The sequence below is a fragment of the Equus asinus genome, chromosome 9, assembly GCF_041296235.1.
Source record: "Equus asinus isolate D_3611 breed Donkey chromosome 9, EquAss-T2T_v2, whole genome shotgun sequence".
Taxonomy (NCBI): Eukaryota; Metazoa; Chordata; class Mammalia; order Perissodactyla; family Equidae; genus Equus; species Equus asinus.
In genome coordinates this window covers 28946601-29214536 of record NC_091798.1, presented here as the reverse complement: position 1 = coordinate 29214536, position 267936 = coordinate 28946601, and the positions used below count along the sequence as shown (strand labels likewise).

Here is a 267936-nt window from a genome sequence, read left to right as displayed (position 1 = left end):
CAGCCTGGTAAATACTGATGTCTTCATTTTATTAGGTATGGTTTTCAGAATAGCTACTGTGGAGGAAATGATCTCCTACTCAGATAAATATTGGAGATCACAGAATCCAACCTTCTCATTAGTTTGTTTTTGTTTTTGAGGAAGATTAGCCCTGAGCTAACTACTGCCAGTCTTCCTCTTTTTGCTGAGGAAGCCTGGCCCTGAGCTAACATCCGTGCCCATCTTCCTCTACTTTATATGTGGGACACCTGCCACAGCATGGTGTGCCAAGCAGTGCCATGTCCGCACCCGGGATCCGAACTGGTGAACCTTGGGCTGCCGAGAAGTGAAACATGCACACTTAACCGCTGCGCCACCGGGCCTGCCCCTCATTTTTTTGTGTGTGAGTAAGATTGGCCCTGAGCTAACAACTTTTGCCGATCTTCCTTTTTTTTGCTTGAGGAAGATTATCCCTGAGCTAACATCTGTGCCAATCCCCCTCTATTTTGTATGTGGGATGCTGCCACAGCATGGCTTGATAAGCAGTGTGTAGGTCCGCACCCAGGATCCGAACCTGGGAATCCTGGGCCACTGAAGTGGAGCACACAAACTTAACCACTATGCCACTGGGTTAGCCCCCAACCTCCTCATTTTATAGATGGAGAAACAGGCCCAGGGAAGTTGACCTTGCTCTATGCCTGGGGCCCCATCCATCAGCTGTGGTCATTGGATTGGACTCTACGTTGGTAGGAGGACAGGAAGGAGAGATGGTTCCAGGGCTACTTTCCCTCTTTCTCAGGAGCTCCAGAAACAATCCTGGCACTAACTGCCATTGCTAGATTGGGACACACGTGCGTGCCTGAACCAGTGATAGCAACTCCGATGGTCCAGGATTAGGTTATCTGTTGAATCCTGGAGCCAGGGACAGAGTCAGCCTCACCAGAATCATGTACATGGTGGGTGGCAGAAGTGGCTTTCCAAAGGAAAATTAGGGAACAATTACCAGAAGAAGGGTCTTGGATGCTGGGCAGCAGAAACAGATGTTCATCACATAGGAGAAATAAAACTTGAACATTAGGAGCTGTAATGCAAGGGACGGTGTGGTAAGACCTCTCCACTGACCAGAGCCAAGCACACTAAAATAACAGGGATGCAGCACTGGAAGTTAATTTGGTGACAGTCATCAGAATTTTAAAAAAGCACAGCCCCTTTCACTCAGCAATTCCATTTCTAGGAATCCATCCTATAGAGACATTTGCCCTGCAGTACATGAGGGTGTTTACTGCAGTGTTATCCACACCAGCAAAAGCTTGGAGACAACCTGCATGTACATGGAGGGGATAATGACTAAATAAATTACTGTAAGTCCACTGAGTTACTGCAGCTGTTAAAGAGACTCAAATACATCGGGGTATACTGATGTGGAGGTGTGTTCAGTATATTTTATTGTGAATTATGAAATTCTCAACACACTAAGCATAATATCTCATTTTTCTAAAAATAAGAAAGAAACCACACAGAGATACAACCGCCAACAAATACCCACACATAGAAAGCACGCACACATACATACATGCTGCTATGATCTGAATGTTTGTCCCCCCAGATTCATATGTTGAAATCCTAATGCCTAAAGTGACGGTATTAGGAGGCGGGGCCTTTGGGAGGTGATGAGGTCATGAGGGTGGAGCCTCGTGAATGGGATTGGCGCCCTTATAAAAGATGCTCGAGAGCTCCCTCGCCCCTTCCACCACGTGATGACACAATGAGAAGTCTGCGACCTGGAAGAGGACCCTCACCCAACCATGCTGCTACCCTGATCTTGGACTTCCAGCCTCCCAGAACTGTGAGACATAAATTTCTGTTGTTTTTAAGCTGCCCAGTCAATCTGTGGTATTTTGTTATAGCAGCGTGAATGGACTAAGACACACACATATTATATCCATGTTTGTATATGTTTGAAAAAGTTCTGAAAGAATTTGCAATATTTCCTCTTACCTTGTAGGAGTCTAAGTGGAGACCTATGAGTGGAAGCAGGGGGGGAATTTCATGTTTTAATTTCAATGCTTTGATTTTTAAAGACACATACACTATTTTTGCAACAAAAGTCAAAATTTTAAAAAGAGTATGTGAAGAATACAGGGGGATCTGATAAAGTGCCAGAAGAAAAAGAGAAAGGTAAGAAGTATGTCTGTGGCTCATGACCCCTCCCAGGAGGAGACAGCACTCTCTGGGAGGAGAGGGGCTGCGTGTTGATCATCTTTGCATTCCTCTTCATTCTTAGCACCGTGTCAGGCATGCAGTAGGTGCCTCTGCTGCACTCAGTCCCCTCCCTGATATTACTGTCAGGAACTGGCTCTCTCCCGACTTCTGGAAGGAGAAATTCAAGCATTGAAGTCTGGTTGCAAGTGCCACCCTCCCATCCACTCACACAGACACATGGAAGGAAGCAGTTCCAAAAAATCCTCCCACATCAGGGTCAACTGCCGGGATTTAGGTTGTGGTCAACCTGTTTGGTTGGCTATAGTTCTCTGCTATAAATTCAGGAAAGAACATGCTACAGAACTGGGGACAATTTTCTTCCTCAAATTTAACTTCTTTTCCCCTCTACCTGCTCATGAGTCCCTGTTCAAAGGGAGGATTATTAAGGCAGAAAAAAAGAGGGAGCCAACTGGGGCCAAAGAAAGAGATCTAGTAGCTAACAGAGTATTTACCCAGACAGGGTGCTCCCGTGGGTACAGGACTCTGCAGTTCCCCAGGACTTAACCCACCCAGAAGCCCACTGATATTAACAACAAACCTGGGAGGAAGAAGGGAAGGGATTATAGTCCCCTGTTACAGATGAGGAACTTGAGGCCAGAGAGGTTTAATAACATGACCATGTGTGGTGGTGGACAACTAGAAAATCCTCATTCCCAAGATTTCAGTGTCCCATTCACAAAAGTCTGATTCTAGATCAGCCCTGCCCTCCCTCTTGGCTTTAGCCACAGGTCCACATAGCTAAGGAGTTGAGCACTGTGTGATAACAGGCAGTAGGCATCAGGAGAAAGGTGGTTGGTTGCCATTATCAGCATGACAAAACCTACCACTCTCCTTTGTAGTAAAAGGAGCCATTCTGGCACCAGCCAGGTAGGGTTGATATTCTGCCTAGGGAGAGATGGAGCTTCCATTGCTGTTTTTGGAGAGTAAGAGACTTTGTTGACTTCTACTTCCTTACAAGATGAGTGGGATGCCGTCTTGGCCAAGTAGTGCTACTGATCTTATTATTTGCTTTCTCTCTCCTTTTGTGACAATCTACAGCAGGAGTTGGCAAACGATGACCTTTTGGCCAAATCTATCCTGATGCCTGTCTTTGTAAATGAAGTTGTATTGGAACACAGCCATGCGCATTCATTTATGGACAACCAGAAAATTCTCATTCCCAAGATTTCTGTCTCTTTCTATGGCTGCTTTCACGCTCCAACGGCAGAGTTGCTTTGTGGCCACAGGTTGTATGGCCCACAAAAGTTAAAATATTTACTACCTGGCCCTTCATAGAAAATGTTTGCTAACCTCTGAGCTAAGTCAATACACCTTTTTTGAATGTGAACCCTGTGTCTTCTCACTCTTTCACTTTCAGAAATCCACTGGTATTGTAAAGGATTAGTACCTGAATCTTGTGACTTGTTTTACATGTTCCCTGAGGAATTCCTCCACCCGCACCCCATCAGTCATCACTACTTGGCTGGAACAAGGGTCCTCAAGCTCCAATGGGCAGGACAACCACCCGGGCAGCTTGTTAAAGTACTGAGTCCTGGGCCCCACCCTAGAGGGCTGATTTAGGAATTGACTTTTTTCTTACAAATTCCTCACTGATTCGAATGCAGTCATATCAGAGAGTGGGTCGGGCAAATTACTGAGTCCTAGAGCCATAAAACACTTGTCAGACAGATGCTTTTCTTTCTCCAGATCAATGATAACTGTTTAAACCACCATTTCTTCAGCTTCTAACATTTCCACACCATCCTGAGTCACCTAACTTTTGCACAACATCCATGAATGTTTTGGAACTCTCCTGGCTACCCTACCCAATCCATACCCCTAATGAATCTCTCCTGATACAAACAGAGGTGTGAGGAAAACATAAACTTATACTGAAAAGGAGATTTTTAAGAGGCAATTTCTGAAGGAGGCATCTTTTTCTTCTTCTAATGTTCCTGAACGACTCTCAGCTAGCAAATGAGAGGCTAAGAGAAGAGATTCCATTTTTTAAATAGCTTTATTGTTATAATTTACATACCATACAATTCACCGATTGCAAGCGTACAATTAAATGATTTTAGTAAATTTATGGATAAATGGATTCACACAATACGTGGTCTTTGCATTTGGCTTCTTTCACTCGGCATAATGTTTTTGAGGTTTTTCCATGCTATAGGAGGCATGGATAGTTTGTTCCTTTCGATGCTGGATGATGTTCCATTGTATGGATATGCCACATTTACTTTCTCCATTTACCAGTGGATGGACATTTGGACTATTTCTAGTTTGGGTCTATCATGATTAATGCTGCTATGAACATTTGCACGCACATCTTTGTGTGGACATATGCGGGGTTTTTTTTGAGGAAGATTAGCCTTGAGCTAACATCAGCTACCAATCCTCCTCTTTTTGCTGTGGAAGACCGGGCCTGAGCTAACATCCATGCCCATCTTCTTATACTTTATATGTGGGATGCCTACCACAGCATAGCTTGCCAAGTGGTGCCATGTCTGCACCCGGGATCCGAACCAGTGACCCCTGGGCTGCTGAAGCAGAACGTGTGCACTTAACCGCTGCTCCACTGGGCTGGCCCTGGACATGTGTTTTGTTTTAATTTTTCTTGGGTAAATTATCTACAAGTAGAATTTCTGGGTTGTATGGTAAGTACATGTTTCACTTTTTGAAAGCTACCGAACTGTTTTTTCAAAGGGATCACACCATTTTACTTTCCCATCAGCGATGTATGAGGGTTCCAGTTTCTATACATCCTTGTCAATATTTGGTATTGTCCATCTCTTTGATTATGGTCATTCTGATGGATGTGTAGTGAAATACCATTTTAAATATAATACAGAATTATAGAATGCTGATACTATTAAGGATCTAAGAGTTTCAACTCTCTTATTTCTGATGAAGCAATGAACTCTAAATGAAGTGAAAGAAATTGCTCGAGGTCACTGAGAAATTTAGTCGGGGTTCTTTCAGTTACTAATGTGAGAAACCCAGCCTAATGTGGCTTGAGCAAAAAGAAAATTGGTCTGGGTAACTGGAAAGTACAAGATGGAACCTGTACCAGACACCAGTGGAAGAAGGAGCTCCAATGATGTCAACAGGCCTTTCCTCCATCTCTTGGTTCCATTTCCTTCTGTTTGAGATGTGCTTCTGCTGTGCAGTCTGAGAATCTGTTTACTACAATACCAGGTGAGTTCATCTGGGTTTAGCAACCCCAGCAGAAAGATTACCCCCATCCTGATATCACTGATCAAAGCCCTTAGATCACATGCCCATCCCAGAATAAAATACTGTGGGTGAGGGATTGAATGCACTGATTTGCCAAACCTGGCTCATGTGCCTGCTCCCGGAGTCAGGGTGGAATCTGCTCCTGATATCAGTTCCCCTACATTAAACCCAGCATCTATGGGGTTAAAACCAAAGCACTCATCCCCTTTCCCTGCTTACTCCTTGGCTTCCTGGCACCAGAACCCACTATCTACTATGGAGGGAAATAACCAAGAACATCCACCTGTGGATCCCCTTATCTCGCCATCCCCTTCCTGCAAACAGCCTCTCAAGGCCAAACACAGGCTGGAAGGAAAGCGCCAACCAGCAAGGCCAGAGGCACCCCCCCCCCATGAGCAGCCACATTCTTCGTAACCCTTAAAAACCCCTTGCCTCCCATCTTTTGGGGAGATGAGACAAATCTGAGGGCTTACTCTCATCTCCTGGCTGATGTCATCCGAAATAAAAACACTTTCCTTGCCATAAGCCTGGTGTTCTGGTTTTATTTGGCCCTTCTTGTGTGGCAGGTGAAGAACCTATGTTTGTATCTGGTAACACTCCCCTGAAATCACACAGACTGGTGATACCAGCTCAACACAAGGTTGACGTGAAGAAAGCCATATGGTAGAAAAGAAACCATCTGGTAACTTTGAATGACTGCTGATGAACTAATCCTGACTCATCAGCCCCTTTGAATCTTTGCTTTAGTTGGCCTAGATAAATAAGGGTTTGTCTCTGGGGGATTTGCAGGCTTTGTAGATTTTACGGCCCCTCCCAGCTGCTATAAGTTGACAGCTTTGTTCTTCTGAGTTCCTTAGGAATGTGAGTCTACGCTGATAGCCATCATCAATGACAACTGAAAGATCAGGGTATAGGGTGTTGCTCCAGTCTCTGATGCATATCTAGTAAAAAAAAGGACTATCAGGAACTCGGACTAGATGTCTGTCCCCACCTGGAGACAAATACCCTATATAACCGGCCTGTAGTCTTTGCTCTGTAAGATAGTTTTTTCGGACGTTAGTCGGTCATCTTCCCTCTTGCTAGAAAGCTGTAATAAAGAAACCCTTTCTCTCTTACCATCTTTCCTCCTGACTATTGGCATGTCTTGTGGTGAGCAGATTACCTCCCTTGGCTGGTAAACTGGGAGGGGAGAAAGGGTGGTTCTTTAAGGCAAAATCAAGGCATTGTTTCCAGAAGGAGAGGAAGGATGCTGGAAAGGTGAATCCTCCCAGATGTTCACTCTCCCCAGCTAGCTAGAGGTAGTCCTGGAGCTAAAATCCAGTTCTATAGGAACCCCCGCTCAGTGCTGTTCCGCCTGAATCAAGATGCTGCCCATGTCATATAGATGATACATTAGAGCTCAACAGCACCTTCCTCTGGTTAAGGTGCCCAATAATTGCAGACACACCAACATTCCTGTCCCTACTTGCAAGCAGCTCAGGGGGGTACAGGAGGTAGGAAGCAAAGCCATAGTTCGCCCCATCAACAAGAACGGAGGCCAGCCTGGGGAAACTGTGTCCCAGAGAGAAGTCACTTAAGTCAGGTAGCTGAGGTAATGACAGTGTTTAGGGTTAGGAACCATCAAATGTTTAAATTCTGGCTCTGCCATTTACTAACTGCTTGACTTAGACTGTTACCTAACCTCTCAGAGCCCAAGTATCCTCTCTTGTAAAATGGAGGGAATACTATTTACTGTCCAGGGTTCTGAGGACGACAGTGACATGATGTATGGGATGCACTTTGTACATTGCCTGGCCCGCAGCTAGCCTCGATCAGTGCCACCTGTACCTAAGGTTGCCATAACCAAGTCTCCTGGATCACAGATCAGTGTTTGCTCAGCTTCCAAGCTGTCAAGACAAGAGATAGTTTAGCCTGGCTTGGAGAAAGAAGGGTTCCTTTCATGCCTCTTCTGGCCCTCACAGGAGAAAATAGTGAAATAAGAATCACTGACATTTGTAAAGCACTTGATCTTTTTAAAGTGTGTTTGTCCACATATCCTCACTTTTTCCCACAACATTCTGCGGTGGGTGAGGCTGGACTCTTCAACCGCATGTGAAACGAAGGCTCCCAAGGAGACACAGCCCAGCCCAGATCAGGTGCGAGTAAGTCATGGAACTTGGGAATAGAATTCAGATCTTCTGACTCCATTTCTGTCCTCTCTGTGCAACACCATGGTGGCCTCATAAAAATATAGAGATTAGCAATGAAAGAGACAAGAATGTCAGTTTAGGGAGTGGAGGGAGAAGTGTCAAGTTGAAAACTGGTCACACTGTTCCAAGGTGCCAGTGGAACTGGGAAAGGTGAGAGAGTCTTGAGGCTGGAACAGATTGTGTAGGGCCTGGTAGGTCCTCACCACAAAGCCCACGAAGCCCAGGATGCTGATCAGGGCGTCCTTGGCAATGGTGAGGGGGCTCATGCCCTCCGAGTAGTAGGTGGTGATCTCCAGGAAGGACAAGATGATGAGGGCCAGCGTGTTGCTGCTCACAGAGCCCACCAGAGAGAGGACCAGGCAGGGGATGAGGATGGCCATGAAACCTGCAGCTGAAGAAGACACCTGGTTTCCCATGGCCCTGGAGGCAAGACATCTACAGTTACAGAGTCCTAGCATGGCGGAGTGTTGGAAAACATTTCACAGGACAACATAGAGAGTCTCCTTGTTTTGCTGATAACGCTCTACGGAGCAGGATATTTTGGCAGGGTAACTTCAATGTGACTATGTTGAGGCCGGGGTTTGATAAAGCTTGAAATCATTAAACTTTTGGTCTTTTATAAAATTATCAAGCAATGTGAGAAAATATTCCTCACCCTGTTCTTGAGCTTTATCTCCCTTTAACCTTGGAGTGTACTTAGGAGTGAGGCACACTCAGGAACAAGGAAAGGAACAAGTCCCTTTAACCATCACATGGAAGGAAAAGCTGGAGTTTATGGATTTTCATGTATCAACAACAAAATGTCCTCTGAGTCAAAATGACTGCAGACTATTTGGCATTTTCTTTACCACTATTGGACAAATCACTTTCCATCTCTGAGCTTCCATTTGCTTGTCCATAAACTGGCAGAATGGGGAGGATGATGATTCAGGGGAAGTTTCGGCTAAATTATTAGCAAATTCTCCCTGTTCTGATATTCAGTGATCTAATGCAACATTCATGATACTTTGCATTTGTTTATTGCTTTGCTGTCAACAAAGCATATCTTTTTTCATATTAATTAGCTTCTATGATCTCTATAAATCCTATGAGGTAGGCTAGGCAGGAAAGAAACTGAGGCTCAGAGACAAAGTAATTTTCTTAAGTCTTCAGGAACAAAATTTTTTCCAAACCTAGAGATTGGAGACTGGCTTTTAGTAATATGGTCTCCCCGTTGTTTTTGTGAACTTGAACAATCCTTTCTTCGGGTCTTTACCTACTGCATGGCTATAACTTCTCCCTCTGAAGAGAGAGGAGAATAATTAATGTCCTTAAAATGCTGTTAGGTGCCCAGGAGAAAGCTTGATAAATGACAGGAAACAGTTTTGTTGGTAGAGAATATCTTTAAGCCTAAAGACTGAACAGTTGACTTTTGCCTTCTGCTGTTTCTAAGAGAAGAGAACAATCCTTGTCAGGAGCTGATCAGGATCTGGAACAGGGTCTGACACTCAGTAAGTAGGTGTTGAATGAATGAGTCTGCAGGACTCCAGCTACAGGAACTCAGAGCTTTGAGAAGCCTCTACTCAGCTGGTCTTTGACACAAAGACTCGGGTTCCCCCCCACTCCACGCAACCTTCTCTCCTCTCATGTCAATGCATCGTCTTCTAGAATTGTAATACTAGAAAGGACCTGAGCCCTATGCCTTCCACATTGCTTAAGCAGAAAACATGTAGCACAGCCCAGTGCTTAGCCGTTAGCAAAGTCTGCCGTAGAAATGAAGGAAGCAATGGAAGTTTTCTACGTTTATGAAGAAAACTTCTCCCAGAAGGCTTTGCCTCCTCCCCTTGGACGTCAAGCACTCACACACTGACATAGGTAAGTACCAATCAGGTATGGAAGAAGGAATCCAAATACCAATAAGCATGAAGAGATGCTCAATGTGACGGAAGCAAGGAAATGAGTTTTTGTTTTTTACCAATCACATTGGTAAAATAAAAAGTTAAAACATAAAAGATGCTTAATAATAGCAGGTTTTGGTGAAAATGTAGAGAAAGAAGTCCTTTCGTACCCTGTTCCTAACAGTAAACTCAGGTATCCTCCCTCTTTATTTACACCAGTGGTCTCAGCTGGGGGCAATTTTGCTCCCCCTGCCCCCCCACCCCACGATGGAACAATTGGTAATGTCTGGAGACATTTTGCTTGTCATACTGCTATCAACATCTAGTGGGCAGAGGCCAAGGATGCTGCTAAACATCCTACAATGCACATGTAGGACAGTCCCCACAACAAAGAATTATGCCTCCCAAAATGTCAGTAGTGCTGAGGTAGAGAAACGCTGATTCATACCATTCCTTTTCCCACCATGGGCGACAGTGATGATGTGTTTAGCATACACTGTTGTATATTTACTTTTCTAAGGTGTGTGTTGTTGCTTTGTTGCTGTGTTTGCTTAATGTAAATGGTATCATGTTAAAATCTCATGCTGTTTCTCGTTTTTTTTTTAGTCTCTGTTTTTAGACACTATCCATCTTCCTAGGTTTACAGCTACTGTTAAAACCAAGAACGGATGGGCCCATTGGCGCAGCTACACTACTCCTTGGTATCCATCTTGAAGAAACCTTCTCTTATTTCCTAAGAATGCGTGTATAATAATATTCTTTGTAGCATCATTTATAACATCAGAATATTGGAAACAAATTAAATGTTTTATAATACAAGATGGGTTAAATAGATTATAATATAAAATCTGTACTTTCTCATTCAATGCCAACTTTCTTGGGGCCAGTATCTGATTCGAATAGCTTCTAAGTGGGGGGCTGTCCTGTGCATTGTAGGATGTTTAGCAGCATCCCTGGCCTCTACCCACCAGATGCCAATAACACCACTCCTCTATTTGTGATGACCAAAAAGTATCTCCAGACATTGCCAAATGTCCCCCTGGGGAGGGGGAGAGAATTGCCTGTAGTTGAGAACCACTGGTGTAAATAAAGGGGAAAGATAAATAAATAAATTGAGGTAGGGAATTTGCATGGACCAATGACAATCATTCCTTATATTTGTATCAAACTTTGGAGTTTTTAATATAATCTGGCTTTCTAAAAACTACATTCAGTGTAGAAAAATGGGAATATATACATAAGCAAATAGAAAACAAACATATACACAATTCCACTACCTAGATCAACTATGATCTCCCCCTCTGGACACACATAGACACAGACACACACACCCCCATCCGCACACACATCCACATTCATTTTTCTTACAAATGATGCTGCTTGATACATATTGTCCTACTATCTGCCTTTCTCACTTAACAGTATATCATTAGTATTTTGTGATGTTATATTACAGCATTTTAAAGCCTAATAGAAAAGCAGAACAGAAATTGATCCCACATTAGAAATGAGGTCATTGAGGCTTAGTGAGGTTAAAATAATCTACAGTTAGTAACAATCTGTTTTGTTCTCAGCTCCAACTATCAACAAAGATCTGGAAAAGGAAACCTAAGGAAAAAGATGTTCGAGAAGGTTAGGACATAGTCTTGTTTTTTTTATCTCTTTTATGAGAAGGAATGAAGACTCCTGGCCCCATAGCATTACACGACACTTCAGAGAAGACGAAGGTGTACTGTTCTCCCTGTGTTTTTCTTCTTCCGATCGGTGGCTCTGTCATTCCTGGGGCACGTGGGGGGGGAGAGGGAAGGTCCTGCTTCTGTTGTGACCGTGACACTCTGAACAGGCACTGGCCTCCCTCTAGTGGTGCATTAACATCATCACCCTACTTGAAGGAAGGCAGCTGCTTCTCTTTGGCCTGATCTCCCTTGTAAGTTGGTGAACTCCCATCTCTAGCGGTATTCAAGCTCTAAAACTCAACTCTAAAATCTTAGGAACCTTTTCTGAACCCTAGCTTCCCAGACTCCAAAATGAGAAACTTCTAGAATTCTGAGATTCCGTGACCCTGTTGGAGAATCTCTAGGTTGTTATCCTGGCTGTCCTCTACAAAAGGTTTTTCTCACAGACAAAGTCAGCCCCAAGCCTGCTCCCCACCATCCCAGAAGGCAGAGAGAACTGAGGACATGACTATTTCTGAGTACTTCATGACTTTTCTGCAGTTGATTTGGACAACATGTGTGAACAAATGGAGAACTCAGTGGAGAGATGAAAACTATAAAAAGTAGTCATAATGGAAATGCTGGTAATAAAAAAATTACTATGAAGAATTTTTGATAGGAGGTGAAGAATTCTTTTGATAGGATTATCAGTAGACTCAATAAACCAAGGAAAGAATCTGTGAACTTGAAGATAGCTCAGTAAAAATTACTCAAATTGAAATACAAGGAGAAAAAAGAGTGAAAAAACTGGAACATCCGAGAGCTATAAGACAATATAAAACAGTCTAACATACGAATATATTGTAAATCCCAGAGGGACAAGAAAGAATGTGGCAAAAGAAATATTTGAAAAAATAATGGCCAAGAATTTTCAGAAAATAACGAAAGACATAAAACTACAGATCAAAAGTTCAGAGAAAAACACCAAACCAGAATACGATAAACACTAAAACACACACACACACACTCACCTAGACACATCATATTCAAACTTTGTTGTTGTTAGTGCCATTGAGTTGATTCTGACTCCTAGTGACCTGACCTGTGTACCACAGAGTGGAACGCTACCTGGTCTTTTTGTGCCATCCTCTCACCTTCTGGTGCTGTACCAGACAATGCTCTATTGCCATTCACAGGGTTTTGATGGCCAATTTTTTTGAAAGTGGGTAGCCAGGCCCTTCTTCTTCATCTGTCTTGGTCTGGAAGCTCCGCTGAAACCTGTCCACTGTGGGTAACATGCTGGTATTTGAAATACTGGTGGCATAACTTTCAGCATCACAGCAACATACAGCCACCACAGCATGACAATTGACAGATGGGTGGGGTGGTTCCCTGACTGGGAAATGGACCCAGGCTGAGGCGGTGAGAGAGCCAAATCTTAACTACTAGACCAACACCTATTCAAACTACTGACAACCAAAAGTAAAGAGAAAAACCTGAAGCCATCCAGGGAAAAAAGACCTTTGCATATAGAAGAACAAACCTAAGAAGTGCAGCATCCTCGTTAGAAATCATGCAAACTAGCAGACGATGAAGTGATATCTTGAAAATGCTGACACAAAAACACCGTCAACTCAGAATTCTACATCCAGAGAAAACATTTTCCAAAAATGAAGGAGAAATAAAGACTTTTTTGAGACAGGCAAAAACTGAGATAATTGATTACCAGCAGATCTGTGCTGCAAGAAGTGTTAGAAGTTCTTCAGGGAAAAAGAATATGACATCAGACAGTTAGAGATCTACAAAAAGGAATGAATATCTTTGGAAATGGTTAAAGGAAAGGTAAATATAAAAGATATTTTTTTTCCTTATTTTTAATTACTCAAAGAGATTTGTTATCTAAAGCAAAGGCTATCTAAAGCAATAGCCTGTGGGCTGGCTGCCTACTTCTGCAAGTAAAGTTTTATTGGTACACAGCCATGCGCACTAGTTTATATATTGTCTATGGCTACTTTTGAGCAAGAACGGTAGAGTTAATTAGTTGTGATAAAGCCTGTATGGACAGAAAGCCTAAAATATTTAGTATCTGGCCCTTTAAGAAAAGGTTAGACAACCCCTGGTTTAAAGCAAAAAATTAGCAATGTATTATGGGTTTATAGCATATATAACAATAAATATATGACAAAAATAGGACAAATAGGGAAGGAGGACTCGGTAGTATACTACTGTAAGGTTCTTATACTACACATGAAATGATATAATATTATTTTCAAGTAATCTGTGATTAGTTAAAGATATATATTAAAAATCCTAGGGTAACTACTAAAACAGTTAAAAGAGGTATACATAATAAGATGGAATCTTAAAAAATAATCAATTCATCCAAAAGCAAGAAGAAAGAAGGAAAAGCAAAGAGAAGATGGAACAAATAGAAAACAATTAGCAAGATGGTAGATTTTAATCCAACCACGTCAATAATTACATTAAACATAAATGGTCTAAACACAATAATTAAAAGACAGAGTCAAATTGGATATAAAAGCAAGATCCAACTAAATGCAGTCTACAGGAAACCCACTTAAACTATAAAAACATAAACTTGTTAAACTTAAGGGGAAAAATGTATTACATGCAAAAACTAATTTAAAGAAACCTAGAGTGGCTGTGTTAATATTAGGCAAAGTAGACTCTGGGAAAAGGAATATTGTCAGAGATAAAGAGAGACATTATGTCATGATAAAGGGGTCAATTTATCAAAACAAATCTAAATGATGTAAATGTGTATGCATCTAACAACAAACCTTCAAAATGTATGAAGCAAAAATTGATAGATTTGAAAGAAGAAATAAACAAGTTCATAAATATATTTGGAGACTTCAATACTCTTCTCCTGATAATCAGTAGAACAAGTAGATGGAAAATCAACAAGTCTCTGTAAGATAAATCAACTTGACCTACTTAACATTTATAGAATGTTCCATCTAACACCAGCAGAATACACATTGTTTTCAAGTGCACATGGAGCATACACCAAGATAAACTATATTCTGGGCCATAAAACAAAGCTACAAACTTACAAGAAATGAAATCATGAAAAAAGAATGTTCTCTGACGAAAGTGGAACTAAACTAGAAATCAATAACAAAAAGGTATCTGGAAAACCACCAGATACCTGGAAATTAAATAAAACCCTTCTAAATGCATCAAAGAGAAAGTTGTATGGATAATTTGAAAATATTTTGAATTGAACAAAAAGAAACACAATGTATTGAAATGTGTGGGATGCAGCTAATGCAAGATTTGGAGCAGCATTGTCCAATAGGAATACAATTTGAGCCACAAATGCAAGTCATATATGTATTTTTAATTTGTCTACTATCCACATTGAAGGAAGCAAAAAGAAAACAGGTGGAGTCAATTTTATTATTATATTTTATTGGACACAATAAAAATTACTATTTCAACGTTTAATAATATAAAAATTATTAATGGTGTATTTTACACTTTTTATACTAGATTCTCAAGATCTGGTGTTTATTTTACACTATGGCACATCTCAATTCAGACTAGTCACATTTCAAGTGACTTAATAACTACATGTGGTTAGTGAATACTGTATTAATGCAGGCTTAAAGGAAATTTTATAGCATTAAATGCTTATGCTAATCAATGATCTAAGCTCCCATGTCAAGAAACTAGAAATAAAAATTTAACCCAAAGCAAGCGGAAGTGAAGAAATAACACACATAACAGGAGAAACCCAGGAAATTGAACACAGAAAAACGATCAATAAAACCAAAAGCTCTTTGCTTGGAAAGATCAATAAAATAGATAAAGCTCTTCCTAGACTGATCAAGAAAAAAAGGAAGAAGACATAGATCACCAATAACAGAAATGAAAGATGGGACATCGCTACAGATCCTACTGACATTAAAAGGGTAATAAGGGAATGTTAAGAACAACCTTACCCCAGTCATGGTAAATGTCTTAATTTCTGAAGTTCTACATAAATTTGTGAAATGTTTTTATACTACAGAAACCCTCCTAGTGTAACCTGCATGACATGATAGCCCCTAGCTCAGAGATCAGGAGACCTATGTTCTAGTCCTGGCTCTGAAACTCAATCTCTGGGTAACCCAACATGCAGCCTCTGGTCTCTGGCCCTCAGCTCCCTTATCTGATGCTCCATGAATTACTGGTTACTTGTTGGAGAGGTTTGACTCAGTGTACCTCCAACTGAGTTCATAAATTTTAGAGATGAGTCAGTAAGAAACAATGGAGGAAGAGAAATCTGCAGGTTATGTATTTCAGTCAGACAAGGTGTAGAAAACAGTCTATGCATCCAGAGTAAACGTATTCAGGCCACACAGATATGTTTCATGACATCCACAATCTACTATTTACAATGCCTCAGACAATGGCTACAAAAACATCATCCTTTAGATTCAGTAATTTAATCACCAAATTTTTTTTTTTTTTTTTACTGATTTATTAGGTAAATAAAGGGACTCTCAGACTTGGAAGGAACTTCTCATAAGCCATATAGCAGAACTACTCCTCCCTTGATGAGTGGTTGACCTACCTCTGCTTAAATACTTTCAGAGATGGGGCATTCACTATTCCCTTCTCATCCAGCAGAAGGCAGTTCTCTGTTCTACTGAGCTTAAAATATGTCCCCCTCAACATCTCATTCATTAATGCTTATTCCAACCTCACAATATAAGCAGTTCCACTCTTGCCATTTATAGACTTAAAACCACCTTACTGAATAGCCACTGGGGAAACTGAAGATCTTCCAACAAAGAATACAAAGCCAGAAGAAACAGAAGGAAACCTCTTTTATCAAGCAATCTCATTTTCTTTAAATAAGAGTGAGGAAGTGTGCATTTGGGTATATGAGAGAGGAGAGAGAGAGAGGCTCAGAAGCCCTCATAAATACCTTGGGAATGAAATCTAGATCCTAGTTGCAAATTGGCCACCTGAGGGCCACATCTTTAAAAAAAAACTATTTGAATTAGCTGAAACTATTTAAAAATTGGAAAAGTTACATACATATACGTAAAATCAAGTTTTCTGGCTTCTTGTAAATTTGGAAATGTGCCTACCCTGGGCCCTCGCTCCCTGGAGATGGGGAACTTTAGACTGAACTGTGCACCCTTTTGTGGCCATGGCCCCTGCTCAAATCACTCATGGTAGGCTGTGAGAGAAAACCACATTTTTTACCTAGTTCTGAGCAGATTGTGGAGATCCTGGGAATTTCCAAGGAGAAAGAATCCATAATCACCATCTAAACTGAAAATGCCTGAGACGGTTTCCTCTGGACTCTCATTTTTCAAATTGAGAAAGTGGGGCTATTTCCATCTTCATCCATGTGCCTGGTAGAAATAGCGACCAAGATGGCGCCCCACAGCTCCAATGAGGGAGATTCTGACTGGGACCTGTCTGAGAGAGGGCAGCCTCCTTGTTAACAGATTCATAATGTTTTACAGACCACTTTCACAAGTCGGTGGGAACTAGGGATTCTCCTTGCAAAAAAACACCCCAAAACAATGGCAACAACAACAAACCAACAATAACACATGCCTTTGCATACCGTGTTTGCACACAATTCCAGGAAGCTCAGGGATCATTGTTCAGGTTCTCAGATTAAGCCTTTTAAAAATAGAGAGCTGGGTGTTGAACTTAGTTTCCTCCTGATCTACAACTTTCGCTGTTTTTAGTACTTCAAGATGCTGTGACCATTTCTCTAAGTTGGCTAATGTCATATCTGACTCTTCCCTGTTTCTCACAGTTACCCTTACCTGGTGACATCTGTCATCTGGATGGTGATGTCCACACAAATTAGACTGCTGCTATTAACATCCCCACCATTGATTCCCCCTTCTTTTGGTGCAGAACCCCATGTTTGACTTGAGGTATCATCCCTCTCTCACTGCATGGCGTTCTTGGTGGCATTGTCAATCAGAATTCCCCACCATTCCTTGCCCACTGGATGGGCATGTGTGATTGGACTCTCTCTCCATAGAATTTGCATCTTGAGCAGAGAGCCCAAGGATGGAAAACAGCTGGAAGAAATTTATCTCAGAGGCAGAGTCTCTTAATTCCTCTGACTCCAATCTCAGGCTTTGCCTGGTTTTGGTCTTTTTCGACATCTGCTTCTTTAGCTCTTCCTTCGACTCTGTTAGGAACCCCCAATTCCCTTTGTTTTAGCTTCTTGGCCAGAGTTGTATTCTCTTGCTTGCCACCAAAGAACCTAACGGATGAGTCCCACTTAGGTTCACCTTAATTCCACAAACATCTACTGTGCCTGGAACTTTGCATTGCGCTGGGGAGGTCCTGGCGGCCTGACTCCTGGAAACTTCTGGGGTTTGGTGGACGGACAGGAGAGAAGCAAGGCTGCTTGCCTTTTACTCATGGTCAGACAGACCATGGCAGGGTGGACGTCCAGGTTTACCACGAAGGCCGGCGCTTCAGCACCCAGGAAATGGTGAATGGTGTGATGATCTCCAAGGGGACGTGGAATTGCAGGGGTAGGTGAGGCAGATACGGTCCAAGGAGAGGAGCTTGACAGACTGGTTCAAACTGCGGACGGCCAAGGGAATCAGAAAGATCCATCTGCAGATACCAGTAGCCTCTGGAAGACCTGTGGAGGGACAGCAGGGAGACCAGTCATACCAGAGCATGAGGCAGAAATTGGGAATTGTTGAAACTACCTTGAATAATCCCTTAAACATCCTACAATACAGCACTGTGTTTCGAGGCCATATAGTAGAAAATATTATACACATAGCTCTAAGCATGAAAGTCTCACTCTATGAAGAGCATGAAGGGACTAAGACCTACAGAGAAGATGGTAGAGTCACACTTCCCATCTCAATCCTTCAGGGACATCTATTCAATGAGGGCAGTGATGGGTGAAACTGTCTGCACTTTAGAAATAGCTCTCCCGCTCTTTCATAATTGAGTTTGCACGCAGTCAGAGAGTGTATGATGTGTATGTTGGAAAAACTGTGTTGGGTTGCAGGAGACCTGAATGCTAATTTGGCCTCTACACTATCTAGGTCTTTACACCCCTGAACTTCATTTGCCTCATCCGTGAAATGGGGACATATACTCTGTACCTGCTAAAAGGCAGGGGCTGGATCTGATGGTCTCTGAAATTCTATGATCATGAAAAGATAACCACATGGGACTCATTTTTATCAAGAATAGAAAAAAGACACTGCTTTTTAGTGGACATAAGACTGAGAAAAGCTTAGAGACTGTGTTACTGTAATGCTCGAAAAGCCTTTAATGGTATCTCACAACCTACAAGAAAGAGTTCTAAGCTTGAGCAGGGGATTCAAAGCCCATCGTATGGCAAGTCCAATCTCCAGCCATCTCATTTCACAACAGCCGCTCCCTCTGTGTCCACCTCATGTGCTCGACTCTGCAATCATAACAGACAATTAGAGCCATTCCCCGAGCACACAATATGCCTTCACGATGGGGGCCTTTGCACGTACTCTTCCCTCTGCCAAGAGCGCCCTTTCCCTCTATTTGTAATCTGCCACGTTCCTGCTCCTTGTTCAAATCTCAGAGGTTTCTGTGACGCCTCTCTGTTCCCTGGTCAGGATTAATTCTCCTCCCTTTGAGGCCCTGTAATACTTAGCCCTCACCCAGGTGACAGAGCCTCTCACAGGGAACATGACTTGGTTGTGTGTGTCTCTGCCTTTCTATGACGCTAGAAATGTGGCCAAATCATGTCCGCTTCCTTGAGTTGGTACTGTGTCTTCCAGGGGGTACATGGGGCTGTGATCACGACAAACGCGCTCATGCCTGCAAACCACTTAGTACATGGGAAACAATCAATACTCGCTATTCTTTCTTCTTCTTCTTAACGATGTGTGTGAATTACTCAGAAAACTAAATCTAAGTTATCACAGTGTATTTTTCTAAATATTATTTATACATTAGACTAAAAATGTGAATTTCTGTTCTTTAGGGCTAAACTTATATTAGTCAAAAATCAATTAGGGGTCACACACAAAGGAAAAAAATGTATCTTGGTTTAGTTTTTTTTTTTTTAAGAAAGAGGAATGACATGTATGGGATTGCATTTTTGGGAGAAGATAATATTAATAACCAAAATTTATGGAGTCATTTCTGCGTGACAGGCACTGTGCTAAGCTCTTTACTTGGACTTACACAGATTATTTCTGACTACAACCCTATGAAGTGGGTACTATTATCATCCCATTTACAGGTGAGGAAGCAGAGCCGTTGAGAGGGGAAGAGATATTCCCAATGTCATGCAGCTAGCAAGCAGGGAGCGTGGACTTAGACCCAGGTCTGACTCACTTCACAAACCACATTCTTAAGCATTTCATTAGGACTCAGCTAGATGGCTTCTCCATGTAAGTGAGTTCTGTGACCCACATTGTCATCAACAGTGATATGAAAGATGTGAGAGAAGCAGGAGTATTTCCTGGACCATAAGCATTTTGGCCAGAGCAGTATGGGTCCACACAGACTTCCTGGTGGGCCTGGTAAATTAATAGCAATTAGCACCCAATCACAGTTTTAGAGTTTATAAAGCACCTCCATAACCTCACCTCACGGGATCCTTGCACCAATCCTGGCCCCCAGGTAGACAGCGCTCAGCTGTAGCTCATCACTTGACGCTTCCTGTATCTGCCTGTAAGGACCCAACACATTCGTATTCACCCTGAGCACAGACACAGCACATTCCCAGTGAGGATGTTAATGTGAGGGCTCAGAGCAGGGAACAGAATACGAGAAAAGGTCCATGTGCCTGAGAACTTGAGCGCTTGTAGAAAGTCAAGATGGTGAGCAAAAGGAGAAGAGGCTGCTGGCCACCCTCTAGTGACATCCCCCTTACTGCCCTTTGCAATGATCCCCACAGCTTGCCTGGCTTCCTGAGAAGTTGTAAGAGTGTCTATGAGATGATCTGTGGTCCCCAGATTTGACTGTAATTATGATATGTTCTAAGGGACCTTGGTTGGATTAATTGACCCAGCAACCATTACCTCTTCAGTTAACCTGAAGTCACCCTGTCCTCACTCTCAGCTCGCTAGGTTCAGGGAACTCCTGACCCCATCCCACTAAGGCATGTGATTTAGGCCCAGCCAATCAGCATACTTCATCTACTGGCCATAGGACTGGTTCAGAATGGACATGTGACCCAAGCTGTGGGGATTAGAATTAATCCCAAGGCTTTCAATGGGCCTTTTGGAAAAGAGAAACTCTCTTTATGTCGAGGTTGATGAGAGAAAGGCCGATAACTGAGAGGCTGCCAGCAGTTATCTGCCACTGTGTGCGTGCGAAGTCTACTTGAATAAAGTCCACCCAGAGAAAAACAAACCTAGGAGATAGAGACAGACTGAGTCCTGATGATACCATTTAAGTAGCTGGATCCAGCCATGCCTGAAGTTAGATATGTGCAAGGACTTCTGTCTGCTTTTTGTTAAAACTTGGGCCAGTTTGGATTGGTTTTCAGTCATTTGCAAATGAGAGAACTGACTAACACATCAGTCAAAGTTGGGAGGGCACTCAGAAACCATTTGGTCTAATCCCTTTCTTTGGGAAACTGAAGTATAGAGAGGAGAAATATCTTGCCCAGAACACAGGAGAACTAATTGGCCATGTTGGACAAGAATCCGGGTCTCCTGATTTATCCGGTCTACCTCTTTCCACAGTTCAGTTTCCTGGCATCTCTTCTCCATGCTGGAGACGATCCTCATTCATACCTTGCTACTCTCCTCTGATAAGGGGAAGCCAAGCCAGCCCCACCTGCATGGCATCCTTCTGACTTGAGGCCTGATCTCACTCACCAACAGTTGGGGAGGTTGAGGGTGATGCTTGCCTGGGTGGTGACCCCAAACTTGAGGTAGCCAAGGCCTGAGGCTTATGCATAGGGTGGTGATCACGAACATCCTCCTATAAAGGATGAGTGGAAACTGGGCAGGGTCCTGCATCTTATTTTCCAGAAGCAAAACCTGCAAATGGAAGGACCATAATTACACAGTGATTCCTTATTTACATAGAGACCTCATTTACCTGCTGTTTATTATTCTAAATTCATTCATCTCAGCTATCAAAACGCTCAACAGAGAAAAAACAAACTCCAAGACAAGGCACCTCTAGGCACAAGAAACCAATGAATTATAACAAAGTCAGTGACTGAAAAGACCTTAAAAGTCACCTAGACCAGCCATCTGCACTTGAGCATCCTCACACTCAGGAAGGGCTCTGCCTCTGAGCAGTTTTGTGGTCCAGGATGATGATGATGATGATGATGATGATGACGACAACAACGAGGATGATGATGATGATTGCTGCTACAGTATTAATAGTTAAATAAATAATAGAATCACAGTTGAAATGTACAAGCTGTTGTCTTTGCAGGAGTTGTTCTTCTGTGCTCAGCTCACCAGGGGAAGCACCATCCCTAATTTCAGGTCTGGAAGGTGACTGACTTTCCAGCAGTAAATGCAGGTGTGCGGTCTGCAGTATCATTTTGGATTCCTTTTGCTTGGCGGGGAGAGGGGAGAGTATGTTACACACCAGAATATGCAACAGCTTCTGCCCAAAGGATGGAAAAGCGATGTAGATCATACTGGCACCAGGACTGAAGAAACCTCAGTTTCCTTATTTGTGGTATGAGTTGGTTGTCTACAAAAATCTCATATCCAGTGTCCTTTCTCTGCTTTTTGGTTGTAGAAAAAAAAAACAGTGGCAGCTGTTTTAGCTCAACTCTTTGGCATTCAACAGGCTTTGGGGTCCACTGGCATCTTTGAGGGCTTGGGAACCATAACAGGCATATATGAAGTGCTTTGGAGTTTCGTGACTCAAAGGGTGGTCAGAGGACCAGCACATCGGCCTCACTTGGTAGCTTGTTAGAAACGCAGACTCTCAGACCTCGCCTGACCTCCTGAATCAGACCCTGCAGCGTAACAAGGCCCCCAGGCGCTTTGCGTGCACGTCGGTGTTTGGGTGGCACCCCTCTGAGGCGCTCCTGATGCTGCTGGTCTGAAGACTACACTCTGCATAGCCGGGCTTCAGAGCAGTCACCCCTCACCTGGCTGATCATCAAGAGCAGCTGGGGGACTCAAAAAACCCCATAGATTCCTGGATCCCAAATCCTAAAGATTCAGATCCAGTACACCTAACGCAGAGCCTGGGAATCTGTTACTCAACAAGGTCTCAGGGTGATTCTGATGCTTGGCCGGGTTTGGGGGAGATAGCAGCTTACATTTTGTGAATACTTACTATGCATCAGGCAGGGCCTAAGCTCTTTTCATGTATTAATTGGCTTGATCCTCACGATAGCCTTAAGAGATAGGTACCAGTACTAGTCCCATTTTGAGGTGGGAAAACTGAGGCACAAAAAGTGAGGTAATTTCCCAGATTTTGAAATGGCGGAGCTATAACTAGAATTGAGGTAATGTGGCTCTGGAGCAGGGTAGCTCGGCTTCCGCTTTACTGATATCGGGGGCTGTCCTGGGCATTGCAGGATATTTAACAGCATCCCTGGCTTCTATCCACCCATTGCCAGGAGCCTACTCCTCCTACTGTGACAACCAAAAATGTCTCCAGACATTTCCAAATGTCCTCCAAGAGACAAAATCACCCCAGTTGAGAACCACTGCTCTAGAGTCTATGTTTGTACCCAGTAAACTGGCTCTGCTGTCTCTCTAAGAACCACCCAGTTCTCAGCAGTGGTTCTTCACCACAGCAGCGAACAAGGGAGGACTTATTAGCCCCATTCTAAAAGGATGACTTATGCAGGGTCACATGGCTTGTGAGTTGCAAAACTAGGTCTCATATCCACATTTCAAGCCTTTCCTTTGTTGATCCCACACGTGGTGCTTGTCTGGGGGAAGTTCTTGTGCCTCGTGAAAGAGCAAAGCTGAAGGCTAGAGACGGACTCTGCCCAATGGTTATTCCTCATTTCGTTTTTCTTTCTTCAAGTCTTGTCATGGATGTCTATGAGATGATTTGCTCAGCAACCCTCCCCCCACATTCTGAAGGGAACTTATCCCTCCATATCAGTTACAGTTTCTACCCGCGCTTCCCTAACAACAGTTGATGGGTTCCGGGGTGCCACCTGACCCAAGCTGAAACAATGAATTCCTTTCTTGGATTTCCTGGGACCAGAAAGAACATCAGATTAGTCTCCTTCTGCTGTCTAAAATGGTCAAATGTAAAACTCAAGAGCTGTGGACAGAGCTGGTGCGCATCGAGAGAGGAATGAAGTCAACACAGAGAGCCGACCTGAGAAGAGGCAGTGGAAGCCAGGATGCAGCCTGACTCCTGGGTTTGCGCTGCCCCCAAGGCCTGACTGCCTCACGCTCCTTCCTGGGAGTGGCTGTTCCCTGGAAGTTCCCAGGATCCTTCTCACACAGTCTCCTTTTGTTCTCCAGTTACTTTAAGTTGAATAAGAGTCCTTATTACAGCTCTTTCTCAATAACAAAATATTTACTTGTTGAGGGGAAAAAAAAACACCCTTCTTCGTACCAGCATCTGCTTCTAAAAATCTCATGATTTGCGCAAACACGCTAACTGATAATCGACTTCCTATTATTTTGAATGGGATAAATTATGTCACATGACACATCAGCCCCAAACACTCAACGAATTTTTGAGATGTAACTAAAACTCAGTAAAATATCTATATGTAAATAATGAACTGTGACATTAGGTTATAAATGCTTACACTGTGATACTGAACGCGAATTAATCTGGTGGTTACAAAAAGTTGCTCTATCTACAGTAACATCTTCCACATCCTCTTTGTGGGTCTTCTTCATGGTTTTCAGCCCATCACGGCTCACTGTGCAGCTTTAGGTAAGTTGCTCCCTGTCTTGAAGGCTCGGTTTCCCCATCTGCACTTTAGGGGACTAGACTCTAGAAGCACCTGGCTCTACAATGGTCCATCTGGACCTGTGTGCGGGCCTTGAGTCCTGGTTATTGTTTCATTGCTGTCTTCCTTTTAGGATTAAAGAAAATTCTCTAGTTAAGCACAGGAAATGTCAATTTCTTATTCATTTGTTTATTTTTATTATTATTTTTTAAAGTTTTTTTTATTGAGGTAACACTGGTTTATAACATTATATAAATTTCAGGTGTGCATCATTCTATTTCCATTTCTGTGTAGACTACTGATGTTCTCCACTCAAAGACTACTACCACCCATCACTGTATATGTGTGCCCTATCTCCCCTTTCACCCTCCTCCCTCCCCACTGCCCCTCTGGTCGCCACCAATCTAATCTGTATGTCTATGTGTTTATTTGTTGTTGTTGTTTTTGTCTTCCACTTATGAGTGAAATCATATAGTATTTGGCTTTTTCCATCTGACATTTCACTTAGCATAATATCCTCAAGGTCCATCCATGTTGTTGCAAATGACAAGATTTCATCTTTTTTATGGCTGAGTAGTATTCTGTTGTACACATATATACCACATCTTCTTTATCCATTCATCCATTGATGGACACTTAGCTTGTTTCCAAGTCTTGGCTATTGTGAATAATGCTGCAATGAAAATAGGGGTGCAAATATCTTTTTGCATTCATGTTTTCATGTTCTTTGGATAAATACCCAGAAGCAGAATAGCTGGATCATATGGTAATTCTACTCTTAATTTTTTGAGGAATCTCCATACTGTTTTCCATAGTGTCTGCACCAGTTGACATTCCCACCAGCAGTGCTCAGGTTCCCTTTTCTCCACATCCTCTTCAACACTTGGTGTTCCTTATCGTTTTAATTATAGCCATCCTGACAGGCATTAGGTAATATCTCATTGTAGTTTCGATATGCATTTCCCTAATAATTAGTGACATTGAACATCTTTTCATGTGCCTATGGCCATTTGTATATCTTCTTTAAGAAAATGTTCAGACATTTTGCCCATTTTTTAATTAGGTTGTTTGTTTTTTGTTGTTGAGGTGTATGAGTTCTTTATATATTTTGGATATTAACCCCTGATTAGATATATGATTTGCAAATATCTTCTCCCAGTTGTTAGGTTCCCTTTTCGTTTTGTTGATGGTTTCCTTTGCTGTGCAGAAGTTTAGTTAGGTGTAGTCCTGTTTGTTTATTTTTCTTTTTGTTTCCCTTGCCTGGGGAGACATGGTATTCAAAAAGATATACCTAAGACTGATGTCAAAGAGTGTACTGCCTATGTTTTCTTCTAGGAGTTTTACAGTTTCAGGACTTAGATTCAAGTCTTTAATTCATTTTGAGTTAATTTTTGTGTATGGTATAAGATAATGGTCTATTTTCATCCTTTTGCACGTAGCTGTCCAGTTTTCCCAACAGCATTTATTGAAGAGACTTTCCTTTCTCCATTTTATGCTCTTGGCTCTTTTGTCGAAAGTTAGCTGTCCATAAATGTGTGGGTTTATTTCTGGGCTCTAAGTTTTGTTGCATTGATCTTTGTGTCTGTTTTTGTGCCAGTACCATGCTGTTTTGATTACTATAGCTTTGTAATATATTTTGAAATCAGGGAGAATGATACCTCCAACTTTGTTCTTTTTTCTCAGGATTGCTTTGGCTATTTGGGGTCTTTTGTTGTTTCATATATATTTTAACATTCTTTGTTTCATTTCCATGAAAAATGTTATTGGAACTTTGTTTGGGATTGCAATGAATCTGCAGATTGCTTTAGGAAGCATGGACATTTTAACCATGTTAATTCTTCCAATCCAAGAGCACGGAATATCTTTCCATTTCTTTGTGTCCTCTTTGATTTCTTTCAACAATGTTTTATAGTTTTCAGTGTAGAAGTCTTTCACCTCTTTGGTTAAATTTATTTTTAGATATTTTGTTATTTTTGTTTCAATTGTAAATTGGATTGTATTCTTAATTTCTCTTTCTGCTACATTGTTGTTAGTGTATGGAAATGCAACTGATTTTTCTAAGTTAATTTTGTACCCTGCAACTTTACTGTATTCATTTATTATTTCTAATAGTTTTTTTTTGATGGATTCTTTAGAGTTTTCTCTATATAAAATCATGTCATCTGAAAATAGTGACAATTTTACTTCTTCCTTTCTAATTTGGATCCCTTTTATTTTTTTTTCTTGCCTCATTGCTCTGGCTAGGACTTCCAATGCTACATTAAATAAGCATGGTGAAAGTGGGCATCTTTGTCTCGTTAATGTTCTAAGATGGATAGTTTTCAGTTTTTCACCATTGGGTTTGATGTTAGCTTTGGGGTTTCATATATGACCTTTATTATGTTGAGGTACTTTCCCTCTATACCCATTTTAATCAGAGTTATTATCATACATTGTTGCTGTCTCTTGTCTAATGCTTTCTTTGCATCTATTAGATGATTATGTGATTTTTATTCTTCATTTTGTTAATGGGGCATATCATGTTGGTTGATTTATGGATGTGGAACCATCTTTGCATCCCTGGAATAAATCCCACTTGATCATGGTGTATGATCCTTTTAATGTATTGTTGCAGTCAATTTGCTAGTATTTTGTTGAGGATTTTACCATCTATGTTCATCAGTGATATTGGCCTATAATTTTCTTTTTTGTGTTGTCCTTGTCTGGTTTTGGTATCAGGGTAATGTTGGCCTTGGAAAAAGAGTGAGGAAGTGTCCCCTCCTGTTCAATTTTTTGGAAGAGTTTGAGAAGGATAGATATTAAATCTTCTTTGAATGTTTGGTAGAATTCACCAGGGAAGCTGTCTGTTCCTGGACTTTTGTTTTTTGGGATGTTTTTGACTACTGTTCTGATTTCCTTACTAGTGATCAGTATATTCAGATTCAGATATATTCAGAAAAAATAGAGATTTCTTCTTGATTCAGTTTTGGAAGATTGGATGATTCTAAGAATTTATCCATTTCTTCTAGATTATCCAATTTGTTGGTGTATAGCTTTTCTTAGTATTCTCATATAATCCTTTGTATTTCTGTGGTGTCTGTTATAATTTCTCCTCTTCCATTTCTGATTTTATTTATTTAAGCCTTTTCTCTGTTTTTCCTGGTGAGTCTAGTTAAAGGTTTGTCACCTTTGTTTGTCCTTTCAAAGAACCAGCTCTTAGTTTCATTGATTTTTTTCCTATTGCTTTTTAAGTCTCTATTTCATTTATTTATACTCTGATTTTTATTGCTTCTTTCCTTCTTCTGATTTTTGGCTTCATTTCTTCTTTATTTTTCTAGTTCCTTTTGGTGTATTGTTAGACAGTTTATTTGAGATTTTTATTCTTTCTTAAAGTAGGCCTATATTGCTACAAATTCCTCTCTTAGTGCCACTTTTGCTGTAGCCCACAAATTTTGGTATACTGTATTCTAATTTGTCTCCAGGTATTTTCTTATTTCTCCTTTCATTTCTTTGTTGACTCAATAGTTGTTCAGTAGCATTTTGTTTATTCTCCACATATCTGTGGCTTTTCCATTTTTCTTCTTGTTGATTTCTAGTTTCATGCCATTGTGGTCAGAAAAGACGCTTGGTGTTATTTCAATCTTCTCAAATTTATTGAGACTTGTTTTGTGGGCTAATATGTGATAGATCCTGGAGAATGTTCCATATACATTTGAAAAGAGTGTGTATTCTGCAGTTTTTGGATAGAATGTTCTGTATATATCTACTAAGTCTAGCTGGTCTACTGTGTCACTTAAGGCCAATATTTCCTTATTGGTCTTCTGTTTGGATGACCTATCCATTGATGTAAGGGGAGTGTTAAAGTCCCCTACTATTATTGTGTTACTGTCAATTTCTCCTTTCATGTCTGTTAATAATTACTTTATGTATTTAGGTGCTCCTAAGTTAGGTGCATAGATATTTACAAGTGTTATGTCCTCTTGTCAGATTGTTCCCTTTATCATTACATAATGCCTTTCTTTGTCTTTTGTTACAGTTTTTATTTTAAAGTCTATTTTGTCTGATGTAAGCATTGCTACTCCAGCTTTCTTTTCATTTCCATTTGCAAGAAGTATCTTTTTCCATCCCATCATTTTCTGTTTGTGAGTGTCTTTAGGTCTGAACTGTGTCTCTTGTACGCAGCATATTAGGGGGTCTTGTTTTTTTATCCATTCAGTGAACACTATGTATTTTGATTAAAGCATTTAGTCCATTGACATTTGAAGTAGCTATTGATAAGTATGTACTTACGTGCTTATACATTTTGTTACTTTTTTCTGGATGTTTTTGTAGTTCTTTGTTCCTTTCTTCACTTGCTTTGTTCCCTTGGGACTTGATGGCTTTCTTTAGTGTTACATTTGGGTTTCTTTCTCTTTATTTTTTGTGTATTTATTACATGCTCTCAGTTTGTGATGACCTTGAGGTTCATCTATAATAGCCTACATAAATAGCAATCTAATTAAGTTGATTATCTCTTTAAGTCTGACCTCTTACCAAAAGCCCTACACATTTACTACCCCATCCCCACGTTTTGTTTTTGATATCATATTTTATCTTTTTTATTTTTGTGTATCTTTTAACCTCTCATGACGGAAATAGATAATTTCAGCACTTTTGTCTTTTGACCTTCATATTTGATAGGTGGTTGATCTACTACTTTTATATTTGTCTTTATCAGTGATTTTTTTTCTTTGATAATTTTCTTATTCCTATGGGTGTCCTTTTCTTTTCCACTTAAATAAGTCCCTTTAACAATTCTTATAAGGCCGGCTTAGTGGTGATGAACTCCTTTAGTTTTTGCTTATCTGAAAAACTCTTTATCTCTCCTTCCATTCTGAATGATAACCTTGTCAGGTACAGTATTCTTGGCTGTAGGTTTTTTTCTTTTCAGCACTTTAAATATATCATGCCACTCCCTTCTAGCCTGTAAGGTTTCTGCTGAGAAGTCAGCTAATAGCCTTATGGGGTTTCCTTTGTATGTAATTTATTGCTTTTCTCCTGCAGCTTTTAGGATTCTCTCTTTATCGTTAATTCTTGACATTTTAATTATAACAAGTCTTGGTGTTGATCTCTTTGGGTTCATCTTGTTTGGTGCTCTCTGTGCTTCCTGTACTTGGATGTCTGTTTTCTTCCCCAGGTTAGGGAAGTTTTCAGCTATTATTTCTTCAAATAGATTCTCTGTCCCTTTGTCTCCCTCTTCTCCTTCTGGGACATCTATAATATGGATATTAGTACACTTGATGTTGTCCCAGAGGTCTCTTAGATTGTGTTAAATCTTTTTAATTCTTTTTTCTGTTCAGCTTGGGTGATTTTCTATAACCTTTCATCCTCCTTGCTGATCTGTTCTTTTGTATTATCTACTCCATTGTTGATTCCTTCTAGTGAATTTTTCATTTCCATTATTGTATTCTTCTGTTCTGTCTGGTTCTTTTTATATTTTCCAATTCTTTGTTGAAGTTCTCACTTTGTTCATCTATTCTCCTCCCAAGGTCAGTGAGCATCCTTATGAGTATTAGTTTATATTCTTTATCAAGTAGATTGTTTATCTCTGTTTTGTTTAGTTCTTTTTCTGAGGATTGGTCCTGTTCCCTTATTAGGAACATATTGCTTTGTCTCTTCATCTTGCCTACTTCTCTGTGCTAATATCTATGTATTAGGCAGATCAGCTATGTCTCCCAATCTTAGAAATGTAGCCTCATGTAAGAGATGTCTTACGGGGCCCAGCAATGTGTTCCCCTCTTGTCATTCCTGCCAAATGCTCCAGGAGTGAGCTCTGTGTGAGCTGAGTGTGCTTTTCTGTTTAGCGGGGTTGCCATTGCTGTGAGCACATGGTAGGCTAGGTTGGGCCCCAGGCTGGTTGGTTGTAAGGCTCAGCTGATTGCAGCTGCTATGGTTAATTTATTGGGTGGGGCAAGCCCTGGCATGGCTGGCTGCAAGGTATAATCGCACATAACTACTGCTGTTATTCTGTTAAGCGAATCAGGCTCCCAATGTGACTGTTTGCTAGGTTCAGGGGCTCACAATTGCTGCAGGCCCCCAGTGTGGCTTCCTGTGGTGTGTGGCTATTATCGGCTCTCTTTCAGGCAGGGCAGGCCTCTGGTCAGATCTGGCTATGCTGCCTTGTGGTACACAGCTGCTTCAGGAGTGCAGATGGGTGGAGCTGACCCCAGGCACAGCAGCGTACAATTGTTTCAGGCATTGGAAGATGGAGCAGATCCCCTGTGTGGCTGTTTGCAATGGTCAGTGGCACAAGTCTCCTGTGGACCCACATGGCCCGCTGCCCACAGGCCCACATGTCCCGCCACTGTGGACCCACAAGCATGCCCCAACTTGGATCCTCCTGCCCTACCACCAAGGTCCCACACACCCCACCTACACAGCCCCACAAGTTTGCTGCGGGCCTCCCGGTTGGTGAGGCCAGTCCCTGGGGCAGGTTGCTTGACCTGGCTGCACTCAATTGCCTTAGGTGCTCTACTAGGAGGGGCAAACCCATGCACTAACAGGCTATAAGAAGGAATCCAATGGTGGCTGCCAGCATCTGTGTCAGCATCTGTGTACTAGGTCACAATAATGGCTGCCCCAATTTCTCAGTCCCTGCCTGCTGCCTCTCTGAGATCTGCTCCACACTTGGTAAGCGAGTCTCTTTTACCAATGGACTATGCACTTTTCTATCCAGGGTTTTTATGTTGGTTTTTGGATCGGGTGAATCTGCGTGGGGGCCATTTAAGAGATTTTCCTTTCTCTGAAGTTCTATAGTTTTTCTGGGCATATTCCATGTTGGTTTTTAAAGCCAGCAAAGCCAGGTATCATGGGATCTTGGCTGTGCTGCATCTAAGAGCTCAGATGCCTACTATGGCATAGCTCCCCTGCTCATATCCCATGCTCCCCTGGGAAAAGCTCCCTACCTTTGAGATGGCTCGCTGCCGGTGAAGCATTGCACCTTGGGTGTGGTTTTTTTCCCTCAGCAGGGCTGTATTTCTGCCTCTTCCCCCCCATCGGTGTTGTCCCTTGCTCTGGGGGTGCTTTTTATCCAATTTCCAGATCTTTTTCAGAGGAAATTGTTCTGCAGGTAGTTACAGATTGTTGTGTCCGTGGGAGGAGGTGAGTTCAGCTCTTCCTACTCTGCCATCTTCCAAACTTCCTGAAAATGTCAATTTCTTGTACAGGTTTCCGACCGCCGGCTATCTGAAAGTAGAGTGTTCCTATGAAACCTTTTGTAAACTGAAATGGTGTAAAATGAAAAAACAGTTACCTTAGGACACATCTTGCTCATGGATGCACAAAATAAATCGAGATGAAAAGCACAGATGCTCGCAGACACCGTTCAGAGCTCTGGCGGCTTAATGCTGAGATGCTGAGTGTAGTTCCGGGGGGAACCCCTTGGTGGCGCCCCTCCTGCTGCGCGGGTGCGCTGCCTCCATAATGAACAGCTGGCTGCAAAGCAAACGCTGAATGCTGTTTTCACGTTTTGCCTTTTTTCATAAAACCAAAAATTCTCTTTGGATTTCTTTTGGGTATTGAAGACAGGTACAAAGGCAGGTCTTTTGTAAAAGCAAAGTGGCATAGAGCAAACTTTTGAAAATACTGTACATTAATTTGCTTCAAGAAGCTGCCTCTCTAGTTGACCATGCAGTCGTTTCTTTAGGACTGTGGTTCTCAAACTTTCATATACAACGGAATCATCTGGATGTCTTGTTAAAACAGACTCCCTCCCTAGAGTTTCGGATTCAGTAGGTGGGGGTGGGGCTGAAGAATCTGAATTTCTAACAAGTTCCCAGGTGACGCTGATGCACATGGACTGGGGAACAACTTAAAGAACAAGAGTTTTAGCACATACGAAAGTGGTGATATTAATTAGGGTTGTATTTCCCGGGACCTCACTGGGACCCACCTTCCCACCCCATTCCAGGCAAGGAGAGGACAGGGTACCTCCTCCAGTGGGTGTGGTCCCAGAGCCAAGTGCAGGTGCTGGCCTCCGGTGCTGCATCGCTGCATCCCCATGGCCCAGAAAGGGCTTGTTGACCCTGTGGAGAGAGCACGGGAAACAGGGCCTTGTAGAGTTCAGAGTATATTCTGGGGAGAGAGCAAGACAGGCACAAGGCTGAATGGAAAGATGTACGGTAGGGGCCCTGGCAGAAATGGTAAGGGCCAAGGCCCAACGATGCCCGCTGTGCCACTCGTTTCTCTGGAGAGACCTGAAAACCATTCACTAATTCATTTTAGATATTTAGTGAGTGGCTACTGAGCATCCGGAGCTGTGCAAGCCACCAGGATACATATCAGTGAATAAGACAGGCAGGGCCCCATCCTTCTGGAGCTATCAGTCAAGTGAATTGATGAGTCCCATGTATTCACTGAATGCAAGGAGACGCTCAGGCCCAGAGGGGGCACGGTACTTGTCCAAAGTCACACAGTGAGCTGGGGCAGAGTCAAGACCTGACCTCAGGTCTCCTGGCTCCCACAGTAACGATTTTCCTATTACACCTGCTGCTTCCCTGGACCACACAAATTGCTGTTTTTTGTGCCAGTAATGAAGATTATCATGTACACTCCCCCTTGGACAACGGTTTTTACCAGGAGTGCCAGGGTTCATACTCTAACGAGCACATCAGAATTTCAGGGGAATGAGGAGGACTGTGATTTCTTTCCATTTAATTAAAAAAATAGCAATGATGAATGCCTATTATAAAAAAGTCAAATGGTACAGAAGTACCTAAGTAAAAAAGGAACATCTCTATTCATACCCTCCCCCTGCCTCATCCCAATCTAAGTCTTCTCCCCACTTCTTTCCTCAAAAGTAACTACTTTTAACAGGGTGGTGTGGTTAAGCTCAGACCTTTTCTATATGTTTATAAATGTTACATATAATAATTTATAAACATATATATAAACAGGTTATTTTTAAAACCTTGAAGAGTTTTAAAAAACACATTCAATATTATTTTAAAAATTGTGTGTGGAAAGTGAAAAAAGGACACTCCTTTTGTGATGGAAACTGCAGAGAGAAGCACTGAACAAACTCCTGACCGATGGCGCATGATGCAGAGGCCTTGTTCTGGTACGCATATAAAGACAGGTAGCGGGAGGCGGGGCAAAGATGGCGGTAGAGCTAAAGCAAAAGAAGTCTTGTTTGCCACATGGCTGGCGGGCTCTCACCCATGGTGGAAACGGTGGGCACAGTTTGCTAGGTCACCCATGCAGTGCACGGCCGTGAAGCCTGTCACCAACAGGCTGAGGGGACCCAGCTGGAGATGGGAATGTGGGCGGAAGAGAGAAAGGTGTGTAGGTATGTCAGAATGAAAAACACAGGACAAAAATGGATTTTTCAAGGGAATGAGAAGACAAGCCATAAACTGGGAGAAGATATTTGCCAAAGACATATCTGAAAAAGGACTGTTATTTTTCTTAAAACCCAACAATAAGAAAATGAACAATGCAACAAAAAACGGGCAAAAGACCTGAATAGACGCCTCTTCAAAGAAGGCAGATAAGCATATGAAAAGATGCTTCACACCATATGTTATCAGAGAAATGCAAGTTAAAATAACATGGAGATATCACTATACACTTATTAGAATGGTGAAAATCCAAAATACTGACAACGTCAAATGCTGACGTGGATGTGGAGCAAGAGGAATGCTCGTACGCTGCTGGTGAGAATGCACAGGGGTACAGCCAATTTGGAAGACAGTTTGGTGGTTTCTTACAAAACCAAACATACTCTTACCATATGATTCAGCAATGGCATTCCTTGGTATTTACTCAAAGGAGTTCAAAACTTATGTCAACACAGAGACCTGTGCATGAATGTTTATAGCAGCTTTATTTATAATTGCCAAAACTTGGAAGCAGACAATTTATCCTTCCGTAAGTGAGTAGACAAACTCTGGTACGTCCAGACAATGGAATACTATTCAGTGCTAAAAAGAAATGAGCTATCAAGCCATAAAAAGACATGAGGGAACCTTAAATGCATATTACTAAGTGAGAGAAGCCAATCTGAAAAGGCTACATGCTGTATGATTCCAACTAGATGACATCGTGGAAAAGGCAAAACTACAGAGATAGTAAAAAGATCAGTGGTTGCCAGGGGTGCAGGGTTGGGTGAAGCACAGAGGATTTCTAAGGCAGCGAAATTATCTTGTATGTTACGATAATGGTGGATACGTTCACACATTTGTTCAAACCCATAGAAGGTACAACACCAAGAGTGAATCTTAATGTAAACTATAGACTTTGAGTGATAATGATGTATTAACGTAGATTCATCGATTGTAACAAATGTGCCACTTGGGCATGAGATGCTGGTAGTGGGGCAGGCTGTGAGTGAGTGGGGGCAGAAGTATATGGGAAATCTGTACTTTCTGCTCGATACTGCTGTGAACCTAAAACTGCTCTAAAAAATCGAAGTCTATCAAAACAAAACAAAGCACCTGAATATTTAAGAAATGTAGACCGGGGCTCTAAGAACTCTGCAGTTTGTATTATTATTGATGCAAGTATATAACTAATCTCACGTGGGCAGACAATAAGACACCATAGGGAGTAGACCAAGGCTGGAGCAGTAGGTGGCCACCAGCAAAAGAGAAATAGGATAAAGAAGGGCTCTAAGCCCTCCATTCATGGGCTCCATCGGCATACTAGAGACTAGTACACCAGATGGCTGTATATATTTGTGCTCATGATAACTGCAAACAAAATGATGGTAACTGTTGTAAAATAAACAAATGAATAAAGAGAATTTGTAAGTGTCCCCCCAACCCCTTACTCCACCATGCGGCTTGTGAGGCAATGGAAGGAGCCCTGTGCTGGGAGCCCAGTGCCTGGTTCCCATTCTGGCATTGCCTCTGGTTTGCTGTCCCACCTGGAATAAGTCCCCTCCCCTCTCTAGGCCCATTTTCTATTTGTGTAAAGTGGGCTTGCAAGCCTCAAGGCTCTCTTTTACTTCTTAAGGTTCTAAGCGTTAGTTCCTGGGAGCAAAACTTCCTGCACATTTCCGAAGATAAGAGTAATTAATTAGAGGGACCATGGAGGATGTTGCCTGAGTGCTATCATCTCATTTAATCTACAGAACAACTCTGTTCGCAGCCCCATTTTACAGATGGGGTGACTGAGGCTCAGGGATCTGGGCCAGTGGTGGCATCAGGATTCAAAGGCAGACTCCTCTGCCCTCCCTCGCAGCCACTCTGCAGGGAGAGCCTCAAGCCTCTGTTGCCTGGGAGAGGAGAACAGAGAAGATAAAATAAAAGTCCTTTGTGCTAGACAGGAAATGGGTCTGAGCATGGAGATCTCCCAGTCACCGCTGACGTCACAGAGAGTGATGACAGAGCTCAGAGGTGCAGCAACCTTCAGAGAATGGGTGGGGTGGAGGTTTCAGCAACCTGGAGGAAGAAAGGCGGAGGCGGGACTGTAGGAGCAAAACTGACCTCCTGAGATAAGAAGGCATTTAAGGGAAGACAATACCGACTTCCAAGTCAAAGGAGAAGTTCAAGGGTTATCGCTCCACAAGACTGTCCAGAGAATTCATAACCTTTTCTTCTTGTTCTGAATCTCAGATTCCTTTCTCATGAAATAAACTGATCCTTTCAGAAAAAGAGCAGATATTCATCATTAGCCTTGGCCTACGATTTCATGAGGTTTCTGGAATTCCTAAGGGCCTGTGGAGACTAACGAGAGGAGAGTAATCACTAACCAATAATTATGGTAATAATAATAGCGGAAACCATTTAATTGTCAAGTACGCTAACGTTTATGAAACAACTTTACAGACGTTACTTAATCTTGCCAATAAATAGGCTACCAGTTCCCATTTTTACAGGTGAGAAATCTGAGACTCAACCGAGCCAGGGGAGGGAGTGGCTGCACTTGGGCAGATTTCTTTTTAGGACAGTGCAATTTGTTCTAAAATTAGATTGCGGTGATGGTTGCACAACTTTGTAAATTTATTAAAATTCATTGACTTGTACACTTGAAATGAGTACATCTCATGGAATGTAAGTTATACCTCAATAAAGCTGTTAAAAAAGCTGCCAGCCATGGAAAATGGCCAAAGGGCTTGCTCAAGCTGGCATGGCTCACAGGTGGCAGAGCTGGGTGAACGCAGAATTTCCAGCTCCCAGGAGTGCAGGGGACTCCTGAGGGACAAATGGTCACAAGGACACGACGTCAAACTGTGTCTGGTGTCACCTGAGTGAGGCTTGCTTTCAGGCTAGTGTCAGAACACCAAAGGCATCACCACCCACTTTCCCCCAGCAATCAGGACCACTGGCCCACTCTCTTTCAAGACGCCTGTGTTCTTCGTGGTGGGGGGTGCCCAAGACCCCGGGCCAGTGTTGCCTTTCCCTATGTGGATCAGGGTTTGCAGCAGCCTGAGGAGGGAAAAGAAGGGAGACATGAAAGAAGCCGGTCACTGCTGACCTTGGCCCAGAACCAACTGCTTGGGGCAGAGCTGGTAGACAGGCTCAGGGTGTGGGTGGATCTCTCAACGCCGTAGGAGTCATAGTGGGAAGCAGCTGGGATACCAGAGTGCCTGGTATAGAGAGGAACTGTGCGAATGTGGGAGCTGGTGGATGGATGAAGCGTGTGACCAAAACCAAACCAAACCAAACCAAACCCCAATGTGCCATGAGTCTGTATTTACAAAAAATATATCTAGAAATAGGGAGTCGATAGCCTTACTTGGTTCTGCAGAACTCAGGCCAGACCTGGACTATAGACTTAGTTATCTTTTAAAAAATACAGTTTATCAAAATAAGTATTATATGTACATGGCAAAAACACAAATACTACAAAACTTTATAGAGTAAAAAATAAACCTTCCCACCCATGATCCCTGGAATCCCAATTCTCCATTCCAGAAACAACCACTGTCAACAGTTTCTTGTGTGGCTTCTCTCTCTCTCCCTTTCTCTCTCTCACTCTCTCAATATAGATAGATAGATAGACTTTGATATGCACATATAGGTATATATGTCCCACACACACACTGACACTTTTTACGGTATTAAACTCACTTCCACTCTTATTTTTTAACAAGCAAGAGTGTGCATATTGGTGCATAATAGATGTGGTTCGTTCTTCATTCTTTTTGACAACTGAGTAGTATTTCATTGGCTGTCTCAAAGTTTACTTAACCAGCCCCTATTGGGAGTATTTTAGTTATTTCTGGTCTTTTGCCACTCCAAACCAAGCTGAAATGAGTAATCGTGCACGTATGATTTCATACCTATGTGAGAGCTTGTCTGTGAGGTGCGTTCTCAGAAGCAGGATTAGTGGGTCCAGGGTATGTGCTTTTAAAGTTCTGATAGACACTGGCAAATTACTGTCCAAGGAACCGTGCTCACTGCTTCCCCACCAGCAGACGGCGAGAGGGCCTGTCTCTGCCTGTTCTGGCAAACAGGGTGCATCACATTTTTTTGTCCTGTGTCACCCTCTGAGGAGTGAGAGTGGCAGCTCCTTTCGGGGACAGCATTCCTGGACTTGGTTCCTTGTTCCTCACTTTATTAAGGAACTTGTCAGATGGGAACTTGTCTGAAGGTGAGAGTTAGGTAGTCAGGGGCCAGGAGACTATGTCTTGGAGAAGAGCTTGACAGGACTCAGTGGAAACCAGGACCGCCAGACTCTGTCCCTCCTGGATGGGCTGTCATGGGAATGAGGGAGCAGACAGTGCTGTGCATCCAGGTGAGCAGAAGAAGGTCAACAACAGGGGTATGCCACAGCACACGGCTTTCATCTTAATCTAAGAAAGCACTCACGCGGCTGGACCCGTGGCCGAGTGGTTAAGTTCACACATTCTGCTTCGGGTTTCGCCTGTTCAGATCCTGGGCGCGGACATGGCACCACTCATCAAGCCAGGCCGAGGTGGCGTCCCACCTGCCATAATTAGAAGCACCTACAACTAGAATATACAACCATGTACTGGGGACACTTTGGGGAGAAGAAAAAAAAAGATTGGCAACAGATGTTAGCTCAGGGCCAATCTTTGAAAAAGGCGGAGCGGGAGCGGAGAAACAAAAAAGAAAAAAAAAAGAAAGCAAGCACTCAGATCTCTCCAACCCCTAGAAGCCTTCTGGGGTAGTGAGCTACCTGTCAGCAGGGGTATTCAAGCAGAGATCAGGGATGCAAGACAGGGTTGACCTGCTGTCAGTTTCTATTCCCACATCCTTTCAATGTGTCTTTCTGTACTGAGAGGCTGAAAATGGAAGAGTTAGTTACATCTCCTAGACTCCCGAAAGCGACAGTTCTAGCTATGAAATAGGAAGGTTAAAATGGGGCAGAGAATATCTGCTGCTTTCAGCTGTTTTCTGCTTGCAGGAGATTGTAAAGAGGAGGGGTTTTCCATAGTGTGAACCTGGCTCCAGCCTTGAGTGTGTCGAGAGGCAGCTCCCGCAGCCATGGCGGACCCCAGTCCTGATCCCTGGGACACAGCTGCAGCCTTGGCTTCCTGACCCCAGGGTCCCTGGGGACTCCTGGTTCCCTGCCTTCCTGATTGTGGGGGAGGTCATGGGGATGACCTGGTGGCCACTTCAGAAGCATTGCTCTGGGAATCCTTCCCGGAAGTCCAGCCTCCAGCTCCCTCCTCCAACTCATCAAATGGCTAAATAAGCTCCTAATTCCCATTATGAAGTACATTTCTGTCCTTTTTCTGCCTAAAATACTAAGTTTCCTACCCTAAATCCTGACCAATAGGAGGCAGGGATGTCCAGGACAAGATAACCTCGAGGTGCCTCCCTACTCTCAATTTCTATGACCTCGTGGCACTGTCCCCCAGCAGAAAAAGCCGTCCTCAGAAACTGAGGGCGACGAGGCGATGCTGGGAGGCGCAGGGGGTGGCCCAGCCCCCACCTCACCCCGCTGACTTCTCTCCAGGCCCTGGCTGGCCAAGCAGCAGTGAGTTTGATGTGTCGCGGTGGCCTCCCTGATCCATTGTTCTTCCTTGTTCCCTTGGCACGGAGCCTAGCTCTGCATCCCACTGTCCTCAGGGTTCCAGGACAGGCAGCCCTACCTTCACTTGGGGGTGTTCTGGGGACATGTGATAAAGCACATTTCCTCCCTCTGCTGCCTTGTGGGCTCCCGAGTAGAAAGCTCCTGACAAAATGGCCAAAGCTGTGACAGAAAGGCCACAAGATGCCAGAAACAGACTCTGTCTCTGCCCTGCACAGGCCCCGAGTGAGAAATCCCGGGTGTGAATGCTCCCTACATGACGCTTAAAACCCATTGCCTCATTTAACGCTCTCAACAACTCTAAGCAATAGGATTTATTCTCACCATTTTACCTATGGCTCAGAGATGGCCAGAGCTTGCCCAAGGTTACACAGCTAATACAGGAATAGCAAAGTTGGGATGGGAGTGAGTGTGTTTTTCTGTGGTCTTAACCACAGGTTGTCCTGTAAACTCAGAAGCCATCGGTTCAATATTCTCTCCCCTCCCATAAAATGTTGGGATTTTTCCTACTCCAGCCAATGCTCAAACACTTGTAGAGACAAACCTCAAGCAGACGGGACCCTTAGACCTTCAAGGACAGATGATGATTTATCTTCTTAAAAGACCTTTGGCAATAACACAGCCTTCTATAGAAGCCCCTTCTAAGCTTCAACCATACTCGCTCTCAAAAAATCTTCCTTCGTGTTCAATTTAAGAGATTGATAAAGAGGATGCCTCCTCTGTTTATTTATTCATTTTGCAAACCGTTACCAAGCCTCTTGTGCCCAGGCTCTGTGTTAGGATTGGGAGGATCAAGAGGAAAGGAGGCCTGGTCATGGACCTCAGGTTGCTCACGGTCTGGGCAGCTAGTCTGATCCACGCTAGAATTAGCTAACCTTTTATTGAACAATTACTATGTGCCAGGCACTGTGTTAAATGCTTTGCATGGATTATCTCAATTGATCCTTAACACCAATCATCTGAGCTAAATATTATTATAATCCCCTTTTGACACATGAGAAAATTGAGGCTAAGGCAGGTCCAGTAACTTGTCCCAGGTTACACAGCTAGGAAGTGGCAGAGCTGGGATTTGAACTCAGTTCTGTCTGACTCCAAAACCAGTGCTCGTTTCCACAATGTTCTGCTGACCCAGGTCAATATCAGACCTGGGAGTCTTTGATTCTGCTGGTGAAGGCTCGATCTGTCTTCTTCAGTGGAGGCAGGTAATGCTTTACGCGTGTCCTCACAGGCAACATCATTTCTCCAAGGACTAGCTCAGATGCCCCCCTAACACAAGGATTCCTCATTGTCACCATATGGAAAGAACACTTTCCTGTCTGAATGCTTGTAGAACACTGACTTGTCTCATGCTCTTCTCTCTGGAGTTCAGTTCTGTGTGTACATCTCCTCCTCCCTAGGCTGTGAGAGCCTCAGAGCAGGGACGTGATGACGTCTCATGTTCATTGCTGTAGCCCCACAATGCCCAGGTGCTCAATCATGTTGAATGAATGGACCCATAAAGAACATGCTGAAGATTCAAAGCATTCTCTTCAAGGAGCATTATCTTCGCCACTAACACAACTTCTCTACACTTCTCTTTGCCTGTCTGTCAAGAATGGAGAAGAGCCGAGATTTACCTACTTTAGTGACTGGAAAGAAGAAGGAAAAAATTGCCATCAAAGTCTCTAAGTATAAGATCTCAGGCCCAGGAGCTCCAGTTAGAGAGGAAAGGATACACACGAGATCCCGCTGGCCTCCTCTTGGCAGCAGGAGCTCAGATGGAGGAGTTACTGAACCCTTTCTGGGGGCCCCTGGGGCATTCCGTGGGGCTGCACCAGCCAGGGACTGGCAGCTGGTGGAGGCCCCTACCTCCAGGCTGGTGGGCACCCTGCTCATCAGCTCCAAGCATTGGATGGGTGAGGGGTAGGGAGCAGCCGTGACTTTGATAGGGGCTGAAAGCTGTTCAGCAAGAATAGCTTTGGCTTGTGGGAGCTGCAAGACACGGCTGTCAGCTGCTTGAGCCTTAGCATGGCTCAGGAGCTTAAATATAGCTCCAGCCCCCTTACCTGGAGGGACACAGGCTCTGCTCCTTAGGAAGGACAGATGGCCAAGAGCATGGAAGGATGGATAAACAGGCTTCTCCTCCACTCACACAGAGAGTCCTCGCAGTTGCTCCAACAGTCTGTTCTTCCCTTCTTCCTTCTTGCTGCAAACACTGAGGGAGTAGCCAGGCTCTGGGTGCTCTGCTGGGTGCTAGGAACCCACCAGCTCCAGGCAGTGTGGTCCCTGAGCTCCAGGAGCTTAGCTGGAAGTCATGAATATTAATCAGAGTTTCTCAGCAATAAGGAAAGATTTTCAACTATGATAGTGCTCTGAAGGAAAATTAAAAGAGGCTTGAGTGCATGTCAAGAAAGCAGTTACTCGTGTAAAATTTATCCCGAGGAAGAGGGAAGTCCCTGCATGGAATGTTCTCCTCACCTTCCTGCTCTAACTGGAATGTGGCTCCCTCCGCCACGGCCCCCACTCCCCCGAGTCTCTGCTTCCTCTGCAGAGCTCTAAAAGAGGGCTGTTTTTCCTCATATCTCTCATGCCACATGGCCTGGAGCAGCGTAGGGATTCCAGCTCCTTGTTGCCTTCTTCCCTCCTCTCTAAAAATGCCGGTGCCTGTGAAACTCGAACCAGGGGAACCTGTGCCGGCTGCAGTCCGCACAGCCCTCAGGGCCACTCCCTCTCCCCACCTAGTGCGTTCTCTCTCTCTGTCTTCTCTCTCCCTGTCTCCACCATTTCACTATGGTCATTCTCCATGGTTTTAGCCACCCTAAATGAATCACCTGTACTCCAGCCCTCCTTTGCTTCCAAAATAGTTTGTCCTCCACCCTACCAGAGACACCTCCCACCAGCATACCCTAGACCTCGTCATTACCAAAAACTGCAGCACCTTCAAACTCTCTGTTGCAAGCATCTCCTTCTCTGGGTGGCTCACCAGCTCCTGTTGGTCCATCTCACATCCACTACTTGGCCGATGCCAACAATTCTTTACCTCTTCAGGGCCTCCAGTCTACAGATGCTACCCTGCTACCTATCTGCTGCTCTTCGTCTCCTCACTCCCTGTTTCATCCAGTGACTGGCCAATCCTTGCAGTCCCTCCCTGCCACACACTCTCATCCCTCTTGTCCCTCTCTTTGTATTGTATCCACCCTGCAAAGCCACAATGCTGGCTAGATGCCCCTCTCCATCTACTTGGAGGCCACATCCAAGCAGTTGAATGTGGCTAGATAAAAATGCGCAGATTTGCCAACTGGTTGCATTTTAAATTTCTGAACACAAACCTCAGGTGGGTCCTAGCACTGCTGGGCAAATCTACTTCTTGTCTTCTTTATATTGCTCTTCCATTCTTGGAGAGGACTATTTCCTATCTCTTCTCTTGATTCAAACCTCCATTACCCTCCCCTTTCACTTTCAAATGATGACACTGTTCTTATTTCATTGAGAAAAATAGACGTGATAGAAGAGAACTTCCTTATCCTCCAGCCACTAAATCCATCCACTGACCTGTGTCTGAATCCATACACTAGGCTTTTTCTCCCATGACAAAGCTGAGTCATCCTCATCCTGTCTTAAGTCGGTTTATCTTGCGCACCGGATCTCATCCCCTTTCCTTCACCTACTCATGAGCTTTGCTCCTGCAATGATCCTTCCCTCTCTCTTGCATCATCAAAATTTCCCTTTCCACTGCATCATTTCCAGGAATGTATAAACATACCATAGTATCTTTAATCTTTCATCTCTCTCCTGCCTTTTATAGCAAAACTCTTTGAAAGAGTTGTCTCTACTCACATGCTCCAATTTTCACTTTCCATTCTTTTGAATTCCCTCCGGCAGAGTTTCACCTCATTTCAGTCACGTGCTGCATAACAACATTTCGGTCAATGAAGGACCGCGTATAGGACAGTGGTCCCATAAGATCAGTACCATATAGCCTAGGTGTGTAGTAGGCTGTGCCATCCAGGTTTGTGTAAGTGCACTCTGTGATGTTCGTACAATGATGAAATCACCTAACGACGCATTTCTCAGAATGTGTCCCGTTGTTAAGCAGCCTGTGACTGTATTTCACTGAAACTGATCTTGCCAAGGGCAGTGATGCCTCCCATTGCCAAATCCAATGACTAAACCTTAGTCCTCTTCTTATTTGTCTTAACAGGAGTAGAAATTTCAGTTGTTTTTACACTTAAAATTCTCACTGCCATGGTGGATAGACTCTAAGGTGCCACCTCCCTTGATATTCATGGTTTTCATGCTCTTGTATATCCCTTCCTCTGAGTGTGGGTGGCACTTGTGATGGCTTCTAACCAATAGAATGCTGCAAAGGAGATAGGATGTCCATTTCATGATTCCATTATGTTGTGTAAGATTTTGTCTTACCAGCAGACTCTCTAGAGAATTCAAAGTCTAGCTGGCTTTGAAGAAGTAAGTGGCCATGTTGGGAGGCCCACATGGCTAGGAGCTGAGGGCCAGCAAGAAGCTGGGCGCTGAGTCCTACAATGGCAAGGAAAATAATTGTGCCAGCAACCCAAGTGAGCCTGGAGGAAGATTCTTTGCCAGTTGCGCCTCCAGATGAGAATGCAGCCCAGCCAACTCCTGACTGCAGCCTTGTGAGCTCCTGTCAGCAGACCACCCAGCTAAGCCATGCCTGAACTCCTGGCCCACAGAAACCGAGAAAATAAGTGTGTGTCATTTTAAACCACTAAGTTTGTGGTCATTTATTACACAGCCATTGAAAACTAATATAACCACTCATCTTTTTTATACGGTGATTATGATGTTCTCCTCCACAATGGCATCTTCTGTCATACTTTTGGAAAACTCAGACACAATTTATTTGCCTATTAAACAACAGTACCATTCTGTACCTTCATATGGAAAATTGTGATCACAGAACCGTAGAGTCCAAGTAAGGGGTCACAGGAGACCCGGGGGGTTCTCACGCTTGTTACCAAGTGCGACCTTGAACGAAAACCTTTGTCTCTCTGAGGTTCAGTTTCTCATATGTAAAATGAATAGGTTGCAGCCGACCATCTCAAAGAAGCTCTAACGTGTGATATATAATGATTTGCTGGCTGGCCTAGGACCCACCCAGTCATCTTGGAAGGAGGAATGTAGCTGAAGCGGAGAGAAGGACTCACAGCGCTGGAAGACCTGAGAGATGAATTTCCTCCCCCATTCGTTTCCTGGGTGAGAAACCGAAGCCCAGATGGAAAGGGACTTGCTGGTCGGTGGCAGAGCTGGTCTCAGCCCTTCCCTTTGGGCTCCTATAGCAGGGCTTTTTCAGTGACAGCAGGAGGCGTTCTCTCTTCACACTCTCCCAGGCTCTTTGTTACCATTGTGAGGTAACCCCAAGGTCTGCCTTCCCTACAGATGGGGCTTTGTGGGTTTACTCCAGGTCTCCTAAAGCGCCTGGCCCTATCCTGGGAACGCTCCTCATCCAACGGTGCCTTCTTCTGCCTTGTTTCAGGGGGTCCCACCAGTTGGCCCTGTCTGGAGCCAAGACTGAGAGCAAAGAGACTGCTGGCTGAGTAAGAGGTTAGAGGAGAGTCTGTGGGCGAGGTGGAAGCTGTAACCAGGTTTCAGGGAGGGTGCGGACTAGAGCTCCGGAGAACCTGAGCCCAGGAAGCGCTTGGGGCTTCTCCCAACACAATCTTACTTTAAAAATTAAGGTTCACATTAAAAAATACATTCCCACGCTTACACTTTCAATCTGTTTAACGAAAAGATTTATAATAAAAAGGTAGACTCTCCTTATCTGACCTTCTCCATTCAAAGTTCCTCTTTCTGGGGCTATCGATTTTTTTAAATCAGTTTTTTGTTTTAGTCCTCTATCTCTATATGCAATATACTTTAATGATATTTTTCCACTGATCAACACGATGTTCGATGAAAATTTACACCTGTCTACTAGCTCACTCTTCCTCTCAATGTAATTATTCCACTGCTTCAGCTCTTTATTACTTACCTTTGTACCTTTTAAAATTATATAAGCATGAAGACAATCTTCTTATAAATTACAAATAGTGTTTGTGTTAGTTTCCTCTTGCTGCTGTAACAAATCACCACAAAGTTAGTGGATGAAAACCACACGCATTGATTACCTTACAGAAGTCCCAAAGTCAAGATGTTGGCAGGGCTGCCTTCTTTGTGGAGGCTCCGGCGAGAATCTGCTTCCTCCTTTTTCTAGCTCCTAGAGGCCTCCCCCATTCCCTTGGCTTGTGGCTCCTTCATCTCCGAAGTCAGCAGAAGAGCATCTTCTCTCTTCTTGACCTTCCTTCCTCCTTCCTATAAGAACCCTTGTGATGACATCAGGCCACCCAGATAATGCAGCATAATCTCCTCACCCCAAGATCCTCAACTTAATCACACCTGCAAAGTCTCTTCTGCCATCTAAGGTAACACATTCACAGGGGGTGGGGACTAGGACGTGAACATCTTCGGGGGGATTAACCTGCTCCTCCGCCGTACATCCCGGTTTACCTAGAAGAGTCCCACTATATGCCTGGGGTCCTGGCGTACATATTAATACAGCCCCTTTCATCCTCAAAAATGTCTCCATGCTTTGCAAGCTTTTCTATACCACAACACATGTAGAAAAGGATAACACTCTTTAGATCCTCGGGATTAAAAAACAAGCCTGCTCACGACTGGAGGCAATTGTCTCAGGAGCTCCAGCCACCTTGGGACCCACCTGGCTGCTCCAAGGGGTGAGAGGATCAATGTCTCAGCCCCTATAGCCCATTTCTGGTGCCCCATTGGCCATCACACACCAGTGGGAAGTCTCCCTTACATTAAAGCCATATAATATGTTTAAAGCCTGTTCTTTCGATGTGCTTCTGGGTGAGCAGCATTTGCTTGCAAGGAGTGTACCTGGGTCTCACCTACATGCGTTGACACTCCTGTCGTTGCAATCTTGCCTGCGGGTTAATTCAGGTCGTCAGACTGACGCACTCCTTGGCATCTTTTCACATATGCCTTCCAGTTCTGTGCCCCGGCTGAGTCTGCCATCCCTCTCGCATGCTCCCGGGCATCGGTGTGTTGGCATTGGTGGCTGAGCAGTCCTATTGGATTTGCACAAGGATGAGCTTTGCAAGAGCTTGCAAAATTTTTCTCTGGGACTTCAGAGAGCATAAATCTCTTAACTTTGTGACATAAGTATATTTTTTAAACATACTTTGTTTACCACAGAAATACTAGTGGTAAACCGTTTCATCATCATTACCTACTTCCTAGTCACCAAAAATCACAACAGCTTGGCGCAGAGGCAGGTGGCGTGTGTTGACCTGGCACCAGCTCTTTATCTGCAGTATTTGAGTGGATGTTTGCTCCCTGAGCGGGCTCCCTGCTTCCCAGGCTGCCTTTCCTTTCAACCCTGCTGCTGATTTACTGTACGGGATGCACTCTCATTAGCCATCAGCATGTCCCGGCGTGATGGAGTTTGGCCTTCTTTACGGCAATTTTCTCTCTTCTAAGTTCCACTCCAAATGAAGGACTTTTAAATTCATGTTTTCAGCACTTGTGCCCCTTAATGAATTCTTGAATTACATTGTTAGGGTTTATAGAATATTTTAAATAATGCTAACAATGATTGCTTAGACTACAGCTAATAAGTACTCACACCAGCCACAGAAGTTCCATGTGAACAAGGGCATTTCTCTCTGGATTCTGACAACAGTGGGTGGGCACTTCTGCGTCCCAGCCAAAGTGGCCACCATATGGCACAATTTACCAATAGTGTAAATTTAGTGTAGCACAATTTACCAATTTACGGTTTACCCTCTGAGCATCAGTCTGGCTGTTATGGGATACCTCATGAAATTTTAATTTGGGTGATATTCTAAGTACTCTACATTCTGCATATGAAGTGGAACTTTATTGACATTTTTATATCACACTATCTTACATTCATGTATTTCAGATATGAACCCAGAGACTGCAATGTGTGTATATACACCTTGTTTTTTCTTTTTTTCTTAACAAAATGTGATCATTCTACGTCTGCTATTTTGTAACCTTTGTATGATGTGGGGGCCAAGGGCTCGGAAGCTAGAGCAAAGAGACACATGATGTGTGTGACCCTGAGTGCAACCCTCCCCGTCTCCAGGCCTCAGTTTCTCCACCTGAGGGTGAGGTGGACTCACTGACCCCTGGGGGCTTGCTAGCTCTGACAATCTATAGTTAAAGAAGGATCCCTGGAAGGATCCCTTTATGTCTAAGCATGCAGAAAGAAGGAAAAGAAAATAAAGGGGAAGGAAAAGGAAACACAGGAAGGAGAAGACAGGTGTTGACGAAAGAAGGGGAAAGGAAAGAAGCAAGATGCTTAGACTCACAATGTATGAGTACGGACTTAGTTTATTAAAAAATTGGTTTCAACTTACGAGTCTTTTCTTGTTTTTTGTTTTTAAAGATTTTATTTTTCCTTTTTCTCCTAAAGCCCCCAGGGTACATAGTTGTGTGTTTTTAGTTGTGGGTCCTTCTAGTTGTGGCATGTGGGATGCTGCCTTGGCATGGCTTGATGAGAGGTGCCATGTCCATGCCCAGGATTCAAACCAGCGAAACCCTGGGCCGCTGAAGCAGAGCGCTTGAACTTAACCACTCGGCCACGGGGCCAGTCCCTCAACTTATGAGTCTTTTAAGAGCACTGGCTCTGGGGTTAGACAGAGCTTGACTCCTGGCTTTATCACTGACTTTCTTGTGGGACTTTGGGCACAAAATCCCTTTGCCTCATGTCTCTTTGCCTCGGTTTCCTCATCTATTCAGTAAAATTATAAATAACTACCTCAGAGATTGTTTGGGGAGTAAATGAGCTTGTACACCACTTAGCACAGGGCCTGGCACACAGCAACATGCAGTCAACTGGAGTTGTTATCATTGTCATCACTTCTCCTGAGGTCCCTCCGCCACACCCAGGACAGGAATCCTCCTTCCTTTAGGGCATTTGTAGGTCCACCCTGCCCATCCTCATCAGGCTGAACAACGCTGGTTCCTGAGTGAAGGACCCACAGAGGTGAAACAGCACGTTCCCCTCATGTTAACCACGCCTGCCCCCTCCGCGGAAACGTCAACAGTGAGAGCAACAAGAATCATCTCTCGCGTGGGCATGTTGATCCACAGCGTACCAAACGTTCTGACCCCCGTTAGGCCCTCCTGGCTGAGAGACGAGGGAGCAGAGGCTCAGAGAGCTCAAGTCACATGCCCAAAGCTATAGGTGCGCTGGGATGTTGTATCTCACCACTTGGCCACAGCACCCATGACCCGGGCTGGGGTCGGTTCAGTTTCCCCAGGGAGCTGGGCTCCTGCGTGTGCTCTGCTCTTTGATGGTATTCCCCACTCTCCTGCTTTACTAACTGTGTGCTGGTGAATGGCGGGTGTGGCGAGATGATTAAGTACGTGGTCATCCCCTCCTGGAAAAACTTCCCTCACTTGGCTTCCAGGACAACACTTTTGGTTTTCCCTAACTCACTGGCCGACTTTGCAGTTCCTTTTGCTAGTTCCTAGTCATCTTTCTGTCTTCCCCTAGGCTCGATTTTTGGATTTCCTCTCATTTTTATTTACACTAGCTTCCTTGGTGATCTCATCTAGTCTCTTGGCTTGAGGACCCTCAATACGCTGACACTGCCACATTTTTATGTCCCAGCTGGACCCCTCCCCTCTCACAAGCATCTCAGCGCCTATCGGACTTTCCCTTGGAAGTTCACACACAAGGGTCTCCCTCTGCTCCTCATCAAAGCTTGCTCCTGCCTTTATCTTCCTGATGTAGTAAAAGGCAACGCGATCTTTCCTGTTGTTCAGGCCAAAGGGTTTGTCTCCTCTCCCTCATACCCACTTCCAACCCCCTGACATTTCCAGTCTACCATAAAAATATTTTCCAAGCTGATTGCATCTCACCACCTTCACCACCATCACTCTTGTCCAGGTCATCATACTCTGATCCTGGGTGACTGCAACTGCCTCCCCGCTGTCTCCCTATTTCTGCCCTTGCCTATAGGAACCTAACACACAAAGTATCCTTGCAAACCCAAGTCAAATCACAGCACTCCTCTGCTCACACTCCTCCAATATCTTCCCATCTCACTCAGAAGAAAAGCCAAAACCCTTAAAATGGCTCATGGAACTCCACACAATTTTCATCCACTTGTTACTGCTCAGACCTAGTCTATTTCTCTTCCCACAGCTCACTCTGCTTCAGTCACACTGACCTCCTTGTCATTCTTCAAACAGGCTGGGCACACTCTCACCCCAGGACCTTAACACATGCTGTTCCCTCTGCCCACAATGCTCTTCCCAGAGAAGTCCACATGGCTTCTTTCCTCATCTATTTTAGGTCTTTGCTTAGATGTCACCTCCTCAGAGGGACCTTCCTTGACTATAAAGACTGCAACCCCTTCCATCTGCCCCCAGAATCCCTCTCCCATTTTCCTGATTTATTTTCCTCCATAGCAGATACGTCTGCTGACATGATACGTATATAACTTAGCTATTTTTACTTACTTAGTTATTTTTGTTGTCTGTCTCCCCTGCCTAAAACGTAAGCTTCATGACAGCGGGGATTTTTGTCTGTTTTGTTCACTGTTGTATCCCAGTGCCTGGCACACGGATACTCAATAAATATTTATTAATTAAGGAAATGAACAAATTTCCTTATCCTTATCTTTTTACTCTTCTATTTGATTCTTCATTTGTGTTATTATATTTTTAATTCCAAGAGCTGGGTTTTTTTTCTCAGAATATTCTTTTTTCTTTTTTTTTTTTTATGAGGAAGATTTGCCCTGAGCTAAGAAGAGTGCCAATCCTCCTCTTTTTTGCTTGAGGAAGATTGGCCCTGAGCTAACATCTGTGCCAGTCTCCCTCTATTGTGTATGTGGGATGCCACCACAGCATGGCTGAGTAGCGTGTAGGTCTGCGCGCAGGATCCGAACCTGCAAACCTGGGCAGCCAAAGTGGGGCACGTAGAACTTTAACCACTCAGCCACGAGGCGGGCCCCCAGAGTACTCTTTTTTTTAAAGTGCATTGTTCTTATTTCATTCTTCTTATTGCAATATCTAACGTCTCTGAGGATATCTGATTGTGCATTTAGGTTTTGCAGAGTGTCCTCTGAAGTGCTTTCGTGTGTCTGCGCATTTGATCATTCTTCTGACTTCTCTCTTAGAGGTTTTTCCTCAGATGTCTGGTAATCTCTTTAAGATTTTTAGATTAACATTTCAAGGTATAATTTATGTACAATGAAGTTCACACATTTTAATTGCCCAGGTAATGGCTTTTGACAAAGGTGTAAGCCCACGTGACCACCATCCCCGTCAAGGTGTAAATATTAGCATCACCACAGAAAGCTCTCTTGTGTCCCTTTGTAGTCAGTCCGCATGCCACATCCCAAGCAACCACTGATTTGCTGTCACTAGGTTAGTTTTTGCTCATTCTATAAGTTTATATAAACAGAATCATGTAGTATGTAGTCTGCTGTGTCTAGCTTCCTCCATTTAGTGTAACGAGATTCATCCATGATTTTGCATGTTTCAGTAGTTCCTTCCTGCTATATAGGCCTCAGTTTGTTTACAATTCACCTATTGATAAAGATTTGGGTTGTTACTAGCTTACCTGTATTAAGCTGTCTGCTGTGAACATTTGAGTACAAGTCTTTGTGTGGACCACAGCCAGGTCTAGGGTGAGGCAAACTAGGAAGCCTGGATCACAAAATTTAAGGAGGCACTCACTCTCATGCTCATCTAAGTGCCAACTCTGCCCCTGCACAACTCTGAGAGTGAGTGCCTCCTTAAATCTTCCATCTGAGGCATCTTGCTTGCCTCACCTTAGAGCCGGCCCTGGTGTGGAAATATGTTTTGATTTTTCTTGAGTAAATACCCAGGAGTAGAGTTCCTGGACATAGGATAAATATGTGTGTAACTTTATAAAAAACGCCAAACAGTTTTCCAAAGTGGCTGCACCACGGTATAGGTACACTCCCGCCAGCAAAGGACGAGGCTTCTGGGTGCTCCTCACCTGCGCCAACAAGTGTATTTCCAGCTTTTCTTCTCTGTTGCCACAGACAGATTGCTTCCTGCACTTACGGCTCATCTGTGTGATTCTTTCTTTCATCCTCATCCTCTTCTGATCCAAACCAAATTCAGGAGAACTTTGGCTGCTAGTCTTGTGGAACTGTTTCCACGCCCATTGTTGCAAACCAAAGGGGTGTAGCCGTGCCGTTCTAAGCGAGCTGTTCACTTTTAGGAAGCGTTTTCACTGGTGCTTTTCGGACACTGGCCCCCTCTGGGTCCTTCAAGCCTCTCTGAGTTTCTTTCTTTCCCTTTCTCCTACACAGTTTCTGTATCATCTCAGCTGCTTTTGTTAGCCCTTGCACATATTTTGGATTCTGTGGATTCTATTTATCTTCTGGCTTTGCTGAAAATAGTATTTGCAGAATTTCTCCTTTTTTGCCTTTGCATAGTTTCTCGTAGTAAAAGAGTCAAAATGTTTAGTTATACAACCATTTTGAACTGGAGATCTTCTTTATTTATATTTCCACGTAAACAATGGGAGCAGAGGTGGAGATTTGTATATTTGGGAAAAGTTATTTGGGAACGATAAGGAGAGGTTATCGTATGTTAATTTCTGATTAGGACTGCGTAATGATAAGGTTGATAGAGTCCTAACAGCATCTGAAAAGGATGCTACTGTTTTTCAAGGGTCTCTCTAATAAGGGTGTGGTGGTCCGGTATCAGACAGACTCCCTATTTATAGTCAGCGTACCCCAGGAGCAGATTGGGGAAGGCAAATTCCCACTTGCTTTCCCAGTACTCCAACAGGGAGCTGTGTGCTTCCCCACAAGATCTGGCTTTCTCGCCTAAGACATTAGGAGGAGCCATAGAACAAAGGAAAGCGGAGGTCTGGAGCTGACCCAAAGCACGAGTTCCTTGACTGGTGCCCAGCAGCATTCCAAGCGCAGTTCCTGGCACCGAGCAGTCATGGAACTGCTGGGTTCTTCCAGGGATGGGACGAACTCACTGGCCTTCCTATTTTGAACTGAGCATGAATCTGCATTCTTTTCTCTCTCCCTGGTGAAATGAATGAACTGAAGTAGGTTTTTTAAAAACAATTACCTAGATATTGAATTATTATAAAATAATATATGTTTATGAAAGAATTTAAACAGGATAGACAGTGAAGAGTAAAAGTCTAAAGCAAAACAATAAGTACTGCTATTCATGATTGAAATTTCAACACCACAAATCTGCACATTTCTGCATGTATATATATTTCTATAAATACATAGTATAAGGTTTGGAGAATAATACACCATGGTAACTTTAAATCTTTGGAGAGGAGAGTGAATTTTGGAGAAGAGGAATTTATGCTGTTTATATGCTTATATATTGTCTAATGTTTCTAATAAAGATATATTAACATTTATATAATTTTTTTTTGGCGGAGGATTAGCTCTGAGCTAACTGCTGCCAATCCTCCTCTTTTTGCTGAGGAAGACTGGCCCTGAGCTAACATCCCTGCCCATCTTCCTCTACTTTATACGTGAGACGCCTACCACAGCATGGCGTGCCAAGCGGTGCCAAGTCTGTACCTGGGATCTGAACCTGCGAACCCTGGGCTGCAGAAGAGGAATGTGTGCACTTAACTGCTGCACCGCTGGGCAGGCTCCAACATTTATATAATTTTTATTGAATATTTTAACAGCTTTATTGAGGTATAATTTATATGCAATAAACTGCACATATTTAAAGTGTATAGTTTGATAAGTTTCGACATACATTTTCACCTGTGAAACCATCACCACGCTCAGGATACTGAAGATATTTGTACCTTGAAAGTTTCTTTATGCCCCTTTGTAATCACTCTCTCCTCTCCTGACCCCCTCCCACCAATTCTCAGGCAACCACTGATGTATTTTCTGTCACTGTGGGTTATTTAGAATTTTCTAGAATATTATATAAATGGAATATTTTTTTCTGGCTTCTTTCCGTCGGCATAACTAAGATTTATTCACGTACAACTATTTTGAGATTTATCCATTTTGTAGCTGTATCAATAGTTCATTCCTTCTTCTTTCTTTAGGCTGAGTTGTTACACAATTTTTAAAAGTAAAATCTGCTGAGAGAAGGAGGAAAGAGAAGCAGAGATGATACATACACGTCAAACATCCTGAAACGTTGCCATTCATTTAAAAATGTTGCTTAAAACCTTTGAATGTATTAGAAAGATAGTGTTGCCTTACCACACAGTCCCATTTCCAGTAGCAAGCACAAATGTGTTTGTGTAAACTTCTAAAGAACACAGCATGTGTGAAAACGAGCACTCTTTCACAAGCCCACAGCTCACCGCCAGGGCTCTTGGACTCTGGACTCACTGACCAAGCTCCGAGGTCAACGCCCCGGCCGGTTCCCACTCCCAGTCCCCAGCCCCAGGAACACCGTCCTTCCTGCAGGGGCAGCAATAGGCCGCCAGGAGGTGCTGCGGAGCCGAGCCTTGGAGCATCGTGAGCGGGGAGGAGCCGCCGCGCCCGGGAACATGTGACCTGGGTCTCTTGGAGCCTGGATCACGTGACGGGGCCCGGAAGCGGCTGCCGGCGGCAAAGGGGGATGGCGAGGACTGGACGCTGAGCCAGGGACAGCGGGGCTGCGCTGAAGCGGGAGCTGCAGTGGAAGCTGAAGCCGGAGCCGGAACCCGAGCGGTGAGTCGGCGCGCTGACAGGCTGGGGCTGGCGGCCGGCCACCGCCTTCGGCAGGACCCACTTCGCCTTGCCCGGGGGCTCAGCGGATGCTCCGGGTCCGGTACCGACCGGCTTGGGCTGCAGGTCTGAGTCTCCTTGGCTCCCCGGTCACAGCTGCGGTACCCCTCCTGAGATGAGGCGAACTGGAGAATCCCTCTTTCCTCGCGCTCCCTCTCTTGACATCCCCGTCCTATTTGACAGGTCGGGAAACTGGGGTCCCCAGATGGGAACGGTCACCCAGGCGACCAGCTAGGGCTTCTTCCACGCTTCCCAGAGAGGTCTGGCCGTCTCGGGCAGGTCCCCGCCTCGCTGCGGGAGCCGTGCTCGGGACTGGCTAATAGTGGGTCTTAGGGTCGTGGAAGACCAGAACTGCAAGGACCCTGGGAAATCGTCTGGTGCGACTCCCTTCTAGGGCAGTTGGGGAAATCCAGATCTGGGAAGGGGTCCGGGGTTGCCTAACGTCACCCAGTGAGTTAGTGGCAGACTTGCAACTAGAATCCGAGTCTCCCTGAGCTCCAGCAGCTGTCTGCCTTACAGTGTGCTGCCTCCTGCGGAAAACTCGACATGTGGAAAGGCACCCTTTTCCTGTCTCCGTCTCTTTCATTCCTCTCTCTTTTTAGCTCTGCATTCTCCATCGCCAGGATTGCATTGGCTCTGGGTGTGGTTCCCTGTTTCAGTGTTCACGGTTTTTCTGCAAACTCATCATTCTGTGGATTTTGTTTCTAACTGTCCTGCAATTTTGTGTAAGGCATACCAAAACATGAAATAATCGGGAGCATGCTCCTGGAAGGGTAGGTCGCTCCCTGCTGAGGTTGTGGAGAGCCCTGGGATTAACTTCAAGAATGTAAAGGCCTTCGGTTTGTTTTCTTCTGTAGCTGGTCGGATTTGGGGAAATACTGGTTATTTGGATGGATGTTTTGCAGTGTTTGAGGCTTGCTGAAATGAGATAGGAGCATGAGGTAATGGAAAGAAGTGAGCTTGGAGAATCAGGAGATTTTGTTCTAGATATGACACTTGCTTCGCCACCTTGGGCAACTCCCGTCCCTGCTCTGTTTAGGTTTCCCCGTCTGTACAATGATGGAGTGGAATCTCTGAGGGCTCCTTCTGCTCTGACATTCGCTGCATCTACGTCTGTTTGTTTTTTGATCAGAGAGGTTTTCCCACCTGTATACATTGGTATCTAGCAATAAGACTTAATCCACTTGTCCAGGAAGCAGTTTCTCTACTTAACTTATTTCTCTGTTGCCGTGAAATTCTCCTCCTCTTTCTTTGTATCTCTGTGTTACATCCAAGCTGAATGCTGACTGCTGGAAATGGTCTTGAGTGTCTTTTGTTGCTTTTAACGTGGTCAAGGCCCTCTTTGACTCTTGTCAAGAGCCTAGTCTACAGTAATGCACTTACTTGTCCATATTTTCTTGAAGTCAAGAAGTAAGGGGACCCAAAAGGCTTGGTCATTCGCTCTGAATTTGAGACTGTCCAGGGTGGAGAGTGTCTGCAGCAGAGGCCGCTCTGATGACGCGATTAAGTCTCTCTCCCTTTGTTTTCTGATTGTGCCATTTATATTTGCCTGCTTTTGAGTCCTTTAAACCATGTAGCTGTTCATTTGGCCTCGTCCCTGTGGCAGCTTAGAGCGCTCAGAGCTGTCTGTCTATTTGAAAGGCAGTGGAAGGAGGCAGATTCCATTTCTTTGTAAGGTTCCAGAGATCAACTAGAACCAAGGGATGCAAGTGCCAAAAGGGAAGTGGTTTTGGGGTGGGTGTGAGAACTTTCAAAGAGTTAGGCTCTCTCATGTTGCAACACAGAGCATGGAGGTCCCTGTCACTGGATGTAATTGTCACTGGGCACTTACTTTTGGGAATGTTGTAGATTAGATTACTGTGTTGGGTAGAGGGTTGGACTAGGTAAAGTTTTAAGTTTTCTTCCAGCTCAGAGGTTCTGTGAAATTCTAGGACTGGACTTTTAGGGATGTGAGGTAGAACAGATGAAATAGATGTCCACTTTTGTGAATTCTCTATTTTCCCCCTTGCCTCAGACAACTATTCTCACGTTAATTACACCTGCTTTTCCCCAATTTTATTGGGATATAATTGACAAATAACATTGTATAAGTTTAAGGTGTACAACATAATGATTCGGTGTATGTATATATTGTGAAATGATCACCATAGTAAGTTGAATGAACATCCATCTCCTCACATAGTTAAAATTTTTTTCCCTTATGATGAGAGCTTTTATGATCTACTCTCTCGGCAACTTTTAAATATGCAGTACAGTATTGTTAACTATAGTTACCATGCCATACGTGAGATCCCTAGAACTCAGTTTGTAACTTTTGCCCGTCTTCACCCAATTCCCCCACCCTGCCTCTGGCAACCACCAGTCTGTTCTCTGTTTCTATGAGTTTGGTTTTTTAAAATTCCACATTATAAATGAGATCATACAGCATTTGTCTTTCTCTGTCTGACTTATTTCACTTAGCATAATACCCTCAAGGTCCATCCATGTTGTTGCAAATGACAGGATTTCCATCTTTTTCATGGCTGAATAGTATTCCATTATATAAAATATATGTTAATATTAATATAATAATATTCCGCTATATATAAAAATATATATATTTATATTACATTGTCTTTATCCATTCATTTAGTAACTTTGGTTGTTTCCATACCTTGGCTATTGTGAATAATGCTGCAATGAACAGGAGGGTGCTGATCTCTCTTCAAGATGGTGATGTCATTTCCCTTGGATATATACTCAGAAGTGGAATTGCTGGATAATATGGTATATTTTTAATTTTTGAGGACGCTCCATACTGTTTTCCATAGTGGCTGCACCAGTGCACCTCCCACCAGCAGTGTACAAGGGTTCCCTCTTCTCTGCATCCTTGCCGGCACTTGTCTCTCGTCTTTTTGATGATGGCCATTCTAACAGTGTGAGGAGACATCTCATGTAGTTTTGATTTGCATTTCTCTGATAATTAGTGATGTTGAGCATCTTTTCAGTACCCCTGCTTTGTCTTTCTTTTTATCCCCCTTCCCCTCCCCAGTGACTGTCTCAGTGCTTTGCTTGACATGATATCTCTTCAAGGGTCAGATGCTGAAGAGTCCTTGCTGTTAATGCTACCTTTCTTCCTCCCACCCTGACCTGAAGCACGATCCCAGAACTGGGCTGAGTGAACAGACTTTGGTTTCTACTTTTGTGGGCCTACCCCTGATAACCCCTTCCAGATGTGTGTGACTGACTGACCGCTAACACCCAGGTTAGTTTTTTTTGTTTTTCCCATATAGGAAACTCACACTGAGTCTATTTACCTCAGCTCAGGCAGTGGAGGAATCCTGGACCCCCCCCTCGTTTGGCCAGGCCTTACTCGGTGCAAGCACACAAAGCTAGCCTCTGTTTAATGGGTGTGGGGTCCAGTGGATGGGCATTCTGAATATGCCAAAATAGAAATAATGTGATGCTGCATTTGGTGCGGTCTCTTTTTTTTGTCCTCCAAACGTTTCTCTGGGAAGCATTGACACCCAGGGCCGTTCTCAATGACCTTCTGTAGTAGGAAAGGCTCCTCTGTGCTTCCCTTTCTCACGGATTCAGGAATCTGTCTGTGGGTTACTGGGATGCTCATGGCACACAGATTACCATTTCCAGACAGAGCCCGGGCTCAGCTCTCCAGAGGGATGGAATGGAGGAAGTCCTGCAGTCCTTTATTTGTGTAGTGAACTGACTTCCTGTCCTTGCACTCTCTGTAGAAATAATCACAATTGCTTTCATTAATGGGGGTCCATTATGGACCACGCAACGTATTTAACATCTTTTCTGTCTCTCTTCGTAACAATAGTGTGATGTAGGTATTATTAACGACATTTTTCTGAGGAAACTGAGACGATGAGAGATGCAGTAATTTGCTCAGTGTCACACAATTAGGCTCTGAACTGATGTTCTTATGCAGAATTCCTCTTGCAGACCTAATCCTGCCCCAGTTTTGTTCCGAGGCAGCTTTTAGGGAGGGTAGATAATTTTTGGTGCGGTAGAAGGTACACTTGACTGGGAATCTGGTATGCTGGGTTCTAATCCCAAATCTCTGACCAGCTGGGGCCTTGGTTTTCTCACCTCTGAAGGAGAGGTGGAGCTCGATCTTCCATAAATCATGCCTGGTGCTAACATTGAGTGAGTTTTATGCTTGTGGGTGAAAGTGAGCGTGTGTGTCTGTTCAGCTCCTTCTGTGCGGAGCCTGCTGAGCTCAGCAGCTGTTCTGTGGCTGCCCTCGCACCAGACTCTTTCAGGCAGAAGTTTCAAGTTATGGAATGAACCGCGGTAGGTTAGATGGAACTCTATCTGACGCTGTTTAGAAACAAATCACGTGGAAGTCAGAAAGTTTCACTTCCCTGGACACAGTCTGTGTCCGTGTTCCTGTCTTTGGAATTCCAGCAACAGAGAAGAGAAGATGCATCTAGAGAATTCGCTGCTTCTCTGGGTTCTAAAATCCAACCCAGTGTAATTGTTTGAGAATAAAGGACAGCACTGTCAGTCTGCATATATCATCAGTCTGTGAACTCTGGTAGGAAGTGAGGCCTGGGGTGTACCCATTATAATAAGATATTTTTTTTGTACTGCTTTGTATAAATCTACCTGTAGTCAAGATCACCTAGTAAGCTGGTTAAAAATAAAATGCTCAGGTTGAGTCAGATTGAGCCCAGAAATCTGTTTGGGTGTTTTTTTTAGTAGCTTTATTGAGGTATAATTCATATGGCATGCAATTCACCCAATGAAAGTGTACAATTCAATGGCTTTTAGTGTATTCACAGATTTGTGCAACCATCACCACAATCACTGTCAGAACGTTTTCATCACCCCAAAAGAAGCTTTGTGCATCTCAGCCGTCATCCCCTATTTCCTCTCAACTCCCTATTTCAAACCTTAGTCAACTACTAATCTACTTTCTGTCTATAGGTTTCCCTATTCTGGACTTTCATATGAATGAAATCATGCAATATATAGCCCTCTGTGACTGACTTGTTTCACTTAGAGCAATGTTTTCAAGGTTCATCCATGTTGCAGCATCTATCAATACTTCATTTCGTTTTATTGCTGGAGAATATTCCCTTGTTTATCCATTCATCAGATTTGTTTCCACTTTTTGGCTGTTAGGAATAATGTTGCTATGAACATTTGTGTGCAAGTTTTTCTGTAGACATACGTTTTCATTTTAGTATGTATCTGGGAGTGGAATTTCTGGGTCAGATGGTAACTATGTTTAGCCCTTTGAGGAACTTCCAGACTGTTTTCCAGAGTGGCTGCACCGTTTTCCACTCCCACCAGCAGTGTAAGAGGGTTCCAGTTTCTCCACATCTTTGCCAATACTTATTATCTTCTTCTAGCCATCCTTGTGGGTGTGAAGTGGTAGCTCCTTGTGGCGTTAGTTTTGCATTTACCTGATGACTAATGATGAGTAGCTTTTCATGTGGTTCTTGGCCATTTTCACATCTTTGGTGAAATAGCTATTCATTTTTAATTGTGTTGTCCTTTTCTTATTGAGTTGTAATAGTTCTTTCTATGTTCTGGATACAAATCTCTTATTAGAAATTTGAATTTGCAGAAATTTTCTCCCATTCTGTGGGTTGTCTTTCACTTTCTTGATGGTGTCCTTTGAGGCATAAATATTTTTAATTTTGATGATGTCTAATTTACCTATTTTTTCTCTTTTTGCTTGTGCTTTTACTCTCATAGGTAAGAAACCATTGCTTAATTCAAGGTCATGAAGATTTATGCCTGTATTTTCTTCTAAGAGTTTGATAGTTTTGGTTCCTACGTGTAGGTCTCTGATCACTTGGATTGAATGTTTGCATATGGTGTGAGGTAGAGTGCCAATATCATTCTTTTGCATGTGGATATTTAGCTGCTCCAGCACCATTTGTTGAAAAGACTTTTCTTTCCCCATTGAGTTGTCTTGGCACCCTTGGCAGAAATCAATTGACAACGGAGGTGAGAGTTTATTTTTGAACTCTCAATTCTGTTCCATTGATCTATACGTCTATCCTTATGCCAGTTACTAGATTGTCTTGATTACTGTACCTTTGTACTAAGTTTTGAAATTTGGAAGTCCTCCAACTTTGTTCTTTTCCAAAATTCTTTTGGCTAATCTGGGCCTCTTGAATTTCCATCTGAATTTTAGAATCAGCTTGTCAATTTCTACAAAAAGGCAGCTGGAATTTTTATAGGGATTTCATTGAATCTGTGTATCAATTTAGGGAGTATTGCCAACTTAACAGTATTAAATCTTCTAATCCATGAATATTGGGATGTCTTTTCATTTATTTAGCTCTTTAATTTCTTTCAACCATGTTTTGTAGTTTTCATGTACAGGTCTTATACCTATTTGGCTAAACTTCTTCCTAAGTATTTTATTCTTTTTGATGCTATGGTAAATTGAACTGTTTGCTCAGTTTCATTTTCAGACTGTTCATTGTGAGTGCCCAGAAATACAATTGATTTTCATGTATTGATCTTGTATCCCACAACTTTACTGAACTTGTTACTTCTAATAGTTTGTAGTAGATGATTTTTTATGTGTTTACAAGCCACCCTTGAAAGTATTGTTTAACTTTTGGTAATGAGGCTAATTAATACTTCAGTCCTTCCCATGTGTCCTGAAAGAGACTTTTAAATGTATTCAAATGGATTCTCCTTCTCTTGTTGGAATTGACCTTGTTTATTGTGCTGAATTTGGAATAGAATCCAGTCAGTAAACTCTTAAATAGCTGTCCTGAGAACATTTTAGCTTTTTCAAAAGTGAGTTTAATATTTTCAAAAGTATGAGCCTGATAGGTGGGAGAAAAATGCTTTTTAATGTTTTCATTGTCAGTTGTCTTTGCTGGAAAGTAAAGAAATGTAAAATAAAACAGGTAAACGGAGCCACCCATCCATCTAAAAGAGCAAAAATAAAAATAATAAAATTCAACATTGGCAGGATTACAAAGAGATAGTCATGTCCATATATTGCTAATGACACGGTGGGTTAGCTCAATCATTTCTACAGTAAGAACCATAAAAATGAGCCTATTCACCTAGCTCTAGTCCAAGGATATGAGTTAAAAATTAAAAACTATTAGTATGAATTCCTTTTAGCTGTGATGTAAGATAGTTATTAAAAAAAAAAAAAAAGAAAGCAGAAGCCCAAAGTCCAACAATTGGGAGCTAGTGAAGCAAATTGTTGTATTAATATAATGATGAACCATATATTACAACTAAACTTCATTAGTATAAGAACTGTGTAGATTCAAAGAAGAGTAGATATGAAATAAGTGGAAAAACCTTAAAATAATGGGAATATTAATAGTTGAAAATGGTTTACATAAGGGAAAAGAAGAAAATTTATCAAATTATACCAGTAGTGGATATTTCAATGCAATTTTGGTTGAATGTACACTTGAAGAAATATATATATATTTTTTGCCACCAATCATGCAGACTTTTTTTACTTAGTACTTCACCCTTTTAGGTCTAAATTTCTTATTGAGATTTTGGCTTTGCATTGATAAGCCATAAGTTAAGTTCGTTGTCAGGGCTGGCCCCATGGCTGAGTGGTTAAGTTTGTGTGCTCTGCTTCAGTGGCCCAGGGTTCACTGGTTTGCATCCTGGGCACAGACCTACACACTGCTTATTAAGCCACGCTGTGGCAGCATCCCACATAGAAGAACTAGAATGACTTACAACTCGGATATACAACTGTGTACTGGGGCTTTGGAGAAAAAAAAAAAGAGAGAAAGAGGAAGATTGGCAACAGATGTTAACTCAGGGCCAATCTTCCTCACCCAAAGAAAAAGACGTACTTTAAGAAAAAAAAAAAGAAAGAAAGAAGATTCTAAAAAAATTAAGTGCATTGTCCTCAAGAACCTGAAGGACAAGCTTGTCTTGAACTCTCACATATTACACCACTCTTTCCGACACTTCGCAGGTTCTGTGAAAATCTCCTACAGGGCAGGAATTGGCAATTGCAGCAGTAGACGTGGAAACCAGGTTTCATCAAGGGAGCCCAGGGGCAGGGTGACCATGGAGGCCTGCGCTCAGTGGGGACAGCTAGAGAGCACGAGGAGGCGGCCTCGGTTGCCGGAAAGAACCACAGAAGGAGCTCCAGGGAGTGACCCACCCTCTCCCGCGCTAGAGTCCCTGCTTTGCAGCTCTGAGAAAGGGCTGCCGCTTGGACTTTTCCAGGGAGGGAAACACGCTCTTCCCGGGAGCAATATGTTCCATCTCGACCACTCCCTTTGATGGAGGGTTCTTCCTTAAGTCTAGCCGAAGACCTGCCTCCCTTTCCTTTCCACCTACTGATCCTATTTCTGACTAATCTGAGGCCTCCTGGAACGAGTCTCATCCATAGGCAGCTTTTAAAGACAGTTTTCATACCTCCCCAGTTGCCGGTTCTCCGGGTTGAACCTCTGTGCTTCCGACCGTGCCTCATTTAGTTGGTTTCCATCCCCTCCCCGGCCTGGTGCTGTCCTCTCGCTAGACCACAGTTGGTCATTATTCCCTTTATCGTGTGCCGCCTGAAACAGAAAGCTGCATGGCAAGAACAGTGCTACCATCTTCGTGGGGTTCTGTCTCATCCTAGCAACCTGGAATTGCATTAGCTCATTTGGCATCTATTATTATATCATGAACAGAATTCTGTTCAGCTTCTCATCAACTCGAACCCGTAAGTGGAGTTGTTTTCTTCCTTTTCAACGTGCGTGCAGTTGCCAAGCCACATCTTCCACATCCTGCGGTGGTTTTTAGACTTTAGATCTATAGATTCCAGCTTCTTTTTGAGCAGTTTTCTTAGCAATAATCTGCTATGGGTTAACTTCAGTTTTTAGACACAATGTAAAGAAGGTTTGAAATAAATTGAGCGTCTGTACCAAGTAAGCAACAGAGTGGTTTCTCGGCTGATGGGGAGGGATCCAGGAAGTTTTCAGTCCCTGCATTCTGTCCCTTCTCCCTCAGTGATATGCAGGATTCACTTGGAACGCTCTGTTCTTCAGATGCTTTTGATATGTTGGAAAAGACTAGAAATTAGCCATGGTCTCATAAGGAAGTACGTGAGTTGATTCCTGGAATATTCGAGCTAGACAGCTGCTGAGAGATATTTTAGTTCACCCCCGCCCTTTTGCACATTGGGAACTCAGACCCTAGACAAACAGAGAGAATTGTTGCAGGTTGCTAAGCAAACTGGTGCTGGAGGCCACTGTAAAACCCAGGCCGTCTGACACACATAGAAACTAACTTATTAACTTTTGCCCGAATAGCAGCTTTCAACTGCTCATATTAAGAAACATCATAAATTTTTTTTCCTGGCCCTTTTAGGAGTTTATCTGCCCCAGAACTAGATGACTTCCTTGAATTCCTCCCGCATGGGAGTCAATGACACCTTCTTAGACATTCAGCGAAGTCGCCCTGGTGTTGAAACTAGACAGGAGCCTCTCTGGGACTTCAAGCCCTTTGTTGGCTTTCTGCCAAGCACTTTCCTTATGAGGTTGCGTAAGGTCCTTCATTCTTTACAGTTGGCAGGAGAAAATGAGGTCATCCCTGGATCACTCGGGTGCCAGGGTAGGGCCAGTTTCCAAAGAATCTGCCGGGACGGGAGCTGTGGGAGCACTTGGCACAGGGCTCTCCTCTGGCAGCCAGTGTTGGGTGTCGGGCGGGGTGGCGCGTTGTGATGGCTGTTGGAGGGTCCTGTCTCCTCACCAAGGATCTGAGATAGCACATCAGACTCAGGATGGGCGTCCAGCCACGTGCTGGGGGACAGCCCCTGATAGGCAGGCAGCGGGGCCAGTCTGCCAAGTGTCTGCAGGATTTTTATTTGTAATTTTTAATGTGCATGTACCTTTTTTCCCTCACTTGATTGTGGATTCCTGGAGGACAGGAAGTTGACTCGTTTTCATTATAATATTCCCTCACTGCAATTAGCAGTGGGTTCAGTAGACGTTTCTAGACGCAGGCAGGGCATCAGGGTCCGTGTTTCCTGCTTTGCTGTTGCCTGGCTGCAGCAGAGCAACTCCCTTCATCTTTGGGGGTTGATCTTCATCTGTAAAGTGAGCAGCTTGGAGTGACCTCCGAAGGCTGTTAGCAACGGTCTCTAGGATTCTGGGAGCTTCAGGACTCCCCAAATGTATCTTTATCGGTGCAGATCCTTGTATGTCTTAGAGAAGTCATTGTTCTCCTCTTTTCTGTAGTTGCATTACTGAGAAAGTCCACCCAGGGGATACCACCCTCACCTTCCTTCCCCAGCAAACAACAGGAAGGGTTTCTTCTTTCGCCATCTTTTTAAAAATTGGCAAATTTGTAAAAATAAAAAAGAAGAGTTGTGAAGGGGAGACGTTGAGTCAAGGGGTAGTGGTGGGCACCTCCCATGCACCTGGTCTTCCTCTCAGCTGCTTTCAGATGCCATTTCTCAGTATGCAGGCTGGGTTGCAAGAAAAGAGTCCTAGGTCAGCAGATGAGAGTCACTCATGACCTCCATAGAGGAGAGGCCAGAGGTCAAGGCAGAGGGAAGGAGAAAGCCTTTGTGGCTCTGGGAACTGGTGGGCAGCTGGAACAGAATTGGATGATCCAGAGGGGGTTTCTTGGATGCAACAAGATTCTTTCTCCAGTGAGTGCAGAGGAAAAATCGGATACAGTAGGCACATTCCGATTCCTGTCCTCTGAGGGCTTGCTCTTGAGGAAGACGGACACGGATACAATTTAACTATTTTTCAAGGTCCAAGAAATTAGCTCAGAGGCCCAAGGAACAGGGAAGGCTTCCTGGAAGCGCCTGTCTGTCTCTTCCCCCACCCCCTTGAGCGGTGCCTCGCCTCTACGCTGTCCAGGTCTACCGTGGCAAATTTAGAAATATGGGAAGGCTGGGAGGCAGAAGCTGACTGAGCTCAGCCCGCCCATGTGTACTTTGCACCTTTTTGATTTCTCTTTGTACCAGACACTCTGGTTGTCCTTAATCCAGAGTGCAGCTGTCACTGAGCTACTGTGACAATGGCTGCTTCTGCCCCAGAGCCCACCCCAGGCTTGGAGCTAAAGGCCCCGGCCCCTGGAGGTCTTAGTGCTGGCCCTGTCCCCGCAGCTACCATGTCTACGCAGAGACTGCGGAACGAGGACTACCACGACTACAGCTCCACCGATGTGAGTCCGGACGAGAGCCCCTCTGAAGGCCTCAACAACTTCTCTTCCTCCGGCTCCTACCAGCGATTTGGGGAAAGCAACAGCACAACGTAAGTAGCTGTTTCTTCTCCCCTCCTGGGCGGGATTCGTGTCCCTAAGTATTAGTAGCATAGTCTCCCTTAGAGTTATTTTTGCTCCCCCATTTTATCCATTCCTCACTTCACAGATGAAAATAGGATATAAAGAGATTGGGTGAGTAACAGTGCTAAGATTTGAGCTCCTTGCCTGCTACTCTCTGGTCTGTTTCTTATTCTTGGTTCCTTTCAGCTGGGTTGGTCCTGGAAGCTGGTGCTGAGGAAGAGCCTAAACATAAGAAAAACTTCCAGAGAGAACATTCTCTTAATTTAGAACTGAGAGTCCTTTGTGCTAGAACCTCAAATACCTCCAAGCTCCATTGGAAGCCTCCTTTGCAAAAGTCTTCTGCAAACAGCCAGTTCATTTGGCTGAAGAAATGGGAAGAAGGAGGAATAACTTCTCCCGCACTTAAAAAAATTCGAGAGGTTGATAGAGAAGACAAGACGGGCTTTGCATTAAGACTTTGCTGAAGTCTTATCCCTGGAAACTGAATCCCAAGACTCAGCTGGGCTGAGTTTGGCCCTTTCTGGGCCTCTGTTTCCCCAAATGTAAGGTAAAATTGAAGACCCCACTCTGAAGCTATGCTGGTTGTCTGGTGTTCACCACTCAAATTAGAAAATTCCGAGGAGGGTTTTCTACTCCACTGAGTTCTCCGACTCACTCCCCAATCCCAGCATCCCATCTTTTGCAGCCCTTCTGTTTATTCAAGCTTAGCTGTCACCCTTGTTGTGTTCCCTTGTGGTTTGGGTGTGACTGAGGGATCCTGTATGTCCTAGACTTACACTGTCCCCTATGACTCCCAAAGGGACCATAGACGCTTCTCTTGGAGCTCATTACTTGTGAAGCTCCCTCTGGCTGCAGTCTCTCCTGGTACGGGGCGTTTTCCCTCTTTCCCTGACCTTCTCCACCCAATTGGTTCCCCCCAACCCCCTCGGCAGAAGGCGCCCCAGATGCAGCCAATGACACGTGATAGCTTCCCCTCAGAAGTCACACTTGTTATTTTGAAATACTTCTTCCAAGCTTCTCTCTCTATAGTTTCCTTTCCAGTTTTTGCTTTCTTGTTCTCAGGCATCAACTTCTCTGCGCACTGCCTTGCCATAGAGGGGTGTAGATTTTCCTTTTGAAGGTGACCTCTCCAAAGTTCAAAACCAACCAGCTAGCAACTTCAGGACAGTAACTCATAGGTTTTGTGTGCATTGAAGCTAACGCATGCCTGTTAGTTATTCTGAATATCTCTTTTTTCACATTGGGTTATAACTAGCAGTCAACCCCAAATAACCCCTTTTTTGTTGGAAATTGAGCAGATCAGAAGATACCTTCCTCGGGCTTGTACTGGGACATCTTCCAGGGTGTAATTGTTCTGAGGGCCCATCCTGCCCTGATACTGTGAGGCAAGGTGGATGACCAGGAGGTCATCTGTAAGTGACGGCAAGTATCACAGTCCCGTCACAAGTGATACAGGGAAAAGGATGCCCTTGGGACTCGGAGGATTGGTTGAGTACGCCCGGGGGCCTGGATCCACGTGAACAGTTATGTATAGAAAACATGCCAGGTATGATTGAGGTCTAGGCTGATTTGGGGACCTTGTTAGCCCACATGAATCTTTAGTAGGTGAGAAGTGTTAGGGATGAGTTTTTGAGCTGAATTCCTTGTCTACTTGTGCCCTGTCCCACCCTGTTATGTAGTTTGCAAAGGAACAAAGTACACAGAGGTATCTCTCAGCCTTCTGTGCAATATGCATGCACACATCCGGCTCTTCTAGGGGTCAAAGGCTCAGTAGAACCCTTAATCAGAGGTGCAGCTAGGAACCCCCAAGACTTCCATGGTGATGTGCTTGGTGAGGTTACCTCCTAACACTTGATGTGGTCAGGCTCTTGACTGTTTTGGTGACGGCCTCATTTTGCCCTCTTGGGCAATTTTTTCTCCTCATTGCCCTGTTGAGTTACTTCTTCCCCAGGCTAGCAGACTGAGGAACCAGTTGACTGAAACTGACTTTCTCTAGGTTTTCTGGAGCCGCTGTCTGCAAAATGTGGTCTTCATAACCCTTTGGGGTTCCCAAGACCGTTTCGAGAAGTCTGAGAGGTCAAAACTATGTTCCTAATAATACTAAGATATTGTTTGCCTTTTCACTTGGTTGACATCTGCACTGATGGTACAGAAGCAATGGCCGGTAAAACCGCTGGCACCTTAGCATGAATCAAGGCACTGGCAGCACATTATGCCATGTGTCATGTATTTTTTGCTGCCACGTGTGTGCAAAGAATAAGCTAGTTTCACTGAAGCATGTCCTTGATGAAGCAGTCAAATTACTAATTTTATTAAACCATGATCCTTCAGTATAAGTCTTTTAATATTCTGTGTGACAAAATGGTGAGTATGCACGAGGCATGTGTGCTGCATGTTAAAGTGGGGTACTTGTCTCAAGGGAAAGGCCTGGAGTGATTGAGCTGCGAACTGAACTAATTGCTTTTTTTGTTTTCATAGAACACTTTTTTTGCTAGAAGGAACCAACAAATTATAGGTTATTTAGACCTGAGTACTTGGCAGACATTTTCTTAAAAGTGAAGGAAATGGGACCATCACCTCAAGAAAAACAGTCAGCAGTGTTTGTTGCCCACAATAAAATTTGAGCTTTCAAGCAAAATTAGAAAAAACTTGTATCCAGCACTGTGACCTTGACAGCTTCCCTCTACTTAAAGACTTTGCTAATGAGATCAGCAATGATATTAATAAATGTGATTTTTTTTAATATTGTGTAATGAAATTTGCCAGAATTTGGAAGATCTGTATAACTCAGGGAACCAATATCTTCCAAATGACCAAAGCATGATGTTAGGAAATTGTACCTGGATAAACGATCTGTTCAAAGATTCAGTGAGTTTTAATGTAATAGAGGATGAAAAAAATTCAGATTCCACCTTTTAATTAACTTCTAAGAAACTACCACATGTTGAGTTTTGGTGTAGTATCAAAGAAAAATTACCGCAGTTGTCCAAAGAAGCAGTTAAAATACTCCATTTCCAACGACGTGTCTTTGTGAGGACAGGTTTTTTATATACTTCAACCAAAACAACATGTCACAACAGATTGATTGCAGAAGTAGATAATCCAGCTGGCTTCTATTAAGCAAGACATTAAAGAGATTTGCAAAAAAAGTAAAATAGTGCCATTCTTTTCACATTTTATTTTTTGGAAAATAGAGTTACTTTTTAATAAAAACCTTTTATATTAACGTGAAATAGGTTTATTGTTATTTTAAATGAATTAATAAATATTTTTAAAATGTCTCAGTTTTAATTTGTAATATAGTATATATCAGCAGACAGAGTCCACATAAGCAAGAGCTGTTTGGGATCCTCAGTGAGTTATAAGTGTCTAAAGGGGTCCTGAGATGAAAACGTCTAAGACGTACTGATCTGGAGCATGAACAGAACTACAGAGATTTGCAAGGCTTATTTCTCCCTCCCTCCCCATAGTTAAGACTTTGCAGCCCATGAGCTGATTTGGTGATAACTGAGATGGTTTTGGGTAATCCCAGCTTGGGGCCATTGATTAAAAAGAGTAATTTTGCTCAATTGCCTAGAATCCTGGTGTTTCAGAGCTGAAGAGACTTTGGAAAGTGTGTTGTCCTAGTCCAGTGCCCTTGCTCTACAGACGAGATGATACGACAGGCCCAGAGAAGGAAAGGGAGTTGTCACATGAGTTAGTAGCTGAGCCGAGGCTGGAGGGACCTGATTGCCTACGAAACCCAGCTCAGAGGCGTTTGGAGGAGGCCTCCGTAGGCAGGTGGGTTTGATACAATGCTTACCTTTGCCCTTAAGAGGATTAAACATTTGCCAGGATAGAATTTGCTTGGCCCATCATCCTGCCCATAATCTCCTGGTCGTTGGCTGCCGATAGTGAAGGAGTCACCCCTGGTCCCTTGCGGTCCTTAAGCTGTTGTTCAGGGTAGTCCAGGAGAGCACTCAGCCTCTTCTCCGTTAGACTCCAAGCAGTTTCTTTGATCTTTCCTGAAGAGCTTGGTGACAGTAGGAAAGTCAGGAGGTTTTCTTCCTGGAGGTAGAAGGAGAAAGGTTACCAAAAGTAAAATTGCTTTCTGGAGGGTGTAGATGGGTCTTAATATGGTCTTTATGAATAGCATGTATTATTTGCTTTCAGTTTCTACTGAACTGCAGATTTGAAGAAATATGTGTAAGCATCATTTAGGAGAGATTTAGGTTATTTGTTCAGAGTTTCCAGACAGTACCAGGGGCCAAATCCTGAGTGAGTCTGTGATTGGGGGAAAGTGATAGCATATTTGGCTTGTTTTGTGTCCATCCTAACAAAGGATAGAAAATGCTAGGGGTGAGGCCACTCCTCTGCTATCTGTCCTTTGATGAATTCCTCTTCCCCATGGAACGCCCACCCTCACCCCACCTGAGAGGACGCGCTCCTCCGTGTTGGTGCCCACATCTCTCTCTAGGCTCGTATTTCCGGGCCCTTCTTTGCCCTGGGCACACTTAAAAACCCCACCCTCCCGCTGGGCTCAGCCCAGGTCCATCCACTCTGAACCCTCACCCACCTCCCCTCCCTGAGCGCAGATCCTGGGCTCTGCTTCAGACAGTGCTCTTTCTACGTTGAGTGATTATTAACATGTCCCGCTTGTTTTCCTTGAGACATTATGAATTGCTAGGGGCTGAGGTCCACATCCGATTCACCCCTATTTCCACCACTGCATTATCACAACATTTTACACATGACAGCTAGGATTTGCTGAGTGAGAAAATGAGTGAGGACCTGTGAGAGGCTTTACAACTGTATCTTGAGGGGTGAATCTGTCCTTGAGGCAGAAGGGTGAACTAGGTGACCATCTGAAGAGGGTTTCTCCAGTCCTAGGACTCTACGACATTTGACTTTTTTTTTTTTTTTTTTTTAAATACAGAGTACGCCAGGGACTTCTGGCCTCTTGTGTATGATTTTTACTCTGCTCACTTTGCATGAAACATTCTGTTAAGGGTTTGGGGCTTCCATTTTTTATTTCCCCTGTTCTTCTCTCACACCAGTGTCGGTCCTTCACAGTTACACTTGTCATCCTCTGTTGCGGTTTTGGATCTGAGTCTTTGCAGTGGGCGGCTCTGTGCTGAAAACCAGACCCAGATACACTAGGACAGGAGAGAGCGCCTGGAGAGGCCCCCTCCATCCCTCCAGTCTAATCTCCAAGGGAGAGGGATTCTCGGATGCCACGGGAAGCAGAGCCTAAGCCCAGTGTCTAGGAGAGTGGGCTGGAGAGGCAGACCGCCTGGTTTTGAATCCTGGCTCAACTCTTTCCTAGGCACGTGCCCTTGAGCTAGTTGCTTCCTCGTCCCTAAATCTCATAGGGTTGTCGTGGATGTTGAATGAGATGCATGAAGACACTTAGCACAGTGCTAAGTGCTTAAGAAATGTTAGCAATCATTCTTGTTAACACGCTCCTGTCTACCTTCTTCCCACCTCAGATGGTTCCAGACCTTGATCCACCTGCTAAAGAGCAACATCGGCACAGGACTCCTGGGGCTGCCTCTGGCGGTGAAGAATGCAGGCATCTTGGTAAGGGTCTGCCCTGGTGGAGGGAAGTATTGTGACAAATTTTAGGAGATAATGTTTTTTTTTAATTCCTTCATTTAAAACATTTAAAAATGACAAGCTTCTTAAAAAACTTCAGCAGAGAAAAAGCTGAAAGATATTTTTCATGTAAGAATGAAATATGTTTCCTGTAAAGATATTTATCGAGAGCCTTCTGTGTGCCAGGCAGTGTCCTAGGCTCTTGGATTACTATCAGTGAATAAAACAGATAAGGTTCCTGCCCTCGTGGAGCTTACTTTCTGATGGGGAGGATGTACTTACAATGTCTCAGGTAGTTTCTGTGAATAATATTAACTGATGAATTTGTAACAGAAGTCTGTCCATTTCCACACAGTCCTCCCACGCCCTGCCCCGAGGTGGCCAGCTCTGAGACTCCTACTTTTTCTTTTATGGTTCATTCCCTATAGCCTGCCTGTCCAAAGCCTTTCTGGTTTCTTTTAGAGTTTGAGAGAGCTCAGAGATGTGGATTGTCCTTACCTAAGGGCTGCGTTTCTTGATCTGGCATTGTTGTAAAGAGAACTCTCCCCCTCTCCCCACGCCCTTAACACATCCCCGCTTCCCAGACAATCCCAGGAGCCTCTGTTCTGATTGGCAGCGGTCCTGGAACGGCGTTCTCTTGTGCCCCTCTTCTCCGCAAGATTAACTCTCTCAAAGGCCTGCTAAGGTTCAGATGGTGCCCCTCCCCCTGAGCTTGTCTCCTTGGTCACATTTCTCTCTCTAATGCTGTGCCAGAAGTTCTGTCATCGGAAAGTGTCTTAGTAGCATTTTGATCATTTGCAAATCTAATTTCTCTTGGCTCACTCCTCACTCTCCCTGCCTGTCTCTCCCTCTCTTGCCCACGCCTGTCCCCAGATGGGTCCCCTCAGCCTGCTGGTGATGGGCATCGTGGCCGTGCACTGCATGGGTATCCTGGTGAAATGTGCTCACCACTTCTGCCACAGGTGAGAGCCCTCCGAGCCGCCTCTCGAGTCACGAATTGTCCTTTTGGGTTCCTTTAGCAGCCCTGAAAGTGAGCGCTTACACAGAGCACTCTGAATTCTCCATGCTCGCTGGAGGCGGCTGCTCAGCATCACAGCGCTGCTTTGCCCTTTTAGTTTCGTGTTCTTTTTCGGCTTGTTGTCATCTGTCGAATTTACTTATGTCCCATGGACAGAGACCACGTTCTAATTTTATGTGCTTTATAATGTTTACCCCATTGAAATGATTCTACTAGATCTTTGCTAGTTATAATGAAAGTAACTGTCCTGTTGGCTGAACGCTTCTGGTCCTTGAAAGCATTAGGTACAGGACTCAGTGGTATGTCCAGGGTGGCAGATGGGGAACTGGCCCAGGTCTCAGTGAGCTACGTTTGTTCTGTCATCGTCACTGTCTAACCCCCACCTTCTGCCCCTCCTCTCTCCCTCCCCTCCTCCTAGACTGAACAAGTCCTTTGTGGACTATGGGGATACGGTGATGTACGGACTGGAGTCCAGCCCCAGCTCCTGGCTCCGAAACCACGCGCACTGGGGAAGGTAACTGGTTTCCTCTTTCATTGCGGCTCTGGCATCCCAGTGGGGAGGCCTTCAGGTAGCGGGGTGAGACGTGGAAGACAATATAAATACTGGAGAGCACGTTGTTCGAGTCAGTGGACTTGAGTTCTAGCTCAGCTCTCCCAGGGATAATCTGTGTGACCTTGGGCTGAGTGACCCCTCCCTTCTCTGGGCCTCAGTTTCCTCACTGGTAAAACGTAGCTCTCTAAGGGCTGTTCCCACTTTGACTGTGACCAGTGATCATATTTCATTCCCTCATTTGTTCAACAAATATATTTAAGCACTCTCTTATAAGTGGTACAGAACGATTCTGGCCATACGGATGGGGACTGCCTGAGGTAAATCACATGGTCCTGGCCCTCTAGGAGCTTCTGGTCTCTGTGAGGAGAAAGATCCATGGGAAGCTTGAGAACAAGACATGAGGGAGAGTGTAAACCAGTGGGAAGCGAGCGTCATGAGCTAGAAATATGTCCTAGACGCTCAGACGGAGAGGAGCTTTGAAGAGTCTCTTGTCCTCTGTGCCGGATGAGAAGCGCACATGATAGGTGCTTTAAGGGCAGGGCGCGAGGCAGGAGACGGAAGGCTTCAAGGAGGAGGTGAGGCGAGCTAGAACAGATGGGTCTGGAAGTTGCTCCTTATGGTAACTTTTCAGATGCCTGGAGGAAAATACTTGTTGCTTCCTGTTTGAGGAAATGGTATATTTAGATCTAGAGAATTGATACCAGCAAAGGCTGAATCCATTTTTTTTTAATTGAACCTCATTAAAACTGTCTTCTTCGGAAAAACTCCTTTTTGTGGTCACAGGGAGACTTTTACTTTCACTCAGGGTCAGCTTCTTGCTGTGACCCAGGTTTATGTAATTCTTTTAGCAAGATCGTTTTCTGTGATAAGGAGAAGCCACGTTGCTGAGTGACACCGTTGGTTGGTTGGTTGGTTGGTTAGGTGCTGGTTATTTCTTTTCTCCCTCCCTCCCTCTCTCCTCTCCTTCTCTCCCTCTCCCCCTCTTTCTCTCTCTCTCCCCCTGCCCCTCCCTGCCTCCTTTCTTACCCTCTCTCTCCCTCCCTTCCTTCCTTTTATAAAATTAATGTGTACTCATGGTAAAAAAAAAATTTTTTTTTGAACAACATAGAAGGAAGTAAAGTGAAAAGTAAAAGTATATACTGGTCTCAGTTACTTGGGCATCCTTTTGGGATTTTCTGTGTATAGACAAACATATACATGTTCTTAAGATTTTCTTACACGAATTGGCCATATTATGCATACTGTTTGGGAACTTGCTTTTTTCCCTTAAAGGTCTTAGACATTTCCCCATCAATAGATATAGATTTAGCATATTCTTACCTGCTGTATACTGTTCCAGTTAAGAATGGTCTATAATTTGATCACTTTCCTTTGATGACCCTTTAGGTTGTCACCAGCTGTTGTTGTAACAGTGCTTCAACCAGCAGTCTGTTTTGGTACATCTGTTTCTGTGTACTTACCTGAGAGTAGGTTGGTTCTTGGATCCAAGTGATGGAAAGAGACCGTGAAGGGGTCCACTTGCTGGGCTTTTGTGCTGAGGGCTCCCTGTAGCTTTAGAAGGAATGGTGTGAGATGGAATAGGCAGGCCATGGGGAGGGGGAGGCCAAGGGGCTGGGCGCTGGTCCTGGGGTGTGTGCTCTGCTCCTGCCATTCCAGTCTTGGGGTTGCCTGACCCCATGCAGCATTCCAGACAAGAAGCCAGGAAGGGGCCCTTGGGAACCATTCAGTTAGCACCTCCTTTACCTTCCTCCAAAGATCCACAGCAGTGGCACTTAGCAGTTTCTCCTCTTACCAGGGCACACTCATCCTTGTCACTGATGGGAAGGGTCTGTGATTACTTGGGAAAAAGCACTGTTCAGACATCCCGGGAGTCTCTGGGAGCCTTGCTTTTTATCATCAGCATCTTTCTCTTCCTTCCTTCCCCACGTTCAGGCACATCGTGGACTTCTTCCTGATTGTCACGCAGCTGGGATTCTGCTGTGTCTACTTTGTCTTTCTGGCTGAAAACTTTAAACAGGTAGGGCCCTGGTAAAAAAAAAAAAAAAGAGAGAGAGAGTAATGGTAAGAGATGGGGGACTTTCTTTTTAGGATTCCTTCCAAACCATTTTTTTGTCAACAAAAGAATTAAGATTTTAACATTTTACACAGAACAGTGTCTTTTCTTGGATTTTATATAAAAACCTGGGCATAGGGAAACCTCAAGATGTTTGTCTATCCTCTTGTCTTTAGGTAAGATCTGATCAAACCCAGCTCAGACAGTTGGCTGGCTAAAGATAATTAGGAAGATCTTCAAAGACGGTTCCCCAACCACAGACCTCTCTTCAGCCTCGTTCACACACTGAGCCTTTAGTTGGGAGCCCCTTCTGGTGGGAGGTCCCCTGGCCTTAGTCGTCTGAGAGGCTTTCTCTTTCTTTTCTTCCCCTCATTCCAGGTGATAGAGGCGGCCAACGCGACCACCAACGACTGCCATAGCAATGAGACGGTGATTCTGACGCCCACCATGGACTCAAGACTCTACATGCTGACCTTCCTGCCCTTCCTGGTGCTGCTGGTTTTCATCAGGAACCTCCGAGTCCTGTCCGTCTTCTCCCTGCTGGCCAACGTCAGCATGCTGGTCAGCCTGGTCATGATCTACCAGTTCATTGTTCAGGTGCGAGCCCAGGCTCCCCACACTGCCTATTAAATCATCCACAAAACACTCAGCGGAATGTAAATAGGGATGTTACTTATGCGTGCTATATTTAGATGAGGGGTTCTCAATGTCAGCAGTATTGACATTTTAGGTCAGATACCTGTTGTGGAAGGCTGAGCTGTGCATCGTCGGATGTTTAACAGCAGCCCTGGTCTCTATCCTCTGGGGGCTGGTAGCAACCACTCCCCAAGCTTGTGACAACCAAAATATCTCCAGACATTGCCAAAGGTCTCTGGGGGCAAAATCAGCCCCCAGTGAGATCACAGGTTTAGACTTTTTCCCAGTTAGAGAGTGAATGCATGATCATTGTATAAGATTGGAAAAATAGAGAAAAATATTCAGATAAAAATAAAGATCAACTTTTCTGACCTATAGTTAAAGTAATTCCTTACCAACTCCAGTTTTATATTTATTTCTCAAAATTACAAATGCAGTTACTATTCCCCCTCGCTTAGCCATGTGGACAGTTCTGCAGGGTAGTATAAGAGAGGACATCTCTGTGTAGGTAGGTAGAAGATAGGCTGAGAAAAATGTGCCATTAACCACTGTGGCTGTGTGTGGACAAGACAGTGCATTTTTCCAAGACTCGAGAAAAGGGAAAGAGTGAAAGCGGGCGAATAAAAGAATAGCTTTAAAAAATGTGTTTAGGGGCCGGTCCGGTGGCATAGAGTTAAGTTTGTGTGCTCTGCTTTGGCGGCCTGGGGTTTGTGGGTTCGGATCCTGGGTGTGGACCTATGCATTGCTCATCAAGCCATGCTGTGGCAGCGTCCCACATACAAAGTAGAGGAAGATTGGCATGGATGTTGGCTCAGGGCCAATCTTCCTCAACCCTCCTCCTAAAAAAAGTATTTAAATCTAATTCCCCCAAATAATTCATCAGTGTATACTCATTACAAGGCAGACAACACAGGTTCCTGTTGACACCGCATCCCCACCCTGAGTCTCTCCTCTCAGGGACCCGCTGGCTGTGATTGGTCTGTCTCTTCTAGGTCCCGTGGGTGCACGTACACACTATACTAGCATGTACAGAAATATGTAAAGCAAAGATATGTTTTGTTTTGTGAAATTGTTAGATGTAGTGTTCATCAACCTAGCTATTCCCCCCCCCCCCCCCGACAGTGCCTCAGAGAGCTTTCTGTTTTGATACACCTGGTTTTATCTCACTCTTTTTAATTGCTACATAGTATCTCAGAGAATAGATGTGTTATGGTTTGTTTAACCAGTCCCCAGTCAGTGGACTGTCAGGTCATTTATAATTTTAGTGTTATTTCAGTACTAGGACAGTGAATATTTTTATGCCTTCCTTTTTGTGGATATGTCTCAATACTTCTCCAAGATGTTCATTTAGAGGCACGGTTGTGAAGAGTATGTGCTTTTGAATTTTTTATATTGCCGGGTTGCTTTTTCCAAAACCTGTTTACCGATTTCAGACGGACTCCCTCCCCCAGTACATAAGCAGCCCATCCTATCCCACCCGGATGTATCGGTCTTTTCAGTTTTGGTCAGTCCGATGGGTGAACATTACTTCATTTTCACAGTCTGCTCAACAGTGACCCCGTTACCCACTGATGTGGTTTCTAGGAAAACAGTGGGTCATATAACATAAGCACTTACTGTTCTGGGAAAATGACAGATGAATTTAGATAAACATTGTGCTCAGTGTACCTGGTAAGTCAGATGGGTGGCAGATATTGACTCTTCTGTGAAACTGTTTTTTTTTTTTTTTTTTTTAAAGTATGGTTGCTGCCATTGGCCTCTTTTTTTTTTTTTAAAGATTTTATTTTTCTCCCCAAAGCCCCCCGGTACATAGTTGTATATTTCGTTGTGGGTCCTTCTAGTTGTGGCATGTGGGACGCTGCCTCAGCGTGGTCTGATGAGCAGTGCCATGTCCGCGCCCAGGATTCGAACCAACGAAACACTGGGCCACCTGCAGCGGAGCGCGCGAACTTAACCACACGGCCACGGGGCCAGCCCCGTGTGAAACTGTTTTTTAAACACAAAATACACAGCTGTCCGTGTCCCATTTTTTATGGGACTGGAAGGAGGGCTTGTGAACGCGTGATTGACCATTTCCAGAGAGCTTCTTGCCCCACCTCTGGCAAATTAAGTTAAAATGAAGGGAAAATAAGCACAATTTAACTTTGTAATTCGAGATCTCGATCAGTGCCTGGGACAAACCCAGTGGACATTAAAGATGAAGTGCCTCATTCACACTGCCATTCCCAGACATGTATTCTGAAATTGCCTCTCTGATAGCTCAGCCTGATCTGATGGAGGAACCCTGGCAGCAGTCATCCACTAACCAACAGATGGCCCCTGTTTCCGGGAACTGAAGTTACACTGTGACTCAGGAATAATCGTAGGGCGGTCTCACTCTATTGTCTCAAAGTAGAGCAAACATGTTTATTAGTCTGTCTTCCTTCCAAGTACTGAGATGCTTCTCATAAAGAGATCTAACTGATTTCTTAGCAGGGGCTCAGAAAAAAAAGTATTTTTTTATTTCTTTAAATTTTAGGGAGACATTGTATAATTGCTTTAAAATCTTTTAAAGAGAAGCCTATTACAGAGATTAATATCAGGTCTCCTTTGGCACACTGATGTTATTCTGTCACACTATTAGGACATGCCCCATATTTCTCTAAATACACCTCTATAGTTAAATCAATTTTAAAACATTGTAAAAGACAATTTTCAGGTCAATTTTTATTTTAATCTAAACAATGTATGCACATGGCTTAAGAAGCCAGATTCTAAGAGGACAGCAGCTTCTGTTTCACTCCCAGTCCTGCTCCTTCGATGCTGTCCTTTACTGGGGGCTGTGCTCAGTGGTGAGCCAGGTAGGATTCTGTCTGCGCCTCCTTGCTCTACATCCTTATGTTGTATCTCGGTTAACAATTGCCTTGGTTTTTATTTGCCTATTTTTTAATGCTCTTTTTGCTATTTTTTTCCCAAATGTTCCAGTACTCTTGTCGATGCCTATTAATATTTTACAAGTGCTCAAACTCATTCATAAGAATTAAAAAAAAAGAAAGAAAAATGCAGAAAAAAGGGAAAAAGAGCTGATCTAAATATCTACCACCCTCCCTTCCAGCTTTACCTGGTACTGAGTGTTTATATAGTTATATCGTAGCGAAATGTAAGTTTAAAAAATGTTGTTCTCACTATTATTTCATAAGCAGTTTTTCACGTGCTTCTTAGTTATCTCAATTTTTGCTTTTTAATAGTGCATAATATTCTGTAGTGTAATTGATGTGTGATAAACCAGCTGTTCACTTGTGGGAACATTTAGGTTGTTTTTAGTTACTGTTAAATAGCTTTGCTCCAATTCCTTCATGTTTTGATTTTTTTTTCTACTCAGATTAAATTTCTGGGGGTGGGATTATCTTGTAAAGGAATGTGACTGTTTTTGTGCATGCTCCAACATTTGAGTTTTTTTTGGTACACTGGGCTGGGCTTTCCCCAAAGCAAGTAGGGTTTTCGCAGCCTCAAGGGAAAAAAATACAAAAGCTAAATGTCCCTGAATCACCTGTCAGGTGTCAGACTTTCTCCCTTCAGAGGAGCTTGGATTTAGGAAAAGGAACGACCTGTCTGCTGTTGGGGTTCAAATCTGGAGTCTCTCTGTAGCCTTTGCTTTGTCTTATTTTCTCTCTTTCAGAGGATCCCAGACCCCAGCCGCCTCCCGTTGGTGGCGTCCTGGAAGACCTACCCTCTGTTCTTTGGCACGGCCATTTTTGCATTTGAAGGCATTGGGATGGTAAGAGTTGCACCATGATCTTCTGTGCCCTCGGTGTCCTCGAGGTCTGCTTTAAGGAGTGCTGAGGAAATGGGGTTAGAAATGATCTTCTGAGGCTTATTGTCCAGTTGATGAACTGTGTTTCAGGGATTTCACTGAAGTTTCCCACCTCTGACTTTTGAAAATAAATTGTATGTACTTTGAGAATGTTTACATTCAAACCCCCTCTTTTGCACACTCGTCTTCTGTGTGTGCAGTGCAGTAAGTAATAGTACATGGCACTTAGGAAAACAGAGTCTAGAGTCAGACTGACTTGGGGTGAGTCCTTACTCTGTGAAAGAGTAGCTGTGTGACCTTGCACGAGGACTTGACCTCTCTGAGCCTTCATTGTTTGCTTTTGAAAAGTGAGCCTAATGATCAGCAGTTGTTAGGATTAAATGAGATATGTGTAAAGTGCTTTGCATAGTCCCTGACACATGGTGAGCGTTAAAGAAATTTTAATTTTCATTAATAATATTATCAATTTTATTATTAAATCAATCAATGCATGAGTAACGTCTCTGCCCTGGAGCATTGGTGTGCTGTATTTTCTACGTGTAAATGAATAGCCTTCACTCCTAGCCCAGCTTCCCCCCATCATTGCTGTGATTTCCCCACATTCTTCTAAAGAGAGGAGTCTGCCCTCAGTTGTTCCTATTTGATTGTTATTTGTGTTTTTCATAATAAAAGTCCAAAATTCTTCTCTGAAGAAAGTGATTAGCTCTGTTGGCCAAGGGCTTAGGAAATAGGAAGACATTTCTCCTTTCTTGGAACTTCTTTCTGTTCCCATTTGATTTCCCTATCACCTTACACACTTTTAAGAAAACCTAGAAGCTGGACAAATTGCTTGTCAAAATACTGAGGAATTGCCCTGGTTGTGTTGATGGCACGTGTTAAGGCTCTAACATCTTGGGGAAGGCTTTCTGAGTGACTGTGTCTAAGTCATTGTCCTGAGGTTTTAAACCTTCCCCTGGCTTTTTCTTGGGGCTTCTCTCTGCCCAGGAAGAATGTCTCACCTTGATTCGCAAGCATGAGTGCTTTCCCTGCCGCTGGGGCAGAGGCCTGCACGGGCTGTATCGCAGCAGCGAGAACTGTCCCAAGTCCTTGGGACTGGAGAGAGGCTGAGTGAGTGGGAAGGTGCCCGGAGACCCTGGGTTCTGACGGAGCATCGTACTCCCGTTATCAGTTTTCCCTGACGGCACAGCGCAGAGGCTGTTCTTTGCTTCATTTCAGTAGCTGAGGCTCAGATATGGAGTCATCCTGTAAACACGTTCTCTGTTACTTCAAGGTTTCTCTGAGGTTCCGATTTTTACAACAGAGAGAGAGAACACTGCGGTTTCAACTCCTGGTTTTGGATTTGAGGGCTGTTCAGTGTGTCGGCCGAGGCGCCCTGCTCCCTGGGTTGTCACTGTGCTCCCTCTGTGCTTCTGCCTCTGGCCCGGGCCTGGCAGTCATGGAGGAGGTGGGCTCCCCGCCGTCTGGCTCCCTAGACTCTCTGTAGAAGGAAGCTGAAGGAAAGCTTGGAAACTGTGATTGGATGTGGATTAATGGAAGCCCGAGACCCTTGAGCTGGTGGGGGTATGCCGAGGGCCAGTGGTAATGCGGAGCTGTGGCGCCTCTCTGAGCCCCAGCCTGCAGCAGACTCGGGGGGGCTGGCACAGAGCCCCTCTGCCTCATGGCTGCAGGTGCCCGAGAAAAATGAGTGAAATGACAGGATCGAAGCTGGTTTGTGGCACAGCTAGGCATTGCCCTGTGTTGGTTTTCCACATCAACCATGCCAGATGCAGTTGATAACAGATTGTGAAGATCATCACAGTCATACCTGCTGTTGTCCCCGTTCCTAGATGAACCAGTCTCCATAAGGGGCCTCTCCTTTGTTTTAGCTAAAGAATGTCCCCTACTGTGAGAGAGTAGGAGGCAAGGGTCAATGGTTTGAAATAGGAGTCTGGAAACTGGGTTGTATTGTATACATCTCTAGGATCCTGAATCTCCAAGATCCTCCATTAAGCCATGCCAACCTCAGCATCTCAGTTTCTGTAACTTGGAGGTTTAACTTCTCACCGCTGGTGCCTGTCCCATTTTGAGGTAAGGAAACAGTTTCTGGGAGCTAGAGTGGCAGTTTTTCCTGACCTACGTTTTGCATTTGTTGGAGAGGTTAGCAGAGCTGTGACCTCAGGTGAGGTACAGCCAACCTGTTCCACCAACAGCGTCTGTTTCCCATTGTGCCAGGTGGGCATGGTGTGGGAAGGCCTGCTGGTTGTCGTGCGGCTGCATTTGAGGGGCAAAGAGCACTCCCACCCCACCGGGATCTTATCGCAGGAGGCAGAACGCTGGTCTGGACCGGACTTCTGGTGTCTAGTCTTGCCCAGCCTTACCTCCCAGCACTTCCGGCTCAGACAGTGGGCCCTAGGTCTCTTCAGCTCTCGAGTGCAACTTCTGATGAAACAACTTGTATTTGTTTATCTATCTAGTAAAGGACAAATGTGCTTTTGGGAAATTCTGGGGATAACGAAGTTACTGTTTTGTGAGACTATTACACTTTTTTTTGGCCATTAATGTTGCTTTTTTCTATGCTTTCTCTTCTGTCTCACTACTCTCCTAGGTTCTGCCCCTGGAAAACAAGATGAAGGATCCCCGGAAGTTTCCACTCATCCTGTATGTCGGAATGGCCATCATCACTGCCCTCTACATCAGCCTGGGGAGTCTGGGGTACCTGCAGTTTGGAGCTAATATTCAAGGCAGCATAACCCTCAACCTGCCCAACTGCTGGTACGTGGGGGAGGATGGAAGCCTGGGAGCGCTGGATATTTTTTAAAATCAATGGGTCAGAATGTGGACTTTTCCTCCTTCTTCTCTGTTAAATCTGCCCCCTTTAGCCCAATGCTGCCCACCCTCCCTCCCCAGGCCAGCGCCATCCTCCTTGGCTGCCCTCCAAGCTTTCGACCATCTCCCGGCCTACGTCTTTCTCACTCTCCAGATCTGTTCTCTGCCTTGTTACCCATGTGGGACACCTAAAACTCAATCCAATCCTGCATGCCCTTGTTGAGAACCCCTCAAAGGCTTCCCTTTGCCCTTGCATAAAGACAGAACCCTTAACCTGCCTGTCAGGGCCCTTCAGGCTCTAGCCCCACCCCCACCTAGTTGCTGTCAGCGAGGAGGGCTTAGTTTAGGAGTTGGGGCAGAGAAGATAGATGTGAATGGCCAGGTCCTCACTCTGTGGCCTTGAACCATCACAGCTTCTCACTGCCTCGGTTCCCTCTTCTAGGGACCCGGAATAGACAGGATGGTCTATTCCTTTTTCCTGCCAGGATTGTCATGAAGATCAAATGATACACGTGAGAAAGAGCTTTGTAATACTGTACTGATGCGATGGAAAAGTGGGATGCTGCCCTGAACTTTGTTCTTTGATCGGGTGTGATTCCTATGGAGGCTTATGCTGAGTGGGTTGGTTGATCAGCTGACTGATGTGCCATTTTTCCCTGGAATCTGAGCCCAGAAGGGCCAAGTGTCCAGTCCATTTGCCTTAAACCATTCAAATAGGTGGGGAGAGAGGAGGGCAGCTCTGCTTGGTTCCCACCTTCTGCTGTGCCTCCCCCCATGGCAGTCACCAGCCTGCTGTGTAGGTAGAGACCCTCACCCTTGACCAGGGTTGTGGGGGGCCCTTCCCTATCTCACTCTCCTTAACTCTCGGTTGCTGTATTGTAGGGAATCACTGAGACACATTGAAATGCTTCCTAAATAGGTAGATGTCACAAGGTGTGTCGTATGCAACAGTTCTGTTTGGAAGATTAAAATTTCGTTGTGGAGAGCATCTGTGAGCAGACACTGAGAAGCTTGTTGAGAGCCCTGGGGATGAGAATAACCTTTCCAGACAGCTAGCTGATGTACTGTATGTGTTTTTCAGAGCTCTAATCGGTGAGGCACTGGGCAAGGACAGATTGAGAAAATTCAGAGAAACGTTTATCCAGTAGTGTCATCAGCGTTGAGCACAGGACGCCATAATCAGCAGTGGTCAGGGATGCGGTTTGTTGTAGGGCCAGCCAAGTGGTAGCCCTGAAATGGGCCAGTATTTTCAGGAAGTCTTCCTTTCTCTTTCCCTCTGACGCCTGGATTTCAGTTCCCAAGTGTTCCTCCCCTTTCACGAGTCAGCTGGTAGCTCAGCATCCCTGAGGCTGGATGGATTAGGGGCGGCAGAAGCAGCCCACGTAATGTGGAGCCGTAGACGAGCATCTGTCTCCTTTCCTGCAACACTCCAAACCCAGCTGCTCTAATCTTTCTGCCTCCATTTGGGGGCGATTTATTTGGCTGTCCCTGCAGGTGACTTCTCCTGATTGCAGACTTCCCAGCACTCCCGAAGGCTCTGGTGTTGTGCTGACTTTAATTATAGAGCCACCAGCTGGTTTTTCCAAAGGGTTGTTATTATCTATTCTTGGAGCTAGGAAGACCTTTTGTCAAACTCAGTCTCTCCCAGGATGTTCTCCTACTTATAGCAAAGAACACCTAGGTATTACGTTCAACCACAGAGAAATCAATGCATGTCACACACAATATAATCATCACTTTTAAATAGATTTCCAACAAGGGAAGGAGGCCCGTGTTCCTCGCTGCTTGATGCATGACAGTCTTGTTTGAAGTGGGGCTGTGCTCACGGGCAGAGTGGCCTTCGCTTTGATGATCATGTCAGTTCCATGAGTACTAGTTGGTCAGACTTTTTTCCTACTCTGCACAGTCCTGTACGTGGGATAAGATAGAGATAGTCCATGGTGTGTTGATGGTCTCCTTGAGAAGCTACGCATGAAGCAGTGGTAGGAGGATGGCCATAGTGGAGTGGAAAGATGGATTTTGCTCTTGCCTCTTGGCCCTGTGTGGTCACCATCTGATTCTAGAGAGCACTGAATTGGATGGGAGGATATAAATAGACTTGTTACATTTTAGTTGTATTTTTAATTGTTTTTATTTTTGAAAGAGTATATGTCCATGGTAAAGATGCTAAATGTTCTAAGTGTATACAGAAAATGTTAAGCTTCCACTCACCTCCCGTAGTCCCCAGTTCTAGAATTTTCCATTTCAGAGGCCACCATGTTATCAGTTTCTCGTGTTTCCTTCTGGAGATGTTTAGTGTATGTGAGAAGTCGCGTGTGTGTGTGTGTGTGAGGGGAAGCATTTTTTCCCTCTTTTTTCTTTTTTAGACAATTTGTAGCGCACTGCAGACGTTGTGCTGCTTCATGCTTTTTTCAGTTAAGAGCATATCGTGGAGCTGGTTGTGTATCCGCATGTGCACTTCTGCCCCCTACTTTTTAACAGCTGTCTGAGGACACCGTGACTCATTTAACCAGCTCCCCACCGATTAACATTTCGACTGTTTTCAGTCTTTCATACTTAAATAATGCTGCAGTGACATATTTTAAATAGAAGTTTTGTGCACACGTGCAAGTGTATCTGCAAGATCAGCCCCTCAACATGACATTGCTGGGTCCAAAGGACGTGTGCATTTGTAACATGGATAGACGTGACCACATCGCAGTGGGACCATTTTGCACTCTCACTGCTAGTGTGTGAGTGTGCAGAGCAGGCTTTTGAGTGTGCCTTGCCCTCTCTGCAGGCTGTACCAGTCGGTTAAGCTCCTCTACTCCTTCGGCATCTTCTTCACCTACGCCCTCCAGTTCTACGTCCCAGCCGAGATCATCGTCCCCTTCTTCGTGTCCCGCGTGCCCGAGCATTGCGAGCTGGTGGTAGACCTGTTTGTGCGCACCATGCTGGTCTGCCTGACGTGTGAGTAGAGAGAAGATAATCGTCTTGTTTGTTTTCTCCCAAAGGGCACCCAGTCCCCGGGGCTTTCCTGAGAGCAAGCGTGTGTTGTAGTGAAGCTGCCAGCGCTGCGTGAAGAGGAAGCTTGTCACGCTGTCTCAGTTTCAGAGTTGACGCATGTCCAGATGGTGCAGAGAATTGATTACATCTGTCTCTAAAAGACGTAGAATGAGACAGTCGTTTATTTGTAGACATGGCATAACATGCTTTGGCGATGGGCATAATTCATAGTAAAGACATACGATTACTATTCCATATAAAATAAGGTAAAAGTCTAAGAGGGCTGTTTAACCCAATGAGTATAGTAACCCAATGAGTAATGAGTATAGGTCATTTTGATAGCAGGCACATGTTTGTTTTTTCAAATGATCGTTTTTCCAGTGTGACAATCTAGTCCTTAGATTTCATTTGCAGCCTGTATAATACTATTTTGACCTTTTTGGATGTTGATCTTACTAAATATTATGCTTCTTAGAAAATTGCTACTGATTAAGTAGGTGTTTGATTTAGCACTTTGTGTTTTATTCCTCTTTCTGACCATACAGCCAGGAGTGTGACTTAAGAGACGAAGTGTCATCCTATTTGTAGGTAGGACTGGTATGATTTAAAAATAAAAATAAATCTTTCTTTTTAAAATTTTCTTACAGCTTCTGTGAGTCAATAGAATAGAGAACCCCTGAATAAATTGGTCTATAGTACCTAATTTGAATTTCTAAGAGATTTACAATTTCTTTCCAAGTTGAAATTCTTGAATCATAAACTTCTCCTTTTGACTATTTGGCTTTTTATTTTTAAGTTTATTCTTTTGGGAAAAGAAACATCTTTGCCTATTATATTGAGACTTCTCTGGAAATTTCTTTAAATTATTCAGTCCAAGCTTCTGACTTTGGAATAAAGAAGATCTGTATGATTTTTTTAATTGGACCAGAATGGAGTGTTTTGGAGAAGAATGATGTGAAAGTTGTATAGATCGGCTCATAGTCTGGAATTCAGAAATGACTTTATTGGTGGACTGTTAGCAAGAGAAGGGCAGGCAAGAGGCTATCCATCCTTTTCACTCACTCAACAAGATGTGGGAAGCAGCATAGTGCCTATCCCAGGATGGACCTCCTCAAGGGAGCAGACTAGTGCCTATCCCAGGATGGACCTCCTCAAGGGAGCAGACTAGTGCCTATCCCAGGGTGGACCTCCTCAAGGGAGCAGACTGGTGACTATCCCAGGGTGGACCTCCTCAAGCCACCTGCAGTTCTCTTCCTCATTTTATTTCCAGGATAGTGGGTAGAAATTCAGCATCCTGGATCTGCATGGAAAGAGCTCAGTAGAGCTAAGAAACTGAAGGCCTTCACATGGCATTCTGCTTTCATCTTGGGCAGCACTCCTTCTAAAGATTTCTTACAGGGTGGGGCTGGGTGGGAGCTGGGTGAAGGGTTGATAACTTGATTTCTCCAGACCCCAAGAGCTGATGGCAACACTTTGACTTTTTATAGCCTCTCTCCAGCAGATGTCAGGCCCTCTCCTAGTCCTGCCTGTAGCAACAGCCCACTCAGCACCTAATCCAGTGCCCTGAGCTGCCCACAGGCCACCGCTGCCCTGGAGCAACTGAAAAGGAAGGAACGTGATATATCTTGCTTTTCCAGTAAATTCCCTTAATATATGCTAAGATAGAATGCTTGGATTCTAGTTTGCTCCTATCTTCTGCCAGCAGTTCCTGGTACTTTGATCAGCTATGCATGTTTTTTCTGCGGATGAATTAGCTCTAAGTGTGGAGGAGATGGCTTCCATGTTCACAGTGTCAATAACATCAACTTTCCTGGCCCCGATTCTTACATCCAAAGGGCGTTGGAAGACAGGATGGGAATAGTCTAAATAATTGGCTTTGTTTCAAAGTGGTTTTCTAGAAAAAGTCGGTCTGTCTAGGTAAAATGTGCTCCTTCTCCCTGCCTGAAGATCTGGGGCACTGGTGCTGGGCCTCATTCCTCTCGCTGCCCCATTTTCTTCTCCAGCCTGGCTTTGCCCCCAGGAGCATATGTCTTCCTTCCTGCCAGGTGTCTCTCTGCTGCGCCCTGCAGGAGCCAGCAGTCTCTGAGTCATAGACCCCATGCAGTCCTTAGGTGCCTCTTGGTTTCTGCTTCGCCTTTCCTGGCTCTGTCAGTGGGTCTCTTCTCCCTTCTACAGCATGATGCTCAAAGGACGCAAGCTGCTTTTGATCTTCAAGCACATTTGGTTGTTTTCCCTTCTCCTGTGATCTCTTGTGACTTAGTGTTGCATGGTCATCCTATTAAAGGATGCAGCCCTTCATCTCTGAGCTCTCTGGCTCCTCTTCCCTTCGCTGGAGACTTTGAAGTAATCGTGGGATTCAGGAGAGGCATTTCACTGTAGCACCAACTGAAATGTATTTGTGTGAGTTCATTTTGTTCTTGTTTCTCTGTATTTTGCCATCTTTGGGCACAAGGTTGATTGGTATATGATTTTAAATCTTTGATATAACTGATTGTTTTCAATTCGGCCCATAAATTTTAATGGCAGCTTGTTTTATTGCTATTTCTGGTGTTTTCTTGTCTTTTTCCACACTTTTCCTCCTCTTCCTCACCCTCTGTTCTCAAAAGGACAGGGGAATTTGGTTCAGCCCCTTTTTTTTTCCCCACTTGCAATTCAACTTCCTCACCACTCTCCTCCATCCCCCAAAGATTGCTGTGTCTACTTTGTGTTGCTAAATTTCAGACTGTTGGAGAGGAAGGGAGGGGAAAATCAGCGTGTCAGAGAATGGTGCTCATTTTGTTATGATCTCATATGGGACAGTATTTCCTTCCAGCCCATATGTTTAGAAATTCAGGCTCAGCGGGTCACCTGATGTCTGGAGAGCTTGTGTAGAAGGAGAGGCTGGAAGAGGCTGGCTGCACCCGGGGGAGTCTGGAGGTGTCAGAATAGTTTCTTTGAATTCCATGAGGCACTAACCTCTCCTTCAGTGGTTCATACGAATTCTCTGTGGCGTTTGCCACATTAAACATTTTATTTCACTTCGGGATGAGAATTTCAGAAGCCTGTTGGTGAAGACGTAGTCACGTAAAGCCATATCACTTAAGAGGCCTGTGTAGACTGGAATGCTTACCAGTGGAACATTCCAAGCAGCCAGACCCGTGAGATCATGACGCTTCCAGGTCCAAACAGCGTGGCTTCTCAGCGCCTTTTGGCCTCTCACACCTTGTGGTCTTGCAGCTACATTGAAGAAGGGCAACAGCATTAATTTGCTGTGCACTGTGTCCCCTGCTCCCAGGAGCCCTCACGACGCCTCAGTTGGCTCACCTGTAAGATATGAAGGGTACCTGATTTCCAAGGTTTCTAGCAAGTTTAAATTTCTGTGATTCTGCACAATTATTTTGAGCCTTATTTTAAATTTCTACCAAAATATTGCTCGAAAAAAGAAAGTTAATGTAAAGACATTCGAAGAATGTCTAGATGGGTGGTTGTTGAAGACGAAAGTCCCAATATCTCACTGACTTAACGAAATAATTTTTTTGCATTTTTATCTTCTGTGTTAATCCTCACAGGGGCATTTTAAAAAATAGTTGCAATCATAGTATACACATAACTGTGTCTTTTGCATTTTTTAAAATATTCTCTCATGCATATACATATCCTTCATAAATATTTTCATGACTGCATGGCATCCCCTTATATTTACTGAACTACTCCTTTAGTGTTGAACGTGTCGGTTGTTCCCCTTAGTATTGTATTTTTTAAATTTATACCCTCATTAAATGAAGTTATATATTCTTTCCAAGGCCAATACTCATTTTAAAGGCAGATTCTAGACATTTCACGGGCACACAGGTGGGCTTTACCAGCATCAATCATAATGAAACACCAGAAAGAGCTTCTGGACACGGGAGCTGCAGTGTCCAAGGCATTGCTGTAAGCGAATAGTTGTTCTCTTCAGTACTTTCTCTTCTCTGCAAGTCAGCTCTTTCTGTTGCTGGTCTAAAGCCACAGGCTCCAGAATCCCAGTCAGTTCCTGCTCTGAATGTGGCCGTTGGCCTTATGTTGCTTCAGCAGTTGAAAGATCGTATTTTTTAGCGTCTCTTAACCCGAAGGGAAGAGGTTTTGTAATTCCACTGGAGCCCTCTTAACTCATCATGTGGTCTGGTTGAGTTGTCCTCGCTCCTGCTGCAGAGGGCTGTCGAACTGCTGGTTGGGACTCTGCTGTCTTCCTCTCCGGATGGGGTCCTCTTTTTTGGGGGGGTGGGGAGAGGGGATCCCCAGTTGGCTACTTCCTGAGATGTCTCCCTTCTTGAGTTTCTCCTTCTAGAGGGCTTGAACTCATCGAGTAAAGACGTTTAGTGCTAGAAGAGGTTTTAGTCGCTCCCATATCTCTCCTAGGTACCTGATTCCTGCCTCTGGAATTAGGTAAAACTAGTTTGCCACATTTTGCATGGTGGCAAAACAGATGCCCCTGCTATCGAGCCCTTGGACTCTTTATGCTCGTTTGATTTGAGTCCCCTGCTCTTCCTCTTCTCCCACCGCTTTAGTGGGAGGCTCACTCTTCCTGCCTTCTCCCCCAGTCTCTCTCTCCAACATCAGGCTTTATTTAGGGTTCACTTGTGGTATCTGGTCCAGCTGGGTCAGGAAGAAGGTCTTCCCTTTGCAGCCCTATGGCTTTAAGAGAAAAGTTTTGCCCCTTCTAAGGACATTTTTGTTAAGCGTGCTTATCTTTTATATCCTTTGTAGTAAAAATAAGAACAGGATTTTAGATTGCTTTTAAAAATACCATGATGAAGCAGGACATCTCTGTCCAATCTGAGAAAATGTCTCGATTGCACAAGTTTCTGTTTCTACTTCTTATCACAGACTGGAGCACATCTGACTTTGCTTCTCTCTTATCGTAACGTGCCCATATGTCCCCCAGGTTAATGTGAGAGAGGGAGAGGAGATAACAGATTCTTAGAGCTGGGGGATGGGGTGGGGGGGGCGCGGAGGGGTGCTGGCAGGTCATCTGACTTGTCTCGTCCTGGGGCTCATTCTCTCTGATAAAGGCCTCCTTTCTCTTGAGTGGGCTAGAGCATCTGTGGAAACCAGAGGCTGGCGCCAGAGGAATAACTCACACTCCCTTTGAGGAATTGAAACCAGGCAGGCTAGAAGCTCCATTTTGGGCACACCCTGTGTTCCAGGAGAGGAACCCTGGCTCTGCTGTGCCGTTCTGGAGCAGCACACGGTGCTTCCCAGATGGTAGTGAGTTGAGCGACACATCCCAGCACACTTTCCTAAGTAACTAAATCTGCATTGTACCATTCTTTGAAATTCCAGAGTTGGGTGAGATCTCAGCAATCATCCAGTATTAATACAATCTCCTCCTTTCGTGGGCAAATGAACTGAGGCTCAGAATGGCCTGCTGACTTGCCCTGGGTTACAGCCTGCTACTGAGCAGGGGTGGTATTCTATTAGCTAACATTTGTGAGATGTTTATGATGTGCTTAGTAGTGTAAGTTCTTTATGCGAATGATCTCGTTTGACCGTCCCTATTTAGCAGCAGGGGAAATGAGTCTTAAAGAGGTTAAGTGACTGGCTGGTTGGTGGTAGAGTTGGGAGTGGAGCCTAGATCTGAGTCCTGAGCCTGCACTCTTAACCGCCTCCCTGCACCAGCCTCTCCCGGGGCTCGGTTCTGGTTGCTACCTCCATGCTGTTTCCACCCTACTACTCACCCAAATTGGAACATGTGGAACCATCGCTGTGAGGCTGACATTAGGCAGATGGAGACCCAGGCCTCAGAGAGGGCAAGTATCTTATTCCAGGTCACACGCAGATCAGCTCTTTTTGAGCATTAGGTTATCCATGATGAGAATGCCGTTTTGTCATCAGCCTACAAACACTTTACCTCCAAATTCAACTCTGAAGGTTTGAGGGAATATCACCAACTCTGTTTATTTAGGAACAACTAAGGGCTGAAACAGACTAGTTTTAACTTGCAGTGCAAGTTAAACCACCTACTTTCTGAAGGCTTCAGCACAGTGAAGGTGTTAATGGATAATTGCCACTATGGTTGATTACCAGAAGAAGGAAAGGGGGAAGAGGTTGCCCCAGGGCCATAAAACCGAGGCAGAGGCAGACCTGAGACTCAGTATCCCTAGACCCCCTTTTAGCATCAGTGTCAAAACTCTTGTCTGGTTTCCTTTACAAAGCAGAGAGGGGTCAGGGGTGACTGGATACTGGATTCCTTGCCAGACAATGTGCGTCCCTGGGAAACTAATCTGATGTCTGACTCCCCCAGTTCTTCAGACAGGACCTTTCTGCTGATCAGCCAGATCCCCGTTCTCTCTCTTCCTACAGGTATCATTCTGTATTTTCTTACTCATCAGGTCTGTGATGTGACAAGGGCTTGAGGTCCTAGATTCTAGTCCCAGCTCTGCCACTTTCCATCATTTACCTCTCTGAGGGCCTTTCTTTCCAGGGGAACAATAATGATATGGGGGAGTTATATACCCATTGAGTCGAGGCAAATTCAGCTCAATGAGTGGATGCTTTGCAGTGCTGTTTACTGGATGCTAGATCTTCTGCCATGATGGCAGTGTTCTGGGTTTGTGCTGTCCAGGAGAGTAGCCATGATGCACAGGTGGCTGTTGAGTCCTTGAAATGTGGCCAGTGTGAATGAGGAACCGAATTCACCTAAATGTAAGTAGCCAGTGACTGCAGGATCAGAGAGCGCAGCTTCTGTGTAAGAGCGAGACAGGAGATGTGAATGTGCTCCCCTCTGGGAAGTCCCGGTTCCCACGGGCCTCTCCTTTTACTGCAGGGAATGGTATTCCAGTTTAAAAGTAAGTGTTTCTCGTAAAACCTGGCCTCTAAGTGCAGCCCAGTCCTTTCATCTGGTGCTCAGCCAAAGAGGCGGCGATCGATCCAGACAGTCTGTCTGAAGGGGGAAACCGGCCGCCCTGGACTGAGATGCCCTGCCAGTCTCACCACTGTGACGCCTTCCTCACAGTGACTGGACTCCGTTTTTGCTTTATGAAATGAAGTTAGCGCTGAAACCCCGATATCAAATGTGGCCCTGTCAGAGGGATCGGTGAGGTCATAGACGTGCCCTGGACCGCTGGCTCGGTGCTGAGGACCTCCAGGGGGAGCATGGCAGCGGGGAAGACAATCGGGCAGAATACAGTTAATTAATAACCAGTTAATGATGCACTTTACATGAGCAAGACAGTATACACTAGCGATGATACTACCAACTGTGTTATGTGCCTGTTGTCCTCCAGACCTTTTGTTAAGGCCTGTGTGACCTCATTTGATCATCATGACATCTCTGTGACATAGGCGCTATTAATATCCCCATTTTGCTACCAAGAAAACTAAGGAATAAAAGGGAGCCATAATTTCCCCAGTGTCACTTGGGGAAAGCCAGGGTTCAAACACAAGAGCCTAATTCCAGAGCCCATAATCCTCAAAATCCTCAGTAACTTGTGAAACATTGGCTTTCACTCCCCCCCCCCCCCCAGCCCCACTGGAAAGCTGAGTTAGATGGGAACAGTGGGACCAGTGGGCATGGGAATAAGCGTGGTCAGTGGAGCCTCCTCCCTTGGTTTTAAACAGAACTATGGGACCTGCGTGGCAGTGGTGCGGTCCTTGGTGTGATATGGAAGCCGATGTCATTTCCTGATGCAGCCCGCCATTCATCTTCCTCAGTTCCGCCTTCCTCTCATACACTCGTGGCTAGTTTCCGGTGTAGGAGCCGCTAGCTTGTCCTGGCCCAGGGACGTGGCCATGGTGTGGGGCCTTGCCCCTGAGGTCAGCCTGCACACAGAACAACTTCTGCTTTCCCTGTATGAAAATGTTCTATGAAATGGGGTTTATCATGGTATCATTTCAGGAGAAGGAGGGTTTTTTCCTCTGTTTGGTTTCTTGTCAATCAAGTAGAGATGTTTGTATTGGAGATGCCCTCAGTGGTAAGAAAATGAGCAGTCGGCCAGAAATGGCCCACCTCCTTTTCTGCTCCACACTCTCTCTCATTTGGTAGGGACCAGATTGTCCTGGAATGTATGTAAGTTGGTTCCTTTTCCTTGGAAGGATGGAAGTCAATGTACTGTAGCAGGAAAAGCTAAAATCCAGGTAACTGGAGCCTGGAGACATGAGTTCCAGTCCCAGTTCTGCCAACCTTGCAGTGAGAGCCAGGTTATTCCACATCTCTGGGCATTTCTCATCTGTGGAATGAAAGATTGGGCTGTATACCATCTGTTTCCTTAGAGCTCTCCATTCTATATGAAGGATACTTGCTAAATTTGCTGAACAGTCTCTCCCAGCTCTGGGCAGTCTTGAACAAGCATGTCCTCTCTCCCACAGGCATCTTGGCCATCCTCATCCCCCGCCTGGACCTCGTCATCTCCCTGGTGGGCTCTGTGAGCAGCAGCGCCCTGGCCCTCATCATCCCGCCCCTTCTGGAGATCACCACCTACTACTCGGAGGGCATGAGCCCCCTCACTATCACCAAGGACGCCCTGATCAGCATCCTCGGCTTCGTGGGCTTTGTGGTGGGGACGTATGAGGCCCTCTACGAGCTGATGCAGCCAAGCGACACTCCCATCTTCATCAACTCCACCAGTGCCTTTCTATAGTGATCTGGGTGCATTGCCTGTACCTGCCCGCCCCACCGCTGTATGTTGCCCAGCACCTGGCCCCAGAGCCTCAAGCAGGGTCCAGGCTCTGGGGAAAGGCAAGGTTGCTGTCTGGGAACCTCTCTACCTGGCACCCCTGGGCCAGGTAGGGCCAACGGCAGGGGAGAAAGCGGGTAGCAGATACCTGAGAGGTACCTCTAGTGGCAGTGCCATCACTGTTCCCTTGTACTTATTTTAACCCCAAACCTTTCAGCTCTTTTCCCTCATCCTGCCTCCTCCCTTACCTGCCTCCCTCCTTCTGACCTCCCTCCCCCAAATTATTCCTGTTGCACAACTCACTTTATTTAAAAATGTTAGCGTCCCCCACCTCACGTTTCCTCCTTTCCTGGGCCAAGCCTAGATCAAATAAGTGGGAGCTCCCCGTCTTTACAAAGCCAAGCCTAGCCCTTGCTTTTCTCTGTCCCAAGTGTTTTACCTTGAGGTTCTCCTACCTATTCAGGTCTCCAGACAGTGTCTGGACCTACCTAGTAGTTTGAAACCAGCCCCCAAAGCTGGAGCTTTTAATCTCTCCTCTCTCTGGCTTGCCGTGACCCTTGACAACACCCACTCCTCTCCGAATCACTCGTGTGGGTCACGAGACTGTCTTCTTAGTTGCTTTAGCTCCCAAAAGATATCAAGCGCTCCCTAAATTGAAAATATTTATATTTTATTTAAATTAGCTTTTGGGTTTAGACTCTGTCTCTAGATCTGGAGTTGCCGTGAATTGTTCCTTCCTCAGTAAACTTTTGCTCAGCTTCTCCTGCTGAAAAGAAACTTACTCCAGGAACTGTCTGCTTTGCTCCTCAGCACTGCTGGCTGAGGACCCCAAAGGGTTGAATTAGGGTCGCCTTTGGGTGTATCTCTGTGGGGGGCGTGGACTCTGCCTCCCGTTGGCCAGCCTGATTTCATGTTGAGAAGATGTGAAGGACTCAGGAAATACTTGCCAGTGCATGAGGCCGGGGGAAAGGCGGCTGAGTGGGGTGTGTGTCTGTCCACGGGAGGCTTATAAAATGGTTGCTTTGTACGTTCAGGCCCGTTTTGCAGCCTCAGCCCTTGACAGGTAAACGGCATGGCAGCATTCAGTTGCCATCATGCCAGGAAGACACCCACACTGTTGCTATGGATGAGAAGATGAAGCCAGTGTGCACAGAGAGGGTGCAGTTCAGTTCCTAGAATGCACAGCCGCTGGTCTGATACGGTGCTTGGTTGTTTACAATCAACGGGGAGCAGGGCAGAAACAGTGCCCACCCCAAGCTGCCTCCAAGACCTGGACTTCTAAAAGAACCACTTGGTTGGGGACTTTGGTCCCCTGTGTGCTAAACACTAATTGTGACCCCTGTTGCTCCCCTCAATGCCTCCCTGAGTAACAGAAGTAGCCTCAGGGTTGGCTCACCTCAAGGCCAGCCTTCCGACTTGGGAGCAGACTGCAGAGAAGGCAGGGGAAGGTTCATTGCCTTGCTTCCGGCTGCCTCTCCTTCGCTCTTGGTGTGAGAAGGGTTTCAGAAGGGTATGCATTACTCTCCGTCTCTCGAGCTGTGTGTGTGTGTGTGTTCATGGGACCTGCTGTCTTCCACTCCTGTCACCAGGCTCTTGCTCACCTGGAGAGACTGTTCACCCTGAAAGTGGAGACAGCAGCACAACTTTGTCAGGGGTTTTGTTTTTGTGTTTCACCAAAGCTCATAAGGGCTGTGACCCACCCCCACGGCCCCGGCTTTTTCTTTCTCTTCCGTTCCAAAGCGAAACTCTCTTATTGCAGTGACTCCTAACCTACCTGATAATTTATGAACTTAGGAAGATGTGATGAGTGGTGACTTGGTCTCCCTTAGGAGAATGACACTTTTCACTCTTTCTGTTCTTGGATGGTCACTAAGAGGTGCTAATAGGATCAAGATTCTGGCTGGAGGGAGCAGCGGCCCTGTCCTCTGAAGCCTCAGGCCTAGAAGTTACCAAAGTGGGTTCTAGAACAGTCCTCCTTCTATGCGAGCCCGGGCTCCAGCAGACCTTCCTCAGCGGTCCTGAGAGTTGTTCTCCGTGAGCAGGTGCGTGCCAGTAGAAGCAGGTCAGACCCGTGTCCTGCCCACAGCTTCTGCACTGGAGGCTTCTGTGCATTCCGAGCTGCGAGAGGCAGCCCCATCCAGGAGGGTAGTGAGACTGGGACTGTGACGCTGGGACCTGAGGTCCTCTGGCCCCAGGTCTTAGCAAAACACAGACTATTGCTTAAGGATCCCTGGCCCAGGGAAGATGGTGTGTACCAGAGACAGCCCTGGCATTGGGGCTTCTGGAAGCTCATTTGGCAAGGCCTTTGCCCTGTGTGATCTCTTTCCTGTGCTGCTGCTGCCTTGACAGCCTGATCGCGTGGCTGCTGCGAAGACCCAGGCCAGGCGGCCCAGTCAGGGGACCTTCCCGATCGTGCAGTTGCACAGCAACTAGCTGTTGAGTAAAGTCAGCTGGAAGATGGTAGCAGCAGGAAGCCCTTCCTCCTCTTCTGGGTCAGCTCAGGGAAGCCGACTCTTCTGCTGCCCACGCTGCTTCTTCAGTCAGGGAACCCCTCCCTGATTTCTTCCACTGCTCGTTCGGAGCCAGCTGCCCAGCCTCTCCCGTGTCCTCCTCCAGCCCCTGGTGTAAAGCGCCAGCGTAAGTAGAAGTCTGATGAAGGACAAGAGAGCAAAGGCTTTCTGGGGTGTGAGCCTGCGTCTGCCGGACCAAAGGCCAGCCGGGGGTTTTCTGGCCCGGTACTGTTAGCCTCTGTCCCTCCCCCAGCTGCCCATGCAGTCCTGGAAGTAGCTTCTCAGGGCCCCTGGTCCTCCCCTGCAGACACCGCTGTTGGGAGCAGGTTTCCAGCTCTGTGGGCATGAGCCTCCCCTTAAATGCAGCTGCTTGCTGGGAAGAGCATGACCTGGCATCTTCTGTTCAGTTTGCCTAGAAGGTGTCACCGTTCACAAGTGACATTATAATACTGTGCTGCTGTCTGGCTGCTGGGAGCCCTTCCTCTGCCCAAACCCTGGCCAGGTGTATGTGAATGGGTAGCGGGTCTTAGCTCTGGGCCTGCAGCCTGCGCCCTCCCTCTCTGTCACTCACCCCTCCAGCTACATCCTTTAGCTGATCCGCACTGCTCACCCTCTGCCCCACTGAAAGGTAAAATGTGCAACGTTATCATCTGTCTTAAAGTGATGATCCCAAACAGGTGCATTAGGAGTCTTTTCCCCGTTTCTGTTCTCCTGTCTTACTTTTTCCTTCTCGAATTTCTCCCTTCCTAAGTTATAGAATGTCATCCCTGTTTAACACTACATGTTCGCCTCATGTTTTTTGGAAGTGCAAAATCTCAATTTATGTCTGTTTACAGCTCTATTCACTACGCACAGCAAGGGGGTGTGTATCAGCGGGTTTTATTTCGTAGCTGATCAGGTGTTAAGGCCCAACATCGGCCCCGAGTCAGAACCCGCAGCTGCTTCCTCCCAGAGGGGACATAGAATGCAAGGGGCACGACGTGGTGTTGAGGAGTCAGCTCAAGGCTGCCTTAGAATTCAGTTTCCCAGAGTACTTTACAAATCCCCAAGACCATTAGGGGAGAGGAGGGGCGGGGTTTGTCTTTGAAGTCATGGTCAACACTTCCAGACAGTTAGTCCTGCTGCTTGCAAGGCTGTTTGCTCTGACAGCATCAGCCTGTTACATTTCTTCCCTGTCTTTGGGCTGCTGGGTCGTTCCCTGACCAGGGGACATAAATGGTGCTGATATGAGGTTATTGGAGTGGGAGAGTGGGAAATGAGGGTGGAGGGTGCCCGCTGTAAGCCGCCTTCTTTTGGTTAAATCAGGGTGATGCTGGGGAAGCTATCTTGTTCTAGTGAACCATAAACTTATGTGACTCTATTGTAAAACATGTCAGTGGATGTGTGAGTAAGAGGCATTTGAAAAACTAGTGTCCAGCAGGTCTTGATAACCAGACAGTACTGTGTATGTCATGTGCCTACGTGGATGTATATTTCCCTCATGGTATGTGTAGAGATGTGGATCGTGCAGGAGCTTAAAGAAGATCTCATTTTGGTTTCTGCATACAGATCATGTGTTAAACGTTTCCTTTTCAATAAATGAATTTTATTTTTTATTTTTGAGAGGTTGTGGTCTGTGTCTTTGTTTTCACTTTTTTTTTTTTTTTTTTTTTTAATGTCACTCAGATCCCTTTACTAGATCTCAGGTTAAAATGTTTCTAGTTTATGTCAGAGAGCTCATCCGGGGGAGTAGTGCGAACAGTAGAACCATCTATGTAATTAAGAGTTCCCAAGAAAGGGACCAGGTAGTTATTTTTCTGTTAGACAATCCTGTCCTTCCTAAGTTGCTGTTTCTTCTTCTCTTGAAAACTTGAGTAGGAATTCCCAGCCCTCTCTGTGCATGTCAGATGACCACACGGAACAGGTGTGATGGTTGGTTTTGTGTGTCAACGTGGCTATGTTATAGTATTGAATAACCCAGGTCTTCAACAGACATTAACCTAGGTGTCGCTGTGAAGGTATTTTGTGGATGTGGTTAATGTCTATAATCAGTTGCCTTTAAATAAAAGAGATTATCCTCAAAAATGTGGACGGGCCTCATCCGATCAGTTGAAGGGCCTTAAGAGCAAAACTAGGTTTCATGAGGAAGAAGACATTCTGCCTCAAGACTGTAGCATCAGCTCCTGCCCGAGGGTTTCCAGCTTGAAATTCCCTCATTATGTTTGTGTGTATGTGTGTACGTGTGTGTATGGATGGATGTGTGTATGTGTGTATGTCTCCATCTTACTGGTTCTGTTTCTCTGAAGAATCCTGACTGATGTGAGAGGTAACACCCAATTTTCTTCAAGTGGGGAGATTGATTTCAGGACAGTGGAAGAGATGGCATCCTTCCCTTTTTGTCACGTTTAAGAAGAAAAACAAGACCATCTGAGCTGCCTCTTAGATGATTTGAAAACTAATTTTTGGTGGCTACTGAATTAGATTTGTTTAAAAGCAGAGCCCTCAAGGAACACTCTTAAAGTATAACATTTTACTGACACAGGAAGGTTGGGAACGCATTGTGACTGTTTTCAATTATCAGGATTATTATTGGAACTAAGGGGGAGGTCAAAGGGATTCAGTGACTGTTCCAGGTCACCAACCAGTCAGTGGCAGAATCGGGATACACACGCAGCCCTTTGATTCCAGAACCCAAGCACTTCCCAACACTGGCTGCCTCCCCTCGTTGTTACAGCCTCGGGGCGGGGGAGGCCCGCTTTCAGGGATTGTCTTGACGATCAGAGAGAACGTTATAAAGTACCTGGCAGGAAGGGCTTAAGAACCATTTTCTGACCTATTAGCTGAATTGAAGAAAAGGCTCAGAGAGGCAGTTTTACTTGCTTTTCGGTTATGCACTCATTCGCTGTGACCACGTCTTACTCACCTCCTTTGTGCAGAATATTCAATCCTTTGTAGTCTGTTCACCTCTTCATGTTTTTATTCCATACTTAACGGCCATAATCCCTCCTTCCAGGTAACCAGGGCCCTCAAGGTAGGCCCACTGCACTGCTGGAGGCATACATTGAGTGATGGTGGACTGAATTTTCACCCTAAACCTGGGGCCCTTTGCTACGTGGGCTGCCCTCAGACTCGGCCCACTGCAGATGCGTGCTAAGAAACCGGGTGTGTCTTGAATTGGTGCACTTTACCAGACCCTTGGCCATTGGTCTCCCCATACCTTTTTTTGAAAAAATTGGAGTATAATCTACATATAATAAAATTCACCTGTTTTTTAAGTGTACATTTCAATAACTTTTGACAAATGCATGCAGTCGTTTGACCACCATTTCAATCAAGGTATAGAATGTTTCCTTTACCCACCAAATTTCCCTTATGTCCCTTTGTAATCAATTCCATCCCCAAGCCACTTGGTCTGTGGCAATAACTGACCTGATTTTTCTGTCTCTAGTTTTGCCTTTTCTAGAATGTCATATAAATGGAACCATTACGGATGGAGTCCTTTCTGTCTGGCTTCTTTCACTTAGCAAATCATGTGTGTTGTTACGTGTATCAGTAGTTTATTTTTATTGCTGAATAATATTCCGTTGCATGGACGAACCATAATTTGTCTATTCATTCACCAGTTGATGGCTGTTTGGGTTGCTTCTAGTTTTGGGCTATTATGAATAAAGCTGCTGTAAATATTCATGTACAGATCTTTGTGTAGACATATGTTTTTATTTCTCTTGGGTAAATACCTAGGAGTGGAGTTGTGAGGTTGTACGGTAAGTGTATACTGACTTTATAAGAAATTGGAAAATTGTTTTCCAAAGTGGCTATATTATTTTGGATTCCTACCAACAATTTATGAAAGCGCCCGTTGCTCTGTATTCTCACCAATACTTCCTACTGTGGCCTTTTGAATTTTAGCCATCTTAATGGATGTGTAGTGCTACCTCATTGTGGTTTTAATTTGCATTTACCTAATGGCTAGTGATGTTCTGCATCTTATTCTGGGCTTATTTGCCGTTGGTCTGTCTTCTTAAGTGTTTGTTCAAATACTTTTCCTCTTTAAAATTGTCTTCTTAAAGAAATTTAAGCTTTTGCTGTGAAGTAATTATAGATTCAAAGGAAGGTGCAAAGAAATGCATAGGGAGGTCCAGGTACCCTTCTCCCAGTCTCCCCAGTGTTGACATCTTGCATAATTATAATACATTATCAAAACCAGGAAATTGACGTTGGCACAATCCATAGAGCTCATTCAGATCTCTCCAGTTGTATATGCGCTCACTGTGTCTGTGCATGTACTTATGCGTGTTTGTGTCTATAGCTCTAAGCAATTTTATCACACGTGTAGCTTCCACCACCACAATTGAGATGCTTAACTGTACCATCACCACAAGACTCCTTCGTGCGTCCCCTTTACAGACCCCCTCACCCCCTGTGCTCCCCCATAGCCCTAACTCCTGGCAACCACTAATCTGTTCTTCATCTCTATCGTTATGTTATTTCACAAATGTTATATAAGTTGAATTAAGCTGTATGTATCTTTTTTTAGATTGGCTTCTTTGTCTCAGTATAATAACCTTGAGGTTCATCAAAGTTGTTGCAAGTATGAATAGTTCCTGTTTATTGCTGTGTAGTATTCCATAGTATGGATGTACCACAGTTTATTTATTCACCCATTGAAGAGAATTTGCATAGCTTCCAGGTCTGGCTATTACAGATAAAGCTGCTGTAAGAACTCATGTACAAGTTTCTGCTCGAAAATAAGTCTTTACTTCTCTGGGATAAATACCCAAGGGTGCAATTGCTGAGTTGTATGGTAAGTTCCTTTTCAGTTTTAAAAGGAATTTTCAAACCATTTTCCAGAGTGGCTGTACCATTTTACATTTCTATTAGCAATGTACGAATGATCCAATTTCTCTGCATCCTGGTCAGCATTTGGTATTGTCATTATTTTTTATTTTAGCCATTTATCAGATCTTATCAATGTTTTGTTAGATTTATACCCCAGTAAGTATTTAATTTTCTTTGGAGCATTTGCAAACGGTAATGTGTTTTTAATTTCAGTTTCCACATGTTCATTCATAGTGTATAGAAATGTAATTGATTTTTGTGTGTTAATCTTGTATCCTGCAACCTGTGTACACTCACTTAATAGTTCTATGAGTTTTTTGGTTAGATTTCTTGGGATTTCTGTGTAGACAGTCATGTTGTCTGCAAATAGAGATAGTTGTATTGCTGTAGGATTTTTCTAGAGGTTTCCCTGTATTTCTGTACTGAGAGATTTTTTGGTATCATGAATGGGTGAATTTTGTCAAATGCTCTTTTTGCATCGATCGATAGGATCCTGCAGTTTTTCTTTTCTCACTTGTTGGTGTGGTGGATTAAATGGATTGATTTTTGAATATTGAACCAGCCTGGCTTACCTGGAATACATCCTGCTTGGTCATGAGATTTTTTTCTTTTTAGATATTGTTGGATGGTCCTCTGTTTTTTACTCACCCTGATATTTACTCTGACAAATGCAGAATCCAGAATGGACCCTTTTTATAAATGAGCACAACCATATGCCATAGCTGCTTTCTTGGTACAAGGGAATTATTGCCTCAGGCCCGATTCCCAGCCGCTATGGTGCTACGTGAAGGCAGCAACATCGGTATTATGTATGTTTGGGCTGGATAATTCTTTGTTGTAGGGACTGTCCTGTGCATTGTAGCATGTTGAGCAGCATCCCTGGTCTCTACCAGGTGCACCCCACCAGTTGTGACAACCAAAAGTCCCTCCAGACATTGCTAAACGTCCCCTTGTGTGTGGGGGGGGGGGTATGGAAATTGCCCCCTCTGCCATTGAGAGGTTCTGTCTTACTACGTTTAGTCCCTACCTACCCCTAGCTGGGGGGATGTCTTTTTATCTTGGCCATGGAACAGAGGTGAGTGTGTGGTTACGGATACTATGAAAAGGTCTGCCTTTTTAATAGTAGCGATAAAATATCTAACATCTCCTGAGCATTTATTATGCCAACTCTGCTAAGCATTCTGCCTGTATTATCTCCCTTAGTACTCAGATCCAGGGAGAGAAGGTGCTGGCAATATCCCCACTTTTCAAACTGAGACATAAAAAGTTAAATAACTTGCCCAAGATGACACGTTTTCTCAGTGGTGGAGCCACATCTGTCTGACTCCAGCCTCGAGTCTTTGCCCTGAGGTCTGCTTCCCTGCTGCTGGTTCTGTCGCTCCTCCCCTCTCAGCCCTCAGTGGACACAGAACATTTCCAGCCCTCGTCTGGGCACCTAAGTCCTCCCACATTCCAGCCTAGCCCATCGGAACTACCCCTCCTTGTTCAAATACTCAAAACATGTATGCCTTCTCTTTAGGCTGTTCTCTTAGGCTAGCTGGCCCTTCTCTGTGCTAAATCTGAAGCTCAATTTTAAGACCCAGCTCAGATGGCTGCTTCTCTCTAGAACCTTCCCCAGCCGTGTCGGTCAGAATTTATAGCTCCCTCCCTAGCAACGACGTGACATCACTTCTCTGGTTAGCCTCATGGCTTCTGATGCTAGAGAGATGTGACTCCTTGGCCACTTTCCCTAGATCGTGAGTTACTTGAGGGGTTGATCAGATCAGACTTGACCTCACAGTGCCAGTCCGTGGGGCTGGTCATGTGTCTGGAATGGGTTGGTTACTAAATTCAACGCAGCTTCTTCCAGTTGGGAGTGATGCCTGGCCTGTAAGGTGCTGTCACTCTATATATTTTGAATTTGGTATCAATCAAACCAAGCACTTTCCTTGGTTGGACCCATAGATTTGTTGAGGAACCTTGAGAAAATTCTAAAGGCTCGTCTTTCCCAGCCCAGTCCCTGAGGGAGTTCCCGCTCTTCGCTCGGTGGGACAGCCTGTGCCTCTCCTGATGATGCAGCTGGCAGAGGCCACCTGAGAGCTTCTGGGCTGCCCTGAGATGCTGCCGCCCGGGCTGTTCTTCAGCACGTGGGCCCAGCTCCCTTGCAGGTTGGCATTTCACCAGTTCGTCATGTGGTACAGGAGGGTGGGTCAGCCGTTCTCTGCTGAACTAGCTGTGGGCCCGGAGCAAGCCACAACATATCTGAAAACTTTCATGCTATATCTTTTTTCCCCCCTCTGTTTTTTAGACTCTCCATAATCTTCAGCCCAAAAGAGAGTAGTTTTCCTTCCAAGGCCTCTGGCTTTGCTGGTCTTCCACCGTAGAGACTCACTTTTGGGGGTTCTAGGGGTGGCTTCAGTCCTCCCAACAAGACCTCACATGCCTCCCTCCAGAGCACAGCTCTGATTTCTGCAAGATACACCTGCCTTCTCTATAAGGTCGTGAAAAGCCCCACGTGAGGGTGCCGTTGCTCAGGCCCGCCCTCCCTCCACCGCCACCCCAAGGAGCAGTCTCACTATTCTTTTGCCATCGTCCCGGCGGATTCCAGCTGCCCTTCCTCACGGGCCGTGGTCCTAAGTCCTCGCCCCTCAGCCCTGTCCTGGCTGCCCTCTTCCAGCAATGCTCAAGGTTGCCCTGTCGCTCTTAAGGTCCAGCCTCAGAACTGGATGCCGGATTACAGGAGTGGCCTGGCGTTGAGCCCCAGCGCTGGGCCAACCCACCTCCCCAGATCTGGACGTTCTGGTTCTGTTAACGCCACCCAGAATTATACTGATGTTCTAGGCCTCCGAACTCAGCTGGGTCATGAGACTGAAGCCTCTCCGTCATTCTCGCTGCTGTTCCTCAGTCCTCTGATGTCCTGTATCTGTCATTTGTTTCGTGAACCCAAGTGTCAGGCACAGAGCTGGAGTCAGGCAGCCCTGCCCTGAATCCTGTCGCTCGAACTGAGTGTCTTCGCTTTAAGTCTGTAACATAAGTTGCAAGCCAGTTAATTTCTGTGTGCCTCTGTTCCTCCATCTGTAGAATGGAGGTGACGGCACTTAGCTCCTGGGGTTTTGTGAGGATCAGATGAGGTAAGATATGCCAAGGCCTGCTCAGCAGCTGTCATGCAGCAAGTGCCAGTAAAAGGTGGTAGCGAGATGCTTATGGTGGACTGTAAAAACGCCCAGCCCAGAAGTCAGGAGACCTGGGCTCTGCCTTTCTCTGCCATCGTTCTGCTCTTTCAGGTTCAGGACATTTGGAATCACAGCCCCAGGGCCTTGAGATGGGAGAATTCTCCTGGAAACCTTCAGGGCTTCAGTGGCTCAGTAGGCTGGGTCTTGATCCCAGAGAGCCCTCTGGTGGCTGATCCATGAAGGTGCAGGCTCAGGAGAACAAGGGAAGGGGGCCCTGGTGGGCAGGTGGGCTGTGGGGACAGAGGCTCCCGCATCCAGAGGTCTCCCATCTAGAAGTGATGTTATAGGGCGATCCTGAGGCTGGGGGTAGAACCTGAATGTGGGTCTCACCTCTGGGACGTTCCAGCTGTGAGACTTCGGACAAACCCCTTCTCCTCTCTGGGCCTTGGTGTGAGGGCATGGGGAATGAAGATGGACTAAATCAGTGTTTCCCAAAGATGCTTTAGGGGACCTCTGGATAGTCATTTTTAAAATCTGACTGCTTATGTATTTTCATGTCTGCTAGCAAAAATAGTAACTGTCAAATCCTTTAGTGTATGGATATTATCATTTTAAGGTGAGTAAAAAATACTTTAAAAAATCTGGAAGAAAAATATTAAGTAAATAATAGTGCAGGTGGTATTCCATCAGGGCAAAAATCATGAAAATGGTAAGCATGACAACAGAAATTTGGGCAACACTGGACTAGATTATTTGTGGTTTCCTGCTCAGTTGTGATAAATTAATCCTATCTTTATATTACCTGGTGTTATTTCCTACATGGTGGTCACCATTGATTGTTTATGCTGCTATAAGCTCTTTGTGTTTATTCCCCAGAACGGTATTACGAGGGAGCTATTATTTACTGTCTTCATTTTACTGAGAGACAGAGGGCAACTGACACCTGCCTGAGGCCACATTAGGGTGTGGCAGAGCGGGATCAGGGCTGAGCCCCCACCCAGGGCCAGTCTGCTGTGGTGCCTCCCACGGATGTGCCTTCTCTGCCCCACCGCCGTGGGAGCCCGATGGCAGGGACTGGGCTGCCCAGTCCTGGTGTCACCTGCAAGGTCTGCCGTGACCATGGTTGCCCGGTGATGCTCACATCCAGCGGCGCCACAGGGCGAGCTGTGGAGCAGTGGCCACGGCCACGGGCTGGCTCTGGGCATCAGGGGGCTGGCTCCCCAAGGCCTGTGACAATAAGTGCCCGCTCCCTGACCAGTGTGATGCGTTACAAAGAGTCCTGGCCAGCGGTCAGCAGTTCTAAAGTCTTGTCCTGGGCCTTTCACTAACCTGCTGGTTAACAGACTTATCTACTAATTGCAGACAATTGTAGCAGAGTTGGAGGCATTTTTTCCAAATGGTGTCCTGGGCCCCACTCCCAGAGGGTCTGACCTTGTACGTCTGGGGTAGGGCTCCGGGATCTGACTTTAGCCATCTTGCTAGTTGTGGGAATCAGAGGCCTTGATGACCTCCTGGGTCCCTTCCAGTCCCCAAGGTCCATGAGCCTCAGCGTGGAAGGGCCTGGAGGCCTTCATGCCCTGCCCCTGACTCAACTGCAAACGGGCCAAGTGACACAGAAAATAACAGTAAAAAAGATATTTTATTGTTAAAAAAAAAACAAATGACCAATGAAACCATGCATCCCGTCACGCGTGCTCACAGTCACACGCACAGCCGCGCACCACCCACACAAATTCGCTCTCACCCACACAGATCCCTCTCCCTGTCGGCAGCACCCCTGTGGGTAGGAGTCTCTATTGCTCTTCCTTTGACTTTGTCTCCAGAAACAGCACACGTGAAAAGTCACTGGACCAGAAAGAGGGATTGGCAGGGGAGGGAGTGGCAAGGCTACCAGAATTCTCAGGTCCCTGCCGCTCCTGGCTACATACACACTGCACATGTGTACACACGTTCTATACACGGGTGCCCACATGTGCAGACACGCGCCCGCATTGACCCTCCATGCGTAGGGTTGAGTCACTGCAGGTAACACTTATGTTGGCAGGCATGTGAAACGAGGGGCAGGAAAGGGCGAGGGGTCCAGCCTGGACACTCTGATGTCCAGCCCCCTGCCTCCACCCTGTCCTGAAACGAAGTCTTAGTTCCTTGTGTCTAGGGAAGAAAAATCCCTTTGGGACAACTCATCCTGACAGCAAGATTGAAAAGTGCCTAAGAATTTTTTAAATGAAAATTACATCCTTCCTGCCTTTGGCCCAAAGTGCTTGAGAAACTTGGGATGAAGAACCCAGAGTTCTGTGAGGTCTGAATTCTTTAGCAAAGAAGGTCCAGGGCTGCAGGAATCCTGGCGGGCCCTTGCGGGTAGGAAGTCATGGACTTAAAGAGCTGGAGCAGGCTGCTCGGACTCTGGATTAGAAGAGTGGGACCAAGTGAGGCCAAGTGATGCTCCTTATGACCATTGTCACCTTGTTCACTATCTTATCCCTGATGCCTGCCACAGTGTCTGACATGGAGCAGACACTGCAGTGAATGTATAAATGAAGTGGGTGCACAGTGACCTTTGGTACCCATTCACCTGCTGCTCACCTCTCAGCCCCTAGGACACCCTGTGGCCCTCAGGGTCAGGTGACCCTGGACCTCATGTCTATAGCAGGTGTCGTGGTTGCCAGTCAGGCACGAACCTGCCTCTGCCTCCAGAATGGAGCTGCAGGCAGGTATACACATGCACCCTGATGGAGCTTATCCAGTCCTTTGGGCCCTGCCTCCCTGGGGGCTGAGAGATGGCAAATCAGTGACATACTGCCTCTTGCCCCTCTCAGAGTCAGTTTTTCCTGGCTTTCCAAGGTAACTGCTCTGTGCATCCCCTTTCTGTTGGGGGCCCTAGTGCTGTTTCTAAAGCTCTACCCTCAGCTTCCCTCCATCGTCAGGGACTAGCTGGGGGTCTGGAAGAGCACATTTCAAGGTATGGCAGCCTGGACTGGGTATGGGGGCTCCCCCCCCCACTTTCCCAGCCATGTTCAACTCACTCCCTCTAAGACAGGAGGAAGGGGCCAAGCCCTTGGCCTCCCACCTGCCTTCCTCTGAGGACAGCTAGAACATGACCTCCTCACAGCTCCCATAATCACTCTCCACCATGTCAGAGCCCTCATAGTTGGGGGGTGCTTGGGGCTGGCCCCGGCCTGTGGGAATCCCACCCCCTACCTCACAGTCGGCATAAGAGGGCCCGGCCCGGCTGAGGCGCATGCTCACCCCCTTGGAGCCCCCCTCTGCTAGGCAGGGCCCTCCCCCTCCCTGCCGGAACTGTGAGTGGTAGTAGCTGATGGCTGTGTACTCGTTGAGACAGGGGGCCAGCAGGTGCTCCCGGGGACTAGGGGGCCGTGGGGGCATCAAATCTTCCAGGTTTTGGTTGCTGTAACGGGGTGGGAGGGGTGCCCGCTTGTTTTCCATCTCCAGTGGGAAGGGGAAGCCCCCATAGAGGCCAGTGGGGTCCGGCATCACAGCTGGGGTCTGGTGGCGGTGAGGTGAGGGTGGCAGAGGGCCTGGGGCCACGTCAGGGTGGGGATATTCCCAGCATTCCTTCCTGGAGTAAGTAGGGGGCCAGACCGCGACTCCGCCTGGGTACACTGAAAGGGAACAGCAAGATAGGGTGAGCTCTGAGTTTCCCTGGCAAAGGTTCCAGCTGGCCTGATAGCTACAATCTATAATTTAGCATGTAGTGGAGACGGCCCAAGGAGTGGGTCAATATGTGGCTCATCTATGCGTGTTATCTCTGGCAGCTTAGGTTGATAGCTAGAATCCAATGGGGTCAAATTCAAGTCCAGTGGTTCAACGCAAAGTCAGCCCATCTTGGAAATCTACCTCTGATCCGAGGGTCAGTGAACAAGGGAATAATATGGATGTCTCCAGTAGCTACTGGTTGAGTTTTGTCTCCTTAATTGAAGGAAACAGACACACAGTTTGGAGCTCAATGCATGATGGCATATACCATAGAGGGCAATTAAATGAGATGTGGCTTGGAAGATTGGAGACTAGGCATCTTTGGTCCTAGCTGTGTTGCTGCTACTGAATAGTCGGGTGAGTTAGAACAAGTCACTGTCTTTATGGGCCCCAGTTACGCTATTGGCAAAAAGTTAATGAAAATATCTGTTTTAACTATTGGTGAATAAGCCAGAAAATACAAAGTGTTTACAAATTCACCTCCTTTTGAGCCAAAGATTGTGGGGGTGGTGAAGGTCCCTCCTCTAGGCCAGCCAGGTCTGCCGTTCCAGATTGGGTGGACTACTGCTTCTTTTTCCCTTCCCAGAAAAGCCCAAAGCCCCTTTTCACTCCAGGGATCCTACCCACCCCTATCCAGGGTTTATAGGTTTCTGCCATGGACATCAATCCTACGAAATGACTTGGAATTTAGAGGTGTGGGTCCTGGTGCAGAGGAATAAGCCACAGACTCTGAGTCCAGAGACCTGGCATCTGTTCCAGTCCACTAATACACTGTGACCTTGAACACATCCCTTCATATCCCATACCAAGGGATTGGACTGGATGGTGGCCCAAAACCCTTGTATCTCAGATAATGGAGTGTTTAGGTCTACCACCCCTTTCCATCAATGCCAGAAGCTAAAGGCCTCTGGTTATACTCACCCATATCCTCGCCTGACCAGGTCCTCTTAATGATGGACTCATTGTCAGAGTGGGAGGGGACCACAGCTGGCGGGAGTCTGGGAGGCACACTGCAGACCACTGGCCGCTGCTTAGAGCTGGGTCCAAAAGTGACAAGTTCGTTGGGAACTGAGGTCTTGCTGGGCTCCAGTTGGTTCACGTTGTCACAGGAGCTGGTGCTCAGGGGGTTGAGCTCGATGGCAGGCATGGCTTGGGTATCAACACCAACGCTCCTGGCCAGGAGGTCTGGGTCTTCCATGGCCACAGGCTTGTGGGACTTGCAACGGCGACAGTAGAAGAGAAGCCCAGCAGTGCATACAGTGATCAACAGAAGGGCAAATATGATGATCAGAATCTCCTGCTGCCCCCAGTCTCCCCTTTTGATCTCAGGGGTGACTAGGCAGTGTCCTTCTGAGCAGCCCCTGGCCTCCATTTCACACCTGCAGAGACAGAGAAGTAGTCAGGGGCAGAGTCACTGTACTGCCCTTTCCATGTCCCATCTTACAAAGATCTATGGGATGGAGACCCCTGCACTCAAGCCTACACTTTCCAATTTTTCACCAAAAAAATAAAGATAATTATCAAACATAACAACATACCAACTTCAGAACTTTCCATCCTCCACCAGTAAGGGATGGGACTCAGCTACACCTTCCTTCATGACTGCTTGGATCCAGGCTCTGGGCACATCCATTATTTTTCACCCATAAGATCTAGGCACTGGATATATTCTCCACCAATGAGGTCAGATTTCCAACTGTATACTGTAGTAGAGGCAGCTGACATACCCAGCTGTCCTCTAGCAATAATGTCAGGGTCCCAGATACAAGTCAACAGTCACCCAGCAATGGCCACCAGGCACCAGTGTTATCCGCTATTCTCCACCAGAAGGCCACAGAAACACAGCGTGGCCCTGCACAGACCTTATATCGGGAACTTCCTCAGAGAGAGCACCTGGAGCCCTGTGACCTCTCAGGTCATCTTTGGCTTGTCATTCCATGCTGGAAGGCTCCTAGGAGACTTCCATGGCCAGCTTTATCCACTTTTGAGGGATATTGGGGCCAGGCTCCCTCCATCCCACTTGAGTCCAAAACATCTCCCAGGGCCTGAAATTTCACCACCACCAGCTTGTCCTTTTGTGTTTAACACTGTCCTCCCCAAGCTCCTCTTTTAAAATGCAAACGCCACTTTCAGCCAGGAAGGCTCCTCCCATCACGTCTACCATCTACCGAATAGGGAGCATGACCCACTGCAGAGCAGGAAGCGAGGTGGGCCGCAATGCTAGTTGCCGCGAGAAAGGACTTGGGTCATAAACATATGGGGGAATCTTGGGTAAGCCCTTTCCTTCCCCAGGCCTCAGTTTCTCCATCTGTAAAATGAATGGGTGGACTGTATCGTTGGCTCTCTTATGTACATGCTGACAGCAAGGGGATCCCTTGGCAGCTTGTAAAAAATAGAATCTCAGGCCTCATTTCTTGGAGATTCCCATTTAGTTGGTCTAGGAATCTATATTTTTTGCCAGTCTCCCTTATGATTCTTTTTTAAAGGCTCCCAAGTTGGGGAGCCATAAAACCAGCTAATTTCCAAAGCCTCTTTGCCTCTCGGATTCTAGGAATGATTTGCCTTCCCTTGCAACCCACCCCAAGCCAGCATAATATGAGGCACACGTAGCTTGGCAGTGGGGTTCGAGACCCACAGCAGTGTCTGTACCAAGTGGAGTCATTGTTCCTAGGCTGCTTTCTGAGAAGTCATGAGCCAGAGCAAGAGAATAAGTTTAGCTATGTTCAGACTTCAGCAAAGATCAGAACCAGCTGAGAAGCTGGTTAGAAGTGCAGATTCCTGGGCCCCAGCCCAGTGAGTCTGATTCAGCAGGGTCAGACTAGGCCTTGGGAAATCTGTCTTTTTAACAAGCACCTCCCCCTCCCAGAGTGTTCTGATTCAGGCGATTGAAGGGAGAAGACTTGACACATGGAAAACAGCAGGGAAACCAGGTCCGTGGAGCGCTCAGCCCCTGGGCTCCCACTGGCTTCTCTAGAGCTCCGAGTGCAGAGGTCATTCTTAATGATGCCAAATCCAGAGTGAGGAGCCAATGGCAGGTGGCCTCTCCGGTGCTTACCTGTCTCCCGTGTAAGGGTGAGGGCAGTTACAGGAGGCTCCTTCGGGGGAGGAGATGCAAGTCCCACCCTCCAGGCACGGTATCGAAGTGCAGTTCTCCCTTCTTTGTTCACAGTGCTTCCCAGAGAATTGTGGGGGACACTGGCACACGTAGCCTGGGAGGAGGGGAAGGGAGGTGAGAGAGCGCACTGGCCTAGCAGTCAGGTAGCCCAGGCTGAGAGCCGTCCAGGATGGAGGGGAGACCTTGGTGCATTTGCAGTCCGTGCGTTCACGTTTAGTTATTGAGTGCCTTCCTCTGCAATGAACACCAGGTTGGGCGCTGGTGCCCTGCTGGGCAAGACTTGATCCTGCCCTCAAACAACTTACAGGCGTCTAAAGAATAATAATAAATATCCTCACCATCATCCCAGACAACACTTATTCAGTGGTAGTCATTGTCCTAAGAATCTTCATATATGAGCTCATTTGATCCTCATGACAACTCTGAGATTGGTTACTATTATTATCCTCATCCGGGGACAGGTTGTTGGCAGGTGAGGAAATGAGGCACAGAGAATGTATGACATTTGCTCAAGGTCACACAGCTAGTAAGTGACAAAATTGGGATTCAAACCTGGACAGTTATATATAATATCAGTGTTACTAATTATCATAAAAATTAGTCTTATTGAAGGGATGTGTTGCCGTGAAGGGACCAGCCTAGTCTAGGAACCAGGGGAGGTTTCCTGGAGGAGGTGATATTTCAGTCGAGACCTGAAGGATGAGTAAAAATTAGTCAGGCAAAAAGATAGAGGGGCAGACAGGAAGGTGATTCAGGCAGACGAACGTGTGCAAAGGCTCGGAGGGGAGGCTGTGGCATTCCCCAAGAACTACGATGCCAGGGTGGGAGAGCCTAGTGAGTGGAGGGGAGAGTGGGAGGTGCAGGGCCAGGAGGTGGGGGGGCCAGGGCATCAGAGGGATGAGCCATATGCAGGAATTCGGAATTGGGGCTCTACCGGAAGAGCACGGGGAAGCCACTGACGGGTCCTAAGCAGGAAAGTGACTCGCTCAGACCTGTATTATGTAAAGATCACTCTGGCGCCCTGCTGGAAGATGCAAGTGGGGGGAGAGAAGGGGGAGAGCAGGAGGCAGCTGGCACAGCAGAAAAGGTGAGAGATGACAGGGGCTTGGGTCAGAGTGATGGCGGCGGGGATAGAGAAGTGATGGACTCCTTGGATATTTGAAGGTAGAAATGACAGTACTATTAGCCAGACAAAAATTAGGCAATGAGACAATGCCAGGTGTTGACATGGATGTAGGTACATAGAAACCTCATGCACTGCTGGTGGAAGTACTGGCTGCTGTGGCCAGGCTGGAGAGCAATTTGACCCTATTTAGTCAAAATAATTGTTTGCATGCTCTGGGTATGTGAATTCCATCCCTGGTAGGGGTGTATGTGTGTGTGTGAAGAAGGTCCTCACACCTTCTGGAGACATGAGTTTACAAGATGACATGTCTGAGGAAGCCACCAGGGTGTTCATTGCTGAGAGAGTGGAGAGGGAAATGTGAGTGCATGCACGCCTTGGAGTACTGAGTTGCAATTAAAGCAACGAATAAGAATGCTTGTGGCAGCATGGATGGGAAATTGTAAAAAATGATATACTACTTACATAAATTAGAAGTTTGAGCGTGTGGAAAACTGTAATAGACATTTTGCAAGAATTCATTTAAAGACTTTAAATGTTAGGGCTGGGGAAGGAAGAAGGCAGTGGAGTGGAGATTAAAGGGAAATAAGAAAGAGAAACTTTGCAGGGACCAATGATGACACTAAGATGTATGATGAACTCAACCGTCTGCCCCAGAGGTCCCCATGTGTGCCCTTCCCCCATCCGAAAAAAATAGAAAGCAAGGCAGCTCTTGTTGAGAGAGAAGGAAGACTCCTGGCTTCCCATAGTGTAAACCTAATGGATCCCAACTCATATGTCACCAGACAGTAGGGAGAAGATTGGAACATTTGGGATCAGGAGGGAGGAGTGCTCCCCTGAGATCCCCGAATATGCCTCTCTTACTTAATAGCCATGTGACCTTGGGTGAGTTCCTTTACCTCTCTGGGTGTCGCTTACGTAGCCTAGCAGTTTCCTGAGCGGTAAAATGGAGCCATTGATGGCTCTTTTCCCTCCCACCCTCCTTCCTTCATGGGGCTGTGGTGAAGCAGTATGCTTTATAAACTCTGCAGTGATATGTGATTGCTAATTCAACATGTCGGAGCTCTCTGAGGAGCCTTGTGGGATCAGCCGTGGGGTCGGCCCCAGCCCTTACCTGCCCCGTGGGTGTGTGAGCACTTCCCACCATTGAGACACGGGTTCTGGCTGCACTCCTCACTGTGGAAGCAGCAGTGGGTGAGGGCCTGCCTCTCCAGCAAGCCTGCCGCCTTCTTGCCATGGGCCAGCAGCTCCAGTGCCTCTCTGTTGATCGCAACAGCATCCAGGCAGCCTTCGAAGCCCCGGGAGACCTTTGGGGAAGAATGCAAGAGGACACGGCCTCCCAGAAAGAGGTCTCTCTCAGGCCTCCGACCCCGGCAGGTCTCTGGCAGTACAAGGGTGGCGTTGCCTGCGCTGTCAACCAAGAGGCGGATGGCAGTGTCCATCTCCTCCAGCAGAATGGTGTGCCACTGTTGGTCATTCACGTGGAGCGAGGAGGAAAGATTTCTGTAGAAACCACTGGGGCAGCCGTATTCCAGCCAGAGCACTCCATCGACCAGCTGCAAAGAAAACCCAGATGCCGTCAGCAAAGCCAAGAAGTCCTTATTCAAATCACCGCCCATAGGCTGCAGTGCAAAGAATGTTGGTCATGTTTTCAGGGGTGGGAGGGGTAATGTTTGGTGGTTTTCAAGGCTGTTTTACACGTTGCATTTGTGAAGCATAAAAGCCCTTCAAGTGTTCTTCTGTCCATGGCCTCATTTGTCCATGGGATGGTCTGGGCAGGGATGACATCTCCATTTCACAGATGAGAAAACTGAGGCCCAGAGGTGCCTCGCAGATCAAGACCACATCTTTTGGATTCTTCTTCACAGGCTTCTCCAACATTCTACACTCCCGACCGTGTGCCTTCAAGGAGGTTTTCAAAAGACCTCCCACTCCCTCCTTTTATTTTTTTTTTTGAGGAAGATTAGCCCTGAGCTAACTACTGCCAATCCTCCACTTTTTGCTGAGGAAGGCTGGCCCTAAGCTAACATCCGTGCCCATCTTCCTCAATTTTATGTGGGACGCCTACCACAGCGTGGCGTGCCAAGCGGTGCCATGTCTGCACCTGGGATCCGAACCAGCGAACCCTGGGCCGCCGAGGAGCGGAACGTACTCACTTAACTGCTGCGCCACCGGGCTGGCCCCTCCCTCCTTCTTACTCAACAGTTCAGTGGCTCTCAAAGTGGGTCTCCAAGATCTTTTCAGGGGATCCCCCAGGGGAAACTATTTTTAGTAATAATCCTAAGACATTATTTGTCTTTTCTACTCTCATTCTCTCACAAATATACAGTGGAGATTTCCAGACACATGCTATCCCAACAGACAAAGGCAGAAGTAGATACGAGAAGGCAGCTGTCTTCTGTTAAGTCAGACATAAGAGAGATTTACAAAAAATGTAAAACAATGCCACTCTTTTTTTGTATTTTGGAAAATTCAATTATTTTTTGCAAAAATATGATATTTATGTTAACATGTAACGGTTTTCTTGTTGTTTTAAGTGAATCGATAAAGATTTTAACATTTCTCAGTTTTAATTTCGAATATTGAAAGTGTCAATAGCTATAACAAAACTTCCCAAGGATTTTCAATAATTTTTAAGAGTGTAAAAAAGTCTTGAAATCAAAAAGTCTGAGAACCCCTGCGTTAGAACATTTTAGTTCACCTTACCTCCAAGAAGCAGGACTACTTGGGGTCAAATATTTTTCTGATCATTCTGGGTGAGGTGGAGCTTTCTCTGGGTGAAACTGAAGATCTAGCCCAGTGTTTCTGGGAAGTTGGCCATTTGTATGCCATCTTTCAGATTTTTGCCCTGGTTGAATACTACCTATCCCTTTATTGACTTAAAAAGGAAACTTAGTTTTATTTTGGAAAATAGGAAACCAATGTAACTTGCCATTAAGAAAAGAGAATGACGAAAATAAGTACAACTCAAAACATTGTCGTTAAATCGCTCCTTTCGGTTACCTAGGACACAAATCTGTTGATCCCACCAACAGATCAACAGTGTTGTCACTGTCTTTCACCTCTGTAATGTCCTCACTCCTCTCCTTATCAGGTTTAAATTCCATAGCCAAACTCCTGTTCCTTTCTAACTTAGTGGAACTGACTTGGCAAACCCACACATTTGGTAAAATCAGACTCTCCACCTACTCTATATGAGCATCGTGGAGCTGAACTTGGCTGGAGAAAAGCACACAGCCTTGCTTATTGGTCTCCCTCTAATTTCATGATCATGTGTCTCAAATGAGCTCTTCACGCTGCCCAACCATCATACTAGCTTCCTTTAGTCTTCTCACTCTCCCTGATGACTATTTTCATAACTTCTCTCTCCTCACACCCCTAATGTCACCCTCCTCATCCTCACTCCAGCAATCAGATAGGAACTTGCAGGCACCCTCTCCATCACATCTGTCCAATCGGCGAAAGCCTCTCTCTCCATTATGCACTAGATCCCACCCCCCGAAGGATGAGGGTCCACTGACTCCTTTCTCTTTCCTGCATCTTTGTTCCTTCTCTACTGGATCAACCCAATCATCATGCAAACATTGCTCTAATCTAAAAAAACAAAAGTTGTCTAGAACCTACTCCTCCTGCCAGATATCACTTTCTTTCTTTGCTCCTCCTTTGCAGCAAAATTCCACCCCCACCCACTATGACACTGAAACCACTGGTGTTAGGGTATTCAGTGACTTCTGTGTTGCCAAATCAATGATTGATATCACTTCCCATCTTGCTTGACCTCTCAGCAGCATATTGCCCAGCGGGTCACTCCTTCCTTCTTGATAGGCTTCCCAGATGCAACATTTGGTTTTCTTCCAATGTCACTGGTTGTTCCTCTTCAGTCTCGTTTGTTGGAGCCTTCTCTTCCCCTGATGTCTCAATGTTGGAGTGTCTCAAGGATGAACCCTTGGTCTGCTCTCTTTTCAATCTACATTCCTTGGTGATCTCCCAGTCTCACGGCTTTCAGTACTATGTATATGCTGAAGACTCCACATCTTCATCTCCAGCCCAGACATTCCTCACAAATGCTAGACTTGTTTATCCAGCTCCACTTGGAGGTCTAATAGGCATCTCAAACTTACATGTCCAAAACTGAACTCTTGACCTTCCCCCCAAAACCTGCTTTACCCATATCCTTCTCCAGGTCTGTTGGTAGCAACTCCGTTACTTCTAGTTGCTCAGGCCAAAATGTTACTCCCAGCCCTCGTTCAATTCATCAGGAAATCCTGTTGACTTTACCTTCAAAATTGATCCAGAATCTGACATCTTCTTCCCAGTTCTACTTTCGTTAACCTGGTCTAAACTGCCATCATCTCTCACCTGAATTATTGGAACAGTCTTTTGGTTGGGTCTCTCTGCTACTATTCTTGTTCCTCTAAAGTCTATTCTCAAGCCAGCAGCCAGGATGACCCTTTTTGCATATGTCATATCATGCCAATTCACTGAGGAACCTTCTAATGCCCTTCATTTTGCTCAGAATAAAAGCCAACATCCTTAAATAGCCTATGAGATCATTATAGATATGCCCCCATTCCATTATATCTCTGACCTCGACCCCTACTACTACTGTTCCCCTTGCTCACTTCACTCAAGCCATATAGACCTCTGGGTTGGTCCTTAAACATGCTCAGCATTCTCCTGCTATTCCCTCTACCTAGAATACTGTTCCCCCAGATGTCTACATAGCTAACTCCCTCACCCCCTCAAATTATTGTTCAGTTATCACCTGAATGAAGCCTTCCCTGACCACCTTATTTAAAATTGCAACTCCTAACACTCCTGATCCCCTTTAAGCGTTTCTTCTTTCTTTTTGATCATAGCACTTAGCACATTCGGACAAACTATAATGTTCTGATTTATTATGTTTATGTTTCTTGTCAGTCGGCCCTCTATAGGATGAAAGCTCGAAGAGGGGTTTTTGTCTTATTCACTGATGACACCCATGCACCCAGGACAGTGCCTGCCACATAGCGGATACTTAATAAATATTTGTTGAATTAATTAAATTCAAACCAGCTGCCAAAGACTGCTTTCTCTCTGTCAAAGTGGCAGATTGGCGTGTGTGATAGAGGTGTTAAAATCGGGCGGGCAAACTTAGACTTTCTAGATGACGTAATCAGAAGGTCTGAAAGACCATTCGAAAGGAAATCATTTTTCTTCCATGCGATCCCATGTAACTTAATGCTGGCTTTGTCATCTTGAGCACCCCCATGGTAGCCAGCCTCCCACCCCTCTGGGGAAACACTGGTCTATTAGTCAGCACAAGTGACAAAACCATCGGGGCCCAGGTGGCCTCAGTCATCTCTCTTTCTATCTTCAGAGGTTCTCTTATCCCACAGAACAGCCTGACCTCTGGTTGTCCTTGAACATATATCTCCAGGTAGGGTGGCTGTGGCAATCAGGACTAGAAAGTCTCGTGTCCTGACCCAACAGTCACGGTCAGCATCCCTGAAAACCACGCAGGGATTTCTTTGCAGAAATGGCCTTCTTGGCTGTGCTCATGCTCCCCCACCTCCCCAGCGCATGCTCACAGGAAATCTCTCGGGCTGGCGGTGTCTTACCTTCACGGAGACACGCACTGTCTCATTGCTGAACAGGAGAATAGCCTGTGACTGGAGTGTTTTCAGACGGAAACGGATGTGCCAGTTCTGAGCCTCTGGGAGACTGTACCGCGCGAAGCTCTGCCCGCTGAACCTCACTGCAGTACCTGTGACAGCAACCAGAGGTGTCACCTGCACGTGAAGTGGTCTCCATAGACCCCTCCAACTGACGGTCCCATTCAACCCTTGGGGGGCAAGCAGGCTCGTTGCTGACATTTTGTAGATGAAGAAATGAGGCTGGGGGATTACCTGTCCAGGGTTACACAGCTAGACAGGGGCTATCACCCTGCATACCTTCCTTTGGCCCCGGGGACCCCAGCCTTGGGTCCCACCTGGGTCGGGAACTATGTGCTCAAACTATTAAGAAAGCAAGAATCAGGCCAGAAAAGTAATCAATCAAATGTGTGGAAATCAGAATTTCCATCCTACGTAGTTTCCACGTTACTTCTGACATCACTTGGGGAAGAAGGAGGTAGAATTGGAGAGGATTTAGCATATACGTCTGATCTCAGGAACACCACAAGGGATTTTTCCCTCAAGATATCTCTATCACCAGGAGTATAATCAGTTGAGTAAGTACTTCCCAAATGAAATCCTTCTGAGGGGTCAAGGGACACTCTGTGATACAGGAAGGGGGCATGAGAGATCGTGTGGCCAAAACTTCTGTAAAGCCCCGTGTGCTCCATCCCCCCGCGGCAATTGCTAATGCGCAGTTGCATAAGGAGTCTTCACCTCAACTTGAGTTTCTCAAGTTTATCTGACCATGGGACCCTCTTATGTGACCACCTATGCACCTATGCCCTTGGAAATAGCAATCTGTGGGACCCCCTTTGGGAAATGCTGTGTTATATCAAGTACTGCCCTCCCCAGATTGTTAAAGATGCACCCTCCTGAGAAGTGAACTGAGCTCTTAAATCCCTAAAACTTCTGTGTGAATAAGCTTATAGTTGTCAAGGGAAGGATGAGTGGTACAGGCCCCAGATAGCCAGGGAAGAGGAATAGTTGAGGAGAGAGAAGAAAGGCCAAAAGGAGGAGAAGGAAGGACAGATTACAAGACCCTAGGAATCTATCATTCCATAGGTCTAAAACGCTCTGATGTGGCAATTCCATGGTAGTCGGTCATTATTGGATGGGATATTGAAGATGATCTGGATCAGGAATTCCCACACCTGGCCGAATATCAGAATCAGCTGGAGAGTCTCTTAGAACACGGAATGCCAGGCTCTCCCCTCGGAGAGTACGGCTCAGTAGTTCTGGTGCACATGGGGATCCGTGTTTTAAAAATCTCCCCACGATGGATGTGCTGACTGGAAGAGAGCCCGAAGGAGGTTTCTGAGATGCTGGTCATTTTCTGATCCTTGATCTAGGTGCTGGTTACACTGGTGTGTTTGGTGTGAAAATTCACTTATGACACACAGATCTTTCTGTATGTCCTATTTCACTAAAAGGTTAAACAAACCCTCCCCAAGTGATGCTCATGCTCCGTGAGCCAGCCTAGCTAGTGCATCTCAAAGTGTACCCCTGGACCACCTGCTTCAGAATTGCCTGAGGTGCTGGTGAAAAATGCCAATTCTGGCTTCACCCAAGACCTTCTAAACAAAACACTCTGAAGGTGACACTCAAGAGCAGCTCTCTTTAAAAACACACTCCCCAGGTGATTTTGCACAATCTTGACTTTAGAACCTCTGCCGTCTGATGCCAGGTGGTCAAGAGAGAACCTTCCGCCATCACAGCTTTCTCTGAAGCTGACTCTGGGGCAAGAGACACAAGAAGGGAGGCCCCCTCCCGCACCCCCGAAGAGTAGCTCACTCAGCCTACATCCAGTGGGCCCTGGAGAAAGTCCACCAGTCTTCCCAGAAAGAACTGCCCTCATGCAAACTGGGTCCACCCACAAAGGATAGGCCAGGCCAGGCAGGGGGCGATGGTGAGCTGGAGGTGATGCTATTCTCCTTTTGCCAATGCTCCTGAGCAGGTCCAGGGCATTGGTCTTAATGCCGGGGGCACTGGGGTGAGTCCTATCAGAAAACTGAGTTCCTGAAGAGCTTGGTGAAGAACTCAGGCTTTAGAGTGGGGCACACAGGTATTTAAATAACCAGCCTTTCAGTGGAGGCTGTACAGTTTCAGGCAAAGCGAGACAATACAATCCCCATATCAGAGTTGCAACTGTAAATGGAGCTAACGGCCCTGCTTTGTAGGCTGTGGTGCCAGGGAGTTTAGTAACATAAACACAGAGCCTGGCACCCAGCAGAGTCCTTATAGCAACAACTGCTACCGTGTGAATGACAGACACCACGGATGGGATGCTTATTACCGGCCAGCCAGGGGTTAAGTGCTGTTATATCCATTGAGTAATTTACTCCCCAAACCAACTCCAAAAGCAGATGATATTATTTTCATTATTTTATAAAGGAGAGACTAAAGCTAAGAGGGTTTTAATAACCCACCCAAGGTTATACAGCTATCAAGTGATAGAGCTGGGGTTTGAACCTTAGCTGTTGCCTCTAAACCTTCAGGTTATAAGCACCAGGCCAGAGTAATAACAGTAGTATTAGTAACTCGTGTTTATTGACCACATCCTATATATCAGGCACTCCTCTAAGCACGCCTTTGCTATTTAATACTCATTTAAGTCCTACAACAGTCCAAGGGCACAGAGAAATTAAATAATTTTCCCAAGGTCACCTGGCTAATAAGTGGCAGAGCTGGGATTTGAACCCAGGCAATCTGATGCCCGAGTCCATGCTCTTAGCCACGATGCTAAACTGCCTCTAATACTCTTAACTGTTATTTTCAAAATTCTAAAAAGTGGTCAGGAGTAAGGGTGCTATTCCCTGACTAGATTTTGTGAGGCCACTGCTGTCTCATGGTGGCCTGTGGCCTTTAGCCCTGTTGAAACTTCCCTTTAACTACCCCCCAGAGCCTCCTGGGATGTCCCTGCCTCGAGTTAGCCTGGCTGAGCCCACAGTGCTGTTTGTCCTGGGGTGGGCCCACTCCTCACCATTGCAGGAGCAGTTCCTCTCCAGGCGGTGCCGCGGGGTCAGGATGCTGAGCCGGGCTGTGCTGTACGTGGGCCCAACCCTGGGATCCAGGTGCACTGTCTCTTGGCAGATTTGACCCTGGCAGCTTGGCCCTTGGCAGGGCACCACGGGCATGGCTGACCTCATCTGAATTCCCACCGAGTGCTCCATCTCCTTGGCTGAGCGAGTGATGATGGATGCGAGCTCCTGCAGCTTGTAGAAGGTTCCGGAATGCCCCTCAAAGACCAGGAGCACATCAACCCCAGCCATGGCCTCTGCAGGCTGGAGGCTGGCCAGGTGGATGTTGGCTCGTTTGATGTCCAGCTTGTTGCTGAGGAACCTCTGCAGGTTCCTCCAGTGGTCGCTCACCAGCTCCTCTGGGGTGAGCTGGTGGAAGCCCATCCACATGGCCTGCTGCAGAGCCTCGCGCCCCACGTGCCACACGTGGACGTGGACCCCAGCAGTGGCAGTGAAGGTCCCGTCGCTGACTGTGACGTTGAACGCATAGCGGCCCCGAGGCAGTCCTGGAGCGGCGATGATCTTGCCATCGGGCGCACCCACTGAGAAGCGCCTGGCCCGGGTCTCCTCTCCCGCCAGGCTGTAGGTCAGTGTGTCCTGGGGGTCTCGGTCTGTGGCGTGGATTTTACCCACCATGCCGCCCTGGAACTCCTCCTCCCCGGTGGTGATGAAGATCTCCAGAGGGAGGGCGGAGGGCGGGTAGCGGCTCTGCTCCATGACGTGGACCCTGACAGACGTTGAAGATGACAGGGGAGGGATGCCGCTGTCGGACACCTGTGGGCAAAATAGGCACCACCGTTACATAGGGCTGCAGCCTCCTTGCCGAGACGCAGACTCGCTGGTTGAGGGCAGGCTCAGCATGTTGTCATGATTGAAAAAAATAATAATTCCAAAAGCTCCGAAGCTTTTGCGGAGGGAGTTACATCCACATACCACACGGTAAAATCTAACTCCACTTCCTCATGTGACCTCCCTCCACGCCTCTTCCTAAATCTTTCCAACTACACACTCGGGCCTCCTTCCTCTTGAACTTCTCTCCTTCTAGCTCTTTCCTTAAATGAGTTATCACATGTGTCTTGGCGATTCCAGTGAGCATCCTCGTGGCCCTCTCAGCCTATGGAGATTCTCTTCGGGACTCCCCTTTACTATGCGACTGGGGTGGGGGTAGGGGTGGGCGTTTCTTCTTCACCCAGCCAGCAAATATTTATTGAGTGGCTTCAACGGGCCAGGCCCTCTGCTATGATCAGGAGAAAAGAGACAATAAATAAGTTGTTAAGTAAACAAGAAAATGTTAGACTTGGATAAAGTGCTATGGAGGAAATAAACGGAGCGATGTGACAGAGAGATCTGAAGAATGAAAGAGACCCGTTTAGATCAGGTGGGAGGGACGGTGTCTCCGAGGAGGTGACATGAGCTGGGTCCTGAGAGATGAGAAGACGTGAGGAGAACAGGAGACAGACAGGGAACAGCACATGTAAGATCCTCTGGTGGAAAGAGGGTGGTGTGCAAAACAGAAAGAGGCCACCGTGGCTGGAGGAGGGGGCAGGGCAGAGGAGCACAAGGCCAGATTTTATGCCAGAGCCACGAAAAGCCTTCAAAGGTTTTTAGCAGTGACGTGACCTGGATTAAGCAAGGAAAAGAATGTAAATTAAAAATGCATCTTCCTTTCCCATTTCACCAAGTGCCCTGCCACGTTCTGCTCAGACTTAGCAAGGACAAAGCTTTCCACAAGGGTCTCCACACTGTTCCTCATGGTGAGATCTCGTTCACCTGAATTCCAGTGGTTTGAGTGGGTAAGACGTTTGTAAAGTTACACTACTGCTGGGAATTGTGTATCACTCTGATGAGCTAGCAACAGCAAGAACAACAATCATAGTTTATCTTTCTTATGACATAGGTACCCTTAAGTCTCCCATTTTACAAAAGATATAACTGAGGCTCAGAGAGGTCAAATAACTTGCCCAAGGTCACACACTAGGTAAGGCCAGAGCAGAATCTAAACTCCTACCTATGACCATGGCCTGTTTCTTTGCTGGCCTGTGGTGCCTCCCAGTGAACGGAAGTGGAAATACAGGACCTATGCAAGAGATGGTGATGATGCCCATTGTTACTGAGCACCTGTCCAGGCCAGGATACAGAGGTCAGGCAGCTATTGTCACTCATCCTTTCCTAGGCAATCACATCTATGCCCTTGGCTTCAAGGACCCTCTACATTAGCCCACACCTCTCTCCTCTGAGCTGCAGACTCCCACTCCCAACTCCCTACTGGACACCTCCACTTGGATGTCTCATGGGCACTTGAAAAGTAACGTGCAAAACAGAGCCCTCATTTTACCCCATAAAGCTGTCCTTCTCCCACCCCTGCAGTCTTCCCAGACTCATAAATGGGCTCAATGCCTCTCTTCCCTGGAGCAGGAACCTGGGAGTTGGCCCTGATTCTTCTCTTTTTTTCTCTCTCTCCATATCCAATCCATCACCAACTCCTGTTTATTTCCAAGCAAAGTTTTTTCCAAATTTCTCCACTTCTGGGGCTGGCCCCATGGCCAAGTGGTTAAAGTTCTACATGCTCTGCTTTGGTGGCCCAGGTTTGCAGGTTCAGTTCCCAGGCGTGGACCTACTCCACTCATCAGCCGTGCTGTGGAGGCATCCCACACACAAAATAGAGGAAGATCGTCACAGATGTTAGCTCAGGGCGAATCTTCCTCAAACACACACACACAAAGAGGAAGATTGGCAATGGATGTTAGCTCAGGGCGAATCTTCCTCACCAAAAAAAAAAAAAAAATCTATCCACTTCTGGCACCTTTACCATCACCTCAAGGTCTCTGCACCACTATCTCCAGCTTGGACAACTTCTCATTGGCCCTTGCCCCCTCCCTTCTTGCCCCCTTCATTCACTCTCTCTACAGCTTCAAACATGAGCCTCTTGAGACACAAGAAGGGTCACTTCCCCGTCTGAAACCCTTCAACCACTTCTCACCGCACTTAGATTAGAGTCCAAAAGTATTTCCAAGGCTTGGAATTAGGATGACTGTACTCCCCGGTTTGCCCAGGACAGTCTTGATTTTCACCTATTGCGGATCAATTATTACTAACTATTTTTAGTGTCTCTCTCATTCTCAAGAGCGTCACAGTTTGGTCCTCAAATATTATGGTCATCCAAGCTAGGAGTCCTCCATGATCCACCCAACCCATCTCTTCAGCTTTATTCCCACCCATACTCCCCGTGCTCTGACCACGCTGGCCTCACCTCAGGTCACTTCAGGCTCTTTGCTAACTTGGGACTTTGGCTCATCTTGTTCTTTCTGCCTGTGACACTCTTCTGCCCACTATTCACAGGGAGGGCTCCTCAGGTCTCAGCTCAATGTCCCCTCCTCATGAGGAAAGCCACCCATCTTCTGAATATGTGTCATCTGTGCCTTATGAGTCTCTCAGCACTTTCTTTCTTCGTCTATTTATTGTTTATCTCCATAATTAGAACCAAAAGCCCACGGGCACAGGGACCATCCCCTCCTTCCCCCTGCTCTATTACCAGCAGCTAGCATAGGGCCCGGTATATGACAGATGCTCAATAAATACTTGTTGAATGACTGATAAATGGCTGACTGACTGGCTGGCTGAATGGATAAATATACCTAAGCCCAGAGCAGTTCATAGGATTGTAGAGTCCACTAGACTTGAGATTTAGGGAAGGGATTTGGGGCGAATAAAATGAGAGGGAAGTGTTTGACTACCATCTTGGCCACTTTCCTTAGGCAGTTCTTATATAACCCATAATAATACCATAATCCCCTACACACACACACACATACACATATAATATATATATATATATATATATAAAATAATTGACATATATATTATATATATTCCCTCATTTGGACCCCACATCAGTTCTGCGAGCTAAGTTTTTAACAAGACCTGGGGTTCAGAGAGCTGTCCTGGCCAAACTCAAGGAGGTGGAGCCAGGGTGAGGCTGGCCTGCAGGAGCGGGGCAGGGACTAAGAGCTTGGGTTCTGGGCTCAGAGTGCTTGGGTTTGAAGCATCCCGCCTCTGTCATTATTAGTAGTATGACTTTCAGCCAGTCATGTCACCTCCGGGTGCCTTGGTTGCCACATCTGTGAGGCGGGCGTGGTACCCGTACCCGCACCCGCCTGAAGGCACGTTGTGAGGATTTAAAGCAATGATGCACGTGGGGCACTTCCCCCAGTGCTGGCACACAGGAAGAGCTCTGTAAGTCCTTTTTCCTAATAGTAGAATCCCTGGTAGTGCATTTGCGAGCAGGTTACTGTCCCCATGGTCACCACCAGTGGCCCAACACAGCTCTCACCTCGATCTGAAGCTGATACCATTCCTGGACTCTCCTGCTCAGGCCCGCCATGGTCACCAGCCATCCATCTGGGGTCACGTGGAAGGCAGAGCCGTCGTTCCCCTTGGTGATTCGGAATGAGTAAGGGGGGCCATTCTCTGGGGAATCTGGGTCACTCAGGATTAGCTGTAGGACTTTGCTGCCAACAGGGGAGTTCTCCTGAGACCAAGAGTGACAGGAAATCAAAGAGCAACGTGAGTCCCAGTCCTTCCTCTAGCATCTTTCTGGATCCCCTCATCTGAGGTGAGTCCCGGCACTCTGGCTGCTTCCAGGACATGCCTGGACCTCAAGCTGCCATTCATTCATTCTGCCTGCCTGTGAGCTAGTTGTTGACTTTGTCAATCTAGACTGGGAGCTCCCTGAGGGCAGTGCTGGGTCTTAGAAACAAAATCCACTGGGGCTGGAAGGGTCTTTAGAGTCCTCTCATCCTACAGGGAGGTGACTTGCCCAAGGTCTATATCACTGATGATTCATATATATAAATTAATTAGTGCCTGGAATCCATGTGGGAACTTCGTGATTCATAGAGTCAACTGAACACCAATAAATGGTTTCCTGTTCAGAGGGCCAATGGAACACACATCCAATGAGAAAATTCAAAGATGATTAGGAATTCAGCAAAGAAAAATGGACCTCCTGGGTATTCTTCCAGTCTTTGTTCTGTAACATAGGGATTCAGTATGCTATAACACAATGGTTGTTAGTTGTCTTTTTAGCATCAAAATCTTGTCTACAAACAGAATATTATGGGAAAAAATTGATAGCTTCCTATCCAAGAGACATTCTTCCCTTCCTTCTTTACAAAACTCTATTTTGTTCAGGTGTGGGGTGACAATATCCTAAGATATCCTAAGAAGAGATGGACTATGATTGGTCTAAGTCAGCTATAATAATTAGATTTCCTATGCCAGTTTTTGGTTTAAGGGTAATCATGTAATCCAATTCTGACCACTGGAGAAGTCTACCAGATGGGGGTTCTGAAAGCCTTCTTCTTTGATAAAAACAGATCCTGCAAAAGAAGTCCCCTTCTGTTTGCTTTTGAAGATGGTTAGGCAAGGATGTGATGCTGCAGCTGCAGCAGCCATTGTGTAACCATGAGGTTACATGAGGTGAGGGAATTTCAAAGAAGCTAACCCAAGGCCGTGATATCATTTTCCTGCTGAAATAACCAATTCTGGAGTAGGATTTCTACCATCAGACCTTTTGTAATGTAAAATAATAAGTCCTTATTACTTAATAAACTTTTAGTCAGGTGATCTGTTAACTGCAGCCAAAGCCTCCTAACTCATACTCCTAAGAAACAAAATAGGTAAAAGTGGAGTGAACTGGTTGAAGCATAGCAAGACCCAGAACTCTGCCCTCCTATCTGCTTCCTCACCTCCCTCCCCGCTTATGGTCACAATTCCCCATAGAATTCCAAGGCCCTCGCCAAACCCCATGAGCAAACCACTGGTATCGTGGAAATAGCTTGGGATCTGGAAGACTTTCTGGGTTGAAATCCCAAGTTTGCCACATTCTAACTAGGGCACATTTCCGCACCTGCATTTTTAAAATCTGTAAAATGGGTACTACCTACTTCACATGGCTGTGTGAGTCCCAAATGAGATAATGGATGTGCAAGTGCCTAACACAGTGCCTTATTGTTTTAAATTCCTTAACCCCCTTTCAGCACATTGTGTTGCCATTAGGGTTATCTGTGGCAAGGTCACAGCCGCTATTTGGGTGGACTGATACCCATGGTGAGTCCCCTCCACTAGGAGGGAAACGAAGGGAGGATGGGTTCCAGATGCCTTTGGAAGCTGAAGCGTACCTGGACAGAGGTGCTGTAGTTGAGCTGGAAGAATCTCGGTGGGTTATCATTGACATCAACCACTTGGATAGCGATGTCTGTGTCCTCGTGCAGTGGCGGCCGCCCGTTGTCTGTGGCTCGGACCCTCAGGGAGTAGCTAGAAGTCTATAGCAAGAAGCCCAGTGGAGAGTTAGCAACGAGACTCCTCAGTTCTGCCCCCTAACTCATCACTAACGTTTGCATAAAAATAAGATAGAGACACTCCCCTATGCCCGCCCCCATTGCCCACCCATGGCATCTTAGGGCCCAGATTCTGGAGTCAGACAGAAATAGATTGGATTTCCAATTCAACCACTTACTAGCTGTGAAGTCTTGGGAAAGTGACTAAATGTCTGTGAGGATAATATCAGGACTCTCCTCCTAGGATCATTTTCAGGACCGAATGGCATGATGTATGTAAAGCACTTAGCAAGGTGCCTGGCACAGAGCGGGTGCTCCATAAATGAGGGCTTGTTATAATGAGCTAATGATCCCTGGTCAATAGTGAGAAGCTGGCCTGAGCTCCTCCAGGAACAGCTAGTGGTCACTCAGCTCTCTCCTGGCTCTAGCCTCCCAGACCACAGAGGCCCCAGGGAAAAAACAAGTGGGAGATGTTGAGGACAGGTCTGAAGAAGGGTCAGGATGGAGCATCGACCATGATTCATCCTCCAGACCCGCAGGAGGCCCATATTCTGCTCTGGGGAGCTCAGATTGGGCCTCTCCCACATGACTCACCTGTTCCCAATCCAGGGCCTTGGCCACCTTTAGCTCCCCCTTCTTGGGGTGGATGGTGAAGTGCCCGAGCTGGTTCCCTCCTACCAGGCTGTAGGTGATGGCGCTATTTACAGGTCCATCTTCATCAGTTGCTGACACCTGCAGCAGCAGGAAGGTGGTTGTGAATGGAGGGGCAAGGGGGGTCAGAAAGGAATCTTGGCCCCTGGGAGTGTAGAGGGCACAGGTATGTCCCTACCCCAGTGAATGCCTTTGGGCTGGCAGTCTCCGTACCACAGTCATCCCTTTATTTACCTCCTAGTATGGACTTCAGCATGACATGTTTCCTTCATGTATCCATCAATTCATGCATTTACTCACTCACTCATAGTGACAGGGTGCTAGGTCCCATGCTAGGAGGTGACGAATGTGCTAAAATGAATATGCTTGCAGGAAGCTTAATGTCTAATTTTATGGGTAATTCTAATTTGGGACAAAGTATGACCAGCTTTGTGAGAGCACAGAGAACACAGTGATAAATTCCACATGGAGAGATTAGAAAAGGATTCACAGAGGAGAAGGAGGCCTTTTGGGAGTGGAGGCGGCATTCCAGGCATGCACCAGAGCGCGTGGACAAGCAGAGGATGTTTGGGGAAAGGCACATCATCCTGTGTGGTTGGAATGTAGGGTGCGTGTCGGGGAGTGGAGGGAGATAAGAGTGGAAGGCAAAATGAAGAGGGGTCATAGAGAACCCTGAATGTGGGCATGCGGAGTTTGGCTTCACTCCATGCAGTAGGGAGCAATTACACATTGAAATACAAAGAGGTGTTATTTGGTGTCCCCTCTGCCCCCTGCCCCCACGCACTGACACTCCATGTCACACACTGGGACCAGGCCCCTCCCAGGCTTTGAGCCTCTGGCAGTCTTCTGGGGCCTCTCCCATGCCCATTCTGTCAATACCACATCTTAGATCTTAGCAAACGTGGCCCTGAGACCCTCTGTCAGGAGCGACAGTCTGCCCGAGTGGCTACAAGTCATTCAAGTTTATAGTGTATTAATTGATAAACTAACCCATGCTCATAAATGACTAGGAGAGGGGGAGATAAGAACCCACCCCAGAGTTCATGCCCCTCAAAGGGCAGAGTTGCAGATCCTTACTGTGAGCACGAGGTCATCCACGACGGCATTCTCTAAGACCCTTGTGCTGTACAGATCCTGGAGGAATCTGGGCCGGTGTTCGTTAGTATCAGTGATGTTGACCACGATGGTGGTCATGTCACTGAGGGAGGAAGAGCCTTTCCGGCTACACTCGATGGACAGGAAGTACTTGGGGTTTGTCTCAAAGTCCAGGCTCCTGTTGACGTACAGGATCCCTGAAAAAACAAGAGGTGATGGGGGCGTTGAGGCAGTTGGGATCACCAAGACAGAGGGCTGAGGGGTCTTGAGCCAAGCCTCAGGAGAGGCAGCTCAGCAGGCTTGGAGAGACAGAGCTCCTCCATCATCTCCTCCATTATCTTCTCCACCATCTCCTCCCTTGTCTTCCTCATCTCCTCCATCATCTCCTCCATTATCTTCTCCACCATCTCCTCCCTTGTCTTCCTCGTCTCCTCCATCATCTCCTCCATTATCTTCTCCACCATCTCCTCCCTTGTCTTCCTCGTCTCCTCCGTCATCTCCTCCATTATCTTCTCCACCATCTCCTCCCTTGTCTTCCTCATCTCCTCCGTCATCTCCTCCATTATCTTCTCCACCATCTCCTCCCTTGTCTTCCTCGTCTCCTCCATCATCTCCTTCATCTCTCCCATCATCTCCTCCTTCATCTCTTCATTTCCCCTCCCTCGTTACCCTCTCTCCGTCTTTCTCCTCTCGTTTTCCTTATTATCATTGCCAACAGCAGCGTCCCCCTCATTGATGTCTCCCATCCAAGTACTAACCAGGCCCAACCCTGCCTGGCTTCTGAGATCAGACGAGATCAGGCGTGTTCAGGGTGGCATGGCCGTAGACTCCCTCATTTATTTCTGTAGTAGCTCATTGATATCTCATTTAAATCTATAATATTAAATCAACTTCATGTAAATTTGTAATAACCTGTGGAGCAGGAACAGTGTGGTTCCCATTTTCTAGGTGATGATGCCATTTTCCAGGAACTGATGTTTCCAACAGCTAAGTGAGCTGCCTGACCTCACTCAGCTAGTAAATGACAGAACTTAGACTATGAAGAGTTTTACATTGTTCAACAAACTGTTAGGGCATAGATTTATTATTCTGAAAACTGGAAAAGAAAAGAATGAGGGTTTATCTTGCCATTCCCAGATAACCGAATAGTTAATGATGGAAAACTCTTTATAAAAGAATTCCAGTTACTAAATGAATGAGGAATGATGAGAAAAATCACCATTTTGCGGCTAAGAAATAATATGTCTAAGAAATAATATATATCTAAGAAATAATCACCTATGGCTGCTGAAACCATAAGAAGTGTTGACGAAGAACTCTATGATGGATGGGTCAGGCTGACAGCACCTGAGCCCACCCTCAGTCTTAACCCAAAAAAGAACCCAACAGCCATATGTGCTTCCCGACATTGTCCAAAGGAGAGCAGCGTTGTTGCCAAAAAATTGAGCTTGAACCTGATCAAGGCTTTTGACCCAAATGTCATTTGTAAGAAATATAGAGGCTAGAGAGATAGGTTATATGGCATCACAAAGATACAGGTAGCCAGTCCAAAATATAAAAATTCTGCCCAACATGTGACCCAACTTTTTCACTACATAAATGGCAGGGGGAAATAAAGAGGGAGAGGAAAATGTTAGAGATTAAAAGAGACTTAAGATATAGCGTATAAACCAAATTCACTATGTGGACATTTTTGGGATGTTGACAGACAAACTTCAAAGAGACATTTTTGAGATAATCTGAAAAACTGTCTGGCTGGGTGTTAGACAATATTAAGGAATTATTATCTTTTAGGTGTGATACTGGTATTGTGGTTGTGTTTCTAAAAGGAGTCCTTATCATTTAGAGATAGACACTGAAGTATTTACAAATGGAATGACATGATGTCTGGGATTTGCTTTAAAGTAACTCAGCGAGGGATGGATGGGGTGGGGGGTGGTAAAGGTGAAACCAAACTGGCCGTGTGGATGACTGAGGCTGGGTGAGGAAACATGGGGTTCATTATACTGTTCTTTCTTTTTTCGTATGTTTAAAGTCTCCATAATACAAACTTTAAAAAATACTGCTCAACAGTAAGGCGCCTGCTTTGGGAGGTAGAGGGCACCATTGCAGGCTCCTGTGGGAGGAATCCGCATGGGGCGTGGTCTGACCCGGGGAGCCTCTGGCGCCCCTCCACGAGGCTCTATGAGTCTGACTTAGACTCTTCCGGGGCTAGGAGGAAAGAAGAGAGACGGTTTCCTAACTCTCTCTCTCTTCATGAGAATAGGGGAAAATTCAGGGGTGCCAGGATGTTTGGGGGAGCCCTCTAGGAGGGAAGCACGCCGCTCTGCCCTGGGCTGCTTAAGCCCCAGATTCCAGCAAGTGCTTTGTGCCTCTGCAGCCAAGGAGGGAGGGTGGCCTCATCCTCCTGGGGCTGGGTCCGAGCTGAGACCTTGAAGCTGCAAACTGTGGGAGGAGAGTGGGTTGCCAAGGGTCCCACGTGGGGATGTGGGGCAATAAGGGGGGTTCCCACATAAGCTGGGCCCAGGGTTCAAGGAGGAATTTGGTACCTGGAGAGATGCAGACTAAAGAAAGGACCAAAGGAGGCCTGCCCTGAGAGGGGCTGTGTGGGGCAGACATGCCCCGTAGGTGAGGAAGCCAGTGTTCCCCAAGACTCTGGGGTTGGGGGGCTGCCTCAGGCGCTGTCTCACCTGTGCGGGGATCCAGGCGGAACCTCCCCTGCTCGTTCCCGCTGACCACGCGGTAGCCGGTCTTCTCAGCACCCGGGCGAGTGAGGGTGGCCAGCTGCAGCACCTCCGTGCCAAGCTGGGCATCCTCAGGCACCTGCACGCTGTGCTCGGTGTTCAGGAACATGGGCAGGTAGTCATCGAGGCCCACCACGGAGACGGTGACGGTGCCCAGCGTGGACAGCGGTATCGGGGTGCCCAGGTCAGAGGCACGGACGGTGAGCTCCAGGGCTGCCTGCGGCCTGACCTGCAGCGGCTTCTCCAGCCGGATCACACCTGTGGTGGCCTCGATGGAAAAGTGGCCTTCTGCAGAGTCCGTCAGAGAGTAAACCACCTGGGCATTGGTGCCTGTGGGGGAGACCGAGGGCGTGATTCACACTGAGGGACCCTCCTCTGGCCCTGCCCGCAGCGAATCTTCCAGCCAGAGGAGGGCTGGGGTGGGGGTAGGGGGTTCCCATAAAGGCTTGCATGCTTAGTCTGAGTGAAAATCTCCACACAGGGGTTCTTGACTGTGGGGTTCAAGGCCTCTAGAAAGGTTCTTGTGGTCGGGGCATCTACAAACCTATAAAATTATCTAAAAATGTTTATATGGGTGTTAGAGGCCAACATCAGCTTATGAAGTGAAAATTGTGCAAGATCAAACCCATCCATCACAAGTTCCTTGGTTGTGAGAGAACAACTCGGTATTTTGATTGTGGTGGTGGTTACATGAATCCATACATGGATAATATTGAACAGAGCTGTACACATAAACACACGGGCACACACACATCCAAACAAACGCATATAAAACCTGGTGAAATCTGAATAAGGCTTGTACAGTTACCAGTACTGGCCCAGTGCCGGTTTCCTCGCTTGGATCTCATACCACAGCTTTCTAAGGTGCTGTCATTGGGGGAAGCTGGGTGAAGGATGCAGGGCTCTCTCAGTTCTATTTTTGGAACTTCCTATGAGTCTACAATTATGTCAAATAAAAGTCAAAAAAAGACCCATATAAAGCTCTTAGTAAATCAAAACACACGGGGTTTCTCCAGCTTTGGCTCAGATTGTATTGTTTCCTTTGGTTGTGCACCCGATGAAGCAGTTGGCTCATGTGGGGGCCACAGTGTGTGAGGAACACCAACATTTAATGCTCAGCCATGAGATCCTCACCCAGTGGGTCCCACGTCTCACACACGAGTGGGGACACATGCCCCTTTGGTGGAATGGTGGCAGGAACTGCCTATAAGAATAGCCGAATTTACATAAATTAAACGTGCATACCATGCAATTCTCCCATGTATGCATTTTTCTGGAGAGACCGTAATCTTTCTAAAGAGAGGGAGCTGCTGGTCAGGCCACATTTGGAACATCTGGGTAGAATATTTGGGTTAGAATAATAACAGTTTTGAAGGGTTAACGGTGAACTGGTGCAAGGCCAGAGGGAGGGTCCTAGAGGGGAGATGGGATCGGAAGCACATGCATGAAGAGGCTAGGGCTCCTCTGCCCAGGAAGGCAGCGTGGGCCTGGAGCAGAGAGTCCCCACCTCCCAGTCTCGGAAGGGCTGTCAGGGCTGAGGGTCTAGGAGGCCCGTGTGGAGCAGAGGACAGGACCAGGACTGACGGCGTCAGCTCCAAATAGGCACCACTTGACAATTCTCCAAGGTTGCATGGATGGAAGGGGCAGCCTAGGAAGTAGGGAGCTTCCTGTCCGTGGAGGGGAGCAAGCACTGGCTAACTGAACATTTGCAGGGCCTTGTAGCCGTGAGAGGACTTTGCACTGACGATTTGCCCTCCCTAGAACCCCTGCATCCCTCCAAAACCTCTCACCTCCTTCAATGCCAGGCTGAAACTCACTTGCTCTAGGAAATCTTAAATTTACTCTACTGGGGTCAAACAAAGCAGGGGGTTTTGATCCCACTTTTGTTATCATCAGTCGTTTCCTGTGTTCATCTGGCTACTTTGATCCTGAAGCCATTCTTTACCCACCTCAATTATAAAATTTGACTCAAGGAAATTGGACCTGTACACACATACACACACACACACACATATATACGTGTCATATATATGTGTGTGTATGTATACAAAACCACAATAAACACTTCATGATGGCAGAAGCTATAATAGGTACAGTATGGAATAAATACTCCTGGAGGAATCCAATTTGTCTTGTAAATTTTAAAAGGACAAGAATTAATCCTAATGAAAATAATGTCATTAAAATTAAAATCTAAGATATTGAAAATGATTCCACATCACTGTATAGAAAATTGACCAAGGAACTTAATAGGCTTTAATGGAGTTTGTGCCCCAAATTCCTTTCTTGTAGCAAATCAGTCAGAGTTGAATAATTCTGTTTGGTGTATTTCAGATTAAATGTTTGTATTCAAAATACCCTTGAGGCAAAATGGCAGGATTGAAAGGGCTCCAGGTCTAAGTGGTGGTGAGAAACAATGAGGCCAAAATGCCCCGTACTGGCCTCAAAACACTGCCAAAATCCTTTGTCACAATGGACTTAGGTACACAGTTTTTGGATAAACATCTTCCACTTGTAAGTGTCTGTAGACTCAGTGAGGAGGCACAGTCCTTACCAGCCCCAGAGAAACACACAGAGAGCCAAATCCTCCCCCAAGGGGACCCCGTGAGTAAATGGCCTCCCCTCGTCCTCCTTCTCACCTTGGTCAGGATCCCGGGCCAATACCACCGCCACAGGGGTCTTAACTGTGGTGTTGTCAAAGACAGCCACAGCACAGTGGCTGGGGAAGAACCGGGGGGCGTTGTCATTCACATCCTCCACGTGGAGGGTCACGTCTGCCTGGCACGATTGGCCGCCTCCGTCCGTTGCCTTGGCAACAAGGCTGTACACATCCTTCTTCTCTCTGTCTAGGGCTGTGAGTGTGGTCAACTCCCCTGGCCAGAGAAATGACAGCAGGTGAGCTTTCTCTGGGGGACATGACCCCAGCGTGTGCCTTCTAGGTATCTCTGGGAGACAACCTCAGACACACAGAGTTTTGTCACAGAGAAAAGGGGTCAGTCCTGTGTACATGTGGTTAGGAAAGAAGCTCAGCCTGTATCCCTCACACGCGCTCACCTCTCTAATTCTCCCAAACATATTCCACCACCACATCGCCAATTTAAGACCAACGCCAACAAGCTACAAAGAGGCACGACATTTTTAAAGGGCAATTAGGCAATTTCTACCAACACACAACATGTGTTTATCTTTTGGCTCACAATTTCACTTCTCGGAATACATCTTATAGAATAATTAACCCTAGGATAAAAATACATGTGTAAAGATATTCTCTCCAGCATTGTTTATAATAACAACATATTGACGAACATCCTATATGTCTTTCAAAAGGGGACTGGTTAAATATATTATGATTTAGCCATACATAAAATACTGTGCAACCAAAAAGGAATTATGATAGAGTTTTATGTACTGTCTTGCTAATAGCTCCAAGATATTGCTATGTGAAAAAAAGCAAGTCACAAAAGAATATTCTATATAGAGATTTTCGACATCTAGGAAAACCAGTCTGATAGAACATATACCAAGAGTGCTTATCTTTCGGGGAAGGGCTGGTTATTATGCTGACTTTCCATTTCTGCATAATACACACCTACCTTGTTTGAATTTTTGTACAATGAACATGTATTATTCCCATATTCAGAAAAACCACCTGGTTTTTTTTTTTTTTTTTTTGCAATCCCACTGATCATCCCGCAGCTGAGCAAACAGCAGCAGAGAGAGATTAGGTAACCTACCTGGGGTGACTCAGGATGCCTGTGTGGGGGTCAGGAAGGATAATGTCTCCTGTCCATCCGGACAGCTTCCTGGGACACCACTCTCACCTGCCACCTCCCTGCTCAGGAATCTCCAAGGCATCCTTTGAGCTACTGGTTTTAAGCCAAGTATCAGCAGCTGGCCTCTGTAACCCAGGCTTCTGAGCTGCCATCCCCACACCCGCCCCTATAGCAGCAGGCTGGCATCCCACCTCTGTGGGGCTGCTCTTCGAAAGGAAGCAGGCCGCACCCTGTCTTCTCCATCAGACTCTCATGGGCCAACCTCTCGCAAGTATTCAGGGTCTACCCTGCAGGGCTCTCTGCTTCCCGCTCTCTACTTTGTCCCCTAACTAATAATAATGACAATGGCAACCACCTCTAATGAACTCTTATTATGTGCCAGACCTCGGCTGGACTTCTATATACTTTATCTGTTGGGATCCTTACAACAATACTGTGAGGTTTTGTCCCCAGTCTGCAGCATATGCGTCTTGAGATCATGTCCTTGACCTTGATGCTCACCTACCTAAATCCCCTATAGCTTTAAAGGTAGGATTTGGCAGCCCCTGCCCTGTGGGCCTTATCCTTTGTCCTCTCCCTTCCCATTCTGTGCACCGGTTTCTGGCCCTCCATCAGGTCCTCAGATGAGCATGCTCTTTCCTAAAACTTGATCCTTGTATAAATTCTCCTTCTACCTCGAATATCCATCCCTACCACTCCCTTACCCCCTGGCTAACCCCTACACGTCCTCAAGTCTCACAGAAAATGGCATTTCCTCAGAGAAGTTTTATTTCATCTTGCGCCCAAACCTGAGTCAAGTTCTCCTGTCAAACCTCCCCTTAGCACCCTGAATTTATCCTTAACTCAGCACATTTCAAACCACCGATTCAATGGTGGCCTGTCCCACTAGATTGTAAAGACCCAGATTTTGTCTTATCAGTCTGTTGATTATGTCCCCAGCATCCAGTGTGATGCTCGGCACACACTGCCAACATATGTTTGCTGAGTGAATGGATGGATAGGTAAGAGCATTCCTATTTCTTCTGCCAGGAGCCTACCACAGCACTGGGCACTTGGTATTCAGTAAATTAGTTCTTGGATTGATCTTGCAGTTCAGGAAACCCACCTGTATGAGGATCCAGCTTAAATTCATCTGCTCCAGGACCATGCAGAGAATATGTGATCTGAGCGTTGGTATCAGAGTCTAAGTCTGTGGCAGAAACTTTCAAAATGAAGTGTCCTGGAGATACATCTTCACTGACTTTGCCGGTATAGAGAAGCTGGGGATGGAAGACAAAGAAGAGGGAGGTTGTGGGAGGTACACTTAGATCCAGAGAGAGAGGCAGAGTGACAGAGAGTGAGAGATGGAAGCAAAGAGACAGATTAGAGAGCAGAGGTGGAGAGAGAAAGAGAGAAGCAGAGAGAGGGAGGGAGGGGATCAGAGAGATCGAGAATAAGATGAAACATGCAAGGAAAACGGAGATTTAAAACAAGAAGGATGACAAGAGAACTAGTCAGAAAAGACAGAGAATGAGAGAGAAGTTCCACCATCCAAAAGCCCACACTCAGGGCTAGAAGGACCTGCTGCAACCTACTCCACGGGGCCCTTTGAGGCTTCTGGATGGGGCTGATGAGATGGGCCTGATAAGAGGCATTCTGGAAGGTATCAGGTCAAGCCGCTCACCACGGGCCAGGCATCCCTGGTCTCTTTGGTGAGGCCATGCTGTCAGGCTCATCCTCATGCCCACACCCCCAGGATAGGCCTTTGGCTATTTGAGTCAGGTCTGGACCCCAGTGGCCCCAGAGCCTGCCCGACCATCCCTCCATTGCGAGGACCTTCATGGCTTGGCAGGGGAAGTGGCACAGGGGAGAGGCTAGAGCTCCCTGAGAACCCAATGTTCCTACAGCTGCTGGCTCTGGGCACAGTTTCCAAGCAAACCAAGGATCCCTGTTCATGCTTTGCATGGTGGTTTCGTGCCTGGGTGGGCTGTGAGGAGATGGCCCCCCAGGCCTCTCTTCCCTGCTCTAGTGATGTTGTTGACCACCTTGGGAAGGCCAGGGGGAGCTTGGTCCCAGCCTCTCTCAGCATGGGGAGGATGCAGGCTGGTTGTAAGGATGGCTGAGGGAAAAGAGGAAGAAGGTATGGCCACCATTCTCCCTCAAAAGGCTGCTCTTCTGAGACCACCCAAAAGGTGGTTATCTTGGATCCTGCAAAGACCTTTCCCACGCCCCCTGATAACCCAGGTTCTCTTTTTCTCCTATGCTTTTCTGTTGTTGGAGTGTGGGAGACAGAGGAAGAAAGGGGGACGGGATATATGTCTTTTCGTGTGTTCCAAGTTATGTGCCCATATGTATGTACGTGTGTGCAAATAAGTTGAAGTATGTATATATGCAAATACATGTGCAACTATTTTTGTGTGTTACGTATTTGCCTGTATGGATGGATATACATATGGGTGCATGTTGTGGCTATGTAGATATATGCTCATGTGTATGTGTGTATATATGCATAGGTATTTGTGGGTATATGCAGTTGTAGATGATCTTTTGTGTGTGTGTATAGGTGTGAGAATGCATAAGTTTGCATTTATGTATAGATACTGAATGGCTGGACTTTATGTAAATCTGAATTATGCTAATTTTAGATGTTATAAAATTTAAATGTTAATAATTTAACTTTATCTGCAAACTTTGAAATAATGCAAATCCCCTCAAAGTTAAAAATTATTTACTGTGTTTAAAAAATATATGTTTAAGGGCCGGCCGGGTGGCGCAGCGGTTAAATGCACACCTTCCACTTCAGCGGCCCGGGGTTCGCCGGTTCGGATCCCAGGTGTGGACATGGCACCGCTTGGCAATCCATGCTGTGGTAGGCGTCCCACATATAAAGTAGAGGAAGATGGGAATGGATGTTAGCTCAGGGCCAGTCTTCCTCAGCAAAAAGAGGAGGATTGGCAGCAGATGTTAGTTCAGGGCTAATCTTCCTCAAAAAAAAGAAAAAAACCCCCAAAAAACCTAACTACTAAAAAATAAAATAAATAAATAAAATTAAAAAGATATGTTTAAAAGCAAAGCTACATGACAATGATTGTTGATTTATACCCTCTAAGAACGCAGCTCTTCTCCTGACACACGCACACGCACACACATACACATGCACACAAACACACACACACATAGCACTCAACATTTGTTCCCATGGGATATTTAGGGTTGAATTATACTATATCCTCAGGAAAATATCCCTTATCAAAAATGTAACTGTGTCCGTATGTTTATGTATGTGTATAACCTGGAGGAGGGTCTCTGTGTTGGTCTGTACTACCCATGCAGATATGGGGATATGCGCGTACGGGCATGGGGGGCTGTGTGGGAGTCTCTGGGGTCGGGTCTCTTTGGATGTATTTGATAATAATGAGCCATGCTAAGAAGCTGAGCAGTGGAAGGGTTTGCCACTGGTCGTAGCTGACTGTGTTTGGAGAAATTAGAAGTTACATTATTTCTAGATATGCTTTGCAGGGAAGTTGACCTTTGTGGGGAGTGTAGAGGGAGAGGTATGGACCGTGGGTCCTAAAGAGCTTGGTGACATCCCTATGAGGGGGGTCAGGGGGTGTGCCAAGGAATTACCTAGAATGATCCTTGTCGAGCACACTAGTCTGAGAAGCCAGGGAGAAGCAAGGGCAGGTGTGGTCAATGATGGCAAGCCTCAGAGATGGTCCCCTGAGTTCTTCTCCTTCCTCCTTCCCTTCATTCCAGCTTTCTTGCCTCCACTTCCACCCCACCGCTCCCCACGCTCTTACCTGTGAGCACTGTGGGCTGTTATCATTGATGTCCAGGACAAAGATCTCCACGAGGACGGAAGCCTGGAACTTGCCATCGGAAGCTGTGATTCTGAGCAAGTATTTGGCCATTTGCTCGCGGTCCAGGGTCTTCCTGGAGAAGATCCTCCACTCATCTCCAACTTGGCTGATGCCAAACTGGCCCAGGGGGTCTCCCTCTAAAAAGATGGGACAGAGTTTCCAGAAGCTGAGCAAAAGGAGCGAACCAGGCTTTGTGCCATAAGTGACTGCCCACCTGACACGTTTTGTAGGATTACTGGGAAAGGCAAAATTTTCCTCCCTTAACTAGGGACCCACAATTCTACTTCAAGTCACTTATTCAGTGTTATGAAGCCTCTTCCAACTTCAAAGGCCTCTTGTTAAATGGAATTATCACTGCAAGAAGCACCACTCCAAAATATGTGGCTGAGAGGCAAATTTCTTAACTTTCGTGCTTTGGGAGGCACTGGGGGAAGTTAAAGGGAAGCAAATTTCAATTCTATATAAGAACCTTCTGGAATCTAGTAGCTGTTTGACAGTGGAGGGTAGGAAGTGACAACAACACTAAACTCTCTGCAGTTTTACTTTACAACTGAGGACGTAGACCAAGTGGAGGTTGAGATGGGTCACTAGCCTTGCTTCTGAGTCATATTTCCTGGACACCAGTCACTGACAGGGGAGACAGATTTCTGAGATTCTAAGATTCCACAGTTCCAAGATTCAATGATTCCAAAAGTTGATGATATGTTGACATTTATTATTCTACTATTCGGAGATTTTAAGACTTTTGTGTTTTTAAGAGCCTGATACTGCAAGATGATAAGATTCTATTTCCCTAAGTCTCCATATTTCAAAGAGCTCTGATCCAGGATCTGTCTCCAGGAGTCTGTGATTCTTGGTTGGAACTTTAGGCTCATTAACTCTCCACCAGATAGCAGAGATAGACAAAGGAGCCATGTCTGTGGGAATGAGATGACATGGCACCTGGGAGAGGGGAAAAGGACACTGACAAGTAAAGAAACTCTCTTTTGGCTACTGGTTGGCTCGTTCAGCCACTGGGCAGGGATTGGGGTGATTTAAGTTTGCAATAGGTATCCACTGAGGAAAGTAGCTTGTACGGTGTGGTTTTAATCCCAGCCTGAAACAAGCTTGCAGTGTGCCCTTGGTGGAGTTTCTCTCCCTCTCTGGGCTCTGGTTCTCCCATGTGTCAAATGAGGGGATAAGGCTGGAATCCTATCTAAGGAAGTGTTTTCACTCCAACACGTACATCCTGTGATTGAATAAGAAGGCTTTTCTACTTTCTACAACTTGCTCTAGACAGAATACTACTCTACGAGGACAGTCACCTGATGGTTTTCATGGATTACACAATGGTTGATGCCTTCTCCATCTCCCAGAAGCTAACTGAGAACAGGTACAGTATCTCTCTTCTATCTACTCCACTTAAAGTAATCAGAGATCCTCTTGCAAAGCATTTTCATATTTATAGGGGGCTCTCAGAGCTTTTTCCAGTTATATCTTATCAGCATCCTGGGAGGCCAATGAGAACAGATATGCCAAGTCTATAGATGGAGCAGTTGAGGTCCTGGGAGGTTAAGTGATTTACCCAAGGTCACACTGCTAATAAGCGGCAAAGCCATAACTTAAACCCATGCCTTAGGGTACCTCTTACTGGACTTTTCTCAATGCACCCCTGTGCCTCCATTGCAAGACAGGTATCCTTACCTGTGATATAGCAGGTGACCTGTCTATTCTGTTCAGAGACATCAGCATCCAAGGTTTTAAGAGTGGCCACAGGTTCACCAGGTTCACTGTTCTCAACCACAGATCCTCTGTAGTCTTCAGAAGCAAATTGGGGAGCATTGTCATTCTCATCTGTAATGGAGACTTCAACCAGGACCTGAGAAGATAGCTGGATGGTCCGGCCATGGTCATAGGCCACCACATAAAAGCGGTAGGTCTGGCGGGTTTCGCAGTCAAGTTCCTGGAGCGTGGTGATCCAGCCGGTCTCACTGTCAATGGCAAAGAGCTCATGGATATTGCTACCAGGGTCCACTGGCAGCCTGTAGCTCACCTGGCCATCATTCCCAGTGTCCTGGTCATTGGCAGTCACTTGAATGACTGTAGTCCCCACTGGCATATTCTCAGTGAGGACAGCCTTATATGGATCAGCCTCAAATATAGGCCTATTATCATTGACATCCTTCACTTGGATGTTGACAGAGACTAAGGAAACCAAGTAAGTGTCATTATGGGGGCAATGTGCCATCAAATCAATCTGGTACCATTTGGTGGACTCGTAGTCCATGGCTTTCCTCACCTTTAGAACCCCTGTGTTTCGGTCCAAGGAGAAGGTGCCGTCCTTGTTGCTCTCTGGTGTGGTGCCCTGCACTAGACTGTAGATCACTGGATCTTGAGCTGCCACTGCTTTAACAGAACCAATTTCAGATCCCTCTGGAAGGTCTTCAGATGCAGAGAAACTATAGAGAGGTTCAGAAAATTTGGGCAAGGATACTTCATTAGGAACCACCTGAAGTCGTAACAGCACCAGAGAGTTCCAGTGAGGAGGGCCCCCATCTTGGGCTTTGATTTTTAAGTCAAAGGCCCGATTTTCCAATCCCACCAGGCTCTCTTTCACCTTGACAACACCAGTGGTTGGGTTGATTTCAACGACCTCTTCATCCAAGTCCTCCATTGAGTCCACTGAGTAGGTGACATCTGCATTCCGACCTTCATCTGCGTCATATGCCAGCACCTGGATAACTGGGGAGTCTTTACTGACATTGGACTGAACGGACACTGTGTACTCAGATGCTTTGAACTGTGGGGGGTTGTCATTTTCATCTGTGAGGATGATCTTTACAGTGCAGAAGGCCACTCGTCCCCCTCCATCCTGAGCCATGACCTTAATAGCAATGACTCTTTCTGTTGAATTTTCCCGATCCAGTTTCTGCAGAGTGGTAATCTGGCCACTGGGGTTTATGGAGAACTTCTCATCTGCTAGTTTATTGATGATGGTATAATCTACAGTGCCATAGGGACCACTATCTTTGTCTATGGCTAGCAACTCAATCACCTTGGTTCCCACCTTTGCATTCTCTGCTAATTCTGCCTCATAAACATGCTGCTGGAACTCCGGGCTGTACTTGTTGGCATTTGTAGTGTTGATATACACAGGCACAGTTGCTTGGAAGACCCCATCAGAAGCACCTACCCTCAAACTGTAAGAAGAGTCCAGGTGCTTTTTGCAAAGGTTGAGCATAGAAATTATTCCCGATGAGCTGTTAATGGAGAAGTGCCGGTCCTGATTGCCAGAAAGAATCAGGTACTCCAGGCGGGAGATGTCTCTGCTGTCAGGGTCAAGAGCTTGGACTTTGAGAACCAGGTGTCCACAGGTTGCTAACTCACTGACATTGGCTTCATACTGAGGTTGCCTAAACTCTGGGGGATTGTCATTGATGTCAGACACATTGACAACCACAAGGGTTTCACCAGTGAGTGGGGGGTCTCCTCTATCCATGGCCCTGACTTTCACATGAAAGTGTTGTTGGGCTTCATAATCCAGCTCTTGAACTGTGGACATCTCCCCTGTGCTTCCATTGATCTGGAAGAATTTGGAAACATCCGAGCCATCCTCTACAATCTGATAGGAGACATCACGGTTCTGCCCTGAGTCCTGGTCAGAAGCCAACAATTGGATCACAGGGGTCTGAGCAGGCAAACCTTCTGAGATTGAAGTGGTGTAGACTGATTGGGAGAAAGTGGGAGGATTATCGTTGATGTCCTCCACCAGGACTTCCACTGTGGCTTCAGAAAATGACCCCAGAGCTGTGTCTGTGGCTCTGACTGTGAACGTATGTTTGGTCTTAGACTCATAGTCCAAAGGGCCTGTTACTGTTAGGACACCAGTCTTAAAGTCGGTGGTGAAGAGCCTCAAGGGCTCTTCCTCCACAATGTTGTAGATGAGCCGGAGTCCCTCTGGACTGCGGGCCTGGGTGTGGAGAATTGGGGTATAGAGTGCAATATTTTCTGGCACTCTGACTTTGTAGTAAGGACTCTGAAACAGTGGGTTGGATTTATTTCTCACAATGACAATTACTTCTTCCTCAGTCTGGAGGGATGGGGTTCCTCCATCTCGAGCAATGACCTTGAGGTGATACTTATTTAAAGCTTGATAATCAAAGGGTTTCCTCAGTGATATGTCCCCAAGATAGGGGTCCATTCGAAAATATGTGTAATCTTCTGCAAATGCATATGTAACAGCACCATTTACCCCCAAGTCCTGGTCAGTGGCAGACACCTGAAACAGGACATCCCCTGGCTCTGTGCCGTCTTGGATTATGGTGTAATAGGGCAGATGCTTAAATTCAGGGTGATTGTCATTGACATCCTGAACAAAGACTCTGACTAGAGCCTGAGCTACTCGCTGAGGGGTCCGATTGTCCCTCAATTCCACTGCTACCTCATGAATGTCCTGTTGTTCTCGGTCAAATGCCACACCTCGTGTCTGCAACACGCCCGCTGACTTGATCATATGAAACATATCTGTGCCATTCAAGAGGAAGTAGGAAAGAGTGTCATTCAAATGACTGCCCTGGCCACCAAGAATCACCAGTGCCTTTCTGTCCCGCAAATTCTCTTTCACTGTTGCCCTGTAGACATCTTGGTCAAACCGTAAGCTTGTGTTAAGGGCTTGTGTTAAAAAAATTTTTACCAGTGCAGTATCTTGATACAGGCCATCAGAAGCCCTGATGATGAGCTCTCGATTGAGTCCCAGGAAAGCAGGATTCAACACAGATATGCGACCAGCAATAGGATGGATGGCAACAGCTTCATCAGCATTGCCAGTTTTGATGCTATAATTGACTTCTGAGTCATCATCGCTGGCGCGCACTGTGAGGAGCTCCATACCCGGATGGATGGGTGCCACTAATGCTACCTCATATATCTGGTCTGAGAACCTGGGAGGAGAGTCATTTACATTTCTGACATTGATGATGACGTGGGCAGGCCTGGGTGCAAATAAGATGGGGCTTCCTTGGTCATGGACATAGATGCTGAATTGGAAAGAGGGCATGCTCTCGTAATCCATCTTTAATATGATGGTTAGGGTTCCCATGCTGGGGTCGATTTTGAAAAACTTCAAAGCTTCTGGATCCAAAATTTTATAGACCAACAAGGAATTAGCTTCCTTGTCACTGTCAGAGGCACGAATCACAACGGGGTTGTTGTTTTCATCCACGATCATGCTGTTCAGTGGAGCTGCTTCGCTAATTTGGCCCACAAAAGTCAACTTTAAGAATATGGGAGCATTGTCATTTTCATCAATGATGTAAACAAGAACTACAACATCAGTAAATGCACCCGCCATATTGCTGCCTCGGATCTTCAGCTGGTAAGATGAAATTTTCTCATGGTCCAAGTTCTTCTGGGTGGCAATGAGGCCAGAATATGAGTTCATGGAGAATACGCCATCCTTGTTTCCCTCTCTTAACTCATAGGTGACTTCTGAGGAGCTTGCAGCTGAGACAAGGAGGATTGGAGAACCAACAGGGATTGACTCAGGGATCTCTACAAAGTACTCGGCTTTTGAAAAGATGGGGGCGCTGCTATCTGAGGGGTAGATGTGAATAATCACTGTAGCCAGATCATGCCACTGTGGGGAGCCTTGATCTTCTGCCTTCACTGTCAGAGTATACTGGACATGATTTGTTTTTCCAAGTTTCTGGGCTAGAGTGATAATGCCGAGTAGGGCATCGATGTTGAAGAAACCCTCGCTGTTCCCTGAAACAAAAGACAAGACAAACCAAAGTTTACCAAACCCTCAAGAGGTGCCAACTAGGCTTTCGAGATCAGCAAAGAGGCTATCACACAAAGGTTGGACAGGGCAAAATCCACATCCCCTGCCTCCCTGGATTTAGTTATGACAGAGTGTATAGGGTAGATATATACTTGATAAAATTCCTCATATGGTTCACATAGCAGATGCTCCATAAATGGCAGCTTCAATTATCACTAAGTCTTCGGGTCACAACTTAAGCCACAAACCAAAGCTGCAGTAGGTCTTTGAAGCAAAGACAGGAGACTTATACTTTGTAGGAAAGACGGACTCCACCCGGTATTTCAGTGGTGCCTTTTATAGGAAAAGCTTCAGTCATATTATGCAGAATTTTTAATCATCCTTTACATAACTTTTAATAGCTTTGGTTATATACTTGCTATAAAAACTATATGAAAGTTATAGTTATATACTCGATATAAAAACTTGATATGAAAACTATAAATATGGAGTCATAAATTGTCAAGACTATAGGGACTTTAAAACCCACTGTGTCTACTTCCCATATAGTCTACAGTGGGAAAGTCCTTGTCAGCCTTGGGGAGTGAGTGGTAAGGAATTGAATGGGGAAGGGGGGGGTGGTACTGGATAGACCACCCAGGTGCTGAGACTCCTCATCAAATGCCCTTTCCACCAGCCCTGGGTTTCCTAAACTTCAGGCATTCTCACATTGCCTTTACAGTTTTTTCTACATCCAGCCACTACTATTTCATATTATTATTTAATCAGTGTTTTCCTTTAAATTGATTCATTTTTCAAATTTAAAATATTTTTAACAGGCAACTTTATTTTGCTACTTTAAAAAGAAAACCGTTATTGCTTGCCAGAAATCAGAGGTTACCAAAAAAATGGCAATGGAAAAATATCTTATTAAAATCTGGATCAAATCTGTTGCTTGCTAAAGGGTGTCAGCCTCAGACCTATCCTTTTTCTTTGGTAAAGATGAAGAGTAGCAAGTGTTAGAGAAGAATTAAAAACATTCTAGAACCCAATGGAAGCTTTGTCCTTGACTCCTCAGGGAGTCCAAATGAGAATCAAAAAGGGAATACTTTCTCCACATCCGGCTACCTATTTTTCTTTGTGGTTCTTTTTAAATTTAATATCTATTTTGATAAATGCATAGGAACACTTCAAATTTAAGTTTTGAGGAAAGTTATGGTTATACGACATTGCATGGTTCACAAAAAATAATGTTGAAAACTAATTATATTTCCCTAAAAAATAGTTTCTCAAAGTTATGGCAGTTTTTAAAGTCTGACTTTACTTGGACAACAAAAATCCTTTTTCTTTCCTTCTTTTTTTTGTTGTGGTAAGAGCAGATAATATGAGATCTATCCTCTTCACAAATGTTTAAGGGTGCGGTACAGTATTGCTACCTATGAGCACAACGTTGGATGGCAGAACGCTAGAACTTATTCATCTTGCACAACTGACACTTTTTTCCAGTTTTATTGCAATATAATTGACATACGAAATTATATTAGTTTACAGTGTATAACATAAGGATTTGATATATGTATATGTTGCAAAATGATCACACAAAAAGTTTACTTAACATGCATCACCTCACACAGTTACAAATATCTTTTTCCTTGTCATGAGACCATTACCTATTTAATGCCATGATGACTGATACCTGAATAATTTAGCTCACCCCCTCTCCCCCAGGAGGTTAGGTCTTCCACTTGGGGAAGTATTGCTCTTTACTATTATTATTCCATTTATTCCATGGATACGTATTTTATTATTTCAATGGCAAAGCAAATAGCTGGGCTTCGTCTCAGAACATTCCATCTGATTCTCCCACTCATGGAAGCCATTCTCCAGCTGACTAGTGAGGTGATTTCCCAGTTTGCCTTCATGAAACAAATCCCAAGTTCAGTCAAAGGATATGGTTTTGATGAGTAGACAGCAGTCTAAAAGTAGTTCCATTAAAAGTAGCCAAGTAATCTATCTAAACGTTAATTATAATTTCCTATCTTATACTGCTGAGAGAAGAAAAGCGGGGCCCAAAATTGTATGTTCATTTTGATCTTAGTAATGCAAAAAGGTGCATAGAAAAAGACAAGAGGGAAATACACAAAACTATTTTCTCTGGATGATGGAAACTATGACTGAGCGCTATTTTCCTCTTTATACATTCCTGTTTTTTCCATGTTTTAAAAAATGAGCATGTGATTATTCACAATAGCCAAGACAAGGAAGCAACCCAACTGCCCATCAGCTGATGACTGGATAAAGAAGCTGTGGTGTTTGTATACAATGGAATACTACTCAGCCATAAAAAAGACAAAATCGTCTCATTTGCAACAACATGGATGGACCTTGAGAGCATTGTGCTAAGTGAAATAAGCCAGACAGAGAAAGACAAACACTGCATGATTTCACTCACATGTGGAAGATAAAGAAACACGTGGATAAAGAGAACAAATTAGTGGTTACCAGAGGGGAAGGGAGTTTGGAGGGTGGGGGAAAGGGGGAAAGGGGCACTATATATGGTGGTGGAAAAAACTAGACTATTGGTGGTGAGCATGATGTTGTCTACACAGAACCTGATATATAATAATGTACACCTGAAATTACACAATGTTATAAACCAATAGGACCTCAATAAAACAATTTTTTAAAAAATGAGCATGTGCTACTTCTATAATCAGAAGAATATTTAAAAACGAATCTTAACTTATCTGTAAAATAAAATTAGTGCCTCCATCAATTGGGTTGTCAGTGGGATAAAATGAGATAAAAGATGTGATTATACTTCATAAATCACAAAAAGTAAGCAATTAATGGGGTATAATTTGTATTCTTCTTCAGGGATCCATAAACTTCTGCCACATAGCAAAGTATAGCAACTTCTCTTTTTCCAAAAAAGGAAAATGTAAAAAGCTCTGATTTCCTGAAAGTGTATAAGATACTGACAAGCAATAAATGACAATGATGCTCTATGAGGGCAGAGACAAGCCATGTTCATCTTTGTCCCTCCACAGCATCTAGCTCTATGAAGGGTTAATTACTATCAAAGATAACAATTATTATTAAATACTTTCAATTATGAATTATCAAACATTACAAATTATGATTAATAATTAGGTGGATATTAGATATTATCATTTTTGTTACATTAATTACTTATAATTAATACTTATCCATGATAGCAATAACCCCTGGCATTTGTATCATATTTTACCATTTACAACATGTATTAACATACATCTTCTCTTTTAATCTTTGTAAAAACTTTCTCGTACAGGTAATATTATTCCCATTTTTAAGATAAGGAAAACCATATAATAGATATGAAATCATGATGTGGCCTTAGCAAAAAATGAAAATTACTCCTAAAACTGTACCATGCATCTCATGAAGTATTTCTAGGTCCCTCTATTGTATTGATACAAAGATATTACATTTTTAAATGTTGCGTGGATTTCATAAGCATCCCTTACACGTAGAGTCGTTGGTAGGTTTATATAATATCTATATAAGTTCTCCCATAGCTTGAGTAGTCCCTTAATTACTGCTCTTACCATCTTTGGAAGTGCAGTCCCAGGGAATGCTCTAGAATGGTAATTTGCCAAAGCTTAGAGAACTTGGCCCTTGATTAACTCGCAAATTCATGCCTCTAGTCCTTTCTCTTATTGCTGAAGCCCCTTCCCCTATGCTCTGGACTCACGGCCAGGCCTCTCACCTTTGAGGAGGGAGTAGTGGACCTCAGCGTTGTCTCCTCTGTCACCATCCATGGCTCGGACCTGGAGCAGCTCTGTGCCGGGGGCTGTGGTGTCAGCAACATTCGTCTCATAGTGGAGCTGGGTGAAGCGCGGTGGGTGGAGGTTCCCATCCTCCACGTGAATGGACACCCACACAAAGTTCCTCTTAATGGGCATCTCCTGGTCTCGGACCTGTGGGCCCAAGGGGGTAATACAGCGAGCAGCAAATGGAAGGAGAGGAGGCGGGTTAGATTAAGGCCAACGAAATAGAATGCCAATGAAAATATACCCAGTTGTAACTCTCCCTATTCCTTTAAATTTTGCTCTCATTTATGCTCTTTCCTCCTTTTAAATAAATTTATCGATTAGTGATTATTAGGCTTAGCTATTTTCATGGATAATTTCACTTTAGGAAAAAGGCAGAAATAAGCAGAGAAGCAATATTTTCCAAATTAGGTCTCATAGAATATTAATTCTTCAAGATGTTATGCAGGGAAAAGAAGAAAAAAAACCGGTTCTACGGTCATTCTAGAGGGAGCACTGAATTAAAGGAAGGTAAAGCTTTCTTTGCTGCAGGACTTCTCAGAGCCTTTAATACACATTAATGTGCCCAGAGGATGATAAACTAACGCATAAGGATCCTGAACCTCGAGTCAGGAAGGCTGGACTCTGATTCTGGTTCCATCATAAACAACTGCATGATGGTGAGCAAGTCTCTCTTCCTCTGTGGGCCCCAGGTGTAAGATAAGAGAACTTGATGGGTGGGATCAGAGCTGGGACCACAGTGAGGCATGTAGGGCATAAATTTAAGGAGGCACTCACTCTCAGGGTCATAAAAGTGCAGGCACACAACCCTAAGAGTGAGTCTTCCTCAAATTTTGTGCCCTACGTACTTCGCCTGCCTCACCTTAGTGCTTGCTCTGAGTGGGATGGTGTCTGGGTCCCTCCCAGCTCTGACACTGTGTGAATCCACAGTGTGGTCGTGCAGTCATGGAGCAGGGAAAGAGCTGTTGGGGGATATTTGAAGTGAGTCCAGAGAAAGCCAAGGTTATAGGAGTTTCCTTGGCAGCTGTCCCATCCCTTTCTTCACCGCCCCCCCACCCCCACCCCAGGCATCCCTTATGGAAGGTGCTTCGGGCAGGCTGTGAAATGTCACAACTCATTTCATGGATTATCATCATGAGCATCAGGACACCTGGCTCAGCGGGGGAAAGGGAACCTGCAGCACGCCTCCAAGCATATCCACCCCCTCACATCCGCATGCAAGTACATCCTCGCCCAATTTTGCAGTTTACTCACCATAACGGTCAGCGTGTGCCAAGAGAGCCCAGAGCCCAGGTCCAATTTTCCCACAGTTACCAGGACACCACTGCTTGGGTCTAGCTGGAAGAGGCTGGCACTTCGTGGGTCTAGGCTGCCGTGTATGGTGTAGATGAGGCCCTTGCCCTCGTCTTGATCCGTGGCCTGAACACGGAGGAGCTCAACCCCAGGCAGCGTGTCTTGGGGAACTCTGACCTCATAATGAGCCTCCAGAAACTGGGGCCGATGGTGGTTAACATTGGCAATCACGAAGATGTGGACCTAGGGAGGCGAGTGAGAGAGGAGACAGACTGTCAGCTCCAGGGGTCAGGGACCTTGTCTGTCTCGTTGGCCACCAGATCATCTGCCTAGCACAGTGCCTGGCACGCAGCAGTCACTTGACAAACACTTGTCAAATGAATGTTAGGACTTAAAAATTTCAAGGCTTTCAGATAGCACACAGTCTGGTGGTTTTCGAAAACAAAATTTTTGATCAAGGGCCTTTTCTACAAATGAAGTTTTTTGTGAAATTCCCATGTATGAAACTGATAAAACTCTGGCTGAAACCAGAGTAGAAATCCAGAGCCCCACGTACCATCATTCCTCATACCCGTGGAAGCTCCCGTGGCACTCTATCTTTAATTGAAAACCACCCATTTAGACAAACCCCCTCATTTCACAGAGATCCACAGTGGGAACAAGAATTCTCCCAAGATCACAGAAGTAGAGAGTGTATCAGATAAGACAGGCATGCAGAACATTGATTCCAGATTCAGCATTCTTTGAGATACACCCTTCACAGGAAGCCTTCTGTAGCCCCATTCCCACCAACGAGGCCTCCCATGTCCTCTCAACTCAAGGGTCCCCAGCAAGGTCTCTAACCTGGGTGGCAATGGCTTGAGACCCATCGGTCACCTCCACGGTCAAGTTATAGCTCAACTTCCTCCTTGTATCAAGAGGCTTGGCGATGACGATGCTGCCCGTGGTCTTCTCAATGTCAAACTCCATGTCCTTGTCCCCACCTGGTGTGGGAGTGGGGGGAAAGCACACACAACCTCACTGATTCAGGCAATAGGAGCACAACATGGGATTTGGCTGATAGATTTCCAGAAGGTGCTAGTAGATTCTGTCAAGTTATTGTCAAGTTATTATCAAGATCCAAGTGATGATAAAGAAAAAGGTCAGGTCATAAGGACTGAAGAGTCCCAGAGGAAGACCAAAATCTGCCGTGGAACGTATTCTGCTCCTAGGATTGAAACGTGCAGGAGTAACGGAGCTCTACTTCACGGCTGACAGGTGGCTTGTGCAGTCTAAAGGTGCCTACACATGGGAAAAAATGAAATCGGCCTCTGTTCAACAAGAGGGAGTTGATTTAATACACTCTAAGTATTCAAAATATAGAATCAGCATGCAGCGATCTAAATGTCCACTAAATTGAAATCTGTTTAGTGACATGAAATATTTGCATGATGTATTTAAAGAGGTTAGAAAACAATATTTTAACATAACCCTAATTGTGTGTGTGTATAAAGAAAAATGACTAGAAGGAAACACATCAAAATTGTGATGGTGGAATTATCTTCTGATTGATGGGCGTTTAGGTGATTTTTATTTTCTTCTCTGCACTCATTTGTGTTTTCTAAATGTTCTGTTGAATACGTCTATTAATTTTGCACAAAAGAAAAAAAAGCCAAATATAAAGAGCAGGGAATCAGAACTGGAACTCATCCAGGAGGTCAATAAGGTTGGGATGGGTGTGTATCCAGTCTCTGAACCAGGCTGGGAAACTCTATAATGAGACTCCATGGTTCATGTAGTACCGAAACTCTTAGGTTAGAGATTCTTAACCTGGAATCCCTGGTTGGGTTTCAGAGAATCTATAAAATCCCTAAATTTGTATGCAAATTTGTGGGGGGGTGTGTGCGCGCGCACACATGCACGTATGCATGTCTTTCTGGGAAGAAGGCTTAAGTATTCATCAGATTTCCAAAGGGGTTCATACTGCCCCCACCCTCTGTTTTAAAAATGTTTTAACAAATTCTTGCTTTAGAGACAGAAAGGAATTTCAGAGGAGGCCATGAGAGCTTGGACCCAAGTATCTGCTACGACTAGAATGGACACTTTCCTCTGATCTTGAGGGTGGAAAGTGGGACCAGAACATTAAGCGTGGCCCCAAGGTACAGCTGGCCGCAGGCTCGTGGTCAGTGAAGTCAGCTCTGCACTGCTTTTCACACGGAGGCAGAAAAGGAAACACAAAACCTGTGCCTTCTCCTCCAGGTCTCCCTAGACCACCATCTTTCGTCTCCTTGGTAATTGGTAACTGAGGCACTGTCCAACTCAGACTGAGGTTGCCAGTGAGACCGTGGAGCTTCCACCTGAGGTCCTAACTGGTGTGGGAGGAAAGCTTGGCAGAAGTGGTACTCCTACTACCCACTGCCCCTGAAAACCAGGGAAGAGGCAATCACCACTAATGGCCAAAAAAGGGGCTGCCAGGGAACGTGACCATGAGATGCTTGGAAAGACTGTACCACAAGGACTGAGGCTGCTCTGCCACACCTGAGATGCTGAACCAGAAGAGGCCGGGTCGGCCCTCAACGCTGATGACTCCCACCATATGGTTCACGGGGTCTGTCTCCATGACTGTGAATCTGTAGTGGAGCTCGTCGAAGGCCAGGGGGATGGAGGAGGGCCGGGGCGGGGGGATCCACTCGATGTGTAGCCGGACACTGGCAGAGAGTGGTGGCTGCCCATTGTCTGTTGCCTTGATCTGAAAAGAGGCCAAAACTGAAACTGAGGCTTTGTCTTTAGTGTTGGGGCCAAAAAACAAGAAAACCCAGGTGGTCAGGCCAAGAGACAGAGCGTCCTTGACTGACCGAGCTGGCCTCTTGTCCACTGGTCCATTCCATCAACGCGCAGTTGAGGACTTCCTGTAAACAGGCACAAAGCTAGCTGCTGCGGGCACGGTGGTGAACAAAACATATAACCTGTGCTCAAGAACCGCATGGATGGTGAAAAAATAATAATAAACAACCATAAAATAAAGCCACGATTAACTGAAGGCTTACTGTGTGCTAGTTCCTAAACTGGACTTGACGTCCATGGACTTTTACCCTTCCCAACAACCATAAACATAAGAAACCAGAATTTATTGAGTTCTCACTATTATCAGGCTCTGCTCTAAGTGCAATGTCTGGTTTAATCCTCATGACAGCCCTGAGAGAGGTGCTAGTATCATCTCCATTTTACAGGAGGAAACAGGGGCTCTGCATGGTAAATTCACCTGCCTGGGATTGTCTGCCTGGCCGGCAATGAGGCTGGGGTTGAATTCATACTGTCTGACGTGGAGCCCAGGCCCTAGCCACTTGCTGAATTAGCTTCCTACAAGGAAACGTTCTAGCTCCATTTTACAGATGATAAAAAAAAAGGCTCAAAAGGGTTAAGTGACTTGGCCAAGGCCCCACAGGTGAACCACGGCAGAGCTAGGATAGGAAGCCAGGCTTACCTTGATTCCAAAGCTCCTGCCACTCTCACCAAAATCCTTATCTCTAGCAGAGTGCATTTCCCAGGCAAGGACCTTATTGCCCTCAAAGAGAAAGGCCCAGAATTCTGATCCTTTGGCTGAAGTCAGGCCTCCCAGTTTCTCTGGCAGAAAGCCAGGGAGGGGAGTGCCGCCTCCATCATGCCTGACGGCTGTCTCCCTCCTCCTATATCCTCAAAGAAAATCCCTGACCAGTTATGCCACTCCCGCCCCTGCGGCCTCCATGTACCCCTCACCGTTAAGATGTTGTACACTCCAGCTTTGAAGGTGCTGCTGGATGACACCACGCCCGTGACCGGGTCGATACTGAAGCCCTCGTCATCACTCTCTTCGATGCTGTAGGTGACCCTGCCGTTGAGACCCTCATCCAGGTCTGAAGCCACCAGCCTGTACACAGGCCCAGGGGTCCCTGGGCTCAGCCTCTCTGGAAGGCGGACATTGAAGAGCTTGTGGGAGAACACAGGAGGGTTGTCATTGACGTCCAAGATGCGTACCACCACCCTGGAGGTGGACCTTAGCGAGGGCTCCCCATTGTCCTGCACGGTCACCTGGGGACAGAATCCAGTGTGAGTTGCCAGATGCAATGCAGTGAATATGGATCACCACCCGCCGCAACCCTACCCCTACCCCTGCCTTCCACAGCCTGGAAATATTAGTCAGTCTGTTCTTTGGAATATCCTTGTGATTTTTATTATCATAATCTCACCCACTTGGAACCCAGCTCTCTAGTAACCTTACCCACAGGAAAGCCAGCAAGAACCAAGAAAAAAACTAGAAAGAACTGGAAGCAGACAAGTCACGGAGGCTCCAGAAAAAAGCTGGTGCTCTTTACTCAGGAGGCCCATGGGCCATTTCTCAGAGACCATTAACTTTTTATTTGCTCATAATTTTCATAAGCTTTGTTCTCCAGTTTTCTTAAGCTACTGGAGGTTAGAAAAAACAAATGAGAAGATGTTTATGAAGGAGTGGGAGGTAGCTTTTGAGTCAGACTTGCGGCCCGATGCGTGAAATGAAACCCAGAGTGAGTGAAAAGGCACTAAAACAATTTCAGAATTGGGGGTGTGTCATGCAGGGGCACCTTATCCCAGGCATCAACAGCCCCGAGGGCATCGTACGGGGTAAGACGTTTCCACTAAATGGCTCTGAATTTTTAAAAATATTTTGCTATTTAATGATAAGTACCTCTACTGAACTGTGGAGAATGCTTTAGCCCCTAGAAGGCCATTTAGCTGCTGCTTACTAATAATACCTGCTACTTACAAAAGGAATATGCAAAGCCTGGGAGCATAGAAGGCAAAGTTTATTTCAGTTCTGCTGAGGAATTTGTGTCCCTCCCACCTGATATCTTTAAGACTAGAAGAGATGCCTGTACATCAATTATGGGTAGCTCAAGAGGGGACACAACTACTAACTCAATGGTAACTCAAGAGGAGACATTCCTTCTGATTTACTCCCCTCCAGGTCAAGACCAATGCCTCTCACTGGAATGGGCACCAAGGATGCCTATGGGATTTTAGAGACATCCTAGAAAGAGCACAGATCTAGAAGACAAAGGTCTGAGTTTTCATCCTGGCTCTCCTACTGAACTAGTGTTTGACCATGGGTAACTCTCTCTCTGGACTGTGGGGATGTGCTAGAAAGCAGACTCAATAATTACATAGCACATGTGCACGGCTCGCTATTCCTTGCCCTCACTGCAGGCATTACTAATCAATCAGTGCTTTCTGCCCTGCCTGGACATGGTTTCAGATTCCTTCCCTTCACAGTGCTAAAGAGCCAGTGAAGACCCTGAGAGTCTTCACCACCAACTACAGCAAGTCTCAGCTTAAGTAGCAGCTCCTCCCTGAGCCCAGTACCCTCCTCAGCCACAGTGCTTGCAGACAAGCATGTGACCCCCAAGGCCTGGCTCGGCTCCAGCCTTGGCCTCCTTCAGGAGGATTTGGAATCCAGTGAGTGGGTTCACCACCAGCACTCACCTCCAGGATGTGTTCATCCTTGTTCTCTCGGTCCAGCTGCCGGGCGGTGGATAGCAGACCTGGGGGAGAGATGGCAGGAGGGAGAACTGAGCAGAGGGCTCCCAGGACCACTCTACTGGGGGTGAGTGCAAGGATTCCATTCAAATCCTACCTCAGAATCCTTCTGGTCTTTGGAGAACAAGAACATTAAGGGGAAATAGAATCCTGGAGAAAGATAAGGGGAAGCGAGGAGGGGAGAGCACAGCAGAGATGATGGTATCTGTGGAGGCTCCCACCTGCATCCTGCTTTCACCATCAGCAAGGGTGCTGTGCACAATACATTGTTAAGGAAAAAAGGCAGCTTGTCGGGAGTCATAACAGAGATCACGGTCATTGCCTTCAGTTCATGGGAAATCACAAAATGGTAGCCTTTTACTCTTTCGTTATTATTACATAATTCACCTGAGTCCTAGCACTGACTCTTCCAATGACCGGCTGGCACAGATGAGCCAGCGGAGGGCTCCTCTGGGCTCCTTCCAGCTCATCTATAAATTGAGGAAGGTGAACTTGGTGATCCGTAAGTCTAGTTTTAATTTTCTGAGGCACTATCACTATAAATTGATGGTACAAAGGAGAGGAGGTGCCAGTCCTCTGCCAGCATCAGGGAAGTCAAGAGCGCACGGCCCCGAGGGGCATCGGAGCCTACAGGCGAGAGGTCACCGCTGGGGAGGGAAGGGCTTTTTTAAATAAAAGCAGAGCCATTGGCAGGGGTCAGTGTGTCATCTGAGAAGTTTCAATAAGATTCCTGATCTTGTTTTAGGCAACTAAATGATGGAGTAATGGAATGAAGTGTGGAGATGGGGGCTCTGTGAGAGGAAGGCGGATTCAGTGCTGGGGTGGAGCCTCCAGTGCTGGAAATGGGAGTAGAATGGGAGGAGTGGCCTCTGCCAGGGGCGTGTTCTTGCCTCGTGCAATAATAATATATAATCATAATATATATAATAATATATAATATATAATAATAATAATAAGTCACCTGGACTTGTTCTTCCCTAACTGAAGGCAGGCATGGGAGGGATCAGAAAGGGCTCCTGGAAAGCCCCACAGCCAGAGGCCCTTCCAGCCAGAGAAGGAAGACACATTCCTCTCAGACATTTGAATATTGCCCCAGGTCACCCCACCCAGCTCACCTCCAAGCTGAGGGGCCTGCAGGGGAGGACCCAGGATCTGGGATCCCCCAGAAGGAGTGCAGGGATGAGAGGGCCTCGGCAGGGCAGCCTTCCTTCTGGCTCAGTCCTGGCTCTCCTCCCTGCTCCTTCTCCCTTCATCTCTTCTGCTCCCTTTCTCTCTCCTCTCTCTCTTTATCCCTCACCATCCTCCCTCTCTCTTCCTTTCCAGGTCTTGCTCTCTCCCTCCTCCCTCTTTGCCTCTCTGAGTCTCAAACACTCTTTCTCTGGTTTTTCTTTGCTCTCTTCTTTTTTCTCACCACTGCCTCCCTCCACCTTCTAAGGGCCAGTGTCCCTGGACTTGCTGCCTTGGCTTCCTGGACCATTGTCCCTGTTATCAGCCTCATCCCCCTCTGTGAGGTTGGTGTCAGGATTCCCAGGGAGTGCTCGTGTAGAATGGGGACATGGCAGAGCCCCCCCATGGAACTATGTGAGTGTCCACTGAGGACCCTTCTTGGCCCAAGGTGGGCGCTCAGCCGAGTCAGCTCTCATCACTTCTCCCCTCAAACAGGTGTTTCCCCATCACCCTATCTCAGCTCCCTCTCCCTCCCCTCCTTCTTCCAAGAATTTTCCAACTGCTGTTGATGCCACTTCTAACGGATTCCAGATCCTTCTACTCCTTTCCCCCTGACCCACCACAGTCTAGGTCTTACCCAACTACCTTCCCAGCTTCCTCTCCCTCAGGATCATCACAGCCCACGCTCACTGAGCTCTTACCTGTCCAGGCCGTTCTTCTAAGCTCTTTATACGTCTCTATCTATTAACTCATTTAATCTTTACAACCACCCAGGAGGTAGCTATTACGATCTCCATTTCACTGATGAGAAAACTCAGGCATGGAGCAGTTCAGTAACTTTCTCACAGTTCGTAAGTGGTGGAAACGGGATACGCCTTTGGAAATTCACCAACATGCTCTGTCTCCAAGACCTGGGTCGTCTTCCTTCCTGCTCTTGCTCCTGTCGCTCTCCTGTCCGAGCGCCCGCCCAGACTGCTCCTCGTCAAAATCCTCCCCATCCTCCAGCTCAGCAGATCCACCCCTGTCTGTGAAGCCAGGGCTGACCCACCACACTGAACAGCTTCCTCGCTCCTCTGAGCAGCCACGGCACAGCATCTACACACATTTCACAAAGTTTCCTCCTTCTCCCTGGTTCTATAGTTTTTTATACCCAGATCTTCATGCTCCTGATGGACTAAATTCCTCAAGGCCTGAAATTGTGTTTTATTTATCTTCATTTCTCTCCACAGCATATAGTTTAAATACCTTGTAATGGCAGATACCTTTAACCGTTTGCTGAATCAGTGAATGAATCTGGGGCTTAACACAAGATTGTGGATGCTGGCAGAGATTGGTGCATTCATTTCCCAATTATTTATTGAGATCCTACTGTGTGTCAAGCACTGAAGATATGACAGTGGGCATAAACTATCAAGCTTCCTTTTCTGGAAAGCCTTTGAAGTCTAGTGAAGGATATGGATAATTAATGGAATAATCACACAAGTGAATATAAGGTCTCCCGTGATAAGTGTTTTAAAAACGGAGGGAGAAGATGGTGCTGGGAGATGTCTTATAGTATTAGGAAAAACTTCTCTAAGGAAAGAACAGCTGGGCTGGGATCTGAAAGAAGAACAGGACTTAATCAGACAAAAGGAGAGGAGACGAGAAGAGCATGTGCCAAGGCCCGGTGCCAGGAGAAGACATGGACGGAAGCCGACCACGTGGCTGGAGCCAGAGAGTAGTAGGGTGAGAGAGGCAAGATGAAGCCAGAAAGGGCAGCAGGAGCCAGACCAGGCAGAAGTTTGTGGGACACAGCAGGATCTGGCTTTCTCTTAAGGGCCCAGGGAACCCATCCAAGGTATCCAGGTGGGGAAGTGGGACGATACAATGGTGGTGATAAGAAAGGGGAGCTAGCGGCTCATGGCTGATTTATGGTTTTATTTTTAAATGTTCATGCTGATAAAAGTTTCTCCTCTTCACCTGCGGGGAGACTAGGAACATCTCTGCCCTCTGGGGCATTTTGCCAGACCCCTGTCAGGGAACTGTTGACAGTAAACAGAACAGGGATTTGGAAGAAGCTGAGGAGCTAAAGCCCTAGGTGAAAGATCTCTTCTCTCTTCCAAAAAGGGAGGCACAAGGTGGATCCAGGTGGAGAGCCAGCTCAGACCCTGCCTTCCGAGGGAAAAGCCGCCTCCTTTTAGGAGCAAGAATCCATTCCTGAGGTCAGAGGCCAACAGGAATGGCTCCAAACAAATGTCCCTGGGCAAACAGACACTTGGATCTCTGCCCCCTGACCCTGCACTGTCTGTCCCAGGACCCCCCATGCTCATGCGTCTCCTGTTTCCTTTTGTCTTAAGGATTGAGGGACTGCCTGCCAGCATTCTCCTTATCCTCTTCCTCCCATCTCACCAGAGTTTTGTCCTTCCAGGAATGAATAATTGTTGGAGCTGGAGAATGGGATGTTGGGTTCAGAGGAGAGAATGCCAGCCTTCTCTGCAGTAGGGTTGTTGTTCATCCTCCAAGAGGAAGATGTGGCCTTGGAGGAATACCCACAGCAAGGGCAGTCAGCTCTCAAACTGCAGCACCAATGGGAGCCAGGGGGGTAGCATAAATGCAGGAAGCAGGCTGGGACCAAGGCAATAGGGGGTGAGGGGACCAGGGGACGTGCACCGGCTCTACACAGGGAGCTGCTGTTGATTCCAGGTAATTGTGGCCCCGGGGGAATGTGGGCTCAGTGTGGCTAGATCTTCCAGTTTTTTAAGAACAACCAGAAATCTGGAATGTTTTGTGGAATTTCCTGACTTTTACATGTTAGCAACAACTTGAAAAATTGTTATTTACGGTTTGTGCAAACCAAACAAAACACTTTTGTGGGCTACATCTGGCTCACGGCTGCCAGTTGGTGGCCTCTGGATTCCTTGAAACCACCCAGCATCTTTGCCCCAAATGCCCTGGCGCCACCGCTCTGGGCCGGCTGGAGATCAGACTGGAACAAGGGTTAAGAACTTCAACCTGTGACTTGTGACTCAGGGGAGGGGTCAGCTGGGAGCACTTGGAGGTCTGAAATAGTCCCAGCCTGACCACGGGGCAATCTGCTTAGCTTCCCTGGCCCCAAGGAGAGAAAGCTGATGTATTCCTGTTTTCCCAAAAAGACACAGTTTGTAGAGCAGTGGTTCTCAAATCTTAGCACACATCAGAACCTTCTGGATAGCTTCTTAAAAAACAGATTGCTGGGCCCCACCCTGAGTTCTGACTCAGTAGGTCTAAGATGGGGCCTGAGAATTTAAGTTTCTATCACGTTCATAGGTGATGCTAATGATGCTGGTCCTGGACCCCAGTTTGAGAAGCACTGCCGCAGAGAATCCTGTCCACCCAGACACCCAGGGTCCTTACCTGTGAGAGGATGAACGACGAAAAATCCCATATGGTTCCCACCGGTGATGTTGAAAGTCAGCTTTCCTTTGGAGCTGGAATCCGGGTCCCAGGCATCCAGTTGAAGCACAGAAGTGTACAAGGGTGCATCCTCCCGGACAGAGGGGTAGAATACGGGTCTGGACATCCGGGGTGAGTTGTCGTTGACATCCATAACTTCAATGTAGACTTCAGTTACAGAAGAGAGGGGTACGGAACCGCTATCCGCTGCCTGGACCGTCAGCCAGTAGCAGGACACGAATTCTCGGTCCAGGGGTGCCAAAGTCAGAATCACTCCTAGGGACAGTCAATCACCAAACCCAAAATATTTTAGAGCTCAAAGTAGTTTTAGAAGTCACTTTACCTCACAGTTCCAAAACTGTACTGTGGAAAGGGTATTGATAGGTGTTCCATGAGAAAAGGGAACTCTCGCCAATGTCGTGTGAAAGATGCTAAGTTAAACACAGGGGAATTCACATCCTCATTGGAGAACCTCTCAGACCTTCCTATACTAAAACAGGCCCAAGACTCTAGCATATGGGCACATGCAGGGTTTCCAGAACACAGCAGTAGGTGACCTACTTTCTCCTGACTACCTACTTCAGCTCAAGTCCTGTCAATTTATTTCCCATTCTGTAAGTGGAATTTCCTTACAGTTGGCCTTAAACTGGTTCCTTCAAGCTTCAAGTCCTTACAGATATCAATTCAAGGGTTAGGGATTTGATGAATAAATTGCTGTTCTCCTCTCCATCATCTTCACGGTTTTAGAGGCTTAGCTTCCTGCATTAGTTCACTAATTCCATGGATTGCTCACTACGGGCCAGTGCAGTTCTAGAAGTCGAGGGTCCAATAGTGAGCAAAAGAGGCTTGCACCCTAAGCTCTCATGGATCACACTCAGCTGGAAGGACCTAGGTGAGAGGGCAGGACTCCTGCTCACAGCTGTAGCATGTCTGAGCTGAAGGAACCTTACTCCTTTGACAGGTGGGGAAACTGAGGCCCAGAGAGAGCACACGACTTGACCAAGATAATGTAGCAAGTAAGTGGAAGAGCTGGGAGTCTTTCTACCATATCACCCTGCCCTTGACCCTGGAGATAAATCGCCTGTCAGATTGTAAGCTCCTTGAGGGCAGTGACCTCCCTTTATTCACCTGGGAATTTCCTCCAGGTGCCTACCTCAGGCCCCCTCAAGTAGAGAATACTCAGTAAGTGTGTGCTCAGTTGCACTTTTTTTTTTTTTTTTTTGGTGAGGAAGATTGGCCCTGAGCTACCAATCTTCCTATATTTTGTATGTGGTGTGCTGCCACAGCAACACTTGATGAGCACTGTGTAGATACACACCTAGGATCCGAACCTGCAAACGCCAGGCTGCCGAAGCGGAGCACGTGACCTTAACCACTACACCACTAGGCCAGCCCCACAATTGCACTTATTTCTATGAAGCTTAAAAGGAATAAATAAGTTGCTGCCCCTTTTTGGAGGGCAGTTTGGAAATATCTATTAAAACTGAAAATATGCTTTATCCTTTGACCTAGCAACAGCATGTTTAAGAGTTTTTCCTATAGAGACTCGTTCGTATGAGTAAAAGCATATGATCAAGGATGTCACATCTATATGATAGAATAAAATGCAGCCATTAAAAATGAGTGAAAAGGGTTTTTAATTACTGACATATAAGATGTCCTGGTGTTATATTAAGTGAAAAAAATAAGTTTCAGAATTAATGTCTATTGTATTATGTTTTTATAATAATAAAATGAACAGTGATAATATATCACATACAAGGAAGAAAAATTTAGAAGATTATAGACCAAATCATTAATAAAGATTATATCTGGGGAGATGGGATACAGGGAAACATTCATTTTTAAATTATATATAAAAAAATGTATAACCACCATGCTTTACTTTTATAAGCAGAATATATATTTGTAGTATATATAAAATATATTGTTTGCATGTGTGTATATATATACATATATATAGCATATATATATGCTAGTGAGATGGTTGATTCTACTTAAGTATACACATCGACACATATGCATATAAATGTATATATATATATGTATATATCTCCAGTAAAGATAAACTAAAAATAAAATAAAAGGGACAGGAAAGAGAGTCCCCATTTATTGCTTTGATTTTTAGCCTGCAGCCTGACTTCTTTCAGGAAAGACCCTGATTTCCTTAGGCCCATCTTCTCCCAGGACCTGGCACTCCCATCCTACCCCACTCCCAGTACCTGTGTCCTGGTCGATGCTAAAGGCCGTAAGGCCGGTGCCAGCCCGCAGGGAGTACTGGAGCTCCCCATCCAAGCCACTGTCGTCATCGTGGGCAGTCACTCCCATCACCTGGGTTCCTGAGGGGCTGTTCTCCTGCACCTGGCCCTGGTGCACGAAGGAGGCAAAGCGGGGAGGGTGGAGATTCTCATTCACATCCAGGACTATCACCTCCACATGGCAGAGGGTCCTGCGGGCCAGGGGCCTCCCACTGTCACTGACCCACAGGCTCAGATTATACCCAGCCCGCCTCTCAAAGTCCAGCTCTTTCTCCAGACTGAGCACTCCGGTCGATGGGTCCACATGGAAGGTCCCACGGGCATCATCCAACAGGGTATATCGTACTTCTCCTGCAGGGCCCAGGTCAGGATCATAGGCATCCAGAAATGTGAGGACAGTGCCTGGGGGCAGGTCCTCTGGGACCTTCAGGCTATGGAGTTCCGTGATGCACTGGGGAGAGTTGTCATTGGCATCTTCCAATGTGATTGTCAGGTCAGTGACAGAGAAGAGCTGGTGGCCCTTCCTGGGCTGATCCCTGGCCTCCACCTTGAGTATATACTGAGGTTCTGATTCCCGGTCCAGGTGTGCTGTGACAACCAGTTCCCCAGTGAGGGGATGGAGGGAGAACTTGTCCGTGGGGCTTAGCAGGGTGTAGCGAACCCTGCCATTATCCTCTGAGTCAGCGTCTTTTGCTTTCAGCTCTGCAATTGTAGTTCCAATTTCTGTGTCCTCTGAGATGGTTACCTGGTACCCACCAGGAGGAAATCTGGGTGCATTGTCATTCCAGTCTTTCACGTTCACTGTCAGCAGCTTCCAGGAGGATTTCTGGGGAGTGCCCAAGTCATACACTGTTACATTGAGGATGTAGAAACTGGTGGCTTCATAGTCCAAGGGGGCAGCTACAGTGAGTAGCCCTGTCTCCAGCTCAATGTCAAAGCAGCCCTCTTCATTGCCATCTGCAATCACATAGACCAGTTTGCCATTAAAGCCAGTATCAGGGTCAGTGGCCGCCAGGCGGGCCAGGAGGATGTTGAGAGGAACACTCTCGAGGATGTCAATGGACTGCGGGAAGTGGTCCTCAAATTGGGGGGTATGATGATTGACCTGATATGCGCTTAAGGAAGTGAAGTCCTCATCATTGGAGTCCTGGTTCTGAAGCTCAACAGAGTGTAGGATGGTCTTTGTGAAATGTGTCAAGACCCCTGTTTTATCACATCTCACGGGGACCTCCAAACGAGGGTCCTTCACTACAGTAACATTCAAAGTTGTGGGTGAGGCATAGTTTTTCCCATCTGAGGCTGTAATTTTCAGGGAATAGTTGATGGATTGACCAGTAGTATGATTTACAAAAGAGCGTTTGAGGGATATCACTCCAGAGAAATGATTTAGATCGAAATACTCTAACGCATTGCCTGCCACAAACTCATATTTCAGGTTCTGAAGCTCATCCACGTCTATAGCTGACACCGTCATCACTGACTTTCCTACGGGCCAGTCTTCACGGATAGCCACAGTGCAGTTGACTTCCTCAAACATAGGCCTGTTGTCATTCAAGTTCCTGAGCCTAAGAGAAACAGACACTTCCTTTTCCTGGCGGAATGGGGATCCCCAATCTGATGCCCGTACCCGGAAGGTATAAATTCTTTTCATGAGCTCGTAGTCCATGGGTTTGGAGGTGGAGATGATCCCCAGGTAAGGGTCGATGGAAAAGGGCACAGATTTCGGACGAGCAATGGAATAGGTGACATAGCCATTCTCTCCATGATCCCGGTCTGTGGCAGTCACAGTCAAAACACTGGTGCCTGGAGGGATGTTCTCATCAAAGGTGCCCTCATAGGAAGACCTGTTGAAGATGGGGGCATGGTTGTTACAGTCCACGATGTCGACGACCACGGTGGCGGAGGCCAGGCCGGGTGAGGCTCTGATGTGTAGCTGGTAGTGGGCTCGGTCACGGAAGTCCATGAGCTTCGTGGTGGTGATGAGCCCAGTGCGAGCATTAAGTTTAAACCCTGCACTGTCTGAGGATGGCTTTAGAACATATTGCAGGTTGGGGAAGGCTGGGGTTACTTTCACCATCGCCACGCGGCTGCCAGGAGGGGAAACCTCACTGAGCTGCACTCTGTAAACAGCCTTCTCGAATTGGAGGGAAGCCACTCTGGAAGAGGGTAGGTGAAAGGCCCTGATCTGGGAATAAAAGGAATGTCTGCTCGTACTCCTGGCCTGCAGGCTGAGGTTGAACCCGTGAAGGTGCTCCATCCAGTTGATGTCTTTGACGGACACCAAGCTGAACTCGCTGCTCCGGGCGTAAGACTTGATGGCCTTGAAGTACTTACCAGGGTCACCATCAACAATTTCCAGTGAGTCCACTTCAGCACCTGAGCTGTTCGCATCTACCACTACAGTGGCATAGGGGGCATCCTCACGGCTGTTTGGGGGAGCCACCACCACCGAGACGATGGCCGGGGGCTTCCTGAGGGCAGGCTCAACATGGATGACCAGTGCAGCCAAGTTGCCAAATCCGTTGCCCTCTGAGATTTTCCGCATGCGGTCCACAGCCAGCACCTGGAGCTCATATTTCCCTCGCCAGGTGACATTGAACTTCCCAGCCAAGGTGACCACGCCGCTGGTGGGATGGATGGCAAACATCTCCGACCTTGTGTTAAAGGCATAATAGAACTCGGCGTTCTGGCCCAGATCAGCATCCGTGGCGGTCACCTTGCAGATGGGGCTCTTGAGGGGCATGTCCTCAGAGATGGTGACTCGATATGAAGGTGGGGAGAAGAGGGGCTTCAGGTCATTCTGGTCCAGGATGTGAACCACCACGCGCGTCAAAGCTTCAAGCTCCAAGGTCTTCTCCGTGGCTTGGACGATGAGGGTGTAGCTGTCTCGCACCTCCCTGTTCAGAAGGGCCGTGTTGCTGCTCTTAGTCCTTATCCTCAGGAAGCAGAAGTTGCCCACGACGTACTCCTCTGTTTTAAACACATTGGCCACATCTCCGGAGATGATCCGATACTTCACTGCCCACTGGGGCTCTGCGAGGTAGATGCCCATTTTCACGGAGCTCTCCACGTAGGTCTTGGGAGCAGAGTTTTCATAGATGGTTGCATTGTAAAGGGGGTGTGTGAAGTGCCAGGCTGAGGAGGAGATGATCTCTTCTTGGGGCTTCTCACAGGATGTACAACGGAGCAAGAAAACAGCAACACCCAACAAGGCAATAACCATGATGGAAAAACTCCCAAAATCCTGGGCAAAAAAGAAAGGAAGGGTGCAAGTTAGGAAACAAATGGCCCCTACTGCTGTGGTTCTTAACTAGGGATGACTTTGCCCTTCTGTTTGAAGATACCTTCGGCCGTCCCAGCTTGTTGGGGTGGGTGCTACCGGCATCTGGTGGGTAGATGCCAGGGATGCTGCTAAACATTCTATGATGCACAGTACAGCTGCCACGACGAAGAATGGTCCAGCCCCAAATGTCAGTGGTGTCAAGGTTGAGAAACCTTGTACTTGAAGAATAACAGACTGGTTTCAAGGCTCCCTCGAGGGCACCAGCAGATACAACACTGTACTGGCCACTTCACTCCTTTTCGGGAAAACCTTCGGTGGCTCCCCAGCGGTGGTGAAATAGTTCCAACCGGGTACCCAAGCTTAGCAATCTGGCTCTAAGTACTTCCTACAAGGCCCTTCCCACAGGGCTGAGCTCCAGCCAAACTGAGCTGCATCTACATGTGCGGGGACTGCAGGAAAGCCCAGTGACCCAGATCACAGGCCTGGCTCACGCAGCCTGGCTCAGCCCTGGCTCCACCGCTGACCGGCTGCTGACTTTCTGGGCAGGTTCCTTAACCTCTGTGAGGCTTGATTTCCTCTTCTGTAGAATGGGGACAAGGATATGATCCAGATCACAGGATTGTTGTGAAAATTAAACAAAATCACAAAGGGAAATGGCTTCGTCAGGTGCCTGACAGGTAGTGTGAACTTAATATTTGCCGTTATTCATAAAGGGAGGGGATCTGCTCAGGGCCTCACAGCTAGATAGAGGCAAAACCGGAAGTAGACCTGAGGCGTCTTGAGTCTCACCTCCACCTGTGCTACCACAAGTCCGTCTGGACAGGACTGATTCTGGCTCATCTTATGACCCTGAACAGCTCCTGGAATGTGGGATCCGAAATGGATTTTGGAGATGATGGCGTTCTGACCCTACTCCTCATGCGTAGATGAGAAAATAGAGCCCCAGAGGGAGGAAGGGTCTCGCCCCAAGTCTCATAAGAAGTGGCCGGGTATCAACTAGTCGCTGGGAACTGTTGAGCTAACCATGAATGAAAGCTTTGCCCCTCTGAGACCTCCTGCTGTACCAATTCTCTCCTTTGCCATTTTGACATGGTTCGTCCCTGAACTCCAACCCGGGTCAAAATGTGAGACCCATCAGGGCCAAGGACAGCGAGGGCTAAGAGGAGGGCAGAGTGTGGTTGCCAAACTGGGCCTTCTCGAAGCAAAATGTGAGGCTGCGTCCCCCAGGCTGGTGCCTGGCCGGCTGTGGGAGTCTTCACTCCCAGGAGCTTGGTGGCTGCCAGCCAGATGTGCTGAGCATTCCTGGAGGAAACAGGCAGGACTGGTTTCTCCAGTCGCTTTTCTCTTCAAAGGCAAGCAAGAGTTAAACTTTCAGAGCAAGGAGGAAAGGGAGAAGCTTGGATCCCTGTCCTTCCAGAGTCCTGAGGTTGCTGAATGCAGGTTCCTTAAGACCTTGCAGGTCGCAGCCCAGTGTGGGAGACGGGATGGAGGCAGGAATGGAAAGTTCTGCCTAACCTGGGATCTGAAAGCCTGGGACAGGAAAGAATTGGAATATGCCCCATCCTTCCAGCCTCCCTACTACTCCACCTTGCTTGAGATCCTGTTAGTAGAGCCCCAAGCCCAGGCACCTCAGAAAACAGCAGGCAGGATGGAGGCTGGGTCCACATTTGGGGTCTTAATGCCAGTGACCGAAAGGGACGCTACACTGTCTGTTCCCCACTCTTCCTGGCCCCCTACCCTCACCCCTTGCTTACCACCATAGCCCACAACGGAAATGGCCCCAGGCAGAAAGCCACATTCACCCCATCCTGGACACTGTCCCTTGCAAGCAGGAGGGGACCCCGGAGTCACTCAGACTCCAACTACCTGCCCCCCCACCCCGCCCCGCCCAGGGCACTGCATTTGAAGTTGAAGCCCCAGGGGAACATGTGTCCTTACCCCAGTTCCAGGTCCACTCCCGGAGCCCCGCGAGCCCAGGGTGTGCGCAGCCGCCCGGCTCCGCCTGCCTGCTTTGCGGAAAGCTTCCTGTTCACCAGGTCAGCGCGGTGGAGGGCAGGCCCCAACAAGACACCGCTCAGCAGCTGCACGGGGCGCCTTGCAGAGCGGGTGTCGTGAAGATGAGCTATAGGGAAGGGAGCAGGGGCGGGCTCTCCCTGGACGGGCATAAGATGCAAAGAGAATGCACCCTTGGATGAGGCTTTGGTGCCCTCAGCTGTGTTTAAGCTGTTGGACCCGTAGACATGGCGAGTGGTTTGCTGAGGGAAGAGCTGGTGTCTGATATTTGTTTCCTGGCACCATGCCTGGGCAAGTGAACAGGCTTGTAGGGTGCAGAGGCATGTTGGGCTCCCTGGGCCACCCTTCTGGCCCACAGCACCTAGGACCACTATCTTGAAACATCTTGTGAAAATATAAATCAGTTCATATCACTTCTCCACTTCAAATTTTCCAGTGGCTTCCCAGCTTCCCACGGCATTTAGAATAAAATCCAAACTCCTCACCATGGCCTGGCAGGCCCCACACCCTCTGGGCCCTGCCGGCTTCTCCAGTGATAACTCCCAGCACTCTCCCCATTGTTCGCCAAGCTGCAGCCACATGGGCTCCTTTCTGCTCTGCAAATATACCAAACTGGGATCTGCCTCAAGGCCTTTGCACTGGCTGTTCCCCCTCTACTTAAGATTCTCACATGGCTGGCTCCCTCTTGTGATCCAGTTCTCAGCTCAAATGCCACCTTCTAACCCCTAGTTTGGTATAGCCTCCTTCCCAAAGCCTTTCTTTATCACATTCCTCCCTTATCACCACCCAACGTGTCCTTATTTGTTTAATGCCTGTCTCCTGCACTAGACACAGGGCTCCATGAAGACATGCAGCCTTGTGTATCTTATTTGTGCATGAATTCCCAGTGCCTAGATCAGTGCCTAGTACATAGTCACACTTAACAAATACTAGTTGAGAAGGAGAAGGATCTGGACTTAGGAAAAGCAATGACAGAACGAAAGTGGAAAGAGCCTTTAGTGGCCATCCCTCCCTTTTTGAAGCTGGAAAATGAAGTCCCAAAAAAGAAAGGGACTTGCCCAAAGTCACAGGCTGAGATCTAGAGCCAGGAGCTTTCCTCCAGGCCATGCCACCAGAAGGAGAACGTGGTCGCTTGTGAATCCGACTGTTTGCCTTCAAGTTCTAGCTGCAACCGTCGCTAACTGTATGACCTCGGGTAACTAACCTCTCTGAACCTCAGTTTGCTCATCTGTGAGGTGGGGCTGTGGAGAGCACTGCTTCCCTGGGGTTTCATGAAGACTCAGTAAGATCATGCACCTTGATGTGCTCAGCATAGTGCCTGGCCCCTAGAAGAGCTCTCAATATGTATGAGTTGTTATTAGTTTTCAAAGCCAAGGCAGAATCAATGCCCAAGGTTGGGGTGAGGGCGGGGTCCACTGATCTTTCTGGAGAAAGTCCAGCCTGGGCCCCAGCGGAGCAGGAAGCCACTGGTCTCTGCTCGAGTCTGAGCTTGCTGGCCCAGCCGCAGGCTCTTCTGGGAAGCTGCGAGCAGCCGCTTGTCCGGGGCGGGGCGTCTCGCCTGTGGCTCCCCAGACTCAGAGAGAAAGGGGCATAGGGTGAAGATGAACGGGCGCAGGAGAGCACCCACACACTCGGGAGGCAGTTCTTGAGTAGCAGTGCGGGCACGGGGATTGTGTGCCTGCTGGACAGAATGAATCTGATGTGAGTACACAAACTGGTAGCTGTAGGGTTTGTGTGTGCACAGGCGTGAGCAAGTGCAGGTGTGTGGGTTCACGAATGGACCCTTTCAGGATACGTGTGTGAGTCAAACTCTGCCTCCTTGTAACTCCCAACCCATTTCACAGATGGGCAAGGCAGCAGAGAGCGGTTCACAGCCCACAGATTCGGGCTGTGTGACCTTGGGCAAGTGGCTTACCTTCTCTGATCCTCAGTTTCCCTACTTCATAATTCATTTTGAGAATGAAATTAGTTAACGAACATAAATACTGAGCATAGGCTGTGACAGAGTTTTCAACAAATATTACCGAGCACGATTACTTTTTAGCAGCTGGCTCACACTATTGCCTGTTGAATTTGTGGGAAATGAAAACCCTCAGATGTATGGTCACATCATCCCCAAGCTGTTCTCGTATGGGCTGATTTTCCACAACTAAAGCCTGTAGGACTATCAGGAGACCTGGATTCACCTCACCCCGTGCTTCAGCTCACTGCTCCCGCTTCTCGGACCTGGATTCTAACATTCAGAGACTTGGTGGATTCAACGTCCATGTCTTTCTCCAAGTCACTGATATTCTGGTCGAGTCTTCTAAGAATAGGGAGAGCTCCCTGTCCCTGGGGGAATCCAAGCAGGACCTCTGATGGACATGCTACTCTAGGGGATGTTTGCTCTTGGGGAGACAAGAAGAGCTCTGAAGTCCCCCCCAGCTCACACAGGCAGGATCCTCGGGCCTGGGCAGGCCTCTGGTCTCATTAGCCTCCATGAGCCTCGGGGGCAGTGAGGGGACTTCTTCGGGCTGCGGATCAGGGGCGCACTCTCCCAGGTGCTTGTTCAGTGGTCAGTGTAGTGAGCTGGCCTGGCTCTTGGGAGAGCTGGCCCTAAACTCACTTGTTCCCTGTGGCCTCGGTCAAGACAGTCACCTCTGCCCTGCGGACCTCTTTCCTCGTCCGGAAAGGATGCGTGTGTGTCGGGGGAAGGGGTTGGAATGGATCTGTGATTTCAAACCCCTCTGTTGCTTTCAGGGGCAGAATCTCTTTTGTCCTAATGAATTTGTACCTAGAAACACAACCCATAAACAGTTGGAAGCAGAGCTTTACTCCTAGAAGCAGTGGCGGGGGCCTGGACCCTCGCGGCAGGCTTGTTTCTCTGCCCCTGAAAAGCACAGGTTTGAAAAGGTGGACCAGATGACCCCTAGGAGCCCCTCCCGACCTCACAGGCCGGGGCTCTGCTGGCCTAACGTTCTGTGTCCCATCATAAAAGCTTCTAAGACGTGGCTGGATGCGCTATGAGTCTACTGCTCCACGATCTGTGTTTACAATTGTCCCTGTGCAGTGGCTCGGGCACTATAGCTCTGGGAGCCTATGCCTGTGACCACTTCTGTCCTTTCTACAGGAAACCAGATGTGCTCAAAGGAATTCAAACCTGAATCAAACTTCCACTAAGGACGCTCCTACCAGATTTGTCGAAAATGTCACGCTTTGTTTCTGGAGCTGAAATTCCTCCCCATCACGCCCAGAAGTCCCCAGGCACAGATCGGCAACGACGCTCTCCCACGCGGCCCAACACAGTCCCTTTTCTTGGTCGTGTCACAGATGTTAATTCATAGCCCACATAATACTCCTAGGAAACACATCTGCCCTTTTACTCCCATTTCTCAGAGAAGGGAAACCGAGATTTGCATGGCACCCCCAAGGCCGCCCGGGAAGGTGGAGGCTGAACTGGAAGCAGTGCCTGATTTCCTGAATCTAGTGGGTGCTCTGGATTGCCTGGGATCTGCGGAGAGGCAACGAGATATAAGATGGTTTTAAAAGTTTAGAGAGTCTTTCAAGAAAGAAAGAGCCGCTGGATTCATTCCTCTGGATTGGAGAATGTCCAGCCTCTCCCGAAAATCTGTGTGTGAAGTTGCCATGGATTTGGGTGCCCTCAATATTTATTTTCTGACACCCGCCCACCACCACCCACACACACTGCCTCTGCCTCAGGCATCCAGTGTTAGGGCTGGCTCTTGCAGCTCTCAAGAAAGAAGCCTAAATATATTCTGTTTCTGACAAAAGCTGGGAGGTGGGGGGTGGGCCAGGGAGGGGGAATTAGGAGGGATGGTTCCCTTGAACCAGAATTAAAATCATAAGCGGGAGAATGTTGACATTCCAGGTACCTGCCAGACAGGAAGTCTTTAGCTACTGAAATAATTTTTCCCCTAAGTCGTAGGGAGCCATTGAAGGTTTTTGAGAAGAAGCAGGACCAGAACAGAATACATGCTGGAAAGAGTAATCTGTCATGAGATCAAAAGGGGGACCTGCCCATTCAAGACTCTCACTCTGGAGTGAACTGGGCTCGACACCAGCTCCAGCTGGTTTAAGCCAACTGGAATTCCCTGTGGGTAGGCAGACTTAAAGTGCTTCTAAGAAACTTGCATGAACACTAGAGTCATTTGCTAGTTTGTAGGCAGCCACTGCTGGCTTCTCATGTAACAAAAATAAGACAAAGAACTGGATATGAGCAGGGAAAGGACCGGTGCCTTGAGCCCTTGATGGGTCATATGACCTTGGGAAAGCCACAGAAACTCCTCTGAGCCTCAATGTACCTGTCTGTAAAATGGAGATAATAATAGCTACTCCTAGGGCTGCAGGGAAAACAAATGATATGATGGGTGAAAGCACAGGCAGTACCGATGGAGGGTGACACCTTATTAGGACCAAGAGTGGCTGGGCACATGGAAGCCAGAACCACTGTGGACTGACAGGCTGTCAGGAGAGCTGTCTGTAAAAGCCAGGCCTGCCCAAGATGGAATTAGAGGGAAGAGAAATGACTGAAGAGGAAGTCCTTGTCTAGGACCTGGGAAAGGGAGCTGGCACTTGGGGTCCCCTTCTTTATCAGTGTTCTGATTATTATTATTGATGACAAAAATGACACTGTCTTATATCTGTAGGCTAGCCTATGCATTTTCAAAAAATGTCCGCATGCACGATCTCACTTGGTCTTTGGGGAGGGGGGTGTGGCACTGGGTAGAATTAACAGATAGACCTGCTTTCAAACCCCAACTCTACCACTCACCAGCCATGTGACCTTGGGCAGTTATCTAAACTCTCTGGTTCCAGAAAAAGGGAAATGATAATAGCACCTATCTTATGCAGCTGTTGAGAAGGCTGCATGAGTCAATGCATGGCAAGGACTTGGAAGGCTCTGCCCAGGTCCACCCACCTAGTAGGCAGTGGATCCAGAATAGGAACAAATATTCAAGGAAAAGAGACTCTGAGAGGGCTGGAACAGCTGGAACCGATTCTCCAGAGCAGCCTCTCCAAAGGAACTTTCTACAATGATGGAAACCTTCTCTATCTGAGCCGTGCAGTGTGGAAGCCACTAGCCACGTGGGGCTATCAAGCATTTGAAATGTGGCTGGTACAACTGAGGAAGTGAGTTTGTCATCTTATTTAACCTTGACTAATTTAAACGTAAACAGCCACCTGTGACTAGCAGCTATGTAGGGGACAGCACAGCTCCAGAGAGTGGGGCGCAGGAGCCAAGGATGCGTGGGGTTCAGAAGAGGATGCCGTCCGCCTACCCGCTCGCATAGTGGGCATGCCCAGGGCCCACGGTACTTTTAGGGGTGATGTTTCGATAGAAGGTTTTTAATTTCTCTTAAATTCAGAAGAAAGAAAACAAACTTTTAGGTTGAAGAAAATGTTTCGCATATAACAATATATTCATCTTTATACCGATGTTGTCGTTAAATATAATTTCTAATATTTTTCCGTGGAGGAAGGGGCCCACAAAGGCTGAAATACCTGGGCCCTCGAAATCATAATATGACCCTGGGGAAATGGACTTCTGAGGGGGGCAGAGGGATCCCAGGCACCTGGGCTTGAGGAAGAACAGGGACGAAGCGGGGCATGATGAGAAAGTGCTTTGTTTCTGGATCTCCTCTGCCCAAGCCATTCATTCATTCATCCAATACTTATTTATCGACAGCCTATACTGTGAGGGCGTTCTAGAACAGAGAACAAGACAGACGAGATCCCTGCTATTGTGGGGATTGTATTCTAGTGGCAGAGAGACAGAGATGTTAAATAAAAAATAGACACTTATCAGGTGATGAAAAGTGATATGAAGAAAAATAAGCAAGGCAGGGTCAGAGAGTGATGGGGCGGTGAGGGGGATGCCGTTTTTGAAAGTGTCAGGGGAGTCCTATATGACAAAGTGATATTTGAGCAGGGGGAGGGCCACAAAGCCATCTTGAGAAAGAGTCCCGGGCAGAAGAAACAGGCCATGCAAAGGGCCTGAGGCAGGAGGAAGGAGGTCATGCAGATAGACAAGAGGGAGCAAGGAGAGAGGCATTCTAGCAAGGTCAGGGAGGTGGCCCAGGGCTATTCAGGCCACAGGAAAGACTGGCAGTGAGGTGGGACACCACTGCAGGATTTATATGATGGTTACACGAGAAGCAGAAGGAGAGAGGGACCTGGGTTGGACGTCAAATCTGAGAACCCTTCAAGACCATCTACGTGGCCAGCTGGTGGGACACGGGCTGTCAGGCTGCGGTTAGGTTTGTTGGGCCCACGAGATGTTGGTTTGTTGTTTGATGGTTTCCAACTTAGTTAGTTGTTAACGTATAAACATTGGGAAGCTTCACTCAAAAATCTAGATTCCAGCTTCTCTTTAAGAAATTGGAGGATGCAGCATCTGTGTTCCCACGGCACAATGGCTGGAGTTGAGGGTTGGCTGCCCCACTAAAGAGCCAGGGCTGCGCTCTCCGTCCCCAAGGCCTCCCAGACACTGAGGCTGTTTCAGCTGCCCTTTATCACCAAGGTCAGTTTTCTCATCAAAGAGACACTCATTCTGTACCCACGTCTCTATCCCAACGGTGAAGAAACTAGCATCCGGGATGGCCTGGTGTCCACACACTGGGCCCACGTCACCCCGAAGGCTCCACCCTGGCTGCAGCCATTCAAGTTTGCAGACCCGACACTCACTGAGGCCCCAGAGAAGAGGTCTCTCCCTCTCAGGGTTGTCTGTATGGATCCACGAGCTTTGCATTTGGAGCTGAAAACTCCCTAAACCAGAGGGGACCCCAGGACCAGAGGGAAGGGGGGACTCCAGCCCCACCTCTTCTAGGGCTCTCTGGCCAGAGGTGTCTGTAAGATCAAAACCATCTCCAGCCAAGCAGGGCATCCAATGGCCTTTATCAATTGGAAGCATGGGGACAAAGCAGGGGGAACAGCACCTCCTCCAGGTCCTACCGGGGCACAAGGGTGAACTCAGCATGGCGGTGACACCGCTGGAATCAGAACCCAGTCTCCCTGTCCTGGGTGCTTTGCTCTGGCCATGTTGCTTCCACCTAACCCAGCTCCTCTTCCAACCGGGACTCCTCAGGACCCCGCAAAGCCGTGGTCCTCCTAGTGCAGCGGGAAGGAGCCAGGCCTCCGTCAGCCCTGCTCTCCATCCCGCCTCTGCTTGCACCTAGGGGCCTGGCTTCCTCTGCCAGAGCCTCAGCTTCCTCATTTGTGAAATGAGGCTAACAATGCTTACCTCCCTGGACGATTTAATGAGCTTATGCATGGAAAGCACTGAGCATATGCCAAGCACACAGAAAGTAGGTAATGCCATTACTATTACTACTTTCAGTTATTACTATTGTAATAATTATAGTAATGTTATTACTCTGACAATAGGTGTTCAAAAAATCTGTGTGGAATGAGAGAACTCTTCTCTGTATGTGTGCTGGTCCCTGCCCATACCCTCTACACACGCACACACACACACACACACACACTCCCCTGTGGGTCTTTGTGACATTCCTTTTCTCCTTGAAACGACTTGTAGCAAAGCTCAAGCAGTGGCTTGAGCAGCATTAAAATAATAAGAATAATTTCTATTCTGGTCACCCTGTTCCCCGCTGTGGGTACCGAGAGCTCACAATTGAGATCTCATTCAGCGTTCAAGGGAGCAGAGAGGCGGATGTGCAGTGGGCAGGGAGAGAATGTGGCGGACACCCCACCACAACACAGGTCTTCTGATCCCTTTTCTTCCGCCACTGACGTGTTGGGGTGGCCTCTCCGGGCCCCATCCTATGTGATTTGTACGAGGAAGCCATTCCGCATGCTTCCCCTCTCTATCCAGGACCCATCGGCTGCCCTCCTGGGAGCCAGCAGGCCCTGTGGCCACAGTGACGGGAACCAATTCCTCTCAGCTGGCTCTGAGAAGCTGCTGAGATGGAAGATTCTCCTTGTTCCTTGTGCCTGAGACTGTGGGCCACCCAGGGCCACTCCCAGCCAGGTCTGGCTCTAACTCAGGCCCCCAGGGGATGGGGAGGCTACGGTCAGGGCCACATAACAAGGCGGTCACAGGCTCAGGCTTGGAGAAAGGTGGCCTCCATTTGAGTCCTGCCTTGGCCCACTGCTGGCTGTAGGGCCTTGAGCAAATCCTAGAACCTGACGGAGCCTCGGTCTCTCGAGGTATACACTGGGGAAGGCAATCATCCGGCGGTCGTGAGGATCAGTTAGGACAAAGGGCCTGAAACAGTCTGCACAGTGCCTCACACGGAGCCCTCACGGCAGCCGCTGGGATGAAGGAGATTCAGGGACCAGAGCCCCTACATCTTCAGCGCCATGGGGCCTCAGTACCATTTTGGAGGGCCAAGTTGGGGCCCAGAGGGAGACTCGGAGCAAACTCCCTCATTTTATGGGGCCTCCACTAGTCCGTCAGGGAATCGGGACCAGTCCCTGCTCTCCTGCCTCGCTGAGCTAACCCTCCCCGGAGCTGTCGTCAGATGACGCCCTGACAGCAGGGAGGTTTGGAGAGCAGAACATGCTTCCAGGGGCACAGCACTGGTCACAGCCGTTTCTTGAACATTTGCCGTGGGCCAGGCCCTGTGCTAAGCAGTTGGCATGCACCATTGTTTTCAAACTTGCTTACAGCAACCCTATAATTATCCTCATTTTGCAGATGGGATAAATGAGACTCAGAGAGGTGACCTAACTTCCAAGTTCACACAGCCAGTATGTGGCCAAGCCAGGATTAAAACTCAGCTCATCTGTGTCTAACAGTTCCCTGGCCCACCTCCCCATGCCCGAGGGTCAGAAAGAGCACTGGACAGGGGATGGTCGTATGATGCCACCCCCACACAGAGATCCTATAATCACGGGTCCTCTTAAGCCGGCGAACACAGATTCTCAGCACACACTCTATCTCCAGTCCTCCCTCTCGATCCCACTCCTGCTGGCCCAGCCCAGCCATGCTGTCTGTCCGTCCGAGTGCAATCCTCTCCAGGCAGAACAGCTTAGGACCAAGCCAGCAGGCGGGCAGGCCTCGGGAAGCAGGAAGCGGGGTCCCAGCAGTGGGGCAAGACAGGCAGTTCCGCTGTCTGAGGCACTGGTCCTGGAGTCGAGCTGGTCGAACCTGACTGCAGGGCCAGAGACAGGAGAGGGGTTAGGGGCAATTTGGGATCATCAAGGTGCATACTAATGAGATGCAAATGAGCCTCTGCTTGTGGGTTCCAGGCCAAGCCCTCGAGATCCACATTCGAGCCCCCGGGCTGTGTCCACACAGATTCCTCTTGCCCACTGTAGCTCCGTGCTCCACCCAGCCACACAGACACAGACTCCACAGAGCCGCTGGACAACACTGGCCATTGACTTGAATCAGCGGGTCTCCCCATTGGGAATTCCCTAAGCGGGTGGGGTTGGAGGTTAAAAATACATATTCCCAGCGCCGCCCTAGAGCTACTGAATCAAAATCTTTGGGAGTGGGGCTCAGGAATAGACGTTTAACAAGTTCCCTGGGGTGACTTTGCTGTGATGGGTGTTTGGAATCCGCTGAAGAAGGTAATCTCTTTCTTTAGGATCCTGCGTTCCTCTACGCCTCCTTTCACAGTTGATATCCCAATTGTGGCCACTCCGAGGCCCCAGTGAGGAGGGGGTGGGGAAGTTAGGAAAAGACCTCAGTCTTCACGTCTTTAGGCTAGAGAAGTGATTCTCAAATGTCGGTGTATTAAAAACCGCAGCCTCATCGTCAGGAAGTCTGATTTAGTGAGACTACAGTGGGATCAGAGCTCACGTTTTCCCCTGTGGGTGGCCCACTGACCACTCAGGGGAGAACATCAGCCATCAGGTGAAGCAGACACAAGGTTATCTCTAAAGACGAACAGAAGAGCGGACAGGAGAGGGAAAGCAACGGCTCTCATTGGCGCCTGACTCTCACCCGGAAGTCTCTGAGTCTGCAAGTCTCTCAGTTCAGCAGCATCTCAAACCCCAGAGGCAACTGTTTACCTTCCTGTGGACAGGTCTATCTGTCTCCCAGATAAAGACAGCGCCGTGAGCCACGTTCTACCTGCAATGAAGAGAACTGAAACTGAAAATAAAAAGGTTCCATCCACACGCCTCGTGACCCAGCCATGCCACTCTCAGGTGTATGCACAACAGAAGTGCGTACATATGCTTCCGAAAACATTCCCGAAAGCATTCCGAGAATGCTCAGAGTGGCGCTGTTCATAACAGCCCCGCGTTGGAAACAACCCAAATGTCCATCAAGAGCCGTTCGGATAAGTGCATTGTGACATGGCCATCTCATGGAATAGTATACAGCAGAGAAAATGAGACATTGCTCTAGGCAACAATGCAGATGAATCCCACTCACGTAATGCCAGGTAAGACAGTCACAGACAAATACAGATACTCTACTGTTCCAACTATATAAAGTTTAAAAGCAGGCTAAACTCATCTATGGATTAGATTAGGATAAAGTTACCCTTGTGAGGGGGCGAGGGGGTGTTAGTGACTGAAAAGGAATGGGATCTCTGCAAGGATGGTAATATTCTGTTTCTTTATCTGGAAAGGGGTTAGTTTCTGGAAAGTTCCTTGAGCTGCACACATATGGTTGGTGGGCTTTACATGCATATTGTACTTCATTAAAAACTTTTCTAAAAATGCTAATAAACGATTTCAAAGAAGACTTTTAATAAGAGGGAAGACGTTTAAATGCTAAGAGATTCTGACTATGGCAAATTGTGCGAGATTTCACGGCTATGGGATCTTGGACTCTTCCTGCCCCTGGAACCAGGAAGGAGACACTGCTCAGAAACCACGAAGTGTGGGAGCTGAGCCAAGGCACACCGGGGCTGTGGAAACCCGATGCCTCAGCAGTTCCCTTCCCCACACCCACCTCACCAGACCCACCCTCCACAGAACCGCAAGGACAATGGCGAGCCCACTTTCCACAGGGTTCCCAGGTTCAGCTGAGTTCCAGTTCATTGGGCTTACTTCATGCAGCAATTTTCTGTCCTCAGAGCAGTCTTCTGGGCCATTTTCTTGTTTGGTCCCCTCAAAGACTCTACGAGGGGAGCAAGGAGTATTTTCATTTTATAGATGGGGAAGTTGAGGCCCAGAGATGGGGATCAAAAGACTTGTCCAAGGTGATATTGCTAGCAAGCGACCCAGTAAGGACTCAAAGACAAGGCTTCAGGTGCCAAATTCACCACTCACCTGGCTACACCACAGATGAACTCTTCCCAGTATCACCTATCACTTAGTGAGAACTCGCCCTGTGGATGACTCAGAGCCCTTCAACCACCAAAAGAAGTAGATGGTATCATTTAATTCTCATTTTACAAATGAAAAACCTGACAGTCAGAAAGTCCAAGTGCCTTGTCTAAGGTCAATGGCCAGTAAGCATGGAGCATTGATTCGAACAATTGGTCTGTCAGAGCTGAGTGTGAGCGCCGAACCACTAGTCCAGTGGTTCCCAATCCAGCTGGACCTCACCTGGTGTTCCCTTGGAGCTTGGAGAAATACACAGTCCCTGGCCTCACTCTCAGACCCCACATTCTAATTTTGCAGACTGAGGATGGGGCTGAGAAATCTGTATTTTTAAAAAAATAGCCCTAGGCATTTGGGAAGCTCAGCTCTAAACTAGGCTACCACTGAAATACGACAGTAAAAACAAAATGATGTAAAGTTTAATTTAGCAATTTCCAAATAACTCACTGAACCTCTCTAATAATTAAAGTTCTCCTAACAATGGTACCCAAGCCCACAAGACGTATTTGAGAAGGGCCTGCCTGGCCAGATAACAGCTGCACTGGGCTGAGGGGTCCTGACTGCATCCGGAGGGCTCTTGAGGGGCTGGTGATGTCTGCTTTTCGCTCCAGTTGCTGGTTAGCCACGTCTACGTTCACTTTGTAAAAATCCGTCAAGCTGTAACTTACAATTGATGCCCTCTGGTTTTGAATGTTTACAAAAAGAAAAAAAAGGCTGACCATTTGTCAGAGACACTGTACAAGCAATCTTTGCATAGAGTACAGTTATAGTAGGAATCCAGTAGGGTTCTACTATTTATATACTTCCAAGAGTTTAAGATTCTAGGATCTGAATTTTCTATGTTATGATTCTCTGAGTCAATTCCCAAGACTTCAGGAGCCCCCAAAGCTATAACAGTAGCTAATGTTTAGTGAACTCTTAATATGTTCCGACTACTATGCTAAAAGCTTTCCATGGATGAACCTTTGTGAGGTAGATAGCACTAAGCACCCCTCCACCCCTCAGAGAGGTGAAATGATGTGTCCAAGGTCACAGAGACAGACAGCCGGAAAGCCAGGACTAGAACTCGAGCCCCCTAGCTCCAGGGCTCATGCGCCCAACCTCGGTGCACACTGGTCTCGAGCTGTGCCACGGCCCCCAGCTAAACTTCTAGGTGTCTAAACGATGCATTTTGTGCCACCCAGCCTTGCGTTTGCTGGGAGGACCCAGAGGGAAGGGGCTGCTGAAGGGACAGTCGGCAGCTCTGAGCTGGGACACGTGATCACACGTGGGCCAACACGCACCCGCATGCTGACGTTACCCCACAGCTGGCATGTACCATCCTGCTCAGCTGGCACCGAGGCCAACTGCTGTGGCACCGGAGCCAAACGGGAACTGGGACCTGGAGAATTCTCCATTGTGGGCGCCCTGCCTCCTGCCGGGGAACGGACAGCTGCCGTTTACCTGCCGCTCAGGTCGCCTTGCAGGGGCCGCTCTAGTCTCAGGAACGGAAAAAGTCTCGGAAGGGGGGCAGGGCAGGGATTTTTCTCTTCTGCGGGCTTCAAACTGGAGAATGCTTAAGCCCTCACCTCAGGAGGAGGTGGATTTTAGGAGGTAATTTGTTAATCAATGGGTAATGGTGGACTATCAGGCACTGTGACTGACCAAGAAAGAGACAATGAGCTATCTGAACCTTCCACTCCGACCCCCCTCCTTAAATTTCTGCTGCACCCCACAGCTAAAGACACCTAGCCAAGGCACGCTTTGATGTAAACTCCTCTGACATGGTCCTCCAATCTTTACAAAATAAAAGCCATACCCCTATGGTGATTTTCTGAAGCCCTTATGTTTTAAAGATATATATGGAAACATTTTCAGATGCAATTATATGTCTGGGATTTGTTTCCGAATAAGCTGATAGGGGAAGCATTGGTGGGGGTATAGAGGAAACGTAATTGTTGAAGCTGGGTGATGGGGTTTTTTTTATACCATTCTGCTTTTATGTATTTCTATAATTTCCCATTAATAAAAAATTATATGTAAATTACATTTTTTAAAAAAGCCGTACTCCTTGACCTAATATACAAGGGCTTCAATGACCCAGCCCTGTCCTACCTCTCCAAACGTTCCCCATCCAGCTGAGAGTTTCCTGCCTCACCTGCTGTTTTCTTTTTTTTTCAACCACTGTGCCTTTGCACATGCTACTTTCTATTTCTGAATTGCCTTTCCCACTTTTCTTTCCTCATTTAAGCCTTATTCAGTCTTCAAACTGATGTTCAGTGCCAGCTCCTCCGAGAAGCCTTCCTTCATTGACTCCATAACTGGACTAATTATGGCTCCTCTGGGCCCCATGCCAGCCCGAGTTTTCCTCTATGTTACCGCCCACCTCAAGGTATGAAGCCGTGCACTTACGGGCCTGCCTCCATCAACTGTGAATCTTTGGGCTCCCGACACATCGTAAGTGCTCATTAAATGTCTATTGAACTAAGTGTTTAGAGAACAGAAGCCGTGTGACTGGAGGACGTGGCTTAGCTTTACCGAGTCTCTGTTCGTCTCCACACTGAAAACAGCAATAGCAACAACAAAAAGAAGCCGTAGAGGATTGTGACAGCTGACCCGTAGGGCAGTGGTGTGGAGTAGCAGAGAAGGCGTACGTGAAACGGTCTAACCTGGGGACAGGCGTACGAGGGGCTCAGTAAGTCAGAGCTCTCCTTCCGACGTTTAAATCTATCCCATGCCAGAAATGGCTCCCTGTCGGCTGCACACCGACCTAGGACACCGTCACAAACCGGCTACTGACTTTAGGCAAATCATTCAAAATCTATGGTTCCGCCTGTAAAATGGGTCCAATAAGGCCTGAAGGGAGACTTCAGGGAGCTCCTGAGGACCTTTGCATTTGTACAGTGACAGATACCTGCTGACTCGCTGGCAATAGTGATGAAGTGACGCGTGCTCGTGTGCATGCTTGTGCGTGTGTTGGTGGGTGTTGGGGGAGGGGTCTGGTTTTTATTTTAGAGATTGGCACCTGAGCTAACATCTCTTGCCAACCTTCTTCTTTTTCTCCCCAAAGTCCCCCGCTATGTAGTCGTATATTCTATTTGTAGGTCCCTCTGGTTGTGCCAAGGGGTCTGATTGATGAGGTTTGTGTCCCCTGTCCCCTGAAGGGAAGCTTACAGTCTAGGGATCAACCTTGTTGTTGATCCCAAATTGCCTCCAGGAGACGTCGGGGGGTACGATTCCCTGGCCTCCGAGGCTGAGCACCCACATAGGAAAAAGGGCCCTCTCCTGAACAGGGCCAGGTAGAGGGAGACGGAGGAAGGTGAAAAGATCTGCACAGCAGTCCTGTTTCCCACTCCCTTGCTGTGTGACCTCAGTCAAGTTGTCAGCCTTCTCTGGTGAGGCCTCGGTGTCTCCATCTGTCTGATTCGATGATCTTTAGGGACCCTCTGACTCCCGACTCTTATCTATGATTGGGTTGGGCTAATGCTTAGTCCCTCTGAGTGACCGTTCTCGTCCATGAATTAGAAACGAAGATCCATCCATTCTCTCACAGATGCACAAGGCTGCTTTAACGCGCCAGGCGCCGTGCCGGACACGGGGGCCGGAGCAGCGAGCAACACTTCGTAGGAGAGACGACGTCAAACAAAAAATACACAATAAGGAATACTGCAGTTAGAGTTATGACTTGCTCAGGAAGACACCCCAGGGGAAGCAGACAGGAGCCTATTAGTGATGACTGTGGACGCGATAAATAAGGCCCGGGCACGACATGCCTTAGCTCATTTAATTCTCACATCAATCTCTGAGGAAAGGACTATTATTAGCCCCCTTTTTCAAATGAGGAGACTGAGGTTAGAGAAGTTGAGGCCCAGGTCACACAGCTAATAATCTGCAGGATTTGGACCCACACTTTTCTTTGTAAACCTGTCTCTAAACCCCGTTATAAACGTAAGCGTCAGTACTGTTAGTCATAGAAAGCTAGCTCAGCTTGTGCTGGGGACCCAGGAAGCACGAGAGGCTTGGCCCATGTAGTACTGAAGGGTCCCAAAGGCAGGGCCCCTCGAGGGGGTGCAGGGAGGTCCCCGACTGCCCCAGCCCCGTCGCCCCCAGCACACACCAGTTTTCTCTAAGGCTTGGCACCTGCCCCACGTCCTCTCCCACCTGGCCTCACCTGGCCAGCGGCAGTGCCGGTGCTGTGGCCTGTCATGGGGCAGCTGGAAGGAGAACTCCCAGGCCAAGGTGCGTTCAGTTGTACCCAGGGAAGGTGTGCAGGGAGCGGAGGCTGGTGGCGCAACTCCCAGAAGGTGGGTGTGGAGGGAGCCCGGCAGCCTCTCCCTGTAGAAAGCCCAGCACAGCCGACACGGGCTGGAGCATGTCTTTGTCTTCCGGGTCTGGTTCCCAGAGTCCTTAAGGAGGCCGCTAAGACTCATGGCATCAGAAGGGAGTGCCAGGGAGACCTTGACTCCCTCTAATTCCTCCTCCATCTTACAGATGAGGAAACTGAGGCCTGGGGAGCTCATGGCAGAGGAGACCTTGCTGTTTCACTCCATCAGGTTGGCCAACATGGACTCAGCACCTTCCTGCCGGGAGTGTAACTTGTGCTCCACAGAGCGCCTGGGGGAAACTGAAGCTGGCCTCTTTCTGCCCCGTGGGATGGCGAGCCCCTCGGCAGACACATCCCTGCTCTGCCTACCCAACAGGCTCGTTGGGGTGAGTCGATTAAGAATGGATCTTAACAATAATCTAGCCACTTTTATTTTATATGTTGGGAAAGAGGCCCAGAGAGGTATAGAAGTGTCTTAGGCCACACAGCCTGTGAGTTACAGGGACATGAGTAATGAAATTCTCGTTCCACCATTTCCAAATGCCTGCTTTGAAAACTTAAAATTTTCAAATGACCATGCATACTCAGCCCAGTCCCTGAACGCAGGAAGCATGGGTGAGTATCAGCTGTAATAATAACTGTTAGCAGTGTTCTGCGTGGGGGGCACTGGTAACTCAGCCTCTGCCCCCCATCCGTAGAAGGAGCTGCCGGACAACAAGTGCTCGAGTCCTGAGTCTGCTTCTCTGCCTCCCTCCTCTGTCCTGAGCCCAGGCCGTCAGCTCAGGAGTGCGGCTGGGGACAGAGGCAGCCTCTCTGAGCCCTTGTCAAAGGTTGGCACGGCCCCGCTGCTCCCACACTGGGGCAAATAGCACCCCCTCCCCCAGTAGAGGGCTGAACTCTGGCCTGGTGGCCCTGCTCAACGTTCCACTCCAGCTCTCCTGCCTCTGAAGATAGGCATCGGATTCCTGCTTCCCCCAAGACAGGGGGAGAGAGCTGCTCCCACACCCCCACCCACCCCGGTGCACCTCGGGTGCCTCTCAGACTCACAGCCTTCCACGGCACCCCCATTTGACAGCCAGGAAAGCTGAGGTTCTAACCTGGGTGCCTTTAAAGTGTCACATGAGAGCCAGGGTGGCCAGGCCATCTGATCTCCCTCAGGCCCTCCCTCCTTCCTTCTCCTCCTCCGCAGGTGGCTTTGTCTGTGATAGCATCCCTGTGCCCCTGGGGACTCACGCAAGAAGCCGGCACCTCGTGGTTCCCCGGCCCCAGCACTGCCTCCTAAAACCGTGGAGGACACTGTCCTCGCATCTCCCTGAAGCCTCATCCCCAGAAAGCCCAGGCAGGGAATTTCATTCTCCCAAGGACAAGAGTCCAACTCCACACACGTGCAAACATGACCTTGCTCCTCCAGGAGATCAAAGTCCTCGCCTTGTCCATTCCTGGGTCCCAATCCCCGGCCCCCAGGCTGGGGCTGGCTACATCTCTGGCTTCATTCAAGGGGATCCAAGGCCCAGGTGTCCCTGTCCTGCCCCCACCATGCCTGCCCCAGCCATCTCCTGGTTCCCTCTCTTCCTTCCAAGAGCCCCTAAGACCAGCCTGCTCTGGGGCAAGACAGAAGAATGGATTAACTTTGCAACCCCCTGCCCCCAGCTTCCCATCCTCCCGCAGTTCTTACCTGTGCCCTTCAGGTAGGGGAGGGGGCCCCGGGGTGGGCTGCTGGGCTCAGCCCCTTTCACCCGCTCGGGGCTGACAAGCTCCGGGGAAAGGCAGGCGCAGAGACGCGAAGCAGGAAGGCGCGTGCTCTCCAAACAGGCTGCTGAGAAAGTTGGAGTAGGTGTGTCCCAGCCCAGGAGGAGGAGGAGGGAAAAGGAGGTGGGAGAATTGAAGCGGATCATCCCCTCCTGCCAGCTCGCTGTCTCACGGAGAGGGAGGGAGCAAGCCAACTGGTTTGTGGCCCAGAACGCACAGTGGGGAATCGAGTCATGGAAAATGACGGCTGGGAAGTTGCTGTGAAATCAGGCCCATTTCCACCTCCCTGATTGGTTTTACAGAGGGATAAACTGAGGCCCGAAACAGAGAGTCCTTGCCCGAGGTCACACAGAGACCATGAGGGGACTGGGAAAGGACCCAGGTGGCTTAGCTCTCCGGCCAGTGTTCTCTCCACTCTCCTCCCCAAAGCTGCAGGTCTGAGACCAGCAACCACACCATCCCTCCCCCAAGGCCTGGTTCAGACCCCTGGCACAGCCACCTACTAGCTTGGTAACCTTGAGTGACTTACTTAATCTGAGCCTCAGTTTCCTTTTTTGAAAAGATGGGGACAATAATAACTCCTACCTCACGAGGCTGTTATGAGGATTAAATGAGACAGAGGTTGATGGAGGGCACTTAGAAGGGAAAGGCCCCCATAAGATAATTCTTCTCCTTGTTACTGCTATGAGCTGTGACTTCCTCCCAAAGTGACTTCACTCTCCAAGCTCTGACTTCCCCACCTGTGAAATGGGGCTAACAAGAATCCCTGCTTCACATGGTTGTGCAGATTCACAGCACAGACTGCGTGTGTAAAGTGCAAAGCATACTGCCTGGGAACAAGCCGGGAGGCAAGACATCTTAGTTTTGATGCATTTTACGGGGTGCCTCTCTGCTCTGGCTCTCCAAATGGTCCCAATGTGCACCCTGTGTCGAGAACGAGTGTTCTAATGGAAGGAGAGTCAGACAGGAATTAGCTCTCTTCCCTCCTCCCTGTTGCTATGCTTTTTGGTTATAGAGGCGTTCATTTGCTTGTTCCATGTGTGCACACACGGCAGAGGCCCTATACCTCCCCTTTTCCAGACACTGTATGGGCCACCGGGGGCATAGAGGTAAATGAAATAGTTCCTGCCCCACAGAGCCAAAAACAGTTCTGCAATCATCCTATCCAATGCCTCCCACCCGCAGCACCCCAGGCCTTGCAACCCCTCTGCAGCTTCCCTGGGAAATAAGTGAGTCTTTGCTTGCACACTGCTAATTACAGGGAGCTCATTACCTCTCCCAGATGTCAGTTCTGACTCTTAGCAAGTCTACCTTATGTTCAGCTGAGCTGCAACCCTTGAGCCTGGTTAATAAACAAGAATTCTACGTATCTTTATTATTACAGTTATTATAAGCCATGTGACCCAAGGCAAATGACTTAAATTTGCCAAATCTCTGTTTCCCCATTTGTTTGATGGGCTCACAATGGCTGGGGCCACTCAGAACAGATCTGCTTCTTCTGCCATGTGACAAAAACTGAGGTCTGGGTCGGCAGCTAAGACAGGGTTTTCTAGTTCAGGCTGGACCCTGGGAGAAGGGAGCCAGGACTCTGGCTCTGTTGCTTATGAAGGAGTAATGAGGTTCTTAGCTGTTTCCCAGCCTTAGGAGATGCTCATTCATGGAGCTGCTGTAGCCAATAGGGGCCCCGCCCTCAAGGATCTGTCACCAGCATCGAGGATGACCACAGGGGTCAAGTGGGCTGCTGTGGTGTGTTGCCCAAAACATCCAGAGGAGCTCCCGACCAGGAGGAACCGCCCAGGCCTCCCTCCCACAAGCCGCCTCTACCCCGGCTGAGAGGCCAAGGGGTTCGCAGCGTGACGGGAGCCGCTGTGATCAGCTCCAATGGGACGACTGACCTGAGCAATTATCCGCCCGGCTGAGTGCCACCCAAGTCTCTGAGCCTGGGCCGATTAGGCATTAACTGGAGGGAGGGTGGCCGGGGGGCTCCTGAACCCTTTGACTAGTCATGTGCAGAGTGGCAGGCCACTGTCTTCCTTCGAGCTCCCATCCAGGCTAAGGCTGGCCTCCAGCCTGTCCAGTACAGGGACTGCTGCAGTCTAGGGGGAAAAGGGCCAAATGAGGATTGGGATGGACTGCAGAATCCCGTAACACCACCGACATTCATCCCCTCCTCCCAGTTCCCCTGTGCTCCTGACTCAGGCGCTGGTCCTTCTCCTGGCTGGCCCCAGGACCTTCCTGGGCCATCTCCTGGCCTCCAGCCCCCCAGGCAGCAGGGAAATCAGACTCCTCAGTGTCTCCCAAGCATGCTTGGAACCTTTTCATTGTGAGAAGCTCACAGCTTCCTGGACAGCTACAATTGTGCCGATCCATCTTGATATAGCCCATAAGCCACCTCCCCCCACCCCCCTGACCCCCCTGACCTGAGTGAGAAGTAATAATAATAACAATAGCTAATCTTTGTGGCAGGCACTCAACTCAGCCCTCTGCAGGGATTATCTCATTTCTCTGAACACCACCACAAAGGATTAGGTGCTGTTATCTTTCTCTATTTTTCAGATGAAGAGACTGAAGCTCAGAAAAGCTTTAATTACTTGCCCAAGGTCACCGGTCTAGACTAAGCTACATTTCAAGCCCCAATCTGTCTGAACCCCTAACCCCTGGGCTGCACTGCCCTGGGTCTCTCCTGCCCACAGACCTCTGGCTGAACCTCCTGTGGGCCCCTCTGCCCCGTGTTCTGCTTGTATGTGTGCCTCTCCTCACTCCGCTCCTGCCCCACTCTATCTCAGCTCCTCAGGGACGGATCTCTGTGTCACCCAGTGGTTCTCAACCGAGGTTGCACATTGGCATCACCTGGGGAGCATCTCCATCTCCCGACGCCCAGGCCCCCCGGACCCATTACACCAGACTCCCCGGTGGGGGTGGAGGCGTCAGCGTTTCCTACATGGTGCCAGCACTTCGTAGGCACTAAAAAGAATTGTATCTGCTCCTGAATCCCCTGCCTGGACCTCAGTTCCCCTATCTCCATGAAGCAAGTGTTGAATTTTGATCTTTAACGTCGAGCTCTGATGTTCTAAAGTTCTAATAGTCTTTATGAGGATGAGGATGTTGTTGGCTTCTAAAGAAAGACCTAGCCAATAGTTGCTGTCTACCCTCCTGCTTGCCTGAGGAGAGCTGTGTTCTCCCCTGTGGACTGGCTGAGTTGTTTCTCCTGCCCTCCTAGGTTTTTCTTTCTGGAGCAAGCTGTCCACATTTACCACGGGGTGGAGAGCAATAAATGAGGGACTTGGGCAGCAATGAAAATTCTAACCAGGTGGCAAATTCCAGGAGCCCATAGAGTCTGGAAGCACAGATAGTGTTATTTTCATTTCAATAGATTGAACCCCTTCAATTCCTTCCAGGGCAGGCTAAAGTCTCAGGGTTATTCATAGACACAAATCATCAGAGACAGCCCATCACAGGTGCGTGTGCAGGGTTGGCTGACCGACGTCTGGGCTGGCCCAGGACTCAGGGGGTTCCCAGGATGTGGGGCTTTCAGTCCCAGGGAAATGGGGACGGTTGGTTGCCCTAGTGGAGGGAACTGCTGTGTTACCGCCCCTCGTGTGTTCTGCACCCAGAGGAGGTGCCGAGTGAGTGTGGTCCACCTTGGAAGACCAGTCTCAAGAGAAGATTCAGCTCACTGGGGACAGTTGGTTGCTGGACTGGTTACACTGAGGCAACGTGTTCAATGAACATGAAATGCAAACTGTCATTCGCAGGGCTGCAGTCCCTTCCATTGTACTGCATCCTCCCTGGGGAGGGTCACACAGCACGATGGGAGTAGGACTGGGAGACAGGTACAGAGAGAGACCCTGGAGTCTGGTCTGTGGACCTGTGGACAGGAAAGGCTCTAGAGGCCTGGCTGTCAAAAGGACACGATGCCTTTAAGGAGGATGAAGTCATCGGGGGCTGAGTCCACCTGGTTCCGCGAGGGCTGCAGCCTGCAGCCGAGAGGGAGAAGCAGAAGGTGGAAGGCAGGTGGGCCGTGGGGGCCGAGCCTGGGATGTCAGCTCTGTGGCTGACAGACGGGACCCAGCAGGAGTGGGAACAGCCATCCCTGGCGTTGCCTGGGGTGCCCGGGAATGTAATCAAACACTCAGCAGACCCGCTGGCCGTGGGCATCTGGGCACCACCGGGCCCTGCAGATCATCCTGGCCCCCAGCTGGCAGTTTTGATGGGCTCCTGCCAGGAGAAGCGTCCGGCCTTGTTGGCCAGGCCAGTGAGCATGAGCTCATCTGCTGCCAAGCCAGCCCTCCGTCGGCTGGCCCCGGGCAGGTGCTGGTGAGTGGGGCTCTGGTGCTGAGAGCTATTGGAGCCAGGCTGGCAGGTTCAATGGCCTTGCTTAGTCACCCCAACAGGAAGCCTGGGAGGTGGGGAGCCACTATGAAACAGAACCTCTGATGCTATCCCCACCCTTGGCTGCCCCCAGACTTAAGGTCTGATGTGGCCCTGGCCCAGAGAGGCCCCGTACCTCTCCCATGTCCCCTTCTCCACAACCATGAACTACATTTCCAGCATCATCTCCCATTTCTCCCTATTGTATCAACAACCATAAGAATTGCGGTGCTAATAACAACTAACATGTGTTATAATTTATTAAGTACTAGGCTAGGCATCATTTCATTTGACCCTCAGATAAAGCCTCCCAATGAGGCACTATTATTATCATTTTCTCATTTTGCTGAGGAAGGAAGCGAGATTCAGAATTTTATGTGACTTGTCCAAGGTCGTCATACCCTTGAACGGTAGAGCCAGGGTTTGAACTAAGCTTATCTAGCTCTAAAACCTGTGCTCTTAGCCTCCACCCGCATGTCATGCTTCAACCAAATCACAGGATCTGGACCCACGCGTATGCCACCCACACTGAGAAAGTCCTACAGTTGATTCAGTGCTCTGCTGTCTTATCTTGCAAATCTAGCTACCTTGTGAATAAGGTTCCCCACGTTGTCATTTTGCACTGGGCCCCGCAGGTGACATAGCTGGTTCTGCAGATCAGCCAGCTTCCTTCTCCCAGCCTCAGCCTATAACCCTCCATTTGCTGGTACTGGGTCTCTACCCAGGTTGCCATCCCACCTGCACCTACCAGGCCCATCGCAATGTTGCCTGCTCAGCAGCGTCTCTCAGTCCCCTTGATGAGGCCTCCCCATGAACTGCTAGGGCTTCCGTGCCCTCTCGGAGCACACACTGCTGTGCTCTGGTCCCACAGGGAGGTCAGGGCAGGATCTCACTGTGTGGTCCTCATCTTGTGTCTGCACCTGTCGGGGGAGTGGAGCACAGGGTGAGATTTGGACTTGAAGGCAAGCCACTGGATTCAAACCCAGCTCTGCCACCTTGCAGCTGTGTGGCCTTGAACAAGTTACTTAACCTCTCTGGGAAGCAATTTCCTCCTCTGCCAAGCAGAGGTGGTAACAGTTCTTATCTTTGGGGATTGTCAGGATTAAAAAGGTGATGAATCAGTAAAACACTAAGCAGTGTGCCTGAGGCAAATAAAATGGTAGTTTCCTGGATGGGTTTGGCGTCTAATTCATCTCTGAATTTCCCATAGCTCTTCGTATAGTGCTAATGAGAGGTGACAGGTGCAGAGGATGGATAGATCTAGAATTGCTTTGGAAGTGCCACAGTGCCACACAAGTAGAGAAGAAGGACATGACTTTACAGATGAAGAGACTGAGGCCTAGCGAGATTTCCTGGCCTGTCCAGGGCCCTGTGACCCTCTCTCCTCCGATCCCAGCTCGAGTGCTTGGGTCCTGCTGGGTCGCTTCAAGGCCAGCAGCACAAAGGGCCTCAGGGACAGGAGTCTGCTCTCTGCTGCCTGAATTCCAGAGGCAGCTCTGGCAGCCCACCAGCCCTGTGTCCCTTGGCAGCCACCTTCCAGACATTCTGCCCATGCGAGGAAGAGTCCAGCTCCCAGGGAGGAAGCCCCAGAACCACGCCTCGACAGGGGAAGGGGCAGCAGGGAGTGAGGCCAGGGTCTCCTGGGGAACAGGGATTGCCAGCCACTCTGGGTCCCTCAGCACTGAAGCCTCCTCACAGGCCAGGCTTCAGGCCCACAGCTCAGGGAGGGTTGCCCAGGGAAAAAAGACTCAGTGGCTCAGTGGTCTTCTAACTTCAGACTTAGTAGGCATCATCGGGCAGGGTAGGGGGGTGCTATGGGGTTATTAGAAAGCACATTCCAGGCCCCACCTCCCCATCATGGAGGGGCCCAGGATGCTGCCTTTTTAAACCAGCTTCCAAGAGGGTGCAAAAGCAGGTTTTGGAGCCACTGGCTTGGTCAACTGTATAGATGATAGATGAGGAAGCTGAGGTCGAGAGAGGAAAGGGAATTGCCCAAGGTTGCCCAGCAACAAGGCTGTCCAAACGGGAGCCACGGCCCCTATTGGAAACAGGAGGGCCTCGGAGGCAAGCTGCACAGGGCAGGGGAATCCAGAGAGGAGGTGGGCTGAGCACAGGGCTCAAAGAAAAGTTAGAAAGACAGGCAATATTTCCCCCTTCTCGGCCCACCACCATCCCTGCACCCCTCGCCCACAAAGGCTGCCAACTGGCCTAACTCAGGAGTGCACAGAGCCCCAGCCCCACACATTCTGGCTCTGGATATCCAACCTTCCTCCCCCTCCACTCTCCTAGTAGGTTTCCTTCTAATGTCACTATGTACAAGAGAGAGCACCACCTTGGAGTAAAATCTTCTGGGCTCAAGTCCCAACTCAGTCACTACCATGCTGTGTGGTCTTAGGCAAATTCCCGACCCTCTCTGACTCTCAAGTTGCTCATCTGCAAAATGACGGACTAGACCAGCTTTTCTCAAAGTGCCGTTCATGGATCGGCTCCACAGAAACACCCAGACACTTTGCTAAAATGCAGATTTTCAGATTTCCAACCAGATAAAATAGGTGAAAAAATTGGGAGAAGTCTTTTTATTTAAGATTGGCACCTGAGTTAACAACTGTTGCCAATGTTTTTTTTTTTTTTTCTGGCTTTATCTACCCAAATCCCCCTGGTGCATAGTTGTATATCTTAGTTGTAGGTCCTTCTAATTGTGGAATGTGGGACGCTGCCTCAACTTGGCCTGAAGAGTGGTGCCATGTTTGCGCCCAGGATCCGAACCGGCGAAACCCTGGGCCGCTGCAGCAGAGCGCGAGAACTTAACCACTTGGCCATGGGGCCAGCCCCGAAGTCTTTTTATTTAAATGTTGCATTTGCACAAACAATGCGTGATACATTTTCCTTATAAAATAATAAAATATTACATTTAAGACGAAAGCCCTCTTTGCCACCACCACCAATACCTTCTCCAAAGGCAGCCAATATAATTATTTAGGTGTGTAACCTTTCTAGATATTTGTATTCACACATAAATATACCAGTAGGAAATATTCAGCATTCAGGGTTTTTGTTGGTTTGGGAGGAGGTGATTGTTATAGTATCTTTTGTGTTATTCTGCAACTGTTCCAGCCAATAGTGTGTCTCAGTGCCTTTTCATGGAGTACACATAGATCCACCCCATGCTTCGAGCTCCCCACATCATTCTGGGGCTCCCTCACGTTTGAGAACGTCTGAGCTAGATAAACTCTGATATCACATCTTTTAGGGGCAGGGTCACTGGGCTATTTCCCAGGAATGTGGGAAAGTCCAGCCTAACTGCAGTGTCCTTGGCACTTGGAGCTGGTCTCCACTACTCAGATTTCCCCTATCAAGGTTGTGGCCCTCTGGGATCCAGCTACTTTCCTTCCCTGAGAACCCTCAGGGCCACTCCCTCCCTCCTTTACCAAACCCTGGTCACCCTTATGTCATCTCTCCAGGCAAGGCTGACTCAGGCTCTCCCTGCCACCCGGAAGGCAGCTCCCCATGGCTCTTGATGGGGTCTAACTGGTTTGACTTGGTGAGGCAGCCTGTGGTTTCCCAACAGCTCCTCTCTGGAGACCTTCAAGCACACACCATCTGACTCTGTGGGGATCTCAGGAGCTGTCTGGGTCCAGAGTAGTGGTGTTCTCTTCATCGTCCTCAAGGCTCTGCCATAGCTGCAGGACCTTGAGCAAGCCCCTGTCCTTCTCAGAGCTTCCCTCTCCCCATCTGTAAAATACAGTTGTACTCATTAGTCTCTGTGCCTGGCAAGAGCATCTAGCAAGCAAATCTATGCAAGATTGCTGAATGAATAGCAGTTGAAAAGTCCCTTTCAGCTCCTAAGGACTGTGAATTCGAGGCAACCAGTGTGAACAAAATGCTTACCATGTGTGTTGCCCTAGACTGGGAACTCAGCGGGGAGACCCTGGAAAAGACCTGGTCCTTGCCCTTGGGTTGCAAACAGTCCAGTTGGGGGCTCAGTCATCTAGTCAATCAATATTTCCCTGGAGTCTAGCGTGGGGCAGGAATGGAGCCAGGTCCAGGCAATACAGGAAAGACACGGGGTCCATTCACAAGTGAAGTGAAGATGTGGGTTAGGAGAGAGGCAAGTGGACATTGTGGTCACACAGACTAAGTGTCCTGTGAAGAGGTTAGAGGAGAAGGACTGAGTGGGAAGATGAGGAATATGGAGAGGAGAAGAAGGAGATACAAGAAGGGAGAGTGTGTGACACATGGCAGGCTCTGAATAAATGTTTGCTAAATTGAATAGACTGATTATTACAGAGAGCAAATCATGATAAAGGGATACATAGAAATAGATGAGTGTGTTAAACATATGACAGAAGTAAGCAGATGAAAGTAAGTTAGTAACGCATGGATGGATGGACACAGAGATGGATGGATGGATGGATGGGTGGATGATGGACAAATGGATGGGCAAAGAGAGAGACAGACAGACAATCTTGGTCCAAGATCATTGGATGTAGAGTCAGACGTCCAAGTTTGGATTTGGGCCCTTCTGCTTACTGACTCTTACTGATCATGTGACCATAGGAGTTTTGTGCTGTAAAACAGGGATGGTCAGTCCAGTCTGCCACCTTCTCCAGGAAATTATGAGAATTGCCTGATATAGTAGATGAGAGGGGGCTTTGCATAAAGCTGCACGCTATTGTCACAGGATAGTGACTACAAGCAAATCTGAAGGACTTTTCAGTTCCAGATACGCATAAAAAGGATAATCTAAGAGATTCAGAACCAGTGTGGAAAGAGTGACTGACAGAGGAATAGACGCAGGAGCTGGAATTTATATTACACAACGGTAGCTCTCCTCCAGCAAGTAAGAGTTGAGAAAACTGAAGGCTCCATGTTTGGGGGCTACTTGAGGTCAGCACCGGGCTTACTCACTTTTGTCTCACCATCCAGAACACGCCACCCCTCCCTGACACAGCACCTTCTGCTGTGATGCTCCGCTCTGCTTCCCTCTTCAGGGTCACCTCGATAACCCAGGCTCAAGGTCAGTGTCTAGAGCACCGATATCAGAATCGCTCTGATGCCCACTGACGAGTAGAGTCTGGGTCCCCCTTCTGTCCTCTAAATCAGTGTCCTTTGATGTGCCCAGGCTGAGGATACCCAGCTCGGGGCCCTGCACCCAGTGACTGTTTAGTTATATCTGATCATTTTCCAGCTCTTGCTCCTTGCCCTGGGTCACTGATGGTGCCTGGCAGGGTAGAGACTTGCACCCAGCTCTCTTGCCGCCTCTTGCAGGGCCAGTGCCTTCTGCCTAGAGGCAAGGAAATGGTCCAGATGACCTCTCCATGGCCCTAAGCTCTGCGATTTCAGACTCCACAGCAGCTCCCAGACACAAGAGCTCCAATTGCCCAAGGATTTCAAGCTAAGCCCTCCAGCTTTCACCAGGCTGCTGTGGGATCCTCAGAAACCCGGGGCTGAGGGAGGCCCAGTGGAGATAAGTGGTTCTTGTTCTTCCTGCCACCTGGCAGCTGCTCAGATGGAGGCCACTCTCATGCCACCGCTGCAGTCCCAGGCTGGAGGAATGGGAGCCTCGCAGAGAAGCAGAGCTGCTAATTACCCACAGAAGCCCCGGGGTTGTTTAGAGCAGTTGTTCTCGGCCCCTGCTGCTCATTGGAATCACCTGTGGAGCTTTACAAAGTACTTCTCTCTGGGTCCACCCCCAGAGATTCCGAATTCAGCGGGGTGAGGTGCAGACCTGGGCATCGGATTGTTCAGACTCCCTAGGCGACGCCAGTGCAGAGCTGAGGTCAGAAAGCAATGCTTCGAGGCATCCCTTACACAGGGACTTGTTGTGTGAATTTCCAGCTGGACTGCTAAGCATTGAATCCCCATTTTCCAGATGGAGAAAATGAGACTTAGAAATGTGGGACAACATGCTCCAGTGCACACAGTGGGCTCCTTAAAGCCACAGAAACCAACCCTGCCCAACTTACACAGAAGGGGATTTTCATGCAAGGCTTTGAGCGACACAGAGAATGAGAGGGCAGAGTTCCTGGTTAGACCTCCCCAAAAGACAAGAACCAGGAATGAACGGGCAGTTCACTCAGGCCATCATCACCAGAAGGACGCCCCTCCTCTCCGTGAGCCAGGCCTCTCAAGGTCCCCATTGCTGCGAGGGGGGTTGGACTGGCCAAGCTTGGATCCCATGCAGGGCTGGGATGAGGGGGAGGCTGACCCTGCACTTGTCTGACCCTGAGAGGGAGTGCCTCCTTAAATTTTGCAACCTAGGTGCCTTAGGCCCCTGATGCCCCTCACCCTAATGCTGGGCTTGGTCCCAGGCTTGCACCTTGGCCCAGGGAGAGGGTACCTGGAGTGACAGCTCAATGAGACTGCATCGAATAGCTGCTGTGTGCCTCCCCAAAGGACAGTTAGGGTGCTGTTAGCAAAAGGAGAGGAATGGACGCTGGCTGGGTGAAAATACAGGTGTTTACTCCCCGGCTTTAGAGCAGAATGGTTAAAAACAAGACTCCTGGAGTTGGATGAATCTGGATTGAAATCCAGGGTCTCCCCTTAGTAGTTACCTGACCTTGGACGAATCAGCTTGCGTCTCTGAGCCTCCAGGTGTTTACCTAGAAAACTATGTTAATAATGGTCCCATCTGTTGACCTGTCTTCTGGCTCTTTATTCCACGTTCTTGCCTCTATACCAACGGACTCAAATTTTCCAGTGAGGGCAACTGACTGCAAAGGACAATGGGCTTGGGCCCCCCGGGGTCTGGGGGCAGAGTCTGAAACCACTCATAGCAAGCACACTCTTCTTTGAGACACACATCCGCATTTTGTTCTGGGTTTGCTTCTGTGGCGTCTGTCTGCTGCGCTAGCTGGAAGCTCCACCGAAGAGGCGCTGGCGGGTCTTGTTCACCACTTCACCGCCGTTGCCCAACAGGGGGTGTCGACATGAATTGAGGGGGAAAGCAGAGGGGAGGAAATTCTGGTGCCAATGTGGAGAGCGAGAGGGTTTTATCTCTAAGTACTCAACCGACAGTAGATGAGACTCTGCAAGACACCGGTTGGTTACCAAAAAGTAACAAAGCCTCCTGCTCACCCCCATAATTGCTCCTCTGAATTCATTAAAGGATTATCCCCAAGACTGGGGGAGGGGAGGAGCCCAACCTGGGAGTTCTGGCGGCAGCACCACCTCCTCCAAGGCAGCAGGGAGACCTGGGGACCTCAACTGCAGCAACAACAGCCAGGTCGGGAGTCAGGGAGGTGGGGTTCTAGTCCTATCTCTGACCCTCAGTGACTGTGTGACCTTGGGTGGGTATCCTCCCCTCTCTGGGCCTCAGTTCTCTCATCTGTGCAATGAATGAAGGTGGGCTAAGAACAGTGGTTTCAAGCTATGCTTCAAGGAGCCCTAGAGCCCCAAAGAGGGGTTCTTAGGAGCTGCCTTGGGGGAAGGGGCAGCGGAAGGCAGGCAGGACAGGTAGGAGTGGGGCCCCCACTCTTTTCAACCAGAATGGCCCCACTTGAATCTGTTTCCCACCCTGGGTTTCCTCATAAGGAGGTGATGGGTGTAGAGATTATGAAGATAAACACCGAGCCCTCACACGTTGCTGAGTGGATTAAATGAGATAATTTGCCAAGTGCTTAGCACAATAACCCCACAAAGTATTTGTATCTCAATTTTACCGATGAGGAAACTGAGGCTCCAAGCTGTTAAATAACTCGCCTAGGGTCAGACCTGGCATGCAAATGCTTGCAGTCAGGCCCTTGAATCGTCACTTTTAACCTTGCTTTGATTAAGAGTACAGACGGTTGGTTTCAACTGCCAGGCTCTTGAGGTCTCTGCTGCTTACTAACACCGTGGCCCTGAGCACCTGGAGGGCCATTGAAGGAGCTCATGCACACGAGATGCTTCACATAGTACTCGGCTTATGGTAGAGGCTCTGTCGTCATTAGCTACTATTAAGATTATTAGTATTTCACTTTCACGTGAAGACTGATTCCACTCCGAAAAAGTGTTTGGAATGGGCTGGAGTAGCTGATCCCCAAAGATCTATGAGCCCTGGCGGTCTCCTTCTCATAGGGAGGGATCATGCTGCAGGTGGGCAACACCCTGCTGTGCTGGGTGGGTGGGTCGGTGGGATGTCAGCCCGTAAAGAAGCTTTTGCTTATTTTCACAAAATGAGAAAAAGAAGTGAGATTTTCATAAAGATCACTTTATTTTATTTAAAGGGCTGTCCTTGAATCCGAAATGACAACCTATCTCACAATAAAAATGGTGATCTATGTGCGCTTGCTATGTCCCAGACACCTTACACACAGGTTCTTCTTTAATCCTCACAGCATCCCCCAGACAGTTGAGGAAACTCACACTTAGTACAGTCAATTAATTGCCCCAAGGTCCCACAGCTGAAAAAGGGCAAAGCAGGGACTCACACTGAAGACCCTGGGGTGCCAGAGCTCTGCACGCTTCACCAACACGCTGTTCTTCCTGGGGCCGGCTTTTACGTGTAACAGCTTTATTCAGATATAACTTACACACCATGAAATTCACCCGTTTAAAGTGTATGAGTCAATGGCTTTCAGTTTATGAACAGAGTTTTGCAGCAATGGCCAGAGTCTAATTTTAGAACACTTTCATCACCCCAAAAAGAAACTTCATACCCATTAGTAGTACCAGGCCCGGGGAAAATCTCCTTTCTTCTCTTCTTGTGTTCTTATGGCTGGACTAATAATAAAATAGACACAAGACCAGATTAACAGGAGAAAAACCCAGTTTAATATGTATTGGAGATCATAAAGAAACGGTGCACAGAGAGTGAACAACGTAGGCAGTATATATATCTTTTACACAAAGAAACAGTAAATTTGTGAAGAATTCACAAGACAAAGAAACTTCGATTTGAGGTATGTGATTAGTGAGGAACTGAAGCAGAGTTGAGGCTGGAGGTAGTTACGCTGGCTTCTCAGCCCTGAATCCCCAGCTCTGACGGTAAGGATGCAGGGTGAGCACCTGTCACCGAGGAGATTTCTTTCCTGCTTTCAGGGGGCCCAGAGACAGGAGGGTCACAATGCCCTTTTGCTTCTCAAGTAACTTTAATTCAAAATAACCAATATGCCATTGTGGGATATTTTGGGGTGCCCTCCCCTGGTTCCCAACAGCAGTTACTCCTCAGTCCCCATCCCTCACCTCCAGCCCCTGCCAACCGCCAGTCTGCTTTCTGCCTCTGTAGATTTGCCTATTCCAGACACTTCAAATAAATGAAATCATACTACGTGTGTTCTTTTTTCACCAGCTCCTTTCACTGAGCGTAATGTTCCCGAGATTCATCCACGTGGTAGCATGTGTCAGTACTTCATTCCTTTCTGTGACTAAATAAAATTCCGTTGTATGTGTATACCCCACTTCCTTTACCCACTCATCAGTTGATGGAAAATTGGGCTTTTTCCACTTTTTAGCTGTTAGGAATAATGCTACTACGAACATTTGTGTATGACTTTACTTTTTATTCATTTACTTTTTGTGGACATATGTTTTCATTTCTCTTGGGTAGACACGTAGGAGTGGAATGGCTGGGTCATACAGTAACTATCCTCAACATTTTGAAGAACTGCCGATCTGTTTCCCAAAGCAACCATTTTGCACTCCCACCAGCAGTGTCTGAGGGTTCCAATTTCTCTGCATCCTGGCCAACACGTGCTATGATCTGCCTTCTTGATTATAGCCATCCTAGTAGGTGTGAAGTGGCGTCTCATTGTGGTTTTGATTGGCATTTCCCTAATGACTAAAGATATGGAGCATCTTTTCATCTGCTCATTGACCATTTGTGTATCTTCTCTGGAGAAATGTCTACTCAAATTCTTTGCCTACGTTTTAATTAGGCTGTTTGTCTTTTTGTTGTTGAGTTGTAAGAGTTCTTCGTATATTCTGGATACAAATCCCATACCGGATAGACAATTTGCACGTATTTTTTTCCCATTTTGCTGGTTGCCCTTTCACCTGCTTGATGGTGTCGTTTAAAACACAAAAGTTTTTAATGTCGGCGATGTCCAATTTACCAATTTTTTCTCTCATTGCTTATGCTTTAGGTGTTGTATCTAGGAAATCATTGCCTGATCCACAATTGCAAGGATTTACTCCTGTATTTTGGAAGAGTTTATAGCTCCTTAGTTCAGGTCTATGGTTTATATTGAGCTAACTTTTGTACGTGACGAGCTACAGGGGTCCAAATTCATTCTTTTGCATTTGCATATCCAAGTGCCCCAGCACCATTTGTTGAAGAGACTATTCCTTCCACGTTGAATTGTCTTGGCACCCTTGTCAAGAGCAATTGACTGTAAATGTAAGGGTTTACTTCTGGACCGTCGATTTTCTTCTATTGACCTATATGCCTATTCTTATGCCAGTACCACACTCTCCTGATTACTATAGCTCTGTAATAAGTTTTGAAACTGGGAAGACTAGTCCTTCAACGTTGCTCTTCTTTTTCAAGGTTTTTTGGCTTTTCTGGGTTCCTTGCATTTCCATATGAATTTTAGAATTAGCTTGTCAATTCTGCAAAAAAAAATACGTCCTAATTTTTAAAGTGTTCTATCTCTTATGAAATAAGTGATAGAAGACAGTAATTGAATTTTTTAAATGACAGTATTTAACCAAAAAGAAAAATCTGTATTGGACCTCAAAAAATGTGGCAAATTTTACCAGTTTGTGAAATCCAAATGTGATTTAGAAAGTCCTGGAGAATGGGCCAGGTTTGAGGTAGGACAGATAATGTCCACTGCTAGGGAGGAGGAGGAAGATGGAAGACAGAGATGGCCTCAAGTGGGACATTGAGAGGCCCACCTGGGCCCACGTTGTAACGGATAGATCTTGGCTTATCCAAAGGACTAAGAGATGGGGTGTGGAAGACCCTGTTGAAAGGCTCAAGAGAGCCCTGGGAAACAATGACTCTCAGCAAAAGGAACCAGATCTTGGCCCCAAGACAGGTACCACTTGTGAAGGTGTAGGAAAAGGGTGACTTGGGTACCACCCAACATCACCTGTTCAGATGTAGCTGATATTGACTCAGTACTTACCTCGAACAAAGCACTTTATATGGAGCATCTCATTTAACACTCACCACAATCCTGTGAGTTCACCTCATAACGGCTTAATTACCTAACACTGCACCGTCCAATAGAAACATCGTGTGAGACACATATGTGCTTTTAAATTTCCAGGAGCCACATTAAACAAGTGAAAAGAAACAGGTGAAATTCATTTTAGTAAAATATTTTTATTTAACTATTCAAAATGTTATCATTTCAATATGTAATCAATATTTAAATATTTATTAGTGAAATATTTTTCATTCTTTTTTCTTACCAATGCTGTAAATTCCAATGGGTTTTTATACATGTCCAGCACATCTCAACCCAAATGTTAAATTTTCAGTGGCAATGTTTGATCTGTATGTAGATTTCACAAAATTTACAATTGAAAAAGTAGCTTTATCTCCCCAAGTTATTTCAAGTGTACTTAAAAGTGAACCAAGCGTCCATTTTTAAATTTACATTTACATTAATAAAAATTAAATAAAATTTAAAATTCAGTTCCTTGGTCACACTAGCCAGACTTCGAATCCTTGATAGCCATGGGTGGTTAGTGGCTATTGCATTGGACACACAGGCCAACACTCCTGTCACACTGTATCATGGGGGCAAAGTCAGCTTGTAGACCACTGCATCCCTTGCATTGTGTGGGCACACAGTAGGTATTCAATAAACATTTAGTGAATGATGAATAAATGGATGAATTGAAGAGCAAATTGAACTAACGAACAAATGAAATAACTAGTAAAGAAACAAGTAAATTAGGCCAAATGCCTACAGCTAGTAAGTGGCAAGGAGGGAATTCAAAGCCAAGTCTGACTCATTCCAAAATCTATTGGCTGCAAGAAACATATGGGGGTATAGGAAAGGAAGACAGAGCCTGTGCCATTGAGCCAAGGATCATCAGGGTGTCCGCGATGCCCTGCCAGCCCTGCATAGGCCCCCTTTCGCCCACCCACCCTCCCTGACCTGCCATGCCACCTTCTCCCAGCCAAGCTCCAGGGATGCTCCAGGAGCCCAGAGGATGAAAGGCTAGTGGGGCAGATGACGCTGTGGACATGGTGACAGCCGGCCGCACCAAGCACAAGGGCAAAGCCGCTGGCACAGGAAATGGGCACCAGCTGCCCAGACAGAGCCCTCCTTTGTGTTGAAATCTGCAAAACTGACCTCATATCTGGTCACAAGTCCTAGGGCTGGCTCAAAACTGGAATGAGAAGCCAAGGGGAGACTTCAGTTTCAGTCACAAGACTTCAGAGCTGGAAAGAGTTGGAAAGATCACGTCCTCCAAAACATTCATTGTGTCCATCAGGAAACTAGGCCCAGGAAGGGTAGGGTCCCATGCATGGCTGCACAATTGTGTCTTTAAAAGGAAAGGCCGCATCTTAGTTTTCCTATTGCTGAAGATACTACTACTTCCTTTCTCTAAAATGATACAAGGTCCGGGTTCCCGTCCAGCCCCTGCGGATCCTTCTGTTCCCGTCATAACGCGGGACCCCAGCATTCTTGGGGAGTAGCCATGATGCCAGGAATTTCAGCTGGTCCCTCTGTGAGCGGTTGCTGACAATCCTCTCCACCTGAAATGCCTTTTCTCCCTTCCTCCTTTCTACCCCAGCTCACAGACTCAGCCTGGCTAGATAACACGCACCCTTCAAGGCCGGGCTCACATGGCCCTATTTCACTGATGTTTTCTCCTGTCCCACTGAACCTGTGCATCTCCTCTTGCCCTTCCCCCATGAGGCTCACCGTGGCAGCCATTGGACAGTGGAGAAAAGCAGGTGGCTTCAGGGAACCCTGGGAGGGGCTCCGTGGCTAATACCCAAGTTTGAGGGGAAGCTGTGGAAGGTAGGATTGGGAAGAAAGGTTGGGGCCGGGTGGTGGAAGCGGGTAGGTTGTAAACAGCTGAGAAGTGTGGATGTGGAGCTGTATCTGCTATATCTGCCTGGAGTGGACGTGGGGAGATCTGGTCCCATAACAGGGACATTTCTCTGGGGGCCTCACTCAATCCCGTCTTCACCGGGAGATGAAAACATTTTTGAAGACAAGAACCCTGGCTCCATGACCTTCAACTGTAGCAGACGAGACTCACTGACTCCTTCATTCATTCAACACGTGCTGCCTGAGAATTCTGCCTTGTGCCGGGCACTGTCATTAATGCTTTCGATGTGCTGGGTGCTGTCGTTTATGCTAGGGACACAATTGTGGATGCGGCAATTACGCTCCTGCCTCAGGAAGTCCCTGTCCTGGGGAGAGAAGGCAGATACTGAATAAGTCATGACACGTTTGGCAAGTGCAGTGGATTTTATGAACGGAGAGTACAGAGCACTATGGGAACCTGTCTTGATCTGGTGCCTCCATGATGAGGAGGCATTTCGCCTACCCCTCAGAGATGACATATGAAATGCCAAATGTAGAGTGTCTTGGGAGCACATCAGGAAGGCACTAGATTTTGACAAGGCTGACAGGAAGACTTCGTGGAGGAAGTGGTATCCAATGTTCACTTACATAGATGTATAATTATAGAGGGGAGTAAGTACAAGGAACAAAGGGAACCTGTAACTGAGGGTCTGAGCTTTCCTGAGGAGGTGATATGTGCTTTAAGTTCTGAAACATATGTGGCAGTTAACTGGTGACAAGTGAAAGACAACAAGTGTTCTCAGTAAAGGGACTGGCATGTGCAAAGGGCCTGGGGTGGGAGGCAGCAGGGTTCTCTGAGAACCATTTTCCTCTCCAAACTCTCTGACGAGGATCTGCAGATTCAAACCATGAGGGGCAGGAGAGGGCTGGTGCCGGGAGGACACCCAGTGTACTTGCCATGCTCTGTCTGGTGCGCTTTCAAGGCACTTAGAGGCCTCTCCCTCCGACCTACCCCAGGACTAAGAGTGTCCAAAGAAGCTTTAAAGATCACTGAATTTAGCATCATCCCCTGCTTTCCTGAAAGGGAGCTGAGACTCAGAGAAAGCAAGGGACTTAGCAAGGTCACAGATAATCACACTGATTAATCACTTACTGTGTAGCAGCCACTGTGCGAAGCGCTTTACTATTCAACACGAGGGAGAGACGATTACTGGTCTCATGTGACAAATGAGAAAACTGAGGCTCACAGAGGGGATCTTGTCTGGGGTCACACAGCTAGAAATTCCCAGAGATGTGAAACCGGGAGGCTGACCCCAGCGCCTACACCCCTGTCTAGTGGGATTCTTTGGCAGAACTTGGCCAGATCCCAGGCTCTCTGACTGTCAGCCTCGTGCTTCTGCCATTAGAAGAGAATTCAGCCCAATGCAGCCCTTTGGGGAGACCTCCTCAGCCCTGTGCCGGGACTGGCTGACTTCAGGCGGGTCCGCCCTGACATTGCAGGGCACCAGGCAAGAGCATAGATGGAGGGCCCTGGGGCTGCAGCCCACCGGCCTTCCCTGCCTACCCCTTCCCTTCCCACAAGGAAGGCACTCACACCTCCCAGCCCAAGCTCCACTCGCACCACACCCTGTTTGCCCAGCAAACAGCTCCAACCTGGCCCCCTCAGGCCCCCCTGGGGGTGCACAGCCTGCCCTAGGAAGACACCTGGCAGACGCCTGCTACACAGGCCCAGGGAGCTAGCTGGGGACCTCTGAGCAGGAAATCAAGATGTTGGCTGCCCAGAGTGTGATCAGGAAGTGGGGGTCATGGGCTTGGGGTGAGCTGTCCCCCTTGACGCCACAGACTCTTGCAGCTGGAAGAGGGGCAGGACGGAGCCCAGTAGCTCCAGTGCAAGGGGATCCTAATTGCAGACCACCCTGGGGTTACTGCTAGAGCCCTCTCTCTGCCTCCGTAGCAGCTTTCCAGCAGGAGTGATTGACACATATTCCTTGTGCCCCCGCAAGACACACGGCCCACACCCATCCCTCCTCCTGGGCCCTCACCTCATAGTGACCCCCACCCCCCACCAAAATCACCCCATCCCCACCCCAGGTTGTGCCCTGACTTGTGCAAACCACAGGCCTCTGCATTGCGCTAAGGCAGGATGAGTCAGGGGCAGCACTCAGGGAGCCGAGCCCTGGGAAGCTGCTCCGAGCAGCAAAGAGGAAGCTGTGGGGCGCGGAGAGCAGTGAATCAGGCAGGAGTGGCTCTGGTCCTGCTCTCCAGCCTCTGCTCAGCAAATACCTACAGCAGCAAGGGGAGTGGGGGAGGGAGCTGGCGCCCCTGGTCTTGGGTCAGTCAAGGATGCAGATGTCATCTCCGGTGATGCTCAGACTATAGTTTGCTTATGGGGGAGAACGTAAGAAGGCTCTGCGTGTGTGTACCCGTGTGTGTACATGTATGCGTGTGTTTGTGTGTGGCACATACGTGTGCATGTCTCTGCTGTGGGCACACGTCTACACGCATGTCTGTGTGTGTGCGTCTGTGTCCACGCGTGTATATGCATAGGTCGCTCTGCCTGCGCCTGTGTGGCTCTGTCGTGTGGGTCTGTATGGATGTCTTTGCCTCTGTAACTCAGGGTGTCTAAGTGCAGTAAGCAGGGGGCCCCCAAGCTTGGCCCCTGGCAAATCATTCCAGAATCTGTCATCTCAACCACTACGTTTAACTCTTGGCCCCTCAAAGACAGGCACCACTTCCGATTTTTCTCACTGTTGCGAGAACATAGTAGATACTCAACACATGTCTGTTGAATTCATGTATCAGAGAGGCCCCCGCCTGGCCCAGCTCCCTGGGAAGCTCCAGAAGTCCCAAAGAGGAGGCACAGGGTAGGAGGGGAAGTTCAGCTAGGTTGATCCCATTCCCAGCTCAGGATACCAGTCTCAGGAGACCTCTCTGACCCTCAGACTTTCTCTCGGTGTCCCCCTCTGCCCGAGTCGAAAGGCGGGAAACAAAGCTCTGAGCTCTGCCATAACCTTGCTGTGTGACCTGGAGTAAGTCTCTTCCCCTCTCTGGGCTTCAGTTTCCCTCTCTGTTAAAAGAGCAGTTTGCATGTATGGACATCAAAGGCCACATCTAGTCTCAGAATTGTGTGTTTTTTACCTTCAAGCCCTTGGCTCAGTGACCCCTGCCCGTTTAGACACTGGACCCATTTAAGTGCCTCTCTCAGATCTTTCTCCTGCTCCACTCCTCGTGCAACTTCCCCTGCTCCCAGCTCAGGCAGCAAACAGAGCTCCTAACCAAGTCTGCCCCTGGAGCCTTCACACCGTTGCTGGGTTCTCCGCCATCAGCACCCGTTGGTAACCCCCAGGCGTTATAACCAAGATCAACTTTGCTGCAAACACGCTGGTTGACATTTATAGGCTTGGGAAGGGAACATCTTGGGAAAATGGTGATGAAAATGCAGTCCTCTGACAGCTTGGCCCCTGGGCCTCTGTGAGCTGACTTTTCCAGAGAGCTGGGTTGGGGGGAGGGGAGGGGAGAGGTGTTGCTGGTTAACATGCTGAAAGTTTCTTTCGTTTTCACTGTTTCAGGTGGGGACCTTCCTAGGTGTACTCCATTCTTCCCCGCCTTCTCCAAAAGCGGCTGAGCATGACTTCATCTTTACTCGACGTCCTAGGGCCACTATAAAATGCAAATGATCGAGCTGAGGTTTAGTACAGAGGTGTCCTCCCGGCTATGAGGCATGTTTAGCTATTTGCCCTACACAGACAGAGCCAGGCTTTCTTCCTCATATTTTATCTTGGTCATTGACAGAGTGTCAGCTGTCACTTATGTCAGGGGCCCTTCTCTCTCTCTTTTTTACAACAGTGAATCTGTTAGATACCGACATGTCTACACTGTGTAGAAACTGAGTCTATCATCTCTGAGCACAGGGTTCCCTTATGAATGAAATACGTGGTAGAATCCATCATGGCCACTCAGAAGCCTTTTTGTCTCCAGCACTTATTACCATGTGACCCAGTTCTAGACCACGAAACAAGGAGAAATTTGCCGAGAAAGGAAACATAAGGGGCATCTGGGAAAGTAGACATAGTCAGCATCACCCTGTCTCCTTCTTCCTGCCTTGAAAGAGGATGTGATGACAGGAATTGCAGTAGCCACATTGCGACCATGAGGTAGAGGCCAAAAGAAGTGCAGTGACACCAGTCCTGACATCATTGAGCCACTGAACTAATGCTAACAGCAGTCTGCCTGTGTGCTTCTTGTAATATAATACAAATACCTATTTGTTTAAGTTACTGTTAGTTGGATTTTCTGTTATTTGCAGCTCAAAGTATTCTTTAAGAATGAGTCATCTCACTCATGCAGAATTCTGGCAGTGCAAGGGATCCTGAAAAACAAGAAACAGGGGTGTCCTGATTAGTTTAGACCAAACATCACATCTCTCCTGGGACTTACCACCCCGTCTCTCCCTGCCCTCACCTCCCACCCAGGGTTCTGCTGGTGAGGAAGATGGGGAAATGGATATTGGGTCAGCAGCTAACATTGTGTATTGCAGTAAGTATCATCACTCTTTTTTTTTTTTTTTTGTCTTAATTAGGAAATTCTGATTGCAAGTGACAGAAACCTGAATGAGACTAGCTTAAGCAGAAATAACTGAACACATAGAGGAATTGATAGAAAGAAAATGGAAAGGAAATAAAAGAACTGGACTGATTCACATTCCTGAGAAGCCTAGGGATCCTTTGGCTTTAGGTAAATCTGGGACCAGAGGTGCCAACAACGTTGGCAGAAAACTGCCCTTCTCCACCTTTTGTCTGTCCCACTTTGCATGCGCTTCATTATCAGGAAGATGCTCCTCAGGTGACGGGGCCTGGGAGCCCCAAGGGCCCGCTCTCCCAGGCTCTGGTCCAGCAGGAAAGAGGGTGAGGCATCTCCCTGTCGCTACAGGCAAAAGTTCCAGGCTGAGCGTTGGCTGCTGTGATTGGGTCCCAGGCCGGTCCCTGAACCAATCACGGCGGCCACAGGGAATTCAGGGCTCTGATTGGCAGGGCCGGGTCCCAGACCCAACACTGGAGCGCAGTCGGGGTCAGCTGCCCCCAAACCACGGATTAAAACTGAAGGTTAGAGCGGACTGGATCCCTCATGAAAATCGGGTTTGGAACCAGAGGAAAAGGAAATGGACGCAGAACAGCCAGAGGATTTCGCAGTTTTCAGCACAGACCTACGAACTAGGAAAAGCAGGGATTCCGGCCCCATTTTGCAGTGGGCACAACTGTCTTAGAAAAGTGAAATGACGTGCCCGGAACCATTTAGCTCACAGGTGGTTAGGAAGAATCCAGGTGCTTCTGGGCTCCTGGTGTTTCTCCTACACCACATCCTGAGCTGACCCAGGGCTTGTCCAGGATCCACGGAGCCGTGGGACAAACCAGCCAGAGGGGCCACCAGAAGAGATCACTGGTTCCACATAGACCTTTACAAAGCTCCTTTACCTCCACGGTCTTACTGGAGCTTCACGCTGCCCCGAGCAGAGGGCAAGTCCCGAGATAGGTCCACTGCACTGAAAGGGTGGAGGAGGAAGCTGAGGAGGGAAGGAACGACTAGCAAAGAAAGATGAGGAGAGACCAAGCCCCCGGGGCAGAGGAGAGATGGCAACCACTATCATTTCTCCAGCACTGACTTTGCGCCCGTCCTGCATTATCTCATTCATCTCTCAACCACGCGGTGAGGAAGGCCCCATTAGCACTACCATTTCACACACAGTTAGTTCCGGTTCAGCAAAGTTAAACCACTTGCCTAGGGTCACACAGCTCAGTAGAGGAGGAGCTGGGGCTTGAGGCGGGTCTGTTTAAAAAAACGGGCCCCAAACGAAGGAGCCTCCATCCGAGCTGGGGTCTTAGGAAAAACACAGTTGCCCACTGCAACCTGAGGATCGGAGGGGGACATGTTTGTGGTGCCTGGAGCAACCTGGTGGAGGCAGGCATGAGTGTCAGGAAGGCAGCTCCAGGAAGCATCCACAGAGCGTGAGTCCCTCTTTCCTGCTTCCACACAACCTGGGATCATACCTCCCCTGCTTTCTTCCTGCCCACCCCCCAGCCCCGCAACACTGTGTGTTCATGACAGCTTTCAGCCCAATAGACTGTCCCCACGCTCCAGAGATCAGCCCAGGAGAAAGGATTTGGCCTGGGAATCTGGGAACCTGCGCTGGAGGCCACCCCTAACTTGCTGGGTGAACCTAAGCCAAGTCCCCTCTCTGGGCCTCAGTTTCCCCACCTGCAAAAGGAGTTCTTTGGACTCAGTAATCTCTAAAGCCACTTCTGGCTCCAGCGAGAATCACCGTCTGAGGTTCCAAGATTTCTTCACCCCTTGCGGTAGCTTCAGATTTCATGCCTGGGGGAAGAGCGAGGGCAAGTTGCTACAGTTCAGCTCCCTCACTGGGCAGAGAGGCAGAAAGGCATGGCGGCCAGCCCAGCGCCGAGGCTTACCCAACCTCAGCGGGGCCAAGCAAATCCCTGAGAACAAAACCGGAGCGGAGCTGCGGAGGGAGGGGATTGAGTGAGTCTGTTCCTGCCCTGCTGAGCCAACTTTAACCCCTTCGGTGCCTCCCCCACCAGCAGGAGGGCAAGCGGGGTTTCAGGGCGAGGTATGCATGGGCTTCTAGGACCTGCTGTGCCCCCAAAGCCAGCTTTCCAGTAGGGAGGCTCCCAGGGAGCAGCTGTGGCTGGAGATGCCATTTGTCTTCCACAGACCCAGACGCAGGGCGTCAGAGCCGGGAAGAGATGGGAAGAGCTCCTCTCCATCATTTGCAGGTCGAGAGACTGAGGCCCAGAGATGGGGAGGAACTTGCCCAAGATCACACAGCTTTAGGCACATGCGAAGGAGCCTAGACTAGCACAGTGCCAGACACAAATATTAATAAAATTTGTTGAATGGCTGGAACCTAGGCCTCCTTCTCAATACCATATTGCCTTTTAGGATTCTTAAAGTTTTTATCCCCAAACTAGAAGCAGGTTGTTGAGGCCTGTCCATACATTCCTCACTTGAACCTGCAGTGACTAATTCTCCCAGGAGTGTGGGATCAAACCCACTGTGGCTATTAAAAGTTTAACACAAAGCCCCAGTGCCTTGGGGCTGTGCTTTCTTACTAGCCCTGGAACAGGGCGGAGCCTGCATGATCCGTCAGGCCTGGCCAAGCCGGGAACACAGGGCTGGAGTCCCTTTCTTGAGAGGCTCTTTGGGGCTGCACTCTTCCCTCTGGAGGCATCCTGGGGGGACCTTCTGAAAAAGGAATATCTTTTTCCTGTACCAGCCTTAAAATAGACAACGTGGGGAGCTCATCAAGCAAGAGAAGTCTGATCACCCCCGTCCCCAAAGTACCCCGCCCCTAACATTCCCCGTTACAATTGACATCCCACCCTCAATAGGAAACAGGCCTCTGTGAATGGGCCTGTGACCCAGAGAAGACGAAGGTGGTGGGGGTCCAGACTATGGGTGAATTTTAAGCAGTGGGCATATTTTTGAGCTGAGAAAGCAGCTAGACTGCATCTTAAGTAGGAGCCTGGGCAGTCAATGGGGTTGGGGGGGTTGGAGGGACAGAGGCCAGGAAGACGGCTCTGGGGGACCTGAGGATGGCAGTGGGGATGTGGCAGAGCTGCCTCACCAACTAGGATTGGTTCATTGTGGGATCAAGAGAACTGTGAGATGGCATGTGGCTTGTGAGCCCAGGAGTGGCTTCTTGGCCCAGCCTCCAGCCTCCCTGTGAGGTCCCCGGGGGAGATACAAGCTCCAGGGACTATTTGTGCCTATTATAATTCTGTGCTTGGCACTGTGCAAGGCACCAGGGGTAAAGTGACCAAACCCACTTGGTTCCTGCCCTCGAGGACAATGAGTGGGAAATACAGAGATGGTCCTATTATTGCTTCGGATGTGTCTAAACCCCAGCGCTGAGCTCTTTGGCAAACCAGCACCCCGCAGGGATCGCCGAGCTGTGTTTATTATTCAGTAGACATGTATTAACTGCGTCCCACACGCCCTTCAGCACCTCGAATCCACCAGGGAGTACTCTCGGGCTTACCTCCAAAACACGTGCCCTGAACTTGACCAGCCCCTCTGCCCTGGACTCAGACGCCGCCTGTTCTCCCCTGGACCGCTGTTCTCCCTGCCTCCTCTGTCGCCTCCCTGTAGTCTGTTCCCCAGGGATCAGCGAGAAGGATTTGCTCTCAGGTGTAAGTCACTCTCCTCCTAAAACCCTCCCCAGACGTCCCATGGCCCTTAGCATGAAATGTGCACTCTGTATGTACCACGGCCTCTGGATGAGACCTTCCTCCTCCATCCCCTCCCACCAGACACCCCCCCACCCACCCCCCCACCGGCCTTCTTTCTACTCCTAGAAGATGACACACTCGTTCCTTTCTCTGTGCTTCTGAAATTGCTGCTCCTTCTTGGAATGTTTGTCCCAGCTCACTATCATTCAGGTTCAACTCAAAGTCACCTCCTCAAAGAGGCCTTCCTTGACTACTCTAACCAATTCCGCCCCCCCCCCCCCGTTGCTCACCTCTCCATCACATTCCCTTTTTTTTTTTATCATCACAGCACTTACTAGTAACTGAAATTATCTTAATTATTTCCTTTTATGTCACTTGCTTGTCAATCTCCTCCTACTGGAATATATGCACCTTGAGGGCAGGATCTCTATATTGTTTTTTTTGCCACTATCCACCTAACCCCTAGAACCCAGTGCACAGTAGGGTCTCCAAAAATTTGGGGGGCCTCATTAATTAATCAGCACAGTGTTCAGACATAGAGGCATGGAGAGGAATGTAGAACTTGAATCCATCTACCCATTTATCAGATGGGGAAATGGAGATGCAGAGAGAGACCAAAGTCATACAATGAGTTTGTCCAAAATCATACAATCCATCGAGTCATTCACATAAGCTGATACATGGATAAAAAGAGGTAGCCATGGGAGGATATGAAAGGAACGGCTAGTGCAAAGGGCCTGTGGTAGGACCTGCACAGGAAAGCAGGTAGGAGACCACTGGGACTAAAGCAGACTAAGGAGAGACCTGTGAGGTGAGGAGGCCAGGCAGGCAGAAGCCAGGCCATGCATATGCAGCTTGGATTTTATTCTCCCTCAAACAGGGATACTAATTATTCTGCCCACTTGCATAGGATGCTCAGAGAGCATGGAATCTGGGAGACCAATCAGGCACCCGCGAGAAGCCCAGCCTGAAGATTCCGGGTTGAGCGTGTCCCACCGGGTATGTTTGCCTGCACATGGAAAGGGCAGTGGGCAGTGGCCGCCTGTCAGAGCTCCATTACCACAGGGGGACCCCCCCCTCCCCGAGCCCGTTAGTGCAAGCACTGCGTCCGCTGTGCAGTCACGTTCCGCAGCCGGCTCACCACATGCCAAATCGCCACACAGTTACTCTTGCCACAGGCTTTGAACCAATTAAGTGAGCAAAGAGGGTGGTTAACGAGGAGTAAACAGTCCAAATGCCCGTAATTACACTGAGGCTTTGTGCTCATACATCTGAGCCAAGAGGTGGGAGCAGGGCCGGAGGGAGCACGGTCTCCTCCTCTTTGTTCTGTGTGGTCTGCCTGCTGAAACCCCTTCCACCCAGCCCACCCATCCCATACTCTGATGCGGATGTCTGCTGAGTTTCTCGTCGTTTTCCACGGTGGAGAGGGGCATGCATGCTAGGTTCTAAGTATTAGGATTAGAACGGAGCAAGGCAAAGTCCTGATCTCATGGAACTGACATTTTAAGGTCAGGTAATCAACAGGTAACAACCATAAATGCATACGTGCTAAGAGGAACATTGATGTGGGGTCAGGGCAGCAGAGAGCTACTGGGGGTGGGACTTTAATCCATACGGTATGAGAGGCCTCTGATAAGGTGACGTCTGCGCAGAGACAGGGAGTCAGCCAGGCAGCTACCTGAGGCAAGAACCTTCGGTGCACAGGGCGTGGCAGGTATGGAGGCCCTGAGACAGACTTGCAGGGGCAGGCCAGCGTGGCTGGAGCAGAACGAGCATAACCTAGGACCATTCGGGGTTACACAGCTGCACGGAAGGGTCAGAGCACTGTCTGGGTATGGGGAACAGCGTGTGCAAAGGCCTCAGGAGAGAGACAAGTGCTTTCTGTTTTTCAGTGTTTTACCTTGTTTGACCCTCAAAACAAAGCTGTAAGGGTGAGAAGGGTAGATTTCTTTTTCCATTTGACAGCTGAGGACTGGAGCTCTAGAATGTCGAACAGGTTAGCCAGGATCACAGGCATATCCTGATTCAGGAGCAGAAATCTGTGGTCTGTGCCTCCCTTTCAGGTCAGGTCTGAAGCTCGTTCCTTTTGAGGCAGAGCCATTGTGAGCTTCCAAAACAAGATCGGCTCTCAGGCAAGCCTCTGAATGGGTCACAAAGTTCAGAGTGGAGCCAAGGAAAGCCAAGTTGCCAAGCGTGATAGAATGCTCTGTGGTGAGTGGGTGCAGAGAATTAACCCCCGCCCCCACGGCTGTAGTAATTTAACCAGTGCAGCTGAAATACCCAGCTCTCGTCTTTTGAAGAAACCTTTATGGAATCACTGAAAGAATCATGTTCGTGTCCGATCGTAACTTAATATTTCTGGAATAAAATGTATGTCCTTCGGAATTCCTCTAAGAAGCTTACAGAATTCCAGAGAAAGAGAACAACCTAAAAGATCATGTGAAAGGTGACGCGCCGTCCAGAAGACCCCCTGTAAAGGACACTTACACAGATGATGTGGACGTTGTCACAGTTTTCTCCAGATCTGCCATGGTTTGGCATTTGACTCCATGCCATCCATGTTCACCAAATTCCTGCTATCACTATTAGCGTCGTTTTCATTATTCAGTTTCTATTTGTCACCGTATCAAGTGAAAGTGACCAGGTGGATCATCCCCAGACTGGAAGGGACCGTTTGTGAGCATCGTGTGTGAAATGCGGGCTTTGTTGGGGGTGCTGATCAAGAGGGACACGCTGTAGCGCTCAGGAAGCTGTAGAAAGAGAAAAGCAGAGCAGGATTTAAACTTTAACTCCCACATTGTGGGTCACAGGGCGACGCTCTGAATCACAGGGGATGAACTGTGGCTGTGCTGGTTCTCACAGGGGCCGCCCCATGGAGCGTGATCCAGGCATCTGCTTCTTAATGCCAATGAGCCCAGGGGCAAGGCCAGGACCGCACCTCCCACAGGCCTCTCTTGGGGTGTAATCCCCGTGTGACAATGACTGGGGAGCATTTCTGCTCACCATTGTACAGTGGTTCTCAAGCTTTTTGGTCTCCGGTCCCCTTTACTCTCTTACCTTATTGGAAATTAAAACTGAGAAGAACGTTCTAAATATTTATGTGGCAATTTATGTTTAAGATAACAGTAAACCTATTGCCTATTCACATTAAATATTCTTATGAAAAGTATTCTCAAAATAACAAAATAGAAGAGTGGCATTGGTCTACCTTTTTGCGTATGTCTGTGAGAGACACCTGGATTCTCCTGGCTGATCGTTGTGATGTCACAAGTCATGGGGCTTCTGGAAAACTCCATGTGCACTCGTGGGAAAATGAGAGTAAAAAAGGCAGGTGAGTTCTTAGTACCCTCACAGAAAGTTATTTTAACCTCACGGACCAGGTACAGGGTCCCCAGACCCCGCTGTGAGAAGCACTGGTGTGGTGACTGAAGCTGAATTGCTGGAGCCCTTGGGCAAGTCAGTTAACCCTCCATGCCTCCATTTTCTTGCCCATAAAATGTGGATAACAATAATTGTCATCATAAGACTCATGTCAATAAAGTGACTAAATATGGGTAAAGTGCCGGAAACATAGTAACAGCTCAATAAATACTGGCTGTTGTTATGAGCCTTCAAGAGCAGGACCCATGGGTTTGTCGTTCCCCAGGTACAGACCACGGAGAAGGCACTCAAGGAGTCTTTCACAAATAAATGAAGGCACACATGAACAATTCCGTCATGTGAGAGGACTCTGTAACCCTTTCCAGGACGGAGGAAAGTCAGTTTTCTTGCCCCTGTTAAATAAGCGAAACAGATCAGAGAGGCCAAGTGACTCGCTTGAGTCACTCAGCAAATCCCACTCGCAGCTGCTGCAGTAGCTGAGCTGGGCCTTCCCCACCTCGCGCACCCGGCTACCTCTGAAGGTCCCTGAGCACGCGTGGGATGGAGCTCCCTGCGGTGTCTGATTTTGTCCTGAGTGAAATGCACTCCATCTGCAGTCTTGTGGCCAAACCGTGCCCCCAGAGGACCCACGTCTCAGGTGCCTGAGCTCTCGCCTCCCTCTGCCATGCCGTCCAGAGAGCACTCGGGTTATCCGGACACAGGAACTTCTCTGATTATTCACTGCCTCCCCACCCGGGTCGGGGCCCTCTTGGTCTTTGTTTTGACGGCTGCCACGCCTGGGATGTGGTAGGAGCTGTGCACACATTCGGTTGTTTGTTGAAGGAGAGAAGGCGGGAATAAAACCCTGTCTTTTCATTGACCAAAAAAACAAAAGAGACAACTTGGACAGTTTTCCTAGATAATAGATGTCAGGGGAGGAGAGACTGGTAAAATGCTAAAACAGAAAATCAAGCAAAGACATAGGGTCTTAAGAGTGAGGGTGTTGTCACCCAGAGCCCTGTTTCCGCTTAGCTTTTCAAACGATAGCCACCAGGATGACTGCAGGAATGGCTCGCCGTCACTGCGAGATCCCCGCTGGCCGGGCCCGAGCCAAGCACCCTGCATGGAGCATCTTGCAGCAAGCAGCCTCGTAGCAATCCTCATCAGCAGATGATGATGTCACTTCCAGTTTACACCTGGGGAGTCCGTGTGCTTGAGGGACTTGCCTGAGTGCCGCAGCCAGCGAGTGCACCACATCATGACGGTGTTCCATTGTCCCGCAGGGCTTGGCTTGGCGAGCAGAATGCACACTGGAGAGGGGGGAGGAGGCTAGGAGGAGACTGCGGCAGGTTGGGGCGCCAGGCAGCAGGGGAGGCCCCAGTGCAGGTGCTGGAATTCCATGTCTCTGGGGCTGGGCACGGGAGAACCAAGGGAAAATGCTGCTGACTTGTTAGTTCAGGGACTCCAGACGGACTCAGGGGATCAGGCGCAGAACCTGAGCAGGCCTCATTTTACAAAAGGGAGCCGTGAGGCTCAGAGAGGGGAGAGGTCTTACCCAAGGTCACACAGCAAGTTAGAGCCCAGCCCAGTCCCTGTTCCCAGCCCAACAATTTTGGTGCTCTGCCAAATGCTCCTCCTCTGACTAACAGACTCACACACTCCACCAGCCACAGGCCAGCTCTCCTGAGTCCCTGGCTCCCTGCAGAGCAGGTGGCGTGGGAAGGAGCAAAGTATGGCCTTTACTCCAGGCTTCCCCTCCTGGGCAGGAAGGAGAGAGCAGTGGGGGCATGACCAGGCCTGCACCCCACCCCCCAGAGCAAAGTGCAGTTAAGAGAGCAAATTACAAGGGCTCTGAGAGTGGAAGGGGCCTTTGATGGTGGGGGTGAGGGCTGGCATGGGACGGGGCCCTTCTCTGTCCTCTTGTGCAACCTCCTTCACCATGGAACAAGCTGGCACAGGATGGTGCCCGTAGAAGCATCCGTCACTGTGGTCGATGCTGGGGCTCTGGGTCGGGTTTCTACCCCAGTTCTCCACCCCCAGTACCAGAAAAATGAAGATTTCTGATGGCCAGGAAGCTTGGCAAAATTCCCTAGCCATTCCACCCTTGGAGCTTAAAGGAGATTTGGGGGAGAAGCTCCAGCACACCCCTAAACCTCTAGAGAGTGGATCAGGGCTCTCAGGATCGCTATGCGTCATCCCCATCATTTTTCCCTCTGGAGTGAGGGGCCAGACACAGTCATAATCGCTAAGATAGGAAGTTCTGAGTCCGGTGCTGGCACGGAGCTCAGGGGCTACATGCCTTACTCCACACAATAAGCCTAGGAGACGGCAGGGATCAGGTTCCCCATCTCAGCGGCTTGGAGCAGCGGTTCTCAGAGTGCGGTCTCCAAGCCAGCAGCGTCAGCATCGCATGGAAATTGTTGGAAATGCAAGTTCCCGGGCCCCACTGCCTTACAGAGAATAAGAAACCTGGGGCCCAGGCAACAGAGAAGCAGGCGGTAGACCCAGGATTCAGGCGCCCTTCCAACTGCTCTAGGGCTCACGTCCTGTCCTGCCCGTGTCCTGCAGTCCCCAGGTCCCTTCCACGTGGGTGATCATGGGTGAGAGAGGCTGAAAGGAAGTCCCAAAGGACAGCAAGTTCCCTGCGGCACGCTTTCTAACCGGGAAAGACTGGAAAACGCTGAAATGGCCGCGAGCACGGGCTGGTTAAATGAACTCTGGGGCGTCCACATGATGGAACGTTGTGCAGGTTTTTATAGGAAATGAACAAGAAAACTTTTTATATACACTATGGAATGGCCCCCATATTATGTATTAAGTAGTAAAAAGCAGAGTGCAGGAAGCTACCATTTGTGTAAAAAAGGAGAGAATATGTGAACAAATTTGTTTATAAACACACACAAAAATCTGTGAGAGAGAGTTAAGAACCAGCAACACCTGGAGGTGACACAGGCCCGTAGGGGGATTTTTCATACATATGCTTCTGTATGGAGTACCGACTCACATGACAAATAGAATACAATTAAAATTTAAAAGGAGAAGAAAGGGGGCCCCCCTGCGGCGGACTGTGCAAGGGGAGAGGAGATAAGGCCCAGGAAGCTTGAGGGCTTGTAAAACGCCAGGCACTGGGCTAAATGCTTCACAGGCATTACCTCCTTCACTCTCCTTGACAAGCCTGTGAGGTGGTTACCTTTATTAGCCCCATTTGGTTGACAGCAAAACAGAGTCACAGAAAGATTTTGTGAATTTCTCTGAGTCACAGAGCTGGTTAGTGGCAGAGCTGGGATTTGAACCTACATCTGTGGAACTCGAGAACCCAGTTATATTATAATATATAATAATATACATTATAAATATATAAAATAAATCATAACTTCCTCCAAAGAGAGTCGGGAGTATTAAATGAACATATATATGGAATATGTATATCTATGGAGGAAGTTATGGTTTTTCCCCTTTACAGATAAGGAAGTCGAGGCCCAGAGAGGTTAAGTCACTTGCCCAAGTCCACACAGCCAAAGCATGGCCAACCGGAAAGGGAATCTCTAGAAAGGATGAATGAACACTGTAGTTCCAAGTTCCCAGCAGTAGAAGACTCCTCCTCTATCAGCTAGAGGTGAAAGGCTGTGACTTCCACGTTTGTAAAGGCAGGGACAGTGTTTATCCTGTCAGCTGTGGGGCAAGGGAGGCAGTGGGATAAGCAAGAAGCTCAGAAGGAGGCAGCTGAGATACAGATGAAGGCCAGTGGATTAGCCATCAGGGGACCTGGGTTCTAGTCTCAGCTCTGCCTTTTCCTAGCTGTGTGGTGTGGACAGGCCACTTTACCTTCCTGAACCCTCAGGGTCTTCATCTATAAATAGCAGGATTACAGTGGGACCCTAGTGACAGTGCATGATAAAGCATGCTGCAGAATAGGTAAAGCATGCTGTTAGTATGGGGAGTTACTGAGGACACACACAGTGCTGGTGACAAACCGTGCCTGCTAACAACTTGTCTGCTGCTCTTTTCATCCCAAATGCAGTGTGGGGCCGAATCCATGCAGGTCGCCCTTGCCTATTAAAGGGGAATTAACTGTGCCATCTCCTTTCGAGGCTTTTGCTGACCTCTCTTCCCCAGGGCAGCACTTCCCGCGTTCCTCTCCCACTAACAGCTCATCGAGGGCAGTGACCAGGCAGTGTTCGTGCCTTCATCCTGAAACCTAGGACACAGTGGTTGCGGTGGACGCATGGACACATGGACGCACGGACAGTTGAATGTTTTCAGACCCCAGAGGAAAGATACTTGTGATTTTAAGAGAACACGTCTGAGAGAAGATAGGTGTGGATGCAGGCTTTCACGGTGGCTAGGATTTCAGCACAGAAAGAATGAGACATCAGAGAGGAGGAGGTGCTGGGGAGGTGAGAACAAAGGCAGGGGCGGGGACGCTACAGATGCTCGGCACTAGTTGCAAGTCGTCTGGGGTTCATGGTACACGAAGACGACTGTGGCCCAAGCCGCAACTGGGAAAGCGACCAGGCCGTGGCGGGCCTTGAAAGCTGGGCCAAAGTGTCTGGACTCCTCCGTCCTGCAGGCAACTAGGCACCATGGAAGGTTTTGTAAGGGAAGGGTGACCTGCTGTGCCCTGTGCTGCCCAAGACATGTGACAGGACCGCCCCAGGCCAGAGCCGGGCCCCGGGAGGAGGCCTCCCTACTTCCTGCTGTCTGCTGGCCCTTTCTTTAGAGCCACCCGGGACCTGGGTCAGCAGGGTTCCCAGTGGGGCTATCCCGCAGCACATGGGCCCCTCTGCCTCCCAGCTGTGCTCTGGGACCAGGGGTAGGCGCTGTGGACCCTCCTGCAGACAGGCCTCCTCTAACGAACAGCTGGAGTGGACCCCAGGCCTCCTGGGGCTGCCTGCTGGGCCTGTACCCATCCAACGAGACTTCCCCTGTCCCCTCCCCAAAGCCCCCCGACAGCGCTGCCTGGGCTCTCGGTTCAGGTCCTGACTCCTGCAGGGACACAGGCTGGTCCCGGCCTGTCTTGCGTGGGCCGTGTATTTCACAACTCCAGGAAGTGACATTCACATGGAATGTAAGGAAATGATGTCCCAGGGTTGTACAGCCCTGCGGCCCCGCCTCCATCCTCGTTTCCTCAGCTGTACAAGCGAGGATGAAGGTTGGTGGGGACGGTGTCTGAGGGCTCTGCCAGGCCTCCCCTTGCAGCTGTCTGAGCAGAGTGTGGGGCTCTGGGCAGGACGAGAGATAGAGCCGAGGCCTTTGCCTGGTGCCAGAGATGGTGAGAGAGACGGTGAGGAGCTGCTGGATAGCCAGTCCCCCAAAGCAGCGGGACCTCCCCCTCCCAGAGCCAGACCCAGATTTGCATCCCTGACCCCATCCCTACTCCTCTTTCCAACTGTGTATGCAGCCGTGCGTCACACAAGGACGTTTCAGTCAACGACAGGCCGGGGTCGGCCCGGTGGCACTGCGGTTAACTTCGCACGTTCCGCTTGTCGGCGCCCCGGGATTGGCCGGTTCAGATCCCAGGTGCGGACATGGCACTGCTTGGCAAAAGCCATGCTGTGGTAGGCGTCCCACATATAAAGTAGAGGAAGGTGGGCATGGATGTTAGCTCAGGGCCAGTCCTCCTCAGAAAAAAGAGGAGGATTGGCAGTAGTTAGCTCAGGGCTAATCTTCTTCTTCAAAAAAAAAAGACAGGCCTCATATACGACAGTGGTCCCATAAGCTTAGTACCATACAGCCTAGGTGTGTATCGGGCTATACCGCCTAGGTGTGTGTGAGTGCACTCTGTGATGTTCGCACAGCAACACAATCAGCCAACGACGCATTTCTCAGAACTTATCCTGTTGTTAAGTGGCTCATGCCTGTAGTCTCACCTCTCTAGCCAGGTTTTCTGCAGGAATAAGCCCAGGTGAAGAAAATATATACCTCGTTGGGTCGCTGAGAGCATTAAAAGAAGGAATGCCTGTCGAGCACTTAGCAGAGTGCCTCGCCCCAAATAACAGCTCAATAAACATCAGGTTCATCACCACTGTATTTTTGTTTTATTTTGTAAAACAACTTAACTGTATCTGCCCCCAGGCTTGTCACCTTGACCTACCTCACAATCAGGCCCAGCAGGGATGATCCCAGAGCAGAACTCAGAAGTCCACTTGAGAAAAGCATGGAAAGGGTTCTGGGGAGTGAGCCAGAGAAAAGCAGGATACCTTCTAGCCCCATAAACAGAATCAATCTTCTAATGAACTCCAGAGGTGGATGGGAGGACCCAAGGAATTTGGCCAAAGCTTAAGTTAAAGGAATGAAGCACTAACTGTGAAATTTCAGGTAGGACAAGGCACAGATGGTTTATCATCCAGGCCCCGCAAAGTCTGGCTCTGAGAGTGGCATGTATAGCCCCTGGTCCTTGGGCTAGCCTCAACTCGACTTTCCATGGGGGATGAGAAGGAACTAGCAGGGAAGGCTCAGAGCCTGAGTGTTTTGCCGACTGTCATCTGGGAGTCACTAACGCCTGCTGAGGAGCGGAGTCAAGCCCGGCCCTGCCCTGCCTGCCCTGCCCAGGCTGCTAGATGGAACGAAGGGCCAAGTGTGGGGCCCAAAGGCAGAGAGGAGAGCTCCATGTGGCCTCTGGAAGATTCCTAGAACAGGAAAACCAGCACACAAGCCCACCAGGCGCGGCTCCTCAGGCTTTTCTGTATGTTCAATGTTATGTATTTCTTACATAAGTAGAAAGAATAACATTTATATAGTAAAACCCAATATTGGGCTGGTCTGAAATCCACACCTCATAGTCTCTAATCCTGACCCTGCCACCAGGGGGCATCTATGGGCCCCCTCTCTGGGCCTCATCTTCCCCAGCTGGATAGTAAGTGAGGATTCCTTCCTTGTTTGACAGCCTGGACCTGTCAGGTCGGTGCCAACATTAGGGCATTGTTGATGCCTTTGCTATTTGCTGGTCATTTCCCTATTTTCCATACTTATAATTTTTCTGTTACTTTAAATTTAGGAGGAAGGCAACCCTTGGAAAACCACCACCTCCCTCCTTTCTCCCCAGCGGGAAGCAAACCCCATACGCCAGACGGTCTCATAAAAATGGGAAGGTTAAGCTAGAGGGACCTCACACTTATCAGGCACCCATGGGTCACCTGGGTAACCCTGCGATCCCACAAACCCAGACCACTAGGTTTCCAGGAAGCCAGAGCAGATCTGGCTCACCAAGGCCATCTGGCGCGGGTCTCCTCCCCTGCACGGTCGGTCAGAAGAGCCTAAGGACCAAAGGGAGACAGGAAGCTGCCAGAAATCATAGGGCTCACCAGCGTCAGAGCCCACACATCCGAGGCCCAGGCAAGTCTCAGGAACAATTACATCCTGTCACTTTGTACCATGTTGTAATTTCAAATTTATTCCAAAAAAGTTGAAAGAATACTACAGGGAACTTTCATAAACCTTCACCCAGACTCGTCATCTGTTTACGTCTTGCTCCGTTTTCTCTACCATTCTCTTCTCTCCATAAATATGTATATATTCTGATCTCAACCATTTGAGAGTCAGTGAAAGACAGCCTCCCTCAGTGCTTCAGTGTGTATTGCCTAGGTAAGAACATTCGCTTACATAACCACAGAACAATGATCAAAATCAGGAAACTTATCTTTGATACAATACCATTATTTAGTCCATGGTCCTGCTTAAAATTTCCTCAGTCGTCCCCCCGCCCCCACCTCAGAACTGGATATGATTTTTACTCATTACCCCCATGCTCAGGCACCCCTCCCTCCCACCCAGGCAAAGTGAGCAAGGCCTTTCGTCCTTTCCCTCCCACCTCTGCCTCTTGCCTAGTGCCCCTTTCCACTGCCCTCTCCCCGGGGCATGCCCAGACCAGATGGACTCGGGAGCAGCTGTCGTGAGGAGCGCTTAAGATCTCCTCTTCTCTGACCTAAGGGGCAGGACACTGAAGCCTTTGCCTCCAGCAGCCCAGGGAGGATAGGGAGAGGGGAAGGGCCCATGGGCACACCCCTGGTCCTCAGTCACGCCCACTGGCCTGCCCTGCCCCAAGGGGCAAAGAGCTCAAGTCCTGTCTAGTCCTAGAGACAAGACTCGCTCCTGTGAAAAATCCACACACTCTTGGGGCTGGCCCGGTGGCGCAGCAGTTAAGTTCGCACATTCCACTTGTTGGTGGCCCCGGGTTGGCCCGTTCAGATCCCGGGTGCAGACATGGCACCGCTTGGCATGTCATGCTGTGGTAGGCATCCCACATATAAAGTAGAGGAAGATGGGCACGGATGTTAGCTCAGGGCCAGGCTTCCTCAGCAAAAAGAGGAGGACTAGCAGTAGTTAGCTCAGGGCTAATCTTCCTCAAAACAAAAACAAAAACAAAAACAAACAGAAAAAAAAAGAAAAATCCACACACTCCAAAATATGTTTCAGTTAAGAGGGATCTATGACTGGGAAAGGGCAAAAGGAACTTTCTAGGGACACCAGAAATGTTCTCTATGTGAGTGGTTACAGGGATGCATCCAGATGGAAAAGTTCACAGAGCTATGCTCATGAGGTGTTGACCGCTCACCCTGCGTGTATCTCAATAAACAATCACGTCTACATAAGCCATGGGTGTGTCTGTGTGTGCACAGGTGTGTATGTGTGTATGCAGTGAAGAGTCCACAGGGTAGAACACAGTGCAGGGGAGAAATACTGTGAGCTCCAAGAGGAAGGGACGGCTTCTGGTTTTTCCCAACCTGCCTGGAGTAATTCACACCTGTCACTTCTTAGACATCAAACAAACTGTTGAATAAACGAATTAATTAATTTGAAGGAGTGACCATATTCCTTACCATGGGAAGATGTTCACGAGACCTTGCTAAATGGAATAAACAGGTTCTAGAAGAGTATGTGAGAATGATCCCATTTTTGTAAACATTTATATTTGTGTAATTTTTATATCTAGTCTGGAAGAACCCACCAACTTCCTAACAAGGGTTCTTGCTGGTGAAAAGATAAGGACAATTTCTTTTTTATTCTTTTCTTCTGCCTTGTACTTAAAAAAAGGGATTTTTTTTTTTACAACGAATATTAACTGTTTGGGTAAAAAAAGCAAATACTTTCTTAAAAAATATTATCTATAAAAAGTGCCAGGGAAGCAGTGTAGGTCTTAAGCACGTGGGGGGTTGAATGTGAATCTCTGGAAAGGAGTTACAGTATGTAGTGTGTCCCAAATTTATCTGACCGAGGGTCTTGGGGAAATGCTACCCTAGAAAAAAAAGATAGAAGGATTCTGGGTCCCCAATAATTGCATGGTGCTATCACATCAACCAAGAGCTCCCCATGTCCAAACTTCTTTTATCCACAAGGAAAGCAAACCTTCCCACGTGCAAGCTATGGTTGTTTGGTTTTCTTGTTATGCCGTTGGGCTGGATTCTAGTTAATCCCAGAGCTTCGCACAGTGCCAGGCATTCAGCAAGTGATCAGAGACTGAACGGATGATATTTTCGGCTCTCCAGTGGGGTGCCAGGATCTTATCCCCAAGACAGAAGCTGCTTTCCCGAGCCTTCCACGCAGGATTCCTGAGGTGGTTACTGAGCACATACCAACTCCTCTGCTTGCTAAGCTCCAGGTGGACAAGTTAGGGATGGAGTCAACTCTGGGGCTGCAAGTGTGATCCCAGGCCGGGTGTGTCGGAACCCAAATGTGTGTGGACTTGATGGATCCTGGAGAGTTTCTGAAACCACAGGTGCCCTACCCGCATGGGGATGGCTCTCCCCAAAGGGTGAGGCCCACTGGCTCTTGGAGTAAGGAGAGACCTTAAAAGGCAACCACTTCAACCTCCAAGTTAATGTATGTCCCCTTCATGGCATCCCGTCCAAGTGGTCCTCCACTCCCTACCCGAGAACCTCAGTGAGGGATGCTCAGAACCTCCCCAGGCAGTCTGGCCCTTCTTCAAAGGCTCCAGAGAAACTTATTCCTCATGTTGAACTATGGTTTCTACCCTTTGGCCCTGGTTCTGACCTACGCCATCATATGAAGCAAGTCGTCTCCTCAAAATCTTTCATGAGGTAAAGGTATTTCTCCTTAATTACAATAATAATAATAGCTACCATTGATGTGGTAGTTACTATGTGCTGGACACTGTGCTAAGCATGTTGCATGCCTGATCTCATTTTATCCTCACAGTGGTCCCACAGGGTAGGGATTGCTATCGTCCCCATTGTACAGAGGAGAAGTCTGAGTCTTAGGAGAGGTGAAAGACTTTACCTAAGGTCTCTGAGCTAGTGAGTGGTGGAGCTGAGAAAAGGGACACAGACTTTTCAGAGCTTAACCACTGCACTCTGCTACCTGCTATGCACACACACACACACACTGAATCTTCTCTTCCCCAGCAGTGTCCACACTCCAACTCTGCAACGTAGCAACAAAAATTTCCTTGTGATTCCAGAGGGTCCAGAACTTTCAGGCAATTCTATCAGCCCCTCCTCCGGTTCACCCACCTCTCCATCCACCGTCCACTCCTCACATCCCTCTCCAAATATCCCCTACTGTAGGGCACGTGTGCTATTTTTCATCTGTCCAGCAGGCCTTCCTGTCTCTGTTCCAGGTGATTCTGAGGGGCCCATCGACTGCAGTGTCCCCAACCAAAATGCCACCACAGGCAGGCCACCCAGGCTGGGCTGGCTTTCTCACTCCCCTGTGCTGTCACCTGTCATTGGTGGCACAACAGACAGTCCGTGACCCGATTGTGGCCAAAGGGAATCTTTCTCTGGGAGTCCTGTGGGGCCTTTTGGAGAAAGAAACTTCCTCCGCCCCCATGGACTCCTGGATCAGTACACGAGAAGGTATAAATGTGGCAAGGTCATTCCACTGTATTAGTTTCCTATTGCTGTGGTAACAAACTGCCACAAACCTAGTGGCTTAAAAGGACATAAATTTACTACCTTACAGTTCTAGAGATCAGAAGTCCTAAAGTCAAGGTGTTGGCTGGGTCACATTGCTTCTGAAAGCCCTAGGGGAAAATACATTTCCTTGACTTTTCCAGCTTCTAGAGGCCATCTCCATTCCTTGGCTCATGGCTCCTTCTTCTGTCTTCAAGGCCAACAGGGTAGCATCTTCAAAGCGTCTCTTTCTCTGACCTCTGCTTCTGTCATCACATCTCCTTCTTCTGCTCTGACACTTCTACCTCCCTCGCATCAGGACCCTTGTGATTACATTGGGCTCACCTGGATAATTCATGATAATCTCCTCATCTCAAGATCCTTAACTTACTCATGTATGCAAAATCACTTTTACCACATAAGGTAACATATTCACAAGTTGAGTGTTAGGACATGGACATCCTTAGGGCCCATTATCCAGCCCCCCACACCCATCCAATAGAGGAAGCTCAGCAGTAGCAAAAGAGAGACCAAAAGGCAGAGACAGGAGAGCTGAGAGATGGAGAGAAGAAAGCCCTTGATCCAGCCATGCCTGAAGTCTCAACTTATTGGTTACATGAGCCAATGAATTCCCTTTTTGCTTAAGCTCATTTGATCTCAGTATCTGTCACTTGCACCTTAATTGGTTCTGACTGCTACACATGCCTGCTGGCCAGGAGTTCCCTAGCCAAGTTTGCTCTCCAAGCACAGGCTCTCTGAGTTATTGCCGCAATGACTTTTTTCACAAACCCAGAATTGACACCCATAGCACAACAAGAACATGTGTATGTTTGAGGAGTAAATGGGACAGAATAAGAAACTTTGGATTCTCCTGGGAACGCAAGTGGAATAGAACAAAGACACTGCACTGGGAGTCAGGAAACTTGGGTTCAATCTGAGGTCCGGTGGGAGGGATCCCAGGAAAGTGCACAGCCGCTCTGCTCTTCCCCATGGTCGTGCGTGCAAAGGGCCCGGTGGTGGAACACTAGCACTGCATCCTCTCTAACCGTCCGTGTTTTCTAGTACACAATGCTGTTTACCACGACCTCAGTGCCGGGAATAGTCCTGTGCTCTGCGTTTCCACCCCACAGAGACACCACACCAAAAGCGAATGGGGAGGCCGGGCTTCTGTGCAACATGGCCAGGGACAATCACTCTACCTTCTTCCCATCTCCTCCTTGTCCAGCTTTTGGCAGCAAAACAACGACTTTGAGAGAAAGCCAAGGAGGAGGGAAGGAAAAGAAGGAGCTCTCTCCTCTAGCTGTTAAACAAATTACACACATACACACGCATAAAGCCCATTCTCCGAGCAGCCACCTGTACCCCTGGCTAATGCACAATCCGGGCAAGTGAATATTCTGTGCTTGCTTCGTAGGTTTCTATATTTTTAGAATTTTTTGCAATAACAACCTACTAATTTAGGGAACTTTAAGAATAAAGTTTTGTGGTTTTCTTCTTTCTTTCTTTCTTTTTAAAGCAAACCATAAGATGGTAGGATCTCCAAGGGTCCTTCCGGCACAATCTTGTTAAGCTTCTTAGGAGTGTGCGGTTGGGGGAGTCAGTATGGAACCCCGACCAGGGTGTAGGAACCGTCTGGCAAAGGGCAGATGCAGACCTTGCCCCGATGCCCCGCCACGTCCTCGGGGTGGAGGGGAGTCAGGGGCCAGAATGTTCTTCTCCGCAGGAGCCTGTGGCCGCAGTGTGCCGGGCTGTGTTTCTGTGCAGGAGTCTTTGCACTTCCAAGGCTACAAAGCAGCACCTGGAACTTTCTCCTCTCGGGACAGTCATTTTCCCTGTTGAGCCTTTATTTTCTCCTCTGCAAAATGAAGATATGGGATCAGAAATCAAGGAGAGTCTTTCCAGGCGACACGGAGGGGCTTCTGGAGAGCTAGTAATGTTGCTTCTAGAACTGGGTACTGGTGACACGGACATGTTCGATTTGCAAAAATTCATTGAGTTGTGCATTTATGATTTGTACACTTTTCTGTACGTATACTTTGCTGCAACGAAAAGTTGACAAACTATAAAAAAGATAGGAGGGGGAGTGGGTGTGAGCAGAGGTGAAACAAAATTGGATGTGAGTTGATAGTTGCTGAAGCTGGAGGCTGGGTCGGGGGTTCATTCTGCCTTCTTGCATACTTTGTTTATGCTTGAAATTTTCCATACTGAAAGTTAAAATACAAGCTCTTCTTTCTCTAAAATGTCCTCCTTAACTCCCACTATAGTGCAAGAACGTAAAGACAGGGTAAAGGCGAGTCACAGCTCCCCACTTCTGGGGCCGAGCAGGTGAGAGAAGAGAAGGAACTCAACCCAACACGGCCATCACAGAGGAGCTGTGACAGAAGTGAGGTGTGTTGTGCCTCTCAGACACAGTTATTTGCCTTGTTTTGTCCTAGTTTCAGAAATCACTCGATACATTCATGTCTGACAGAGCGAACTTTTTCTGTAAAGGAACAGATAGTAAATACTTTGGACTCCGAGGGCCGTGCAGTCTCTGTCGTGACTCCTCCTCTGCCGTTGAGGCGCGAAAGCAGCCACAGGCAACACATATAACCAAACGGGTGTGGCTATGTTCCAATAAACCTTTATTTACAAAAACAAGCAGTGGGCTGCGGTTTGCGGACCTCTGTTCTGAATCAATAGGGTGTGGCCTGAAGGTGTGGTAGTGTTCTCCACTTCGCCCCCGACTTCTGGTGATAGCACCCTGATTTCCTTTAGCTGAGCTGCCTGTCTCCCCCTTGTGTGTGATTTTGATAGAAGCATCAGTCAAGGTAACCTGCCCGGCTCTGGCCAAGAGGTGGGCACATGGCCCAAGCTGGGCCTTTCTACCTGGGGACTTTCTTTCTTGAAGCAAGGACAAATGTTGGAGCTAATCAAACCTGTGGTCCTTGGTGACCCTCTTGACAGGCTCCTCCTCCCTGGATCCCCAAAGCCAGCCAGTTCCCAGCTCTCTTCTATCCTGGGGTCTCAATTCTTCCTTCTATTCTGCAAGCGACCCCACATCCCTCCAGTAAATTTCCCTTCAGCTACATTACCTGGCATCAGTTTCTGCCGCTCGCAGCCAAAGAATCCAGACCGATCACTGACTGTTAAGGAAAAACATCCTATATAATTTCTTTAACTACAATACTCGCAGACAGCTAAAAGGATTTGATTTCTTAAAATGCAGTTTATCCAGAAGTTGAAGGACAGCTCAGACTCATCAGCTGACATTCTGCCTTCCACGTCTGCTAATGTGGACACACCACACGGAACACCATTGTCCTTGTTTCTTAGTTCAACACATGCCTCAGCCCTACCTGGCTCTCCCTTGTGCAAGCCCCTTGCCCTCTCTGGGCCTCAGTTTCTCCATCTATAACATGAGGGTAGTGGACCATCGTTGTGACTCAGGTTCCACCCAGCTGCAGGCTTTTATCGGGGATCCTACTGTGTGCTCAGCACTGTGCCTTCAAGGAGCTTGAGGATAAGTTTGGAGAGATGCCAGGCATCCAATAAGCCATGGTGACACGGGGCTGCCTGCGCAAAGTGCCAGGTGAGGACAGCAGCCATTAGAGCTCAGAGGGAAGAGAGCCGCCACGGAAAGAACTTCAGCTGAGCCTTCAAGAGCAGATAGGCTGTGCAGAGGGAGAGAAGAAGGAAAAACTGTGCACTTTGGAGGCTTGTCCAGCAGCCCTCAAACCAAGCTCTGGGGGCAGTTCCTGGCCTCATCTCACTCCCTGGAGCAGCAGAGGATGAACCGACAGGACCAGCGGGTGCTCAGGTCCAGTTCTTGGTGACGTTATTCGTTACATCGAGTTTCTTGTAGGTGTTTCTAGTTGTTGACCGCAGGGAGCAGGGTGTGGACGGTTCTGAGCTTTTCGGCTAGAATATCAGAGTCTTGCTGAACTTGCTTGTTTTCTGCCCTTTCCAGCTGTCCAAGCACTAGAGACGGTCCCCTGGGTCCCCCAGCCCCACCCTCCAGGAGGGCAGGACCAATGAACGGGGACTCAGATTGTGTGGGCCAGCCCCCGGAGGTGCCTCTGCTGCAGATGCTCCTTCGCCACAGGGGCGATGGGCAGGGAGGCACGCGGAGCTGGGGACGGCCCCCTCTCTCCTCAGCTTTCTAAATGCCATCTGTTTCAAACCCGAGCCTCGCTTTCCGCTACGCCCAAACCTCCATGGGGTGGCCTCTCCCGGCACAAACAGCTCCTTGTTTGTGCTTGTGTTTGTTTGTTGGCATTGAACTGTTCTCTACGGTTCAAGTTGGAGGCCAGCCTGAGGCAAAATGAGATTGGCAGAGGGTGGTGGGGGGCCACACCTCTCTTCCACTCTCCTGCCGCCAAGCCTAGACCCTCAAACCTCCCACTTTGTACCAAACACCATCACCCCACTCTTGGAATTTCCTCCTCTCTCAGGGCCCCATTCTTTGCTTTTTCACATGGGCTTATCTGAGAAACAAATCTCTTTGAGGGGTGAGATTTTGATAAAGTATTTCTGTCTTAAAAGGAGTCTTCTAGAGACACAATACCTTGACTCAGACAAAAGAAAAATGGTTGGGAATTTTAGGCATTGCGAGAGGTTTCTTAGGACAGACCAGGCTGCCCCTCGAAGTACGCCGCCCCCTCTGTCGTCTGTACAACGGACACTGCGGTACACTGACCCAGCAGGAAGGGGACCCGAGTCCCCTCAGTCTTAGTCTCAGCTCAGCTATTAATGTCTGTCTCTTCCTCCGCTTTGGGAGAGCCTCAGTTTCCTCATCGGTACAGCAAAGGGATTGGACCGAATTATTACCACCAGCCCCACCATTCATAAGCCTGTGCAGGCAGGGAGGCAGAAAATGACACGCCGACCACAAAGAAAAGTTCTCTGCTTTTTAAGAACAGCTCATGAAACTGGGGGACACTGAGCTTTCTCTGACTCTAACACTCTTTGCTTCTTGGCTGCTTGGGATGGCTGTCACCAAGGCACAGCACTTTACAGTTTCCAAGCTGCCATCACTTCCCTGACTCAATTCAGTGTTTGCTCAACAAATAATTGTGAGCATCAATAAGGTGCCAGGCACTGTGCTGGCTCTCTGGATACAAGCATGAATGAGGTAAATGTTTTGGAAATAATATGTTAGGAAAAAGGAAGAGCGTGTTGAAAAGGAGCGATGGCTGCTTGTGGAGGGAACTTTGAATGTAAGATGGGAGAGAATAGAAATAGCTCTTGTCTGAAAGCAAGATAAGCATTCAATAACAAGAAGCAGCCTACTTTGGGAAGGTCTAGAGGCAGCTTGTGCAAAGGCCCTGAGGCAGAACCTAAGTAGGCCACTGAGCCTGTTCCGGGATCAGAAAGAAGGTCAATGTGTTTGGAACTTATTGAGCCAGGGTGATGGTAGGACATGCGATTGGAGAGGAAAATGGGGCTGGATCATACAGAGAGATTTATGGACTTTATTTTGAGTGCAACAAGAAATCATTAGAGTTTTTTTCATTTTAAAAAGATGACTCAGGCTCCTGTGTTGCTTCACCAGCACCGCTTTGTACCTCTCCAGGGCACCATTCACTGTGTAGGCAATGTAAATGGAGCCCCCTGGAGTCGTGCAAGGTGAAGCAGCCCTGGTTGTCCTCGCCAATCTCGGTGAGCCTTCAGGCTCTGAGAATCCCATGCTGAGTGATCCTGGGGTGGAAAGGGTCCGAGTCTTCCTCGGGGGCTCTGATGATGCCAATCCTCTGTGGTCCTGCAGAAGCCGAGGGCAGGTCTGGCCGCCCTGAGGGTGTCTGCCCTGAAGCCTGTAGACACTCCCCTCTCCCAAACTCTGTCATCCGAGAGGCCCCATCTCCTCCCTTCAAGCTGACACCCTCAAAGCCTTTAAGCAGCTTGTAACTCCATCATCTCAGCGCCCCTTGGAGGGGAGCAGCCGGCAGATTAAGCGATTCTGGGATCCAGGCGCTGAGGAATTCAGGGCCTCTCGGCTTTCTTGGCAGGAGTTACAAGTACATGCAGAGACTGTTCTTCAGAACAAGTGAAAATAATTCCTTCCAGGGGCAGAAAAAGGCATGCTTTTGGCAAAGGACTTCGTAAGATGTTATCTCAAGAGACCTGCATGGGAGCCCTGGGAGGGAAGGCAGAAGTTGGTACAGCAGGTGGGGAAATGGACGGGCAGGCAGGAAAGGACTTAGGAGGCCTCCCACAGCCCTTCAGGAACTGACTCTGCTCACCTGCTAACCAGTGCCTCCTGCATTTTCCACTCTCCTGGGACTGGGGGGGGAGAGAAATGGGGAGGGGGAGGGAGGGACGAGGAGGGGTGAGGAAGAGAGACCTGCTGCTGAAGTCTGATGCCCAGTCTCCCTCGCCAAGCTGGACATCTTGGAGGAAAAAGTCACAGATCTGGAAAGTCAGGGCTGTAAGGGACCCTGGGGATCATCGGATCCAACCTTCTTATTCCGTGGATGAAAAGATCAAGGCCTCAAAGATGAGTCCTTCCCCTTGCTGGCCAGCCAGGGAGGTGACCTACTGCTATGCCAGAGGAGAAAGTTGGAACTGACACATTTTGGAGGACATCTTGGTAATATCTGTCTATGTTTCAAACACACATATTTTCTTGGACCCAGCAATGCCACTTCTAGAAATTTCTCCTACAGAAATCCTTGCACATGCGCACAGAGCTGTGTGTACAGGCTTGTTCCCTGTAGCGTGCTTTGTCAGTGCAAGAAACCTCAAGAGATAACACAGGGTATGGTTATCAGTAGGTACAGCATTAAACGGTAGGACATTTGTGTTATGGAATACGGGGCAGGCACTGGAAGGAAGGAGGCAAATATACATCCTTGGTTGGGAAGATTACTAGTGATATTTTAAATTAAAAACACAGCACACAGTAAAATGTATAGCATAATCCAATGTGTATAACCAAAAGTGTTGTTGTTGGTGCTGCCAAGTTGATTCTGATTCCTAGCAACCCTGTGTACAGCAGAGCACCTGCCCGGTGTTTTTGTGCCATCCTCTCGCCTTCCAGCACTCTATCAGACAGTGCTCCACTGCTGTTCGCAGGGTTTTCATGGCCAGTTTTCTCAGAAATGGGTGGCCATGTCCTTCTTCCTAGTCTGTCTTAGTCTGAAAACTCTGCTGAAACCTCTCCACCATGGGTGACCCTGCTGGTATTTGAAATACCGCTGGCATAGCTTTCAGCATCACAGCAACACGCAGCCTCCACAGTATGACAATCAACAGATGGGTGGTGTGGTTGGACGATCGGAAAACAAACCTGGGCCTTGGCGGTGAGAGTGCAGAATCTTAACCCCTAGACCACCGGGTCAAAATATATACAAAAAGTATATATACATATATATGTACACACATATATCTTTATATATTATCATAATATATTTCCAGAAAAGTATATCTAGAATATTAACAGTTAATTTACTTTAGGAAATGAAATGGGAGCTGAAGAGGAGGGATTTCCACTTCATTATACACCCTTATGCACAGTTTGGAGTTTTATATTTGGTAAGATTTTACCATGTATATAATACTTGCATTACAGAAGGAAAATTGGGGGGGGGCCAGCCCCATGGCTAAGTGGTTAAGTTTGCGTGCTCTGCTTTGGCAGCCCAGGGTTTCGTGGGTTCGGATCCTGGGCGCGGACATGGCACCGCTCATCAGGCCATGCTGAGGCGGCATCCCACATGCCACAACCAGAAGGACCCACAACTACAATATACAACTATGTACTGAGGGGATTTGGGGAGAAGAAGAAGGGAAAAAGGAAGATTGGCAACAGTTGTGAGCTCAGGTGCCAATCTTTAAAAAAATAAAGAAAAGAAAATTGGGGGCTCAGAGAGGGGAAGTCGCTTGGCTGGGACCATGCAGTCTCCTAGCCATTGCCAGGGTTGGGACTGGTTGGGGCAGGTCTGCTGGCTTCTCTTTTTCTCCTCCAGCACACTGCCTTCTCTGCTGAGCCCAGGAGGCAGCCCTGGGCCACTCGAGGGCTGTAGCCCCTGTCCGTCTGTCCCATGGCTGAGAACTGGGGATATGAAGATAACGTTTCTCCGGGCACAGGGATGATGACGTTGTACGTCTTGCGGCTTCTGCTTCTTGAATTCCTTTTCTGACTGTGCCACTAAGAATAGATATAGAGCAAATCTCAACTCCCTTCTCCTCTCTGAGACTCAGTTTCCCCCACCTGTAAAATGGTGTGTGTTGCGGGGCGAGTGTGGTGGAGAAGTTGATCCCTCAAAGTCCTTCTGAGAACGGACGGGCCAGGCTGCTCGGCCACCCCCGGAGGTGGGGCGCATGTTCCCATTTCTTGCGTCATGCTGCCCCCTGCTGGTCTCTCAGGCGGCGCTCCCTGACCTTCCAAGAAAGAGGTTCTCCACTGAGGCTGTACCCTGCCCTGGGGATCCTCTTGGAGACATGTGGAGTTCTTTGGGGCTGTGGGGGCACAGCCGGCGTTTAGTGCGCAGGGGCTGACAGACCCTAGCCGTCCTGCAGTATATGAGACAGTCCTGCCCGGAGAACTGTCTCATATCCCGCATGGCTTTTGAATGAACAAATGATGAAATCCTGTTCACAATTATCTGAGCCTAGAATGGAACTCTCCTTTGCAAACGTTGACAAAGTTCTTTGGTTTTTTGTTTGTTGTTGTTTTGTTTTGCGCTGCTTTAAGATATGGGGAACTGCGATGACCCTGTAGATGGATGAATGCTTCACTTTGCTTTGTCTGGAACTTTACCAAGAGTTTCTCACCAGCTCATAAAAGCAGGACACCCAGTGGCGCGTGTGTGGTCATCAGTTTGACCCATTTGTGTGGCCTGCATTTGTAGCCATATCCCGTGGCAAATGTGTCCCCAAAGAGATCTGCGACTTCTTTCAACAGATGAAGAACAAAATATTACTAAACTAGTAACAACATATGAAATGCAGAGGTTTTATTCTTTGGTCTTTTGTTTTTTATTTTTTTCTAGCTTTATTGAGATATTATAGACATGATCTATTTAAGTTTAAGGTGCACAATGTGATTATTTAATACACGTATATATTGCAAAATGCTTACCACAATAAGATTAGTTAATAGCTCCATCCCCTCACAAAATTACCTCTTTTGTGTGTGGGGGATAGCATTTAAGATCTCTCGTAACAGCTTTCAGGTATATGACGCTGTATTGTTAATTGTAGTCACCAAGCTGTAGATTAAAACTTACTCGTTTTATGTATTTATTTTTGAGGAAGATCAGCCCTGAGCTAACATCTGCTGCCAATCCTCCTCTTTTTGCTGAGGAAGACTGGCCCTGAGCTAACATCTGTTCTTGTCTTCCTCCACTTTATATGTGGGATGCTTACCACAGCATGGCTTTTGCCAAGCGGTGCCATGTCTGCACCCGGGATCCGGGCCGGCGGACCCAGGCTGCTGAAGCGGAACGTGCGAACCTAACCACTGTGCCACAGGGCCAGCCCCTAAAACTTACTCGTTTTATAACTAGAAGTTTGTACCCTTTAACCAACATCTCCCCATTTCCCACAGCCCGAGCCCCTGGCAACCACCATTCTACTCTCTATTTCTGAGGTCAGCTTTTTTAGATTCCAGATATGAGTGAGAACATACCGTGTTTGTCTTTTTCTGTCAGATTTATTTCACTTAGCATAATGCCCTCAGGGTCCATCCGAGTTACTGCAAAAGGCAAGATTTCCTTCTTTTTATCACTGAATAATATTCCATTGTATGTATGTATGTATACATATATTTTCTTTTTTTTCCAATTGTTTTATTGAGATCATAATGGTTTATAATGTCGTATAATTTCAGGTATGCATTATTATTTATCAGTTGCTATATAGCCTACATCGTGCTCACCACCAATAGTCTAATTTTTATCCGTCACCATATATAGTGCCCCTCTACCCCTTTTGCCCACACCCCAACCCGCTTCCCTCTGGTAACCACTAATCTCTTGTCTTTGACCACGTGCTTGTTTATCTTCCACATATGAGTGAGATCATGCAGTGTTTGTTTTTCTCTGTCTGGCTTATTTCCTTTAACATAATACCCTCAGGGTCCAGCCATGTTGTTGCAAATGGTAAGATTTTGTCTTTTTTATGGCTGAGTAGTATTCCATCGTGTATATATACCACATCTTCTTTATCCATTCTTCAATTGATGGGCACTTGGGTTGCTTCCACATCTTGGCTATTGTGAATAATGCTGCAATGAACATAGGGGTGCATAAGTCTCTTTGAATTATTGATTTCAAGTTCTTTGGATAAATATCCAGTACTGGGGTAGCTGGATCATATGATATTGCTATTTTTAATTTTTGGGGAAATCTCCATACTGTTTTCCATTGTGGCTGCATTTCCACCAGCAGTGTATGAGGATTCCCTTTTCTCCACATCCTCTTCAATATTTGTTATTTTTTGTCTTGGTAATTATGGCCATTCTAACAAGCGAGGGGTGATATCTCATTGCAGTTTTGATTTGCATTTCCCTAATGATTAGTGATGTTGAACATCTTTTCATGTACCTGTTTGCCATCTGTATATCTTCTTTGGAAAAATGTCTGTTCAAATCCTCTGCCTAATTTTTGATTGGGGTATTTTGTTGTTGTTGAGTTGTATTAGTTCTTTATATATTTTGGAAATTAACACCTTGTTGGATATATGATTTTCAAATATTTTCTCCCAGTTGGTGGGTTGTCTTTGTTTTGTTCATGGTTTCCTTTGCCTTGCAGAAGTTTTTAGTCTGATGTAGTCCCATTTGTTTATTTTTTCCTTTGTTTCCCATGACTGAGTAGACACGGTGTTTGAAAAGATGCTGCTAAGACCCATGTCAAAGAGTGTGCTGCCTTTATTTTCTTCTAGGAGTTTGGTGGTTTCAGAAATTACGTTCAAGTCTTTACTCCACTTTGAGTTAATTTTTGTGTATGGTGTACGATTATGGTCTACTTTCATTCTTTTGCACGTAGCTGTCCAGTTTTCCCAACATAATTTATTGAAGAGAGTTTCCTTTCTCCGTTGTATGTTTTTGGCTCCTTTGTCAAAGATTAGCTGTGCACAGATGTGTGGTTTTATTTCTGGGCTTTCAATTCTGTTCCATTGTACTGTGTGTCTCTTTTTGTACCAGTACAAGGCTGTTTTGATTACTATAGCTTTGTCATATATTTTGAAGTCAGGGATTGTGATGCCTCCAGCTGTGTTCTTTTTTCTCAGGATTGCTTTAGCTATTCAGAGTTTTTTGTTGTTCTGTATATTTTAGGATTCCCTGTTCTATTTCCAAGAAGAATGTCATTGGGATTCTGACTGGGATTGCATTGAATCTGTAGATTGCTTTAGGTAATAGGGACATTTTAACTATGTTTATTCTTACAATCCATGTGCATGGACTATCTTTCCATTTCTTTATGTCATCTTCGATTTCTTCCAGTAATGTCTCATAGTTTTCAGTGTATAGGTCTTTCACCTACTTGATTAAACTTAATCCTAGATATTTTATTCTTTTTGTTGCAATTGTAAATGGAATTGTATTCTTGACTTCTATTTCTTCTAATTCATTATTAGTGTATAGAAATGCAACTGAATTTTGTAAGTTGATTTTTGTACCTTGCAACTTTGCTGTAATTGTTGGTTATTTCTAATAGTTTCCTGGTGGATTCTTTAGGGTTTTCTGTATATAGGATCATGTTGCCCACAAACAGCAAAAGTTTCACTTATTCCTTTCCAATTTGGATACCTTTTATTTCTTTTGCTTGCCTAGTTGCTCTGGCCAAAACCTCCAGTACTGTGTTGAATAGGAGTGGCGAGAGTGGGCACCCTAATCTTGTTCCTGTTCTCAGAGGGATGGCTTTCAGTTTTTCACTGTTGAGTATGATGTTGGCTGTGGGTTTTTCATACATGGCCTTTATTATGTTGATGTACTTTCCTTCTATACCCATTTTATTGAGAGTTTTTATCATAAATGGATGTTGGATCTTGTCAGATACATCCTCTGCATCTATTGAGATGATCATGTGGTTTTTATTCCTCATTTTGTTAATGTGGTGTATCACGTTGATTGATTTGTGGGCATTGAACCATCCGTGCATCCCTGGTATAAATCCCACTTGATCATGGGAGGAGGGGCAGGAGTTCTGCCACAGTTTCTTTATCCATTCATCCTTTGACAGACACTTAGCTTGTTCTCATGTCTTGGCTATTGTGAATAATTCTGCAATGAACATGGGGATGCAGATATCTCTTCAAATAGTGTCTTCATTTCCTTCAGATATATACCCAGTAGTGGAATAGCTGGATCCTAGGGTAGATCTATTTTTAATTTTTTGAGGAACCTCCATACTGTTTCTGCAGTAGCTGCACCAATTTTCATCCTCCCAACAGTGTACAAAGGTTCCCTTTTCTCCACACCCTCGCTAACACCTGTCATCTCTTGTCTTTTTGATAATAGGCATTATAACGGGTGAGAGATGGTACCTCATCGTGCCTTTGATTTGCATTTCCCTCGTGATTAGTGATGTTGAGCACCTTTTTGTGTACTTGTCAGCCTTTTGAATGTTTTCTTTGGAAAAATACCTATTCAAGTCCTTTGCTCATTTTTTAATCAGATTCTTTGGGCTTTGCTATTGAGTTGTATGGCCTTGTGTAATTTGGATATTAACTTCTTTTCAGATAGAGGGTTTGCAAATGTTTTTTGCCATTCCATAGGTTGCCCTTTTATTTTGCTGATGGTTTCCTTTGCTGTACAGAAGCTTTTTAGTTTAACGTAGTCTCACTCGTTTATTTTTGCTTTTGTTGCTTGTGCTTTTGATGTCCTATGTAAAAAATGTTTGCCAAGACCAATGTCAAGGGGATTTTCCCCTATGTTTTCTCAAACCCCAATGTCCACCTGCCCTTTTCCTTGGTTCTAGGGCTTTCCTTACTCTGGCCTTGCCTTACTTCTCATTAATTAATTCTCTTAACAAATGTTGACTGAGAATTATTAAGTTCCCATAAATGTGCTGAGGGCTAGGAGCACAGCAGTGAGCAGAAGAGATCAGGTCCCAGTTTTCATGGAGCTTACATTTTGCACTGGGGGGGTGTCAGACTACAAAAGTGAATAAATGAGATAATAATTACAGATTGTGGTCATTGATATGAAGGAGGGAAAATGGGAGTAAGAGGGGTAGACAGCAGAGGCCCTGAGGAGGAGACATTTGGACTGAGACCTGAGAGTGATGAAGAGGTAGACACTAATGAAAAGCTGCAGGAAGAGCGTAGTTCCAACAGAGGGGACAGTAAGTGCAAAGGCCCTGAGGCAGGGCAGACCTTGATATGTTTCAGGAACACAAAGGAGGCCATTGTGGCTAGAGTGTAGTGACTGAAGGGGTGGTATTAGGAGACAGGACTAGAGAGGTCATTTATTGGGTACCAGCTGTGACTAAGACACAACCCCAGTCTCCTGGTGCTCACTCTCCCATTTGCTCAGACTGCTTGCTGCCTGACTATGATACTTCCCTCTTCTTCTCTGAATCTTCCCCACTCTTCAAGACAGGTCCTGGTCATCTCTTCCGAGAAACTTCTCCATCTCTCCCAGCTCTTAGTCATAGGGGCATCCAATGTGTATGCAGACGTGGGCAGCTCTGCCCACTCTCTTGCCTGCTAGGCCAGTGTTTCTCAAGGTATGGTCTTCAGGCCACCTGCGTCACAGCCCCCTAAAACGTTCCTAAGGTTTAAATGTGTTTTTAGTGAAATTATTAAGTTATAGCAAGTAGAAGGTTTAAGGACTTTACCATTCATCCATAGATGCTTCAGTTCTGTTTTGATTTTTTAAGAAATAAAACACATTACAAATACAGGAGAAGCCTGAATGCTTGTGAAAAGTGCAGATCCAGAGCCCTACCCTGGATCCGCTCGGTCAGAATCTCTGGAAGTGGAGCTGGGACTGTGCATTTTTAACAATCCCCCCGCCCTCCTCCTCCCTCATGCACCCTCATTCCTCTGCGTAGTGAAGACTGAGAATTACTGATATACAACAGTTAAAATGTGCCCCATCCATGCAGTCTCCTGTCCTTCCTTCCCAAAGGCTGAGGGTCTCAGTCTTTGCTGTGCTCAGAATCACCCAGGGAACTTTTAGCAATGCAGAGGCCCAGGCTACCCCCGAACCCTGTCAATCAAACTGGGGCAGGGGTGTCAGGCAACTCTATTACCAAAACCTCAAACATGGGTTTTGGATGGTAGCAGGGGTTGGGAGCTAGGGGGAGTGGGGAGGACCCATCTCCCTTCTGCCATTTGAGACACTCCTGGGATCATCAAAGTCAGGATTCAGATATCCTTCCACCTGCTGTCTCCTGAAATACTGACAACAAGCATTTCCCGTGCCCCTGCTGAGTGCTGGGCAGAGCTGCTAGCAAAAGATGTTGCTCAGACACGATGGGGAAGAGGCCCTGACCCATGTCTGGGCTGCAGTCCGAGCTCAGACGTGAACTCAGTGGGTGGACTTGGAAGTAGAGTTGCCAGATTTAGCAAAGAAAAAGACAGGACACCTGGTTAAACTTGAATTTCAGATACCTAAAGAATAATTTTCTAATAGAAGTATGTCCTAGATGTTGCACGGGACATACGTGTACTAAAAAAAAATTATTGCTGGGACCGGCCTGGTGGTGCAGTGGTTAAGTTTGCACATTCTGCTTTGGCGGCCCAGGGTTCGCCAGTTTGGAGCCCAGGAGCAGAGCTACACACCACGTGTCAAGCTTTGCTGTGGTAGGTGTCCCACATATAAAGTAGAGGAAGATGGGTATGGATGTTAGCTCAGGGCCACTCTTCCTCAGCACAAAAGAGGAGGATGGGCAGCAGATGTTAGCTCAGGGCTAATCTTCCTCAGAAAATACATAAAAAATAAAATGAAATAAATTATTCCTTGTTTATCTGAAATTCAGATTTAACCAAGAGTCTGGTATTTTATCTGGCAGCCTTACCTGAGGGAGTATCTTTTGCCCCTGTGAGCCTCAGTTTCCCCATTTGGAAAGGGAGGGGTTGGGCTGGGTGACTTCCCCGAGTCCTTGTGGCTTGGAGGCTCCAGCAGTCAGTTCAGATGCATCCCACAACTCTGGGAGCCTTTCTCCCCAGCCCCGCCAGGGGGCACCCTGACCCTCCTCAGCAGCCTCCCTGGCCTCCAGCTCAGCTGGGTCCCTCTGGCTCTGGGGGCACATCTGGAAACCAGGTTGTGAGGCCAGTAAGGCCCAAGGTCCTTACTCATCCCATTATAGCCTATTCAGAAGGAGAGAAGGAGAGATCTCATAGAGTCTCTGAAGATGGGACCATCTCAGCCAGCTCCCCTTCTACCATGATTCAGAAGGGGGAGACGGGACCCCTAGAGGGGAAGGCACTTGTCCAGGCGCACACTGCTGTCCTGGAAACTGGACTCCTGCCTCCCTGTCCAGGGCCCCTTTACCTCCTTACGGAGCCCTTATTGCTCTGTTTCCTGCTGGACACGTTTAACCCTTGCAGTCTTGTAGCCAAAACCAATGCGAACACCAGGCAGCCCAGCACAGCCTAACAGCTGACATGCCTGAGCCCCTTGGCAAAGGGAATGTGGCACTGACGCAGGAAACCTTACAACTGAGAGAGGACCAGGGATAAAGGACCGGTCTAGGTGGTGGGGAAAGAGCAGGCCCCTCACAGTTAATTGGGAGTATCATTATTAGTATTATTATCAGCTTCCTCCATGCCAGACACAATGACCTGTGAAGCAGGGACCACTAGCATCAGAGGATATGAGAACAGATGAGGAAACAAGCTCAGTGTTGGGTCATTGGACTGAGTGGGGCTCAGTCTAGTTTTGCAGTGGATGTTGGGAGGGAGGGAGACCTCTGACCCCAGGGACCTCGATGGTCTCCAAAGAACCCACAGCCCCTTCAGAGTAAAGAGGAATTGCCCAAAGGGAGGGATACCCACCACTTCAGAGCAGGAGATGACTTTAGGAGAGCACAGATTTGGCATGAACTCACAGTGAATTAGGTGTAATTTGATTCTCTTTTGGACAGTCTGGTTATCAAACAGAAAGTCACAGATTTCTTGTTTTCACAAGGAACAGAGCATCCTTTGAGCACAGGGCACATTCATAATTGCATAACGTTGCTTTTTCACTGAATTTAGATTTTTTGTTGTATTTATCTTTAAGGCTTATCTCTATTTATGGTAAATGACATTGATTTTCTGCCCAAAGTAATGAGATCATTCTCTTTAAAGGTTAAGTTGTCTTTTCTTTTAAGTGATTTGATTTAAAGGGACGGAAAGCACAGAGAGGAGGATAGGCAAACACTGCCTTTAAGGATTCTGGACTCTGAGGGCGCCTGTCAGCTCAGTGGATCAGTTTTGCTGCAGCCGGCGGGATATGCAGCCCTGCCCTGTCCTCCAGGCCCCTGGGCTGATTCCTGCTTCGTGCCAGGTATGGGGGAGAAAGCTCTGGGTTCCAGGTCCTTCATTTTTCCTTGTCTCATCACATGACTGAGTCACTCAGCTTCCCTGAACCTCAGTTTCCTCATCTGTAAGTTGATGGCAGAGCTGTTGCAACAGTGAGTTTGTGCATCACATGGATTGTCTGCCCCAGGCTGACCAAGGCGTGAGATTACACCCTGCCGTCCTCAGGGCAGATGTCCTATCTCCTTCTCTACCTGAAGGAACACCCCATCTGAGCCGCGTTCCATAAAGCGCTCTGCTTTATTTCCTTTATAGCAAGTGTTTCTACTCGAAATGGTATTAACTTATACATTGTCTGCCCAGCCAGACAAAGCCTCCAGGGCAGAGGGACCGTGCTGGCCTTCCTCATGAGAACATAGGACATGCCGAGCATCCTGCAGGCACCTGATAAACATTGCGAACAAATAAACGAGCCAATACTGAAATTGACCCTGTCAGCCTCTCTGCCTAGCTTGCCGGAGATTATGAGACTAGCACTGGGCTCGCATTCCTCAGACGGCTGGGACCAAGCCGGCCAGCCTTTCCCCTCCTCTTGTGTAGGAAAGAGAACACCAGGACACAGTTTGATTTTTTATGAGTTTGTATTATTTTAGTAATTTGAAAATAATTTAAAATAAGAGGGAAACAAAACAACTCTGGGCTTGGCACCTGAAGACCAGCTCTGTGGCCTGTGACACTGGAGCACACTTCTGGGGCCTGTTTCTCTGTCTCGAAGGGGAGTCTCGGAACACCGCCTGAAATAGTACGCTAGCATGAGGGACGTGCATGAGCTCTGAAAAGTGCTCTGTGGACTTATGATGACATTATCTTTCCAAAATCAGAATGTCCATTTTAAAGAAAGTCCAGTCCTCTCTCTCTCTCTCTCTCTCTGGTTTAAAACCCAACGACTTCCCATTGCACAAAAAATGGAATTCAAACTCCTTACCATGGCCTACCTGCCCACATGGTCTGGCCTCTGCCCGCCTCCTCAGCTCCATCCAGTAGGACCTGCCCTTCATTTTGTTCACCGGCCGTGCTGGCTTGGAACTCATCATGCTCCCCATTTGCCTCAAGGCCTTTGCACATGCTCTTCCCCTTGCCTGGAATGTTCTTTTCCTGTTCTCTCTCCTCCCCGTAACACACTCTTAATTCCTTCTCTTCCTTTGGAACCCGGCTCACGTTTTCTCCAGGAAGCCTAGAACAGCCCTGTCCAATAGAATTTTCTGTGATGATGAGAAAATTCTAGATCTGTCCTGTTCAATAGGATAACCACTAGCCACAGGTGGCTATGTAGCACTTGAAAAGTGTCTAGTGTGACTGAGGAACTGAGTTTTCCATTATGATTAATTTAAATTTAAATCTAAACAGTCATGCATGGGCAGTGGCTACCACAACAGACAGTTCGACTCTAGAATAATGGTGTGTCCTCCTGCTACACACATTTATGGTTTCTTATACTCTTCCTTCATTGCACCCATCACATCTCGTGATTATATGTAATTGTGCAATTGTTTAATCTATTCCTCGCGAGACTGTACATTCCAAAAAAACAAATGCTTTGTCTGCTTTGCCACAATTGTGTCTCCAGCACCTGGCTTAGGACCTGGTACATAGCAGGTACATTGTAAACATTTATTGAATAAATGGAGGAATGAATGAATGATTCGTGAAAGGAGATAGTTGCTCAGCCTGGTGCTTCTGATAATGAAGCACAGTAATGAAAAAGGGTCAGCCCACAGGTCAGAAAATTAAAAGTGAGCTAGATTCGTGTTTATAGGATATATATTCCCTGTGTATAAATAAGCCTGTGGGTGTGCAGGTGTGTGTACAAAAGTATAATAGTGTGCTTGCCAAGGTTTGCATTTGTGCAGTTGTGTGTAGACACGTATGTCGCGTGTCTGTGTGTCAGGGTAATGAGGTGACTAAGACAAAGACACAGGCAAAATCACACAGGAAGGCAGTTTCTAAGTCCTTACTTTTTATTTTGAAAGATTTGTCAAACTCTTCACATCATGGCGAGAGTTTGCATGATTAATAAGAAGCAGCTTTTTCATGAAATGCTTGGAGGTGAACGAGTTCTCAGCCTGTGAGATCCGACCATCCCATTGACTTTGAAGTTTCTCTTGATTAATAAAAGAAAAAGGGGCAGAGGGAGAAAAGGAGGAGGAACATGCTAGAAACCGAGGGAAAGACCCCTCAGGACAGCCATCCAAACGGGAAAAAAAAAGAAAAACCCAAAAAACAAAACCAATTCACCAACTCCACTTTTTCTATTTTACAACTTTCTACTCCTCACCCTTGATTTTGGCCTTCCTGGCTGAAACAGCCCAGCCAGTGTCTCCCAAGGACGGTTCGGAGGAGAGAAGCCCTGTAGAATGTGCGGATCCACCCCCCAGAGTCCTGGAGACTCCCAGCTTCCAGAGAACTGTGGTCCACAGCTCCCAAAAGTTTGAACAAACAGCCTAATGTGAAAAGAAATGGCCCTGGAAAGTGAGGGAGGAAACGGTGAGGGGCTGGGTTCCTGTGAGAGTTTACAGATTTTCCTAAGACAGCCCCAGGTTCTTTCTCTCAGTTACAGCCCCAGGCAAACAGACGTGTTATCTGTGGTTCTGGTTGATGGCATCTGCAGGGATTTCTACACCACAGGTTCTCTCGTCCCAGAAATGTCCTTGCCAACATCACGTATCTGTTACTTCCCTTTGCCCAACTTCAAGTCACGTGAGGAAGACCCACCCCACCCCCTGGCAGCCAATACCCTAAATAAAATTAACACAAAGTCTGACTTGGTGAGTGTTACTTTCAAAGAGAGAAATAGAGAGAAAATCTGAAGATGCAGTATGTGTTGAAGGCGGACTTGAGCAGATCAGTTCCCACCCATAGGCCACCAAGACGATGAGCAACGCTGCAAGAGGCAAGAGAAAAATGGGACCGTTAGTGGGTGAGCAAGAGGCCTTGATAGCCGAGCTACAACTAAGAGTGTCATGACTTGGGTTAAAATTTCCGTATTTAGCACCGTTAATGTATTCATTTAAATCTATGTTAGCACCTTGTCCCCAGGCAGAACAACAAACCATCCAAACATTTTAAACATTGGGGGAAACAGGAAGGGAAAGGTCAGAGAGGGAGAATTCTCCGGTCCTGCGGAAGGAGGCAGGAGGTTAGATCACCAGGTCCTTGTCGATATCCTCTGCAAAGCAAGAAGAGAGAGCAGAGTTAGAAACGAGGCCGTGTGCCCGTGAAGACCTGCTTCCCGAGGAGGCGGTGGGTCCCACCCATCCCCAGGAGCAGGCCCAGGGGACCAGGCCAAGGTCACCCAGGCAGTCAGGGACTGAGAACTTTGGTTTCCTGTCCCGTGTCCCTGTCACACACGCTGCCAAGTTATACTTCCTGTTTCCTCTCTAAGTGCCTCCCAGTTCCCAAAACAGTGCCTGACAGAGTGAGTGCTAATGCTTGAGGAAGGGAGAGAGAGACAGCCAGATGGGACAGAGAAGGATCAAGAAGTCGCCTGAGAGAAAGGCCCACCCAGACAGGGGAGAGCAGACAGGAGTTAACTAGGCACAGAGAGCAGAATCAAGCAGAAAGGATACACAGACAACAGAAAGAACAGAGAGGAGGAAGAGAGAGGACACGGCCCCTTGGCTCAGACACTCACGCTCCTTGATGCCGAAGCAGCCGGCCCACTCATCAAGGGCGATGTACTTGTCATGGTCCAGGTCACAGGTCTCGAAAAAGCGGGTGGTGCAGTGCTCCATGGGGATGAGGGGTGCACGCAGTGGGGCCAGCTCCGTGTGGGACAGGTACCTGCAGGGAGGAGGCGGGAGGGCCTGAGGCATGGAAAAGTCCCACGCCCCAGCATGGGGAGACAGTGGGGAGTGAGCCTGGACCACAGGGTGGAAGGAGACGATGTGCAATGCAGGACCTCAGGACAGGAAGCCAGGACCCTGGGTCTACCCCCAGCTCTGCCACTGACCTGCCGTGGGACTTGGAGCACAGTGCTGCCCCACTCTAGCCTCAGCTTCCCTCTCCACTAAAGGCAGAGGAGTTGGCATAATGTCCAAGGACACTTCCAGTTCTGAGGTCCCATGGGTTCACAACAAAGGTCTCTTGATGCATTTAATTATTTCCTAATTGACTGAGAGTTGAGGGCACAGAAACTTAGAATGAAAATATTCAGCACTTCTGCTCTTGGTAGCTCAATATGAAACAACAATGCATGTTTTCTAGGGACACACGTTTATGCAGTTGCAAATGCATAGAAGAGACTAAAAAGATGCATCGAAAGGATGATGCTTCTGGGGAGGAGCGTGGGAAGTACAGGACGGGCAGTGAGTGTCAAGGGAATGCTAACCTTCAAAGAGCTCTGGTTTTTTGTAGCCCATGCAGTGTGTGCGAGGGAGGCCTTCTGATTTCTCTCCCACTGTGCTCCATTCCTACTCTTCCAGCTGACCTTGACTCCAGAGCATGTGTATGACTTTTTTTCCCTTGTTCCCCAGAGCCCTCAACTAGTTGTCCTCAAGACACTCTTCCCCAAGAGGCTGCAGTGTGACTCCAATTTTCTCTCTGATGGCCAGACCCCCCTCGCCCCACCCAACTCATGGAAGGAATCACACAATGGTGGAACTGGAAGGAACACCCCCCTCCCCTTTCCTTGTAGACTGCTGGGAAAACTGAGGCCCAGGGAGGGGCAGGGACCCAGACAAGGTCGCCCCATAGCTCTGGGACAGAAGAGGGGGAGGATGGATCCCTTGTCCCAGGCCGGAGCGCCTTCCCACATGCCCTGTCCTTGCAGCCCCATCTGGGCGCCTCCCTCCTGGCCCCTTCATTGCGGTGGGATCCAGCTCCTCAGTCTAAGCTCCAGATGTCCCCTGAATTTTCCCTCCCCTCCACAGTGATGACTCCGTTGGATTCCAGCCACAGAAGGAGCCTGGGAGAGAAGCAGCAGAGAGTTTCCCAGAGCTCAGGAGACCCCAGCACCCAGGATCCTGACAGGATGGGCAGGCTCCAGGCACACGGGCTAAACCAAGAGCGGAGGCAAGCCTTCTGGAGAGGAGTGTGCCCAGGTACAGCGTGCTCGCCCAGGCACGTGAGCAGCATGGTCCTCCTTTCCAGGCTCCTCCAGGAACACACAGCAAGAGAAGGCCAGAAGGTGGTGGTGAGGGGCACAGCCCCTGCTCAGCTGCAGACACTGCAAGCCACCACCTGCAACTTCTGACAGCCTGTTCTACTTTTTCCTTCTAGTGTGAGCAGCAGATCATCACCCAGAGTGTGAGTTCCATGGGACAAGGACCAAGTTCAATCCGTTGCCTGGAATAGCGCTGGGCACATCATAGACAGTAAGTGTTTGCTCACAGACCAGAGACCTGCCTACTCTTCAGGGCATTGCACAGCACTTCATGACCCATCTATCAAACCAAGGGCTTGTGATGTGGATGGAATTGGCTCTGTGAATTTTTTAAGAACTTCCAGGGCTAGGTTGCCCTGTTGGGCTGGGTCTCAGGGTCTTGCTGAAGGACTGTGAGCATGCAGGCTGCCCCACCTGGGCGCCTGCCACCCCATGGGGTCTACACTCACTCCTGGCTCAGTCTCCCTCAGCTAATGGATACACAAGGCCTGTACTCCCAGGGTTAATGAGGGATTTTCCGTTCCTGCTGACAGTGTCTAATGGCTGTCTTCCGCCCAGTTCTGCATCCTTTCTCCGGATGCCTGTTCCTTCCTGCCCCAGCCCCTAGGCAAACCGTGGGCTCCAGGGCTGGGAGCAGTGAAGGCTGCTGAGAGATTTTCTGACCATATCCAGTGAGCCTACCAGCCCTGACTCATGACTGTCCACTCCAGGACCAAGCCAGAGCAGCCCCCCGAGATCCTGAGGGCCTGGGGTCTTACCCGTCAATGGGGTGCTGGTCCAGCTGGCCGAACTGCCAGTGCACGGGGAAGATGTACATGTTGTAGTTCTTCTCGAAGTCCCGGGCCAGCAGCTCCACCGGGTGGTCTCCAGCCTCCAGGCGCTTCTCATTCTCGTGGATCTTTTTCACCTGTGGGAGCAGAGATGCTCTGTGACAAAGCGTCCAGGGAGACTGTCTGGGCCAGTCCAGGCCCCTTTCACTGCTGACAGGAGGCCAGAGCAGGCAGAGACCAGCCAAGACCAAGGTTCAAAATGAGGGAAGGAAGTGGTATAGAGGATTCCAGCATCTCATGCACAAAAGTGATCTCAAAGAGTTTTGCATAGAGCTGCCACCTCACAATGACCCGGGGAACATGTTAAAATGCAGCTTCCTGGGCTTGCTTCCCAGAGACACAAATTCAGTAGGCCCGAGGTAGGGCCCAGGAGGCTGCATTTCAACACACTCCAAGTGCTTGATATGTCCCTTAAAGTTTAAGATCCACAGACTCAGAAGGAAAAAGGAATAGGGTGGTTTGTGCCTCTTTTGTTTAACACTGGGCTGAACAAATGAGCAGCAGGTCTCTTCATTACAGGACTTCTCAGTGCCTTTAAGATGTGAATGTGCACTATGAGCCTCCAAGGGCAGCGAGGGGAAGTCTGTGTCCTGGTGCCCGGGGTAAAGGCACTCGTCAGAGCAGGGATGTAGGCTTACACTTGGGGTCTAGTTCTGGGAACAGGACTGTGGATCTCAGCCAGCTCAGGGCCAGGAGCTGTCTGGCTCAGGACCAGGCAGGTGACGTGGGACAGGCTGGAAAGACACCACTTACTCGCAGCTTCTGCTTCTCGGTCAGAAGGTTGTTGCCCTCATCCCTTTCGTACAGAGTGACCAGGACATTCTTGAGCCAGTCCCGCATGCGCAGGGGGAATTCGGTCAGCTCAGAGTCCAGGCAGGGGGGGATGTCTAGGGTCCAAAACACACGGGTCAGCACAGACCCTGACTCTCCCCGCCCAAGGTCAACATGCTGCCTGGGCCACTCTCCCCACCCCATGCCCTCTTCCTACAGCCACTTCAATCAGTGACCTTGGCACAGTGGCTCAACGTCTTGGGGCCACAGTTTCTTTACACCACATGAGCAAAGGAGAGTATGTGTGGGGAGGAGTGCTCTGCATATGGAGAAGTGCAAAGTTGTGTCTGGTGCTCCCTTGGCCTTGATCTGATCTGCTGAGGGAAATGATCCACTACAATGGTTCCTGTACTTTTCTGGGTGATGAACCCCAAGAGCAGAGGCCCAGGACCCATGCTGGTGATGTCAACCCCTGGGAGGTGTTTGAAGCTGGGAGGCTGCAGAACAACATCTACCCACAGGCCCAGCTCAGCCGGGGTGGGAGTGGGGTCAGGAATGCTTAACCACCAGAACATTCTTTTTTTTTTTTTTCTTTGAGTAAGATTAGCCCTAAGCTAACATCTGCTGCCAATCCTCCTCTTTTTGCTGAGGAAGACTGGCCCTGAGCTAATATCTGTGCCCATCTTCCTCTACTTTAGTCCCACCACAGAATGGTTTGCCAAGCGGTGCCATGTCCACACCCAGGATCCAAACCAGCGAACCCTGGGCTGCTGAAGTGGAATGTGTGCACTTAACCACTGCGCCACCAAGCCAGCCCCCAGAACATTCTTTTTTTTTTTGATGAGGAGGATTGGCCCTGAGCTAACATCTGTGCCAATCTTCCTCTATTTTGTATGTGGGAAACCTCTACAGCACAGCTTGATGAGCAGTGTGTAGGTTTGTGCCTGGGATCCAAACCTGCGAACCCCGGGCCGCCAAAGGGGAGCACTCAAACTTAACCACTATGGCACCAGGCTGGCCCCACCACCAGAACATTCTTAGTGATAATGATTCCATCCTGGTCTTTGGAACTTAGAATCCCAGTATATTGGACCTGGAGATTTCATCCAAGTCTACCCGCTTATTGGACGAGTTAGAGAAGGGAGTGGAGAGAAGGGGCTTGCTCAAGACCACATTATCAGAGCTCATCCGACATCCAGGACATGTGCTTGCCTGGGGGCCCAGAGGTCTGTCCTTCCCTCATCCCTGGACTTATGGAAAGCCCCCTCTGTGTTAGGACCACCACCTTCCTCGCCACCAGCCTGGGAGTGGAAGAGAATGTCTGTGATGGAAACACTAAAAGTTGGAGCGAGGGGGCTGTAGGCCCAAGAGGACGGCAGGAGCCGCTTGGCGAAAGGCTCCTTGGCACCCTCCTCTGGCTCACTGCCCAAGACTTCCTACAGTGTTCATCCCCCGCCCACCCTCTCCAGGCCTGCGCCTTCTCATTCACACCCTGGGCCCCATAACTGGGGGATGGGGCTGACTGCAGGAGAATCTGGTTTTCCCCCAACCTCTCTGCAGTCTGCACAACTGAGGCAGGTGAGTGGCTCTCCCTAGGGCCATCTGGGGCCAGAATGTACCAGACACACAATGTGGATACTGTCTTGAAGGGGAAGGAGACGTGGCCTTGGGTATTTCAAATGCTAGGGTGGCTGCAATGCTGGAGGAGGCATCTGGGCCAGCTGAACCTGCACTTGGGATCTCTGACAAGAGGCCAGACAACACCCTGGCATCCTTTCCCCCAAACACTTAACTCTGGTTTCTAGAAGAGGGTGGACAATCACACATTTTCAGTGGGCAGATAGATAGGAATGTAATGGAGTAAAAGGGCTAAGGAGGTGACAATACTGAGTAATGGGGCCTAAGGGGAACTGACAGGTTTCCCCTATTTTAAAGCACTCAAATTCAAATATTTAACACGGCTTTATAGGCCCAGGTAGAAAGTCGTTTTTGCTTTACAGTGTTGAAGCAGGAAAGATTTGGGTTAGCTGCATAGAACAATTTCCTCATTAGAGAAGAGAAATGAGTTGTCTTGGATGCTAGTGAGAGGCTCGAGAAGGCCTCCCTGATCTTGTGCTTCCACAACTGCTCAGCCCTTCCCGGGAGATGTCCTGAACTCAGGGTTGAGAGGAATCTACTCGTAGACAATCATCTCAATTTATAAATGGGCACCCTGAGGCTCAGAGAGTGGAAGGGATTTGCCCAAGATTGCACAGCATGGGGGTGGCACAGCCAGCATCAGCGTCAGTTCAGTGGTCTCTCCCCGAGATGGAAGCCCAGAAGGGCCCAAGGAAAGACTCACATTTGCAAGGCCCGATGTAGTCCAGGTGGAGCTTGTGGCCCTTCTTGGTGCCCTCCAGGGTGCACTTGGTGGCAAAGAAGTGGCAGGAGGAATCGAAGGTCTTGTTGTCATTGCTGCACACCTATCGGCAAAGCACAGAGTTTCGCACCTTTATTCCCAAAGCCTTTCACTGATAGCACCACCCTCGCCCATTTCAGAGATGGGGACACTGACAGCCAAGCAAGGAGTGTGATTAGTCCAAGGTCATATAGTGAGCTAGTGATGGGACTGTGGCAAGAACCCACTCTTTGTGCTCCCAGGCCAATATTCAGCCCATGCTGAGAGCCGATGTGGGTCTCTGAGCAGAAGCATGACTGAGTCAGGGCTGCTGTATGGGAAACCAACCTGGAAGATTCAGAAAGGATGGACTAAAGATACGGATGGGAAAAGGCAGAGTGTGCAGAAAACAGTTAACACAGCAGGCCTGGGACTGTTTTCCTTAGCAAGGCCTGCTTGTAAAGTTGGCCCTTGGCTGGCGTCTGGGAGCTCGGCTGGTAAACAGTTCCCTGCCCCATTACACACCTTTCCACATATGATAAAGGTGGCTCACTGTGCCTAGGCTGCCTGTATAAGCAGTATGGTTTATGGTGAACATCGGCTTTCCTTCTGAGAATCTGGAATTTTGCTATGTGCTAGGCAGAGGATGCCTATGTGACCAGCCCCCACTTAAAACTGAGTCTCTAATGGACTCCTTGGGTAGAAACCTCACTCACATGTGACTGCATTTTTGTAGCTGGGGAAAGAGTGCACTCTTTGAGACCCCTCACGGGTGGGAAAGAGTAAGCAAGCCTATACATGGATTCCTCCAGTCTCTGCCTGTGTCTTGTTCCCTTATGATCCAGCTGCCTTTCCTTAATATGTTGCTGTAATAAATCTTAACTGTGAGTAACTGTATGCTGAGTCGTGCAAGTCCTTCTAGGGAATCTCCGCACTGGGGGGTGGCCAAGCAGAGCCAAGGACTGAACGAGGTCAGTGGCGATAAGTAGCTGTGTTAGGAGGAGGGGGCCTTGTGTTGAACATTCTGCGTGTGCTTACTTAGCATCACTTAGATCTCACTGCAGAGGGAGAATTGATGGGCTTCGGTGACCAATGGGATAGGGGTTAAGGAGTAAAGAGGAGGGAAGAGTTGACAATAATGCTAAAATTTGGAGCCCAGAGTATAAGTTGTGTTGGGGAGAGAGTGACAATGAAGAAGCCAGATGGGAGGTTGTGGGAATAATGCTGGTACCAGATTTGCTGCTCTGAGCTAGGTCACACTAGCACAATGGTTGGCATGAGTGGGTACTCAATAAATATTTACTTGGATGGATGGATGGATGGATGGATGAATGAATCCTATCATGTCGAAGTAGAATGAATAGATTTGAAAGATTAAAAAAAAATAGCACATACTGGGTACTTACTAAGTACTGGGCATTGTCTGACTAATCCCCACCATAGCCCTAAGAGATAAAGACTATTTCTATCCCCACTTTTTGTATGAAAAAAATGGAGACTTGGAAAGTTTCGGCAACTTAGCTAAGATCTCACAGCTAATGAGTGGTGGAGACGGGGTTTGAACCCTTCAGGCTAACTCAGAACCCACATGTTTGGCCCTGTTGCTTTGCTAAGCTGCCTCTACGTAGAGAAAGCCCCCATCTCAGTAGCCGATGTTGTTGATGTAGTTTTTTCTGAGTCTGGCATAGAGCTTGGAACAATATGGTGCTAAGTAAATTCCTGCTGGTTGCTGGAGAGATCCCGCGACAGGCAGAGCCCCCCCGACTCATCTCCACCTTCTTTCCGTGATCAGATCTAGTGAGGGGACTTCTGAGAGTGGAGCTGCCCCTTACAACTGCCAAGCCACCAGTTTCCTGGGCAGACACTCTGTGTTCTGAAGAGCCTAATCCCCCCGCCACCTGCCGCTGTCCCTCAGTCCTTACCTTCTCAAACTCGCCAATGGGGGCAGGGCAGCTGGTAGGGTCCTGGCACACGCACATGGGACTGTTGTTCTCATCCAGCTCGCACACCTTGCCGTGTTTGCAGTGGTGGTTCTGGCAGGGGTCTGGTAGAGTGCAATGGCATGTCGTTAGCACCACTTGGGCTAGCATGTCCACCCCAACCCAATCCAGACCAATCCTTGGGCAGAAGTCCTCAGCTGTGGTCCCCACTTGGGGCTTTGGGCAGTGCTGAGTTCTCCCTTCTCTTCTGCTGAGCCCAGCAATCAGCATTTAGGAGAGCAACTGGCTCAGACTGGGGATTAGACATTCCGTCTGAGGTCAAGGTCAGGCACATTTCAGGGGGCTGTAGGCTTAGCCTGGAACCCAGGAGCACTGGACGCCACACGGCTCCCTAGAGGGTTGAAGCAACCACTGTATTCTCAGCTCTTGGTTGATCAACCACAGTGAGGCATTTCCAGATTCTAGAATAGACCTTCTAGAATGACTTTGAAAGTTGGTCTTATCGTGGAGCCAGGAAGCTGTGAGGCCCAACAAAACAGCCTTGAGTGGCTGTAGAGGAAAAGGGAGAAGACCCTCAAGGCCCCCACCGAACAATAGAGCCCGCTGTGTCTGGTAAACACCGGATGAGGTGGGTGGGAGGGAAGGAACATGACTCAGTAGACACCCCTCCGCTCCAATGAAAACTCTGTGCCCTCAGGACGAGAGCGTAATCTAGCCTTTTCCTCCTGATGCTTGATCTAGGATATTTTAGTCATCTTTTATTGCATGCCTGCTCTGCCAGGCACTGGGCCGAGAACTTTTATGTTTTATCTCACAATCCCCTGACAGCCCTGGGGCGAGGTTCTACCATCATCATTCCCATGTTAGAGATGAGGAAGCTGAGGCTCGGAGGAGCACAGGGAGTCAACCAGTCTAGATGCAAACTTTGGTTGGTTTGCCTTCAATGTCCATGCTGTTAACCCCTGGGGTATGAAGCCTCTCCACTCTGTGGGATGGAGATGCCAACGCAATGGGCTGGAGCCAGAGGCCCTTGGTCATTTCTCCCCCTTGGCACCAACTCCATGGGTAGCATTGTATGAGTTATGTCAGGTTTCCAGGCCTTATTTCCTCATGGCTGTGTGAAAATCAAATAAGCTAATGAGTGTGAAAGCTTCTGAGGTGCTCTCAGGTCTGCTCCCATATGGGGTTTTGGTTCAGACAGAGGTCAACAAAGAGCGCAGTGACCAGATGTGACCGGTGACCTCAGCAGGAATGTGCAATCCAACTTTGGAATCAGGGCAAAGAGCTGTGAGGGGAGAAGGCCATTGCCAGCTGAGGAACTTCCCTTCCTGCCACTCACAGCACGGATGGCCTGGCTATAAATTGATGTTCCCCAGAGTCCAGGAGACTGAGTGCCAGAGAATATTCCCAACCCTTAAAGCCATTTCTTCCCCACAGCCCCCCCGTAGGGAGGACCCTACCCTGCATTCCCTTGGGAGGGAACCTCACAGAAGCTGTCCCCACCTCCCAGGCCCAGGCAGCAGGGGACAAAGACTGGATGTGCCAAGTCACGGGGAAGGGACCTACTTTCAGCCACCACCTCCTCTTCAGCTTCCTCAGCACCTTCGTCAAATTCTCCTACTTCCACCTGGACAGGGTTGGCTCCCACAGGTACCTGGGGTGGAGGGAGAGGAATGAGTCGACTGTCCCACCCCCATCCCTGACTTGGAAGAAAGGGGTGAAGACTAGGGGGAGGCTTGCCTGGAGCTTCGGACACCCACAAAGGGATGATGAGAGTCAAGCTGAAAAGGCGTGCTGTGCTGGGTCCAGGTCACAGAGGGCACAAATGCCAGGCCCAGCATTGAGATTAAATGTTATGGACCCACTGTGTTTGCAGTGCCCTAGATTTCTATTGAGATGCCTCAGAGGCCCCCTAGGGGCATCAGGGCAAAACAGGGTAGTACGGAGCATCCACCCCTGCCAGTTACACCAGAGCAGCTCCCCTTTCCTCTGTTTGATGTATGGGGAGACTGTGGGTGATTGTCTAAGAAAAATTGTCCAACAGCTTGAAAAAGAACAAATTTCAAAATCCTGGCTCCCAAATGTAGAGTTCTGTTGAAGGTCTGGGAATCAATCAGGAGTGCGTCAGGATTGGGGAATATGCAAGATTTATGCCCATACTGTGTGTACACGTGGAAAGAGGAAGAACGCCCCATTCCAGCATGAGACCCACAGCACCTATGTGGTTTCCCCAGGGAATGGGTGTGGACAGAGGGGGGCCGGGGGTCTGGGGTCACCACCCACGTACCTCGGACACCTCAGCCACGGTTTCCTCCACCACCTCTGTCTCATCAGGCAGGGCTTCCTGCTGCTGTTGGGGAGAGAAAATGTGGTTCAGAGAGGTCAGGGCCAAGACCAGATCCTGCCTGGAACATTAGAGCCAGGGAATTAGGAGAGCAGCTCACTGGAGATTCCCACAGCTGTGCCTCGGGGACTGCCACAGATGGGGCCACGAGGGCAAGGAGATGCCAAACACGGGGCTCCATGGGACACCAAGAGCACCTCCCCTTTGATATATTTTGTATCTAAGGTGTCTATCTAAGATTGAACTTGGAAAACATTTCCACTGCTTTGAGTCCTATAGTCTGAAAACCACTGTTACAGATCAACTCCCCTCATCTCAGAGATGGGGAAACCGAGACTCAGAGGGGATAAACACCCAGAATTTTAATCAAATGTCGTTATCTTTCCAACAAGTGTGATATTATTATTATTATTACTATTTTTTTCTTTTTTTAGTGATTCCTTCTTGCCACGTCAACTTGGAGTAGGGAAAAGCAAGATAGCATATCACTTTGAGGCCCCCTTGCTGGCTGGTTCTGCTTCTGAAAGTAATGGTAACCTTGCCAAATCTTTTGCCCAAATCTACCTGCCTGATCAAGATGGCGAGAGGTGACCATCACTCACACCTCCAGTGAAGACAGGATGAGGGAATTACAGGTTGAAAGAAAATGTTCTTTTTGCCTGCCCCACGTTTCTTCCTCCCTCTCCTGGCAACGGCTTCCAGTCTGGCTTTGGAGGATCACTACTGGCCCTCTGCGTGCAATTCTTGGAGGCACTGTCTGTCACTCAAGGTGCCCCGCACCCCCCTGGCTAAGAAGCAGGCCCAAGACCCAAGCTCAGCAGCTCTCCTTGAACTTTTTACAATCTTCTTGACACGTTCTCTCAAGCTGTGAAAACTGTTGGAGCAGATCCATTCAGATGGCAACATCTCCGAGACTGTCTGTTAGTTCTTACCTCCCAGATCCTGGAGCTGCCATTTGCTAGTTCTCCCCAAGCCCTTTGATTTTATCATCTACTCCTATATCCTTTCTCTCCCTAATTTAGTCAGATTGGAGTCTGTTGCTTGCAACCAAATAGGCCTCACTGATTCAGAAACTGACCAGTTCGCTCTCTGTGGCTCGACTCTCTCCTAACATCATCCCCACCAGCGTCCCCCGCTCTTCTGGAATTCCTCATATGACACAGAGGTCAATTCCTTCCAAAGCATTCCTGGTCTATTTCTGGGAAGCTCTGACTGCTAAAAAGTTCATCTCCACGTTACATGGAAATCTCTCTTCTCTGGAATCTCCACCCAAAAGTCTGCATCTCAATTTTTCTTCTGATCTTATTAGTTTAAGAAAAAAAAATCTTTTTCAGAAATAAAACAAAAATAACTTGTGATGGGGAAGCTCCTGTCCCTTCTGAGTATCCAGGGCTGGCCGATTCGATACCCCTCAGCTGGAGATGGGAGGGAAGATCAAGCAGATATGATGTTTAGGTACTTACAGGGGCTGCCAAAGCCCTTCCGGCCAGGCAAAGGAGAAAGAAGATCCAGGCCCTCATGGTGCTGGGAACCCTGTGGGAGGAGAGTGAATGAGATTACAGTGAGTGGCAGGCTTCTTGATGGAGAGTTCCCTCTGTCTCTTCTGAATTCCTGTGATATGCAAGGTAACTTCGGATGGTACATGTTAAATGATAGTGAAAGACACAGGAGAAAGTTGCTTCTACTCAGTTCCCTTTCAATCCTGATTATATGAGGAGAAAGTCTCAGTGTGGTGCTAAGATGTCTTTAACACCTCTCTAACACTCGTCTCTTTCCCTTTCTAAGAGAGACCAGGCCTCTGGCTCAGAGCCACTACAGGAAACTACATCCAGCTGGAATTCAATACAGTTGTGTTGCCTTCTTTGTGTTTATTTTTATGGTTTCCTTCTACTTATGACAAAAGTACACAGATTTTTCCATTTATGGTAATGATATGAAGTCTCCTTTCTCAATAGGTTTATTTAAGTTTTTAAAAGTGATTCAACAAAGGCAATGGGCTAACTTAATCACGTTTGGGCAATGCTGAAGCAGATCCTCTTGAGGGCCCTTCAATCCCTGATGTTCTAGGTTCTTTTTTCCTCTATCCCCCCAAACTCTCCTCCTCCTCCTCCTTCCCACCCCCTCTGTAATGGGAGAAGTTAATGGCAGCAACCTCTTGCCAATCTGAGACAATGAGATCTACATTCTAAAACAAAGAACAATAGTCTTGGACTGTGACCAGCGGAAACTTGAAGGTGGCCATATTTTTCCCCATCCTACCCAGAAGGGACACCAATTCTCTGGATCTCCTAGGGAGACTGTCCAAATGCTTGCACATGTTCATATTATCTTCTCTTTCCACCACAGCTAAAGTATGTTAGCTGAGATCTAGAAAATTCTCCAGCCCTGGTCACTGCTAAGACCTCACTCTCTAAATGTTGAACCCTCAACACTAAGAATCTCATGACTGGAAGGGAGCTTGGAGAAGAAGTCCCTCTGATGGTTCAATACCAAAATGTCATCCCTAACAGAGGATCTGTGATGGGGAGGTTGTACTTCTTGTTCTGACTAAATGAACTTCCATTTCCAAATGGCTTTAGAAAGTTCTTCCTTACACTGATCTAAGTTTGCCTCCCTCAAACTTCTCCTGGCCTACTCTGTTCCTCCTGGGGCCACACAGCACAAGCGTGCTTCCTCGGCCCCAAGTGGCTTTTAGTCAAGGTGAGCAGTAGCCGTGTCTTCCCTCTTTTGCGCCCTCAAACTTCCATCTTGGGCTTATCATCCCCAGTTCCTTCCAAGACTTCTCAACTGACCAAGCACCTTGGTGGGAGGCACCCTGGCATCATGGAAAAAACACTTGGTTTGGGATTAATGCCAGGGACTCTTGTTCCGTTTCAATACTAGCTGGGTGCATTAGTTAAGTCCTTCATTTTCTCTAGACTTTGGTTCCCCCTTCCATTAACTGAGAGAGTTAGGCTGGGCGAAATTTGGGGTGGTAGACTGGGCCCTTAAAATGCCCTTCAAATATCACAGGCACATGCTGGACTTGGCACATGTCGTCCCCTCTGGCATCATACATTTTCACCTGGATTATAGTATCTGGATGGCAGAGGCAGTCAGGGGAGAAGCAGACTTCATAACGGTCCTTTATTGCACTAAAATAGACGCAAAACCCCACCTCCTATTTCATGGAGTGCGCATGGAATAAAGCTAACAGAAATTCAACGAACCGACCTGGGAGACTGGCATTGCTTCACCAGGGCCCCAACTCCCAGAGGAGTCCAATCTTCCCTTTCCAGGCAGTTTTTGGAATGTTCCTCCCCTTACACAGTTGTATGCTTGTTCCTCCCAGGCATTGAGGTGGAAAAATCTCCCTTCTCGCTTCCCCATTTGGAAGTCACAAACAAAACAACTCCTGCCTGTGGCTTTGGACGAATGGAACGGGAGAGAAGGTATCAATGAAGGACTTGTCTGAGAGTAAGTCAAAGGGTCACGGGGAGTCTGGTAGCTAGAACAAAAAAAAGGTCTTGTCTGGGCTCCGATGACAGAGAAGTCATGTCATTTTAGAAACAGCCCAGCTAGGGCTGGAAATGTAATAAGCTTCAGGTGGGAGAACCAGGAAGACTGACACCTCCGGAGTGTGTGTCCTGTGTCTGAGCAGAGGCACTATGCTCCACTCCTTGGCCAGGGAAAGGTTTGTTGGTCGGTCCTTCCACCTGTCCTTCCTGGCCACTTCCCCGCGCTTCTTTCCCGGTGGCACACTCACCCTTTCTGCCCCTCCCCGTATGCCTGGTGTTGCAGCCAGAGAGAAAAATAGTTCTAAATCTTGCAGTGCCTTATGGTTTCTAAAGGAAACTTTAGCACTGTCCCCTTGGAGCCTCTGATGCACCGGCAGGTAGGCAGACAGGCATGGAGGGCTCTGAGTCCCCCTGCCCCCATGAGTCTGTGCTTGAGAGGGAGGAAGTCACGCAACACTCAGGCCTCTCCCAAGTTGACAAACTCCCTTCTCATGGAGCTGGGTTGGGCCTAACAGGGATTATGTTCAGAGACTGGCATGGGAGCGGAGGAGAAATGCAGAAAGTGAGAGTGTTAAGAGAAGGACACAAAACCTTGGAGGAGGAGTTATTTCCCAAATTATGGGTTCTGCCGGTATCCAGCACTACATCACTAGCCCCAGAACCTTTCCCTCCAGATGATAGGATGGGAGGGAAGGGGACAGCTGACTGTTCTTAGATGCACAGCCATACTTCCTGCATACCCGTGAGGTCCCTCTCTGAGGTTCTCTAAAACACCACTGGCCCAAGAGGTCAGGCACCCATCCTGGGAAGCTCATGAGATGCAACAGTAACCCCAGCAAGGTCCGAACATAGGGTCACAGCCCAGCATTCAGAACTTATCAGCTGCGCACACATCCTTTGCCAATTAAACTAGATCTGGCAGGCATGGTGAAAATATAAACATCTTCATGTCAGGGACCAGTATTAAAAGAAAACTCCCCCCTTTGTATCTCTTTAGTTGGTGAAGGTACAAATGTTTATGCTTTTCAGAATGTTTTCATAATCCAGCATCCCATTAGGGTCTCGAGGCGTGTCTTTCTGCCCTCTAGTATGCGTAAGAAGACTCAGAGAGGGGAAGAAACGTGCTGAGAGCCCCAGGGAGTGAGTGGCCGTGCTGATGAGGACCAGGCAGCCCCGCTCCACCACTGGCTGCTCTCCGCCTCACACACTGTTTCTCTTGGCGGCTGCTCCCTCCCAGGTGCCCACCTGAATGGGGCCCAGTTGGGCTGTGAACTGACCCGAGGTGCAGAGAAGAAGTGTGTTTCCCTTGGCTCCGTGGTCATCACATGCAGACGCCGCTCACCCCCACCCACCACCGCCTCCTGTCCGTACATTGAGTCCTTTCCTTCTGCCTTTATTTGCTCTGGAGACGGCTGAAATCCCGGCCTCGGCTGCCAGCAGGACCTGAAGCTGAGGTCACTTCTCTCTCTTTGGAGAGACTCTGGGGATGGAAAAGTACAGCCAGACCCCTAGCTCATCTCCCTCAAAACATAAAGGGTTCCTTCGGGCTCTTTCTGAACACCAAAGAGTTACTGGGGCTGGCCCGCGGCTGAGTGGTTAACTTCAGCGCACTCCTCTTCGGTGGCCCAGGTTTTCGCTGATTCGGATCCCGGGCGTGGACCTAGCACCACTCATCAAGCCATGCTGAGGTGGTGTCCCACATGGCACAACCAGAAGGACGTACAACTAGAATATATAACTATGTATTGGGGGGCTTTGGGGAGAAGAAGGAAAAGAAAAAAAAGATTGGCAACAGATATTAGCTCAGGTGCCAATCTTTAAAAAAAAAAAAAGTCACTGAAAGGCAAAACTGGGGGAAATCTCAGAATCATAGAATTTTAGACTGTAGGTCTTGGAATCACAGACTCTTAAGAACACGAAGCACAGAATCTGAGTCGCACTCATCAAATATGATTTGAGTAGAAAAAGTTTATGGAGCAATGCGGTCCAATAGAACTTTCTGAGAGGATGAAAATGTTCCGTATCTGCGTGGTCCAATACGTAGCTATGGGCCACAAGTGGTATTGAACTCTTGAAATGCTGGTAGCACAAATGAAGAACTGAATTTTTGACTGCATTTGATTTTAATTAATTTAAATCTAAATAGCCACATGTGGCTAGTGGCTACCAGATTAGACCAAGCAGTTATAAACCTGTATAGCGTGAGTGTAACATCAACTTAAGCTCGTGTGCTCTGGAGACAGAAGGTACAGGTTCAAATCCTGACTCTGCCACTTAATCGTGTGACCTTCAGAAAGTGACTTTCCCTCTCTGGGACTCAACTCATTTCTCCGTCTGTAAAATGGAAATAACACACCTATGTTGAAAGGCTCATAGGTGACTTACATGAGAGAATACAAGAGGCAAGCAATGGTGTTTGGAAGAGCATCTTAAAATCTAAGGATCCCAGAATCTCCATCCCCCTCAAGAATCCAGGGCAAGAATCCCAGATCTTTGTCTGTGGCCCAGGGAGAAAGGGTGTTGGGGCGGAACAAGGGAGACATTGCTCCTCTTGGCCTGGGGGACTCCAGCCCAGCCTCCAGAGGACACAGAAACAAAGGCCAGGCCCCAGGCTCGCCTCTTAGTTGGGCTGCTGACGCAAGCCAGATATCTCACTCCCACTGTTTGGCTTAGAAACAAGGGTTCCAAAAACACATGTTCCTGGTAAACAAGCCCAAGGAGAGGAAAATAAGTTGAGAGGCTAATAAAAGAACCCAGGAGCCAGGCTCGCCAGGGAGCTGGGACTCAGAAGGAGGGCCGAGCCAAGCCAGAGAGGTGCCACTGCAGCCGATGTGGCCACACTGGCACTCACACCCTGCGGAGCAGACACAACCACTCAGAGGTGGTCTCGTGCTGTGGAATCAGGAGTCCTGGCCCGGGGATCGAGTCTTGGCAACATTACTCCCAGCTCACCATGCAAACTTAGGGAAGGCTCCTCTGCTCCCTGGACCTCACCTGCCCCTGCCCGTCTGCACAATGAGGAGGTTGTTTTAGATCAGTGGTATTCAAAATTATGTAAGGCAGGGAGCCCTTTCTTTCAATGAAGCGTTCCGCAGAAGTCCAATATTTGAAACAGCTAAAGGCCTCTTGAATTTGTTGAAACATGTCAATGCATTATTACCTATTCAATAAATCAGCTTGAAATTAAAAAACAAAAGCAAGTGAAAATGGAGTTGAGATGGGGGCTGGAAGTCCTACTCACTCGGACCCCCCAAGAGGCCTTGGAGCATCTCTGGATTCCTCTATGAACACAGTTGGAAAGCCCTTGAACGAGGTGGTCCCTAAAGTTCCTTTCAGCCCGGATGTTCTGAGTGACTCAGGCAGAAGCCTATCAGAGCATCACCTCTCGCAGCCTCCCCCTTGACTCTCTGCTTCTACTTCTAATATTTCTTGCTGGAAAGGAAGAAGCTAAGGGAAGGTTTTAGGGTGTTATAGGTGCTCAAGCCTAGGATCGAAGAGGTTCTGGGGCAACTCAGAAGTAGCCCCAGAGTTTGAGACTAGCATCAGCCTGACTGAGATTCCACAAAGGCATCTGAGATGCCACGTTTCACTGTGGTTAAGAGAGGCCCAGGGTGGAGCTACAGGCTCTCCTCCTTGGCTCCCCCTAGGGACCACTGCTGCATCCGGGTGACCACAAATGGAAGGGATGAGGAAGAACATCAAAGTGTCCAGGCTGCCACATTCTGAAGATAGCAAATACGTGGCATGGATGCCTCCACCTGCCTCTCCTGTGCATGTGGCAGACATTACTAATCAATCATATGGGCTTTTCCCCTAAAGTTCAGAGTGGCATCTGAATCCTGAACACAGTTCTTCTGGCAGCCACTACCAGTACGTGCTAAGTTGTATTATCTAAGCTAAGTTAGTAAGTTGTCAAGACACGTGAGACCTATTTGTCATGCTTCTGATTTGAGAGAGAGAGAAACTGAGGATCAGAGAAGGAAAACGACTTACTCGAGGTCATACAAGCTCGTGCCTCAGCTAGACTTCCAGATGTTTACCTTGTTTGGTTCTGTTTCTGTTTTCATCTGATCAGTCTGGGCTCCTGATCCCATGACTTAACACAAGATGACCCAGCAGGATCCCCAGATGAGGTAGGTTAATCCCAAGTTTCTGAAAGAACCCAGCTCTGGGAAACGTGGTACCTCCATCCATATTTTCCCTAAGACATTGAGCTCTATGCCTGAGGAGTGAAGGCAGAGTTAATTTTCTGTCTAAGACACTTCCTCCTGCATGAGGAGAAGGCTGTTTTTCTAAATAATTCTGTCAAGTCACTGCTTGCTGGCCCTGGCCCTGCTCAGCCCAGCTGTTCCCAAGTTCAGGGTTGGGTTTAGGGTCCAGGCTCTGTGCTCTAGAGAAAAGGTAATTTCATTAATCCCCAGGGTTGGCTGAAAGCTCAGCTCCAGCATCCTTTTGCTCCTGTAAAGGAGCTTAGGGAGGGAGCCAGCAGGAAGGAAATGAGCAGACTCCCTGTTAGCCATGTCTGCTGCCCTAAAGGACAAAGTCACGTGGGCTGGGATAGGCCATCGCAGGCCAGCAAAGAGGACAGAGAAAGCACTGCTCATCACTTAGTATCCACAGGGCTTGTTGTATAGCGGGAGGTGTGTAGGCATGATACCAAACTGATCAGATGAAACAAACAAGCACAAAGCAAGGTGAACATCTGGATGTTTCCAAACATCTGGAAGTTTGGCTCAGACACGTTTACTGTGTGAACTTGAGTGAGTTATTTTCCCTTCCTGAGTCTGAATTTCTCAATCTGTAAAATGTAACAGGTGGTCTGGTGCTGTATGTGTGTGTCTGTCTCTCTGTCATGACCTGTAGTCATGTCTGGCTGTGCTCATCTGTGTGTGGCTACAAATGGCAGTTGTGTTTGCACGCCTGACAGTGTGTCTGTATAAGTTACCTATGGCCTTGTGGACCTCTGTGTAAAGCTGTGTCTGTGTGTCTGACTCAGCGTCTGTCTGCTTCAGCCTGTACAAGTAAGGATCAGACTTTGCACATGCATCAAGATGTGTACCTGGAACTTGTCTATGAGTCAAGGAATCATCCAGGGAGAATTAAGTGGCCTTCTGTGTCTGCTCATGTATTCAGGCATTTATTTTCAGTTGTGCCAGTGGGTGCCTGTTGGTGAAATGCTTGTACCCTGCATCCTCAAGGGTTTGTGTCTGTTCCTGTTTATCTCTGCACGTTTAGCTACCTATTTAAATCACCTCAAAAGCCAAATATTCTCGTGTTTACAAGAGAGCTTGTTTATAAGCTCACATCCTCAGCTTTTTCCTTTCCTCCACCATCCTTCCCTATTTATAGTTTATTTTCAGCGAGGAAAGCTGCTCTTATACATAGCAAACCTCAGCCCTGCTATTGGTTAACTGTCTCTACAGATGGATAAAGATTTTAGCAGGACTGTTATGCAACCCGAGATCCCCCTGGCCCCTCCTCTCTTGTTTCTTTTTCAACTAGAGGGACAGGGTGTGTTCAAAATGTAGGCCAGCGATTGCTTCCAATGGAAGCAGCGTCTGGATTTAGGTTCACAGGACTTCAGAGCTGGGGGGGGGCACGTGGAGACCATCTAGCTTAGACTGCCCATTTAACAGATCGGGAAACTGAGGCCTAGAGAGGGGAAGGGTCTTTCCAGACGTCACTCACTGTGCGTTTAGGACCCACTTCTGCTCGTGCCTTGGCCAATGCTCTTTCCACACTGGAGGGTACAAACTCTTGGGAAATACTCAAGGATGTCCTCAAATTAAATTGAATTTCAACAATATTTAGCTTTGTTAGACACGCCTATCAGCACTTTTAAGAAAGGGAAGTTATATACAAACCCCAAGATGATGGCTTTGCCAGAGAAAAAAGCTGGGATCTCACCAACTCTTTGGATGCCGTAAATCTATCCATTCTGAAAACCCATCGCATTAAGAGGGAAGGCCTCAGTTTACCAGGTGCTCCCCTGTGCATTATCCCATTTTGTCCACACAGTATCCCATTGAGGTGGCAGCTGTTATCGCTCTTTAACCAAGGAGCAAGCTAGGACTCAGAGAGGAGAAGTAAGTTGTTCAAAGTCAATGGCACTTTTGGGGCAGAGCTGGAACTAAAACTCAGGTCTTCAAACACCCTGTCCACGAAGCTTATCACAGCCCCCTCTGCTGCCCTACCATCCTGGGAGATCAGAAGGGCAGGGCCCAGAGTTTGCTGTCCCGGTATTTGGGGACTGAGTGGAGTGGGGGATAGTCTGACCGAGCCTGAAGTTCTGAGTGCTCCCAGTGTCCCCTCCCAGTCAGCAGGCAGAGACCCTGAAAAAAAGGTTGCCGTGGCAACTCGCATTCCTCCTGGAGTGAGTCATGGCAAAGAAGAGCCTTTGGGGGGGTGGGACTTGGAGAAAGTTTCAAAAGTTGATTCCTTCTCCAGGCACCCCCCGCCCACCCCTCCCTTCCTCCCTTTGCTCCAAACTTTGTCGATGTGGCAGCTGACGGCTGAGAGTTAACTCTCTCTTCCCCAACCACTCCCATTGCAAAATTTTTCATCCTCCCGCAAATATACATTTGCTTCCAGTCCCACTCGCTCCGTCTCCCACTATGCTCTCTGGCTGTTTTGGGGGTCAAGCCTCCATTTGAGAATATCCTAAGATTGAAGGCTGTGAACACCCTCTTGTATTTTCTCTCTCTCACACACACACACACATGCATTACCATACATCCAATTTTAAGGGGCTTGCAGATGCCTCGAAGCCCATTCAAAGGCCAGTCCGCGGATTCTGGTTTAAGAGACTTTCCTTTGAAAGTTTCCAAGGACATCAGGCACCCTGAAGACCCTCAAGCCCTACCCTCTCAGTTTATAGGCAGGGAAACTAAGTCCAGAGGAAACACTTACCTAAGTAAGTGCGCCTTAAGTCTGCCATCCTACTTCTGATCTGCTTCTTGCTCTACCATCAGCACTTGGGTGTACAGAAATGCAACCCAAGAGAATTGCTGGTGAAATATTTTCTCTGTGTTTTCTGCCTAGAATGCTGTCCTTTCTGGAGGAAAATGTGTGCCTCTCTGTTCCATTTTGGGCAGACTGGGCTTCCTGAAAGACATGGTCATCCCAGTGCCCCCTTTTCCCTTGGTGTCCTTCAGGACTCAGGAAGTCTGCTTGTTAACCAGCCAATGGAGCCAACAAGGGTAAAGACAGCAAGGGGTTTGTTTATCTGAAGAAGAGCTAACACCCCAAAAGGCTACACACCAGTTCTTTGTAGTGTTTGGGCTTCTCAAAACAAAGAGGTGTGAGAAGGTTGCCATGGACCCCCTTGCCCCCATCAGCTTACCCCCAACCCCACCCCAGCCTCCCTCGGGCCAGCCCTTTAGTGGGATAATATCAGATGTCTGGGGTCTTCAGATCTAGAACACTAGGGGGCTATCGCTGGTGCGTTCCTGTGTTTGTACCCCAGGGAGCCCAGGATGGGAGCAACACCTAACCCAAGACTGACTATCTGATGGTGCTATTTCAGGCCAAATGGCACTGGAGTCTGTGTGTGTGTGTGTGTGTGTGTGTGCGCGCGTGTGCGCATGTGTAAGGCGGTGGTGGATGGGGGAGAATTTGAAGGAAACAGGAGCCTTCCTGGAGGTGCGGATTAGGGGTGAAGCCTCCCCCTTTGTCTGCCGGAGATCAGTTTGTCATTCCTGCAAAGTCCCTCTTGGAAAACAGAGCCCCTGACCAAGAACCCAGTCTAGGAAGTTTCTTCTCCTGGAATGGGGAGCAGGGCTGACTCGGGCTGCCAGCAGCTCCCTCCTGCAGCTGTGACAGGATCAGATTCCCAGGAAAGGCAGAGGCTGCCACATTGGCAAAGGGAGCGAAGAGGACAGGCAGGCAGCCTCGGAAACCAGAGAAACAGACACAGAGAGAGACAGAGAGAGAAAATACTCCCTCAGAGATACAGTGAGATTATTTTCTGCAAACCTAAAAGGGAAACCAAGTTATACTGTGAAGACACCTGGAAAGCAACAGGCAGTGAGCCCTCGGCCCTGCCCTTAAGGGGAGGAGGATGGAGCCCGAAGAACATGCGCATCCCCCATCCCTGATCCCAGAGACCTCCAGTACAGCTTCCTCTCCGATGTGCGCAAACTGGTGGAGGGAATAGGGTTTCGGGGTTGGTGTGGCCAGAGAAGGGAAAGGCAGGGCAGGGGTCGTGCATACCTCAGTGGCGGGCAGGCGGCTGGCGGAGTGTGTTCCGGGCAGTCTGAAGGTCTGCAGGAATGTGGAGGGGTTTAGAGCCGGGCAACAGGAAACCACTCAGAGCTCTGGGCTGGGTCTGCCTCCCCCGCCACCCCACGGTCCCTCCTCCTCCTCTGTCTCCTCCTTCCTCCCACCTCCTCCTTCTCCCCACAGCCAGAGCTGCGTCTGTCTTCCATTTCTTTCTCCATCTCCTTGCAGTGGGCCATCCTGAGCAGACTCCACACCATGCCTGCCTCCTGGGTTCTGGAGCTGCTGCCTAAACAGACTCACGGAGTGCCAGGGCTGGACAGGCACACAGGAATCACCTCCAACAACGTCCTTGTTGTTCAGAGGGGAACTGAGGCCTGGAGTTCTGAGCAAGCGATTACCCAAGGGCCCCTAGTGGCAGAGCCAGGCCCACGTATCTTGACTTTACCACCAGCAATCTTTACAAGAGCCCTCCCTAACATTAGCCAATGCTGAGAAGGGCAAAGCCACTCAAGGGGTTGTACTGTGACAAAGGCAAGGCCAGGGCCGGCCTCTGTACAGACAAGAAAAGCTGCCACTGATGGCATCGTTGTTGATGATTTGGGATATGTTCTAAAAATAATCACTCTAATTGCACCACTAGTAGACACATGAAAGATTAGCTTTCTAGCTGGGAGATCTGTGTCATCAGTATAGAACAGATAACGAGAGGGATGATATTGACAATAATCAGAGAAGTAACAAGAGCCAAGGGTTACTGAGGACTTAATAATCTTCACAGCAACCGCTTGACTTAGATATTGTTATTATTCCCATTTTACTAAGAAGGAAACAGGCTCAAAGAGGGTAAGTCACTTGCCCAGGATCACCTGGCTGAAACTGGCAGAGGCAGGCTGATTCTGCAGTCAACTTGGTTCATGGTTATACTATGCCCAACCAAGACAGTGCAACAGGTCTTGGTTGAATATTTATTAAATGCCTAGCACTCCCGGAGGTGCAAGAATTAATATCTGGCCCTCAAGGAACTTTGGACAAGCTGAGAGGACATGCCTTATGGATACATGCCCTCACATGAATGGTACAGACTCTGAGGTTTAGCCCCAGGGGTTCAGAGGCAGGATCCCTAGGTTGGAGCAGGCAGAGAGGGCTTCATGGAAGAGGTGGATCTTGAAGCATGGGTTGGGTTTGAATAACATGGGAAAGGGAGAAGGCAGAGAACGTTCTCACAGACCTCCACAAGATGCGGGCTCTGCCTCTTGCCATCCTCTCCTCCTGCCACTTTCCTCCTCCATCACTCTACTCCAGCCACACCAGCTTCCTTTCAGTTCCTCATCAACCCCAAAGTTACTCTCAGCCCAGGAGCGCTGCACTTGCTCTTACCTCTGCCAGCGACACTCCTCCATCTGATTTTCCTCTGCCTGGAGTTTTCTCACCTCATTGGTCTCTGTTCCAATGTCCTCTCCTAAGAGAGGCCCTCTGACCACCCAGCTTAAATCAATCTCCTTGCCTCTCTCTTTATTTCCGTCCTAGCACTTGTCACAGTCAGAAACTTTCTCTCTCCCGCTACAGAAACTCCACGAGAGCAGGGCCTTCACACACATTGCTCACCCCAGTGTTCCAAGTGTCTAGAGCAGTGGCCAACACAAAGTTGGCTCAGTCAGTGAGCGAGCTGTCTTTTAACAGAGCTCTAGCCTGGAATAGTGCCCAACACTGGTCTTCAAGAGATCCTCAAACCTGCAAAAATTAAAGGCACCAGTTTGGGTCTCTGTGCAATTTTCTGCAGAGAAGGTCTATGGCTTCCTTCAGGTTCTCAAAGGGACTAGTCAGGAACCCAAAAAAAGATCTCTGCCCCAGATGATCCCCAAGGCCTCTCCCTGGTCCCAAAGCCAAGAGCTGATGCTCTGCCTCAGCTGTTCAATACAGGGTGCTGGCAGACTCCTCAGATATCTATTTTGCCATCTGGACAGATGTATATATTTTTTTATAGGATTGGTTGCTATAGTTCCCAGGCATCGTGAGGACTAAAATTAACTTAAACTTTGTGTTTTTCTTCAGAAACTAAGATAATGATTCTGATGAGAATGAGCCAATGGAACCATTCCCTGTGTTTGGCTGGAGTTCCAATGTGGCCTTTGGTTCAGGAACTGGAAAGCTGATTGGGGCTAGGCTAAAGCTCTGGGACAGAGATCCCATCTGAGGGCCACTCCCAGGCCCCTGTGTGGAGACCCTGAGCCAGGATCCTTCAGAGGAAA

The 267936-nt window shown here is 47.5% G+C and overlaps 3 protein-coding genes and 1 long non-coding RNA gene across 5 annotated transcripts; 2 read left to right on the top strand and 2 right to left on the bottom strand.

Annotated features, from left to right (window-relative positions):
* Nucleotides 1-53571: 53571 nt before the first annotated feature.
* SLC36A1 (solute carrier family 36 member 1) lies at nt 53572-97177 on the top strand. 2 transcript variants are annotated; one of them, XM_014834307.3, is made up of 11 exons: nt 53572-53709; nt 64838-64985; nt 70485-70575; nt 71464-71552; nt 72027-72122; nt 74094-74178; nt 74593-74811; nt 78509-78607; nt 81228-81394; nt 84228-84397; nt 92759-97177. In XM_014834307.3, exons 2-11 carry the CDS (start codon nt 64843-64845, stop codon nt 93028-93030), a joined length of 1431 nt encoding a protein of 476 aa, XP_014689793.1. In that variant the 5' UTR covers nt 53572-53709; nt 64838-64842; the 3' UTR covers nt 93031-97177. The 2 variants fall into 2 exon arrangements, with proteins under 2 accessions (XP_014689793.1, XP_070373281.1); XM_070517180.1 differs by lacking the exons at nt 84228-84397; nt 92759-97177 and adding an exon at nt 84442-85072.
* A 7989-nt stretch (nt 97178-105166) lies between these two features.
* On the bottom strand, nt 105167-184483 carry FAT2 (FAT atypical cadherin 2). The gene is made up of 24 exons (XM_014834309.3): nt 184341-184483; nt 161787-165066; nt 159526-159840; nt 154933-154991; nt 153193-153504; nt 151975-152185; nt 150301-150440; nt 149419-149700; nt 148101-148311; nt 140296-144354; nt 138553-138749; nt 135879-136032; nt 133640-133873; nt 130947-131330; nt 128239-128453; nt 127105-127242; nt 126352-126495; nt 124503-124700; nt 120136-120946; nt 117099-117244; nt 112613-113054; nt 110316-110469; nt 108182-108639; nt 105167-107166 (listed from the first exon to the last, which is right to left on the bottom strand). The coding sequence occupies exons 2-24, from the start codon at nt 165043-165045 to the stop codon at nt 106634-106636; spliced, it is 13056 nt and encodes a 4351-aa protein (XP_014689795.3). The 5' UTR covers nt 165046-165066; nt 184341-184483; the 3' UTR covers nt 105167-106633.
* Nucleotides 184484-240422: 55939 nt separating this feature from the next.
* Nucleotides 240423-254542, top strand: LOC139046146 (uncharacterized). The gene is made up of 3 exons (XR_011505754.1): nt 240423-240575; nt 245825-245919; nt 254405-254542. It is a non-coding gene; the product is annotated as an uncharacterized lncRNA (long non-coding RNA).
* On the bottom strand, nt 242544-266006 carry SPARC (secreted protein acidic and cysteine rich). Its single transcript, XM_070517179.1, has 10 exons — nt 265679-266006; nt 255434-255503; nt 253914-253976; nt 253193-253280; nt 251609-251730; nt 249651-249771; nt 247292-247425; nt 246467-246615; nt 244239-244387; nt 242544-243773 (listed from the first exon to the last, which is right to left on the bottom strand). The coding sequence occupies exons 2-10, from the start codon at nt 255488-255490 to the stop codon at nt 243745-243747; spliced, it is 912 nt and encodes a 303-aa protein (XP_070373280.1). The 5' UTR covers nt 255491-255503; nt 265679-266006; the 3' UTR covers nt 242544-243744.
* Nucleotides 266007-267936: the final 1930 nt, after the last annotated feature.

Bases quoted from the DNA above. Each gene is read 5' to 3' on its own strand.
- SPARC (XM_070517179.1), bottom strand. From the start codon at position 255,490: ATGAGGGCCTGGATCTTCTTTCTCCTTTGCCTGGCCGGAAGGGCTTTG. The intron at 251,731-253,192 runs GTAGGTCCCTTC...GCACTCTACCAG, and splicing joins AGAGGAGGTGGTGGCTGAAA to ACCCCTGCCAGAACCACCAC. The intron at 243,774-244,238 runs GTGAGTGTCTGA...CTTGCTTTGCAG, and splicing joins CTGCTTCGGCATCAAGGAGC to AGGATATCGACAAGGACCTG.
- FAT2 (XM_014834309.3), bottom strand. From the start codon at position 165,045: ATGGTTATTGCCTTGTTGGGTGTTGCTGTTTTCTTGCTCCGTTGTACA. The intron at 153,505-154,932 runs GTGAGTGCTGGT...TTCTGTCCCCAG, and splicing joins AGGATGAACACATCCTGGAG to GTGACCGTGCAGGACAATGG. The intron at 149,701-150,300 runs GTTAGAGACCTT...TCGCCTCCCTAG, and splicing joins CTCAAGCCATTGCCACCCAG to GTCCACATCTTCGTGATTGC.
- SLC36A1 (XM_014834307.3), top strand. From the start codon at position 64,843: ATGTCTACGCAGAGACTGCGGAACGAGGACTACCACGACTACAGCTCC. The intron at 70,576-71,463 runs GTAAGGGTCTGC...GCCTGTCCCCAG, and splicing joins TGAAGAATGCAGGCATCTTG to ATGGGTCCCCTCAGCCTGCT. The intron at 71,553-72,026 runs GTGAGAGCCCTC...CCCTCCTCCTAG, and splicing joins GCTCACCACTTCTGCCACAG to ACTGAACAAGTCCTTTGTGG.